Source organism: Notamacropus eugenii, chromosome 6 (genome assembly GCF_028372415.1).
Source record: "Notamacropus eugenii isolate mMacEug1 chromosome 6, mMacEug1.pri_v2, whole genome shotgun sequence".
In the NCBI taxonomy this organism is placed as follows: Eukaryota; Metazoa; Chordata; class Mammalia; order Diprotodontia; family Macropodidae; genus Notamacropus; species Notamacropus eugenii.
The window spans coordinates 205,916,301-206,201,318 of NC_092877.1; the positions used below are offsets into that span (position 1 = coordinate 205,916,301).

The 285,018-nt window shown below is 37.9% G+C and overlaps 4 protein-coding genes and 1 long non-coding RNA gene across 19 annotated transcripts; 1 reads left to right on the top strand and 4 right to left on the bottom strand.

Moving 5' to 3' along the window:
• Nucleotides 1-537: 537 nt before the first annotated feature.
• On the bottom strand, nt 538-69,599 carry LOC140512619 (uncharacterized). Its single transcript, XR_011969857.1, has 5 exons — nt 63,459-69,599; nt 19,466-19,593; nt 4,529-4,647; nt 2,565-2,764; nt 538-717 (listed from the first exon to the last, which is right to left on the bottom strand). It is a non-coding gene; the product is annotated as an uncharacterized lncRNA (long non-coding RNA).
• Nucleotides 69,600-78,836: 9,237 nt separating this feature from the next.
• Nucleotides 78,837-125,353, bottom strand: CHAMP1 (chromosome alignment maintaining phosphoprotein 1). Of its 10 annotated transcripts, none has more exons than XR_011969856.1 (5): nt 124,178-124,462; nt 115,166-115,285; nt 106,582-107,634; nt 90,827-102,411; nt 78,837-90,358 (listed from the first exon to the last, which is right to left on the bottom strand). XR_011969856.1 is itself a non-coding variant. In XM_072621845.1 (4 exons), exon 4 carries the CDS (start codon nt 111,247-111,249, stop codon nt 108,394-108,396), a length of 2,856 nt encoding a protein of 951 aa, XP_072477946.1. In that variant the 5' UTR covers nt 111,250-111,294; nt 111,501-111,593; nt 115,166-115,285; nt 124,178-124,408; the 3' UTR covers nt 106,679-108,393. The 10 variants fall into 10 exon arrangements, 6 of the variants coding, with proteins under 6 accessions (XP_072477946.1, XP_072477948.1, XP_072477945.1 ...); XR_011969855.1 differs by having other exon boundaries at nt 89,255-90,358; nt 90,827-98,103; nt 107,593-111,593; nt 124,178-124,408; XR_011969854.1 differs by having other exon boundaries at nt 89,255-90,358; nt 107,593-111,593; nt 124,178-124,408.
• Nucleotides 125,354-173,421: 48,068 nt separating this feature from the next.
• LOC140512622 (F-box only protein 36-like) lies at nt 173,422-192,625 on the top strand. The gene is made up of 4 exons (XM_072621857.1): nt 173,422-173,604; nt 177,772-177,880; nt 189,329-189,501; nt 192,361-192,625. The coding sequence occupies exons 1-4, from the start codon at nt 173,509-173,511 to the stop codon at nt 192,526-192,528; spliced, it is 546 nt and encodes a 181-aa protein (XP_072477958.1). The 5' UTR covers nt 173,422-173,508; the 3' UTR covers nt 192,529-192,625.
• A 5,789-nt stretch (nt 192,626-198,414) lies between these two features.
• Nucleotides 198,415-221,073, bottom strand: UPF3A (UPF3A regulator of nonsense mediated mRNA decay). 4 transcript variants are annotated; one of them, XM_072621853.1, is made up of 11 exons: nt 220,688-221,073; nt 218,156-218,262; nt 215,828-215,934; nt 214,861-214,959; nt 214,652-214,762; nt 210,284-210,339; nt 209,992-210,150; nt 206,390-206,550; nt 204,972-205,046; nt 202,337-202,374; nt 200,389-200,942 (listed from the first exon to the last, which is right to left on the bottom strand). In XM_072621853.1, exons 1-10 carry the CDS (start codon nt 221,012-221,014, stop codon nt 202,353-202,355), a joined length of 1,224 nt encoding a protein of 407 aa, XP_072477954.1. In that variant the 5' UTR covers nt 221,015-221,073; the 3' UTR covers nt 200,389-200,942; nt 202,337-202,352. The 4 variants fall into 4 exon arrangements, with proteins under 4 accessions (XP_072477953.1, XP_072477952.1, XP_072477950.1 ...); XM_072621852.1 differs by lacking the exon at nt 202,337-202,374 and having other exon boundaries at nt 198,415-200,942; XM_072621851.1 differs by lacking the exon at nt 202,337-202,374 and having other exon boundaries at nt 198,415-200,942; nt 204,808-205,046.
• An 8,170-nt stretch (nt 221,074-229,243) lies between these two features.
• Nucleotides 229,244-277,287, bottom strand: CDC16 (cell division cycle 16). Of its 3 annotated transcripts, XM_072621855.1 has the most exons (19): nt 277,096-277,109; nt 273,627-273,681; nt 273,427-273,524; nt 273,178-273,301; nt 272,596-272,634; nt 272,113-272,253; nt 268,004-268,163; nt 267,279-267,370; nt 265,422-265,555; nt 264,902-264,981; nt 248,524-248,573; nt 247,633-247,706; nt 239,396-239,521; nt 238,021-238,173; nt 237,084-237,147; nt 235,937-235,998; nt 233,756-233,891; nt 232,616-232,706; nt 229,244-230,191 (listed from the first exon to the last, which is right to left on the bottom strand). In XM_072621855.1, the coding sequence occupies exons 6-19, from the start codon at nt 272,209-272,211 to the stop codon at nt 229,923-229,925; spliced, it is 1,590 nt and encodes a 529-aa protein (XP_072477956.1). In that variant the 5' UTR covers nt 272,212-272,253; nt 272,596-272,634; nt 273,178-273,301; nt 273,427-273,524; nt 273,627-273,681; nt 277,096-277,109; the 3' UTR covers nt 229,244-229,922. The 3 variants fall into 3 exon arrangements, with proteins under 3 accessions (XP_072477956.1, XP_072477957.1, XP_072477955.1); XM_072621856.1 differs by lacking the exon at nt 273,178-273,301 and having other exon boundaries at nt 277,096-277,287; XM_072621854.1 differs by lacking the exons at nt 273,178-273,301; nt 277,096-277,109 and adding an exon at nt 276,862-277,083.
• Nucleotides 277,288-285,018: the final 7,731 nt, after the last annotated feature.

Sequence of the window (285,018 nt, forward strand, 5' to 3'; positions counted from 1 at the left end):
ATAGTAAAAATGAGCTTTATTTCTTCAAATTTTTGTTTAAAAATTTAAAAGCTTTCTTTCAACAATCTTCCATCCATGCATGAACATTATTCAACACACCTTGAAAGACATAATAATAGAAATAACCTTTTTTGATGAGCAGATCTAGTCATCAATATAAATACAGAAAAGAGAATATATGCTCGAAATCCAGTGCAGAGTCCAAATTTAAGAGAGATTCACTGTTGATGTTCAGGTCTACCAGGTGCTCTGCTGCTCATGAATTTGTTCTGGTTTGTATGTAGCACCAGTATACTGCAGAACCTACTGGAAGAGATTGGCAACAAGTAGATGAAGAATATCTATGGTGCACATTACAACATGCATTCAGATGGAAAACCTAGAAAGCCTGTGCATTAGTATGTATATCAGGAAAGACAGTACAAAGAGACAATGAGCTCAGCACTCAGGAAGAAAAGGAAAGTGGGATGAATTACCTTCAAGAAATGACAAAGTATCTTTCATGATTTCAAACTTCCCCAGAAACAAAGGCCCATATTTATTTTTATTAATATTTTATTTTTCTCCAATTACATGTAAAAATAATGTTTAACATTCATTTTTTAAATGAGTTGAGTTGAGTTCCAAATTCTCTCCTTCACTGCCTCCCTGAGACAGGAAGCATTTTGATACAGGTTAAGCATGTGCCATCGTGCAAAAAGTATTTCCTTACTGGTCCTGTTGTAGGAAAAAAACAAATTAAAAAACACACAAAAAAGTGAAAAATAGTATGCTTTAATCTGCATTCAGACTCCTTCATTTCTTTTTCTGGAGGAGGATACATTTTCCATCATGAGTCCTTTGAAGCTATCTTGGATTACTGCATTAGTGAGAATAGCTAAGGCATTCACATCTTACAGTATTGTTACTGTGTGCAGTGTTCTCCTGGTTCTGCTCACTTCACTCTGCATCAACTCATGCAAGTCTTTTCAGGTTTTTCTGAAAGCATCCTGCTCATCATTTCTTATAGCATGACAGTATTCCCTTATAATCATATACAACAACTTGCTCAGCCATTGCCCAACTGATAGGCATCCCCTCAATGTCCAATTCTTTGCCACCACAAAAAAAGCTGCTATAAATATTTCTGTACAAATTTTACTCTTTTTTTTTTCAAATCTCTTTGGGTTTCAGACCCAGTAATGGTGTTTCTGGGTCAAAGGGCCCAGTGTAGCTCTTTGGAAAGGTCCATATTTTTAATACAACATCCTATCAGTTCTCTCTTGGGGTAAGACATAGAATAAAATTGCCTCCAATGAACTGAAAAGAAATATCACACAGGTAGTAAGGGAGAGGTGGAAGCAGGATGTACCAATAACCAATGACCAACAGGAATAAAAGATGTCATCAAAGAAATAGATGAGGAAGAAAAGATAGGCAGCCAAGAAGATATGCAGGTGAATGGGACGACAGTCAGCCAGAGTGTATCTAGGATAATATCATTGAGACGTCAGGCCTCTTTCATGTCGAGTCCTAATAATGAGCCTCAGAAGCAGGATTTAAACCCGAGTTCTTTGAGTTCTGCCAATGCTCTTCCTACTGTACAATTAGGAATTGATGTGTTCTGATTTAGTTCATTATTTTTTCTACTCTACAAGATGAAAGCAATCTCTACCTATTCTAATCTCACAGCACCTTATTCTACTTTATATTATCCTCATCTGTCTACCTCTCTTCTCCCTATGTTACAAGCTTCTGGAGGACAAGGTCATGTGCCTTATTTATCCTGTCTCTTCCAAGGTCCAAGAAAAGGTATTTTACATAATGAACTTTATTTATTACATAAATATAATACATAAATATATAATACATATTATATATTTATTATACATTACATTATATATAATTTATTACATTGTATATTATAATATGTAAATATAAAATAAATATATTTTATATAATAAATATCTTTTGAATGAATTCTACTAAAGTTGACACCTTTATTCCCAAATATAAAAATTTAAGTAAAGTCTCTTATCTTGATTACTGCTGTTATTATCTAAAATCGGACCCTGTCTGGTAGGAAATACATGAAATGAAAAATTTAAATGTACAAAAAAGTGAACATGTTTTCATTTATATATTAAAGTAATGGTCTTGAGTGGTGTTTATGCCCTGTAACTTTTAAAATCATGACCTACACTCGTGTAATGAGAAGGTCCTAGGTGGATTGTTGGAATGCCATTCTTGTCCATTTCTGGATTTCTGTTCCTATTGCCAGACTCTAAAATGGAAGTAGATTAGATCGTGGTTACTATTGAGTTGTTTCAGTTGTGTCTGACTCTCTGTGACCTTCGTTTGGGGTTTCCTTGGCAAAGATGATGAAGTGGTTTGCCATTTCCTTCTCCAGCTCATTTTGCAAATGAAGAAACTGAGGCAAACAGGGGTGAGTGCAGTCTGAGGCTGCATTTGAACTCAGGATGTTAATTCTTCCTGACTCCAGGTCCAGTACTCTGTCCACTGCACTACCTAGCTGCTGATAAGATTAGATGGCAACTTTTAAATATAATTAATTAATGGATTACCTTTTAGTTTGTGGGAGATCAAGGCTGGCAGTAGTACAAACCCGGAAACAACAAAGAACTTGGATATTCACTTCTGTCTCAGCCTCCTGGTGGCCCAACCACCATTTTAGAAGGCTTAGACTTCCTCTCAAAAGTCAAAATAAAAGCAGGCCTCTAGTAGAGGTGAAGCAACCCAACCTTTCTAGCCTCTTTCTTCTTATCTGAAAAAATAGGGAGAATGATACCTGTGTTACCTATTTTAGAGAGCTGCTATAAGCACCAAAGGAGACAAGATACATAAAGTACTTTGTAAGCCCCTGAGATCCTAGGTAAAGACTTCAAGTCCAGCTATCTTTATTCGAGGGAAGAATCTTGCATCTGGAACCAAAGTTTGAAGACTGCTTTTATTGCTGACTTGCTGTGATTTCCAAAGGAATGCAAACCATAAAATACTGGGTAAGTGGCTGACCGCTTGGGATAGAGAGCTGCTGAGGTTCCTTCCAACTCTAAGGTTATGCTTTGGGATTTTGGCTACCTATGTAACCTTGGCAGAAAACGACTGAACAACAAAAACGTGACCTCGAACAAGTCACTGAAAATCTGAGCTTCAGTTTTCTCATGCGTAAAATGAAGGGCTCTGACGAGATGACTGCTAAGACTCCTAAACCTCAAGCACTTTCACTGTTCTCCCCCCCCACCCCCTACCTCCAACTTACTCAGAGCCTAGGGAGATGTTATATGAGGAGCATTTTTTTTAACCTGCAAACCCATTCCCTAAAACCTTTTCTTGCCCTTTCGAATGTTTTTGTTACTCCAGTGCAGGTGGATGACTCAGCTATTTGAGTCAGTGACTCTGAGCAGAGTCTGGGCCATTCCCTACTTAGAACATATTGCACAGCTAGACAGCGTCCCCTTATTCAAACTCTCCTGTTCCTTCTTAAAGAAAACACATGGTTCAATGAGTCTGACGGACTGTTACGTCTTGGACGCTAGATGTTTTAACTCTGTCTCCCACTTATTTTCTGGATAGCTTTGAGCAAATCATTCATTCTCCTTCTGTTACGGTCTCCTCACCTGAGACCTGCACATAAAATTGAGCCAGTTCATAGGAATATACAATGGGAAATAGCAGTATTGCTATTGGGATATAATGAAGAGTGTTAAAAGGTGCTCCATGAGGGTCCATCCCTGGCTTTGAGATTTGGTATTCACTTAACATATGACCTCAGGGAAGTAACTTAGTGGCTCTGATGCCCAACTGTGATTACTTCACAGAATCATGCAGTGAATGTTCAAGGTCAATTGCCAAAGTTATTGTGTTTAATAAATGGTGATTGATTGATTATTGTGGTTTTGCTATTATCATGCCTCTAAGCAAACCAGTCTCTAGAAATGTTAGGTTTCAGGGAAGGCACTATAACCATGTGTACTATTATTAAATAACTGCTCTAGTGTATTTGTCGAAGAATTTGGTTCATAAAAAGCTGAATTATAATAATAAAAACAATAATGAGTTCATGGATCTGCTAGAATTAACATCCGTTGCACTTGAGTAACAAATGCAGTCTGGAGTGCCCTGGTGAGGGGGGCATGAGGTCAAAATTGTTTTCATAATAATAGTAAAATGCTTTAATGTTTAATATGGCAAATATAAATAGATATAAACAACACTAAAAGCTCTGGTGGGGGGAGGGTCCTCAATAATTTTTAAGAGTATAGAGGGCTTCTCAGAGCAAAAAGTGTGAGAACCACTAGCCTAAGATACTTTGCAGTGCTGCATAATACTTGAGATCTGCATTTACCAAGTTGTGTTCAGCAATAGTAAGTTATCAGCTTCCAGGAAGAGAAAGCTATAGCAAGCAAGGAACAGCCACAGTGAACCTCTTCAGCTCTGCCACTGCTAGCATTTGGGTATGACGTATGCTCATTCCATAATGCGCATCGTTAGAAATCGGTCAAAGTAGATCACAACACACAAAAGTTACCTGCTTAGGAGACCAGAATAAATCCGCAAATGTGTCCAGTGATGCCCAATAGGCAGTCAACAGTCATCCTGCTTCAGCCAAATGTGTACCAGATAATCCCCATCAGTGGAGCAGCAGCCCTAGAGTCAGGAGGACCTAAGTTCAAAGCCAATCTCAGACACTTACTAGTTTTGTGAGCCTGGGCAAGTCACTTAACCCCATTCCCTCTAAAAAACAAACAAATGATTCCCACCTATTTTTTTCTTAGTTGTTTTAACAAGCCATTAATAACTTTAGGATCTGTGATTTTGTCACTGTATTTACTCCCTCCAATACATCCCTTGTAAATCTTGGTAGATGGTCTTTGAGAACTATCATGGTGGAAATTGTACCCTGGGCCTAGAAATAAACCTTTCCAGATTTAGCAAGGTGGTGCTTAGATGGCAGGGATGACATGCAGTTTATCACTAGGCCTATACTTGAAGTCTTTCTCATTTGGTAGGACAACAAGATCTCCAACTCCACAGATGTAGCCCTCACATATCTAAGTTCAAGGTTACAACATAATAAGGCATCAGAAAGGGGTCACAATAAAAGACAATGAACCTGCCTCTTATTCCCCTACATTTGGGGTTCTCTTACAGCCAATTCCCTTCCCATCCTACCATATCCCAGAGCTGAAGTCCTCTATAACCACCCACATATCTATCACACTCTATCAGCATGGTGTTAACTTGAGTTCTGGCTCTTAACATTTATTAGAAAAGTGGTTCCAAACCCTTTAACTTCTCCATGCCTCAATTTCTCCATGTACAAAATAGTACCTTACAAGGATGTAATAGGAAAAGTATTTTGCAGACTGTAAAGTGTTCTATAGGTATGAGTTCCCAATTTTTTCTCATGTACCTCTCCTTATCTCAGGACTCCTTCAATCTTATAACTACCCCCCTCTCCTGCTCACACCTCCATTCTTATTCCCAGCTCGGTGCTGAGTGTTGCTGGATAACTTGAAGCAGCAGAAACCCTGAACCATGAAACTAGATTACTTAGAATGGGGCAGATATAGGAGTAGAGAGGGTGACAGTGTAATCTCTGTGGTATGAAAAAGAGAAAAAAAGGAGGAGAGATCCAGGCCAGGTATTATGTAATACCTAAAAATGATGTGGGGAATCACAGAGCAGAATAGGTTGGAAAAGGTGAGGGAAAAGGGAGAATAAAGAAAGGGGATGGCCCAGGAATCCTACTTTCATTTCTAACACAATCCCCTAGGTAGACTTAAAAAATAAAAATAAAAAAACTAAGTGAGATTTGTCACTAAGAAGAGCCTTTAGTACAGTAGGGTTTTAGAGGCCTGACTGCCTTTCCTTGAAAGAGCATGATATGGTGGAAAGAACAAATAATTTAATCGGAAGGACTGAGTTATGTCAGGTTCCTGTACTTATCTGACCACGTGTAAGGACAAGGGGGATCTCTGGCTGGCCATTTCATACCATTTCAAAGCAAATAAGCTTTGAGGAGACCAGAGCCTTCTGATACCTTTGGCCACTTGTAGACACTGCTAGGAGGCTCACCAGATACAAATGAATTTGAGATTAGAAGAAATTTAAGGAGCCAAGGGGAGTGTTCTCTGCCCACTTACCCCTTATGTCTTTATTGTGCATATTTGTCCATAGCAAAACCCAATTGCTTTGGTACTAGATGTGCTGCTATGGACAAGTCACTTAATTTCAGACTCAGTTTCTTTATCTGTCAAATGGGCACAATATTATTTAAGCTACCCATTTCCCTCCCCCTTTCCCTCTCCCCCCTTATCTGAGAGAAAAGCTCTTTAGTAATTTTAAAATACTAGAGAAACATGAAGTTATTATTATTGTCATTATCATATCTCCCCACCCACTTCATATTACCAAAAATTCCTTAGAAAGGAGACCTAGCCTTTCTTTATGGAATTAGAAATAAAAGGGCTAAAAGAATCTAAATGCCTGAGAGTTAACATATTGGCCTTATTGAAATTGGGTTAAAATGAAAATAATGACTTCAATCTTTGCAGTTCATAGAATCACCAAATGTCACAGCTGGAAGGGACTTGAATTTGTTGCTTCTGCCTTTCTTTTTATCCCTAAGCCTTGGCAGATTGGTGCTTAATAAATGCTTATTGACTCACTGATCTTAGAGATCATTTGTTCCAACCCTCTCACTTGACAGATAAGGAAACTGAGGACCAGGGGGGCTAGGTTGTAATAGGAGGGAAGACTTCTAAGTTAAGAAGGGAATGTATACCTAAAGGTGGGGAGAGGATGTCACTAAAAAGGCAAAGAGACCATAAAGTAAAAAATACTCAGAACAAACTTCCTTGACTTTCCAACATGGAAAAATGCCTGCCCTATTTATCTTGAGCTGTACACACACAGATAAGGAAGGAAACATTTTACATAATTGCTCCTAGGAAATCTGAATGCAAGTATTATCAGTTATCATGTATTTATTGACCTTCTACTGGTTACAAAGCACCTTACTAGTCAAGGGGTGGGGAGGGATAGTGATAAAAATAACAACAAAAGCAAAGAAAGGAAAAGAAGGAAGTAGAAGACAGCTTCTGCCAGTTGTAGGAGAGTTTATAATCTATTCAGCAGATAAGGCATAGACTCAAAATGATCTGACAATCTCAACAAGGTCTGATGAATACAATGCAAACTGAAACCATAACTGCCAAGACTACTTATAGTGGAGTGGAGTCAATTCAGCAAGACTGTCCAGAGGAAACAAATTTTCGAAAGGGTCTTCAGGAAAGTGATACGTGTAGATAGGGAGAGCACAGAGGAAGAAAGGGAGAAAGGGGAGAAAGGGGAGAATGAGGAGAATGGAAAAAAAGGAGAAAGGGGTGAAGGGAGAAGGGAAGAAAGGGAGGAGCACAAAAAGGTATAACTGGAGGAAGGCAGAAATGTTGCAGCAACACAAGTTCATGAGTTTGGGGAGGAAGTAAAGATCTGTAGGTGGTAGAGGGGATATAGCGCCATGCCTGGAGTCGAGGCAGGAAGATATGAGTCCAAATCCAGCCTCTCACACTTACTAGTTATGTGACCTCGGGCAAGGTGCTTAACCTTATTTGCCTTAATTTCCTCCTCTGTAAAATGAACTGGAGCAGGAAATGGAAAAGCACTGCAGTATTTCTGCCAAGAAAATACCAAATGGGGTCATGGAGAGCCAAATGACTAAACAACAAAGATCCCTAAGTCATCGTGGACCATGTCTGCAAAGGGGTGGATGTTTCTGAGTGACAGAAATGGTTGAATCATGAGCACATTATGCCTCTAGTTCTAGTCTATAAAAGTCAAGTCAACAAGCTTTTATCAAGAGTTTGATTGTCAGGGACTGTGCTAAATGCTGGGGATACAAATACGGACAAAAAGAAAGACAGGGCCTGCCTCCTGGAGTTTCCATTCTAAGGATGAAGGGAGCTGAAAGTTGGGAGGAGGGGAGAAGTTACCACATGCTAGCCAAGTTTGGATGTCCAGGAAGAGGGTAGAGAAATAGGTGAAGAAGGATGAGTCTGAGTACTTCCTCAAACTGGAAGTTTTAGGAGGAATTCACAAATGGGAAAGGAGGCCACTGGGACAGACAGGAGAAGGCTGCCTGGAGGAGTTCTATAAGATTGACACATGGATACAGAAAGTCAGAAGAAACGTAATGCTGGACAGCTCACTTAACTCTGAGTCTGTTTTGTCACTTGTATAATGGGAACAATAATACTTCACTCCCTACTTTACAGACTTGTTATGAAGATGAAATATGATAAGAAACGTCACCATATGAATGTAAGTTACAATTACAAATATTGGTGGAATGAATGTTCTTCCCTAGGTACGTTGCTATGGACTCTCTGAGTGCTCAGTAAATAAATACTTGGTGACTAAGACTTAATTGATGGTCTTCAAAGATGGAAAGGGTGACATCTAGATAACATATCTATATATACACATATACGTATATATGTGTATATGTATACATATAAATACATATCTATATATACACATATATCTATATATACATACATCTATATACATACATACATATCTATAATCTATATATAAACACACATATATGTATGTATATACATATGTATATATAGTTTGTATTATACATAAAAATAAATATACACACACACATGCACATATGTTTATATACATATATAATATATCTATATAAATAAACGTGAATACGTAATATAGATGGGTCCTTAGTAACAGGGTTATGCTCATTTTTAGCATTGCTGATATTTTCATCTTTTTGTTATTATTCTCTGAGTGAATGATGATTAGCTGTGCTCAGATTTTGTACAAGTCAGATTTTGTGAGGGGTTTTAAGTTTAGCTTATATTCCATCCAATGTGTTAATGTACTAATCAATGCATCCTGGGCCATCTCCAGTCATCCTGATGAATATCTGGTCACTGGATCCAGACGGCTCCGGAGGAGAAGTGAGGCTGGTGACCTGCGCAGCCCTCCCTCACTCAAAACACAGTCAAGTGCAAGTCACGTCATCACTCCTCTGTTGGCATCGTCTTCTTCGGCAATGAAGGTGGAACACAACAAAAATAATGTACTAATGATAATTCCTATCTCTGAGTTACCTTAAGATTGTGAAATCATTATCAGTTGAAAAGATAAGAAACTCATTATCTGCAGTGAGGACAGAACACAAGTAAATGGGCATAAGAAATTTAGTTTAGGGAAAAAGAAGCCGCTTCTTTCAAGCTGAGTGGGAAAGTTGGAAACAGTTACTAAAAAAAGTTGTTTGCTTTCTTTTTTCTGGAAGGTTTCAGGAAGAGAAAGTCACATCTATCTGGGGCAGCTTAATTATGGAATGGAATAAATGACTCCTCAAAATCAATTCCTACTTATTATTCATTGGGACAGCTAGGTGGCATGGTGGTGGATAGAGCATCTGCCCTGAAGTCAGAAAGACCTGAGTTTAAATCCGGCCTCAGACACTTGATGCTTGGTAACTGTGTAACCTTGGGCAAGTCACTTTACCTTGTTTGCCTCAGTTTCTCCATCTTTCATATGAGCTGGAAAAGGAAATAGCAAACTGCTCCAGCATCCACCAAGAAAATGGGGTCACAGAGAGTCAGAGTTAGACATGACTGAACAACAATAACAAAAGGTCATGTGTGATTCCTCTCTAGGTATAACAATGGAATAATTACCCGAGTTGCATAGGTTTAGAGATGGAAGGGCCCGCAGAAACCATCTAGTTCCATCTTCTCATTTTAGAAATGAGGAAAATGAAGCCCAGTGAAATGAAACGACTTGCCCCAAATCACACATTAGAGACAGGATTTTAACCCAAGTCCTGACCACTACTCTTTCTTAAGTAAGAATAATGTGCATTTATGTACAATTGTGCTCTTACAAAGTGCATTATCTCACGTAGAACTCAAGCACCTCTATGAGGCAGGAAGGGTAGATATTATGCCAGTTTTACAGATAATAAGACTGAGATGCAAAGACCATTCAAACTTAGGTCTTCCAACTCCCCACTGTCCCCATGAATTCCCCATTTTATTTGCATTACAAATTCAGTGTCCTGGAAAAATTCAGTTTTTAATGGCAATGCAACCACAGATAAATGTCCCTATTTGAGAAATAGAATTTGAGTAGAGGGAGCAATTGACAGCCTCTCAGTACAGTGGGCACATTTTTTTTCCTGTATAACTGAATCACTACTAATGATAAAAGAGAAATATTCAGGAAAAAAAGAAAAAGGGGTGGGGGTGGCTAGGTAGTGCAATGGATAGCCCTGGAGTCAGGAGAACCCAAGATCAAATCTGGCCTCAGACACTTACTGACTGTGTGACCCTAGGCAAGTCACTTGACCCCAACTCGCCTCCTCACACACACACACACACACAAATTTTAAACCATACTATTTCATTTTCAATGCATTATACAAGACTTAAGGCCTCAAGCCTAGCTACCTTCATTCAAAGTAACCCATAAGTCCAATTGTCTATTTCTTACCAGATTTCCTCCAACAAGGATAAATAGTGACAAGAACATAGGTTCTGTAGTCTAAGAGATCGCATGACCCTGGGCAAGCTTTCTGGGCCTCATTTTCATCATGTGTAAAATGAATGGACTGGTCTTCTATAAGACCTTCAGGCCTCAAAAATATTGAAATCTAACAACACTCAACAGTTTGCACTGCTGCCAAGTAAAGAGCAAAGGCCCATAGGTAGAGGCAGAAGGAGGGATTTCCAAAGAAGAGTTTTCAAAGAAATTTAGTCTTAAGCAAGTCAGTAACTTTGGAGAGATTCTGGTGCCTTATCCTTCAGCAAAGCAAGAAGGCAAACACAGACAGAATGCAGTGGGGCCCCGGGAACGGATGGAATCCAATATTTACTTGACTGTGGCTGTAGCAGCTAAGCTTTGTAAGCTAAGCATGATGTTCCGTGTAAGTTATATTCCCAGGCAGATACAAACTGCAGAACTATTCCCTAGCAAAGCACTTGGGCTGAAGAATGAAGTGGGGGTTGGGGAAAATGCTTTGGTTTAACTCAACTCAGACAAGTGTTTACTGAAAATTTACTATGTGCCCAAAACGCTGCTGTTATTCTTAAAGGCTTAACCCCAACCTGACTAAGCCATCCTTACAAGTACACAGTGCAGTAGAGAATGCGGAATGTCTTGGATTGGAATCCTTACAAACCTCTCTTATTTTAATTTCCTTATCAAAGAAATTAAGGAGATGGATTAGAGGAATGACCTCTGCCGCTCTCTCCAGGTCTAAATCCACAGACCTTCTATGCTTTGAGACAATTCTGGGTTAGTGGTGTTGCACAAAGGAATCGTTTGCTTTCATAATTGTTAAAATGGCAGCATCTAAAACCACACCCAAATGAGGCAGAATGGTACAGTAGAAGAGGAGCGGGATTAGATTGGGCATTATAAGACCTAGAACTGATTCCAAACTCTACCATGTACTGACTCTACCACTTGACTTTGGACAAGTTTACATCACTACTCTGTGCATCAGATTTCTCATCTGTAAAATGGGCATGGTAATCATGCCTGCCCTATTGGAGTGGTTGTGAGGGAAATGCTTTGTAAACTATAAACATAAGCTACGACTATTGTTTTCCAGATTTGACCAAATCCTCTTGGTTTGATTTTTCCCAACATAAATAAAAAGATTCAATCAACTTATTGAGCATGCTGAAAAATAGCATAGTGTAAGGCAGAGATGTCAAATGTGCCACCTGTGGGCTGTATGCAGCCCACAACACTGCCCAGTGCTGCCAGGACCAGATTAAAATGTAATGGGAAATAATTAAGAAAATAAAAATACAACAAAATGTAGATATTACTTTTTAGAACTAATTGAATATGTGACCCATGTATGTACATCTATACATATTAGTGATCCCTATTTCTATTTGACATCCCTGGTATAGGGGATGGAATGCTGGCCCCTTGAATCAGGAAGATCTGGTTTAAAGTCTTCCCTTTAATACATGCTGTCAGATCTTGAGCAAGTCCCTTAACGTCTCAGTGTTTCCAGATAGCTTTCTAAGACTATAAATTGGATCGAGCGGTACGTATTATGTGTCATACCCTGTGCAGGCTACAAACAAGATATGACAGAGACTCTGATCTCAAAGAGTTTATAATCTAAGCATGTGGGGGAAGAGAGGAAATAGTTGAATTAAAGCTTTGCTTTACAAAGTGATTTTCATCCATTGACTCCTTTGATGACAACTCCATGAAGGAAGTAATGTAAATATTATTACTCCCATCTTAAAGATGAAAAAACCAGGTCATGGGGAGCCAAGGTTTGCTCAGTTATCAAACTGGAATGGGGACTCAAACCCAAGACTTGTAAGTCATAAGTGTAGTATTCTTTACACTACATTCATGTCTCCTACTCAAACACTTCTCAAACTCATTTAGACAGACATAGCAGGAAAACAAGATTTCTCTTCCTGAGGTTCTTGTATTTGATTAGTTCTGGATTTGAACTGAATGACAGATGTGGGCTGGGTAGCTCCAGGCACTGACCCAGATAGAGTTTGTCAAGAAACAGATGCAGATACTTTGGGATCAGAGAAAGCTTGGCTCAATCCCCAGACTGGCTCCTGCTGAGGGGCCACTCTGATTTCAGTATGGACATTGCTGTATCATCTATGGACATTGCATATGGGGAAAGGGGGAAAGCACACAAGAAGGGAGTGAGGGTGGGTACATAAGTCACTAACCTTCTGTGATCTCACCAATGCACCCTACAGCTGGAACCACTTCTTGTCTGCCTGTGCAGACCATTTTTCCATCCTGGGTATGGGGATGGTTACCCAAAAGAGAGGAAGCTAATCTGGTATCAACCAAGCCTGAGTGAGCTAGAAATGAAAGTATAGGCAAACAACCATGGCAGGGCCAGTACCACCAGTTAATATGGATGAATGAAGACCTGGTTTGATTCAGGGGGACAGGAAGGCCCTGCTGCCCTAAAGGGATTCCCCTGCACTGATGCTCCAAACTGCATTTTCAGAGATTTATTCCCTTACTCAAGGGATTCTTAGCCATTTTATGTCAGGGACTCATCAAAAGAATCTTTTTTAAAAAAATTTAATTAATTTGTTTTCAATTTTCAACAATTATAAGTCTTAAATTTTCTCCTCCTTCCTAAAAGAATCTTTTAAAATGTATAAAATACATAAGGATTATTACAAAGGAAATCCATTACATTGAAATAAAGATGTAATTTTTTCTTCCATCCAAGTTTATAGATTTCCTGAAATCTGTCTATAGACTCTTTTGGTTGGTTCCATGAACCCCAGATTAAAACCTCCTGCACTGGGTAAGGGCTTTCATTTTTCAAAATACCTCTGGAACAGTGACATTTTAAGATTACAGCAGGCATTTTCACCTTGGTCAGGGGACGGGGAGGAAGGGAGCGTAGAGCATTCTGACTGGGGAGAAAGCAAGCACAGACAGAGCCTTAGACACCAAACATGGAAACAGAGTGGAAGAAAGAGGCTGTAGAGCTGATCTGACTCCTTCACAATTCAGCTGAGTTACCATCAGTTATGGAGAATGCTGGCTTAACTGGCTGGAGTTGGTAGAGGAGAGAAAGAAAACAGGAGGAGGGAGGCAAATCTACCCCAAAATATGGAATGCCTAGGTGCCTCAGCAGATAGAGTGCTCGGTCTGGAGTCAGGAAGTCCTGAGTTCAAATCCAACCTCAGACACTTACTAGCTGTGTGACTCTGGGCAAGGCACTTAACCCTATTTGCTTTGGTTTCCTCATCTGTGAAATTGAACAGGAGAAGGAAATGGCAAACCACTCCAGTATCTCTACCAAGAAAACCCTAAATGGGATCATAAAGAGTCAGATATGACTGAACAACAAGGCACCTGTATCAATCTGATTCTGTCCCACTAGCCTAGTCTGTATTCATACCCTCAATGACACGGGTACCAAAGTTATAACAGCTGTGATAAAGTGGTAAGAGCTCTGGATTTGGGCTTAGGGTACCTGGTATTGGGTTCTAGCACTACCATTTACTTACTGCTTGTGTAACCTTTTGGCAAGATGTGGAATCTATGAGAATCAATTTCTTTGTTTAAAAAATGGGAATGATAACACCTCCTCTCCCTCGATCACAGAGCTTTTATGAAGAGCGAAGGAAGAAATATATCTAAAGGAGGAAGTGTGGTATGATAGAAAGTGCTGAATTTGGAGTCTGAGGACCTGGGTTTGAATCCTGACCCTGTCACTTACTACCTGTGTAACCTTAGCCAACTCACTTAACGTTCCTAGGTCTCAGCTTCCTCATCTGTAAAATAAGAGGGTTAGAATAGATGCCTTCTTCTAAGATCGCTTCCAGCTCTAAATCTAAGATCCTGAGTGCTTTTAAAACTATAAAATAGCATATAAACACCATCTATGATTATAACAAAGGTAGAGGACACCCTAGAGAACCAATTTAGAGCAAGGTATGGGGTGAGAAAGGCAAGAGTGATCAGACAAGGCTCTACTGCAATGGGACATTCTTGTTTTAGATGGCCAACGGAAGTCAGATCAAGAATAACACATTCTGATGAACAGGTGTTGAGTCTAAGACTACCTCCTTGTCCCTTGACCCAGTCTAGATAACTCATAGGAGGATGACTTTCCAGGATCTAGTTCACTGGAAGAAGAAACATATTAAAAGCTAAGATCTTTGGGGGGGAAAAGCCACTATTTTTTGAACAAAGTATTATGCTTTATGATTCCTGGCAAGACCTCAGCCTGTCCCTGGTGCTCACTATGTAGGTGACGTAAAATCCACTTGGCATCATTAGATTTGTACCTTCTGGCATTAGGTGGTAGCAATGGTGAAACTAATTTAAAATATTAAACATGTTCCCACTCTCCATTGAGTGATGGATAGCTCAACTGAAATCCTTATTTTTTAAAAGCCTTATTCATCTATTCATTTACAGCCTCGTGGTGACTCATAAAAGCAGTTCCTGAGACTGAAAAGGCAAACAGATAATGAGATTTTCCAGTGCGAAGGCAGGGAGGAGAGGGAAGGCTTTAATGGCCTTTGTGTTGGACCTCTTACATTCAATGTTGAGTCTCCTGAGGGCCTGGCAACAAATTCGGAAGCAATCAGTCAATCAATCAACATTTAGTAAGTGCCTGCTGCATGCCAGGGACCATGTTAAAGTGCATACAAAAAAAGTCAGAAGACTTGCCTTTAAGGAGTTTACAATCTAATGAGGAAGAGCACATAGAAACACATACCAAGCAAGCTACGTATGGGATGAAAAGGGAATAATTAACCAAGGGAAATCACAGAATTAAGAGGACAATTTCACTTCACATTAAGAGCCCCTTCTCATATACGTGCAGGTCATGTTCTAGATGGTCACAGGACTAGTTAGCTCAGAATGGAGAGGTAGATGTGTGCGGCTCTCGCTCTGACTGATCTAGTGCCCTATCCTTTAGAAAGTGGCCCAGGTAAATGAAAATAGGGTTCCAAGGACTCCTGCTGGCCACATGACCGACCCCTCCCCACCACCTCGGTTCCATCCCCAGATACTGTTGTATGAAATATCGAACAGAAGTAGAGTATTTGCAAGGCCACTTCATCGTGCATGGAAGAGGGAGACGCCCTCCATGTGTAAACATGAATCTCTTTGACAGAATTACATAAGTATATCCTGAGAATAAAAAACACTATGATGACTACCTAGACAACTCAGATTAGCTCTCTGTAGCTGGGGAGATAAGACGGGCTGAATTCTTTCGAGTTGACAACTCCTTTGAAGAATCCCTATGGACCAGCATCAGAGACTCTTACGCTTCTCATGATCTAATTCTGGCTACTTCATTTGCTATGACAAGTGATTATAGCTGTGGAAAGCACAGGCAACTTACTATTCTGAATTCATTTGTAGGAAATAAAAAGAACCTGGGGAAGCATGACCTGAGCTGGTCAAACTCCTTGGGGCGTTAGCCACTGATGAGAGATCCCCCACCAAGAACAGGTGGATTTGGTTCTTGTCTGGTTATATCACTCAAAATAACCCCTTTCCCTCTCTGTTAAATACGTGGTCTGGAAAATTAAATCAATATTCCTTACATGACCTTAGAGGAGAGGGTGCCTTATTTCCTTACCATCTTTCTTTGGGGTCTTTCATCTTCAGCCCCTCTTCCTATAGTAAACTGAATGAGTATTAGACTCGGTTTTAATTCCTGACTCTGACACTCACAATTTGTACACTTCTTTTGACCAACACTTACACAAGCCTCAGTTTACTCATCTGTAAAAACTGGGACAATAATGCTTATAGCCTTTACCTCAGAAGGCTGTTGGGAAGGAAAAAAACACCTTGTCAACCTGAAAGCAGGATTTAAATGTGAATCATTATTCTCATCATCCTTAACAGCCTTCTGTCCCTTCTCCCTTTAAAGCTCCTTACTGCCTCATCCTTTGTCCCCCTTCACTGTCAAACTTCTAGAAGGAATGGTTTACTGCATCCACTATCTATACTTTGTAATTATATATTTACCCCTCAACCCACCTAGATGCCACCAGTGTCCCAGTTACATGTTCAAAGCTTCCTGCTTACCCCCTTCCCCACACTCATATTGCTAATTGTCAATTTCACTTCTATGATCTAGATTACTATCTTTTCTTATCCATCCTTTCTTTTCCATTTTCATTGCCTTAAGTCTAGACTCTTTTCATGGTGCTGCTTATTTAATCTTCCTAAGGAACAGATCTGCTCAGTTCCCCCCACTGCTCAAAATCCCTTAATGGCTCCATGTTGCCATGTAAATTAACCTAATATTCTTTAGTATTAATTTAATATTCTTTCAGAGCTTCCCATGTTCTGGCTGTTTCTGGGTATCTTTCCTAGGGTATCTGTCAGCTTATTTCCTGCGTGCTGTGTGTTATTCCATAGAGACACAATCTGTGAGTCATGTGGCTTAGCTATCTGAAGTCTGGGACACAGAAGAACTTGGCTGTGATGACTCTGGGTCACCAGGTCAGAGATAGGTACATGCTTGAAGGCATGTACCTTAGGAAGGTCCTTTCTTATTATTCTCCAAATGAAATGATGTATCAAGTGTTGAGATCATGCTGTAAAGGGTATGAGAAGTAGCTTTTTGTTTTGGTTTGGTTTTTTGGAGGAAACCAGGGTTAAGTGACTTACCCAGGGTCATATAGCTAGTAAGTGTCTAAGGCAGAATTTGAAATCAGGTCCTTCTGACTTGAGGGCTGGTACTCTATCCACTGCACTAGCAAAGTGTCCCTGGAGAATAAGTTTTGTTTTCCCTAAGGATTTTTCACTTTGAAACATCCGTCCAATCGTTCATTCAACAAATAATTATGAAGTGCCTATTATGGGCAAAAATGCTGTTCTTTCCACTCTGCTAAGATGAAATGCTTCGGGTAATACAGCCTCAGGGTACCTAAAGAATATTTTGAGGCTATATATCACCTGCCTGCCTAGGAGGTATTAGGGGAGAGGGGTAGGTATCCAACTAGGAAGAAGAGTCAGGCAGTTATCATTAGTTTAGCAGACAATAAATATATTGAGTCCTGGAATGTAAGTAGAGCAGGAGAGAACAGGTGGTCAGCACAGATAAGGCAGGAAGTCATTCAAGTTGAGATGGTTGGCTGCAGTAAGACAGATCAGATGGTCCTCCCAGATCTAAGCAGGCAGGGTCTGGAAGGTGATGCTGTCATGGATTGAATCAGTATGGAGGAGAAAACTGAAGTGATCTCTATTTTCTGAGCAGTCACTGCTTCTTGCTCTATGTGGTTGGGCCAGGGTTCACAGGGGTATGTATGCAGGCTTTCAGCTTCAGGGAAAGAAAGACCTTTTTCCTGACTCTCTGTTCTTGTGGAACCAAAACTGCTAGAACCTCCTGGATCTCCAGGTAATAAATAGATAATAAAGAGCCAGTGTTGGTTTGTACACTGATTAAATAAGTTGTAGAAGGAAATGGCAAACTACTCCAGTAACTTTGCCAAGAAAACCCCAAATGGGGTCATGGAGACGCAGACTCGCCTGAAACAAATGACTCAGCAACAACAACACCACTCCGAGATAACTACTTCAGAGCTCCCTTTGTGACTTTAAGCAGGAGGCCTCAATCACCTCATCTGTAAAACGGGTATGACAACAATAAATGAATAAAACCTCTTTCAGGTCGGTAAGATGCTTTGTTTTGACTTCTGATTTCATCTGTATGGGGTATTGCTCTTCATGAAAACAGAAAATCAACTCATCTATAGCTTACTATGCAGGAAAGTTGGTTGGGGCGCTGAGAGTTTGTGATTTGTTTCTGGTCACAAAGCCAGTATGTGCCAGAAGCAGAGCTCAAAGCCAGTTTTCTTGACTGTAAAGTGGTACAGTGGAGTCAGAAAGACATGAATTCAAGTGTGACCTCAGACACTCACTAGCTGTGAGAGTGAGTCACTTAATCTATGTTTGCCTCATTTTCCCCAACTGTTACGAGCACCAACTTACAGGATTAATGTGAGGATCAAATGAGATACTTTTGCAAAGTTCTTAGCATGGAACCTGACACATAATGGACACTTAAGAAATCATTGCTTTCTTAATCACAGTTTTATAGATAAGATCACCAAGACCCACAGAGGCCAAACAGCTCCCCTGAAGTCTCTGCCAGTTCTATCAAGAACCAATTCCTCGTTTTGCCTTGTTGGTGTGAAAATAGCCCTGGTATCCACTGTCCCATAGATTTCTCAGTTGTTATGGAAGTAAATTGAGGAGAGCAGGAGCTCTCCAACTGAAGGGAATTCAGGAAAAACTGGAGGCACACAGTTTAATAATTCAAATGCACCCAGTAGGATGATGAGGGCAAAGAAGTAGAATTTTCTCTATTTCGCTCCATTTGTTGTTGTTGTGTCTGACTCTATGTGACCCCTTTAGGGGAGGGGTTTTTCTTGCAAAGATAGTAGAGTGGTTTGAAATTTTCTTCTTCAGCTCATTTTACAAAAGAGGAAACTGAGACAACTTTAACTCTTGAAGTGACTTGCAGTCACACAACTAGTAAGCAGCTGAAGTCAGATCTGAACCTAGGCCACTCTATCCACTGTGCCGTCTAGCTAGATCACCACCCTGGGGCTCACCCATTATCAACTGCCTGATTTTTGAACCTTGAGTCCTCACTTTGGTAGAATACAAGCAGGGACTGTTTTGCATTTATCTTTATATCACCAGCCCCTAGCAGCATAACTTAACTCTAGTAAGCAGTTAATGAATGTTTGTTGATTGACTTTAAACCTTTGTGTGGGTTATTATAGAGTTAAAGGACTACAAGGAGATACAGAGTGGCAGAGTCCTCAATCCTGAAGCTTCCTCCTTATCTTTTCACTCATTCCATCCCAATAGCAGATGACTACTTCATCTCAACTGTGCAGTAGGTACATCCTACCCTCCTGGATCTCCATCTCTCTGAAGAAGGGCCGTGCTCTGTCAGATTGAGAGAAAGTGGCCCAAGATTCCTGAAGCATCTGCACCTCCATTTCACAGAATGTATGACCTCCCAGCAAAATTTCAGACCTGAAAAAAAAATAAAACATTGTGAAATTGAAGCACTAGAATGGTTACCCCCTGAAATATTAACTGACCTTTACTCCAAACTGAATCTTCACTAGGGTTTTCTACCTACAATAAAATGTTATGAAAAACAACACCAAAATGATAATACCAGAACCTGGCTTTTCTTCCCTTCTCCTTTTTTCTATGTGCTCCTGCTAACTTTTCTAGACTTAAGATCTCTTCAGGTGCGGGCAAAGTTGGGCATGTTTGCTCAGCCACCGAAACTTGTCATACTAGAAATTCCACACTGGTAGGGATTATGGAACATGAAGCTTATGGCTTTGTTACCAAAACAGCAGACTAATAAGTACATTGATTGTGTAGAAACCCTCTCTGCATATTTGGTATAAATAATATGGTTAGGGGCATCTTAGCAAGCTGGTATTAGAACCAAGATGATATCTGACTCACTTAGGACTTTGAGAAGTAAACATTTCCTCCTGAAAATTTGAGAAAGAAATCTTAGAGGTCGTCTGATCTAATGCCCAAGCATCCTAAGATTTGGGGATTAAGAGCTAAGAGGAACCAGTGAAATCAATTGGTCTCAACCCCTTCATTTTATAGACCCACTTTATTTTCTTCCTGGGAAGAGAAAATGAGCGTTAAAAGGTCAGGCAATATTACTTTCTAAAACTTTTGTTCTGAACTTAGTAGCAGCCAATAAAACTAACATTCAAATATACAATACAATACCTTAATATTTCAATAGTTCAGCAATCTGTGACATTTTTCAGTGGGTACTCCACTGTTTATTGATATGATTACATCAGTGTGGACCCAGGTCATAACTTCTCAGCTTCTGTGACTCTGAATCATATCCTCTATAAATCCCCTACATGAATTCTTCCAACAAACTTCCAACAAGTTCCTGAACATTAAATGTGTATTTTATGTGGACATGGACTGTTCACCTTTCTGTAACTCCTCACTCTCACTTTACAATACATAAACAAGACAGCTAGGTAGCACAATAGATAGAGTGCTGGATCTGGATTCAGGAAGATTTGAGTTCAATTCTGACCTCAGACACTTACTATGTGACTCTGAGCAGGTCCTTTAACCTCTTGTTTGCCTTAATCAGATGCCTTCTCACCTGTGCAGCAGTTATAATAAAAGCAACTACTTCCAGGGTTGTTGTGAGAATCAAATGAGGTAATATTTGTAAAGTGCTTTGCAAACCTTAAAACATTATATAATAATAATAATGACATAATAACTTTTTTGTAATTTTTGTTTACTTTCTTTTTAGTTTATTAAAACAAGCATTTTCATACCAGAATAATTTTTTTAAAAAAAGATTGCACATGAAACAAATGAATTATGTACAATTTGTTATTCCTTTTAAAATTATCATGTAAATTTCTTTTTTTCCCTTTCCCCACCTTTTTATTCTTTCTTCTCCCCCACCCTAGAGATAGCTATCTTTAGACACAAATATGTATATATTAAAAATATATATGTACATATATATAGTGTGTATCATTCTATATGTACATCAGTTCTTTCTCTGCACACAGATAGCTTCTTCCTTCATATGTCCTTTGTAGTTAATTTGGGTATTTTCTAATAGTCAAAATGGCTTATTTGTTGTTTATATAGCACCTACTACGTGCCAGGCACTGTGCTATAAGCACTTTTGATAAATGCTAGTTAAAAAATGATTACACATAAAACTAAGACTCAATTATTTGTAGCTTAATTTAAAATGCATACATTAACTTTAAAAGATAGTAACAGAGCATCCTGTCGGCTTGTGCCTCCTTCCGAACTCTTTTCCTTCTACGTGTTTTTCCAAATTTTGATGCTTTTTTTTGTATGATTGTAGTTAACATATATGGTTCTTATTCTGCTTTCCAATTAATTTTTTCCAAAGTAACATAGTAAGTTAGTAGCAGGGCTGGGCTTATAACTCAGGTATCTTAACTTCTAGTCTGATGTTACTTTCATGATGCCCTGACACCTCATGGATAAATTATTTATGGTTTTATTCATGTACAATAAATAATAACACCTAATAATTATATTACACTTGAAGATTTTTCAAAGCACTTTATATATATATACACACACACACACATATGTACATAATTTCATTTGATGCTAGCAACAGTCCCATGATAGAAGTGCTATTATTATCCTCATTTTAAAGATGAGGAAACCAAGGCTATCAAAAATTTATTAGCTTGTTGAGGGTCACCTATCTAGTAGGTTTCTGTAGTATATGTACCAGTATATGTTTCACTTAGTGAGTTAGTCAACAGCATTTCTACACCCAATAGAATATGAATTGCTTAAGATCAAGGGATAGTTCTCTTCTATTGAATACCCAATGCCTAATACAGTGGCTGGTATGCAGTAAGCACTTAATAAATGCTTGGTTTAATGCTCTTTGGATACACAACACTGAAAGGCATTAGAGACTTAGGGAGAACTTAAGCTCCCTCCCCAGAAACTTACAGAGAAGACAAGATAAAAATGTCCTCCATTTTTGTGTGTGCTTGTGGTTGTAGTTTGTCCTTGGTTGTCAAAGACCTCAGGGAGATGATGACATGACTTGAAAGTGACTGTGATGTGAGTGAGGGAGGGCTGTGCAAAGTCACTAGCCTCACTTTCTCCTCCATAGCCATCTGGGTCCAGTGGCCAGATATTGATTAACATGACTAGAGATGGCCCAGGATGCAATGGGAGATGTTGGCCCTTTTAAGCTAAAGCCTTTTCAAGTTCTTGCTTTGAGTGAGGTAACACCTTCAGTGAATAGGCCTCTTTAAAAAGTTAGTCAAGGGATGCTCCCTTTAATAAAAAAACCAAACAAACAATCAAATTGGGAGGAGAAGACCCTCAAGATTGCTGGCCAAAAGAGAAACAATTACTATTTATATTCACTCTAAGCCAAGAGGGCCCCAAAATAACCATTAAGTGGTACTTGGGCAGGGACCTATTGCCCAATTCATGAGATCCAGAGTGAATCCAGTTTGAGGTTTGGTCTTTGAGAAAGAAATCGAGCCAGATAACCCCCAAGTTAACTAGGTAGTTTTCAGTCATCAAAAGTTATCTTCCTTTGACCAAAACACCCTCAGGTAGGTGGAGAGGAGGAGAGGGGAAGGGAGGAGCTGAGTTGCCCAACTAGAATTGGCCAACTGGATCCCCATTCAGGAAGCTTGGACTACTCTCAGGTTGTGATTTGTCCCTGATTCTTGAAGAAGACCATGACATCAGGGAAATGATGGTGACTTGCAGGTGACTTTGATCTGAGTGAGGGAAGGCTGTGCAATGAGCACCACTTAATGGGCCTAGCCTCACTCAAAGTGAGAACCTGAAGAGTTACCTTAGCTTAAAAGGGCCAAGGTCTCCCACTGCATCCTGGGCCACCTTCAGTCATCCTAATTGTTGTCCTCCATTTATATATATATACCATAAGATATGATTTAAAGTAGTTATTTAAAGTATAATAAATAGACAGAAGTCATTAAGTATTTCCATGCATATGAGACATCAGTCAATCAATCAAGGACAAGAAATGAAACACCTACTAAAATGGGTAGGGAGAAGAACAGGCAGCATGTAGGTGTTACAGTTGCTAGAGCACTGAGCTTAGAATCAGAAAGATTCCTCTTCCTGAATTCAACTATGGTCTCAGACATTTACTAACTGTGACCATGGGCAAGGCTCAGTTCATCATCTGTAAAATGAGTTGGAGAAGGAAATGGTAAACCACCCCAAACAGGGCCATAGAGACTCAGATATGACTACAAATTACTTAAACTAATTAGAGGATGATAGCTAGAAGAGACCCTCAGTGATGATATAATTCAATCCCGTCCTTTGTCAGTGGTCACAAATTCTACCAGAAATAACACAAAGCAGCTGAGTCAGCCACTATCTGTGACCGGTTACCAGCTACCAGGAACAAACCAAGAGGACATTCTGCCTAACTGAATCACCCCTACCCCATTCAGCCATGCAAGTCTCAGAGCCGGAGTCTATACAAAAACGGTGCTGGGAGAGCTCTTCCTCTTCCACTCAAGTAGGAAGGTGACCTGACCTCTGAGTATGTCTGTGCACCTAGGGAGTACTTCTGCTCCTCTGCTCACAGTCTTAATCACACTTAAATGCTTGACTCTGTACAGGATTGCCCTTCTTCTGGTCTGCTGACCTTGGACAAAGCTACAATGATTTTAGAGTGCTCAGCAGATCTTAAATGAGGACTTAAGTTAATTAGGGTATTTATTTGAAATAACCTGCACTGAACTCCAGAAAGTAGTGGAAAATTGTCTTAGTCTTCCTTCATCCTCCCTAATGTTTTGCAAATAAGTTCATACTCAGAGGTACTCTAGCTCTTGAGTGACATGAAGTTGATTATCTGCTAAACTTGTGCTTGAGAGGACTTGGAAAGCTAGAACTGTGACACTCAAGTCCTGCGGCTGAGTCTCCTCTCCTTTCAGTTGAATTACTTCATTTTCTCAGGTGTTGTTTTTCTCACTGAAAAATGAGGGCTCTGTCTGCCTCCCATTTGGGTGCTGCTGAATGAGCACCCAAAGAATCTTCTATGACGGTATTCATGACTGAAAAGGTACACACCTAAAGAAAGGACTCTTTGTATAAGGCCAGGATACTGCTAAGTTGGGGATAACAATGAATTCTAATTCTTCCCTTAAAAAAATAAAAAGGAAACAGAATGACAAGGGAAAGCTCTGTATACGTAAGTCAACTGAGGGTATTAGACTAGATGGTATCACAGGTATCTTGAGCTCTCAAAATTCCTGTGTTTCTAGGAAATGAAGAAGACCCATTGGAGTTCTGCAGGCTGCTGAAAACTTACAGTCAAGGCACAGAGCCTCAGCTATGATAACTGAAAGCACAGCTTCCCTCTTCTGGAAGAAAGCCAACCTACAGAAGAGTTTGCCAGCTGATCATATTTGCCTCAGGATAGTGGTTAGTCACAGGAACACAGGATTTAGAGCTTACTGCTATATGGAACTACCACACAGCGAGGAAGTAGCAGAACCAAGATTCCAGCTTTCTTTCTCTTGGGGACAGTCAGACCTCCTTTACCCTGACACCTCATAATGACCATTAAGGCACTCAATCGACCTTGGCTTTTAGTTCGACTTCTTTGCTAAAACTTTGACTGAGGTACTGAAGGATGCTGCTGAGAAAACAGACTGAGATAGTGGCCGCTTGATAATCTGCCTTCTAGACTCAGTAACTCAACTCTGCTACTAATTCTGGGCAGGGTAGGTAGCCCAGTGGATGAAGAAACATGGAGCCTGGAGTCAAGAAGACCCAAGTTCAAAGCTGGCCTCAGACACTTTGTGTGACCCTGGGCAAAACACTTAACCTCTGTTAGTCTCAGTTTCCTCATCTGTAAAAAGGGGATAGTAATAGCACCTGCTTTCAAGTTTGTCATGAGGTTCAGACGAGGCAATATCTGTAAAGCGCTTACTGTAGTCCTGGTAAGTGATAAGCACCATACCAGTGTTACTCGTTAGCTAACCATCTGTCTGACCTAGGCTTTGCTCTCTCATCTACGACACAGAGAAGGCTGAATCTGATCAGGGGATGTTCTCCTCATGGGAGGCTGCTTGGGTTGTCCCTGAGGTCTTGTAACAATAATCATAACACATAATGTACATCTACATTGCACTTTACAGTTTTCAAGTCTATGAAGTCAGAAGGACAAGTGCTTTTATCATTCCCATTTTATAACAAGCGACCAGAGTGGATACTGAGAAGCATAAACTACAGAGGAGAGATCTGCCTGTTGCATTCTGACAAGGAGGATGTGACAGCTGACTTGGAGATCAGCCAGGTGAGACTCTGAGAATGAGGGGCAGCCGAGTACAGGTCAGCAACCATACTGACTTCAGTAACTGTGAGTTAACATTATCTCTGGTGTATTATAGTTCTATTTTGCTAAGCATTTCTCAATTACATTTTAATCTGGTTCAAGTGATACTTGAGAGTTCTGAGGTCACTTGCAGCAAGGGGGCCCTGAGTTTGACACCTCTGGTGTAGTGATGGATAGAGTGCTCGATGTGGAGTCAGGAAGATCAGGGTTCGAGTCCTACCTCTGACACTGTGTGAGCATGGGCAAGTTCCTTATTCTCCCTGGAGCCTCAGTTTCCCCAGAAATAAAATAAGAGCATTGCTTTAGATGAAATCTAAGGTCTCTTCCAGGCTCTAAGTCTATGATTCTATGATCCACTAGTAGAATGGCATCTTTGTTTGGGCAGCATTGGCCTTGATGATCTCTAACATCCTTTCCAGACCTACTACTACTACTACACACACACATACACACTCATATATATATATATGTATTGGTATGAGTAGTGTAGGTGGACTGCTGGTCTACTATCCTTATTATGAGCTCCTAGAGTTAACACCCAGAGAAGAAGTGTTACCAGAGAGACAGCTATGTAATTCATCTTGGAAGACACATTTTCTAACTCACTGATGCACAGGATGAAGAACAGATTTTGGTCTGGGAATTTGTTTTAAATATCCCTAACATCTTCAAAACAGAACAATCGCTGTCAATAAAAGCCTGATTGGACTGGAGAGGTTTTTGTTTGACTAAGAACACTAGTAATCATCACCAATTGTTCCATATGGAAAATGCCCATCTCAAAGGATTCTCTGCAGCAAATTATAGAGAATGCTGATATAGCTTTCTGTCAAATTTGGGGGAGGGGGGCAAAAATGGAGGGTAGTGAGCTGGACACTTCATACAGCCAAAGATCTGGCTCAGGCTGTTCAACAGATTGCATTTCTGTGTATTTTTGTCTGCTGCCTTAATTTCTATGGATGGCAGTAAATGCTGCCTGCCCATTTATTTCTTGGTATGCTCAGAATTTGCATTTTTAGAAAGGTTTCTCCTTATAACTTACAGGTTGATTTGAATCTGTTTCCAAAGTATCTCCATATAGTGAGATTCAACTGAATTCAGCACTTTTATTAATCAACTACTACATGAAAAAGCGTTGTAAGGTTAGTGCCAGGGTTACCTAGGGATCAGAATAGGTGTAGGTAGAGATACACCTGTATATGAAGGTGTAACTGGCTTGTTAAATGTTCTGTAGCCCACAAACTTACGGAGTTACTTATTTCGTTTGTTGTATAGGGTACCATTTCCCCAATGAGCTCAAAGTAGTTACTTTTTTAAAAAAAAAATCAAGCCAATTAAACTAACAATTATTAAGTACTTACTGTGTGCCAAATATTGTGCTAGGCTAGATACAAAGTTTAGATAAAATGAAATTCTTGCCTTCATGGAGTCTATGGTCTAGCAGGGGATATGACACATACAGAAATCCAACAGTACTCTTTAATAATCATTCCCAACACCATGTAAAATAGGCCATAACCTTTTTCCTCCTCTTTTGAGAGATGGTAAACTGAGGAACTGAAAAAAAGACTAAAGATGTTCTCTGATATAACAGGAATAATCTCAAAATAGAATTGTAGAGGTTCTTAATTTTCTCTCAGTATTTGGTCCATTTAACCTTCTAATTTTGTAGCAAAGAAATAAAAAATTAAAAAGTGGATAATCTGAAAAAATATCAGACACTGTCTGGAGACAGGGTTAGAGTGTTTTTAATCTAATTCTGCATACCAAGAGGATGGCAGAAATAAACGCCCCAGAAGCTGACAGGTGAGTCCTGATACGTATACCTCTCCTAGAGTAGTAGTACACTTGGTCTAGAAGGGCACCTCCCTCTTGGATTGGGTCCTCTGAATATATGACAACACTTTTCATCATGATGACCGTCACTGTGGGGCAGCAGACAGAGCACCAGGTCAAGAGTCATGAAGACTCATCTTCCTGAGTTTAAATCTAGCCTCAGACATTTATTAGCTGTGTGACAGTGGGCAAGACACTTCACCTTGCTTGCCTCAGTTTCCCCATCTGTCAAATGAGCTGGAAATGGCAAACCACTCCAGCATCTTTGACAAGAAAATCCTATCCCATGAAGACCTTCTCCCACAAAAAACTGCTCAACATATCTTAGATTTTTTCCAACATGCTGATCCTTGGCAATCACTAAAAACTTGGTTAGTGCCATTTGGAACTGGAATATTCATAGTGCTTCTGATAGTAGTGATGCTTCCTGTAACGTTCAAATGGATACTTCTGATGATTCATGACTCACTCTTCTCCACCAAGCATACCGTATTGGCTATGAAAGAAAAGCTGTACCAAAACAAAAAGGGGGAGTTGTAACAGGACGAGTTAGAGCCGACCCCTGCCCATCGCAGGACGCTACACTGAGAGCCTGCCTAGGTAAACTGGGGGCTTGTCGGTAGGGGTGGAACTAGGTGGCGCTAGGAGGAAGGGTCTCGTCCTTGTTGGCAATGTGGCAGTTCCAGGTACAATTCCGGGCACGCGGTGGAGAAGACATCTATATAAGGAAAAATGTTAGGTGATAGGTTCAATGTATATGCTTAGGTATGTCATCAAGACTATAAATGTATGTGAGCTAGCTGGAATAAACAGAGTTGATCGTCAAAAAAAAAAAAAAGAAAATCGTAAATGGATCATGAAGAGTCAGAAACAACTGAACAACAATGACAAAAATACCTGAGTGTATGAGGTACTCTCCAAGAGCTTATAACAAATGCACAGTAGGAATATAACACTGACATGATGTTCATTTGTTAGCAGTGTTTCTTTGCCCAAGGAGATAAACTTTTGGAGAACTGAGTTATAGATTTCCTTATGGTACTCATGGCAATATATCCAATATATAGGTGACCTGTGGGCTAAGTAAAAGAGTTCCTCCATTGAGGATTCTGCTCCCTCTCAGTCACAAAGGGATTGCAGTGCTAAGGGAAAGGTATAATGACAGATGATAAGACCTCAGGGAGAAGAGAAGTTATGAATTACTGGCATAGCAAGGTCATGGAGCCCTTTCCGCCATGCACATTTTTACCATCTTATGTTCTTTGCCCAGTGGTGTGTGTCTGAAGCAGTTCCTTCAAACAAATAGGCAGCCAGCGCAACAACCCTCTGTAAGCCTTCTGGCTAGGCTCAAGTCTTGCCTGTTACAGTGCCAAGTATTTTAATGATCCATTATACCAGCAACCAAAAGCTATCTCCTCCCACTTGGAAGTCGAGAGAGATTTTTCTAACATCCCATCAGCCACCTTTTTAATTAACCATTGCAGTACCCAAAGGTAAGTCACAGTACAACACTTGTTCATTCTTTTTTGTTCAACAAACATCTAGATGGCTGTTGTTTAAAGGGGATTGCATTGGGTACTGGGGGAAATACAAAGATTAAAGCAAACATACTCCCTGTGTTCAGGAAGTTTATAGTATAGGAAGAGAAGACACAAATACATTTAACTACAATTCTCAACAATCCATAAGTGAACTAGAATGGGGACAAAACATGAGCTAAGGAAGACTCAAGGGGGAAATTTCTTACAGGATCAGAGTATTAGAGAAGGTGGTATTTCAGATGAGCTTTTAAAAGTGAGGAGGAATTCAACAAGCACATGTGGTAAGGGAATCCAAAACCTAAAACTAAACATTGATAACGATAATGATGATGACGACAACACCAATGATAATAAGTAGCATTTAGATAGTACCTACTGTGTACCAGCACTGTGCTACACACTTTACAAATATTTTCTCATTTGCTTCTCACAAGAATCCTGGAAGGGAGGTGCTGTTATTAATAATCAAGCACATCTTTACTACAATGTGATGGGGAGGGAGGTGATTCATTTCCACAATTAATTCAAGTCAGTTCAATTCAACACACATTTATTAAGTACCTACTATGTGTAGATAGTAGGCTTTGAGGAGATTACTACAATGTGACTGAGGGGTGGGAGTGGCCATATTTCCACAAATCAAATCAGTTCAATCCAACACACATTTACTTAATGCCTTCTATGTGTAGAGTAGATAGTAGGCTTTAAGGAGATTAAAAGTTAAGATAAAAGGGCACCCTTGTCCTCCTAGAGCTGTTTAATTGGGGGATAGGGATCCGTACCAGAACTGTGACTTCACTGGTGTGGGGAACTCCTGCCTAAGTAGTCTCCTTTTACCACTGGAGGTTAGCATTTGTTTTGCAATACACCATCTTCTAGAGAGTTGCCTAGAGCACTGAGACATTAATTGACTTGGCCATGGTCACACAGTCAATCTGTGTCAGACGTGGGATTTGAACCTTGGTCTTACTGACTCCAAAGCCAGCTCTCAATCCACTATAGCATAGGCAACATGGTATACACACAAGTATAAGTTATTACAAGCACATAAGAGATAGACAAAGTGCTTGGTGAGGTCCTAATGGGGAAAAGTCATCAACTAATTGTGAAATGCCACTATCACCAATTTATGTTACACAAACAAGCCATAAAAAGCATCAGAGTTTTGGAAAGAAAGGATTTTTGTTGAACCAGTGGTTAGTAAAGGTAATCAAGCCATACCACATTGGGTATTTGTGGATGTGTGAATCCCAGCTGAATGTGTCTTCTCCACCCTCATCTCTTGTGAAGTCATATATTTGTATATGACTCAAGTACATTAGTATATAAATCCTGCTTGTGGTCCTAGTACAGATTCTAAAACAGTGTTTGACACATTTTATCCTTTTTTCCCCAATCATCAAACACTTATTCTTTTCTCACTCCTGCCTCCTCCCTTCCCTCCGCTCTACTTCTGTGGGAAAAAAGAGAAAAACAAAAAAAAAACCCTTGGAACAAATAAGTATAGTTAAGTAAACAATCCCATCTTTAGCCATGTCCAAAAACGTGCGTCTCCTTCGTCACCTTGAGTCCATGACCTCTCTGTCAGGAGGGAGGGTAACATGCTTCTTCATCGGTCCTCAGGAACCACAGTTGATTATTGAGTTAATAAGAATTAACTGTTCTCTCTGCTCCCTGTTCATACAAGTCTTCTCAGGTTTCACTGAAACCATCTTTCATTTCTTACATCACAGTACTGTTCCATTACATTATATACCATTATTTGTTCAACCCTTTTGGTGGGTTTCCCTTAGTTTCCAGTTTCTTGCCACCACAAAGAGACCTGCTATAAAGATTTTTGTACATGTAGGAACTTTTCCCCTTTTATTGATCTTTTTTCTTCTGTATTGTAGCACTTTCACTAACTTTTGGGGGCATACTCCCAAATTGCTTCCCAGAATGGCTGTACCCATTCATAGCTCTACTAACTGTACATCAATATCCCTGTTTTCTCACAGCTCCTCCAACATTTGTCATTTTTCCTTTTTCTGTTCTTTGCCAATATGACAGGTGTGAAATGGAACCTCAATTACTTTCATTTCCCTTTCTCTAATTATTAATGATTTGGAGCATTTTTTTCATATGGTATAGATAGCTTGAATTTCTTCCCTTGAGAACTGTCTGTTCAAATCCTTTAACCACTTATCATTTGGTCAAGGGATATTATTCTTATACATTTGAATCAGTTCTTTATATATTTTTAAAATAAGACTTTTATCAGAGAAACTTGTCAAGAAATTTTTCCTACAATTTGCCAGCTCTTCTTTTAATTTTAACACATTAGTTTTGTTTCTACTATAAAAAAAATAATCTGTGTCATCAAAATTATTTATTATATCTTCTTTGACCCTCTCTATATCTTATTTGGTCATTAACTTATCTCCTATTCATAGTTCTGAAAGGCAATTTCTTGTAACTTAATTTAAGATATGATCTTTTAATCTCTTGTCCATTTATTAGTTGAAACTTATCTTGGTATGTAGTGTGAATGTTGGTCAAAACTTCAGTTCTAACAGATGACTGTCTACTTTTCCCTGTCGCTTTTGCCAAATATCAAGTATTAATGCCAGTAGTGTTGGTTCTTTTGGTCTGTATGTCACACACCTAATCTGTTCTAATCAAGCTCTCTACTTTTAAACCACTTTCAAATTGTTTTGATGATTACAGCTTTGCAGTAGAGTTTGAGATCTATTATTGCTAGATCCCTTCCTTCCCACTTTTTTGGTCTTTATTTTCCTTGAGATTCTTGAAGTTTTTTTCCTCCATATGAATTTCATTATTTTTTCTAATTCTATAAAGTAATCCATTATAGTACAAAATAAGTAAATTGATTTAGGTAGTATCACATTTTTAATATTTTCTTCATTTATTTGGTCTGTATATTTCTGTAAAGTATTTTATAGTTACATTACTATAGTTTCTGTATTTATCATGTTAGGTAGATTCCCATGTATTTTATCCATTCTGTAGTTATATTAAATGGAATTTCTCTTTCTATATATTCCTCCTGGATTTTATTGGTAACATAGATAACAAATGATTTATATACATTTGTTTTACATCATGCAACTTTATTAAAGCTGTTAATTACTTTAATTAATTTTTAATTGACACTCTATGTTTCTTGAAGTTATCAAATCATATACAGAAAAATCAATAATTTTGTATCTGCTTTACCTGTGCTTATTTTCTTCTTTTTCTTTTCTTATTGCCATTGCTAACTTTTCTAGCACTATATCAAATAGAAGTCATAACAATGGACATCCTTGCTTTGCCCCTGATCTTACTGGAAAGGACTCTAGTTTATCTCTATTACATGTAATGCTGGCTCTTGGGTTTTTGTCCACTAAATTAAATAAAGATCCATTATTTTTTCTGATTTACAATGTTTTAAACAGAAATAAGTTTTCATTTTGTCCAAAGTTTCCCCCACACCACATCTTTTGATATAATTATATGACTTTGGTTCTTACTGTTATGGTCAATTATAATTGTGGATTTTCTAATATCAAGCCAATAAATGGCAGTTAGGCAATACAGCAGATAGAGTTCTGGGCCTGGAGTCAGTCTTCCTGAGCTCAAATCTGACCTCAGATACATAAAAGCTATGTGACCCTATGCAAGTCACTTAACCCTGTTTGTCTCAGTTTTCTCATCTATAAAATGAGCTGGAGAAGGAGATAGCAAACCAACAACAAACAACAGCAGGTCTTGGTATAAATCCAACATGGACACAGTATATAATCTTTTGATATGTTATTATAGTTACTACTGTTTTATTTTAAAATTTTCTTCAACTTTCATGAGGATATTGATCTCTGGTTTTCTTTCTCTGTTTTGATTCTCCCATGTTTAGATATTAAGATCATATTTCTGTGATAGAAGAAATTTGAAAGGAACTTTTCTTCATTATTTTTGCAAATGGTTTGTGTAATATTGGCATTAACTGGTCTTTGAATTTTTTGATAGAACTCTTGAATCTATATAGTCTAGTTTTGTTTTGAGCTGAATTATGCTTTGTTTAATTTCTTTCTCTGGTAGGTTATGTAAATTTTCTGTTTCTTGTTCTACTAATCTGGGTATTTTATATTTTTGTAAACATTCAACCATTTTATTTGTTGTAAGTTTTGTTGGCATATTGTTGGGCAAAATTGTTTTTGGTAATATCCTTTCTTTTTTTATTTGTTAACTCTCCTTTTTCATTTTTGATACTGGTAATTTGATTTTCCTTCTTTTAAATCAAATTAGCTTATGGTCTATTTATTTTGTTGGTTTTAAAAATAACTCCTAGGGGTTTTTTTGTAATTAATTCAAAGTTTTGCTTTCAATTTTGTTAATCTCTTTGCAGGATATCTATTTTGGTATTTAAGTGGGCTTTTTAAATTGGTTGGTTTTCTGGATTTGTTTTGTTTTTTACTTGCACACTCAACTCATTAGTCTACTCTTTTTCTCTTTGTTATTCAAAGTGTTTAGAGATACAGATTTCTTATTCCATTTACTTAATATCATTTTAAGTTTTTTAAAAAAAAAAACTCTTGCATCATTTCTTCTAGGAATTCTACTTGATCTTGTAGACAAGCTATGTTTTTCTTGAGACTTGCTTATAGTGTTTCTTGAGACTTTGCTTACAGTGTTTTATGAATTATTCTCCTCTTCCGGGTTTAAGTCTTGGGCATAGCTGGCCTCATAATAGCCAGCTATTTTATTTTATTTTTTGTTTACTCATTCTTCCTGTCTTACAACTTCATGTTAGGGTTAGGCTTTGCACACTTCTCACAGAACTGTTCTTTGCCTGGTGTCTGTCTCTGAGATCATCTTTCTTTGGCCAGAGAGAAAGAGCCACAACCCTGTTCTGTGCTGGGGGCTAGCTCCAAGATTCCCTCTACTGAACAGAATAACAATATCTTGACTGGGGGCTGTCTTAAATTCCCACCCTGGGGACAGGAGTGACAGTATTGGAGCCCTGTTCTTCACTTGTGGGCTGGATTTGAGTGACCAACTGGTAGACCCAAAGCCAAGGGACTATGCCCAAGATTTCAATCTCCCTGCTCTGCTCCTGTGGTCTGGCTCCATCAAACTGACCCTGTTCCACAGTCCCTGCCCTATTCCCTTGCCTGTTGGTCAAATTTATGATGTTGTGCTGGAGAAGTAACTGATCACCATTCAGTATGGCACTTCTCTGAGATCCTTGTTGGGGAAATTAGACTGCCCTGCTTCTTTCTACTTTGCCATTTTGGTGGCTCTCCATTTTCTCTTACTGAGTTGATGACATATAGTGAGCTCTTAATAAATACTTTTTCATTCATTCATGATAACAGCATGATGCGCTGGCAAGAATACTGGATTCAGAGTCAAAGGAGAGGTCTGTTTCCTCATTCCTTAAAGGATGGAGTTGAATTAGATAATCTCTGAGGTCTCTAAATTCTATGCTTTTTACATTTGGTCTTAAATTTGTCTGACCTTCAAGAAATAGGTCTAAAGACAAGAAAGTTTGGGGTTTAATTAATTATTTTCTAAGTTTTGGGGGCAGCTAGGTGGCACAGTGGATAGGATGCCAGATTGGAATCAGGAAGACTCATCTTCCTAAGTTCAAATCTGGCCTTGGAGACTTAGTAGCTGTATGACCCTGCGCAAGTCACTTCACCCTGTTTGCCTCAGTTTCCTCATCTGTAAAATGACATGGAGAAGGAAATGGCAAAGTGCCCCAGTATCTTTGCCAAGGAAACACCAAAACGGTATCATAGAGAGTCAGAAATGACTAAACAACAACAAAAATTTTGTAAGTTAATTTCTAGTTCAGTTGTAATAAAAAGGCAGGTGGGAAAGAAGAAGATAATTATATATTAGACCTTCAAACTCTACCCTTCTGATGGTGTATCAGTTACACAAGAGTACAACTGATAGAATATTAAAACATGTTTTCCTTTCGAAGTGGGAGGGGATGAATTGTGATTGCTATTGTCGAATGTTTTGGTGTACTTGGCACTGTACCATGGGAGCACATTATTAAAGACACAACAAACAAATCTCAACAGATACTAAACATTTTTTCCTCCTCATCTCTTCCCAGGCTGAGCTGGAAGCTGGCTGCTGGACCGATGATACCATTTTTCCATTTTCTCTCCTCTTCCCCTGAAACTCACATTTGATCAAAACGTTTTGAATGATCTGAAAGGAATGCTTTCTTCTTGGTAGTATTTAGTACTGTAAAGAGTCACGAGACATTCAATGTTATATCAAATCCCAAGCTCTTAAAATTTATGGGATCAGAGATTTATATTTAAGTGGAAGGGTCCTTAGAAGTCAACTAGTCTCAATCCTTCATTTTGCAGATGAGTCCCAGAGACATTAAATGACTCGGCAAGGTCATACAGATATAAGTGGTAGAACCAGTATTCAAACCCAAATCTTTTGACTCAAATCTGAATCCAGTGCATTTTCAGCTGCCCTAGAACAAATCATATTCACTTCATGGATTTCCACTCCATGTTTCCTTGGCCTTGTGCCCTTCTGTCTAATATGATCTCTAAACAGCTTCATCTTTAAAGAAGGAAAAAGTAGGAAAAAGTAGGTCTTGTTTTATGTTACAGAGAAAGCAAAAGCTTCAAGGTCTATCCCCCCCTGAAGAAGTCAGAAAAACTATTGCTTTTGCCCCAAGCACTCGATCAGTCTTGGGAATCCCTTCAACCAGACCAAATTGTTTGCTAGGAAAATATGTGCCTAAGAAAGAAGATTCTGCCTACTCCTCTGCTAACCATTCCAGCAATTAATAGCCTTCAGTGTCAGCAGATCCTCCCCTAAATCTCATTGGCATTTAGGTCTTGCATTCCTTTCCTCCAGACCTTGCTTTTCCTCCAGCAGAATTGTTCCTCCAACAGAATGAGGATAAGTGAAAAGTGAGGAATCACAGAAAATAGGGATACACAGTCAACTGATCCATCAGGCAGCATTTGAGGAGTGCCCACAAAATGGTGAAAGCATGTTGTTGTTCAGTAGTGTCTGTCTCTATGTGACTTTGTCCATAGGATTTTCTCGGCAAAGATGCTGGAGTGGTTTGCCATTTCCTTCTCTAGTGTGTTCCCATTTTACAGATGAGGAACTAAGCAGACAAGGATTAAGTCACAAGGATTAAGCCCATCATCACAAAGCTAACGTCTGGGGCCAGATTTTAATTCAGATCTTCCTGACTCCAGGCAGGTGCTCTATCCATTGATCCACTCTGCTGCCCTGGTGAAAGTACAGTGAACATTACAAGATACAGAGGTACATGATCTCTGAACAAATGTGCTGGATACACCAGCAGAAGTTCCGAGTTTGAGGACTAGCTCTGCTGCTCATTGTGAGCAAGTTCCTCAGTCTCTTCATAGAATCACAGAAGCTCAAATTTTGAGATGTGGAAGTTACCTCAACAACCATCAGTTCAACCCTGTGGGTTGGCTGGGACCTCAGAGGTCATAAAGTCTTGCTAGTGCCTAAACTTAGGTAAGGTCCCCTGGAAGATTACCAGTGATGGTCAGTCTTTGACCTTCTGAGACAAGCCCATTCTACTTTGGAAAAGCTTCAGCTGTTACACAAGTTTTTTGGTCTCAATATCTGTCTCTCTGTAATTTTCATATCTACTGGTCCTTTAAGTCTCGTAAAACCAAAGAAAAAAGTAGAATTTCTCTTCCACGTAAGTCTTCTGTATATTTCAAGGTAATTATTCTATTATTTTTCTTTAAGTCTTCTCTTTTCCAGTCTTATTGTCTGATCCTCATATGGCATGGTCTTCAAGCCTCTCACCATCCTGAATGCTGTCTGGGTCACTTAAGCTTGCTAATGTTTTCCACAAAGAGTAGTCCTCAAAATGGAACACAGGAATCCAATGATAGTGATGCCGGTAGTACTGTAACCTCCCATATTTCCATTAAGGATGCCATATGGCATAATGGAGAGAGGGTTGGTCATAGCCTTAGGAAGACCTGGGTTTAGATTCTACCTTTGGCATCACCATATGACCTTTAATCTCTTAATGCATCAGGCAGCTCTCTAAGAGAAATTACAAATGAGTTGCTGATTTGTAGCCTTAGAGGGAAGGTCCCCCCACGCTGATGAAATCATGGGTTCGGACCAAAAATAAAGGTGGCATTAGCTTTTTTGGCAGCCATATAACTGTTGACTCATATTCAGCTTGTAGTGCACAAAAACCCTAGGCCTTTTATTTTTACATGACTGTTATCTAACCTTGCCTCCCCCATCCTATGTACTATTGTAGTTGATTTTTTTAAGTGTAGGGTTTTATATTTATTTCTATGAGTTTCATTACATTCAATTTGGTCCATATTTCTAACTTTTGGAGATCTTTTTAGAACTTTGCATTCAATGTGTTGACAATTACACTGTCCCCTGCTCCACTCAGCTTCAAGTCACTCTAATTTGATCATTACTAATTTGATCATCAGCCTCAAGTCACTCTAATTTGGTCATTTTTAATTAGATCATCAGATGAATGCCTTCATTGCAAGTCACTGATAAAAGGGTAAGGCCAAGGACTAAATGTGAGAACAGGGCGCTAAAAACTTTCTTTAAGGTTGACAATGATCTATTATCCACCTAATTGCACTATCAGCCAACTCCTTTTATATAAGAAAATTAAAAGAGACTTAGCCAAATTCCTTCCTGAAATCTAGGTAGCCTTCCACTGATCTGAATCTCTGTTTCCTCATGAAAATGGAGGATTCTACTTACCCTACTGAACCAGTGGAGTATGATCTCCTTGAAGTCAGGGATGATTTCACTTAAGTGTTTATGAATACAAAGGAAAAAAAAAGTGTACATTCTCAATTTCCATGGTTATTGTTAGTGTCAACCATAGTACTGTGCGTGTACTTTGCACATAATTTCTATTTACTTATCTCCATACATGTTTTGCTCGAACAGAATGTATACTCCTTGAAGTCTGGAACTGTTTTGTTTTCTTTTGTGTTTGTATTACCAAGCACCTAGCACAGGGCCTTCTACCAAGTGAGCCTGTAATCAATATTTGTTGAATGATACTATATCAGAGAGATAGGATTTTTTGGAGGGCACTGTGAATGAAAGAAGAATGGCTTGTTGGGGATTTGCTTAGCCTTGACAAAAGTATCAAAGCCAGGATGATGTGATTACAGTGATGCCTTGACCTCCATAGGAAGATAGCACCGGTGTTGGCTTAGTGGGAACCTCATCTAGACATAATGCCAAAACAGATGATCCAGAAGGCTAGAAAAGCTGACTTTTTGCTGCACGTTCCTGGGTGAGTCACTTACCCTATCTTAGCCCATCTCTACATTTGTAAAATAAGGATTAAACAACAGTGTCTACCTCTTGGCTTGTTAAGAGGATCAATGAGATAAAACACGAAGTACTCTGCAAACCTTAAAGCACCATATAAACGTTTATTGTGTTTATTACTATCATTTATTACTACCACTACCACTACCACTGCCATTACTACAGGGCTATTTTGAGTGAGTGAGTGAACATTGCCCAGAAAGACAGTTAAAATCACATCCTCCTAGACCTGCTGAAGTAAAACTACTTCAGATTCTAGTGGTTTGTCCTTGATTGCTAACCCAGCATTTACAGGAAACTTGAAAAATACCCTTAGAAAGATTTGGAGTGGATCCAGGTGTTGGTATTTTGCCATGGTAGATTTGATAGTACTAACTTCCTGGCTGAGCACCATGAACATAAGAGGTGCTCAAGAAATATTTGTTGAAGTCATGAGTGAATAATTGCTAAGGTAGAGTGAAACTTCTCTGACACTGGAGCCTGAATCACGACCTTCCCTTGGAGTGACCTGTAATCACCAATTCTAAGGTACTACCCATCTGAGCACCTTTGCAACAGATTGGCCTTGTGTGTTTTTCTGGATTGGCAGCCCCCAAAATGAGATTGTAAACTCAGTCTTCATTGGATTAACAAAAGTGACTCTACCCAGTGAGAAGATTGGAGTATGAGTCAAAAAGACCTGAGGTTGAGTCTTCACTCTGCCATTTTGGGGCTATGTGACTTTGGTCAAGTCACCTTACCTAAGCCTCAGTTTCCTCATTTATAAAATAGGGGTATTAATCCTTCACGTGGTTGTTGGCAGGAGAGTGACTTTGTCAACCATAAAGCAGTAAATGAATGGTAGCTGTAATAAAGGCCTACCTGTCATCTCCAGTTCCCCGTGGCATCCACCACTCCTGTGCCTCTGTCCCGCCTAGGCCCCACCCCAGCTAGCCACTTCTTTGTATCTGATTATGGAACAGCAGAAAGGGAATGAAGCCTTTCAGAAATATCAGCAGGTACCATTTCTAACCCCAAGGCTAGTGTTCTACCTACCATGCCATGCTGATTCTTCTCCTTCCAAATTATTTTTTTAAAGAGTAATAATCATGGCAACAAAAAAGAAATCGTGAATACATTTTTACATACAGCTTTGCAGAAATCCCATGTGAAACTCACAACAATTCTGCAAAGATCTATAGGTGCTAGTATTATCTCATTTTACAAATGAGGAACCTAAAGCTGAAAAGAATTAAGTGGAGTCATAGCTAGTAAGTTCTTGAGGCAAGATTACAAACTCAGGTCTTCCTGACTCCCAATCCAGCACAGGATGCACTGTGCCACATACCCCCCTAACGCTACAAGACTGTCCATCTGGGACCAACATCCTAAGTATTAAATCAAGCAATTAGTCCCAAGTCTTGCCCTTCAGAAGACAAATAAAACACTGGGAGAGGTGGAGAGGACCTCATCCTTACTCAACAGGGAAGTAGGTGTGTGTGTTCATCTTCCTCCTCATTGAAGTAAAAAACCTTTAAGCAAAATCACCACGGAGAACACAAAATGTACCAGGGTGAATCACCTACTGAGAGCCCCTCCCAGTTCCTTGGATGGTCTCCTTTTTCAGGCAGCCATCCAAAGTTGGAGTCTGGAAATCTTCACAAAGTCAGGATCCTAGCTTTCTAAGAAAGCCCCACTCTTGTTCGAAGACTAGCTCTATTTTGTTTACAGGGTTGAATTCAAAAATTTATATATTCAATTCTTTATGCACCAAAATATTTAAAGGGCAATAATTATTTATTTTTATTTTATTTATTTTATTATTTGTTTGATTTATTATTTATTTTGAAAACAAAAATTCATAATGAAGAAAGAATTGTTAATGGAAAAATTAATAATTTTCACCATTACAGAACATTGAAAAACACAAGTCAAGGGAGTACTGGACACTGATTACTTGTATGACCATGGGCAAATCACTTTATGCCTCTGAATCTTAGCTACTTTATGGATGAAATGGGAACAATACCTATGGTACCTACCTTAAAGGATCGCTAAGAAAATTAAATGAGGTAACATGCACAACACTTTGCAAACCTTAAAGAACTATATGAGTTAGTCTGCTTGTGTTATTTATATGTCCCATCAATGCTCTGGGTCATGTGTGTGTGTGTGTGTGTGTGTGTGTGTGTGTGTGTGTGTGCGTGTGTGTGTGTGAGTGTGTTGGTCCTTTGTTGCTGAAGAAGACCATACCATCAGAGAACTGATGACATGACTTGCACTTGACTTTGTTGTGAGGGAGGGAGGGTTGTGAAGGTCACCAGCCTCACTTCTCTTCCAGAGCCATCTGAATCCAGTGACTAGATATTCATTAGGATGACTGGAGATGACCCAGGATGAGGCAATTGAGGCTAAGCCCAAGTGCCTAAGGTGAGATTTGAACTCAGGTCCTCCTGACTCCTGCACAGGTGCTCTATCCACTGCACCACCTAGCTGCCCTTTCTGGGTCATGTAATGATAGTAATAATAATGATATTCACTTAGAATTTCATTTACTTATGAAAATTAAAATAATCATTTGTGTAAATAACATTTTTTAAAAAACAGGTCTCTGGGCATGCAAAGTAGATCCTCTGGGGAGACTTTATGGGAGGGCCTGGGCAGGAATCCAAGAGGTAAAAAGGCATAGGCAATTCATGATCTGCACCCTTGGTCATAGGATCCACATCCAAAAATTCAGAGATCCATCAAAGTGAGCATAATAACATATTTCATAACACATGTGCCATTTTTGTTAGTCTATTTTTTAAAATTCATGAAAAAAAACCATGAGGAATCCATAAAATTCTTTTAAATGTCATAAAACTCATCAGATTTCACAGATTTAATTATCATCTCTCTGCAATGAGTCACAGGATCCCCGATTTGAGGATCGGAAGGGACTTCAGCGGCAAAGCCCTCCAAACAGGAGGAATCCAAGGCAGCTCAATCCGATTTGGGCTAGCTCTGTCAGGAAGATTGAATCATTAACAACAGCTCACGGAGTCCTGTCTTCTAGAAAGGTCTGACTCTAAGTTCCATGGTACCTTTCCTATTTTCTGTGATTTCTAAAACTATCCCAGATGGTGACTCATCAATGATATCTGGTAGCTCTCTCAGGATACAGTCTATCTGAACCTGGTGACTTGAATTCATCAAAGGCAAACACCATTTCTTGATTAGACTATAAACTCCTTAAGAACAGGGACTGTATTTTTACCTTACTTTGGATCCTCAGTGATGAACACAGTTCCTGGAACATAGTAGGCACTTTAATGAATGCTAATTAATGTGACTTATCTTGGCTATCAAATCCCTATTAGTCATTTTTGTTCTGGGAACTCCAACAGATGTCCAGATTATGAGTCCCTCCCCCGCGTTATATGATGCTTCTGTGATAGGTTTTGTAGTCTCTCTGTCTACATAGTTTATACGTTTATACGTCATTCTCCAGTGACAAAAATCTCTTCTGTTTCTCCTTCCTTTGACCTTCATCCAAAAATTTTCCATCACACTTTCACTTCTCTCTTTCCTGGATTTCTTCATATGAGTATACCTTCTTAATATACACTACTACATCTCCCCACACTTCCCTATCCTATTTCTTTTGAATAAGATATATTTATCCAGAGCGTGATTTTCATCCCACCAAGCAACAATGATAGGTAGGATATCAAATTTGCCCCTTTGTACTGGGACCACCAATTCCTTATATTTGTTCCCTAAAGTTTGGGTATTTGTGCGTAGACATTTAAAGCCATTTAAATTTTTTTCTCCTGTTAATTTCTGAGTGCCTTGGCTGCAATTCTTAATCCTTCCATGTGGCTGCTCTCTATAGAATGTGTATATGTCTGTGTGAGCACACGCGCACACACACACACACACATGTGTAAAATTTCCCAATCTTTTTAGTTTAAAGCACTTTTGATGAGATTTTTAAAAGACATGGCAATTATATTCTTGCCAGGCATTGTTAAGAATACTCCATTCTTGCTAGGACTCCTTCAACTTTACCATGTAAGCCATAATCCAGAAACGACTTCCAAATCTATAGATAGAGCACTACCCTCCCTCCTGAGCTCTATTCACACATTACCAACTGCTTATTGTACATTTCAAACTGGATATACTGTAGGAATCTCAAACTCATATTTCCAAAATAGAATTCATTATCTCTTTCCCTCATCCCTCCACTCCTATTCCAAACCACTATTTCTGTCAAAAACACCACCACTCTTCCAGTCATCTGGGTTCACAATCTTTGAGTCATTTTTGACTCCTCTCTCCCTCATCCCAGAAAGCTAAACAGCTGCCGAATTTTTATTCTACTTCCACCCCATCTCATGTCTATCCCCTCTTCTGTACCCCAAGAATTATCACTCTGCTTCAGGCCATCGGCCCTTCTAACCTACACTATCATATTAGCCTCTTAATTGATTTTCCTGTCTCTGTCTGATCCATCCTCCACACAGCTACCAACGTATCATTCCTAGAGCATCAGGCCTTCTCCAGATCAACAAACTCCACTAGAACCCTATTACCTCCAAGATCATATCCAAACTTTCCTGTTTGGCATTAAAAGCTTTCTACAATCTGGCTGCAGCCTGCCTTTCCAGGATGATTATACATTATTCCCCTTAATTCGCTCAACAATGCAGCCAACCTGGTCTTGATGTTGCTGACCTGTCGTTCCATCTCCCATCTTCATGCTTTTGGTCAAGCTATGATACATTCCTAGAATGGGGGGCTCCTTCCCTCCATTTCTTAGGATTCCTGGCTTCCTTCAAAGTTTAGTTCAAATACTGTTTCCTACCAGAGACCTTTCCTGATAGCATTTGCTGCTAGTTCCTCCCCACTACCCCAAATTACCTTGCATTTATTTTCTATATACTCATGTACGTATGTGCATATATGCATATATATGTGTGTTTCCCCTCCACCCCCTCCCTCTAAGAGAATTTAATTGCCTTTCAGTCAAGGCTTGTTTTATTTTTTTCCCCTAGATCCTCAGACCCTAGCATTATGCTTGCATACTGGGTACTTGCTTCTGGATCAACTGATAAATAGCATGTAAATATTTTTCATTCAAATAACACACTTTGATTACTCTGTGAATAAAAACAAGAAAAGGCATTAAAGAGCCCTAAATAATACTAGCCCCAATTATATTTCCAAACACCAAGATCATACAAGCTTATGTTTCAAGTATGTAAGAATTCTAAATAACCAGCTATTTCAAGGGTTTATGGTGTTATCGCTATAGATACCACTTCCCTCAGTCTCTTTTATGACGTTGTCTAGGGTCTATGAGAGTTAGTGAGGCTCATCATTCTGTGACCAACCTTATCATACGAAACACACACACTCCATCACTGTGCCATACTCAGAAGTCTTTCCAACATGAGAGGGCATGCCTCTTTTTAGACTCCATTAGCACAACTTTAAAGAACCCAGGATCACCTCCCCATCAGATAATCACAGAATTCAGATCTGCAGAAAACATTAGAGGCCATCTAGACCAATCCCCTCATTTTACAAAAGGGGAAACTGAGGCCCAGAAGTGTTGAGTCACACAGTTTGTAAACAGCAGAGTTAAGAGGAACCACTGGAATGCGACACTTCTTTGACACTGTAAAAAAAATTATAAATGGCATGCAATTAAAAGGGAATCAAAGCAGAGAGTCCCAACACTGTCCTTCTAAGGAGATGAACAACTCCCGTTCCAAGTTCCGTGGGCCCTATGAGAATATAGCCCGGGAGCTCCTGCCACCTAGTGGTGGGTGAGGGGCTGTACAACTCAGAATGGAAGCTTGGAAGGAAGAATTAGGCTGAGATGCATCAGAGAACATGTGTCCTCTTTACAGAGAAGTTCTATGGCAAGATACCATTCTGAATTCACAGCACTTGATTCAACAAACATGTTGTTGAATACTGGGAAGTCCTGAGTTCAAATCCCACTTTTAACACATATGATCTTGGGCAAGTCACTGAATCTGCTGAGCTTCGGGTTTACAGGATCACAGACGTAAGGCTGGAAGGCACCTGAGGTCACTGAGTCAGACCCCTCATGTTTGCAGACAGGGAGACTGGAAGGCACATAACAGGAAGCAACACAATAAGGAAACATTGGACACAGGATTTAAACACAGGTCTTCCTGAGTCCGATCCAACCCACCACCACTGTAAAACTGGAATAATAGTATTTTCAGTACTTGTCTTACCGAATTGTTGTGAAGACTAAATGAGATTTTTGTACAGTAAATCACTTATTATTGTCATTACCATCATCATCGTTACTGTTACCATTAGCCACTACTATGTACAAGTCACAGAGCAAAAATAAAAGATACCCTACCCTTAGGGAAGTTCTGGAACTCCAGCAAAAACTTCATCTGGAGGTTATGGGGTTAATTTCGTTTTCTTGAGATCTCTGAAAACCTCTGAGCTCTCTTCTAGTACAGTGCTGGATGGTTCTCTGACACACTGGAGCTATGAGTATGGAAAGGTCCGGGCTTACGGGGAATGAGGAATCCAAACACAGATAGTGGTATTCACAAAGGAGTAATAAGGAAAGCTACACTAAGATAATGAAATCCAGAAGGACAAATCTCAAGAGCGCCAAATGCTCACACTGATACATCTGGTCGTTAAGTCATAGAGTTTACAAATCATATGACAATCTACCCTTGAGTATTCAGACTAACACAGAGAGTAAGCATGAATTATCCACAAGAGATCAGTAATCCACAAAGTATGCCAATTGTCAGTTCACTCCAACAGTCAAATGATGAAGCTATATACAATCTAACTTTATGCTTTCTGCTTGCCTGGCACACTAGTCTGTATACAGCAATTGCTCACTATATGTTCATTGATTTGAATTGAATAATAAAACCATGAAACAATAGTTTGGTATGTATTATTTCAAAAAAATGTTGCGACTAAGAAATGTTGCAAACGTCAGGAGGAATGGAGAATGTTTAGCATTTGCCAATGATAAAGCCAAAATCAGCTGGCCTTATGATTTCTGGGCCTGGGAAGTCCCAGAGCCCTGCAACCCTAAATGATCACCTCACTCTTGTGAAAGAAAACTTTGGTACATTTAGAAATCAAACTGAAAATGCATTAGATGGAATACTTAAAGTGTAGATATTCCTAGAAAAGGGGCTAAGACTGGAATATATTCACACTACCGTGTGACAAACAACTTCCTTTCCTGAGAGTTACCTCTGAAATGGAAGAGGAAAGAAAAACTTAGAGGATTTTCTGAAGGATGAAAATAAGGACTAGGGAGAGGAAGGAGGCTGGGGGAAGAGGGTAAGGATGGCCAGAGTGGCTAGGGAGGAAAGACTACAGAAAAAGGGAATCCCTCTACAACTTGGCTAACTTGATGACTTTTTAACAGTTTAACCTTGCATAGCAAAATAAAATAATGCCACTCTCCTGGTAGTGCTCTGCAGAACTTTGACTATTCTGTTTTCCTTGACTGACTGTAGTTAAAACTAGTTCTGTTGTCCCTGAGCCAGGTAAAAGACCATAATCATAATACTTCGTTAGGGTACAGGGAGCCTATACATGGTAAGAATTTGTCAAAAGGCATGGACAGGCCTATAAAGAACAGCATTATATTAGAGTTAGGGAAGGAAGATAACATGGCTCACCAAAAGAAAAAATGACTTTATTTGTGTATAGAAATTCCTGCTCACCCACATCTCAGGCAAAGAACCTCATGTTATACCATGCCATGCAACAGTGAAGAGGAGGAAGAAGGTGACCTCGTCTTTCCATTTTCTATTCAAAGAGCTTTCATACTGTTTAATTAATTTAAAAATCCTTTTTTAATAATTTCCATTTTGAGGGCAATGAATGATCATGCTCAAAGTATACAAAGTAGAGGAAGACACCAAAAATTAAAGGAAAAAAGTCTTATACCATACTACTACCTCCAAAAATTGATCGAGAACATCAGTAATTACTAAACCATACACATTCTTGGGGCAGCTAAGTGGCACTGTGGATAGAGCACCAGGCCTGGCAGGAAGACTCATCTTCCTGAAGTCAACTCTGGTCTCATACACTTACTAGCTGTGTGACCCTGAGCAAGACTTAACCCTGTTTGCCTCAATTTTCTCATCTATAAAATGAGTTGGAGAAGGAAATGACAAACCACTCTAGTATCTCTGTCAAGAAATCTCAAATGGGGCCATAAAAAATTAGACACAACTGAACTCACCCAACAACAATAAATTATCCTCCTTAGCTAGTCAGTCGAAGTCAGCATGAATATTATAATTATGGCTCTGCTTAGAAATCTCCTCATATTTCTTTGAATTCCTCAAATATGTTGTTTCTTATAATATTCTACTGTGTTCATATGCCCTAGTTTGTTCTGCTGTTTACCTAGTTTCCAAATTTGCTTTGTATTGTTTTCACATTTGCAGAAGCATTAACCCATTATTAACACTAAGAACAGTATAAAAAATAAAGATTCACCCAGGAGAAGCCATGGAAAAAGTATAGGCCTTACAGTGGAGAGACCTGGGTCTGAGCCCTTTAGCTGTGCGATGCTGCCCAGGGTATCAGTTTCAGCTACCTCTACTGTAAAATGGGGATGATGGTGCCTTTACTACTTCCTGATACGATAGCAGTGAAGAACGTCATTTTGGAAGCCTAGAACGCTTCAGAAACAGGAGTTATTACTATTAAGAGAACAGATATGGGCCTATCTGGCCACAAGACATTCTTTACTCAAGTAGCAACAGCAATCTGATGAGAACCAAGGTCTCCAGCAGAGAACAGTCCAAGTCATGCACTGTTTATTATCTAAGTCGTTAGAAAATATGTTTCTACAAACTCTTTATTTTTACTGAAAGATTAAATGTAGATAACGAATCTGCAACTTTTCCCCAAGCTTCCTGAGACAGTGACTTTAATGACTCCAACTCCCCCTGATCCTTGTGGAAACTCTTAGAATGGGGACTGTTGTACCAAATCATTCCAGATAGTATCAGACAACACGATTTTCACACAACCCAGGCCAGAAGCAGAAGAACCAGAGTCTATGAAGACAATTGGAAATCAGCCCATTTGACAAGAGTGCCTTGTCCTTCACATTTAGTTGGTTCTACAGACTAAAGGTGACCTTAATTCTAAAGGCTGGCTCTGCTTTGCCCTACAGGATGTCCAGTTATGTCAGGAGGTGCCACAAAATTTCAACTCACATCACAGAAAGGAAGAAGAGAAAGGAAAGAGAAAAGAAAATAATAAAGGTCTGTACTTCAAAACAGTTGGGAATCACTCTTTGAGAAGCAGAGAAAGGCACGACCCATTTTTAAAAGTGTCCAATATGTGAAAATCCAAATGTAGAAAATAGATATAGTAACTGTGTTTTTCCTCTGACGTTAATAATAATTACTAACGTTTACATAGCACTTTAAAATTTTCAAAACATTCTACAGATATTATCTGATTTGATCCTTCTGTTCAAAAGCAAGCTCCTTGAAAGCAAAGATTGTTTCATTTTGTCTCTACAGCCATTGTACCTGACACACAGTGAGAACTTCTTCAATGATTACTGATTGGTTGACAAAAAACTTGTGAGGTATGCAATTATTATTTTTTTACAGATGGGGAAATTGAGGATGAGTGACTTGGGTCAGCACATGTATGTCTGAGGAATGATTTCAACTTGGGTCTTCCTGACTCCACGTCCAGCACTCTTTCTACTGTGCCTCAAATTTGCCAATGCCCCATGATACCATGTTACACTGGATCCTGGAAGGTTATGCCAACTGAACAAAGCTGTACCAAGTCCACCAAACTACAGACCTGGGTATGGACAATGTATGTGTCTAAATTCAGAGGAGTTCAATGCCATAAAGTTGGCAACTAAAGAATGAACTCTTTTGGCCACAGCAACTCACGAAATAGCATGTGGACAGTATGGGATCTTACCTTAGTGGATAGAGTACTCATTATAATGAAGAGATTCCTGGGACATAATAGAGAAGTCTGGAGTAATAGGATCTGCCATGATTCCAGACAAATCATGATGAAACTTTTGCTCACCTCCTGACAGAGAAGCAGGCAGCATAAGAGCCACTCAGAGTGCAAAGTGAGACGTTTTTTTGGACATGGCCAATATGGCAATTTGTTTTTCTTGACTACGTATTTGTTGTAAAGGTTTTGCTTTTCTTTCTTTTTCAGGATGATTGTGGGGTGGGGGGCAGAGATGGGGGATTCTTGTTCATGGAAATATATGTATATATATATATATATATTAAAATGTAAAGAAGGGAAAAATTTTGAATGAGAAAATATCACAGATGGCAATATTACTAAAAGTAGGTAAAGAAGAAGACATCAGCAACCACCAACTTTTCTATGCCTACTTCAAAAGAATCTATAAAATCTTTGGGATAGTATTCTATACCACACATCAAAAATATTTTTAGTAAAAAAATATAGGGAGCAAAAGCCTATCTTCTTAATACCAATGGTCTCCCAGTAATGCTACATGACTTAAAACTTCATGATCTTAGAAGAATCAGTGTTGCAGGTTAATCAAAGGATAACAGAAAGTCACATAATAGGTACAAGTGGGCTGAATTTGACTTGTGTTTGAGAAGTAATATAAAATACATTATTAGGGGCATATAATACTGAAAAAGAGGTAGGCCAGCTATAGATAATATCAAGTAATAATAATGAACAGCACGAGTCATATGTTGAAAATATTTAATTTTTCAATACTGAATACTGAAACATCAAAATATTAAAGGAACTAAGGGAATGAATACATAAAGGAAATAATGAACCAAAAAAAGCATTTATTAAACACCTACTTATTTATTTATTAAGCAAAGTATTGTACTAAGCACTGCTGATAATAAAAAATAGAAAAGTGGAGAGAATCCCTACTTTCAAAAAAGCTCACATTCTTATGTGGGAGACAATACAATTTAGAGGTTTCAGCTGTAAATCAGGTGCCGATAATCCATGAGCCTTAGGATGAAGTAACACCTCTTTTTAAATATCTTTTCCACTGATAAAATAATGTTTCTGATTTTGAATCATTTGACAATGTCAAGAACATGGGTACAAAGGCCTTTATTTTCTGGGTCTTCAGGTAGATAGCAGTGACTGCTGAGGAGGCAGGATCTGTAGCACCTGCAGAAGCTATTGCCAAGTTGCATTTCTTCAATAAGTGCTGCCTCCTGGAATGATGACTACAGCAACAAGGCTGGAAGGAAGGTCAGGGATCTAGAGCCACGGTCACTCTAAGGGTTCTTTCACTTATCAGTTGATGGTGGAGATTCAGAACATTCACAACAGTGAAACAAGCACATTGGATAAATTCTTTATGGAGGATCTATTTCCACAGATTCTGTGGAAGAATACGTAACAGAATTACCAAGAAGGAGTGGAAGGGTTATCTGAGACTTTATGCACCGTGAGAAGAGAAATGATAAAGTTTGATTTTGTTTTGGTGTTTGCCTTTGTTTTGACAATATTCGGCAATGTGCATTGGCACATGGTAAGCGCTTAATAAATGTTTGCTGACTAGCTGACTTGCGAGTGAGTGTGCTCACCGATTAGATCCCAGATCTATCTGCTTATAGTGAGGAAAACTGTTCATAATTCATTCATCTATTTGTTTTAGAAACACATTGTATCTATTTTTAATTTTTAAAAATAATTTATCAGTAACTGAATAATAGTCTCTGCAAGTAAATAAAGTAATGAATAAAACTTTATAATCCAAACGTTTGCACTGTTTAAAAAAAAGAAAACCTTAACAAAATAACTTTTTTTATTTGATCTCCTTTTCTCCGCTCCCTATTCTGTGTGCACATAGAATTGTGTTGTCTTTTATGCAGTTACAGTTAATGTATGCTTTGTTCTCCAAAGAAAGCTTTTTTCCCTTCTGTAATACATAATATGTCTTTCTATGTTACTTTATATTTCTAGATAGGTTTCTACTACACTGATAAAACATAGTTTATTCATGCATTCCTTAATTATTAGATACAGTGTTCATTTCTTGGTTAATATCATGGTAAGGTCACCACAAACAATACCATATTGTTTTTAATCATGGCTTAACTTGGGACAAAGTCATCTGATCTGAAAGCACTTTCTTGTTGGCACGAGCTTCAGAGATATATTAAACGTTGTGCAGTTGACAATGGATGCAATTTGAATTAAAAAAAAAACTTTTGGTGGAGCAGATAGGGGAAGCAATCATCTGAAGAAATCTTTCTACATTAGTTATTAACTACCTAATGGAAGTGACATCATCTAGTCTGATAATGGATGCTGCTCAGGTCACAGAGGTAAGAGAGAAAGAGCATATAAACACACACAAAAAAATCTGCCCACACAAAAGCTTTCTCCAACATAAATTGGTAGTTGGCTAGCATTCTAGCAACTAAATAAAAGCCACATGGATGTATACAGATTGTCACTTGATCGACTTCAGATGTCCAGTTAATATTAAGACAGATATTTTCACTAGAAAAATCTTCTGATGGATTTGTTTTCAGACATTTTCCATTGTAGAAGTCTTCATTTTTATAAAGGAAACAATTAGGGAACAGTTGAAATAAAAAAATACTTTTCAAGTCCTGAAGAATTAGTATGGATTTTTAAAAAATTACCCTTCCCCATGTATTTTTCCATTCCTCTGAAAGCAACAGATACCTGCAATTTTTATCCCTCTGAAATCATGGTGTTCCATGATTATTCTCAGTTCCACCATACAATACTGGAATCGAAATGGTGAACTTTTCCACCTGGGAACAACTTGCGACCACTGGAAGGACTGTGAAGCTTTCCCAATGCCCACTTACCTTTTCAGTTCTTTAAATTCCTAACTCTTTAATAGTTTTTCATTACATTGATAAACTACAGTTTGTTCAGCCAGTCTCTAATTACTGGACACAGTGTTCAATTCTTGGTCAATATCACTGTAAGGCAGTTATTAGAAAAATAAAGAGCTCATTGAATTTCTGCAACTAGTTTTTCTATTTACTTGAAACATGGGGGGACTTTGGTTTGTTTTTGTTTTTGCAAAATGCTATGCTATGAAAATTCAATGACACAAAACTTTAGGACCATTATATACCACTCTCACTCCAACCAAAAATTTTATAAATTCCTCCCCTTTTAAATAATACTTTGTTACACAATTTTACTTGCTCTAACATAACATTTACAAAATTTCAGAAATTTCTAACACCATAAAAATGTAGGTTTCTTACTAAAATGCAAGAATGAAAAAGATGATGTCCAAACAAAATAAGACAAAGAACAAATTGTTACATAAATTTAAGTGTTATATATAAAATTGGTGTTTTTTCCTTGGGTCTTCCTATTCTTCTCTTTCTTTATCATAACTTGCTGGATTTCCAGGTCTCATTCCTCTATGACTCTATGTAGTCCCAGGGCCAGCATTCAGTATGAATGTCACTTCCTCTCATGGAACAGCTGGTGGTGGAATTCTTTGTGCCACCACCATCTAAAGGTAGAAATTTCTATCCTCCTGAGCCATAGAGGTCTCTCATGTTCAACATTCCCTCACCACCCATTCTCCCACCTTTTCATAGTCTAGTGGATCCAGTTAGCCCATCCAACTGTAACTTCCATCTCTGAGATGTGTCATTTGCTCTTTGAGCTCAGATTGGCAAATTATCATGTCCTCTTTTCTCTTTTACCTCTTAAGTTGCTATGTTACCTCCTAAGAACACAACCAGTGTTGCTATTGAAATGAGAAACATTAATGCTAAGAAAGGTAGTATAACCCTACCAGATCTCAAATTGTATTATAAAGCAGCAATCATCAAAACCACTTGGAACTGGCTAAGAAATAGAGGGGTAGACCAGTGCAATATGTTAGGTACCCTAGACACAGTAGTCAATGAATATAGTAATCTACTGTTTGATAAACCCAACGACCCCAGCTTCTGGGATAAGAACTTACTGTTTGACAAAAACTGCTTGGAAAACTGGATAACAGTGTGGCAAAAACTGGGCATAGACCAATTCCTGACACCGTACACAAGAATAAAGTCCAAATGGATACATGATCTAGGTATAAAGACTGATATAAAAAAATTAGGGGAGCAAGGTGTTGGGGGTGTAAGCTCAGTTCCATGTGGACAGTCTTGGGCGGGTAAAGGTGAGAACTTCTAAACCTTAGAGTTCTCATGAGGCCCCCCAGGGAACAGCAGGGAATTGAGGTGTGAGACCGAGCTATCTCGTGCATTTCCGCCTCTTCCCGTGGGAAACGTGATGGGAGAGAGCATCCCCGCCCTCGAGATTGGCCCAGATCTGAGCACACCTATTGTTATCTAACAGGCACGGTATTCAGGTGCAAACTATGCGGCCGGAGAGCTTAAGTAGGGTCAGGAAAGCCTGAAGGCGCTCTTAGCGCTGAGGGGCCCTTACAGGACAGAAGGCCCCTCTTCCTTCTCTCCTCTCTTCTTTCTTCCCTCTCCCCTCTCTCCCCACTTCCACTTCTGCTTTCATTCTCTTACTGTAAGATCTTTGCCTCCTTGGGAGATTTCTCTCTCTCTCCTAAGGAAGAGTTCCCCCTGCACATGTAACCAAGACCCTGAATAAAGCCTAACCCTTGTTCGACTCCGGAAAGTCTCTTCTCTCATACGTTTATCCGGGTTGGCCAGCCGAAGACCTGCAATAGGTAAGGTAAGACTCGGGTAGCCCTCAGGCCTCTAGGCCTGGCAGGGAGCAAGGAATAGTGTATTTGTTAGATTTACAGAGAATGGAGAAATTTTTGACCAAACGAGATAGAGAACATTATGAAATGCAAAATGGATAATTTTGATAACATTAAATTGAAAAGTTTTTGCACAAACAAACCCAATGCAACCAAGATTAGGAGGGAAGCAGAAAACTGGGTAAGAATTTTTGCAACTAGTATCTGTGATAAAGGCCTCATTTCTGAAATATATAGAGAACTGAGTCAAATGTACAAGAATACAAGTCATTCCCCAATTGATAAATGGTCAAAGGATATGAACAGGCAGTTTTCAGAGGAAGAAATTAAAGCTATCTATAGTCATATGAAAAAATACTCTAAATCACTATTGATTAGAAAGATGCAAATCAAAACAAATGAGGTACCACATCACTCCTATCAGACTGGCCAACATGACAAAACAGGAAGATGATAAATGTTGGAGAAGATGTGGCAGAGTTGGAACACTAATTCATTGTTGGTGGAGCTATGAGCTGATCCAACCATTCTAGAGAACAATTTGGAAACTATGCCCAAAAGGCTACAAAAATGTGCATACCCTTTGATTCAGCAATATTGCTTTTAGGACTGTATCCCAAAGAGATCATACAAATGGGAAAGGGTCCCACATACACAAAAATATTTATAGTAGTTGTGGTGGCCAAGAACTGGATATCAGGCAATGCCCATCAATTGGGGAATGGCTGAACAAATTGTGGTATATGAATGTAATGGAACGCTGTTGCGCTATAAGAAATGATGAACAGGAAGACTTCAGAGAGACCTGGAAAGCCTTATAAGAATTGATGCTGAGTGAAAGGAGCAGAATCAGGAGAACTGTGTACACAGCAACAACCACAGTGTGAAAGGAATTTTTCTGATAGACTTAGTACTTCATTGCAACGCAAGGACATAAAACATTCTGAATAGACTCTTGGGGCAAAATACCATCCATATCCGGAGAAACAACTGTGGAATTGGATTGCAGAATGAAGCAGACTATTTTCTCTTGTGTTTTGTTTTGGTTTTTCTCATGGCTTCTCCCATTCATTTTAATTCTTCCATGCAACATGACTAAGGTGAAAATATATTTAGTAAGAATATATGTACAGAACTCATGGAAGGAAGGGAGAGAGAGGGGTAGAAAATCTAAGATTTATGAAAGTGATTGTAGAAAATTGAAAACTAATTAATAAAAAAGAATTGGACACAACTAAAAAAAGAAATAAAAAAGTAAAAAAAAAAAAAAAGAAATGAGAGACATCTCAGAAGAGTCTATACCAGAAGTCCACTGAAATTTTGGAACTAGGACATCTTGAAGGAGTTATGTGAAGATTTCTGGGAAAGAGAGGCTAAAGAGTGCAGAGGTCAGGAGTCAACATTTGTCTTCCATCTTGGGACGACGTGTACAGAATGCTAAGGTCTCTGGGCAGCTTACTTCCCAAAAATCTTCACAAAACTCCTCCCCCAAACTGGTAGAAATTAGGTACAGACTGATATGTTATACCATATACCAAATAGTTACATAACTTAGACATAAAGGGTGACATTATAAACAAATTAACAGAGTAGAGAAACTATCTTTCAGATCTGTGGATCAGGAAACAGTTTTATGTTCAAACGAGGAATAGAGAGAATTACAGAAGATAATTGCATTATATAAAATTTTTAAGTTCTTACACAAGTAAAACCCATGAATAAATAAAAATTTTAAAGGAAAGAATTGGAGAAAGAAATCTTTGCAGCAAAGGTCTCATTTTCAAAATACTGATTCAAAGGAATCAATTCAAATTTCTAAGAATCTTTCCTCAAGTGAAAAATGGTCAAAGGATATGGATAGACCAATATAGAAATGTTTTACATTTTAGCACATGTATAACCTATATCTGATTACTTACCATCTCAGGGAGGTGAGAATGGAGGGATGGAAGTAGGTTAGAATTTGGAACTCAAACTTTAAACAAAAATGTTAAAAATTGGGGGGAAAACAAAGGATGTGGACAGGTAGTTTCCTGAAAAGAGAAATCCAAGCTACAAAAACCATATGAAAATGCTCCAAATTATTAATAATCAGAGAAATGCATATTAATGCAACTCTGCAGTTCTACCTCACATCTATCAGATTGGCAAAGTTGAGAAGAAAAACAAAAAGAAAATAAAATCTCAGTAAGGCTGCAGGAAAACAAGCCACTGATGTACTAGTACTGGTGGAGCTGTGAATTAATACAGTCATTTTATTTTCTATTTTATTTTTCCCCAATTACATATAAAAACAATTTTAAACATTCATTTTTAAGAAAATTTTTGGGGTCCAAATTCTTTCCCTCCTTTCCTCTCTTCCTCCTCCCACTGAGAAGGCAAGCAATTTGATATAGGTTATGAATGTGCAGTCATGCAAAACATATTTCTGTTAGTCATGTTATGAAAGAAAACAGATAAAAAAACAAGAAAAATAAAGAAGGTGATGAAGAAGTATGCTTCAATTTGCATTCAGACTCCATCAGTTCTTCCTCTGGAAATGGATAGCATTTTTCATCATAAGTCCTTCAGAATTATCTTAGGTAATAATACAGCCATTTTAGAAAGAAATTTGGAACAAAGTCTCAAAAGTCATGAATTGTGTATGTCCTTTGATCCAGTAATATCACTATTAGGCTACCCCAAAACATCAAAGAAAGAAGTGAATGACTTACACTACCAGAATCTTAATTATAGCTTTTTTTTGGTAGTGGCAAGGAATTGGAAATTAAAGGAGTGCTCATCCATTGGGAAAGCACTAAACAAATTATCATATACAAATGCAATGCAATATTATTGTGCCACAAAAAATGGTGAAGGGAGTTGTTTCAGAGAAACTGGGAAGACTTGTATGAACTGATGCAGAATTAAGTGATTAGAACTAGAATCACAATTTATACAATAACAACATGGTAGAGGCAGACAACTGAAGAACTTAAGAATTCTCATCAACACAATGACAAACCTTGATTCCTGTACCTCCTGAGTGGTGGTGTTAGACATTATTTCTTGGGACATAGTCAGTGTGGGGATTTGTTTTGCCTGAGTGTGTGTATTTGTTTTTTGGTTTGGTTTGGTTTGTTTTTTTGGAGGCAATCAAGGTTAAGTGACTGGCCCAGGATCACATAGCTAGTAAGTGTCTGAAGCCAAATTTGAATACAGGTCTTCCTGACTCCAGGGCCAGTGTCCTATCCACTGCTTCACCTAGCTGCCCCAGTATGCATACTGGTTATAAGATTTGCATTTGGATTTGTTTTGTTTTTTCAATATGGGGAGGGAAGATAGAGAAAATGGATTTTTGTTCATTAAAAAAAAATTAAGGAAAAAATATCCTCTCGAAAGTCCAGGCTCCAAAATGTCACTAACTGGTGGACTTCTGGTATACCATTTGTTTGGACATCTCTCATCTCCATAGTAACGCAGAATTTTAACTATACTTCTTAGTGTTTCTGCATTCCTTGACTGTGAAGGTCTTCCGTACATCTTATTTTTTTCTGGATCCACGTTTAAAAGATGCATCTTGTGCTTTTGATACACATCTTTGATTGGGCTTTCCAGTTTGTCTTTCAGAAACTATCCTATTTTTCTCAACTTTTGTCCTTTGTGGTTTTTTCCATTTCATCCAAACTTCCACTCTGGGCAAATTTAAGGTCTAAGGTGCTAGGCTGAGCCAAACATAGAGGATTCTCTCTCTCTTCTTTGAAATACTGGGGGTCTTTTGCAAATGTTTCAATCTCTATCATTTGGTCTCCATAAGAATTGTCAACAACAACAACAACATCTCCTTTACTGCATCATTCAGTGGCTTTTCTTACAGCCAGCACTGAAGAAAATCTAACAGTGTCTTCCTCTGTCATTAATAATTACAGCCTTTTCAAAAGATCCAAACTTGTTGATTCAAAGTAATTCAGTGGAAACCTAGGCTAAAAGATACTGTACAAAGAGGGAAGCAGTTTATGGCTCCCTCTGCTGGAAGAATCAAGTTCTTCACTGCAAGTTAAACTGAAACAGATTCAAGGTTGATGACTTGGCTGATAAGACTGCTGTAAAGTGTCCATTTTTTAGCAAACAATCTTTTTCTACCTTCATCAATAAATATGGGCAGGCCTTTTCTGTTACCCTCAGTTGTTAGCAAAGACCTTCAGCAATGAATCTGTATATTTTTTGTATTTAATTATCTGTATACGTATTACTTCCTTCCTAGAGCAAGCTTTTTGAAGATAAGGATGCCACAGAGTCAGTGAGTTAGGCTCTGTTTTCTGATGCTGACCTGGCAGGCTGATCCTAGCTGGCCCAGAGCCTTGCCCCTGCGATCTGCAATGGGTCTTCATTCTGGCTTCTTAACTTTTTTTAACTTTTCTTTTATCTGGTCTTGTGATTTTCTTATCAGTGTTAATTCTGAACTTCTCTGAACATTCCTTCTCATCAATTTCTTACAGAAATGAGAATAGTATACATATGGTCAGTGGTTGCTGATGCTGCTCTTAATAACACAACAGACTTCACAGAATTAAAAATGAGTGTCACACTGAGGCCAAAGGAAAGTCACAGGGTGGATGTGAGCTTGCTCCAGGGAGGAATCCCAGAGTAAAGGATGTCTATCACAGAACTGTATGACAGGAAGACAGGATAGACGGTGCCTTACAAAAATAAGGAAGTGTAAGTGGTCAGCCCAAGTGTTCTAGGCTTTCACCCTATTATGATCCAGTTGCCCAACCCCAGCAAAAGTGAAACATGGACAGACTACCAGCACCGTGCCAGAAAAGTGAATTGTTTCCATTTGAACTGTCTTAGGAAGATTCTGAGGATCACTTGGCAAAATAAGGTACCAGACATTGAGGTCCTTGCTCGAACTGAACTGCCAAGCATTCAAACTATGCTTTAGAGAGCGCAACTCTGATGGGCTGGCCATGTTGTTCAAATGCAAAATGTATGCTTGCCAAAAAGACTTTTATGGAGAACTCGCAAGGGGCAGGTGATCACATGGTGGTCAGAAGAAGTGATACAAGACACTCTCAAGGTCTCTCTCAAGAACTTTGGGTTTGATTGTGTGACATAGGAGACGCTAGCACAGGACTGCTCAGCATGGCATTCCCACATCAGAAAGAGTATTGTGCTCCATGAGCAAAGTGGAAGTGAAACAGTACAAAGGAAATGTAGGATGCACAAATTTGGAGTATCCACCCCAAATGTTCACATGGACCATCTGTGCCCAATCTGCGGTAGAGCATTCCGAGCTTGTACTGGTCTGATCAACCTCAGTCAGACACATTGAAACTTCACTTTATCATGGTGATGTCATTTCGGTCCTCTTCAAGAACGAAGGACAACAACCAACCAACCAGTTGTCCAACCCCAACAAATGTAATTCCTCTTCTCCATGAAAGCCCTTCCAACATTTGAAAACAGCTATAAGGTTTGCCTGTTCTCTTCTCTTTGCCAGGCTAGTTACTCCTAGTTCCTTCAATAGACAGTCATACCACATGATCTGGAGATCCTCCACTACCCTTATTTCTCTCCTCATGATTCTCTCTGAGTGTCAACGTCCTTCCAGAATGTGGTGGCTAGGATGACCCCAATGCCCAGGTATGACCTGGAAAAGGAAGAGAACAGTGGGACTTACCTGCAACACGTCATGATTTAATTCAGCCTGTGATTGCATTCTGTATTTTGGCCACCATATCACACTGCGAAGTCACACAGAACTTGCAGTCCGAGTTCCTTCTTAAACAAATTGCTGTGTAGTCACCTCTCACTCCTCTTATACTTGTGGAGTTGATTTTTAACCCATTTGTATAGCTTTAACTTTATTCCTGTTAAATTTCATCCTATTCAGTTTAGCCTAAGGATCTGGATGATTAAGATCTTTAGGGCTCTTGACTGTCATTTGATATGTTAGTTACAACTCCTAACTTTGTGCCATATGTAAATTTGATTAAAATTCCATTTATGGGTTTAATTATGGCATTGATTTTTTTAATGTCAAACAGCACAAAGTCAAGAAAGGATCTCTCAAATGGAGATCTTCCAAGGTGGCACTGAGTCATTAATGGCTAATCTTTGGATCTAGGCTTTCAACCAACTCCATACCTAACTGTATTCTCTTCTAGTCTACATATATACCTGTCCACAAGAATAGCATGATAGACTTTTATCAAGAGTTGTGCTAAATATCTAGGTAAGTCATATTACATTCATTACATATTACATTCCTATGATCTACCAGTGTCATAAAAGGAAATGAGATGACTCTGCCATGACCTTCCCTTGATAAAGCCATGCATGCTAGAACTTTGTGATCATAACTTTCTTTTCTATATTCAATAAAGACTTCTAGACCAAGGATTCTCAACCTGTCTTTGTGTCATGGACTCCTTTAGCAAACTAGTAAAGTCTGTGGACCCCTTCTCAGAACAATGTTTTTAAATGCATAAAATATAATACATACAATTACAAAAGAAATCAATAATACTGAAATACATAAGTTCATAGAGCCCAGATTAAGATCCCTGTTCTAGAATTCTGCCCAGAGTCAAGTTAATTGGCATATAGTTTACATATCACATTCTCTTCCGTTTAGGACACAGGCCCTTTTCCAGTCCTAGTGTATCTTTTCCTTTCTCTATGATCTTTTGAAGGTCACTGACAGTGACCTTTGCAATCACATTTACCAGTTCTTACAATAACCTGGGACATAGTTCATCTAGTGTGGGTCACTTGAATTCTTCCAGATCATCTAGGTACTCTTTACTATCCCCCTACTTATACTGGGTTTCAGATTCTTGTGAGTTATTTTGTTTCATCTTTTCCTTAATAAAGATAAAGCAGAGACAAAGTAAGAGTTGAGTAATTCTATTTCCTCAATATTGTTTTACTGATCTTCCTCTTTTCCTCCACCATGTACTGAAGCAGCTAAGAGTAAGAATATTGTGAACCCTATAGGAGTCAGAAAACCTTATTTCAGATCCCAGTTCTGTTACTAATAAAGCTATCTGATCTTGGGTAAGTTACTTGACCTATATGGGCCTCAATTTCCTCATTGAAAATAAATGAGTTAGCACTGTTTGACAAAAACTGCTGGGAAAACTGGATAATAGTGTGGCAGAAACTGGGCACAGACCAATGCCTGACATCTTACACAAGAATCACGTCCAAATGGGTACATGATCTAGGTATAAAGGCTGACACTATAAACAAATTAGGGGAGCAAGGAATAGTGAATTTGTCAGATTTATGGAGAATGGGACCAAACAATAGACAGAGATCATTATGAAATGAAAAATGGATAATTTTGATTACATTAAATTGAAAAGGTTTTGCACAAATAAAGCCAATGCAACCAAGATTACGAGGAAGCAGAAAACTGGGAAAGAATTTTTACAACTAGTGTCTGTGAGAATGGAGAATACAAGTCATTCCCCAATTGATAAATGGTCAAAGGATATGAACAGTCACTTTTCAGAGGAAGAAATTAAAGATATCTATAGCCGTATGAAAAAATGCTCCAAATCACTGTTCATTACAGAGATGCAAATCAAAACAACTCTAAGATACCACATCACACCTATCACATTGGCTAACATGACAGAACAGGAAGAGGAGAAATGTTGGAGAAGATGTGGGAGAGTTGGAACACTAATTCATTGCTGGTGGAGCTGTGAGCTGATTCAACCATTCTGGAGAGCACTTTGGAACTATGCCCAAAGGGCTATAAAAATGTTCATATCCTTTGACCCAGCAATATCACTTCTAGGGCTGTATCCCAAAGAAATCATAAAAATGGGAAAAGGACCCAGATGTACAAAAATATTTATAGCATCTCTTTTTATGGTGGCCAAGAACTGGAAATCAAGGGAATACCCATCAAGTGGGGAATGGCTGAACAAGTTGTGGTATATGAATGTAACGGAATACTATTGTGCTATAAGAAATGATGAACAGGAAGACTTCAGAAAAGCCTGGAAAGACTTCCATGAATTGATACTGAGTGAAGTGAGCAGAGCCAGGAGAACATTATACACAGTAAGAGTCACAGTGTGCAAGGACTATTTCTGATAGACTTAGCCTCTCACAGCAATGCAAACACCTAAAACATTTCCAAAAGATTCTTGATGCAAAATGACATATACATCCAGAGAAAGATCTATGGAATTGGATCACAGAATGAAGCAGACTATTTTCTCTTTTGTTATGTTTTAGTTTCTCTCATGGTTTCTCCTATTTGTTTTAATTCTTCTATGCAACATGACTAATGTGAAAATGTATGTGTAGAACCCATATAAGATTGCATTCCATCTCAGGGAGGGAGCAGAGAGGGAGGGGGAGATAATGTAAAACATATGTTGAAAACTGAAAACAAATAAATTAATAAAAAAAGAAAAGAGTTAGAACAAGAATAAGAATTAAAATAAGAGGGACATAACAATTTATAAACCTGTAACTCAGCAAAGAATCCCAGAACCAAAATTGCTCTAGAGGATTACTTAGTCTCTACTTTTCACATCGATTCATACTCTACTTAACCAGATTGTCTAAAGCCAAGAAGAAAGGATTTCAGGCTCCCTAGCTCTCAAAACGGCATAGCTGAAGTTAAATAATCATAGCATCCCAGGATTACGTCTGGAGGGGTCTTCAGAGATCATCTTCTCCAACTGTCTCATTTTATGAGCAAGTAAATTAGAGCCCAGAGAGAATTGCTCAAAAGTCTCACAGTACTGAGTATTTAAAAAGGAAGGAAACAAACATTTATTAAGCACCTTTATGTACTAGGCACTATATAAATGTTGTGTCATTTTATGTTTATAACACTTCTGGGAGGTAGGTACTATTATTATCCCCATTTTACAGCTGAAGAAACTGAGGTAGGCTGAGGTTAAGTGACTTGCCCACAGTCACACAGTGTATCTAAGACTGAATTTGAACTCAGGTCTTCTTGACTCCAAGTTCAACACTATTCACTGCACTATCTAGACACTTCTATGTATCTATTGTGTATCCTGTACTATGCTAAACACTGTGAGAACAGGTCCTCAAAACTACAGTCCTCTACCCTCCAGCTAGGTGACTCAGTGAATCCACCTAACTGTATTCTCAATCAGCTCCCTACCTAACTGTATCCTCTTCTACTCTACATCTCTAGGCTCTGCCTAGAGTCAGGAAAACCTAAATTCAAATCTGGTCTCAGACACTTATAAACTGTGTGGCCCTGGGCAAGTCACTTTACCCTGTTTGCTTCAGTTTCCTCATCTGAAAAATGAGCTAGAGAAGGAAATGACAAACCACTCCAATATCTTTTTTAAGAAAACCCCAAATATGATTATAGTCAGACACAACTGAAAAACGACTAAATAACAACAAAAAAACCCTCTAAAAATTTACCATTTAAATAAGGGTTCTTATTCTGGGTCCACAAACATGTTCTTAAAAAGTCTGATAACTGTATTTCAATATAATTGGTTTCCTTTGTAATTTTATGTACTTAATTTTATGTATTTTAAAACATTCTGAGAAGGGGTCAGTAGGCTAATTGCTAATGACACAAAAAAGTTAAGAATTCCTGGTCTTACTGTGGAGAAGATTAATAAGTAATAACAGTAAATAAATGTCATTTTATATTTGAATGCTAAGCCTTGCAAAATTTAACTATTCATCTAATTAACATAAACTCATGAGCTGGCAGTTATTCTCCCACATCGATCTTCAGTAGCACAGAAATTACCATTTATAAGCCAGTTGGTAAAATATTTAAGGATCTGTAGACTCTAAGTTTTACAAAGTGTTCTCCTCTCAACACCCCTGTGCAAGTAGGCAATGTAAACATTATATTCCCATCTGAGAGATGAGGAAATTTAGGTCCAGAGAAAGTCATTCAAAAGATTAAAATACTTAAATGTACCTGTTGATGTTTCTTCCAATGATGCAGATAGAAATTATGCCTGCCCACCCCATGTGACTCTTCTCTATGTCCTCCCATAAATTTATCACAAGGCATTCACCCAATACCCTGGGGACCTTTACTTGACATCATAAAGATACCAGAGGAGCACATAAGCTGTCTATTAGCTATCCCTCACTCTTGACACCTGACTAGCCCATCTTTTTTTTTTCTGTCATACATTTCATTAACATCCTCTACTTCAGTTCTTCTTGGGAGTTTCTTATTGATTAGGTTTTATAGTCTACTGACGTCCACAGTGGATCTCTCCTTCGCCCTCTGACAGCTGGTAAATGCTGATACCAGGACTTTTGATTCGGCCTTCCGATTCTGATCGGTTAGCCAATGTTGTTATAACTCTTTGTTTTTCATGATTTGATTATTCTAGTAGAAAGTTTATGCAAGAAATTTTCACCTTTGCTTCATTCTATGCTTCAGTTAGAAAAGCATATGGCCTCTCAGGACTGGACACATAATACAAGTCAGCTGACAAATGTTTGGTAAGAGGGAAGAGAGACTCACCGGTCAGTACAACCTGATTTCTTGTCCTCTAAGTTCTATCCATCCCATGGTCCTTGATCAAAGACACCGAGCAAGATGGAGGTGCTCTCCAGCTGTTCCTCTCCAGCTGTTTCAGTGCAATGAGGCCAGAGGAATGAATTATATGAGATAATATTATTATTATGACAATGTTTATGGTTATGAGTAATAATATTATTTTCTCTCAGTTGAGAGGTGGGGGACTGCAGAGTTGGGATGTTGTATATATTGTCACATGAGGTCACTTTACTAATTGGTTTTGCTTAAATGATTATTTTGTTGTCATAATCAAAGATCCAATGGGCAGGGTGGAGGATATCAAGAAATAATTTGCAATAAAAGCCATCAAATTTTTTGAAAGAGACTATGCAAAATTACATTTTATACACATATATATTATGTTACATTATATTATAGATATACATAAATACATATAGACACATAGACATATATACACAGATGTATGAGGTGTGTATGTGTGTGTATGTGAAATGTGCCAAAGGAGCGACTACAACAGGAGGTTTCAGAAGGAAGACCCTGATTTTACCCAGGCTAGTCAGGGAAAGCTTCGTGCAAGAGGTGAGATTATCAAGGTTAAAGATTATCTAGTCTCATGTTTCTTAACCTTAAATCCAATGAAGCTTATGGACCTTTTCTCAGGACGTTTTTAAATGCATAAAATAAACCACTTAAGACTAGAGGCAGCTAGGTAGTGCCATAGTGCTGCACAAAGTCAGGAAGACCTGAGTTCAATTCAGCCTTAGACATTTACTGTGTGACTCTGGGCAAACTACTTTCTTTCTGCCTCAATTTCCTCACCTGTAAAATCAGGATAATAATAGTGGCTAGTTACTTCTCAGGGTTGTTGTGAGGCTAAAATGAGATTTTTATAAAGAACTGTTAATTAGTGAATTGCCTCCCATACTAACCTTGGGAAAATACAAGGAAGACACAAGTCCCCAACGCTCTAACCAACTAAGATAGCCAGTTGCCCACTTGCATCAGTGGAGGGAGATCCCACTGCAAGAGTTTTCTATACCTACTAAATCACAGAGATGGTGAGATACCATGACAGCTTGTTAGCTCTGATGTTTTGGGGTACCCTTTTTAAGGACATGCTTGAAAGCACCTAGTCCAGAGCCAAACATTTAAGAGACACTTAATAAATACTTACTGATAGACTGATTAGAATGTGTTGGAAATTAGTTGAAGTGTGATTTTCTTAAGAACACTGGAACCTTAATACAAACAACAGAGTCCTTATGGGGAGACTTTTCATAAAAGTTGAACTGCATCCAACAAGGCTCAGTGACTGACATGTCAAAAGGAACTCATTATATAGGTTCCAAGACATAAGGGAACATTATGATGAGCCTCTACTAAAATTAGGATAAATGACCCTCCCACGATGAAAAACAGGAAGGGCTCAGCATACAGTTTTCATGAAATGAGTCAGGTTAGTCTCCAAAGGAGTTATTTATTTTTCTGTGAACAGTCACTCAAACTTTCCAGAACTTCATAATTAAGCCTGGATCTTCACTGTTCACATCTGACAGCAACAGATGTTTGGATGTGGACACTGGATTCTTGACCTCGGTGGTAACAGTCAGGTGCACACCTACAATTCTATCACACTTTGATTACTCCAGGCCTCACTATTTTTAATCTACATGATCTTGGCAGGGAGTGCTCCTTTTTTTTCCTTTTTACTACAATTCTCTGAGAAGATTGCTATCTTTCCATAGGGCTGGAGTTAAAGCAAACAGATGGAAGAAGACCAACAAAGATGGCAGAGTAGGAGGGAGCACTACAGCCCTGATCTCCCCCACAGCTACTCTAATAAAGATATAGTAAGAGCCCCAGACTGAGTAATAATCAGGAAATCTACAGTGAGTCATTTTTCCAGGCTATGTCATCATAAGAAAACCAACTGAGGCTTGCAGGCACTGGAGAAAAAGTCCAGCTGGGAGGGGGGAACCTTTCAGCATGAGAACTGAACTGGAGTCTAGCCTGTGAAGTGGAGTGGAACTGTGTCGCTGTGACCTCAGGGCTGGATGGCTAATACAGTGTAGACTAAAGAGGCAACCTGTAGGGAGGAGCAGCAGGGAAGATCTAGAGCGGTATTTTCCAGAAAGCAGTGGTTGTAGACTGAACAGGGACTGTGCCTAATTCTCTGTACTGTGCAGGAAGCAGGAACAGGGGCCAGCCAGAAGGTGCTATGTAGCTTTGACCCCAGAGGATCGAGACTCCAGGACAGACTGAGAAGAGAACTTATAGCTAGACTTCTGTTGACTTGTGGTTGCTGAAAGGTTGAAGATTCAGCTCAGACTTGGTCTAAGCTGCATCCTGGGCAAGAAGCAGAAACAGAAAAGAGTAATAATAGTCAGCAGTCAATAAATATTTATTAAATTCCTACTACATGCTAGACAGGGGGCAGTTACAGGTGGTTTAATGAATAGAGTGCCTAGCCTGGAGTCAAGAAGACCTGAGTTGAAATGTGGCCTCAGACACTTTCTAGTTGTGTGACCTTGGGCAAGTCATTTAACCCTATTTGCCTCAGTTTCCTCATCTGTAAAATGAGCTGGAGCAGAAAAGAGCAAACCATTACAATATCTTTGCCAAGAAAACCCCAAATAGAGTCACAAAGAGTCAGATGCCGCTGAAATGACTGAACAATAACAACATGTTGGATATTGTGCTAAGTATTGAGGATAAAAATAAGAAAAAGAGTTCCTGACTTCCAATCTTACAAGGAAGATACATAAAATGAAACTGAAAAGGGGTGGGGCATGCCAGAATGTATCAGGTCAGGCATGATATTCACTGAGTTGAAATCAAAAGCAGACAGTTGATGGAAAATTAAGAGTTAAGCTGCAAAGTTTGGAGCCCTCTTATAAAGAAAGGCCTTGGGGGGTAGGGGGGAGTTCTCTGTCCTCCAGCCCTCCAACCAGAGGATAAATCAGCTGAGGGTCCTGAGAAATTGTTGTGACTGTTGAATATCAAGGCTAGATCAAAAGCCATGATGAGGAGCTTACAGGTGATGAATTTATCCTAGGGGCGGCATAATGTTTGTGAAATCAAAACCAAGCAGAGGTGCTGATGTAAAATGAAGAAGAGCAGCTATGTATGTGTCTCAGACCCTGAAATAGGGTGACCCCAACCCAGTCTATGGCCTACAGCCGAGTAACCAAGTAGCAGACACCATGAAATGGACCAAAGGAAAGCTAATAACTCAGTGAGACAACAAGAAATATTGAAACAGAGTGAAAAGACTGCAAAAATAGAAGATAATGAAAGTGAATTCACATCAAAAACAATTCATCTAGAAAACAAATCAAGAAGCAATTTAAGAATCATTGCGATTGGAGGGGTGGAGCCAAGATGGTGGAGTAGAAAAATGCACATACTCTAGCTCTTCCCTCATAGCCCATAAAATACCTGTAAAAAATGACTCTCAACAAGTTCTAGAGCAGCAGAAGTCACAGAACAACATAGTGAAAGAGATTTCCTGCCCAAGGAAGCCTGGAAGGTCAACAGAAAAGGTTTATTGCAGGGGGCACAGAGCAGAGCACAGCCCAGCCTTGGCCACACAGCACTGGGAGGAACAGGACCAGAACAGGCCTCAGGGCAGAATCCCCAGCAGCAGCAGCAATGCTCAGATCCCTCAACCCACAAATGCCAAGGGCAGCTTCAAAGGCCAGTGAGAAAGCTTTTTCACCTCAGTGACAGGGTCCTCCCCTAGTCCTAGCCCCAGGTGATGGCAGTAGCAGCAGCAGCAGCAGCATCCATTTGTGGAACCCTCCACCTAAAACCCCTGGGGGAATTGAGCAACTGATCTGAATCTCAGTCCTGAGCCCGGCCCTGGGGTGAGGAGGAGGAGCTCTGACAGAGCTGAAGGCAGGTGTGGAGAGGGAATTCTACTACTCACAGATTCTGGGCAGAAAAGTTTTTGGTTGCTCCCAGACCAGTGTGAAGACCAGGAGAGGAGTAAACTCCTCTTCCTCAATTGTGCCACCTTGGAGAAACTGAGAACTTACAGGTCCCCAGAGTATACCCTCCTCTTGACAAAGGACTCAAAAGTCAAATAACTGACTGGGAAAATGCCCAAAAAAGGGGGGAAAAAATAAGACTATAGAAGATTACTTTCTTAGTGAACAGGTATTTTCTTCCATCCTTTCAAATAAGGAAGAACAAAGCATACCTTCAGAGGAAGTCAAGGCTTCCAAAACCTCCAAAATAAATTTGCACTGGTCCCAGGCCATGGAAGAGCTCAAAAAGGATTTTGAACATCAAGTAAGAGAGGCGGAGGAAAAATTGGGAAGAGAAATGAGAGTGATGCAAGAGAATCATGAAACGCAAGTCAATAGCTTTCTAAAGGAGAATCAAAAAAATGCTGAAGAAAATAACACCTTGAAAAATAGGCTAACTCAAGTGGCAAAAGAGGTCCAAAAAGCTGATAAGGAGAAGAATGCTTTCAAAAGCAGAATTAGCCAAATGGAAAAAGAGGTTCAAAAGCTCACTGAAGAAAATAGTTCTTTAAAAATTAGAATGGAGCAGATGGAAGCCAATGACTTTATGAGAAACCAAGAAATTCCAAAACAAAACCAGAAGAATAAAAAAATAGAAGGTAACATGAAATATCTCATTGGAAAAACAACTCACCTGGAAAATAGATCCAGGAGAAACAATTTAAAAATTATGGGACTACCTGAAAGCCATGATCAAAAAAAGAGCCTAGACATCAATCTTTCATGAAATTATCAAGGAAAACTGCCCTGATATTCTAGAACCAGAGGGCAAAATAAGTATTCAAGGAATCCACAGATCACCACCTGAAAGAGATCCAAAAAGAGAAACTCCTAGGAATATTGTAGCCAAATTCCAGAGTTCCCAGGTCAAGGGAAAATATTGCAAGCAGCTAGAAAGAAACAATTCGAGTATTGTGGAAATACAATCAGGATAACACAAGATCTAGCAGCTTCTACATTAAGGGATCAAAGGGCATGGAATAGGATATTCCAGAAGTCAAAGGAACTAGTATTAAAATGAAGAATCACCTACCTAGCAAAACTGAGTATAATACTTCAGGGGAAAAAATGGTCATTCAATGAAATAGAGGACTTTTAAGCATTCTTGATGAAAAGACCAGAGCTGAAAAGAAAATCTGACTTTCAAATACAAGAATCAAGAGAAGCATGAAAAGGTAAACAGGAAAGAGAAATCATAAGGGACTTACTAAAGTTGAATTGTTTACATTTCTACATGAAAAGATAATATTTGTAACTCCTGAAACTTTTCTCAGTATTTGGGTAGTTGGAGGGATTCTATACACACACACACACACACACACACACACACACACACACACACACAGCACAGGGTGAGTTGAATAGGAAGGGATCATATCAAAAAAAATAAAATTAAGGAGTGAGAGAGGAATATATTGGGAGGAGAAAGGGAGAAATGGAATGGGGCAAATTATCTCTCATAAAAGAGGCAAGAAAAAGCTTTTTCAGTGGAGGGGAAAAGGGGGGAGGTGAGAGGGAAAAAGTGAAGCTTACTTTCATCACATTTTGTTTAAGGAGGGAATAACATGCACACTTAATTTGGTATGAAAACCTATCTTACACTACAGGAAAGCAGGGGAAAAGGGGAGAAGCAGTGAGGGGGGCGATGATGGAAGGGAGGGCAAATGGGAGAGGGAGCAACTAGAAGTAAACATTTTTGGGGAGGGTCAAGGTCAAAAGAGAGAATAGAAGAAATGGGGTGCAGGAGAAGATGGAGGGAAATATAGTTAGTCTTACACAACATGACTATTACGGAAGTCATTTGCAAAACTATACATATATAGCCTATATTGAATTGTTTGCCTTCTCGGTGGGGATGAATGGGGAGGGAGGAAGGAAGAGAAGTTGGAACTCAAAGTTTTAGGAACAAATGTTGAGAATTGTTTTTACATACAACTGGGAAATAAGAAATACAGGTAACAGGGGTACAGAAATTTATCTTGCCCTACAAGACACGAGAGAAGATAGGGATAAGGGAAGGGACAGGTTTTAGAAGGGAGGGCAGATTGGTGGAAGGGTTAATCAGAATGCTCGGTGTTTTGGGGTGAGGGGAGGGGAGAGATGGGGAGAAAATTTGGAACTCAAAATTTTAAGGAATTAAATTTTGAAAAGTAAAAATAAATAAACATTAAAAAAAGAAAGTAAATAAATATATAATATGTTACAGTAATGTACAAAAAAAAAAAAAAAGAATCATTGGGATTACAGGAATCAGCCAAGATGGTAAAGTAGAAGGAAGCTGTATAAACTAGCTCCACTCATAACAATGATCTAAGAAAAATGCCAAACTGATAAACTGAAGGAAAATCTATAGTGGGTGATATCTTTAACTAGTCCAACATCACAAATTCAGGCAAATGATCAGGGTAGGAATTGTGAAACAGGAGTGGGTCAGGCTTATAGATCAGAGTCCTAGAATAAGGATACCCCAATCTGATCTGAGACTCAACCCCTACCTGGCCAAGACCAGCAACACAGTTTCTCTCAGAGGGACCAGGAATGTCCCGACCCCAGTGTTCAGAGCCCCAAGTGGAGATTCCCAGAGCTCTTCAAGGACTCAGCCCTGAGCCCAGATAAGGAGGGAAGAAGGAGGTTTCAGAGGGATCTGGAGTAAGGTCTCAATGCCCAGAGTTCTGAACCAGGCCAGCAGCACAGGGATGGCCAGAGATAATCACAGACTCCACCAGCCCTGAGCCCAGACCATCAGCACAATGTCTCCAAAGGGAAACAGACTCTGCATTCCAAGTCCCAAATGTAAGGTCACATAGAACATGATCTTGGAATTAGTCCCCCCCCTTGACTACAAGATCAAGTAGCACTCCTAGAAGAAATGATGCAGGAGGGGTTTTTTTAAGTTTTTAAATGATTTTGTAAATAAGAGCAACAGAGGAAAATTTGAAAAGGAGAAGCTATGGAGAGACTAGGAAAAACAATCAACAGCTTAGTACAAAGAAAAGCAAAACCTTACCCAAGTAATAAATAAATTGGGATGGACAAAACAGAAATAAATGTCTCTAGGAGACAAGAAAAAATAAAAACAAAATGGAAAGATTTTTTTTAAAAAATAGAAGAAAATGTAAGTTATCTCACATGAGAAAACAACTGACTTAGAAAACAGATCATGGAGAAATAATTTAAGAACCACTGGACTACTCAAAAGCCATCACCAAAAAGAAGCAACCTGTATATCATATTATAAGAAATGATGAAAATGGTTGGAATGAAGATAAACTGTTCAGATCTAGTAGAATCAAAAAGCAAAGGAAAAATAGTGAGAATTTGGCAGTCACCTCCTAAAAGAAACCACAAAACAAAAACTCCAAAGAATATCAGAACCAAAATGTAGAGTATCCAGGTCAGAGAAAAAAAATACTACAAGCAGTCTAGAAAGAAACAATTCAAGTACTGAGGAACCAGTCAGGACAACACAAGATTTTGCAGCTACAACTATAAAGGAGCAGAGACTTTGGAATACAATATTCCAAAAAGCAAAGATACAGGATTACAATCAAGAAGAATTTGCCCAGCAAAACTAAGTATAAACCCACAGAGGAGGAAATGAATCTTTACTGAAATAGAAGACTTCTTGCTTAGATTACATGGAAGCCTAAGTCAGATGAGGCGTGAGGAGCTTGCTGAACAGGTGGAACAGGATGGGTGGAGCAGAGCTGGGAGGAAGTTGGTGAGACTAGTCAAAGCTGGGAAGGATACAGGTAGGCAGGCACAGTAAGGCTCCTGAGTGTTTGTGGAAAGTCCCAGCAGGGGGCAGGGAGGTTTGGGAATGGCTTTGCCCCCTGAAGTGATAACCTGTATGGACTTCTTGGTTACTATGATAGATTTTGCTTTCTGGTTCTGGGATCTGGTTACCTGGTGTCTGAATAAATGTTTTTCTTCTGTCTTCTATATGGTGTGTCTGTTATACTTTGCAATTGAGAACTACGCCAGCATATTCATTGTCACCACCAATGCTGTGAATATTCCTTGGCAATACAAAATCCTCTCCTTTCACTCATGTATCAAACCTCTGCAGTCTAGTTTTTGACCTCATCATTTGAACAAAATTGCTCTCTGCAAAGTTACAATGACCTCTTATGTGCCAATACTAATGGTCTTCTCTCAGTCTTAATCCTTCCTGACCTCTCCATAGCATTTGACCCTATTGGTCACCCTCTCTTCCTCGGGGTTTTTGTGATACTGCTCCCTCCTGGTTCCTCTCCTACCTATCAGACCACTCCTCATTTTATTTTGACTCATCATCCACACCAACCTAAGGTTCTATCCTCTACCCTCTTCTCATCATCCTCTATAACCTCTCTCTTGGTAATCAATAATATGATATTAGCTATCATATTTAGGTAGATCTACATCAAATCTACATATCTAACCCCTATCTCTCCTCCAAGTATCAGTACCATATCATCAATTGTCTATTGGAGACTTCAAACTCGAAGTGTTAAATTCAACAAGTCCAAAACTGAACTTGTTCTCCCCCCCGCTTTAATTTTCTCTCTTTCCAAACTTCCCTACTTCTGACAAAGGCATCACCATCCTTCCATTGTCTCAGATTCACAATCATGGCATTATCCTTTATTCCTCTCTTACCATTTCTAACTTTACCACATATCTCAAATTCAACACCTTCTGTCTCCTCACACAGCAACCATCTTAATGCAGGCCCTCATCATCTCTCAGAGAGACTATTGCAACAGCCTCCTCACTGGTTTCCCTTCCTCAAGTCTCTCACCACTCCAGTCCATTTCACACACTGCTGCCAATATTTTCCTTAAACATAGATTTGACCATGTGTTCCACACTCCCTCACCCTCCCCCCCAACCAACTACTGTGGCTCCCTATTGCCTCTAGAATAAAATATAAAGTCTTCTGTTCAGCTTTTAAAGTCCTACATAACCTGGTCCCAACCTACCTTTTCAGCCTCGTTAGATAGTATTCCCCTTCCTGCACTGTGTGATGTAGCCAAGCAGGCTGAAAGAAAGACAGTGAAACAGTATGATCCTGAGCAAGTCAAGGTCATCCCTGGTGTGCCAGAGGAAGCATCTGAATTGAGGTTTTCCTAACTCCAAAGCTGACGACTGTGCCATGTCACTCATTTTTTCACAAGCTGTTCTGATGTCCTCTGAGACTCCGTTGGCTCATTTTGTAAAATATAAGGTTCATAACACTTGAATACCTTTGTAACTTAGATGTTTATTACAAATGCCACTCAAACACACATGGGTCCATAATCTCACTGATATGGATGTGTTCTAACGAAGCCTATGCCCATCTGAAGGCCCCCAACACCAGGAAATAAATGGGGCCAGGTTTTTAATATATACTTGACAAGTCCATGACGGTTACTTCCTATTTTATACATTGCATCAGGATAAAAATAAGAATGGAGAAAAGGGGTGTGTGTATCTATGATGTAATAATAATATAAGAACACATTCTCATCCTAAGAAACCCACTCAGTGACTCAGACACCAGCTGCATGTTTTCACCAAAACCAAATGCAAAGAAATTTAGGATTTAACTAGCTTGTTGGTTACTGGATTATTTGAAAATTAATCTATTTGCATAGCTACTTTCTGTTCCTAACCCCTTATCTTTTTTTAAAATTCCATTTATCTTTGGAGCAGTAGTCGGCACAGTAAGCTTCTTTAATAAGAAAGGAGTTGATTGACAGTTGGGGAAATGATTTATAACTCTAAAGTAATAGAATGTCAGCAGATATGAGAAATTGTTTGTGAAAGAAACATCCTTCTTTCACTTTTAATAGTATGGGACATTGGCAACTCTTATTTTAAATCTGCAAATGAAGTTATTTTTGTCATTTAGTATATCCCGCCTAAACCAGATTTTTAAAACACATTCCAAGAATGTCATTATATTAAAGGAACATTTAAAATTTACTCAGAAAAGGAAATTTTGCTTCACTTTTGGGAGAGAGGCCAGTATAAAAGTAATGTATCCTCCAGGACCAAAGTTATTTTTCTTATAATATATTATAAATGGAGAGGTGATATGACTTAAGAGGCATTTGGTCAGGAAATAGGGAGTGGCTCTCATTCCCTCTTGATAGCTGTGGAAAGGATAACAGCTGGGAGGAGGAATGAAAGAAGGAAATGCTCCAGATCACTCTACTGGAGGATTTACATCCTGAAAGATTCAAGATTTGTTTAGGAAACATTTGTCTTACTAAGATTTCTGAAAGGTTTAGTTCCTTTTTGGTCATAAAGTATGGACCCTGCTGGGCCATTTGGAAAACATCCAGACAAAATCTTGATCCAAGAAACCCAGGAGCGTGATTTTCCATAAATGTGTGTGGCAGTCTTCAGACTCAGCAAAAAGTCAGTCCACATGTTGTGCATAATATTATCACCATGCTCAGCACACCCATGACCTTGTCGTGGGGTTTGTCCGTGGGCTAACCGAGCATGTGAAGACAACTAGGCCAAGATAAAGGGTTTCCTTAAATGGCCAAATCCAAAGACCTTCAGAGGGTCATCATCACTTTTTCCTCTGCAGCCTTTGACACTAGGGATAAATTTCTCCTTCATGTTCCTTCCTCATTTGATGTTCATGATGGTGGTCTCTTTCTGGTTCTTTTTTTACCCTCCTGATAATTCATTTCCTATCTGTTTCAATGGCTCCTCTTCTTTTCCCTTCCTAAATGTGGACATCACCCAAGGCTCTATCCTTGGTGTGTTTCTTGATCTCTAAACTCTTTCCCTTGATAATTTTATCCATTCCCCAAGTTTTTAATCATCACTTCTATGCAGCTAACCCCCAAGTCAGTGTCTCCAGCCCTGACCTCTCCTTTGAGAGGTTTACTGAACACTCCTACTTGAATGACCTGCCAGCACCTCAAATATAGCACGTCTAAAACTGAATTCATCACCTCCCAAAATCATGTGTTCTGCATCCCAAAATGTCCTTTTTTCTGTTGATGGCTTCATCCCAAGCTAGAAATCTCAGAGTCATTTTTTACTGTCTTTCAACCACTACGTCCAATCAAACTGCTAAGTCTTGTTGATGCTGCCTACACAATATCTCTATACCCATCCCCTCTTTCATCTCCCTTTTTACTACACTAGGTCAGATCCTCATTAACTTCTTCCTTATATTACTGTAATAGCCTCCTTACCAGCCTCCCTGTCTCTAGTGTTCCCCCTCTCATCAAGCTTAAAATTGTTCTATTATACATTCAATAACTACAAAGGAAAGCAAATAATCCAATATACAAAATAAAGCATAAAAATTTTTTACACAAGTCCTTGCTTTGAACAAGGCAGAACCAAGTGAATGAACATACAAAACAAAAGAAAGCGCTTTTGTACTTCCCCTCTTTCCAGGTCTCTCTGAAGTTCAGGTACCTCTACTTTTGTTTTCCTTCAAAGCAATCTGAATGCCTGAGTACGCTCAGATACTTCAGTGGTTCCCTACTGCCTACCATATAAAATATCAGCTTCTTGGCTAGACATTCAAGGCCCTCAAAAATCTGATTGTTCCCTACTTTTCAAATTCTAGCATATCTACTCCCCACTTTAAGTACTCTACATTTCAGCCAAACTAAACTATGTGTAATATTTCAATCTTTTCCTGCCCTCTCCCTCCTCCCTCACACATGGAATAAATAGTCTCCTCTCACATTTTTACCTGTTATAGGATAAAAAAAAAAGTCTACAATACTTATCTCACTGTATTGTGGTAAAGATCAAATGAAATAATCTAGGTAATGTCAGTTATTGTCGTTTTGTTACCGTTGTGGTATCTAGCAGAGTCTCTTTCCATGTTGGCTACCCTAACTGTTTTCCTTAAAAGATGCTGAAACTGTCCTTGAGACCTAACTGACTCAAGGAACTAAACATTCAGTCTGGTGACTTGACTCACAGCTGCCCGAGTACAAAATGTCAGGAGCAGCAGCCAGATGCTTGTCCTGCAAATTATCATAGCTTAAAAAGGCCAAGGTCTCCCACCGCGCTGAGGCCATGGCCAATCATCTTGACCTATGTCACTGGACTCAGATGACTCTGGGAGACAGAGTGAGGCTGATGACCTTGCACAGCTCGGCCTTACTTCACTCCAATTCACTTACAAGTCAAGGGATCACCCTCCTGAAACCATCGCTCCTCTTTAGGAACAAAGAAACAAACAGGTCACCAACAAGCACCACAGGCACAACAGCGCCTATGCTCAGCTGAACCAGTTCTGTGTCTTCAGTCAATGTCTTTGTGGAATACTCTTGCTTCACTGAACTGTCTGGCTATTTAAGAGTACTTCGTTTAATCCCACTATCACACCTAAACTACTTGGAGAGAGCCTAACACCACCAGCCTGAACCAAACCTTTCCTAAAACCACTGTTATGATTGCAATTCTTCCTTTTCTTAAAGATTCATCAGACGCCGTCCTTCCCAGGACTCCTGCCCTGACTTACATGGCTGTACTTGACCTCTCCTTTCTGTGATCTTTCATTCCGTTCTCTTTGTCCTGTCCTGTGCACTCCATTATGATTACCTACAAGTTACCTCATCTTCCCACTAATCAGATAAGTTTCTTGAAGTAGAGATAACATCTTATATTTCTTTGTGTCCTATATGCACAGAATATTTATTGAATGAATGAGATCACCAAGTAATTTCATTCAGGAAATGAGAAAATAGACTAACAGAAAGTATCTATGGTATACTTATACTTTTTCATCACACAAAAGTGACAGAATATTTCAATTCAGAAGACCTGAGGACACATTTATGCTTGAAAATTAAGGAAAACTTTGGGCAAATCACATAACCCAAACCTCAGTTTCTACATCTGTAAAATGTGAAAATAATGATTAATTATTAGCAACTATTATCTAGGTTATTCTGAAGGTCAAATGGGATAATGTATGTGAAAATGTTTTGGCTGTAATATATTCTATAAATGTTTATTATCAGATTATTGTATTATTCAAGTACATGTGCTGATTGGAAGAGAATGGGAATGATGGAGACAGGCATGGAGTGCCAGCTGAGCAAGACCAGCTGGGTCTTGGTTGAGCAGCTATGGGAGGTGCCAAGATCTCTCCAGGCTGTGTTAAGTGTAAATGCTGAAGGACCAAAAGCTGAGATGGGCATGGATCAGGCCCACGAATACTGGATCAAGTGAATCCTCCAGAGGAAGTAAGGACAAAGGAGAAGAGGATGCAGCCTTCACCCATATTCCCAAATTCACTCATACTTCTTGGACTTCTCCTGATGGCATCTTGGTTTTGTTTATGTTGGGAAGACATGACAATGGAGAACTCTACCTCCATCTATTCCCTTGATTACTGGGGCTCAGAGAGGGACCCATTTCTAGTCTTTATATGTTCTAGGAAATGTTTCATATTCAAATGTTTATTAGGAGTTTATTGCTTACACAGGGGACTAACTTACTCTTTGGGATGAACTAGAAATGAGGCAAATTCAAATTTCCCAGATGGAGTTTTAGGTAAGGGCAAATACAAGGTATATCAATGTAATTTTAAATGAGTTCTCTTAGACTGAACCTGTTCCTAATCCTCTTTTGGGTAAGTAGAATAACCCCACCTAACATTTACAATACACTGTCAAGTTTTCAGAGCACTGTCACATATATTATCTCATTTGATTTCCCAGCTATGAGATAGGCTGAGAAGCTATGATTAAACCCATTTTATAGAAAGCTGAGGTTTAGAGAGTACTTGCTAGAGCTAGTTAACTGTGAGGGTTGGAACTCAAACCCAGGTTTTAAAGAATCATTCTGGTTGTATCAGTCAGAACTTAAATAACCTTTCTATTTTATTTCTATTATTTTTTCTCAGTTCTCCTGTCGAATTTTATCAGTCATTTTGCCAATAGCAAAGCTGAAACAAAGAACTCAAATCATAAGAGGCAAGGATGGCCTCGGTAGGCTTCAAATCCTGTTTTTGTTCCTTGTTTTTTTGGGCATTCAACTTATTATGGACAGATGTAACAATGATTAGAAAGAACAATTCTTAAGAAAAGAACTGGGTGAACCAGGAGAACTTTGTATGCAGCAACAACCAGTGTGCGAGGAATTTTGCTGGTAGACTTAGCCCTTCACAGCAATGCAAAGACCTAAAAAATTCCCAGTGGACTCTTGAGGCAAAATGTCATCCACATCCAGAGAAAGAACTGTGGAAATGGATTGCAGATTGAAGCAGACTATTTTTTTTATTGTTTTGTTTTGGTTTGGTTTTTCTCATGGTTTCTCCCATTCATTTTAATTCTTCCATGCAACATGACTAAGGTGAAAATGAGTAAGAAGGTACATGTAGAACCCACATAAGATTGCATGCCGTCTCGGGGAGGGAGGAGAGAAGGAGGGAAAAGGAAAAATAATAAACAAACAAACAAACAAATAAATAAAGAGAAAGGAATTGGGTTCTAAACTTGTTTTGAATAAGAGCAGTACTAGTAGACTACTCAACCAAGCAACTACCAAGTATCAACTCCTTAAATTCAGTTTGCAAGCTTTTCTTGGCCTGTTTGGAAGAACAACAAAAAATGACCTTAAGCAAATCAAAGCCTTTTTATGGGCCATTTTCATATCTCTAAAATAAGACTAAATGATCACTAAAGTCTCCTGAAGCTCAAAATCCTGTGATCTTATGAAGACTGAATTTGATGAGAGTCTTATAAGAGATTTAAGTTTGGACTTAGCTCTATTTGTGAAGTACAATACTTTTTTTTTTTTGCAAATCAATTAGCTCTATTTGTGAGGTACAATACTTTTTTTTTTTGCAAATAATTTTTTTTTCTTTTTTGCAAATAAATTCTAAACAATTCATTAGAGTTAATTGTGTTAGCAAATTGCTTTGGAACTTTAAGTCAGAACTTTAAGCCATTTCAAGCTTTCTGGACATGCTGAGAATCAACATGAAAGCTTTCTGATGTTCTACTTGGTTGCTCCCATTCCACGTAACAGTGTCACTGGGCAACTGGGCTTCTAACAATCCAAAGCACTGCCCAAAGCTGGAATTATGTTGAAGTTATTTTTGCTTAATATAGATTTGGAAAGCCATTGCAAGACATTTGAAAGGGCAGCATAATGCATTCTGATCCTGATTTTGTCAAGCTAGGTCCACCTTTTCATTTTTACCTTCATTCTTCTCTAAAGCTGACTCCCCATCAGGATAATAGGTGGGGAAGGGGAGGAACACCGTTTTCTTTAAAAGAAAAAATGTTTACCTTTGTTTGGGGTCCTTTTCCAATTTAAATTACACAGTTAAATTTAAGTCATCTGCAAGACTAAACCCTAAGCGTTTTTTTTTTCCAATCATTAGCATTTTTTTTATTTTTCCCCAGAGAAATTATCTTTGGCTTTGAGGTAAAACTGGGTATTTCCAGAATGTTAGGGTTGTGAACCAACTTGACAGTTCCTTCTGTAACCAAGACCTGATAGTCTTATCAGTACGATTTTTTTATAAAAGCTATCCATTCTGTTTGAAAACAAGCAGCTTTATTATTTCACTATGTAACATTTCAGATAAACTTTTGCTGGACTGGCTTGACTACTTGTAAATTCCTTCATGAAAACTTTCCAACACTGCTCTAGCAGCTACACTGTAATTTTAAACTGTTTTACTACAATTCTTATTGGATTTGCCCCCCTAAAATTGAATGGAGTTTTCTACTTTGAGTAATATTTAGAAGGAAACACAACATTTTTCTCAATAAAACTTATACTTAATCACAGGATTCCAGATAAGGTCATGCTGAACAAGCTTGAGAATTTCCAACCTATATGCAGATGACTCCCAAATCATGGTCTCCCTGGCTTTAGCAAAAATTCCACCTTCTCCAAAAAGCCTTTTCTAGTCTCCTTTAATCTTACTGTCCTTCCTCGGAGACTGTTTGTCCCCAATTTATTCTCTCTCATCTCGTTTGCAAATAGTTGCTTGCATACTGTCTCTTCCCACTTGGCTCACTGACGGTAGGAACTGTCTGCCTTTTTGTGTGGCCGCCCATAGCAGGCACTTATTGACTGAATGACTACATCGCTACTCCCAACCTTTCCCCAGGTTCATTGCTAGTTGCCTGCTGGACATCTCTACCTCAGTGTCCCACCAGCACCTCAATCTCAAGTTACCAAAAACCAAATTAATCATTTTCCCTCCTAAATCTTTTTAAAATTCCTTCTTTTGGGGGGGAGGGGCAATCAGGGTTAAGTGACTTGCCCAGGGTAACACATCTTGTAAGTATCTGAGGCTAGATTTGGACTCAGGTCCTCCTGACTCCAGGGTCACTGCTCTATCTACTTTGCCACCTAGCTGCCCCCGTCTTGAATCCGTATTGACTGATCCCACTTGCACCATCAATTGCCCAGTCCAGTCATTTCTGCCTCTTCCATATCTCCCACATCTGTCTCCTAGTTCCATCCACCGAGGTCCCTCAGTGGGGGCATGCAGTTGCCAACTCAGATGTCACCTCTTCCATGAAGCTCTCTCTGATCTCTGATCCTATTAGTTGAAAATGATTTCTCCTTCTTCTAATTTTTCACTACATTCTCCTTGGATGTTTTCTTTGTACTTTCCTCACTCTCCTTGAGACCCTACTTGCTTGTATACTTGTCAGTTTCCACTTGGACTGTAAGTCCCTGAAATAGTCTATGTGGTATATCTTTGTGTCCCTTTTGTTGTTAGTCATTTCAGTCATGTCCAACTCTTTGTGACTGACTGCATTTGGGTTTGGGCTTTTTTGGCACAGATACTGGAGTATTGTTTTTTTTTCATTTCCTTCTCCAGCTGATTTTACAGATGAGGAAACTGAGGTAAACAGGGTTAAGTGACTTGCCCAGGGTCACATAGTACCTTGCAAATAGCTGTTGTTGGTTTTGTTCAGACTTGTAATTTAATTGAGGCAGAGAATTCCCAGTGTGGAAACTCCCTGGTACAGTGGATAGAGCCCTGGGCCTGAAGCCAAGAAGACTTTGAGTTCAGATCCATTCTCAGACACTGACTGTGTGACCTTGGATAAGTTTGCCTCCATTTGCTGTGAAATAGGCATAATAATAACACCTACTTCCCAGCGTTGTGATGAGGATCAAGTGAGACAATATTTGTAGAGTATTTAACACAGCACCTCGCATATAGCAGGTGCTATATAAATGTTAGCTGTTCTTATTATTACAAAAGAAGACTGGCAACTCAGCATATTATTTGCCTGGGGACACAAGTCCTTAAGTGACTTGCTCATGGTCACAAAGCTAGTATCCAAGGCACGACTAGAACCCAGGTCTTTTTGACTTCAAGTTCAGGCCTCTATCCATCACACTACACCAGAATGTTTCTCCCATAGTATGTGCCTTACACACTACATTATAGGTAGGCAGCCAGGAAATACTTGATAGTTGAAGTGAATTAAAATATTAATAGAAATTCATATAACATATTTCATCTGAAACTAAGTAACATGAAACATTTATACTTGGTTGATTATCTATCTGCAAAGATTCTTATGTCTTTTTAAAAGCAAAACTGATTTGTTCTTGGTAAACTAACCAAGCAAAAAATTGAAGGAAATATATTGGTTTTGTCAGATCCGCAGTACGTTTTATGAAAAACCTTTGTAGAAGAATAAAAGCTGAGAACCAAGCCTTTCTTGAATGGAAGACAAAAGCAGGGGATCAGGAGAAGAAAGAGGAATATTGATCATAATGGAAGGAAAGTTATAAAGGGAATAAGCATTAATTAAGCACCTACTATGGGCCTGACACTGTGCTAAGTACTGTACAAATATTATCTCATTTGATCATTAAAATAACCCTAGGAGGAAGGTGCTATTATTATTTCCATTTTACAGATGAAGAAATTGAGAATTATGTATTTTATGTGGAAAATTTAGACAATTTTGAGGGAAAGTTGTAACACTATACCTTCCAAATATTGGGATGGTTGTCATTCTGAGAAGCAGAGTTTGACTGACATTCTAACAATGAAAAAATTGACTTAATTTTATTCCACCAAGTTGAAGAAGATCTTAATAGGGTTTCGCTTCATTTTTCATTAAGGACCAACGAGGGGGTTGGGGGGGTTAGGGAATGATTTGGTATAGGTTGGGAACCTGTAAAGACCCCGATAAGAATTCAGCATTTAATTTTTCATTGTATGTTTCTCTCTTGCTATATCTAGGGACTCTGCTTCCTTGGGTATCTAGTACAAACAAGGGGTATCCCTGGCAGCTTGGCTGGCAGGAACTGAAGGGGGACACACTAGAGACCTCTGGGAAGAGATGTGAGTTAATACCTGACAATATCCCCAACTGCAGTTGATTGAGGTGTCCAATGGCAAATATATCCAAGCTGGTAGCTAGGAGTTAAGAACAGATACTAAGAAGCCCTGAAATAGAGAAAAAGAAGGCTTAACTGCAGGATACACGTTGGTCCCATTTGTACCTGTGAAGGAGAGGGAGCACATGCCATCTGGTGGTAAATATAGGAGTTGCACTGTCCAGTAGACACATGAAGCACTTGGATGCCCTTGTATGGTGGCATATGTGATATGCCTGACATTTATTGCCTACCAAGAAAACCCTAAATGAGATTTTGAAGAGTCAGACAGGACTGAATGACAACAATAATGCCTTTATTTAAGTTGATTTCCTTTCCTTCAGGTTCCTGTAAAGAGTGTTCCATATCCACTCTATAAGGGGGCAGCTAGATGGCACAGTTGATAGAATCCAGGCCTAGAGTCAAGAAGACTCATTTTCCTGAGTTCGAATCTGGTCTCAGACACATACTAACTGTGTGATCCCGGACAAGTTACTTAACTCTGTTTGCCTTAGTTTCCCCATCTGTAAAGTGAGCTGCAGAAGGAAATGGCAAATCATTTTTCCAAGAAAACACCAAATGGGTCACAAAGAGTTAGACATAACTGAACAGCAGCAGCATCTACTATATAAAACCATTTCTTATACTTGGGAGAATAATTATATCACTCCCTAGATTCTTTTTTCTCCAGGCTAAAAAACCCCAATTACTCTAATTGGACCAGAGGGTCTATTTTCAGTCATATCAGTCAGTTCTTCTAAACAGTCCTGAGAGTAAACCACAAAGATGCAGTACCTGTGGGTGACATCCTATTTTTATCATGACAGTAATTTAGAAATGATTATAAGGAATTCCCCTTTCTCCTGTTTTTCATAATCTCTTCCCAGTGCACCACCCATAAACTTAATGGACTAGAGACTCACCCTGGTTGACAAAAACTCCTACCTTTTCACAATCATTATCATTATGGGAGGCTGGGAAGCAAGGAGATGGAGAATGTTGTCTTTGTAACCATGGAAAAAAATATGAGTATGAGGGAAGAAGTAGACAGCCCTGTTACTGGATCTGGAAGCTAAGATTGGATCAAGAAAATATGCCCGACCAAGTGCCCGTCCCTTTAACAGTGGGTGTGGATAAGTTTGAATAGAGTTGTTATGACTATATGCTTTGAGTGTGAGATTTATGTCTCACTCAAGCAAATTTTTACTATTGATCGTAATGGAAGACAATGTGAATAATTTTAGTTCACAGATCACAGCACCGTAGAACTATAGTTGGAAGGGACCCCAGAAGCCATCTATCCAACCCCTTCATTTTACAGATGAGGAAACTGAGACCCAGGGAGAGCAAGTAATTTTTCAAAGATCACAAAATAGTAAATATTCCTGAAAGTTCATTTTAACCAATAGCTTAAACTTCCTTCCTTACCAAACTTTAAACTAAGCAGAATGATTTGAATTTTCTTTTTTATTTTTCCCCACCAATAGCCAAATGGTGGTGCTAGTGAGCAGTGAAAAATGCTAAAATGCAAATAAAGGAGAGGAAAATCCAATTGCTGGACTATCATCTCCACGATGAATAAAAGTTAGTTTATATGCCTGTTCTTTTCCAATATCTCTCTCTCCCTCCAACTTTATGTGTTTTTTTCTCTTACCCATCTCAACCAGTATCCCATCAAACTAATTGTTCTTAAAACCTTTTATGTATTTCTTCTGTCATTCTGAAATTCCATACAAGGTATCCCCAAAGTTTTTAACAAGCTTAAAACTGCATTAAGACTTTGGGGACACCCTGTTTTTTAGTATGATCATAATGATGCAATGATTTTAAGTTCTACATTCTTGAAACTAAGATCACTTGAAATAAAATACATGTATTTAAACATCCAAATGAAAAGGGTCCTTAGAATTATGTTTTTAAAAATCTGAGGGGGTGGAGCCAAGATGACAGAGTAGAAAGACGCACCTATTCTAGCTCTCCCCCCATAGCCCATAAAATACCTGTAAAAAATGACCCTAAACAAATTCTAGAGCAGCAGAAGGCACAAAACAAAAGAGTGAAAGAGATTTCCAGCCCAAGACAGCCTGGAAGGTACACAGGAATCGCACTGGGCTTGGAGCAGATTGCAGCATTTTTGATGAAAAGACCAGATCTGAATAGAAAATCTGACTTTCAAACACAAGGATCAAGAGAAGCATGAAAAAATAAATAGGAAAGAGATATCATAAGGGACTACCTAAGTTGAACTGTTTACATTCCTACATGGAAAGATATTTGTAATTCTTGAGACTTTTCTCAATATTTGGGTAGTTAGAGGGATTATACACACACATACACACACATACACAGAGCACAGGGTGAGTTGAATAGGAAGGGATGATATCTAAAAAAATAAAATTAATAAAATATTAGACGAATATATTGGGAGGAGAAAGAGAGAAACTAAATGGGGCAAATTATCTCTTATAAAAGAGGCAAGAAAAAGTTTTTTCAATGGAGAGGAAAAGGGGGCAAGTGAGAGGGAAAAAGTGAAACTTACTCTCATCACATTTCGTTTAAGGAGGGAATAACATGCACCCTCAATTTGGTATGAAAATCTACCTTACACTACAGAAAAGTAGGGGAGAAGGGGATAAGTGAGGTGTAGCGGGGATGACAGAAGGGAAGGCAAATGGGAGGATGGCGTAATTAGAAGTAAACGCTTCTGGGGAGGGACAAGGTCAAAAGAGAGAATAGAATAAATGGGGGGCAGGATAGGATGGAGGGAAATATAGTTAGTCTTACCCAACATGACTATTATGGAAGTCTTTTGCAAAACTACACATATATAGCCTATATTGAATTATTTGCCTTCTCATGGGGGATGGCTGGGGAGGGAGGAAGGGAGAGAAGTTGGAATTCAGAGTTTTAGGAACAAATGTTGAGAATTGTTTTTGCATGCAACTGGGAAATAAGAAATACAGGTAATGGGGTATAGAAATTTATCTTGCTCTACAAGAAAAGAGAGAAGATGGCGATAAGGGAAGGGAGGGGTGTGACAGAAGGGAGGGCAGGTTGAGGGAAAGGGTAATCAGAATGCACAGCGTTTTGGGCGGGGGAGGGGAGAGGTGGGGAGAAAATTTGGAACTCAAAATTTTGTGGAAATGAATGTTGAAAACTAAAAATAAATAAATAAACATTTAAAAAAATCTGATTGCCCTACACTTAGATTCTGTTACACTCCATATTTCTTAAAAACACAAATAAATCTTTAAAAAGCAATGGTGGTAAAGCTTCACTTTTCCAAAACATTTCTATAAAAAGAAATACAATGGTATAACACAGGAAAATATTTCTGTAATTTAAAAACCAACTCCCAAAACTTTGAAGATTTATGAAGTCAATTATGCTCTCAGTCACTCAAATGTTTTATTATTTACTTTGAAGAAAGTTGTCTGTGGCTCTATGGAAAATCTAAACCCAAGCATATGATGAGAAAAAAAGGGATAGATGTTTGTTAAGAAACAAATAAAATGCATTTTCGAGTATATTAAATTTGAAAGCATCTACACCAGATGGCCCTCTGATGCAAGTCCATCAGCATGTTGGATTATTCTGTCTTTTGTGCAAGATGAAACCACTAACCCAGAGTTGTTAAGGATTGGACTTTGAATTGCTATTCCAGGAGTGGAGATGTATTTACACAGATCCACAAATGGTTTCACATAGTTGCTCTTGTAGAATTACATATATGTATTTATATGTGCAAGAATGTAACAACTGGCTTGCTGTAGGGCTGCAATGTCTGTGGCCAAAGGATAATAGAGTAGACTAGTCCACACAAAGAATGAAGACATAATGCTGCCCTTAAAATGATGTTTTATACTCCAATGCCCAGTCAAATCCAATCCATTCCATGAAATCTTCCCTTACAATCCCATCCATAGGAACTGTTCCTGCTCCAAAGATGAGCGGACTTCTATGAACCATTTATTTGGCACATAATCTTTTTTTGCCTTATACTGCAGCAGCAGCATGGTACTGTATACTGTAAATACAGAGTAAATCCTGTCTTTGATACTTACTATCTGTGTGACCATAGGCAAGTCAGTAAGTCAAGTTTTTATTAAACAATGACTCTATTCTAGGCATTATGCTAAGCAATAGGGACATAAAACTGGGGGGAAGGGAACAGTTGCTAATCTCAAGGAATGTGTATTCTAATTATGAAAAAGCAGTGGTGTGCTTGCTAGCTTATACTTTCAAAGTGAGCATTTATTTATATCTCAGAAATAGATAAGCATTCCAGATCAGGGCTTGATTTATTGTTTTATTAATTTTCTAGACTTAAGAAAGTGATGGATAAAAATATTACCTTGTTTTGTTGTTGTTCAGTTGTTTTAGTAGTGTCTGACACTTTGTGACCCCATTTGGGGTTTTTCTTAGCAAAGAGGTTTGCCATTTTCTTCTCCAGATCATTTTACACAGGAGGAAACAGAGGCAAACAGAGTCAAGCGAGCTGTCCAGAGTCACATAGCTAGTAAGTGTCTGAGGCCAGATTTGAATTCAGGAAGACGAATCTTTCTGGCTTCAGGCCAAGCACCCTATACACTGCACCACCTAGCAGCCTGATGTTAATAATGCAAGCTAAATTTTAAAGTGTTATGTTTTGTTTTTCATAGAGCTGGTTATTAAACACTTATTACACCTCCGGAGAAATGGTATGTAGATAACTAGGTACATGGAAGACACAGATTCAATGAAAAGTAAGCTACATAGTTAATTTAATGCCTTTTTCATAAGGAGTAATCATGAGAAAGGAGGAAAAAGCATTTTTGTACAAAGGAAAAAGATTTATAAATTATAAATTATGTGGGATATTGCTACTTTTATGGATTAAATGTTTTGATATGTAGTATGAGTAGAAAAATAGTTTTAATATAAAATATATGTACAAAGCAACAGCTTTTAGACAACATTTTAGGCAGTTTTGGAGAGAAAATTATAATGTAGATATGAGGACTTGGAATGTCAATTATGTGGAGTGATGTTTCTCTTGTATGGCAGCAATATGTTTTAAATAAGCAAATTAAAAACTTTTAAAAACTAGACGAATGAGATTACAACGAAGACTTCAAAAAAAATTTAAAACATGTATTCTCTCCCCCCTTCCCCCCAATAAAACCCTTACCATAAGCATGCAGAGTCCAGCCAGACAAATTCCCACATTGGCCATATTTGAAAATGTATGCCTCCTTCTTTATTTTAAATCCACCACCTCTCTAGCAGGAGGTGAGCGGCATGCTCCATCTTTCATGAATTCATAGTTTACCAATATATTATTGTTGATATTTTGTTTCTTATATCATTTTAGTTATTCCAAGCATCTTTCCCTCTGCCAAGAAGCCATCACATATAACAAATAGTATTTTTTATGGGAAAAAATGATCAGTATAGATGATTAATACACTGAAAAAATCTGAAAACTTGTACACCTAGAGTTGGAGAAAGATAAAGCTGAATTTTCTACAGGCTTGCTGTTTTCTGCTACCACCTTACTAGATTAAAGAGGAAAACCAGAGGGTGTTTGGCAACCACTTGGATATTCTAGTGAACTGTGAGCTCCATTTTAATCCATTTTAATTTAGTCACTGTTAGGTGTTTGAGGCTGGTTTTGAATTCAAGTCTTCCTGACTTCAAGTCCAAAACTCTCTCTACTTCTCCACCTAGCTGCCTAAACAAATAAGAGTTTTCCTCCCTCATGCCTTTTCCTGCCAGTTTCTTACAAGGGTGCCCACTTTCCACTATGTATATACTATGTACTTTTGTGGGAGGGTGTGTTCTGTCTGAGTTTATATGAGTATTTGTGATATATGATTATATATGTTTTTGCTTTAATATATTAGTATATGTATGTTTTATATACACATACATACATACATATATTACCTTTTTATTAAGTAAACAGTAATGTTTAAGATCTAAAAGTATCATTTGTGTGAGTGGCTAGCTGTGTAAATATCACAGTGTGGAAAAATTGCCTTGTGAATGTCTGATTGAACAGAAAGAAAACCTGGAATGGGGCTCAGGAACTAAAGTACTGAGTATTTCCCCTCAACAGGCTTAACCCTAGGATCCTGAGGGAGTTGGAATATAAGCCTGCAGTGATGGTTTATCTCTGGGAACTTAGAGCTGCTAGTGTGAAAATGAGTTGAAATAAGCAAATTAAACCTAAGGAGAAGTGGAGTTATCTCACAGGCCTGGGTGAAACATTGAGCCACTGGTAGTATAGACATTAAAACTCATTGAATGGGGCCCTGCTGTAACATACCTTCCATGTTATGCTGCAGACACTAGTACATAGAAGCCATACAAACAGATACTGGGGGATACCACAAAAGGTCTCTTATAAAGGTGGTATTTGAGCTGAGTCTTTTCACTTCCACAGGAATTTGAATTCAAAATTTTCTCCCTCACCCCAGAACAGCATGCACACCAACATCATGCACCCCATCCAACCTTTCCTCCAGTCTGTCCTCCCTTCTATTACCCACCCTTCTTCCACCCCTTTCCCCTCTAGTTTCCTGTAGGGCAAAATGAATTTCTACACTCTATTGCCTGAATAGCTTAATTTCCAGTTGCATGCTAAAACAATTTTTAACATTCATTCTTAAAGCCTTGAGTTTCATATTCTCACCTTCCCTCCCCACCTACCTTCATTGAGAAAACAAGTAATTCAATATAGGTCACATGTGTAATAATGCAAAGCACTTCCATAATAGTTATGCTGTAAAAGACTAACCACATTCCCCTCTGTCCCGTCCTGCCCTCCACTTATTCCATTCTCTCCCTTGACCTGTCCTCCCACAATAGTGTTTGTTTCTGATTATCCCTTTCCCCAATTTGCTGTCCCTTCTATTATCTTCCCTCTCCTATCCCCTTCCCCCTTGCCTTCCTGCAGGGTAAAACAGATTTCCATATGTAATTGAGTGTGTGTTATTCCCTCCTTAAGCCAAATTCCATGAGAATAAGACTCACTTATCTCCTTTCATTTCCCCCCTCTTTCCCTCCATTGGAAAAGCTCTTTCTTCCCCCTTTTATGTGAGATGATTTGCTACATTCTATCTCTTTTTCTCTTACTCCTAGTACATTCCATTCAACAGCAAATTTTATTTTTTTTAGATATTCTCCCTTCATATTCAGCTCATTCTGTGCCCTTTATCTGTCTATGTATATATATATATGTATATATATATATATACACACACATATATACACATACACACATGTACACATACATACCTATACATATATAATATATACATACATACATACACACACACACACACACACACACACACACACACATGTCCCTCTAACTACCCTAATACTGAAAAAGGTCTCATGAGTTACAAATAACATCTTTCCATGGAGGAATGTAAACAGTTCAACTTTAATGAGTTCCTTAAGCTTTGTTTTCCTGTTTATCTTTTTTGTGTTTCTCTTGATTCTTGTATTTGAAAGTCAAATTTTCTATTCAGCTCTGATCTTTTCAACAAGAATGTTTGGAAGTCCTCTATTTCACTGAATGACCATTTTTTCCCCCAGAAGTATTATACTGTTTTGCTGGGTAGCTCATTCTTGGTTTTAATCCTAACTCCTTTGACCTCTGGAATATCATATTCCAAGCCCTTTGATCCCTTAGTGTAGAAGCTGCTAAATCCTGTGTTATCCTGATTGTATTTCCACAATACCTGAATTGTTTCTTTCTGGCTGCTTGTAATATTTTCTTCTTGACCTGGGAACTCTGGAATTTGGCTACAATAGTCTTAGGAGATTTCCTTTTGGGATCTCTTTCAGGAGGAATGGGTGAATTATTTCCATTTCTATTTTACTCTCTGGTAAAATAGAATATCTAGAATATTATCCGGGCAGTTTTCCTTGATAATTTCTTGGAAGATGATGTCTAGGCTCTTTTTTTTATCATGGTTTTCAGGTAGACCAATAATTTTTAAATTATCTCTCCTGGATCTATTTTCCAGGTCAGCTGTTTTTCCAATGAGATATTTCACACTGTCTTCTATTTTTTCATTCTTTTGGTTTCACTTTGTAATTTCTTGGTTTCTCATAAAGTCATTACCTTCCATTTGCTCCATTCTAATTTTTAAAGAATTATTTTCTTCAGTGAGCTTTTGAACCTCCTTTTCCTTTTGGCCAATTCTGATTTTTAAAGCATTCTTCTCCTCATTGACTTTTTGGACCTCTATTGCCATTTGGGTTAGTCTATTTTTAAAGGTGTTATTTTCTTCAGCATTTTTGGGGTCTCCTTTAGCAAGCTGTTGACTCACTTTTCATGATTTTCTTGCATGGCTCTCATTTCTCTTCCCAATTTTTCTTCCACCTCTCCTACTTGATTTTCAAAATCCTTTTTGAGCTCTTCCATGGCCTAAGACTATTGCATATTTTTTGGGGAGGTTGTGAATGTAGAAGCCTTGACTTTGATGTCTTCTTCTGATGGCATGCTTTGTTTTTCCTCATCTGAAAGAATGGAAGAAAATACCTTTTCATAAAGAAAGTAAACTTCTATAGTCTCATTTTTTAAAAATCTTTTTTGGGCATTTTCCCAGTCAGTTACTTGACTTTTGAGTCCTTTGTCAAGTGGAGGGTATACTCTAGGAACCTGTAAGTTCTCAGTTCCTTCAAGGTGGCACAATAAAGGGAGAGGAGTTTCCTCCTCTCCAGGCCTGTGTTCTGGTCTGGGAGCAAACACAAGTTTTTCTGCCCAGGATCTGCAAGTAGGATTCCCTCTCCACAGCCACCACCTGCTCCACCACCAGCACTCCTCCTCACCCCAGGACTGCCACTCAGAACTGAGACCCAGATCAGCCACTTGATTCTCCTAGAGTCTTTAGGCCAACGGCTCCAGAAGTGGACACTGCTGCCACCCTGGGGCCGGAGCCAGACTGCCCTCCCCCCTCACTTGAGTGAAAGTGCTTTCTCACTGACCTTTGAAGCTGTCTTTGACATTTGTGGGTTGAGAAATCTGGGAACCACAGCTGCTACCCATGATTCTGCACCCTGTAGCCTGCTCCAATCCTGTCTGTGCCATGCTGCGTGGCCCAGGCTGGGCTGTACTTCACTGTCTTCCTGTCAGCCTTCCAGGCTGTCTTTGGATGGAAATCGTTGTCACTCTGTCATTGTGTGGTTTTTGCTGCTCTAGAATTTGTTTAGTCATTTTTTACAGGTATTTTATGGGTTATGGGGGGAGAGGTAGAGCAGGTCTGTCTTTCTACTCTGCCATCTTGGCTCCGCCCCCTGAGCTGAGTCTTGAAGGAAGCCATGGGAACTAAGAAACAGAGGAGGGGGGCAGAACATGCAAAGTATGGGAACAGCCAAAACAAAGATGGAAAAAATTGAGGCCCTTCATCATGAACTTTCTTTCCTCCCCTTCTTCATTTCCCATCATTCAGGTGTCTTCGGCCACTTTCTCCTTCACCTCTGTCTCACATAATGAGGTGATCCTACTCCTTACCTAGGGATCCCATTCTATTCCATCTCTGTTTTGTCATCCCCACACTTTCACTTATTTTCAGTCTTTCCCTCTACTGGTTCATTTCCTACTGCCTACAAACATACATATGTTTTTCTCCTATCCTCAAAAAAACTCTTGCTTGATCCTTCAATCCCTGACAACTATGCCCATATATTTCTTCTGTCCTTCATAGTTAAACTCCTCAAAAAAAGGCATCTACAATAGGTGCCTCCACTTTCTCTCCTCTCACTCTCTTCTTAATCCCTTATAATCTGGTTTCTGACCTAATTATTCTATCAAAACTGCTCTCTCCAAAGTCTCTAATGATCTTAGTTGCTAAATCCAATGGTGTTTTTTCAGCCCTCACCCCTCTTGGCCTTTGACATGTTGATCACTCTCTCCTTCTTAACATTCTCTTCTCTCCAACAACAACAATAACAACAATCTCTAGATTTTTAGGACACCACCCTCTCCTGGTTTTCCTCCTATCTATCTGACTCTTTCTCTGATGTCTTTGCTGGATCCTCTTCCAGATCACACTCTCTAACAGAAGTGTTTCCTCAGGTTTCTGTCCTGGGCCCTCTTTTCTTCTCCCTCTATACTACTTCACTTGGTGATCTCATCAGCTCCCATGGATTTAATTAACATCTCCATCCTAAGTAGATTCTCAAATTTAATTATCCTGCCCCACCTCTCTGTTGACCTCAAATTTCACACACCTTGCATACATCTCAAACTGGATGTCCAGTAGATTATCTTAAACTCAATGTGTCTAACATGGAACTTATTTATCTTCCTCCCTAAACCCTTCCCTCCACATTCCCTTCCCTGTTACCATAGAGAGCAACACCATTTTCTCAGTCCCTCAGGTTGACATCCTAGGAGTCCTCCTGGACTCCTCACTATCTCTAACCCTCTACATTCAATCTGTTGTTAAGACCTATCAATTTCCCCTCTGCAACATTTCTCATATATGCCCCCTTCTTTTCTCTGACACTGTCACCACTCTGGTGCAGACCCTCTCATCACCTCATGATTTGATTACTGCAATAGCCTGCTGGTTGGTCTGCCAGCCTCAAGTCTATCCCCACTCCACTCTATCCTCCATTCAGCTACTAAAGTGACTTTCTTAAAATGCAGGTTGGATCATGTCATCACTACCCCTTGACCCTCAACAAACTCCAGTGGCTTCCTATTGCCTCCAGCATCAAATAAAAAATGATCTATTTGGCATTCAAATCCCTTCAAAATTTAGCTCCTCCTACCTTTCCAGTCTTTTTATACCTTATTCCCCAACATATCCTCTTCATTCCAGCAACACTGGTCACCTGACTGTTCCATGAACAAGCCACTCTTGGCTCCAGGCATTTTCTCATGCCTTTCTCTGCTCTGATTACTGACCTCCCTGGCTTCCTTTAGGACCTAACTAAAATCCCACATTCTACAGGAAGACTTCTCCAACCCCTCTTCATTCCAGTGTCTTCCCTCTGATGCTGATTTCCTATTTACTTCTATATAGCTTGCTACATACATTTGCATGTTGTCTTCCCCACTGGACTGCAAGCTCCTTGAGGGCAGAGACTATCTTGTTCTTCTTTTTGTTTCCCCAGTGCTTGGCACAGTGCCTGACACATAGTACGTGCTTAATAATACTTACTGATTGATTCATTGAAAAAGATGGAGTGTCACTTTCAAGGAACAGCAAGTAAGCCAGTCAAGGAAGGTGGAGGAAGTAAAAGTGTAAGAAGACTGGGCAGGTAGGAAGCGGCCAGGTTATAAAGACTTAATATTTGATCTTGGAAGTAACAGGGACTGACTAGAACTTGTTGTGGGAGAGGAAAGAGATGGAAGAAAGGAAGTGATGTGTCCAGGCCTAGGTTTTAGAAAAATCACCATGGCAATTGAATTGGACAGTAGAGAGAGACTTGAAACAGAGAGACCAGTTAAAAGCCTATGGCAATAATCCAGACGGGAGGTAATAAGAAGCTTGATCTAAGACTGTGGCTGTATAAATTGAGAGAAAATATATAAAAGATATACTGTGAAGGCAGAAATAACACTATTTGGCAATGATTAGATATATGGAATGTGTGGAATGAATAGTCATGGATGACACTGAGTGTGCCTGATGGTGTCCTCTGGAGTAACAGGGAAGTTCAAAAGCAGAGAGGGTTTAATGGGGAAGACAATGAGTTCTGCTTTGGACATGTTAAGTTTGAGATGCCTATAGGGAATAAAGTTCAAAATACCTAAGAAGGCAGCTAGAGTTGTGAGGCTAGTAGGGTGGAATACATAGGTCTAGGAATCATCTACACAGAAGGAATCATCAAACCCATGGAAGCTGATGAGATCACCAAGTGAGATAGGATAATGCCAAATGTTGCAAAGAAAGGTTAAGGAGGGATCAGGACTCAGAAAGGTCACTTAACCTTTGTGAGCCTCAGGTATCTCTCAAAGACCATACCTTTGAGATACATTTTCTTCTGCCTCTGTGTGCCCTCTACCAAGAAAATTTTATCTAAATATCTTAATTGAAATAATGTTCATAAAACACTTAAACTTAAAGGTGCTATATAAATGTCCACTATAACCATCTTTATGATTTGTTTTCAATTAAATGTTAAGGTCTTTAAACACAGTCTTTGAATCTCCCAATGGACTAAGTGGCTTCTATATAATATGCTCCATGAACATTTGTTCATTAGCTCAAGTTCTGAAGTGGATCTGAGACAGTAAGAAAATAATTACCTCCTTTGGGTACCGGTAAACTCAAAGGACTAGAATTCAAATAACAGGCTGAAGTTAGAGATGTATATTTTAGGGTAACCAGTATAGACATTGTAACTAAATGAGTTCTCTAAGTAAAAATTATACAATATGGCCATATCAGGGTATTACATTGCTACACCAAATAAAAATTGTATGAATTTCTACTGACTACATCTCTTATACCTCTTCTGAAAGGGCCAGGGTCTCACATTGCATCCACAGCCATCTTCAGTCATCCTGATGAATATCAGGCCACTGGATCCAGATGGCTCAGGAGAAGTGAGGTTGGTGACCTTGCACAGCCCTCCCAGTGAGAATGAAGGACCAACACAACCTGTGAGTGAGCAGCAGCTCTTCTCCTCTTCCTCCTCCTCCTCCTCCTCCTCCTCTGTTCCACCCTCTAAAGCTGCCTTTTTTTCCTCTGGGTTTACTGGCTACATTTCTTTCTCAAAGATCAAGCCTCAAACTCCAGAGTTCATAGACTGGACAAGTCCCCACACATCTAGCACAGAGTGGATTTAAAAAGTAAATAGTAATTGTTTCTCTTTTACCCAGGAACCCTGAGGGTCTTCTCCCAGTTTGATTTTTTTTTTTTATTAAAGGGGCCATCCCTTGAGCAACTACTTAAAGAAGCCTATTCATTGAACAGGTGTATCTCACACAAAGTGAGAATGCTATAAGACCTTAGCTTGAAAGGGCCAGGGTCTCACATTGCATCCTGGGCCATCTCCAGCCAGCCTGGTGAATACCAGGCCACTGGATCCAGATGGCACAGAAGAAAGTGAGGTTGGTGACCTTGCACAGCCCTCCCTCACTCAAATCAAAGTCAACTGCAAGTCATGTCATCATCTTGATGACATGGTCCTCTTTGGGAATGAAGGGCAAATACAACAACAATCTTAGTGATATAGTCATTCACATAATTTCCAACCTTATTTCATACTTCCTATGAAGAATATTGTGCAATACACTAAAGAATACTTAAAAACCTTTTATAACAATTTAGCACTGCCCTTGGATTAAACCCACAATGTCTTTTTGGTGGACCAAAGTAAAGATTGTCACACATTTTTTGTTAAACACCCTAACTGCCTATCATTTTGTTCATTTCTCAATTTCCTCATCTGTAAAATGAGCTAGAAAAGGAAATGACAAACCACTCCAGTATCTTTGCCAAGGAAACCCTATATGTGGCCAGAAAGAGTTGGGCACTACTAAAGCCCCTGGACAACATTGATAGCTTGTTTTTTTCCTCAGAAAATTGCCTGTTCGTATCATTTGACCACTTACTGATTGGGGAATATATACTTGGTTTCAGAATAATTTTGTGCTTACATTTTCAGTATGGTATGTCAGCTATTTGGGAAATTCATAATTTTTAAATGAATTTCTTCTTAAAAGATAACACAGAAACAAATTGGAAGTTGTCCAGCTTCCCCCATTTAGTTTGAAGTCAGACAATGCAACAAAAGAGGAAGCACAGACATCTTCTCCATGTTTGTTATATTTTTTCTTTAACCACCAGATAGCACTGGTGAGCAAGGCAGATGGAAGACAACCTAGCTTAAGAAATCTGTCTGTACATTTAACTCATTCACTCCTCCCTTCACAAGTGTTTCTTCTCAAGTCCCAGTTATCTGACTCTCAAGCAAAAGGGAAAATGGCTGCCTGCTTCCTCAAACATCCATGATTTTACTGGTCAAATTTCAAGAGAATTTCGAGAGAACTTTCTTTCTTGAGAAAATTATTTTAAAAATTTTTAACTATCATTTCTCTTAATGCATGGTTCCAAATCCCCTTTGAAGAGGACAAATGACTCTCCCTGACACTCTTCTAAGACGCAGAAACAAAAAGTAGTTCAATAGAGGCATTCAGAGGGGTTTTGCAGTTCTGGGTTGAAACAAAAACATGTGAGGCTAGAACCTGGTTCCTCACTGGCCAACACTTATTTCTTCCATCTGATTTGCTCTAGTCAATAAAAATTTAAAAAAAGGAAAGGGCAGATAGAGAAAGAAAAGTGAGGAGGGAGGAAGGAATTTCTTATATTTCTAACTGCCTCTCTTTTTAATCTACCTCCCTTAACCCTAGTTCTGTCTTCTGGAGCTACAAAATAAATCTAATCTTTATGGAGGTCCTCCAAATATTTGTGGATGGCTATTATAGCTGTTCTCCCCTTTCTTCCTTATTTTAAAAACCAAACATTCCTAGTACATAATTTCTAGATCCTTAGAAATATTAGCCATCACCTCTATGTCTTTCAATCTGTCAATTCCACTAAAATGTGGTATCCATGCAATTCCACATATGTAATCTGATCAATGCCAATAAATTGGAGCTATAACTTCCCCTGAACTGGGCACTATTTTCATATATTAAAATTGCATTAAATTTTTGGTATACATGCCACTATGGTGGTTTATATTGAGTTTGCAGTCATTTAAAATATACTGGTCTTTTTCTCATGATGTGCAGTTAAGCTAGGTTTTGATCATCCTATATTTGTGCAGTTTATTTTTTTGAACCAAAGTGCAAAGATTTTTTATTTGCTAGTGTCACATTTCATGATTAATTAGTACATCACTACAGCCCACCAAGTTAAACTACGTTCCTTCCACCAGAGGGAGGAGGGGTCATATAGACAGAAACAACTAAAATCTAATAGATGCAGCTCCTGAAACCAAAGGAATTCTTTTAACCCCAAGTTCAACCTATTCATTATTGGTATAGTCAGAAGTTTTGGGGCCTGCCGACCCTAGCAAGCTTAAGAGCATCTAAAGGCTCCATTTGTCACTATCCTCCCAATTAGCCACATTCCTCAGCCACTCAGAATTAGCCTGCAGATCTGTGTTTTGTGGCTGGTTTTGTGATAACACATAGTTTTACTTCTTAGGATCAGAACAAGACTGAGACATAGGGTGGCAGTGAATTGGAAACAAATTTTCTCAGATCCATGTGTGGGCTCATTGTAAATGGTTAATATGCTATTACTAGAGCCCCCAGTAAGATTAGTAAAGTGTAGCTATCTCTCCTATTCCTTGTGATGCCAAAACAAACTAGAGCAAAATGGATCACATGAATTTCATTAAATAATTGCATTTACCTTCAATTACAATTACTAATTGATCCAAGTCTCCTAGCACAAAAAATGAAAAGGGGCAGGCAATTATTAGTCCTTATTAAATTTACATTGCTACTGAGTAGAGTAACATGTTTTTGCAAAAATAATCTCAGGCATGTCATAGCCATTGGGTTGCATATTGGATATCTGGGGTCTAAACTACACAATGTAGTAAAGATAACCTGCTCTCCATTTTCTTTCATTCTGTTACCTCAGATAGTAAATTCTAATGATACTTCATTTAAAAAGTAAACTATTGTAATTATGGAGAAAATACTGAGCAAACAAAATCAAACATATAATTCTACAGCTTGAAAAAAGTTTCATTTAAGTATACAAACTGAAATACTGAAAACAACTAAGGAATTTTATTTCTCTTATTTTTATTGATACTTTTTGTTTTTGACAACATAGTTGTTTCCAAACACACCCCTCCCTCTTTCCCTCTCCAGTGAATCATTCCTTGTAACAGATTTAAAAAGAAACAAAATTTCAACAGAACTAACCAACCAATAACTTTGCCAGAGAGTCTATGCATCATTCCACACTCATAGTCTCCCTTCTTTTCAAAGAAGGGATGGAAGTACATTTTTTTTCAATTCTTTGGGGACAAGCTTAGTCATATTTACATAGGATTCAGTTTCATTGTTAGCCTTTCCACGTACACTGTTGAAGTAATTGTGTATACATATATCATTTTCTGGGTTCTGCATCCCTTTTCGGTATCAGTTAATTCCATTTGTCAATGTGTTTGAATTTGTCATTTCTATTTCTTATGGTGTAGCAATATGTCATTATCCATGTACTACAATTTCTGCGGCCATTCCCCAAGAGATGAGCATCTGCTTGGTTTCCAGTTCTTTGCTAACATAAAAAAAACAACAACAACAATATTTTGGTGCATATAGGACCTTTTTGTCTTTAACCCCTTTGGGATTTATATCTACTAGTAGGACCCCTGGGCCAAAGGTTATGGACATTTTTGTCACTGCTTTTGCATAGCTCCAAACAGCTTTTCAGAACAGTTTAGAATAAATAATTCATAGCTTCACCCACAATGTATCTCTTTCCATTGCCCCTCAAAAAATGACTTTCTCTTTTGTCATCTTTGCCAATTTGCCAGCATAAGGTAAATTTTAGAGTTCCATGATTTGTATTTCTCTTATTATTAGTGATTTGTGTGTATGTACATATATATGTATAATTCTTATCAGAGATATTTGATGCAATCAAGATTTTCCATTCTTATCCTGGCTTAATTGATTCTGTTTGTGATTTTTCAGTTTCACGTTCTTGAAATTATTTATATTATTTTTTGTCATCACCTCTAGCCTTTGTTTAGTCACAAACATGCCCACCCCACCCCACTCCTGCCATAGGTGTTAACAGTATCTGATCTGATATTCCCATTTTTAAAAATTTATTTTAGTTTTCAACATTCATTCCCACAAAATTTTGAGTTCCAAATTTTCTCCCCATCTCTCCCCTCCCCTACCCCAAGACACCATGCATTCTGAATACCCCTTCCCCCAATTTTCCCTCCCTTCCCTTAACCCCATTTTCTCTCTTTTCTTGTAGGGTAAGATAGATTTCTATACCCCATTACCTGCATTTCTCATTTCGTGGTTGCACGCAAAAATAATTCTCAACATTTCATTACTAAAACTTTGAGTTCCAACTTCTCTTCCTCCCTCCTCACACATCCCCACTGTCAAGGCAAGCAATTCAATATAGGCTATACATGTGTAGTTATGCAAAGACTTCCATAATAATCATGTTGTGAAAGATTAACTATATTTCCCTCCATCCTGTCCTGTCCCCCATTTATTCTATTCTCTCTTTTGATCTTGTCCCTCACTAAACGTGTTTACTTCTAATTACTCCATCCTCCCATTTGCCCTCCCTTCTATCATCCCCCTACCTCATTTATCCCCTTCTCCCCTACTTTCCTGTACTATAAGACAGATTTTATACCAAACTGAGTGTGCATGTTATTCCCTCCTTAAGCCAAATATGATGAGAGTAAGCTTCACTTTTTCCCTCTCATGTTCCCCCTTTTCCCTTCCATTGAAAAAGCTTTTTCTTGCCTCCTTTATGAGAGATAATTTGCCCCATTCTATCTTTCCCTTTCTCCTCCCAAAGTATTACTCTTACCCCTTAATTTTAATTTTTTAGATAGCATTCTTTCCTATTCAACTCACCCTGTGCTCTCTGTCTATATGTATATAATCCCTCCAACTACCCAAATACTGAGGAAAAATTTCAAGAGTTACAAATATTATCTTTCCATGTAGGAATGTAAACAGTTCAACTTTAGAAAGTCCCTTATGATTTCTTTCCTGTTTACCTTTTCATGCTTCTCTTGATTCTTGTGTTTGAAAGTCAGATTTTCTATTCAGATCTGGTCTTTTCATCAAAAATGCTTGAAAGTCCTCTATTTCATTGAATGACCATTTTTTCCCCTGAAGTATTATATTCAGTTTTGCTGGGTAGGTGATTTTTGGTTTTAATCCTAGTTCCTTTGACTTCTGGAATATCATATTCCAAGCCCTTTGATGCCAAAATGTAGAAGCTGCTAGATCTTGTGTTATCCTGATTGTATTTCCACAATACTCTAATTGTTTCTTTCTGTCTTCTTGCAATATTTTCTCCTTGACCTGGGAACTCGGGAATCTGGATACAATATTCCTAGGAGTTTTTCTTTTTGGATCTCTTTCAGAAGGTGATCAGTGGATTCTTTCAATATTTATTTTACCCTCTAGTTCTAGATTATCAGGGCAGTTTTCCTTGACAATTTCATGAAAGATGATGTCTAGGCTCTTTTTTCATCTCTCCTCATTTCAGTGACATATTTCAGATTACATTCATTTTGAGTTTACTGTAGTATGTGATGTTAAAATGTTAGTCAAAAATTAATTTGTGTCAAACTACTTCCCAGTTTTCCCAGGAGTTCTGGTCAAACACTGAGTTCTTCCCCATGTAATTTATGTTCTCAGGTTTATAAGCAAACACTGGGTTAATGAGTTTGATCATTTCTGATTTGTCCTTATCTAGTAAATATTCCACTGATATACTTTTCTATTATTAACTACTACAAATGATTACTGATTTAAAATAATTTGTATTCCCCCTTTATTTTTACTTTTTTCAATTTTCTACTGAGATTCTGGATCTTTTGTTACTCCACATTAATTCTGTTATTTTATCTAATTCTATAAAGTATTACCTTGACATAGTACCAAATCTGTAAATTATTTTAGGTAGTATGATTTTCTAAATCACAATGATATGACTAAGCTATGGGCAACTTCCTTTCAATTATTTAAATAATTATTTATTTAAAGAGTTTTATAACTGTATTTATTTGTGTAACTGGAGTGCCTACCCAACCTGCATTAGTACCTCACACCTCTTACCCAAGCATTTGGACACTTATTCATTCTAGCTCACTCATCTCAACTTGCCCTCAGTATGACAGGTCTAGGTTCCCAGAGAAAGACCATCATAACCAATTTTATATTTAAATTTTCTCAAAGTGCTAGGGGTAACTGTTGAGAAAGCGTAGATTCCCCCTATTAACTAGTCTAGTTCTCAAACCCCTACAGATATCTATTTACATAAGCCAGTCACTCAAAAAAAAATGGCAATGTTATAGCTTAAACATAACCATTTCCTTAGCAATAAGGTAAAATAGTAATAATGTTATACCACAGATATATAAATATAAAGAAAGTGTATGAATAATAAAATGCATCACAATCTACATATAAATCTGAGACACACTATACCCTACCACCAATTTGCTCACTATTTGTTGGGGAGAGGAATTTGGCAAAGAAGCACACAAGTGAGAAAAACCCATCACTCAAAGCAACTCTCAACTTTGGACTATATGCTCTATAGTCATTGGGCCATTTAATACTTGCACCACAGGAAACTGTTGGACCTGCCTTTCTGGTTCACCAGTGTCATCTGGTGGCTACAGAAGAAATATAACAAACTTGGAGAATACAGCTTTACACTACAGTGAACTGCGTTGTTCAGTAAATACTTTTGATTAAAAATTCCAATTCATTTCTAACTTAGCTCTTCTAGGGTGACTCCATTCTTTTTTTTTTTTTTAAGACTGTGTATTTCCAAAATAACTAACATGCCCATATTGAGATTTATGTAAAAAATTATTCTATCAATCTAAATGATCATTACTTATTCATAATTCTTATCTTATTCTTATCAAAAAACATTAAAAACTGGCAAGACTTAAAAATATTTCCATTCCATATGAAAAAGACCTTAAAGTGACAGAGCATTCCATGTCTTGAATATATTTTGGTAGATTGATTCCCAGATAGTTTATGAATTTCTGTAGCTATTGTGAATGAACTTTGGTATTATTTCCTCCTGGATTATCATACAGAAATTGTTTATCTTGGTTGATTTTGCATTCTGCTACTTCAACAAAGTTACTGTCCCAGTTTCTTTGCTGATTCTCTGAGATTATTTCTGAGGTTTTATAAATCAACCATCATATAATCTGCAAATAAAAATATTCTGTCATTAAAATTTCTAGATTGCATCAAATTAACAGTGGGAAAAGGAGATATCTTTGCCTTACTCCCATGTTACTGAAAAGTTTCTAATGTTTCCACATTGTAAACAGTGATAGATTTTGGTATGATATATACATATTATCTAATATGTATACACACACATATATGTATACATATAATCCCATTTTTAAAAAGGCTCCTTCTATGACTACATGCTTTATAGCATGTTTTTTTTTAAGCAATAAACAAGTATTATAAGCTGTCAAAGGTTTTCTGCTGCTATTGAAATAATTAAGTGGGATAAGTGGGTTTGGGTTTTTTACATGATTGTTTTCCAACTAAAGAATCTTCCTTCTATCCATGGTATAATCCAATTTAATTATAGCAAATAATTTTTGGATATATTTCTGTCATCTTCTTGGTAAGGTCTCATTTGTCATCTTTGAATCGTTCATTAGGGATATTGTTCTTTTGTAACAGTTTATAATCAGGCAGCAAGGTGACACAGCGGATAGAATACTGGACTTAGAATCAGGAAGACTCACCTTCATGATTTCAAATCTGGCCTCCGATTTACTGTGTGACCCTGGGCAAGTCACTTAACCTTGTTTTCATTTGTTAACTGTAAAATGAGATGGAGAAAAAAAAATGATCTGGAGAAAGAAACAGTAAACCACTCCAGTAGCTTTGCCAAAAAACCGTCAAATGGGGTCACAAGGAGTCGAATACAAGTGAACAACAATTGTTCTTTGATTTAGACACTATCCAATATAAGGAGTTTGGTAGAATATTTTCTTTCTCAATTTCTGAGAATAATTTGTATACAGCATAGCTATTAAATTTTCTTTAAAAATTATAGAATTTCTTGTTAATTCATCTGAAACAGGCTTTTTTTGTGGGGGAATTGTGTGGGTGGGTGAGAGAACAGTTCCTCTGTGATTTGTTCAATTTCGTTTTCTGTAATGGAGTTTAAGATCTTTACTTCCTGTTCTGTTAAAAAAAATTTTGATAACCCATTTCTTAAAACTTCAAGATTCATAAGCATATAAATGTGCATAGATCATTCTTTTTATTTCATGTTGTGATTCCATCTTTTTTGTAATTTTAATTGTCCTCTACATTACCAGATTTGCTAAAGGTTTAATCAATTGCCTCTCTCTTAAAAAAAAAAAAAAACTTTTTACAGGAATAAAATACATGATCAAAGAGTTGTATAATGGAAAGGGGAGACGAATTAGTCATGTGTTGAAATAAAGGGATGATAGATGGATGTTCAGAATAATCTACTACTATCCTGAAGATATCAGACATGAGGAAGGAATCAAACACAAGGGGTAGACCCCCTTTAGTGACAAGTCATGGTTGAGAGCCAAGGAGGAGGGGGCAAGCACCAGTTGCATTCTGCATCATTGGAGAGAATCCTCAAATTGATGACATCACAAATTCATGTGGATATTTTCAAAGAACTAATTTTTAGTTTTATCATTGATATATCTATTTTCTATCTACCTCCCTATTTCTCCTCTAATTTTCAAGAGCCCTTCTTTTGTGCTAATTTAGGGTTTGCTCATTTTCTAGTTTTTTTAAATCACATACTCTGTTTTTTAATATTCTGATTTTAATATATTTTTTCAGATATTTTTCCTCCAAAGACCAAATCCCAGAAACTTTAATGTTGTCTCAACATTATGATTCTCCATCGAATGGTATCATTTCTGATTTGTTCTCTAACCACTTATTCGGCATATTATCATTTAGTCTCCATTTAGATCTGATGCTTCTATTCCTGATTTTACTGCATGTTGTCTTTAAATATGCTTTGACTATTTCTGCATTTTTTAAAGTTATTTAATGTTTCTAGGTGCTCTAAAAACTAAAACTTACCTAGCACTTCAAGGTTTGCATAGCATTTATGTATCTCATTTTGTGGCATGAGTAGCCACTATTATTATCATTTTAAGACAAGGTGTTTGAGGCGTTAGTCCTTCATTGTCAAAGACGATGCCATCAGAGAAATAATGGCATGACTTGCACTTGACTTTGTTTTGAGTGAGTGAGGGCTGTGCAGGTCACCAGTCTCACTTCTCCTCCAGAGTCATCTGAATCCAGTGACCAGATATTCATCAGAATGACTGGAGATAACCCAGGATGAGGCAACTGGGGTTAAGTGGCTTGCCCAAGGTCACACAGCTAGTGAGTGTCATGTCTGAGGTGAGATTTGAACTCAGGTCCTCCTGACTCCTGCACTGGTGTTCTATCCACTGCACCACCCAGCTGCCCCTAGGAGTTTGAGGCACACAAAGGATAAGTGACTAGCCTAAGGACACACCCTTGCTAAGTGTCTGAAAGAGGATTCTATCTCAGATCTTACTGACTTAGGTCCAGCACTCTACCCACTATGACACTTAATCTTACTATGTGATGCTTAGAAGTAAGTATGTTCTTCAATGATCCAGGACAATTCCAAGACTCATGATGAACAACGCTATCCACATCCAGAGAAAGAACTGATGGACTCTGAATACAGATTGAAGACACTATTTTCACTTTTATTTTTTTTCCATTTTTTTTCCCTTTTGTTCTGTTTCTTATTATAAAACATGACTAACATGGGGGAAATAGGTATATCCCTTAATGTTTCCCATTCAGAAAACATAATTATTTCTGATACAGCCTCTCCAAGTTTGTTCTTTTGTTTTTCCTTTTATGTTAGATTTGCCCAGTTCTGAGAAAGTACCATTAAAGTTTCTTGATTAATGTTACCATTTTGCGATTCAGTTAATTTTTTCTTCAGGTATATAGCTACCATGCCAACAACTGTTGCATGCTTAGTACTGAAAATGGTTCACAGTCTAGGTTTCCTTTAAGCATAAGGTACTTTCCTAGTTTATCTCTCTTAATACTTAATTATTTTCACTTTTATAGTATAATTGTAGCTCCTGGTTTTTTGTTGGTTTTTTTTTTTTAGAACAATCTGATACATGACAGATTTTGTTCCAGCTTTTCTCTTCATTTTGTGCACAATCTCCTTTTTAAAAGATGTGTTCCTTGTACATTGCAAATTTGTCCCCCTACTCCCCCTCCAACATCTTGTCATTCACCTCACTGAACTGTCTGATCCATTCACATTTAAATAAGTGTTAGGCTTGTGTTTTCCTATACTGCCTTCTTGTAAGTTAACACTTTATCCCTCCGAATAATTTTATTTATGTTACTTTGATGCTAGGTATATTCCCATAAGTTTTGTCCTATCAAATTCCTTATTTAAACTGATCATTTCTCATTTTTTTCTCAACACTAGTATAAATAGGTGGTTCAAAATCTTCCCTCCCCTCTAAGCTTTTTAGTTAACATTCTTTTGCTATATCCTTTTCCAAATTTTCCTTTGTTTTATACTCATTTTCTCTTCTAATTTACTCAGAATTTTTTCTGCTTATTAAATACCAAATTTTTAACTCCCCCTTCTATTTGATATTGCTGTTGTAGCTCTTATTCCATCCTCCCAATTTTCGGTTCAAATTCACTTAAAATCAATCTGGTTTCAATGGATGAAATTTCTAGTGAGGATATCCCCTCTATTAACAGACCAGCAATTGTTATGCAATTTAAGGGTCTTCAGAGAGTTGCTTCCAATATTGAGACTGGCATTAACCAGAGTTGTATGGTTAGTAGGGATCACAGGCAAGACTTGGATCAAGATCCTTTCTACATCATTACTTACATTTATCATCCATTACATAATGGATACCTCACCCATTATGCTCTTTGAAGTAATAGAAGATAGAGGTAGTATAGTACATAGTAGAAGTATAGTATAATAAGCTAGTATAATATAGTAAGATGAAAGTAACTGTCTGAAGTCACAAGGACTGATCCTATCCCTTTCCCTTGTCATGATGAATCTCCTCTCCTCAAGTCATGTTATTCTATTACCCATTCAAACTCTGGGTGGTAGCTGGCTTTGAAGGACTCATACATCCCCATTCCTGGAAAGTGCATGAAGGGGGCCAGGGATTAAGTTCTAGTAGATGAAACCCTTTGTTAGAAACTATTTTCTCTTAAATTGCCCTCCCACAAAATCCAATGAAAAGGTCCCAAGCATACAACTCCTTACCCAATGAGGCATATTTCCTTTATCCTTCTGAGTCAAGGTAACTATCAATCCCTTCTACCCATTACTTTTTGTCTTATTCTTCTACAGTCCCCACTTTGGCTAAGGCTAAAGGAATTATCACTACCTACATGTGATGAGGTATGCCACTTCCTCTTACATTTCCTATCACCATTTGCCTTTCTACTGTTATATCTTCCAATATAAAATGCTGATTGTTTTCAGAGGTCAAGGATAAAGTCCATGGAGTATTAATTCATTTTTTCTTCCTGCCCATCTTCCAATTAAGCTCCCTTTGAAATTTTAGTCTCTTGGGTCCTTTTTGTCCCTTTGTGAACTCTCTTCCTCTTACCCTACTTTCAGTGTCTTTTTTTTAATAGCCTAAGTACATGATTTTTTTTTTCATTAATCATCTCTTATTCAATGCCTTTCTTGACTGTTGGAGTGTTTAAAGTAAAATTACCTGCTCACCTCTGGGATTCTGGGTTTTTTAGGAATGCCTCAAATTCTTTTCATTGAAGTATAATCTTTTTTCACTAACAATGAGGCTCAACTTTGCAAGATTTGAGCTGCTGTTTGAGTCCTTTGCTTCCCAGGATGCCTTTCATACCTGAAAGTCTTTCTTCAGATTGCTTATAAAATGTGTTGTTACTGAAAATGTGACATTTAACCATAACATACCTTGGAATGTGAAGTATGGGATTTTTCTGGTGGTAATCTATGTATTTGTTTAATCAATTCCTTGCTGTCTCTATTCAAATGATATGGACTTCAAAAAAAATTTTCTACAGAATTTTATTCAGGTTTTTTTGTCTTGTTCTTCTAGATTTATAGTTATCTTTATACACTTTTTCTTCAAGACCAGTCATTTTGGTTCACATAAAATTCATTTTCTTGTAATTTCTTCTTCTGTTCTTCCCAAGTTATCTCTTCCTCAGTATTTGTGTTCCAAATCTTATATTCACTCTGAGTTTCTTATTTCTTTGAAGTAATTCTCCATTACATTTGGAATTTTAGTCAAATTTTGAAACAAAATTTGTAGTCCTCATTTGTGGTAGAAAGACCATGTGGGGAGACAAAAAGCAAGGAGTAAAAGAACAGGAGGATTGTTTGATAAAGGGGAGTAAAGGATTCTGGATTTAAAATAGGCATTTATTACCCCATATACTTTTTTATATTCATTTTATGTATATAAATGTAAAAACACATTTTCTCTATATCAGTTCCTAAAGTCTAGCCTGATTTAATCCCTTGCTAAATGATACCAACAGAGTTGTCAGATGTAGTGTAGGACCAGGTCCCTGGTATTTTCCACTCCTTCTGTGTTCTACTTATCACCCTTTAGGACTTATGATCAGGAGAGTAAACAGGAGTGAAAATTCCTTAAGACTTTATAAAAAGAAATCATATTTCCCACAAACCTAAAATTCCAATCCAATCCAACAAGCATTTATTAAGCGCCTATGTGCAAGGTAATGGGGATACAAAGACAAAAGTAAAAAATCCCTGCCCACAAAGAGCTTACACACTAATGGAGGAATATGATATATACTATTGTACATTGCTGTTGCTCCTTTGTAGACTTCTATTTTTAATATATCAATAAAAATTCAAAACTTTTCCAAAACATAGAAAAAAATCCAATCATTGGTTTAGAAATGGTTTCAAGATTTACAAATAATGTTGATTTACCTTCTGCATTATCAAATTCTCAAATTCCAAAACGATTTACATCTGTGAAAAAACAATTAAAACAAAGATATTCCAAGTGATTTAAAAAAATAAAACTGCTTTTTTTAATCAAAAAAAAAGAGGAAAATTGTGGCATCATTCCCTAATAATTAATTCATAAACACTGTAATTACCAAGCATTGTAAATTTTTTAAAGAATTTTTTTTTTGGTCCAGACTTGTGTTTTATGGGGCAAAGACACTTGCCCTACCAAAGCAGACTAGCAACTCTTCTACAACTTAGTCTCTTTGTTGCCTGGGGGCACAATATTGGGAGGCTGTTATGACTTGCCCAGGGTCACAACACCAGAATGTGTCAGATGTGGGACTTGAACATCTTCCTAACTCCAAGGCCACCTCTCTACTCATTCATAATACGCTCCCTCTCAATCTGAACTTAGTTTCACAAAAAAGGTAAATTTCACTGCATGTCCATGAATATGTGTAAAGTTATAATTAAATGGAATGTATACAACCTACCTTTCATGATGTATTATACACAGAGAAAAAATTCAAAGAATTCAACCCATCTGGAATATCCAGTATGAATTTATTGATTTGTAAGATAGGCACATGAACAGATACTCTAAAAATCCTGGAAAGTTTCTTTTCTATACTACTATGGACACAAACTAAACATCATACAACCTTTTCAACTCTTCTACTTATTCAACTAACTACTTAATTGGCTAAAAGAGCAACACTTTCAAAGGTTGATTTTAGTAGATAAGTTTTTGAAATATATAATTCATAATTTTCAAAATTAGGTTTGCTCTTCTGGTGGAGGGGGAGGTGGGGGTGGTGGAGGAGGAGGTGGGGGTGGGGGTGGAGGAGGAGGCTCAATAGTTTCCATAAGCTTCTTATTAGCCTCTTCATTGTGTCGGTTTTGACAATGGGTTAAATGTTTCTTAAAGCCTCTTGGGAAATTTGATTCGAAATTACAACGTGGACACTTAAGTAAACTTTGCCCATGAGCTGCAACATGATTTTTAAGGAGAGATTCCAAAAGAAAAGCCTTCCCACATATTGTGCACTTATATGGGCTATGAACATTATGCTTGTTAACTAAATGATGCAAAACGGCACCTTTTTTCATAGCACGACAACAACATATCTTGCAAAAATATTTTCCTTTTCCACGTTTCATATATTTTGCTATCTCCTCTTCAGAGATAAAAGCCTCCTTCTCATCTGTAAACTGCAGGATGCTTTTTGGCTGATCAGACGCATCCATTTTCTCTTTAGTAAAATCAACGGATTCCACATCAACTTGCTCTTGATCACTGTTAGATTCCTGGCCCTTTAGATCTAGGAAATCCAAATCTGCTTTTCCACCTTCACTGCTACTAAGCTCTGCATCAGAGTTCTCCTGGTTATCTTTCTTGAGCTTCTTTTGACAAGGATATAATGCATCTTCCTGAGCCAAAATATCATCTTTTTGATCTTCTATGGCCTCTGTTTGGACATCATACTCACTAGATTCAATTAATTTCTGAGATTCAGGATAAATAGCAACAGATTTGGGAAGCTCAGGAAAAGGGGTATGTTTCCTTGATTCTGGGAAGAGAGCCCGTTTTCGGGGCTCAGAAGATCCTATGGTTTTGGGGGACTCAGGGAAAAGGGCAGATTTTCGGGGGTCAACATCACCAGAAATCATAGGTTTTCGGGTCTCTGAAGACATTTTAAGAGATTCAGATGACCCAGGAGGACCAGGTTTCCGAGATTCATGGAAGACAGATTTCGAAGCTTCAAGAAAAAAGGAAGATTTCCAGATATCTGGAGACCCAGGTAAAGCCTTCTGGGATTCAGTAAAATCATTAGAGGCAGATTTCCATGGCTCTCCAGAAATAGAAGGTTTCCACTGATCAGAAGAAACCTTCCAGAGTTCTGGTGATACTGAAGATTTCTGGTGATCAGGAGATACAGAAGGGCCTGATTTTCGGAGCTCAGGGGACAATGAGGGACCTGATTTACGAAGCTCAGATAATCCTGGAGGTCCTGATTTACGAAGGTCAGGGGACAACGGGGGAACTGCCTTGCGAATTTCAGGGGATAGGGGGGGACCTGACTTTCGGAGCTCAGGGGATAAAGGGGGGCCTGCTTTCCGAGCTTCAGGGGACAATGAGGGACTTATTTTACGGAGTTCAGGGGATAATGGAGGACCTGGTTTACGGGGTTCAGGGGACAGTGGGGGACCTGGCATACGGAGTTCAGGTGACAATGGAGGACCTACTTTCCTGGCCTCTGGGGATAATGGAGGGCCTACCTTCCGAGCCTCAGGGGATGAGGGAGATGGTTTACGAGCTTCTGGGGATGAGGGACTTGGTTTGCGAGGCTCAGGGGACAATGGGGGACCAGTTTTACGGGTCTCTGGGGAAGAGGGACCTGGTTTCCAGAGTTCAGGTGACATAGGAGATGTCTTTCGAAGTTCTGGGGGTGCAGGCTTCCAGGTCTCAGGAGATGTGGCAGATTTCCATGAACCAGGTGATACAGGCAAAGGTTTCCAGGATCCAGGTGACATAGGTGGACTTGGCTTCCAAGGGCCAGGTGAGAGAGGTAAAGGTTTCCAAGGTCCAGGTGATACAGAGGGAGCAGGCTTATTAGTAGCTTTCCAAGGTCCAGGTGACACAGAAGGAGGAGGTTTCCAAGGTCTAGGGGACGTAGAAACCACAGGCTTCCAAGGACCTGGTGATACTGCAGGGGCTGGCCTCCTGGGCTCGGGAGACACAGCAGGTGACGGCTTCCAAGACTCAGGAGAAACAGCTGGTGATGGTCTTCTAGGTTCAGGAGATTCAGTCAGTGCTGGTTTCTGGGACTCAGGAGATGAGCTTGGAGATGATCCCCAAGGCTCAGGGGAGGAAGCTAGAACTGGTTCTTGAGGCTCAGGCGAAGTTGACAAAGGAGTTCTCAATGTCTCTGTAAAATGAGAGAGCTTCTGGGTCAAAGGATTAGCAACAGGAGACTTCTGTGGCTCAGGAGACACAGAAGTAAGTTTCTGTGGTTCCAAAGGAGCCAGAGGGACAAGTTCTGGGGATTCTGGAGAAGGAACAGGGGAAGATTTCTGAGACTCAAGAAGGACAGGTTTTTGAGAGTCAGGGATAGCAACAGAAAGTTTCTGTGACTCTGAAGAAACAACAGAAGCAGGTTTGTGGAGCTCTGGAGAACTAGCAGGGGTAGTGTGAGGTGATTCTGAAAACTGAACAGAAGCAGGTTTCTGTGACTCTGTTGAAAAAACAGGCACGGATTTCTGATTCTCAGATGAATTAGACATTTTCTGGGACTCTGGGAAGAGAGGGGTTTTCACAGGTTCTGTCTCCTTATCTAACTGTTTTTTCTGTTTATCATCCCACTTATCTTTTCCTGAATGTTGGGATGTAATGTGATAGTACACGTTGCAGTACATTTTGCTGGTAAAGAAACATTTATGGCAGTGAAACAACTTTGCGGTTTTCTGGTAAAATATCATTTTACCTAACCCACCAGCATCCATTTCATCACAATACTCTGGATGGATAGTACCCATATGGATTTGTACATTTTCATAATCTGTGCCTTTGAAACTGCAGTGATCACATTCCAAACGTTCTGGTTGTTTACGAAGTTCTGGGAATACTTCCATTTTTAAAATATCTGTTACAACTTGCACAGGTCCTTTGAAATGTTGCTGCAATAAAGTAAAAACCAGTTGAGTAATCATAATTTATTCTCATACAATATTTTATTATTTGAATGCAATTCTTCCCCAACCCATTCAAATTACAAATAACAAAAAATACGTAGGATGATACATTTGCCAGATGTACATATCTTTGCAAAGATTACTGGGATCTCAAAAAACCAATGAATCTGTGTCATTGACTACAGACTTACGTGATTCTGAAAAAACACGGCCTCAACACAATGATTTTGCAGTACTGAGTGACAAATCTTGAAACAAAATTCAGGATATTTTAGAATTATGGCCTAAAAAATACAAATAATGTTTTATAATTCCAGTCTTCATCAAAAACATTAAATAAACTAGATGTTAACTTGGAAAAGATGTAACCTTTAAAACATAATTTCACAGGTCTAAAATGACAAGTTCTCATGCTACTACAATAGAATGTTACTAATACTGAAACATTACACGTGTTTCTCTCCAAGTTTAACCCCTGAAATGCAGAGCATGGATAACAAAAGGGGGTTAGTTTCAATTATGAGCACAATGACTACATACAGAACCTTATTTGAATTGTGAAAATTTTCTCTCATCAATTATGTGCCACTTTTAATTAAAAATATTCAAGCATCACTAAGAGATTTCACAAATAAACGCATTAAACGCATTAAAGATATAACAAAAATGTCTTCCTTTAATTAAAATGTTCTGTAAAGGTCAAACTATAGGTTTTCATGTTGTTTAATGTTTTTGAAATAATGTATTAAGATCCTTCAGTTTTGCATTAAGTTTTAGCAAATCCAAAATTTCTATTAATTTTAATAGCTGTTACTGACAGTGCCATTATCTGTAAATTATCTGCAAGTCTTCTTTTTGAACTTTTCTGGAGTACAAAAGGATATATGTCACCTGAGAGAAGAGGAAAGAGTTTTCTTCAGAGTATTAATTCTTTTCCTCACATCTCCCCTTTAACTTTTGTAGCTTTCCCTGGCATTTCCAAAATTTTGGAAAAATACTTTAGGTCTTCATTCTTTCCCAAAATGAATAAATACAGCAACTAAATGAAAGAAATTTGTGATATACTGCAGTCTTAAGTACAGATAGAATACAACCCCAAAATCAATAGCCTCAAAGTAGCTTTGACCCAAACCAAGCAGAAACAGTGTTAAACTAGTAACATCATATTTTTTTCAACATGCTAATAATAAGTTTTACTACTTTTTTCTTTTCACTTTTTTCCCTCTCTCAAAACCCTGTTATAAAGGATCACTATCTGAGAAGAGGAGGAAAAGAAAAGATATAGGGGGAAATCCAGGATATCAAGAAAAACTATTTTTTAAAACCATTATGAACTCAAAGTAGAAAACTGTGTTTCATACATCTAGAGATAAAAGGAATTTCAAATGTCATTCCATTGCTTCAATCCGTCAGTTTATAGATGAGGAAACTGGGGTCCAGGAATATTAACTTTCTTGCCTGACACAGCACAGACTGGTAAGGATCAGAGAAGGAGGATCTGAACATAAGTCTTCTGACCTCAGAAACAGTAATCCTTCTTTCCTTGTACCATTTTGTTTCCAATGCTCTGCTTATAACAATGCCTTGAGTTTAGTGGAAATGTAACAATTCAATAAACTGTGCTAGCTATCAATTGCTTCAGAATATTTAGAGCTTTAGCTATATCCAAACAACCTATAACCTAGGGGCCATTTTGGAAACTATAAGACTGTACAAACAGAAGTTCTCACTTTCTTAAATTGTAAAAAGGGTTTGAACCACATGACACTTAAAGTCCCTTCAAGCTCTAAAACTATGATCCAATATAAATATGCAATGACAGAAGTGGTTCCTATGAATAAAACTGTGGCTACCGAATCAGCACTGCCCTCTCCACATCTGCTCACCTAAGCAACTGCACAAAGTTTTACTTGTGTCAAGGACAGACCTGATACTTTCATAACCAACCTGTAAGCTTCTTAGAGTTTGTTTAAGGAACCTATATGTACACTTTTACCTATTTTCTCGACTGAAAAAGCAACACATACAGATAAGACAGTATATTACATGGTGGGAAAAGCACATAACATGGAATCAAAAGACCGGGGTTTGAATCCTAATTCTACTACTGGCCTTGTATGAGTCTACTACTGGGTCCTTGTATGAGGCCCTGGGCAAGTCACTCAAATTCTCTGAACCTTTTTTCCTCTCCTATAAAGTAAGGATATTGGATAATTGGATTTCTAAAATCCATGGTAGCTCTAAATCCTATAATGACATCTAATTCTAAAATAGAAGATGCCATACAAAGCATTCAAAATAGTTTTAGACCATTCTTTGTCCTAATTTCATATTCTCTCTACATAGTTTTATCCTTACATATATACCCCACTTTCTGCAATCTATAGTTCATACTCATGCACTGCAATTTTCTTCTCCTTCCTGTGTTTTAATTCTTCAACTCTCACTACTGCTAACTACTGAAACAAGAGTCTCTATGGTCCAATATGGGTTAAAACAAAAATTCCATGTATTTTCCATTTTCTATAGGACCTAGTATGTTGCTCTGCAGATATTTGGAGGAGTAAAAGAAATGGCTACCTACTGAGCAATAAAAAAAGGCAAGATAACATATTAACACAAGAAAAGATGTATTTCAAAAAAGCAAACTGGAAACCCATGCCTCAAATTAACTTGTGTTTACTTCTCCAAGTACCTGTTGTACTCTAAGTAAAAAGTAAGATCCATGAAGAAGGGAGAAACCTCTTCATCCTGTATCTATATCACTAAATTTCTGCCCATAGAGAGCACTTACTGTTTTATTTAATTCAATACCCTATTCCCCCTTTATCTTGTTGCTTGGCCTGTCTCCCACAATTAAGTCCTTCTCACCGTGCTCACATTCACCATCTTCTCTATTTCTACCTTTCATCCTGTTTATTCCTGTTTCTAACAAGAGCTGGCAACCAACACTGCAATGAGAAACCCAGGCAGCTCTTAAACTCTTATGCTGCTTTTCTCCTATTTTCCATCCACCATTTCCTATTCCAACCAGCAACCTCGATCCACCAGTCTTTGCTTGCTTTCACTTCATGTTCCCATCCTGGCTTGTCAAACTTTATTCTCAATTTTTATACCCTGTTCTTAGACCTCTGTCTCTCTTTGGCACTCAGTTTACCTTTCAGATTTCCACAATCTCCAAGTTAATCCCAACTTCAACTCTTCTACTTTTCCCTCTCTTTCTCAATTATCACCAAGTACCTCAATCAACCTACTTTTAACTCTTCTGACCAATCTCAAAATTTCTCCCATTGTGTCTACCTGATGCCCAGACTTTTTTGTACTACTTGTCAAACTTTTGTAGCTCCCACTTTAAAGACTTCAAAGTCTTTTTTATTTTCACACAAAGGTCAAGTACTTAGTGACTCACTGTCTAGCAGTGTGTGCTCCTAAGAGTTGCCCACACATTTCTATAAGCATTCTGTAACAGAGAGTCTGCCACGTACAATTCTACAAATAGGGAGTACACAGGGCAAGAAGGTAATAAGGGAATGGAATTCAGCAAATCAAACCTATTAAGTATTAACTATATGTCTCCAGTACTTTCACATATGCTTACACTGTAATCCCTCCAAAAAATATAATGCATTATGCAAAGATTTCACCAACACAAACATTCTGGATATTAAAGGACAAGCAATATCAAGATTCAAAAGTAAGGTAAGTGAAAGGAATGCTAATGGAATAAGGCTTAATAAATTCAAAACAAATACTCCTAATGTAGGGGAGAGGCCAAGAAAAACAAATCTGAGAAAAGATGAGGAGATAAGATTGTTGCTAAAAGAAATTACATAGCAGATTATGAAAGAAATCTTACCAGATGCCTCAAAACTGGTTTTCAAAGAACTGATATCCTACATGGCTTTTTAGCTAAGCCACAGAGTAGCTGGCTTTCAACTTGCATAGAGAAGCAAACATGAAGAAGGAAGGGCTGAACCTGAAAAAGTAAGACATAGAAGGGAGAATTAGACTGTATCTTTGCTTCATTTTAAAACACTGGATTGAACTCCTTGCCCATTTTTTTACTGGACCCACTACAGATTTATGTTATCTCATTTCCGTCATACTTTCACTGCAGCATCTTTCTACTTGTCCCTAAATAAATTCTCCATCCCACTTACCACAGCAACTATTCCAAACTCTCAAACACCCATGGCATTCCTCCCCCTATACTCTCACTTGAGGATCTTGACTCATACTTCATTGAAAAAAAGAAGCTGATTGCTCCCTGGTTTTAATTTCATACCCTTCTGACATCTCTCCCCACTATAATCTCTTTTTCTCATCTTTGATGCAGACGCAGTCCTTCTCCATGTCAAGCAGCTTTGATTCCATCCCCTTCATATTCTTCAGCAGTCTGCCCCAACATCATCTCCACTCACTTTCTAATCATCATGCTTTCCTTATCTATTGGCCACTTCTCTGCTGCCCATGTCTATCCCACTGTTGAATAAAATCTTTAATTTCACATTAACAATCGTCTCACATCCCTCTTCTTCTCCTCAGATAAACTTTAAAAAGTTACTCTCTTTTAAATTCTCTGCAATTGCCACTCTCTTCAAAGTTACCGATTATTTCTTACAACCAATGTCGTAATTAATGGCCTTTTTTCAATCCTCCTCCCCATTCAGTTACCTCTCTACAACTGTTGACAATGAGGTCTGCCTCTTTCTTCTGGTTAATCTCTCCTCTCTGGGTTTTTCTGATACTGTTCTCTACTGGTTCTCCTCTTACCTGTCTGACCACTCCTCAGTCTCCTTTGCTGGATCTATGTACATCCATATTATATTCACTACTAATTGTGGAGGTGCCCAAAGATGTGTCCTACACCCTTTTCTCTTCTCCTTTCATAGTATCACACGCAATGATGTCACAAAGTTCAATGATCATCTTTATGCAAATGATTCCCAGATCTTTATCCAGTCCTGGTTTCTCCAATGAGCCCTTGCCCATTAGACCAGATAATACACAGGCTTCTACACCTGAAGATGTCCAAAATGAAATTCATTATTTTTACCACCAAACCCTTTCCTCTTCTGGACTTGCCTATTACTGCTGAATGTAGACCTCTTAGTCACCTAGGTTGAAAACTTCAGGGTTACCCTCGATCCTTACTCTTACCCCACATATCCAATCTATTGACAAATCTTGTTATTTCTTTCTCTACCCTTTTCTACACTCACACAGCTGCCACCCTAGTTCAATACTTCATCTCTCTCCTGGAATATTACAATAGTCTTCTAACTGATCTCACAGTCCCAAGTATCTCCCCATTTGAATCTCAATAAGCCCCAGTGGTTGCCTATTTCCTCTAAGATCAAATATAAAATCCTTTGGTTGAGCATAAAATATCTTCACAAATTTACCCCTTCAAAGTCCAGAAGACCATTCCAGTCTTTACTGGAAACTTCACTCCTTTACACAAACTCTGATCTATCTACCCAGGCCTATTTGCTGCTCCTCACACATGGCACTCTATCTCCTTTCCCCATGCTTTTGTACTGGCCATGCCCTATATGTAGAATGCATTTCCTCTTCTTAGAATCCCTTGCTTCTTTCAATACTTAGCTCAGTCATCTTCTGCAAGAGGCCTTTCTCAGGTCTGTTAAGATCTATGTACATCCATATCATATACACTTTATGGTTACTTTCCATCTAGTCTGTATGTTATCTTATATATACCAATTTCTTTACATGATGTCTCTTCACCACCACGCCTATAAATGTAAGCTACTTGTAGGCTAGGATTGTTCTCACCTTCTTTTGAATTCCCAGTGCTTATTACACCAAACCTGGCACACAACAGGCCTTTAATAAATGCTTATTGATTGATCCCTCCTGTGGGTCAGGGTGGGGGGCTTAATACTAGTTATCTGATGGGTCTGGATATCAGTTTAATATTACAAGAAAAGGCAAAATGACAGACTGTCAGCAGTCAATCTAAGACCATAGACTCAGATAATACTCTGTAGGATAATAGGGTGGCTTCCCTCTGCAGTGCACTTTTAATAGATGCAAATAATTAGCATCTATTTCTCAATAATCAATCTAAACTTTTCCTAAGCTTCATGACATATTTTCATCTAATACAACTTCATGGGTTACTAATTCACTTATTTACAACTCACTGTATAAATAAATGCTTCTTTTTATTGTACCTTAGGCTTCAGATGCAAATATGAAAGGGAGTAAGGAACTGTCTTGTAACTAAATCTATAAATACAAAGAAGCATGTACAGTATACATTTGAGTAATGCAATGTATCATACTACTTTATATCTATTCCTATCAAAATTAGTCACCCTTGCTTTCTTCTACTGATCTTGCACAACGTAGCTTCATTCTCAGAAGCAATGGAACAGGCACACAGGTAGCAGAGCTAAGTACTGCCTATTACTGAGAAGATTTAAAGCTTTTGAGAGGGGGGAGATGAGTTTCTACTAGAATCAGGTGACACTTTGTTAATTATTAATAAGTCATCAGAAAGGAAGGAAAGAAAGAAGAGGACAAGAAGATACAGTGTTTCCCCTAAGCAGCTATGAGCCCAGAGCAGTGAGAACAGTAACAGATTCCTAAACAATGTTAAGAGGAAGTCACAAAGGAATGTACTTATCTCAATAACCAAGAAACACAGACACTGTCCTACCTGTCTGACTGTTCCTTCTCAGCCTCCTTTGCTGGATCTACATCCAGGTTGCACCTGTTAACTGTGGGTGTCACCTAAAGCTACCCTGGGCCCTTCTCTTCTCTCTCTGTATTATTTCACTTGATGATCTTATCAGCTCTCATGGATTCAATTATCACCTTTAGACAAATGATTCTCAGGTTTACTTATCCAGCCCTAACTTTTCTCATTTGACCTCCAGACTTGCATCTCCAACTGTTTACTGGACATCTTGATGCAGATGTCCTGTGTAACTCAACATGTCCCAAAATGAACTTATCTTTTCCTCCAAAGCCTCCTTTATTCTTAACCTCCCTATTACAGTCAAAGGCATGTCATCCTCCTAGTCATGCAGGCTCATAATCCCAGTGTCATTCTCAACTACCCATTCTTTCTCACCCCCATCCATACAATTGCCAAGTCCTGCCAATTCTACTTTTATCACAACTCTCAAATAAGCCTCCTTCTCTTCTACGGCATTGACACCACCTTAGCGGAGACACTCATCACCTCATACCAAGACTACTGCAACAGCTTACTGGTCTCCTCCTCAAGACTCTTCCCACTTCAGTTCATCCTCCACTGAACTTCCTAAAAGTGTAGGTCTGACCTCCAGTGGCTCCCTATTTCCTCCATGATCAAACTTAAAATCCTCTGTTGGACTTCTGAAGTCCTTCATAGACTTATGATGAAAAATACTATCCATCTCCAGAAAAAGAAATGATGGAATCTGAATGCAGATTGAAGCGTACTTTTTATTTTTTTTCTGCTTTCTTTCACAACATAAGTAACATGGAAATATGTTCTACATGACTGCACATGTATAACCTATACCAAATCACTTGCCTTTTTGAAGAGGGAAAGAACTTGGAAATCAAGTTTTAAAAATCAAATATTAAAAATTGTTTTTACATGTAATTGGGGAAAAATAAAATACACACACACACACACACACACATATTTTAAAATCCTTCCTAACCTGGCCCCTTAACTTTCCAGTCTCCTTACACTTCCCTTGAGGGGGAAAGAGGGAGAGGCTTGCATTCACCCATTCTCCTAAATCCTAACTCTTCCCCTCTCCCTCCTCTAATATCAATAAGGTACTGGATCTTGTCAATTCTATCACTGCCTCATGTTTCAATGAGTTCCTCTGCCTCTCTAACCCCACTACCACCCAACCTAGTACAGCACAACAAAAACTTAGCTGGACTATTGCCTCCTTCCAGGTCATCCTGAATCCATTCTCTCACTTCTCTAATACATTTTCATATCACTGCTAGTAAAATCTTTCTTATTCCTAGATCTGGCTTTCACGTCTCTGTTCAAAAGCACCCACAACCTGGAATCACTCCATGTTTTAACTATATAATGCTCCATTATATATATACTTCAATCAAAATGAACAACTCTTCACTCTAGACATACTTCGGTAAAAATGAACTTCACATTTTGCTCCCACATTTCTATGCTTTTGTTCAGGCTAAGTCCCCATGCCTGTGATGTCTTCCCTCCTTTTCTTCACCTACTGAATTCTTAGCAATGCTTTAAAGCCCAAGTCAAAAACCACCTCTTCCAAAAAAGTGTTCCCTTATCCCAGTGATTTGTAACCTCCTTTCTCCTCGGTCTTCTCATCGTACTTTTTTTTTTTTTACTAGTAAACAAAGCATGTAATATTGTTTATTATCATTATTTTAGGGTCTTACCCCCCTCCATATTTGTAAGTTCTTTGAGAGCTGGGACCATTTAACCCACATTGTATCCCTGGTTAGAATATAAGAAATATTCCAGAAAGGAAGTCAAGAAAGAAACAAAATAACAAGGGCTTTAATAATAATCAATAACAACATCAAGAAATTGTTCAGTAAGAGGATGATTACCAGTCAGGAATATATAGAGTTGAACTAGCTGACTTCCAAGGCACCTTTTAACTCTAAGATTCTATTAATTGATGGATGCAACAGAGGAGAAACACAAACAATGACTACTGGACCATGGGTTTGCATGGCATCAAAATAAAGGACTTCTGGCAAGTGACAAGTTTCCTAGAAAGTCTGACAAGAAAGTGGGAGGAGATTCTCACCTGATCAGTTCTAAACTGAAATTCTGGGGAAAAGAAGAAAAATGCTCAGACATAACTGTAAAACTGGATTTTCTAGAAGATAGTATGCAATGTTCCTTCTCTTCATAAGAGAAGGTTGCTATGCATAGACAGCAATGTTCCTTCTCTTCATAAGGTAAAGGTTCAGGGAAGAGAGCTAATAACAATTTATGGTTTCAGATGTCTGTATACCAAATACTGGTACTAAATACTGAAAATGCAAATAATAGCAAATGAAGATAAACAACCTCTTCAGTTATTGTGATTCAGTGGAATGGAACTATGATTGGACTATAATCCAAAGAATAGTATACTGTGTTCAAAAAAATAGAACCAGTGATAAAGTTGAAGATATAAAAAAAGTAAACAAATCTGTAACCACAGTATCTGTTAGTAGATAGCACAAATCTTGTGGACTTAGAAGTTTGGATTCATTCTCCTCAAATGAGATTCTGGTTTGAGCCACATTTTATGTACTTTTAGAAAAAGCTGTTCTTAAAAAATTTAGAGAAATAAACAGGTATTACATAAAAAAGAATATAACTCAAAACTAGATTATTTAAAATATGCAATTCAAACTATACAATCACAAAATATCTTGAAGAGAAAAAAATGAAGATTTCTAAAAGGATTAAGAGGGAGGTCTCTGGGGGTCAGAATGGCATGAACATACAAGAACAGCATCAGGAAAAGCAAAGTCCAAAAGAATCTAAGACGTTGAAGAAATGCTACAGACAACAAAAATGGACATGGTAAAACTTTTTACAAACAAATTATGTTTACAGCAAAATCATTAGCAGAAAAGAATAGGAACAGTATTTGGAGATGATGATGTGATGCTAAATTAGAACCAAAAAAAGAGCACAATTCCTCAACGTCAATTCTCACACTCTAAAGAGCAGAACAAATGTCATTCAAAAAGAATAATCCAGGTCTGGGTCCAGAGGATTTATAAACCAGCTGCCAAAAAAATTTACAAATGCAATCACAAAACCCCAACTTTCAGACTTTGGGAAAACAAGGACAGAATAAGCTACCAGCAAACTAGAGATAGACAAAGTGTCTATTTAAGGATAAAACACAGATGCCAAGATGTAACAGACATAACAAAAGGGATGGCCTTTAATGTCACTTAATGGTCAAATTCTAGAATGAATTTCTAAGCAGATAGTTTGTGGCCACTTATATAAGGTGATCACTTGGTGCCAACATGAGTTTATTAAGAAAGATTATATGAAATGAACCTTATGTTATTTTTTGACTATTCAACTGGAAGATGAAACCATAAGCATGTCTTGATTTTAGCACATCTGATATTAGTATCTCATGATATTCTCATGGGATATTTTTTCCAAGTGAGAAAATAAAAACATAGCCAACCACACAGTAGGATGGAGTCATACAACCAAAAGTGATATTAATGCTTCTGCATAGATCTGAAGATTGTGATCTGTCATAAAGATTTCTGTCCTTGGCCTGTTCTAATCAATATTTTATAAATTATTTTGATAAAACATAAACTTATTAAATCTGCTCGTGACACAAAGCTAGGTAAAATGACAATAAGATTTCAAAGAGATCTCAAAAATTAGGAATGAGTCAAAACAAGGAAGATGAAATTTAAATGAGATTAATCCAAAACTCTGCAAAGATCTAGAATTTTAGTTGACCACAAATTCAATAATGAGTCAATCAACAGTATGATGTGCTTGTCAAAAAAAAAAAATAAGCAAATTTTAAGGTGCCATAATGTAGTATTCAGATCAAAGAAGACAAAAATCCCACTCTCACCACAGTTGTTAAATTATAAAGAATCACACAATGGTGGTCTAATCTAACCCAAATCAGAAAAAAAAAATCCTATATACTAGACAAATGATTATTCAACTTGCTTCAAAGATGTCCAATGAAAAGAACATTTGAGGAAGCACATCCTACATTTGGATAGCTTTTTTAATTGTTAGGAAGTTTTTTCCTGATACTATGAACCTCTCTGCACCTGCTGCTCCTTCCTCTGAATCTTGGGACCAAGGAATACAGGTCTACCTCTTTCATGTGCCAGCTTTTCAAATACCTGAAAACAGCTATCATAACCTCCCCATTCCTTCTCTTCTAGAGGCTCTTCACCCTAAGTTGACCTCTCTTTGGGACACTTTCCCAAAGTTATCAATGTCCCTCCTAAAATGTGAAACCCTTAACTGAACACAATACTCCAGATGTGGTCTAACCACAATTTCTTCCTGTGTACTATACATTCTGAAACATAAGATCCTGTTAGCTCTCTTGGTTGCCATACCACCATACTCATGGAGAGCCTAATGTTTCAGAGTGGCAGCCAAGACAGCACTCTTGCCTTGAGAGTATCATGTTCACTTCTGGACACCACACTTTGGGAGGGACAAGGACAACCTAGAGAAACTCTGGAGACAAGTAGTCAAGATGTTGAGAAATGCTGAAACTATGTCCTGTGTGGGGCAGATGAGTGAGCTGTGCACACTTCACCTTCTGAAGAAAAGAAGCAAGTCAACAAGCTTTTATTAAGTATGAAACCCAAGTATCTATTAAAGGCTGTGCTAAGTGCTGAGGGATACAAACAAAGGCAAGGAGCTCACAAGGGGCAACATGAGAGTTATGTTCAATTATATGAAAGTGTCATATGAATGTGATTAGGTTTGTTTGTGTTGCTCAAGAGGGCAGGATTAGGGCCAATTGGATGTTACAAGAAAACATTTTGACTCAACAGAAGAAAGAATTTTCTAAAGCTATTCAATGAGGGGTACATTGTATCACATTACAGGAAATTTGCGGTCACTAAAGCATTCAAGCACAGACTGGACGACCGTCTCAGGAACACTGAAGAAACAGTATCTATATTTGAAGGTAATACGGAATACATAATTAACCTCTACGAATTTTTCACTTTCAAAATTCCAAGGCCCAAATCACTGAGCAATGTTTAAACCATTCTCACTAACTACATCTAAATCTACAAATAATTATAACCAGTATCTATCAACCAAAATTATTCTTGCCCTATTCTAACCTACCCACAAAACTCAGCACCTAGTCTCACCTCATTCTACCACAAATCTACTTCTTTTTCTAAAGAGATGCACGTTAATCTTTGATGATACTAAGAGTCCTGCTTTGCCATCCCCACCATCTGGTACTGATTTATCATACCTCTATACGTACCACAGATTCACATCCATTTTGTATCTTGGGTAACTACCTATTTTTCAAAGATTTTTTTGTGGACTATCGATTAACCATTTATTCTACTTATGAAACACACATTTGGCAAACCTTTCTTGATAGCGAACTACAGACAAGACGCTGTATGATAGGATTTTAGGGTGTAGCCTGCAAAAAAAAGCTACACAATTGATCTTGTGTTTATCCGGTGCAGTGGATGTCATCGATCTTCACTCTTTACCGGATACTAAATATCCTAACATAAATAGATACTCTGTAGCTAGACAATGGAAAGCGAAGAGAAGATAATGCACGCGCCGGGCTTTCAGAGGCTCTTCTCCACTCGCATGGGGCTTTTAATCCAATCTGGTGCCATCCTGCACTCGCCCCCCGGGGCTACCTCTTTCTAGAGTGGCAAGGAAAAACTACTGGGTTTTTGGTTTGGTTCTTCGTTTTCCAAACTGCAATGTGATTTAGGCAGAGAAATGCCCCGGAACCACGGGAGAGCAGGTGGCGAAGCACGTCGGAATCTCACTCCTCTAACTACTACAGCCCCCCTCCAGGAACAGAGGCTTTTTTAGGGTTACTCCCGGGCGGGGCAGCTGGCACGCTGGTGCACGCGAGGCCCGACGCCTGCCCCTGCAGCCCTTCCCGGTTCCTACGAGGAAAAGACCGAGGATTCTGTCCCTAAATCAGACTGGAGGCTGGCACGTCGCCATCCCATGAAAGGCGAGCACAGGAACAAAACACGAAAGGGCTGGAGGGCGGACTGCCCCCTCCCCCATCCGCCCAGATACACACGCGCACACGCACACACACACCGCAGCCCCTCCCCCTCCCCCGTTAAGCCAGCTCCGCGCGCGCCTTCCTACCGTGCAGGGCGAGGGGGAGGGGGCAGCTGCGGACACGTGGTGTGAGGGGGCGAGCCGGGCCAGGGGGGTGGGACCGGGACAGTCCGTTCCTAGCGGAACGGAGGCCACGCGGCGGCGGCCTCCTCGACGGGGTCCGCGGGCCCCTGCTGCGCGCGCGCGGCTCCGTTCCCGAATGGCGGCGCGAAGACGCAGCGACTGAGGCTGCTGCTCCGGGTGCGCGAGCGTGCGCGTGGTCGCGTGCGGGGAGGGGGGGGGGGGGAGGGCGGGGATGCCGAGAAAGGTTGGCGCCTCCACTTTCCTCCGAGGCGCGGTTTCCTCGCGTCGCCCAATCAGCGCCAGGATCCCCAGAAGCCTCCGAGGAGGGGGGAGTGGGCGGTCCTTTGAACCGGAAATGCCGTGGCGTCTCTTAGCCTCCTGCCCTCTCCCTCCCCCACCCCGCCCCCGCCGTGGCGCGCGCCCTCCTCGGACTCGGGGCTGCGGCGCGCGCTGGAAGGAGGCCCCCTAGAGGAGCCCACGACGTAGTCCGCGCTGTCCGGGGGGAGGGGCGAGGCGAGGCTCCAGGCCCCTTCTGCCAGCCTGGCCGCACCCGGGATAGGCTCGTTACTCCGCGTTATTGTTCCACCCGGGCCACTCGGCCGCGGGACGGGCACCCGGAGGCCCCCTCCCCACCCCCACCCCAGGCCCCCAGCGGTCCCCTCCCCCTCTAAGCCTTGCCCCCACCTCGGTCCGCTTCGTCCTTGGCCTCGCGCAGCGGCATTCCGATGGGGAAAACGATCTGCCAATCGCTGGGTCTACCCGAGAATTATGCAGAGTAGATGGAAGGGTACCCCAGAGGAAGCGGGGGCAGGGCGGGGGGAGAGGGGGGTGTAGGAACCCGAGAAGGCCTCCTGGGAAAGGTGGGATTTGTGCTGAGTCTTCAGAGCCACCGAAAATAATAGGCATGAGGTTCGGCCAGTGCAAAGGTCCGGAGTCGGTACATGGCTCGTTGGTGTGCGAGCAACTGCCCGTAGACCAGCGAAGCAGAATTGTAAAGTTAGTGGAGGGGAGGAAAGACGTCGACCTCTTTGTCCCGGGACAAATTCTCCGAGACTGACGAGCTGCAGATCTTAAAGGGAGGTTCGGTTTCCTTCTTTGTCTGGTCCTGTTGTTGATTGAATTCTTCCCCAAAAGCTCCCCGGTGTGTGGGTGTAAATTTTAGGGTTCACACCTGACCTGACGAAGTCATCCAGCCTCGCTCGCAGAATTTCACACATGAATAATCCAAGGTCCAGAGAGGTAGCGTGGTGGCAGAGCCAGCATTCATGTGCGTGTCTCCTAATTCCAAACATCGAAGGGTCATTAACCGTAACTCTTTGTGGGCAAGGACTGTGCCTTATATAAACTTTGTCAAACTCTTAGCCCATCTCTTTTCCTCTCCTCTCCCCACCTCCTTTTATAAGCACAGATGCCAGTGTCCTTGCAATTTGTGTGTTCATCCTTCGTTGCTGAAGAAGACCACGCCATCAAAGAAAGAATGACATGACTTTCACTGGACTTTGTTTTGAGTGAGGGAGGGCTGTGCAGGTCACCAGCCTCACTTCTCCTCCAGAGCCATCTGGGTCCAGTGACCAGATAATCCTCAGGATGACTGGAGATGTCCCAGGATGAGGCAATTGGGGTTAAGTGACTTGCCCAAGGTCCCACAGCTAGTGAGTGAGATTTGAACTCAGGTCCTCCTGACTCCTGCACTGGTACTCTATCCACTGTACCACCTAGCTGCCCCTCTTTGCAATTTAGGATCATAGGTTTAGAGAGTTTAGGAGCCATTGACTCCAATCTCCTTATTTTACAGATGGGACAACAACGGTCCGGGATTAAAGGATCTGCGCTGGTATTTTAGGCAGAGTTTGAACTCAAGGTCTTCCCCAGTCCAGGTGACACTTAGACTTCCCCCAAGAAGGAAGGAATTTTCCAAAAAGGAAGGTTGAAATGCCTTTGATGCAAGTGCCTGTGTTGTGATATTTTCATTTAGATGAAAAGTGAGGAGAAAAGACCGATTTTCTAGTACTTCCATTTCAGATTTATCAGTGGGTTTTGTCCCAGAATGTGATAAAAACAATTAACAAAATTTTAGTCTTCTATCACACATCTTTGTATCACCCATAATCCTTAGCACTCAGCTTGGCACTTAAATATTTGCAGATTGGGTTGATGCCATTAGTGTTATAAAAGGAAACAGTTTTTCAGGACATATTTTCTATATTAGTAATACCTGAGACCTTTGACTCAGAATTCAGACTCAAGAATATATGGACCGAACAAAAGTATTTAAAGGGTGAATTTTAATGCAGTTTTTGATCTCATGCTTTAAAAAAAGGTGAATGATGTGACCATATAGAGTATTTTCTAAATTACTCAAAATTTTTTACTATACCTGGTGCCATATGCCAATAAATTTGTTCCTGGTGATGACAGCACAACACTTAGAGTTAAAGGGCTAGAACAGAGCTCCTTTCTTGAGAACAAACTCTTATTTCAATTTCTAACAGTTTTCATCTGTCCCTTCCCAATGATGAGTGCAGAATGTTCATCCACTAATGTGGATTATCATAGGATTGTTTGTAGGTAATAAGTATTAATTAACTAGACTAGGCTTTTGTAAATTTTTAATCAGGTAGGTAAAGTATTTTATTTTTGTCCTTCGAGAAGTTTCATTTATTTTGCTTTCTACAGTCAAATCACTTATTTGAAGAAGCATTAATTTATACACTTTGTTTAATTTATCTATTCCTTAAGTGGTAGAATGAATCTATAATATTTCAAAAGTCTGCTAATACTTGAGTATACATAGATTTTAATAATATATATTGTAAGCCAGAGGTGTCAAACATGCAACACACACACACACACACACACACACACACAAACATGCTGCAACCTATAAAACTCTGGAATGCTGCCTGAACCAGATTAAAATGAAATTGGTAAATATTTAACAAAATAAAAATACAGTAGAGCATAGGTAACGTTAATGTATAGTTTTCTAAATTAATATCAGACTCTCAGAGTTCTTTATGTCTATTTTAGTATGACACCACTATTGTAAGCAATAGTTTAGATTTGGGATGAAAATGGCTTGGATCTTTGTTTAAAAAGTGTTCTCTGATAAGGTATAGATTCCCCTCCCTTATTTAAAAAAAATTTTACTGTTATCTTTTGTTTTTAATATCACCTTCATTTCTGAACGCACTCCACTCCCACACCCTACCTAAAGCATAACAAAGAAAAATTTGAAAAAGCAGTTTGGCAGCACTTACCAACATATCAACTGAGTTTAACAGTATATGTCATATTCCATACTCATGTTCCTCCACCTCTACAAAGAAGGGAGGAAGACAGACTCTTTCATCTCTTCCCCTGGGACCAACTGCCTTTATTTTTTCATTAAAACTGAGTAAACAAAGATAAGGTACTTGTGGAATTGTATGAATCATCGAGCTAACAGCATAAATATTATAGGACAATATAATTTGTAGAAGAGAATTTAAGAGATTATTTAGTCCAACAGATGAGGAAACTGAAGCTGGAGCTAATTTCTAATTTACACTATAGCAAAAGACAAGCTGGAATTTAGACCTTGATATCCCAATTCCAAACCACTATTTTTTCTATTATCCTAAGCTGCCTTCTAACCAAAACTATGCAAAAATGGCTCCACCAAGTCCTTACATTAAATCTAAACCTTTCAAAGGCCTTTGTAAGTTGTCTTAATATCAATTTTAGAAGTGATTTTATGTGTTTTGCATAACTACAAATATGTAATGTCATATTGCTTGCCTTCTCATGGTGGGGAGGGGGAGAGAATTTGGAACTCGAAATTTAGGGAAAAAAAGAATGGTAAAATTGTTTTTATGTGTAATTGGGAAAAATAAAATATGAAGAAAAAATAATTTTATTGATCTTTTCTTTTTACTTACATTTACCACTTTGTCCCTTCCCTAACCTCTTCCCAGAGAGCTATCTCCTAAAATAAAGAAGGAAAAAAGTTCAAAATACACGTTTAAAAAAAAAAAGTCTGATGTTTTATAGTGTTCTCTGCCCATGGTCCCTTTCCTTTGGAAAGAAGCAGAGGAAGGTGTCATGTATCTCTTCTTTGGGATGGAAGCTAGCATTTGCCTTCCAATTCTTTGGTTGTTCTTTTCACTTATATTTTTGGTACTCATTGTGTCTATTGTATTCATGATTCAGCTTCTTCATCATTCCCTATAACTCTTGATCCTCTGCTTTATTTCCTCATATCCATCACATTCATGGACAGCAATTAAAACATACTGTTCTCAGTAGTCTTCGCCTACTGTTTTCTCAGCGCACAGCAGATTAAAAGTAGTCAGTGAAGGAGCAGGACTGTTAGAAAACCTTCAAACACAGAGAAAAATGACAGCCTGTCAAGGAGGGAGGAGACAAAAAAAAAAAGGGAAGAGCAGGCCTATACTTTTGTACTGGATATTCAAAAATGATGATCCTGAATCATTAAGAAAAGGATATTCAGTGTCCTATATTTAATAGGATTGTAAAGAATCTAAAACATTTGAAGAAGGATTTTTTCAAAGTTATTAAAATTCATATTCAAAGAGATAAACTTCTGTTATCTAAAAAATCAGGTATTAGAATATCTCATTTCCCTGGTTGAGTTAAACAAGATTCAGAGAACATTCACTCAGCACCTATTCTCTGAAGGGCATAGGGCTACAAAAGCAAAGCCTGTCTGTCCTCTGGGAGTTTATATGAGGGGGTAAGGGGTAGCTACAACATACACACCAAATAGTATGATGCAAAGTAGTTTGAGAAGGGAGAGAACACCAACAACTGGGAAGCATCAAAAATGCTTTCATAGAAGAGGCTACACTTATGCTGAACTTTAAAGGCAACTAGTTGGGACAGTGGATAGAGTGCTGGGTTTGAAGTCGGGAAGACCTGTGTTCAAGTCCAGGCTCAGACACTTACTAGCCATGTAACCCCAGACAAGTCCCATAACCTCTGCCTCCATTTTCCTCAACTGTAAAACAGGGATAATAAGAACACTTACCCCTGAAGCTTGTTGTGAGAATCAAATGAGATAATATTTGTAAAACATAAGGCCTGTAATTTCATAAATTCCTTCCTTAATTAAAGGATGACAAGGATTTTGAGAAGAGGAAATATAGACAGGTATTTATTACAGATGTGTTCTATATGAATGCATAGAGGTGAGAGACAGTGCATTGAGTTCAAGAAACAGCAGCTAGAAGTCTGATTTGGCAGGAATGTAGATTTCATGAAGGAGTATATAAAATTATACATAAAATAAAACCAGAAAGTAAGGTTGGAGCCAGATAATAAAAGACCTCAATCATAGGCTGAGCTGGTATTTATCCTAGAGGAAGTGGTCAGGTACTGAAAGTTTTTTAAACAAGGAAGCAACGTGATCAAACTTGTGCCTTAGAAAGGTCATTTTGGCATCATAAAGGAGAATAAATCAGAGAAGGAAGAAACACTGGAAGTAAAGATACCAATTAGAAGGCTATTACAGTCCTAAACCTGAGATGAAGAGGCTGAGACTTTGGTGGGACATGTGAGCAGAAAGCAAGAGATAGATAAAAGAGATATGGAGATAAAATTGATGAGAACTAGCAACAGACTGGATATCAGGGTTGAGGGAAATAACATTTAAATGCTATGAATGCTTTTCAGTTTCCTAAAGGAAAAAAAGAGGGTTTAGGATAGAGCCTTGGAAGACTCCTAAACTAGGGGAATAGGAGATACGTGATAGTTTTGATAATTGGAATGATAGGAGGTCACCCTTATCACAGAAGCCAGGAGAATATTGAGTTACCTACTAGGAGGGGATGGTCCACAACTATCAGGAACTCCAGAGAAGTCCAAGAGCCTCTTGGATTTTAGCAGTTAAGAGGTTATTGGTAACTTTAGGGGGAAAAAGTGTTAGTTGGGTAGAAAGATCCCAGGCCAGCTTCCTAAGTGTGTAGAAGTGGGTGGGTGGTAAGGGAATGGAGGCAGTGAGTATAGACAGTTCTTTCTCAGGGTTGACTATGAAAGGGAGGAAAGATAATAGAACTTTGCTTAATAGGTAGATAGGGTCAAATAGATAGAAGGGTCAAATGATTTTTTTTCATCAGGTTTCATATTTATAAGTAGCTGCAAAAGAATCCAATAAATAAGGAGAGATTAAGAATGAACAAGAAAAAAGAAATGAACAGTGGCCTCAGAACTGACCAGAAGGAAGGGTCTAGAGCAGAGGTGTCTAACAGCAGGCTACCAACACTCCCTAGTGCAGCCATAACCAGGTTAAAATGTAATTGGGAAATATTTAATAAAATATACATTACATGTTTTAAAATAAGTCAGTATGCACTACAAGGATTCTTATGTGTGGGTTAGTGGCCACAGTTTGTATTTGAATTTGATATCAGTGGCCTAGAGCAGAGATTCTCAAGGTATGATCCAAAGATTCCTAGGTCTTCTGAGATCCTTTCTAGGGGATTCAAGAGGTTAAAATTACTTTCATAATGATACTAAGATGTTATATGCCTATTAAAATGTTCTTCCTTTTTCCAAATACATATCTGAATGAGGTAAAATTTTCTTCATGTGCTTCAACCAAAATAATATATCACACAAACTGAATGCAAAAGCAAATATGAGAATCTAGCTATCTTCTATAAAAACAGATAGTAAAAAGGTTTGCCAAAAAATTTTGTAAAACAGTGTCACTCTTCTCAGCATTTTTTTTTGTTTTGGAAAAAAATAGTTATTTTTAGAATATTTATGTTATTTTAAAATGAATTAGCAAATATTTTTAAATGTATCTGTTTCCATTTCTAAAACAGTACATGTTGATTGGTATAGCTCATATAAGCAAAAATTCTTTGGAGTCTTCAATAATTTGTGAAAGCATAAAGGGGTTCCAAGACAAAAAAGCTTCAGAAATTCTGAACTAGAAGGTACAAGTAGAGGGTATGGCCTAGGCAAGGAATGAATGAATGAATAAGCATTTATTAAATGATTACTATGTGCAAAGCACTGAGGATACAAATAGTAGTACAAGAGTATCCATTCTCAAAGAGCTCACTTTCTTATGGGTGGGAGACAACAGCTATTAGAGGTTTCACCTGTAAATTAGATAGAAAGGTCTCATGGTCCTTGGGCTGCAGCAGTAAAGAAAATTATAATGCATCCTCTTTAATGAGATTTCCACTGATAAAATCATGTGAGTTTCTGATGTTGAACTGCTGAATATTGCCAAGAACTTTGGTGGTAAGAACTATCTTTACTGAGGCTTCAGTAATTCAGACTGTAGCACCCATGGAAGGGGTTGCTAGTTCACATCTCCATAGGAGTTCTTCCCAGGATGATGGATTCAAGGATTAGGTTGGAAACAAGCTCAGCAGCCCCGTGGGTGGGAAGGAAGAGTGGTGCCACTCTCAGGGTGCTTAGACTTACTTGCTAGTCAATGGCAATTGGTATCGGGAATGGCAAGGAGGATGGGCTCCTTTCCATAATGATGAGAAAGAACGTTTCTTCAGACTGGAATAAAGGAGATGTAGAGGTTCAAATCTGTCATCCAGAGAACCAGGGAAATATCAATTGATTCAAATCTCTGTCCTCCAGAATCCTATGGATAATGGAAGGCTGTGGTGGTGTGGGAGTTAATTCTCTTAAACATCGTGAATTATGGCTGTCCTCTCTTCCTTTATTACATTTTTGTATATCTCTGTACTCTTGAAGTGGATACTGTGGAGCTGGGCTCAGCAAATGCCTGGAGACTGAAATTCCAGGGACTGAATTGAACATACATTTGCCAATTGAGAAGATACTCCACATGTAAAACATATACTTGACTTTGTAACAAGTTCAGTTTCTGAGACCTTTGTTAAATACTTTTATACTTAATAGAGATTATTGAAAGCAGTTTGTAAATTTTAAATGTGAGTTGCTGTAATTAGTCCACATAGTTTCTTAGCTAGCTATCTTATTAGTGCCCTAACATGACAGTTGCCTCCATTTTATAGGGAAGCCTGTATTCTCAATCATCCTTGTTGGACTGTTGTATTTTTCTTGACCTTCTAATTATTTGGTGATAAATCTTTAACAACCAGTTCTCTGAAAACATGACACACTTTTAAGTTTAATCTGCATTAGTAACAGTTTCTCTATCATATCCTTAAGTCTACTCTACATATTCAATAACAATTAATCAAGCTCTGATTTCAGTAGTATAAATGTTCACCCTGAAAATGTAGCAGGTGGCTCCCTCATACTCCTACATTTACCTTAGATTCTTTGATAATTAAATTCAGTTTTGCTCTATTCAACAAACTTTAAAGCATCTATTTTATGCTGTGCTAGGCACTCTGGGATTATATGATAGAATAAAAACCATATATTCTTATAATGGAGATAAAACATATTTTAGTCTGCCATGAATCAGCCTTATCATGGATGTTACCAAAAACTTTGATAAGGATAGTGAAATGAGAGTTCATAAGAAAGCCCAGCTCCCTAATATCATCTGTGGGAACTGAGAAAGATATAAAAATTTAATAAAAGAGAGAAAGATAGCACAAAAGCTTTAAAAGAACTAAAAAAGAAAAAAAGAAGTGAAGATAAGTAAGTAGAAAAAAACCCTCTAACACAATACATATTACAGATAAAAGAACCCAAAGGAAAAATACCAGAAAGAAAAAATGAACATTAGCAACAATGATAAAAAAGAAGCTAAAACTTTCATGAGGCAGTCAATTGAATAATAAATCCTCTAGAGAAAATAAGTAATTGATACTGTGTGATTTGACATGGGTAAAAAGATCTGTCATCAGTGGTGTTTTAAAGGAAAGGGGTAAAATTATATTGAAACTATAAAGCATGGGGGAGATCTATAAAATATAAATTAATATGGAAATAAAAAAAGAATTGTACTGCTGGAAGGTGAAAGTTTGGTAACATTTTTAATATTTATTTTGTTGTTGTTGTTACATTTTGGGTTCTGAGCTATCCCCCTTTCTTTCCCTCCCAACCCTGCACTAGAGAAGACCAACATTTGACACATACAGCCATACAAAACATGTTTCCATTTATCACTTCTTTCTCTGGAGGTGGTAGCATCTTCCTTACTAAATCCTTTGTAGTTGATTTGAATGTTAATATTACTCAGAATAGCTTGGTCATTCATATTACTCTTCAAATAATATTGCTGTTACTACATACAATGTTCCCTTGGTTCAGCTCATTTTCAGTGCATTATTTCATGCAAATTTTCCATGTTTTTTTTTTTAAATCAACACCTACTTGTCATTTCTAAGAGCACAATAGTATTCTATCACATCATACCACAACTTATTCAGTCATTCCCCAGTTGATGGGCATCTCCTTAATTTCCAGTTCTTTACTTCCACAAGCTTGGTAACTCTTAAATTATCTTTCTGAGCTCCTTCCTTTAGTCTTTAAATTTTATTTTTAAAGTTATCTGATTCCCCAAAAATGTGAAGAAAAAGAAATTTTGGGGGGAGGAGCCAAGATGGCAGAGTAGAAAGATATACGTATGCTAGTTCCCAACCCACAGCCCATAAAATACCTGTAAAGAAGAACTCCCAACAAAATCTGGAGCAGCAGAAGCCACAGAACAATGGAGCAGAGGAGATTTCTATTCCAGAGAGACCCTAAAACCTGACGCGAAAGGTCCCTCATGCACTGGACCCAGAGTAGAGCCCAGCCCTGCCTTGGCCGCACAGCACAGGCACCGAGGGGAGCAGATCCGAGCAGGCTTCAGGGACAGAATCTCCAGCGGCCATGCAGGTCCCTCCACCTGCAGGCCCCAAAGATCAGTGAGAGAGTCTTTTTGGTTCCCCGAGGGAAGCGGGGTGTCTCCATGACTCAGGCCCCCTCGGGAGGCAGCAGCAGAGGCAGCAGTAGACTGGGGCTCCCAAGGCAGGTATGAGCTCGGATCCATTGTTAGGGTCTCTGCATAAACCCCCTGAAGGAACTGAGCCCCGTGAGGTGGCCCTGCCCCCACTCAAGCACCTGAACTTAATCTCACACTGAATAGCAGCCCTGCCCCGCTGAAAGCCCTGAGGCTGGGAAGCAACATTTGAATTTCAGACCCCAAGCACTAGCCGGGAGGATCTGGAGGCATGGTGGGTGTGGAGAGGACACTCAGAAGTCAAGTCACTGGCTGAGAAAATGCCCAGAAAAGGGAAAAAAAAATAACACCATACAAGGTTACTTTCTTGGTGAACAGATGTCTCCTCAGATCCTTTCTGGTGAGGAAGAACAATGCTTACCATCAGGGAAAGACATAAACGTCAGGGCTTCTGTATCCCAAACATGCAAAATTAATATTCAATGGGCTCAGACCGTGGAAGAGCTCAAAAAGGATTTTGAAAATCAAGTTAGAGAGGTGGAGGGAAAACTGAGAAGAGAAATGAGAGAGATGCAAGAAAAGCATGAAAAGCAGGTCAACACCCTGCTAAAGGAGACCCCAAAAAATGCTGAAGAAAATAATACATTGAAAAATAGGATAACTCAATTGGCAAAAGAGGTTCAAAAAGCCAATGAGGAGAAGAATGCTTTCAAAAGCAGAATTAGTCAAATGGAAAACGAGGTTCAAAAGCTCACCGAAGAAAATAGTTCTTTCAAAATTAGAATGGAACAGATAGAGGCTAATGACTTTATGAGAAACCAAGAAGCCATAAAACAAAACCAAAAGAATGAAAAAATGGAAGATAATGTGAAATATCTCATTGGAAAAACAACTGACCTAGAAAATAGATCCAGGAGAGACAATTTAAAAATTATGGGCCTACCTGAAAGCCATGACCAAAAAAAGAACCTAGACATCATCTTTCATCAAATTATCAAGGAAAACTGCCCTGAGATTCTAGAACCAGAGGGCAAAATAAGTATTCAAGGAATCTACAGATCACCGCCTGAAAGAGATCCAAAAAGAGAAACTCCTAGGAACATTGTGGCCAAATTTCAGAGTTCCCAGGTCAAGGAGAAAATATTGCAAGCAGCTCGAAAGAAACAATTCAAGTATTGTGGAAGTACAATCAGGATAACACAAGATCTGGAAGCTTCTACATTAAGAGATAGAAGGGAGTGGAATAGGATATTCCAGAAGTCAAAGGAACTAGGACTAAAACCAAGAATCACCTACCCAGAAAAACTGAGTATAATACTTCAGGGGAAAAATTTGTCTTTCAATGAAATAGAGGACTTTCAAGCATTCTTAATGAAAAGACCAGAGCTGAAAAGAAAATTTGACTTTCAAACACAAGAATAAAGTGAAGCATGAAAAGGTAAACAGCAAAGAGAAGTCATAAGAGACTTACAAAAGATGAACTGTTTACATTCCTACATGGAAAGACAATATTAGTAACTCTTGAAACTTTTCAGTATCGGGGTACTGGGTGGGATTACACACACACACATGCACACGCACACACACATAGAGACAGAGTGCACAGAGTGAATTGAAGAGGATGGGATCATATCTTAAAAAAATGAAATCAAGCAGTGAGAGAGAAATATATTGGGAGGAGAAAGGGAGAAATGGAATGGGGCAAATTATCTCTCATAAAAGAGGCAAGCAAAAGACTTATTAGTGGAGGGATAAAGAGGGGAGGTGAGAGAAAAACATGAAGTTTACTCTCATCACATTCCACTAAAGGAAGGAATAAAATGCACAGTCATTTTGGTATGAAAACCTATCTTACAATACAGGAAAGTGGGAGAAGGGGATAAGCAGGGGCTGGGGGGATGATGTAAGGGAGAGCAGTGGGAGGAGGGAACAATTTGAAGTCAACACTCTTGGGGAGGGACAGGATCAAAAGAGAGAATAGAAGCAATAGGGGGCAGGATAGGATGGAGGGAAATATAGTTAGTCTTACACAACACGACTATTATGGAAGTCATTTGCGAAACTACACAGATATGGTCTATATTGAATTGCTTGCCTTCCAAAAGGGAATGGGTGAAGAGGGAGGGATGAAGAGAAGTTGGAACTCAAAGTTTTAGGAACAACTGTCAAGTACTGTTCTTGCTACTAGGAAATAAGAAATACAGGTAAAGGGGTACAGAAAGTTATCTGGCCCTACAGGACAAAAGAGAAGATGGGGACAAGGGAAGGGAGGGATGATAGAAGAGAGGGCAGATTGGTAATAGGGGCAATTAGAATGCTCAGTGATTTGGGGTAGGGGAGGGGGAGAAATGGGGAGAAAATTTGGAACCCAAAATTTTGTGAAAATGAATGTTAAAAGTTAAATAAATTAATTTTTAAAAAAAGAAGAAAAAAAGAAAAAGAAATTTTGAACATCATACTTCAGGAAGTCACAGAAGGAAATTTCTTAGAATTCTTGACTTTTGAGGCACAAATTGAAGAGAAACTAAATCCACTGGACAACAATGGAGATTAAGTCAGATTCAAATAACCCAAAAATATTGTCATCAGATTCCAAAATTTCACTGACAAATAATTAAGTTTATAGGCAGCTAAGATGAGAAACATCATTTGAGATAAATTTTTTAAAAAAATTAAGTACCTACTCTGTGCCAGACACTTGTCAAGGAGTACTAGTTTGAAACATGCAGGATTCATCATCTAAGAAGGGAAATAACAAGAAAAATCCAAGACAGTATGTTTTTAAAATCAAGAGAAAATTGGAGTCATGCCAAAGATTAATGTCCCTTCATCTACACTACAGAAGTGGAAAAAAAGAATCCAGTTCTCTAGAACTATTCCAGGAGTTTCTGCAGGAGAAAACAAGGCTTTGATGGTCAAATCAACCCAGAAGCTTAACTCCCACAGATGATGGACTAGCTTAAACTTTTGATAACAAGAACAACTATGTATATCAATGAGGTAAGGCATTAATAAACTTTAGCATTTTGTGTCCCTTTATGGGCATTTGATGTAAATGTTACTAGTGAATTGTTTGATTATATTCCTTATCCAGATACATTCAATTAGAGGCATTTAGTAGGCACAACAGATGGGGAGTGGGTATAGAGTGGGCCAGGGAGAATACCAAAGTACCTTAAAAATCTCTAAACTAGTGGGTTACATGACCCTGAAACCAAACCCTGACTCTCACCTATCAGAGGTAGGAAATGCAACTAGAAACCTTAGTTCATTGCACAAGGAGCAGCAGCAGGGGTGGTTGCTTCAGGAGCTGTGAACCTACAAACACTGGGGGATCCATTGACTGATAAAAAACCCCTGAAGCCTGGGAAAATACACCCACACCCCCACTCACCCTCACTGAAAGCAGAGTCCTACCTTGACAAAGAGAAAGTCAAGTATTTGGCTGGGCAAATGAGCAAACAGCATTAAAAAATTCAGACTATAGAGTCTGACTTTGGTGACAAAGATCAAAACATACAACCAGAAAAAGACAACAAAGTCAAAGCCCTTACATCAAAAGCCTCCAAGAAAAATATGAATTGGTCACAGGCCATGGAAGAAGTCAAAAAAGATTTTGAAAATCAAATAAGAGAAGTAGAGGAAAAATTGGTAGGAGAAATGAAAGTGATGCAAAAAAAATCATGAGAAATGAGTCAACACCTTGCTAAAGGAGACCCAAAAAAATATTGAAGAAAATAACAACTTAAAAAATAGACTAACCCAAATGGCAAAAGAGGTCCAAAATCTAGTGAGGAGAAAATGCCTAAAAAAGTAGAATTGGTTAAATGGAAAAGGAGGTCCAAAAACTCACTGAAGAAAATAATTCCTTAAAAATTAGAATGGATAAAATGGTAGTAAATGACTTTATGAGAAATCAAGAAATTAAGAAATCAAGATAAATAGAGGACAATGTATACTATCTCACTGGAAAAATCACTGACCTGGAAAATAGATCCAGGAGAGATAATTTAAAAATTTTAAAAGACTACCTGAAAACCATAATGAAAAAAAAGCCTAGACATCATCTTTCAAAAAATTATCAAGGAAAACTGCCCTGACATTCTAGAACTAGAGAGTCAAATAGAAATTGAAAGAATCCATTGATGCACTCTTGAAAGAGATCCCAAAAGGAAAACTCCTAGGAATATTGTAGCCAGATCCCAGAGTTCTCAAGTCAAGGAGAAAATATTGCAAGCAACCAAAAAGAAATAATTTGAGTATTGTGGAAATATAATCAGGATATCACAAGATCTAGCAGCTTCTATGTTAAAGGATCAAAGGGCTTGGAATATGATATTCCAGAGATCAGAGGAGCTAGGATTAAAACAAAGAATCACCTACCCAGCAAAACTGAGTATAATATTTCAGGGGGGGAAATGGAAATTCAATGAAATAGAGGACTTTCAAGTATTCTTGATGAAAAGACCAGAACTGAAAAGAAACCTTGACTTTCAAATACAAGAAGCAAGAGAGCATGAAAAGTTAAACAGAGAAGAGAAACCATAAGTTGCCCTATTCACATTCCTACATGGAAAGACGATATTCGTAACTCATGAGAACTTGCTTAGTTTTAGGGCAGTTGGAGGAAATATATCTATGTAGATAGATAGATAGATAGATAGATAGATAGATAGATAGATAGATAGATAGATAAATAGATAGATAGATAGACAGATGGCACAGAGTGAGTTGAATAAGAAGGGATGATATCTAAAAAATAAAATTATGGGGTGAGAGAGGAACATATTGGGAGGAGAAAAGAAGAGATAGAATGGGGTAAATTATCTCACATAGAAGAGGCAGAAATAGGTTTCACAAAAGATGGGAAGAGAGGGAGATGAGAAGGAATGAGTGAACCTTACTCTCACTGAATTTAGCTTAAGGAGGGAATAATATACATACTCAATTGGGGATCTTACCCTACAGGAAAGTAAGGGGGAAAAGAATAAGAGAGGTGGTGTAATAAAGGGGAGGGCAGATTGGGGAAAGGGGTAGTCAGAAGCAAACACTTTTGATAAGGGACAGGGTCAAAGTTGAAAATAGAATAAGTGGGGGGTGAGATAGGATGGAGGGAGATATAGCTAGTCTTTCACAACATGACTATATAGAAGTGTTTTGCATAACTGCACAAGTATAACCTATATAGAATCGCTTGCCTTCTCAATGAGGGTGGGTAAGGAGGAAATCAGGAAGAGAATTTAGAACTCAAAGTTTTAAAAACACATGTTAAAAATTATTTTTACATGCAACTGGGAAATAAGATATATAGGCAATTGGGTATAGAAATCTATATTGCCCTACAAGAAGGTAAGGGGGAAAGGGGATAACAGGTGTGGATGATAGAAGGGAGAGCAGACTGGGGGAAAGGGTAATCAGAATGCATGCCATATGTGGGGGGAGGAGGAGAGATAGGGAGAAAATTTGGAACTCAAAATCTTGTGGAAATGAATGTTGAAAACTAAAAATTAATTAATAAAGATAGCCACTAAAAAGTAATTACTATATTGCTGTTGTCCTTGTGACTTGGTTTGGCTTTATATAATAAGAATTACAGAATATGAACATGTTCTTTGACCTAGTAATCCCAATATAAGGATTAAAACAAGGAAGTTATTGACAGGGAAAGAAAAAAAGATCTATCTCTACAAAAATATATATAGGGGCGGAGGCAAGATGGCAGAGTAGAAACACACAAATATGCTAGCTCCAAACCCACAGCCCATGAAATATCTGTAGTAAAGAGCTGCCAATAAATTCGGGAGCAGGAGAAGCCACACAACAGCGGAGTGGATAAGATTTCTGTTCCAGAGAGCCTGAAAACCTCTCGCAAAAGGTTCTTCGCGCAGCAGACTGGGAGCCGAGAACAGCCCTGCCGTGGCTGCCCGGGGCCGAGAGGACCAGATCCGAGCCGGCTTCAGGGACAGAGTCTCCAGCAGCCGCGTGGGTCCCTCCACCCACAGGTGACAAGGGTCGGTGAGAGGGTCTCTTCGGCAGGTCGAGAGGGCAGTGGGGAGCCCCCATGACTCAGGCCCCCTCGGGAGGCACCAGGGGAGGTGGGAGCAGACTGGGCCTCCCCAAGCAGGCAGGAGCCCTGATCCATTGTTGAAGGTCTCTGCATAAACCCCCTGAGGGAACTGAGCCCGTGAGGCAGCCCTGCCTCCACCCGGGCAGCTGAACTTGATCTCACATTGAATAGCAGTCCTGCCCCCGCCCAAAGCTCTGAGGCTGGGAAGCAGCATTTGAGTCTCAGACCCCAAGCGCTGACTGGGAGGATCTGGAGGCGAGGTGGGGGTGAGGAGAATATTCAGAGGTCAAGTCACTGGCTGGGAAAATGCCCAGAAAAGGGGAAAAAACCAAGACTATAGAGGGTTACTTTCTTGGTGAGCAGGTTTCTCCTCCCCTCCTTTCTGATGAGGAAGAACAGTGCTCACCATCAGGGGAAGACACGGAAGTCAGTGCTTCTACATCCCAGCACACTCAATGGGATCAGACCTGGGAAAAGCTCATAAAGAGCTCAAAAAATTTTCAAAATTATGTTAGAGAGGTGGAGGAAAAACTGGGAAGAGCAATAAAAGACTTGCAAGCAAAGTATGAACAACAGATCAGCACCCTGCTAAAGGAGAACCAAAAAAATGCTGAAGAAAATAACACCCTGAAAAATAGGCTAACTCAATTGGCAAAAGAGGTTCAAAAAGCCAATGAGGAGAAGAATGCTTGCAAAAGCAGAATTAGCCAAATGGAAAAGGAGATTCAAAAGCTCACTGAAGAAAATAGTTCTTTCAAAATTAGAATGGAACAGATGGAGGCTAATGACTTTATGAGAAACCAAGAAATCACAAAACAAAACCAAAAGAATGAAAAAATGGAAGATAATGTGAAATATCTCATTGGAAAAACAACTGACCCGGAAGATAGATCCAGGAGAGACAATTTAAAAATTATGGGCCTACCTGAAAGCCATGATCAAAAAAAGAGCCTAGACATCATCTTTCATGAAATTATCAAGGAAAACTGCTCTGATATTCTAGAACCAGAGGGCAAAATAAATATTGAAAGAATCCACAGATCACCACCTGAAAAACATCCAAAAAGAGAAACTCCTAGGAATATTGTGGCCAAATTCCAGAATTCCCAGGTCAAGGAGAAAATATTGCAAGCAGCTAGAAAGAAACAGTTCAAGTACTGTGGAAATACAATCAGGATAACACAAGATCTAGCAGCTTCTACATTAAGGGATCGAAGGGCATGGAATAGGATATTCCAGAAGTCAAAGGAACTAGGACTAAAACCAAGAATCACCTACCCAGCAAAACTGAGTATAATACTTCAGGAGAAAAAATGGTCTTTCAATGAAATAGAGGACTTTCAAGCATTCTTGATGAAAAGACCAGAGCTAAAAAGAAAATTTGACTTTCAAACACAAGAATGAAGAGAAGCATGAAAAGGTAAACAGCAAAGAGAAGTCATAAGGGACTTATAAAAGTTGAACTGTTTACATCCCTACATGGAAAGACAATATTAGTAACTCTTGAAACTATTCAGTATCTGGGTACTTGGTGGGATTATACACACACACATGCACACGCACACACTCATAGAGACAGAGTGCGCAGAGTGAATTGAATAGGATGGGATCATATCTTAAAAAAAAATGAAATTAAGCAGTGAGAGAGAAATATATTGGGAGGAGAAAGGGAGAAATGGAATGGGGCAAATTATCTCTCATAAAAGAGGCAAGCAAAAGACTTATTAGTGGAGGGATAAAGAGGGGAGGTGAGAGAAAAACATGAAGTTTACTCTCATCACATTCCACTAAAGGAAGGAATAAAAAGCACACTCATTTTGGTACGAAAACCTATCTTACAATACAGGAAGGTGGGGGACAAGGGGATAAACAGGGTGGGGGGGACGATGGAAGGGAGGGCATGGGGAGGAGGGTACAATTTGAGGTCGACAGTCACGGGGAGGGACAGGATCAAAAGAGAGAATAGAAGTAATTGGAGACAGGATAGGATCGAGGGAAATATAGTTAGTCTTATACAACATGACTATTATGGAAGTCATTTGCAAAACTACACAGATTTGGCCTATATTGAATTGCTTGCCTTCCAAAGGGAGGGGTTGGGGAGGGAAGGAGGAAAAGAAGTTGGAACTCAAAGTTTTAGGAATAACTGTCAAATACTGTTCTTGCCACTAGGAAATAAATACAGGTAAAGGGGTATAGAAAGTTATTTGGCCCAACAGGACAGAGGAGAGGATGGAGACAAGGGCAGAGAGGAATGATGGAGGAGAGAGCAGAGTGGTGATGGGGGCAATTGGAATGCTCGTGTTTTGGGGTGGGGGGAGGGGACAAGGGGGGAGAAAATTTGGAGCCCAAAAATTCTGTGAAAATGAATGTTAAAAGTGAAATAAATAAATGAAAATATATTTATAGCAGGACTATTTGAGGGGTTTAATAATATTTTTCCCCAATCACATGTCAAGACAATTTTTAGCATCCATTTTTACAAGATTTTGAGTTCCAAATTTTTCTCACTCCCACACTTCCCTCCCCTCTTCTGAAAGTGATAAGCAATTTTTGATATGTTATACATATGCTATCGTGTAAAACATTTCCATATTGGTCATAGTTGTGAAAGAAGAAACAGATTAAAAGGAAAAAAAACATGAAAAAGATTTAAGTGAAAAAAATATGCTTCAGTCTCCATTCTGAGTCCATCAGTTCTTTATCTGGGTGTGGATAGCATTTTCTTTCATGATTTTTTTGCACTTGTCTTGGATCATTGTGTTGCTCAAAAGAGGTGAGTCATTCATAGTTGATCATCACACAGTGTTGCTGATACTGTGTACAATGTTTTCTGGTTCTGCTCATTTCACTTTGTATTAATTTGTACAGGTTTTTCCAGGTTTTTCTGAAATCTAGCAGAACTGTTTGTAATAAACAGCACCCTGAGGGTCCCACATGTACAAAAATATTTATAGTAGCTCTCTTTCTGTTGGCCAAGAATTGGAAATCAAGGGGATGCCCATCAATTAGGAAATGACTGAACAAGTTGTGGTATATGAATATAATGGAATGCTATTGTGCTATAAGAAATGATGAACAGAAAGACTTCAGAGAGACCTGGAAGGACTTATATGAACTGATGCTGAGTGAAAGGAGAAGAACCAGGAGATCATTGTACACAATAACAACCCCAGTGTGCAAGGAATTTTCTGGTAGACTTAGCCCTTCACAGCAATGCAAGGACCTAAAATATTCCCAAAGGACTCTTGAGGCAAAATGCCATCCACATCCAGAGAAAGAACTGTGGAACTAGAAGGAGAATGAAGAGGAATATTTTCTCGTGCTATGTTTTGTTTTGTTTGGGTTTTTCTCATGGTTTCTTCCATTCCTTATAATTCCTCCATGCAGCATGACTAATGATGAAAATGTGTTTAATAAGAACGTATGTGTAGAACCCATATAAGATTGCTTGCAGTCTCAGAGACAGAGGGAGAGGGGGGGAGCGGGGAAGAAGAGGGAGAAAATCTAAGACTTACGAAAGTGATTGTACAAAACTGAAAATAAACAGATTTTTAAAAATAAATAAATAGCACCCTTCCAAAAAAAAAAAAAAAACCTGTAAGCAAACTGTGCGCACAGTACTTGAGGAATGACTGAATAAATCATAGCATAGAAATTTATTAAAATATCAAGCCAAAATAAATTATGGATATGAAGAATATTTTAAATGGAAAGACTCAAATGAAGAGATGCAGAATGAAGAAAGCAGGACAAAAAGTACACACTGGCTATGATTGTAATTAAAGACAAAAATGACTGCAATAAATTCATGTTACAATGTAAGAAAAGGGTCCTTTTAGATGTGGTTAATTTTGCTAATGGAAAGGAGGTAGAAATAAGAACATTTATGAGAAAAATAACTTTAAAAAGCATAGTCACAGAAAAAATATTCAGGTTAAAGATGGCCAAGGAGTCCTGTTTCCTGGCATTTAATTTGCTTATGAGTGACATAAGAACTTTGAAGTTAATAGCTGGGAAACTGATTCCTAGAACTATTTGGTTATTATGGAACAAATACACACAAAAACACCACACACACATACATACATACATACACAACAGATAGATCCTAATAATGGTGTAGATGGCAAAAATGTGGATTTTAATTTATTAGCATGAGATAGAAGTATGTCATCTTACTAAGAAACCCTATTTTAAAACAGTAGGATAGCTTAGGGCTCACAGAAAGCTCAGAACTCATAAGAGCAAAGCTCAGAAGAAAATTCATAAGAGTAACTGTCTGAGTGGCAGAGTCAAAAGAGAAATGGCCCCACCCAGAAGGAAAGCAGAGAGGTCCAAAACAGGAGCACTCCAAACAAAACATCCAGAGAAGGAAGGACTGCCCATCAGTGAATTGTCCAGATTATTGCTGCAGAAAACAAAGGATTTCAAAGCTAGCAGTCCAGAGTTGTGAGATGCTCCAGATACATATGCTCCCTATTATATGTGCCTACCTGTTATGGTTCTATAAGTTTGTGCTCGCTCTCAACTCATAGACATTGTACACATTGACAGGCAGGTTTGTGAGTCAAAGAATAAATTATAAAAACAATAGAAATTTTCAGCAAAGGAAACAGCAATTAAGACAAAATATACCCAAACTTACCTGCAATAAATAGTTCTTTGGGAAAATTTATATTTCTAAATATTTCAATCAACAAAAGACAAAAAGAACAAAACAATTAGGATTGCAACTTAAAAGTTAGAATGACAACAAATCAAAAACCTCCAACTAAACAAAAAAGAAATTATGAAAATTATGAAAATAAAATTGAAAATTATGAAAATAAAATAAAATTGAAAAATCTACTAAAATAATAAGTAAAACTAAGAGTTGGTTGGGAGGAGGGCTGCTAATAAAAAGAGGAAAGCAATTAGGTAACCTACTTTTTTTAAGAGAGGAGAAAATCAAAATGTTCAAATCAAAAATGAATTTGCAATAATTAAGAAACAAAAGAAATTATTGTAAATTATTTTGCCTAGTTACATGCTAACAAAACTGATTATTTAGATAAAATTGATGAATATGTACAAAAATGTAAAATATTAACATTTAAAAAAGAAGAAATAAAGTATTTAAATAACCCAATATCAGTAAAAGAAGCCACACGAACCATTTAGGAACCCCCAAAGGAAAAAAATCCAATATATAAATCAAACCCTGATTTGAAACGTTTGCCAGCCCTCCAAGTAGGTCCTTACCTTCTCAAGACTCAACCTCCCCTCCTGTCAATCACAGGTAAGCCATTGCTTTGTTTCAAAGCCCCTGCTGCCATTGCTTCCTGATTCTTTACTGCCCTCTAGAGAAACATCAGTCCACTTCTTTCTACTGTTTCTACATCAAACAACAGCTCTTAGCTTTTAACAACCTTCCAATCTACATGTCCCAGAGCTCTTAGGGGTTCAAATTACCTGGGCCTCTATCCTCAGGTGTTATTTGGCTGTATTAGGATCAGCCTGTCTCACCTCTTCAGGAGAACCTGAGTTTAATTCTTGGTTTCTCCACGTTATTACCTGTGTAACTCTGGACAGTTCTTCTCAAGGTGTGTCTCCACTTCCGCAGAATAAGGAGGTTGGGGTAAAATATTGCTGAAGAGTCTTCCAGTTCTAAATCCTGAGATAACATTCTTTGATATGTCTTTTCACCTACTGGTGACTATACCTAGGTAGCACCTAAAAGGGCCTCTTCTGTTACTATTAGGAGACCCTTCTCCATCCCTCTCCACAGACCATCTCTGTTCCTGATTCTTATCATGCCCTGCCATGACAATTGTCTTAAAGCTTTCACAAACCTTTAACAGTTGCGAAAACATGGGTGGAAGGGAGGGGAATGAGCAATTCATCTTCTACTGGCATTCTTGTCATCACAACAAAGTCCTCAACCCCTTTCAAAACTGTACTTTTGAGATCGTGTGTCTCGTTACCTCAGAATACCCTTTGACTAGCCTCCTATAAAGGAGTACATTATAGAGATTTAATATTCTTTCATAGGCTCTTAGGCATGTATAGGCATGCACATAGGTCAAAGGAGAAACCTAGTGGAGGAAATAGTGTAGAATAAAGCAGTAGCTGCATGAATACTGCAGGAATGTTGTTATAGAACTGGCACTAAGATAATCTGATAACAAATTATATTTTGTAAGAGGTATTCAGTGGTAGCTCACCATAGAAACTTCATTAACAAGTCTCAGCTAAACATTCTTCCCTGCTATGCTGATACCCATTAACTCTTATTTATAAATGTAAGTGGTAATAACCCTTGTGATTCCAAGTTATATAAAAATCCTATTGATGGTTTGCTAATATTGAGGCTTTTTATAGAACACAGTAAATGACCCCCTGTAGGCCAGGATGGCAACGACAACATGCCTATATATACTTTATATTGCTTATTTGGACTGAATAGATGTATCTAGTTTTAAACCAGGTGTAATACTGTAATTTCTAATAAAATTTTTTTAATGTTTTAAAAAGTTGTTACACAGCATTACTTCTTTATCCTACATATTCTTTAAAAACACCTTTCTTGAATCTTTCCTTTTCTCCCTCTCCAGTGGTTTAGGTCTTCTTTATCACCACCCTTCCTCTATTGTTTTTCTTTCTTTCTTTTCTTCCTTCCTTTCTTCCTTCCTTCCTTCCTTCCTTCCTTCCTTCCTTCCTTCCTTCCTTCCTTCCTTCCTTTCTTTCATGAAGATGACAATCTAAATGTAGAACTGTCTTTGGATTCAGGAATATCTGGGTTCTATTGGGTCCTCAGACACCAGCTGGGTTACCTAAGACAAATCACTTAACCTCTGAGCCTCAGTTATATCTATAAAAATGGGGGTAACACTGCCACCTATTCCTCAAGATGGCTATGATGATCAAGTGAAATAATATATATTAAGTTTTCTTGAAAACTTTAAAATGCAATAAAATGAATCAAAGGGCAAACACAGTCTGTTAACTTTCTGGGACTAGTCCTAAGTCACTACCTCCAGTCACTCCACCAATTCATAGTTCTACTAACAGTGTACTAGGTATACCTGTTTGCCCATAACTCCTCCAACCTTTGTTATTTTTCTGTTTTGTCATCTTTCCAGTCATGTGAGTGAAAAGATAGGACCTCAAAGTTGCTTTAGTTTTCATTTCTCTAATTATTAGTAATTTATGGCATTTTTTTGTGCGATTGCTGAATATTTTGCTATTATGCTCAGAAAGTTAACAAACTGTGCATGTCCTTTGACCCAGGTGTACCACTTCTTTTTGTGAAGTCATTTCGGATGTGCCTGAGTCTTTGTGACTGATTTGGGGTTTTCTTAGCAAAACTACTGGAGTAGTTTGCTATTTCCTTCTCCAGTTCACTTTATAGATGAGGAAACTGAAGCAAACAAGATTAAGTGACTTGCTGCAAGTAAGTGCCTGAGACCAGATTTGAACTTAAGTCTTTCTGACTCCAGGCCCAGAGTTCTATGTAGTAGGGTGCCACTACTAGGATTATATCCCAAAGAGAGCAAAGAAAGAGGAAAAAGATCCATCTTTACAGAAATCCTTATAGTAGTTCTTTTCATGGTAGCCAAAAACAGAAAGAGAAGGGAGTTATCTTCTTATTTGGGAATGGCTAAAGAAATTGGAGAGATATAAGGAGGCAGCTAGGTGGCTCAGTTGATAGAGTTCTAGGCCTGTAGTCAGAAAGACCTGTGATCAAATCTGTGTGACTAGCTGTGTGTCCCTGGGCAGCTCACTTAATCTCTGTTTGCCTTACTCTACTAGAGAAAGAGAGGGCAAAGCACTCTAGTATGTTTGCCAAGAAAACCTCATGGACAGTACAGCCCACAGTATCACAAAGAGTTGGACATAACAGCACAACAGCAAAAGAAACTGATATTTGAATGTAATGGAATGTTATTGTGCCATAAAATATAATGAAATGAATAATAGAGAAAACGAAAGACTTTTATGAACTGTTGAAAAGTAAAGTAAGTAAAAGTAGAAGAACAATTTATAAAATGATAACAATATTATACAGACAGATGTTTCTCTCTGTACATATTAGAACCCTGGTCATTGCAATGACAAAATAAGAGCCCAAAAGAATGAAGACAAAACACACCATTCATCTCCTCACAGAGAGGCACTGAACTTATAATGCAGAAAGAGGTATATATTTTCAAATATGGCTCATGTGGAAATTTGTTTTGCTGGGTCATATAGATATAAAATGAGGGATTTGTTTCTTTTTTTTGTTTTTCTCTTTTAAATTTGCTCAGTGAGGGGGAAGTGGAAGGGACAGATTAATAAAAAGTACTTACTACTTTAAAAATTAAAAATAAAATTATAGAAGATACTAAAAATGTTTATTGACCAAAAAAAAACCAACCTTGTATATGTATTGCTATGAAGTTAGGGGTCTATGGGGTGTTCAAGGAAGACTAGCACCCTTGGAGTGAAGACTTACTGAGCCCTTTTCAGGGCTTCTCAATATATATTTGTCCTCTACCTGGCATTTAACTTTCACCTGTGGCTCAAAGAAGCTAGATCATGCACAGTGGCCACGTTTTGGTAGATCATCTCAGTAAATGACCTAAACCAGATTAAGAATAACAGATAGACCTCAGTCCTAACAGTAAATTAGGGGGACATCTGTCCCAAGCACATGAAGACTTCACCTGGTAGAATGGGCAGATGGGAATAATTTGTTCCAGTGGCCATGAAGGCAGCTGAAGCAGGTGGCATGCAGAACTTAGAGCTTGGTCAGACATTGAAGATGCCAAGGTCATCCACTGCATTCCAGGTCATTGCCAGTTGTCTTGACTTTTATCTTCCCACTGGACTTTAATTATTCTGGAAGAGAGAATGAGGCTGATGACTTTGTGCAGCTCTGCCTTACTTAAATCCAATTCACACACAAATCAAGACATCATTCTGTGATGTCATTGATCCTCTTCAAAAAGAAGAACAAATAACAATGGTACCACAAACTCTAAATACAATGTAGGAATGAGAATATCAGTAGAGATACCAATAACTTAGATAAATTATCTTATCATAATTTATTTTAATATGACGAGAGCATATCTACATACAAATGCACACAATATGGACAATTTTTAAAAGTTTAGCTAGAATGTGAATATAAGAAAGTAAATTAGAATTTAAAGGAATCACTGTTCCTGGGGAAAGGGGGTCTTCCATCCTCACTATCCCCAACACCAACCACCAATAGGCAAGCAATCCCCAAATCCTCAGGCATAACAGTACTGCCTCCCTCCCCCAAACCACTGACTCTGCTTCCAGCCATGAACCTATAACCATTGTCCAGAGAAACAACTCTTCTAGGTGATGTAGCAGATAGTGTGCTAGGCTTGGAGTCAGGCAGACCTGAATTCAAAACTTGCCTCAGATATATAGCAGTTGTGTGACTTTGAGCAAGTCACTTGACCTCTCTCAGTCTTAATTTCCTTATCTGTAAAATGAGAGAGCTGGATGGGATGGTCTTTTCCAGATCTAAATCCTAGGAACTTCCTCCACAGGTGATACTGTCCCCATCTCCCTAGCAACCACAGCTACTAAAGACTCAGAAAAGAAAGTTCAATGTCTTTGGCACTATTAAATGGATCAATGTCAGAGGTATGTTTTTTTTAGTCAATGCAAATGATACTAAAGAAGATGCATTATGGTTTGTTTTGCTGCTACACCCTAAGAACCGTGGGAATTTTCCATCTGACTTGCAGCTGAACCTTCCTTATGTGTCTCCTTTCCTTAGAATGTAAATTTCATGACAGCAGGTTGTCTTACTTTTCTTACTTTTGTTTCAAACATATCACACTTTTTTGCCCATAATAAATGTTTTTTCATCCATCTATCTATCCATTCATTCATTTCAATGATGATCCCTTACTCCGAATATTTTTGGAACTCCTCTTTGAGAATTGCCTGTTGAGCTCTTCGCACATTCTATTTTTTTAAATTAATTAATTTATTTTTAGTTTTTAACATTCACTACCACAAGATTTTGAGTTCCAAATTTTCTCCCCACCTACCCCCTCCTCCCACCCCAAGGTGTCGTGCATTCTGATTACCCCTTCCTCCCTTCTATCATCTCCACACATACCCCTTCTCTTATACCCTTCCCTTCTATTTTTCTATAGGGCAAGATAGATTTCTATTCCCCACTGCCTGTATATCTTATTTCCCTGTTGCATGTAAAAACAATTTTTAACATTTGTTTTTAAAACTTTGAGTTCCACATTCTCTCCCTTCCTCCCTCCCCACCCACCCTCATTGAGAAGGCAAGCAATTCCATATAGGTTACACATGTGTAGTTTGGCAAAGCACTTCCATACCAGTCATGTTGTGAAAGACTAACTATATTTACCTCTATCCTATTCTGCCCCCCATTTATTCTATTCTCTTCTTTGACCCTGTCCCTCCTAAAAAGTGTTTGCTTCTGATTATTCCCTCCCCCCATTCTGCCCTCCCTTCTGTCATCTCCTGCCCCCCCCCCCTTATCCCCTTCCCCTGTACTTTCCTGTAGGGTAAGATAGATTTTCATACCCAATTGAGTGTGTATGTTATTCCCTCCTTAAGCCAAATCTGATGAGAGTAAGATTCACCCATTTATTCTCAGTTCTCCCCTCTTCCCCTCCATTGTAAAAGCTTTTTCTTACCTCTTTTATGTGAAATAATTTACCCCATTCTACCTCTCCCTTTCTCTTTCTCCTATTATTCTCTGTCATGATTTAATCTTATTTTTTAGATATCATGCCCTCATATTCAACTCACCCTGTGCCCTGTGTATATGTGTATATGTATACACACACGTGTGTGTATATATATATATATATATATATATATATATATATATATATATATATGAATATGTATGTATGTATTCTCTCCAGTACCCTAATACTGAGAAAAGTCTCATGAGTTACAAATATTATCTTTCCATGTAGGAATGTGAACAGTGCAAATTTAATAAGTCCCTTATGATTTCTCTTTCCTATTTACCTTTTCATGCTTCTCTTGATTCTTGTATTTGAAAGTCAAATTTTCTGTTCAGCTCTGGTCTTTTCATCAAGAATGCTTGAAAGTCCTCTCTTTCATTGAATTTCCATTTTTTTCCCCTGAAGTATTATACTCAGTTTTGCTGGGTAGGTGATTCTTGGTTTTAATACTAGCTCCTTTGACTTCTTGAACATCATCTTCTAAGCCTTCAGATCCCTTAATACAGAAGCTGCTAAGTCTTGTGCTATCCCAATTGTGTTTTCACATTACTTGAATTGTTTCTTTCTGGCTGCTTGCAATATTTTCTCCTTGACCTGGGTCCTGGCACATTCTATTAAGCATCCTTGATAATGGCAGATCTTTGTCTTTTGGGTATGGATTTGATTTTTTGAAATAGCCAAAGATAATTCATCATCAAGTCTAGTTAATGAGGTGAGTAATGAAGTTAAGGAATACTATTGAGGGTTAAAAAATGAGATATAACTATAAAACCACTGATAGTTCATGGTATAATAATGATAGGAGACTTTAATTAGCCACACATCTGTTGCTGTTCTTTGTCTGCCAGAAGCAGAGCAGCTAATGCTTTAAAAAAAAATCCTCAATGATAATTTCATCCTTCGAAAAGGGAAAACCACAAAGGCAGCTACTATTCTGGTCATGACCCTCATCAACAAGGAGACAGCAAGCATTTACTAAACACTTCCTATGTGCCACGCACTATGCTAAATGCTGGGAATATAAACAGGAAACAGAAAGAGAATCTCTGCTGGGAAAGAGCTTACGTTCTAAATGCGGAAAACAACACACAAAAAGAGGTTGAAAAGGGAGATGGGGAGACTGGAAGATGAGGATATCTGGGGCATGATAGGAGAGTCAGGTGGGCAGCCTGGAGGAAGAAGGAACTGATTGCTGAAATCTCTAAGAGTGTTTTCCTTTCCTGGAACAATTAGAACAAACTGAGTTGAAAGCCTACATTCTTTTCTGAACTGTACCTGCAGCTGCTAGGGTGATCATTCTTAAAAGCTTATAGACTAGCTATTTCTATATCTAAGTGGACTCTGGCAGCCACAGACACAGGCTAGCTAGACAATCCTCAAGGATGTTGCTAGTCTTCCTTTCTTACCTGCCTCTGCTGTTTGTTTCTCTTGCTACTCTCTCTCTTAGGGTTACAAAATCTTTCAAATCCTTTCCACTTCCAGCATGCTTAGAGTGGTCTGTGCAAATCTCTGGAGTGGAGGAAAAAACTTAGAAGTCTGTGACTTTCGCTCTGTGACCTGAGATTGAAACTACTTGGTGCCTTAGATTGGTTTCAGACATTACTATAGATGAAAAATCATTGCCTTGCAGCCAACCCAGGACTGAGGTTCTCTGAGTTTAGCTATGGTAGTCATCAGGTGATAGATAAAGAGTCATCTTTGAAGACCATCCTTGTAGCCTCTACAGTCTGGAAATATCTGACAGACCTGGAGTTCCATTGGGGTAGCTTTCAGTAGCCTTGGGCAGCCTTTATCCTGCAATGATACATTATAGTTTTAATTTAAGAGCAGATATTTTAAAAATAGAATCTAAAATTAATTTATCTCAATCTTGCCACAGAGTTGACTCATTTGATTTTGTAGCCAATGAAAACTCCTGGATCTTTTTTGCTCAAAGTCTTTCATGTAAGTTTATATCATCTTGCATATATGCACAGGGGACAGGGGGAGAAGCAAAACACAGGACTTTGAATTTATCTTTGCTGTTTCCTTTTATTTTAGCCTATCATTCATCCTCTCACTTATATGTTAATTTGATCGTCCAGTATATTAGTTATCCCTACAGATTTATTCACATCACTTGTATAGTTGATAAGTATTAATTGTCATTAATATAGAGTATTACCACTAGAGTTGTCTTTTGCATACTGATATTAAAATAATAATATGTTTATAAAGCACTTTAAAGTTTATAATGTATTTTCTCGCAGAAACCCTTCAAGTAAGTAATTCAGTCTAATAGCACTCTTTGGACACGTTTTTCATCAAATGAGAAAGGTCAATATTTATTTAAACAGAGTTCAGTGATTGTTATGTTTAGTGACAGGGTCATTTAGCTTATACCTAGGTGTCTCTATTACTTTATACATTGCCTAGGGAGATGTTATGGTTTGATGAATAGTGGACTCACTTTGGAGTTAGGAAGACCTTTGTTCAAGTCCTGCTTCTGACAAACTAGCTGTTTGATCATGTGCAAATCACTTCCCCTTTCAGTGTCCCCACACAATCAAAATTATAAAAGAACTATTAGTCTCTACATTGTTGAAATCACTGCTCCAAATCTCCACCTCCCCAAACCTTTGTATTTTATTTCCCTTTTTTGATAAGTAGAAATTGAAGCTTTATTGACATGTATACTATTCTTTAAATAAAGATTTTAAATTTTATTAAAAAAAAACATGAGTGAATCAATCATATGGTATTTATCCAAATCCAAGGAAACCATAATCAACAGCATATGTAGTTAAAAATGAACCCTATTATCCCTATAGTAGCAGACACTTGAAATTCAAGAATAGTGCCTAAGAAAAGATATCCAGCCTCTGCTAAATTTGGACTCAAAAATCTAATAAGTTATAATAGGATCTAGCTTCATGAAATGTGTTGCAGGAAGCCTCCAGGCTAATTAGAATTTCTTGTGTACACTACTAGACTCACTGGGTCATAGGGATGGGTAATCAGAAATATAGTACAGAAAAAGCTAGCTAGACATGAAAAGTTATCTGTAGATGATCTACAAGGTGAAGAGTACACACAAATAAGCTGGCTGAATAAATGTGTCAGGATGTGTTTTTGTGGGAGGATGGCTCTGTCTTTCACAGAGGTAAGGTAAGCCCTTGTTGAGGATCAAATTGAAATAGCAAAGTGTTTCTCTGATAGAATAATAATGTAGCTATCTAATGATAATGATTTTCCTGTAGAAGGAAGTCAATTAACAGTCTTCCGCTCCATCATAGAGGGACCGTGGAAATAATTTGTTTCAATTTTCATTTATTTTAATATTTTATCCATTTCAACTGAAGCCCTGAGAGGGGAAGTGACTTTAAAAGTACGAATAAAATAAATAATTTTTTCAAAAAGAAAAAATGACTTCAAAAAGGTCACATTAGTTGTAAGTAGCAAAGCCAAAATTCTGAATCTAGAGTCTGACTCAGAATCCAATGTTCTTTTTTCAACTTTTTTAGTTTATTATTTATTTTTAGTATTAAAAAAAATGTAGCTACATATTTTCATCCTCCTTGCAGCCTTCTGCCCTTTTTTTTGCTCTTTTAAGAGTATTTTATTTTTTCCAATTACATATAAAGACAATTTTCAGTAATCATTTTTTATAAGATTTTGAGTTCCAATTTTTTCTGCTTTCCACAACTCTTGCCTCCCCAAGACATTAAACAATCTGGTAAAGGTTATACATCTGCAATCATGTAAAATATATTTCCACTTTAGTCATGTTATGAAAGAATAAATAGAACAAAAGAAAAAAATGTAAAAAAAGAAAGTGAAAAGAGTATGCTTTGATCTACATTCAGACTCTATCAGTTCTTTCTCTGGATATGAATAGCATTTTCCATCATGAATCTTTTGCAATTGTTTTTTGTTAATTGTGTTGCTGAGAAGAGCTAAGTCAACCACAGTTAATCATTGCACAATGCTGCTGTTACTGTGTAAAATGTTCTCCTGGTTCTGCTCACTTTACTCAGCATTAGTCTATGTAAGTCCTTCCAGGTTTTTCTGAAATCCACTTGTTCATCATTTGTTAGCACATGATAGTATTCCATTACATTCATATACCACAATTTGTTCAGTCATTCCCCAATTGATGGGCATCCCTCAATTTTCAACTCTCTGACACCCCAAAAAAAGATCCGCTATAATTTTTTTTTGTACATGTAGATCCTTTTCCTTTTTTTTAATGATCTCTTTGGGATGCAGAACTAGCAGTGGTATTGCTGCATCAAAGGGTATGCACAGTTTGATTTCCCTTTAGACACAGCTCCAAATTGCTCTTTAGAATGGTTAGGTTAGTTCACAACTCCACCAACCAACAGTACATTAGTGTCCCAGTTTTCCCACATCTTCTCCAATGTCTATTTTTCCCCCTTCTGTCATATTAGCCAATCTGACAGGTGTAAAGTGGCACCCAAGCATTGTTTTAATTTGCATTTCTCTAATCAATGGTGATTTAGAGCATTTCTTCATATGACTATAGATAATTTGATTTTTTCATCTGAAAACTGCCTAGTCATGTCCTTTGACCATTTTAATAAATTAATTAATATGTGGAAGAATAGCAGTCTTCACATGCAAAAAGAGAGCCAGAAGAAAAGATGAGAAGGTCAAATGCCAAAGCATGACTCTAGATGAGACTTTAGGGCAGGGTTCCACATACAGGAGCTGGGAATTTCTGAGGTGATCTAAATTCATTTTGAACTAGGGAAAGAACATTCATTTTAAGTATAAAATATTTAATCAGAGCTAGAACAATTAGTAAAGCGGCAGAAAATGGATTTTTAGTATACACAATCTGGGGTTTAGGGTTTGATTCCCAAGGTAATATAGGGAAAACCCTCACCTCTGAAACTCACATTGTTGTGTGGGGAGGGCATGGTGAATATCTCTTGAGTGGTCTGACTAGAGGTTGAAATGATCCAATTATACAAAATTTGAATCTGTACTTGGAGTGGCTACCACTCTAACAACTGAGACAAAGTAAGATTTTCTCTCTGTCTTTGTCTCTTTCTCTCTCTGTATCTCTCTCTCTCTCTCTCTCTCTCTCTCTGTATCTCTCTCTCTCTCTCTCTCTCTCACACACACACACACACACACACACACACACACACACACACACACACACACCCCTTCCATCAATTTATTGACAAAATTGGGCAAGCATTCTCTACCTCTACTCCCCTTCCTCTCCCAGTCATCACTAGGACTGATTTTTCCAGATGATCTCATTCTCTTTCTCAAGCCTCCACCACCCTCCTGATACAGTCACTTTGAACTATAGGCATGAAGCGTCCTATGAATCGAAGTTCTGGCAACTTTAATCAGACTTGCCCTTGAGACCCAAAGCATCATATGGATTGTAGTCCTTTCCTTTGGCATGTCCTTATTACATTAGCAAAGTTTTGAAATATACTAAGATTCTCCTATTTCTTCTGACACTGAAAGAAAAGATATCTTTTTCTACCCATAATGTGCACCTTTTAACTAGTCTTTATCTTGACAAACTGATTAAAAGAGAAGCAAGGAGCCAAGATGGAGGAGTAAAAGCAGGGACTTGCTTGAGTTCTTCACCAAACCCCTCCAAATATCTGTAAAAAATTACTGTAAAAAATTCTAGAGCAGCAGAACCCGCAAAATGACTGAGGGAAACAAATTTCCAGCCCAATACAACCTGGGAGGTTGACAGGAAAGCTCTGTTGCATTGGGCTGGGAGAGGAGCACAGTGCAGTGCAAAACATGCCAGCACAGACTGGGCCCCAGCAAACTTGGAACAGACTTCAGGGGACTGAATCACTGGAAGCTGTGGCAGTTTCCAGACTTCTCAACCCACAAATGCAAAAGACAACTTAGAAGGTCAGTAGGAAAGGTCTGTTGGACTTGGGTGAGAGAAGAGAGCCTTCAGGTCCCAGTCCATGGGTGGCAGCAGTGGTGGTAGCAGCTGCTTCTGGGCCTCTGAACTCACAGACAGTGGGAGGATCAAGTGATTGATCATAGGGGGATTTTAGGGATCTCTTTTTGGGTGCTGAGGCAGGATTCTCTTGCTTTGCCCATGCTTGGATATGGGTCACAGTACTGGGTGGCAGTCCTGGAGTAAGGAGGAGCACTGGCATGGGGTAGATGGTGGTGGCAGGGGAGAGGGAATTCTCCTCACAGTTCCAAGACAGAAGAGAGTGCTTGTGGTCACTCACAGACCAGAGCACAGGCCAAGAGAGGAGTAAACAAGTTTTCTTTGATCATACCAGCTTGGAAGAACTGTAAATTCATAGGTCCTTAGAAGTATCTCTGCAAACAGCTGCACAAAATCCCTAAAGTTTGGGACAGTAGAACCCTCCACACTGGAAGCAGAGCCCTGCCTGACAAAAGTTAAAAAGACAAGTAATTAACTGGGAAAATGAGCAAACAGGAGAAAAACTCAGACTATAGAATCTTACTTTGGCAATAAAGAGAATAAAAACATACAGAAGACAACAAAGTCAAAGTTCCTATATCCAAAGCCTCCAAGAAAAATATGAATTGGTCCAGGCCATGGAAAAGCTCAAGAAGGATTTTGAAAATCAAACAAGAGAAGTAAAGGAAAAATTGGGAAGAGAAACGAGAGTGATGCAAGAAAATCATGACAAATGAGTCAACAGTTTGCTGAAGGAGACAAATACTGAAAGACGATCAAAAATACTGAAGACAATCACACCTTAAAAATAGACTAAAGAGGTACAAAGAGCCAATGAGGAGAAGAATGCCTAAAAACCAGAATGGGCCAAATGAAAAGGGAGGTCCAAAAGGTCACTGAAGAAAATAATTCCTTAAAAATTAGAACGGAACAAATGGAAGCTAATGACTCTATAAGAAAACAAGAGAAGTGAATATGAGATTCCACTGTTATCATTTGTTGATTATAAAAAAGCCTTCTATTCAGTAAATACTCTTCCAACAAGATATATTCTAGGCACACAGCAAAATTATGCAAAATTCCTTAAAAGGTAACTTTATTTTACTTACCTCTGACCATTTATATGAAGAATAAAATCAGGAGATAAATGTTTGACAAAGGTGTTCACCACAGTCATAGAATCTAGTGGTATGACTAACTCCAAAGGATTCTCTATAAATGATGAGGTCCTCCAGATTCCTCCCCTTCCCATACCAAAGAAGGCCACCATTTGATATGTGTGTGTGTGTGTGTGTGTGTGTGTGTGTGTGTGTGTGTGTGTAAAATCATACCATGCATATTTCTATTTGTCAGTTCTTACTCTGGAGGTAAAGTGTCTTTCTTCATAGGTCTTATGTAGTTGATTTAAGTATTTATAATGCCCAGAATAATTTAGTCTTTCACAGTTATTCTTTGAACAACAGTAGACAACTGTATTTTCTTGGTATTAATTATTAGGCCAAAATTAGCACAGGCAGCAGAGAATTGATCCATACTTTGTTGCTTCTCAGCTTCAGAGGCTGCGTTGAGTGCACAATCATATGCAAACAGAAAATCATGCACCAACACTCCCTCCACTTTGGTCTTGGCTTGTAGCCTTTCCAAATTGAAGAACTTACCATCATTACAGTAGTTGACCTTGATGCTGTGTTCATTCTCATTGAAAGCATTTGACAACATGGCTGAAAACATCATGCTAAAAAGCATGGGAGCAAGCACACAGCCCTGTTTCACTCCATTGTGAAGGCACTGGGAAGGCACGAGAGGATTGTCCATTATCCAGAACTCAGGCAAACAAGACATCATGAAATTGATGCACAATACTGATGAACTTCTCGGAGCAACCAAATTTTGACATAATTTTCCATAAGCCCTCATGACTAACGCTGTCAAAGGCCTTCTTCAGATCTACAAACATTGTGTGCAGACCTCTGTTCTGATCCTGGCATTTCTCCTGGACATGTTGGGCAGCAAACTGTTCATCTCAACTGTTCCTTTGTCCTTTATGAAGTTACACTGGCTCTCAGGTATATGACCATCTTCCAGATGAAGGATCAGCCTATTAAGGAGGACTCTAGTAAGAATTTTGCCAGCAATGACTAAGACTAACACCCCCCCTAACCCCCCAGTGATTGTCACAGGACAATCTATTCCCTTTATCTTCAAAGAGATGGACAATGGAGGCATCCTATTAGTCTGATCAGTCACAGTCATACACACTGAAATTTCACTTTATCATGTGATGTCATTTTGGTCCTCTTTAAGAACTAAGGACAACCAGCCAACAACTGTATGCAGCTCTTGTGGTTCTGCTCATTTCATTTTGCATTATTTCATGCAAGTATTTCCATGTTTTTTCTAAAGTCAATTTGATCATTTCTTATAGAAAAGTAGTATTCTATCACAATCATATACCACAACTTGTTTAGTCATTCCCCAATTTATGGGCCTCCCTTCAATTTCTAGTTCTTTGCCACCAAAAAAGACAGCTGCTATAAATATTTTAGAACATATATGTTCATTTCCTTTTGCCCTGATCACCTTGAGAAACATATCTAATAGTGGTGTTGCTGGGTCAAAGGGTATCCACAGTTTTATAACTCTTAGGATATAATTTCAGATTGCTCTCCCAAATGATTGGATTAATTGACAGTTCTACTAACAATGTATTAGTGTCTCAATTTTTCCACATCCTCTCCAATATTTTCATTTTCCCTTTCTACCATTTTAGCCAATTTTATAGGAGTAAGGTGATATATCAATGCTGTTCTAATTTGCATTTCTCTAATCAGTAATGATTCAGAGAATTTTGTCATTTGACTCCATATAGTTTTGATTTCTTCATCTGAAAACCACCTGTTCATATCCGTTAATCATTTACCAATTGGAGAATGACTCATATTCTTATAAATTTGCCAAGGTTCTCTATATATTTGAAATATGAGACCTTTATCTAAGAAATTGTCTATAAAAATATTCTTCCAATATTCTGCTTTCATTCTAATCTTGGATGCATTGGTTTTATTTATACAAAACCTTTTAAATTTAATGTAATCAAAATCATCCATTTTTCATCTTACAATGCTCTCTAACTCTTGTTCATTCAAAAATTCATTTCCAATCCATAACTCTGATATCAAGGTAATATGCTCCATGTTCTTCTAATTTACTTGTGAATATTTCCCTTTACATCTAGGTCATGTACCCATTTTGACCTTATCTTGGTAAATAGTGTCAGATATTGGTCTATACCTAATTTCTGCCAGACTGATTTTTAGTTTTCCCAACAATTTTTACCAAATAGTGAATTCTTATTTAAAAAAAGCTTAAATCTTTGTCAAACATGAGGTTACTATAATCATTTACTATGGTATACTGCATGTCTACTCTGTTCCACTGATCCACCTTTATATTTCTTAGTCAGTACCAGTTTTGATAATTACCATCTTATAATATAGTTTAAGATCTGGTACTGCTAACTCTCCTTCCTTTACTTTTTTTTTTTTATCACTTCCTTTGCTATTCTTGACCTTTTGTTCTTCCAAATGCATTTTGTTGCTATTTTTTCTAGCTCAATAAAATAATCTTTTGGTAGCTAATTTGGATGGGATTGAATAAGTAGATTAGTTAAGGTAGAATTATTATTTTTATTATATTGGCTCCATCTCCCCCCCCATGAATAATTAATATCTCTAATTATTTAAATCTGACTTTATTTTATATAAAAAGTGTTTTATAATTATATTTGTGTAGGTATACTCCCAGATATTTTATGCTGTCCATATTATTTTAAATGAGGTATCTCTTACTATTTCTTCTTGTGGGTTTTGTTGGTGATATGCAGAAATGCTGATGATTTATGTGGGTTTATTTTACATCCTGCTACTTTGCTAAAATTATTAATTATTTCAGCTGGCATTTTAGTTGAATCTCTAGGATTTTCCAAGTATATCATCATATTGTCTACAAAGAGATTACCCCATTCTGATTTCTTCAATTTCTTTTTCTTATTGCTATTGCTAGCATTTCTAATACAATATTGAATACCCTTGTTATAATGGGCATTCTTTTTTCACTCCTGCTATTATGGGAAGGCTTCTAGCTTGTCCACATTATAAATAATGCTTACTGATGGTTTTAGGTAGATGCTTCTTATCATTTTAAGGAAAAATTCATTTATCCCTATGCTTTCACATGTTTTTAATAGGAATGAGTGCTGTGGTTTTTTAAAAGCTTTCACCCTCTGCATATATTGATATAATCATATGGTTTTTATTACTTTTGTTATTGGTATAACAATATGTTAAACCATCCCTGCATTCATGATATAAATCCCACTTGATCATAGTGTATATTCTTTGCCTATTATTCTAAATAATTTGTTTAATGTCGAAATTAGTTGATCTTTAAATGTTTGGTAGAATTCACTTGTAAATCCATTTGGTTCTGATGTTTTTTCTTAGGAGGTTCATTTGTGGCGTGTTTAATTCTTTTTCAAAAATAGGTTTATTTAGATATTCTATTTCCTCTTTTATTAATCTTGGCAGTTTAAGTTTTTAAACTTAAATATTCTTCCATTTCATTTAAATTGTTAAATTTATTGGCATATATTTTGGCAAAATAACTCAATAATTATTTTGATTTGATCTTCAGTAGTGGTATATTCACCTTTTAGTTTTAAATACTAGTGATTTGGTTTTCTCCTCTCCTCTTTAAAAATCATATTAACTAATGACTTACCTGTTTTAGGAAGTTCTTTTCATAAAACCAACTGCTAGTTTATATATTAATTCAGTGGTTCTCTTAAATTCAATTTTATTAATGTCACCTTTAATTTTTAAGATTTCCAATTTGGTGTTTAATTTGGGGATTTTTAATTTGTTCTTTTTCTAAGTTTTTAAAAATTGCATATCCAATTCATTGGTCTCTTCTTTCTCTATTTTATTAGTATTAACATTTAGAGATATAAATTTTCCTCTGATTATTGTTTTTGCTGCATAGCATAGGTTTTAGCATGTTGTCTCATTTTTGTCTTTCTCTTTAATGAAATTATTGATTGTTTCTGACTTGTTCTTTAACACACTCATTCTTTAAGATTAGGTTATTTAGTCTCCAAATAACTTTAATCTATATTTCCATGGTCCCTTACTAAATACGAAGATGCATTTGATATTTCTGCTTTTCTGCATGTGACTATAAAGTTTTTCTACCCTAATATACAGTCAATTTTTGTAAAAGTACCATACACCTCTGAGAAAAGGCGTGTTCCTTTCTATTCTCCTTCCATTCTCTCCAGATATCTATCAGATATCTATCCAGATATATAGCTCATCTAAGATTCTGTTCATCTCCTTGACTTCTTTCTTCTTTGTTTTTTGGTTAGATTTTAACTAGTTCTGAGGGGGAAGTTTGAAGTCTACCACTATCATAATTTTGTTGTCTATTTCTACCTGTAATTCATTTAGTTTTTCCCTTAAAAATTTGAATGCTATGGCATTTGGTGCATTTGATTTACCATTAATATTACTTCATTTTCTATGGTACCTTTTATCATAATGTAGTTTCCCTAGTTATCTCTTTTTACTAAATGTATTTTGCCTTTAACTTTTTTGATATCATAATGCTTTTCTCATCAGCTGAAGCATATAAATTCTAGTCCAGCCCTTTATTTTTATTCTATGTATATCTCTCATTTTAAAATGTGTTTTGTGTAAACAACATGTTGTTGAATTCTGTTTTTAAATCCATTCTGCTATCTCTTTCTGTTTTATGGGTGAGTTTATCCCATTCACATTCAAAGTTACAATTTTTAGTTATGTATTTCCCTGCATCCTATTTTTCCTCACTATTTATCCTCTTCCTCCTCTTCCCCTTCCTCCTCCTCTCTCTCTTTCTCTCTTTCTCTCTTACACACACACACACACACACACACACACACACACACACACACACACATACACACACCTATCTCTTCTCAGACTTCTAATTTATTTCTGACCAGTCCCTCCCTAATCCACATCCCTTCTAACAATTCCTCTCTTATCCTCTTTCCTTGACCTTCTCTTCCTTAATGTACTCATCCTTGTAAGAGTCCCTCCCATACCCTCTCCTCTTAACCCTTGATCTGTATGCCCTTCTAAGACTCCTTCCCTTATTCTAACCCCTTGCCCTTCTATTTCTCTGTTAAGTTAAAAAGAATTTTATATCCTTCTAGATGCATATATTAGTTCCTCTTTGACCCATTTTTAATGAGAAAACAATTCTAGCACCACCAACCCTCCATTCCACTCCTGCCCTCTGCTGTAACATTTCTTCCATTCATATCTTGTTTATATGAGATAATTGCTTCACTTTTACCTCTCCCTACCCAATTTAATTTTTTTAGGGTCATCTCATCATACTTAACTCAACCCAGTCCTTCTATGTATACTTTTTCAAACCACTGTAGTAATGATAATATTCTTTAGAATTACAAATGTTTTCCCATATAAAAAGTAAATAATTTGACCTTATTAAATCCCTTATCATTGGTCCTTCATGTTTACACTCTTAAGTTTCTCCTGATTCTTGCAGATCAAATTTTTCATTTAGTTCTGGTCTTTTCCTCACGAATACCTGAAAGTTCTTTAATTCATTAAATATCCTTTTCTCCAAGCAGGATTATACTCACCTTTGCTTGGCAAGTTATTCTTGGTTGCAGACCAGCTTCTTTGGAATATCATGTTCCATGTCTTTCAGTCTTTTAATATAGAAGCTGCTAGGTCTTGTGTTATCCTAACTATAGCTCCACAGTATTTAAATTGTTTCTCTCTAGTTGCTTGTAGAATTTTCTCCTTGACCTAGAAGCTTCAGAACCTAGCCATAATGTTCTTGTGAGTTGTAAACTATGGGGTGACTGGTGAACTTTTTCCATTTCTATTTTATCCTTTAATTCTAAAACTTCAGAGCAAATTTCCTTAATAATTTCTTGTAGTATCTAGATTCCTTTTTTGATCCTAACTCTCAGGTAGTCCAATAATTTATATATTGTCTCTCCTCCATCTGTTTTCCATGTCAGTTGTTTTTCTAATGAGATGTTTCACATTCTTTTCTTCTTAAAATTTTTTTCAATGGTTTCATTATATCTTGGTATCTTATGAAATCATTAGCTTCCCCTTACCCAGTTTTAATTTTAAGGAATTATTTTCTTCCACAAGTTTTTGAACCTTTATTTTTCCAATTGGTTGACTTTCTTTTCATAATTTTCTTGATTTTCTTACATTTTATTTTTTTCCTAATTTTTCTTCAACCTCTTTTACTTGATGTTTTAAAAATTAATTTTATTTATTTTCAGTGTTCTACAATCATTACCATATAACTTAAATTATTATTTTTCCCTCCCTTTCCCCTACCTCCCCCCTTCCTCTTGGAGATGGCATACAATTTTATATAGGTTCTACACCTACATTCCTGTTAAATACATTTTCACTATAGTCATGCTGTGTAGAAGAAGTAAAATGAATGGGAGAAATCATATAACAAACCAAAATGCAATGCACACACAAAAAAATGATCTGCTACATTCTGCAATTGAATTCCATAGTCCTTTCTCTAAATGTGTAAAGCATTTTGCCCTAAAAAGACCATTGGGAATTTTTTTAAGTCCTTGCAATGTAATGAAGTTTCAAGTCTACCAGAAAAAACTCTAGCACACTGTGGTCGTTGCTGTGCACAAAGTTCTCCTGATTCTGTTCCTTTCACTCAGCATCAGATCATATAAGTCCTTCCAGGCCTCTCTGAAATCTTCTTGTTCATCATTTCTTATGGCACAATAGTATTCCATTACATTCATATACCACAATTTATTCAGCCATTCCCCAATTGATGGCCATCCCCTTGATTTCCAGTTTTGGGCCACCACAAAGAGAGTTGCTATAAATATTTTTGTACATGTGGGACCCCTTCCCATTTTTATGATTTCTTGGGGATGCAGTCCTAGAAGCAGTATTGCTGGGTCAAAGGGTATGCACATTTTTGTAGCCCTTTGGGCATAATTCCAAATTGCTCTCCAGAATGGTTGGATCAGGTCACAGCTCCACCAACAATGACTTAGTGTTCCAACTCTCCCACATCCTCTCCAACATTTATCATCTTCTTGTTCTGTCATGTTTGCCAATCTGATAGGTGTGATGTGGTACCTCAGAGTTGTTTTGATTTGTGTCTCTAATCAAAAGTGATTTAGAGCATTTTTCATATGACTATAGATATCTTTAATTTCTTCCTCTGAAAATTGCCTTTTCATATCCTTTGACCATTTATCAATTGGGAAATTTTACTTGATTTTTAAACTCTTCCAAGAACTCTTTTTGGATTTGTAAACATTTTGCATTTTTCTTTGAAATAGAAGTAGCTATTTTGACTTTGTTGTCTTCTGAGATTGGGCCCAGATCTTCTCTATCTTAAGTTGCTATCAATGATCAAATTCCTTCTCTTACTCTTTGGATGCAGTCCAGAAATGTTGGGGATAATGTCATAAGGGTTTTTCATGTTGTTTTCTGAGCTCTTTCCAGCTCCTCTCCAATTATCAGGACCCCAGCAACACTATCATGGCAAATGCTCTTATTCCTTGCAGTCCCACCTATGACTGCAAGCTTCAGCTCACCCCTCTGCTCTGGAACTAAAATCAGCGATTCAGCTCTTCTGTAAGTTACCACAGCTGGCAGGATTCATACCCCTCTGCTACCACATTCACTGGTATATATTCACTCCTCTTAGCTCACAGCCACAGCCTGGGAGCAACTCTGATCAGCACACTGGACCTCAAGTCCGGTGCTGGTGGAGAGTTCTAAAGTCTTTTCTATGATCTGACCTATATACTTTTCCTGGAGTGAAAGTTCCTGAATCTAAGGCTACACAATTGCCCTCAAGGTTTATTGTTTGTTCATTCTGAGGTATCTGAGGGGAGGTGTCTGCGCTTCAATCAGGCCAGACAATTGAGGTCAGGTGTTTCCTAAGGTCCTCCCAAGTTGTCTTAGGCTGGAACATAAAAGAGTTTTGCCTAACTACTCACACAGAAAAAAGCAAACAAGTGACAAGTGAATGAAGAATTTCTATGGTCCAGACCATAATATGCAGTGGCTACCAATCATCCCAGTTTTAGAAGGCTAGGGTAGTGAGAAGAAAGCCTGAGAAATGAGACTTGATACTAACTTTGGAGTCTAGTGACCTTATTACCTGGCTATTCTGACATAGCTTTCACCTGTCGAATCATGGAGCTGGAGAAGATCTTTAAGGATCACCTACCTTCAAGTAGAATAACTCAGACAAATAGTTGTTTGATTTTATGGAAAGCAGAAAATAAACATTTTTAATGATGCAAAATTATAGACATACACACTCCCATCTCCATTGTGGATATATGAGGAATGTTAATATGAGCCCAAACCTCAAATTCCTTGTTCTAGACCAAATGTTGGGTCTCTATCTCATACCACAAAAATTTTTCTAATTTTTTTTTTTAAAGGAAGAGAATAGGAGTCTGCAAGCTACAGGCTAGGGAGGTTATCTGGAAAAAATTCTAGAATGGATTATTAAAGACATGGCTAGTGAACATTTAGAAAAAGAAATGATGAGCAGGAAAAAAAAAACTGACATGGCTTTATAAAGGACAGATTATGCCAAACTTAACCTCATTTCTTTTTTTGACAAGGTTTCCTTGAGAGAGCAAAGAAATGCAATAGGTATAATTTATCTAGATTTGATAAAGTATCTTATCCTATTCTTGTGAAAAAGATAGAGAGAAATAGGCTCTACCATGGTACAATTGGATAGGTTTGGAAATCATATAATGGTCAAACTCAGAGCAGTTATTAGTGATTCAATGTCAACTTGGCAGGAGGTCTGGCATATCCCAGGGGTCCATGGTTGGGCCAGTGCTTTTTAACATTTTTATGACTGACTTCGATAAGGACCTAGATACAATGTTTAACATATTTGCAAATATTACAAAACTTGAAGAGAGATTATTTACATTTTAATACATGATAATAAATATATATTTATTACATTGTGACATGGTTTAAAAAGCTAGAATATTTTGATTGAATTCAAAAAAATGAAATTCAGATTCAAAAGTAGAGGGCTCACAAATCAGTTTCATGAATATGGGACAGGGGAGGTACAAATAGTATTTGTTTTCCTGGAAAAGGATCTGAGATATGGGAATTGTGAGTATTGAGTGAACCATTCTGACTCCATCTTGTGACTCAGTTCTAGACCCAGCTCAGTTCCCTTTCTATTCAATTGTAGGTCTAGTCCAGTTTCTGTCTTGTGGGAAAACTTTATTCAATTATGGAAAGTGTGAGAAAACCTCATTGCATTGTTTGAACCAAGTTGTGTGTGGCTGGGAAGCTGGATCACCTCTACCTGTTGTTAGGGACCCTTAACAAAGGATCTAGATTTTGCTGACCATAAACTCAGTCAGATCCAAAGACTGAAGCAATACATCTCAAGCAATCCATATGTCTTATCTAAAAACTGATCCCATATTGGTCAATCAGTTACACTTTCCTTTTTCCTTTGATTGACTCTTGGGAGGGGGAATGGGAAACCTCTTTTTCTGATTTCAGGGAATTTCACCTGTTCACTCTCCCCCTCCCAACTCAGACATCCTCTAATCTTTCCTCTAATTAAAAATCAGATTACCCAATCTTTTATCCTGGTTTATATCCTGTTAATTATTTGCTTTTAATGTATAAAAACCTGTCCCCCTTGTATTCAGAGTCCAGTACTGAGCTGAGGAGGCCTGGTCCCAATTTGTTATGCCTTTGACAGACGTTGCGTAATAATAAATCGATATGCTTGGAAGCTCAAAGCTTTCTTTCCTCAGTTATTTTACCCAATACAGAAGGGTTTTCTGGGTTTCAAAGTCAAGATGAGTCAGTAGTGTGATGTAGCAGCAAAAATCAATCAAACAAAAACCTAAAGCAATCTTGGACTGTGTTAAGTAAGCTACAGATTTAAGAAATAAGAAAATTACTGTCCCACTATACTCTCTGCCCTGGTTAGAACACACATGGAGTATTGTCTTCAGTTTTTGGTTCCACAGTGTAGGAAGGATGTTCAGCTCAAGAGCATTCAAATAATAGCTACCAGAAAATTCATGGGAACAGATGGGAACTGCCTCTGTGAAGTTATGTTCTAATTATATTTTGTTGAAAGTATATTAAAATGGTTTTTTTTCTCTTAAAATATTAGCTCCTTGAAGGCCAGAACTGTTTCATTTTTGTCTATGACCCCCGCACCAAGCATGAATACTAATGCACAAAAAGAGGTTTATTAAATGCTTTACTTCATTTCTTATGTCTGTTTTGAAACTTCAGTAGTTATAAATATGAAACAAGAACACAGACTATTCTGGGCTCTCATTTACTGGTAATCCATATTTGTTTGTTTTTCTATTTTAATTCTGACCTTAATGTCATAAAAAAGGGGGAACTATATCTCCAGATATAAACTAAAACAAAGGGGATTATAAATGAAAATATGAATCTCTATTGTGTACCATTTGCTTTTTTAAAAATGGATATAAAGGAGGGGGAGGGAGGGAAAAAAATCTAAGTTCTATGGTACTGATTGTAGAACACTGAAAATAAATAAAAATTTTAAAATGGATATAATAAATTAGCATGTTACTTTCAAAGCTGCCCTATTTATCTGTTTCTGAATTTCAGTTCCTTTCTGTAGATTTTTTTTAAAAAATGCTTTAATGTACCTCCTTTATTTCTTCTTACCTTCCTTTCCTTCTTTTTCTTTCCTTTTTCTCTTTCTCTTCTCCTTCTTTCTTTTCCCTCTTTCTTCATTCCTTTCTTTTTCCTTCTTTCTTTCTTTTCCTTCCTTCCTTCCTTCCTTCCTTCCTTCCTTCCTTCCTTCCTTCCTTTCTTTCTTTCTCATAGCTAGCTCCCCCCCCCCCAAACTTCCTTCCTATGAAAAAGAAAGACATAATTCTTGTAGGTAATAGGCACAATCAAGCAAAGTAAATTTTAACCATTTCTATATAGAAAAATCTACATGTCTCATTCTGTACTTTGAGTCCATCATACCTCTGTCAGGATAGAATGATTCCTTATTCCTCCTCTGAAGTCATGGATAGTCATTGTATTATCAGAGTTCTTGAATCTTTCAAAGTTATTTTTCTTCACAATGTTGTTATGTAAGTCTTTCTAGGTTTCTTTTAAAACTAACCCTTTTGTTCTTTTTTACAGACTTAAGACCACATTCATGTACAGCAACAACCACAGTGTGTGAGGAGTTTTTCTGGTAGACTTAGTCCTTCACAGCAATGCAAGGACTAAAAAATTCCCAATGAACCCCTGAGACAAAACACCTTCCACATCCAGAGAAAGAACTATGGAATTGGATTGCAGAATGAAGCAGACCATTTTCTCTTGTGTTATGTTACGTTTTGTTTTATGGTTTCTCCCATTCATTTTAATTCTTCTATGCAACATGATGAAGGTGACAATGTATTTAATAAGAATATATGTGTAGAACCTCTATAAGATTGCATGCTGTATTGGGGAGGGAGTGGGGAGGGAGGGGAAGGGAGGAGAAGGGAGGGGAAAAAATCTAAAATACATGGAAGTGATTGTAGAGAACTGAAAACAAATAAAATAATTCTTAAAAAAGAGTATATTCATGTACTATTAATTTGATCAGTCATTCTCCAGTTGCTGGGCACTTCCTTTGTTTCCACTTATTTGCTACAACAAAAAGTGATTCTGTAAATATTTTGATATGTAACTCTGTTTCACCTGCATGCTATATAGGTCATTTCTCTGATGAACACAACAATCTGTGAGTACATGCAGCTGCCTGAATGGGGACTCAGTTATCTAGGTAACTCAGCTCCTCCTGTCCCCTCTGTCTCCCCATCCCCTTCCTTTTCCTGTCCAAAGGAAGGTAAATTTGGATGACCAGAGGATGCCCAGTTAACTTGGGGTTTACTGGCTAGATTTCTTTTCTCTCCCCTCCCCTCCCCTCCCCTCCCCTTCCCTCCCCTCCTCTTCCCTCCCCTCTTCTTCCCTCCCCTCCCCTTCCCTCCCCTCCCCTCCCCTTCCCTCCCCTCCTCTTCCCTCCCCTCTTCTTCCCTCCCCTCCCCTTCCCTTCCCTTCCATTCCCTTCCCTTCTCTTCCCTTCCCTTTCCCCTTAAACCTACTGCACTCTGAAGCCCATAGATTGGACAACACTAGGCCCCTGCCCAAGCTCCACTTAAGGATTGTTTTCTGGACCTTCCTGGCTTAAGAGTGATTATCAATAGTAACTATTACTGTTTCTCTCCCAACCTGATGTAGTTATTTTTCTTTGCCTCATTGAAGGGACCATCCCCTGGCTACTTCTTAAAGAGGCCTCTTCAATGAATGAGCCTTACCTCACCCTAAGTGAGTACCTGCATAGACCTTGGCCTAAAGGACCCACGGTCTCCCAGTACATCCTGGGTCATCTCCAGTCACCCAGATGAATATCTGGTCACTGAATCCAAATGGCTCTTGAGGAGAAATGAGGCTGGTGACCTGCACAGCCCTCCCTCACTCAAAACAAAGTCAAGTGCAAGTCATGTCATCATTTCTCTGATGGCATGGTCTTCTTTGGCAATGAAGGACGAACACAACAACAACAACAAATTTGGTTGGAAAGAGTTAAACTGCTGTTAGTATGTTAAGTATTATTCACCCCTTGAGAAAGATCAAGGAAAGTGTTTTTTACTAAGCTTCTAAGTAGTGTATCTTTAAACTATAGGGATTTGAGGTGTAGTAGGTAGAATTCATTCCAGCCCAGGATTCCTCCAGGAAACATGCTAGTTAAGGCTCCTAGTGGTTCTGCCCCTCCCCCATAATAGCCTGTGGCAATATTGTATGGCGCTGCTCTGACTCTCTCCAAAGGTGGAAATCAATCTCATTTAAAGACTGAGTGGACCAGACCCCAGAACAGATGCCACATGCTAGAAAGCTGCATTTATATTAGATAGCACAAACACGTATCTATCCTATATGTATATGGAATCTTCTTCTTTCGTTGAACTTTTTGGGATATAGGGTCAAAGAATATGCACAAGTTAGTGACTTTGGGGGTGTAGTTGTAAATATCTCTAAAATGTCTGGTCCAATTCATAGTTCCCCCAAAAGGCAGGTAGCTTTGAAAATAATGTGTAATATTATGTAGGTTTTCTTGAAATGAAAATTTTATATTGTTTTATATCGAATCTTCTTTTATGATCTGCTGTGTACATGAAAATATTCTCTTTTTTGCTTTTCTCATTTGCATTTAAGTTTGAAATGAGTAAAAAATTTCCAAAAAAGAAAAAGAAATGAGGAGGAAACTACTTTGTGGAGACTATGTTGTTCCAGCAGGAGAGCACAAAAGCATATGATGCAAGCTAACCTTTGTGGAAGCCAGGACTCAATAAATCACAGTGTGTTTCACTGAAACATGCATATTAGCACAATCAGGAAGGAAGGACTCGTGGTCTGTCGCTAAAAGGTACTTAATAAATACTTGTTGATTGTTTGAGGATAATAATAACCTCAGAGAGGAGGGAGGGAATAAGTATTTGCATAGCACCTCCTATATGACCTTTATGTTGATCCTCACAACCACCCTTCTAGGTAAGTGCTGTTATCCCCCTTTCTCAGCTGAGAAAACTTAGATAAAAAGAGATTAACTGATTTGTTCAGGGTCGCATAGCTAGTAAGTGACTAAGGTGGGAATTGAACTCAGGTCTTCCTGACCTGGACATCCAACACTCTATCCGCAGCAACACCAGCTGCCTCTAAAATTGGTTTTGTAGCTTAATTGAGAGAATATATGTAAAATGGTGGTACATCAGGGGAGGCTCTGATCAATCTGAGTCCCCCATCCTCCCATTACACAGTGAAGGCATTTTGAAAAGTTTAAAGTGATATAGAATTGTCAGGTACTACTACCAAAACTAAGAGTTCACTCCATGGCAACTCACCAACAATAAAAATCCCAATAAATCAAGGTGATAATAATGAATGGTTTTTAACTTTGGTCCTTTACTACCGATAGCAAGACTATTTCCTTTCTTTGAAATCCATTTTATCTATGCATATTCTTTCAAGAGGCCACCCTAAGGATAAAGCCTGAACAACAACAAGAAACTTAACCTAGAATTGGCAGGTCAACCCGCTATGCTTTGGGAAAGATAGATTTGTGACGGGCTTGAGAGTACATGCAGTTAAGCAAAAGAAGGAGAAATTTCAGAATTAATTGTGATCTTTTTGGTCTAGGTTATTAGAACTCTAGAAATGCTCTCAAAGGCTCGATTAAAAGTTAGGCTTTTAGAGGAATCTTATAAAAACAAAGAAAAACTATAACTACATATTTGTGTATGAACAGGGTCCTGATTACATTGTGTAAAACTCCAGAACCAAATTAAAATGCAATTGGGGAATGTCCAACAAAATAAGTAAGAATACAATGCAACATAAATGATGTTCATTTATGGTTCTTCAAGTCAGCTTTGCAGCCTGCAGGGTCTCATTTCTATTTGAGTTTGAAACCACTGTTTTAAACCAAAGAGTGAATGATTTTGGGATTTGGTATCCTTTGGCAGACCAATGGGTAACGTTTGGACATTAGAGAGCCTTTAGATGCCTGAGGGCCATACTAGAGTACGGAGAAGGTGGGTTCATATCCTGCCTCTGATACTTAATGCTGGTGTCTTTTTGGACAGATTACTTCCTCCCTGGGCATGAAGTTGCTCATCTGTAAAATGAATTGGTTGGACTAGATCAGAGGTGTCAAACACTGTAGACCATGGGCTCATGCAACCCACAACATTCCAGAGTGTGCCCCAAACCAGATTAAAATGTGGTTGTTTTTCCCTTTTTTAAAATTCTTATAAGGGATTACTCTAGGAGGAGTAGATGGGAGGAGCATATTGAAAAATGTAGTTTACCTAAAAAACAGATAGCAAAAATTTATTTTAAAAAAAAGACATTTTAAAAAATAGTCATCATCACAGTAGGTTCTGGTAGCACATGCTTTCAAGATAATGCAAACTGAACAGTCTCCTTTGACCTCTTAAAAGGACAGTGCTGCCAGGTTAGGGAGATGGTGAAATGTATCCCTTTCCTAGGCTCAGTAAATACCATTTTGAGATCTCAGAGTCTCTCACAAAGATAGCAGCTATTCAATAAATAAATGTACTAACAGTTTGCCAACAGAAATGGAGACATAGTTCCTATCTATTCATTTTCTCATCATTGTTGAATGTTTGCTGTGCTTCCCCCCTGACCCCCACTCCTTACCCTTCCTATAAATATAAATTGAAAGTGCTAGCCTGAATAAAGCCCTTTTCCATTGGCAGTGAAGACTTGACAGTGAAGTTTCGGTTTCTTTTGTTTGCTCACTGGCACCTTGTTATGATTGAATGGGTCCAGTCCCTTTTCAAACAGCACTTACATTGTTCCTTGCAAGCAGGAGTGGCAGAAAGAGCGTTCCACCAAGGAGGCAGTCACAGGAACCAAGGTGACAAAGTTTTTTGGTATAAAAGCCTGAGCAGGGAGCTGAGCATATGCCATTCAGAACACAGAAAGCGTTTGATAGAAAGAATCTCTGGGCTCAAGCTAGAACTCTCACCTACCTGCCATGACTTCTCTTCTGTTGGACATACTATATGAAACCTACACCCAGGCTCCTCCTCCTAGCAAGGACTTCCATCATTTTATCATCACAAAAAAAGAGGTAAAAGTTTTTAAAAGAGGGCAACATATTCTAGCTTCGATTTTTCAGTATATTTGTGAGACTTTACTACAGACTTTTTTAGTTGGCAAAACTTTGGTGAATGAAAATCAACATATTCTCTAATAGTGGGATAACTAACATTTTATCTATAACCACTCTATTACAGAGGCATTCGATCATTCATTCTTAAATACTTCAATGGATTGGTAATCTCCTCTGTGTCTTCTCCCTAGTGAATCAGATCTTTTTTTTTTTTTAATGGAACTTTGGGGCACCTAGGTGGCCCAGTGGATATAGCACAAAGTCAGGAGGACCTGAGTTCAAATTCATCTTCAGACTTTTACTAGCTATGTGACAATCCTGATTGCCTCCTTTGAAAAAATGAAATTTTAATTCTGATTCTGAACTTATTGAAATGGAATGAGTATTTGCAGATACATAGTAGAACAGAAAAAAGAAGCATGATACATGAAACTTAGGCATCAAGGTGACCGAGTCACTAGAACACTGGTTTCAGGGTCAAGACAATTTGAGTTCAAATCCTGCCTCTGACATTTCCTAGCTGTGTGACCCTGGACAAGTCACTTAACCTCTCCCAGTCTCAATTTTTTTTTTTATCTGTAAATTGGTGATAATAATAATACTATCTATCTCACAGGTATGTTGTTAGCATCAGTTAAGTTAGAATATGTAAAACATTTTGCAAACCTTAAAGCTCATTATAAATACTAGTTATTTTTCATAAGTGTAGGTCTTCATTATATCCAGTCTTCTTTTCTTTTTAAGTGTATAATAAGATCAACCTATAGCAGTCAAAACTGTCCTGCTTATCTTTTCCTATTGTTCTCTTCATTTCAGTGAATTAGTCTCAGCCCATCTTTTCCTGTTTATTATTTCATGCCTGGGTTATTCGCCCCATGCCCTTGTTGACTCTAGTTTGTAACTGCACAATATTGTTTGAAAAAGGCTTAGGCCTCATTTATGTAGAAATGAGAACTTTGACAGCCAGTAGCGAACTCCTCCTCTCACCCCCCATCCCCTGTTTGAATACTTAGATTTATATATGCTTTATCCTCCCTAGAGGGAAAGTTGAGTGTCTTCAAGTGGGGATGGGAGAGGATGAGAGAGGTAGTGGGGATAAATTTATTCTTTCAAGCTATTTATGGATCATTTACATAAAGCACTCTCCTTTTGTGAAGACCCAATGTGCAACTATTCTATACATAGGAGCAGTGGGCACATATCATGCCAAGTGTAGGAGGATGCCCCTCCTACAGTCTAGAGAGCAATATTAGGATTTTCAGAGCTACCGTTTTTCACTGGGTGAAAAGTATCCACCACCGAGGGCATTGGGGGAGGGATGGTAAGATGGAGTAGAAATATGTTCCTGACATCCAGAATTAAAAAGCACCATGATATAATAGATAAGGCTCTGGCCTTGGAGTCAGGAAGACCTGGATTCAAATCCAGTTCAGGAATTTATTGGCTAAGTGATTGAGGGATTTCTTTGTGACTCGGTTTTGTTTTGTTTTTTTTACTTCCAAGATGAGGGTGTCAGAATGGATGACCTCTAAGGTCTCTTCTAGTTCCAAATCTATGATCCTCTGTGATCCTAGGAGTTTACCTATAAAAAAACTACATTATTGATGGTGGTTATATATGCTGGCTGGCCCTGGGCATGCATATAACACTTTTTAATGCACAAAAGATTTTCTACTACCAAATTATTCATTGTAAATGTATATATGGTGAAAAAAAATTTGTGGGCTAGTCTGGTATAATGTTAATTAGAGTTAAACATCTTCCCTAACCACTAATAGGCTTCACCTGAAGTCCATTAAGGGAAGCTTGATTAGAGGAGGCTTGTTCTGGAGTTATTAATGAAAACCTTTTGTTAATAAGGCACTGGATCGTGAGGGTCATGATGCCCTCTGGCTCTGAAAAGTGCATATATACTCTCAGGTGAGGTTTTGCTTTGAGGGCTTACTCTTTGGAAGAAGGTTCTTGTGATAGGACTAGATGAGACTCTGAATAGCCATTAAGGAGCTCCCCACGAGCACCTCCCCCACCCCCACCCCACCAGAAAGGCAATCATTTTATTCTTAACTGACTCTTTAAGTCAGAACAGACTATATCCATCACACTTCCCAAAACAACTATTCCAAACCTTGCCTTCCCTCTTCAAGCCTCCTATACAGTCCCTTCCTTTTCCCCATTCATCGGAGGACCTTTGTCATACATCCCTGAGAAAAAAAGGTGCCATTTCATCATGGATTCCCTCTTCTCTCATGTAGATTGATTTGAGCTTTATCCCTCTGAGGGACCTATGTTTCTTACATAGTACTCTCACGCTTGCTATAGTCTAACCAACTAGCCTTTTTATTTCTTGTATGTGATATTCTCATTTTCCATCTCTATACCTCTACTGAGGCTGCCCCCCCATGCTTAGAATGCACCCTCTTCCCATCTTACAAGCTCTGGCCTGCTCTGAATCTCGGCTCAAGTACTATCCCTTGCATGAAGTCTTTCCTGATCCCTGTAGCTGTGTGTCTCTTTCCCAATTGCTTTTTTTTTAGTAGATATATACATATACACACACATAAACACATGTATATATGTGTATATACATACATGTACACATATATTTATGTGTATATACATGTGTGTCTACATGTACACATACATGTGTATATTTCACCATATGTAACTCAAGTTAAAGATCCCTCCCCATTAATAGGCCTCAGGTGGAGCCCATTAAGGGAAACTTGTTTAGGGAAGACTTGTTTTGGAGGAAGGGTCACACCTTTTATAATTAATGAGACACTGGGTCAGGAGGGTCGTGACATATACATACATACATACATACACACATACATACATACATACACACATACATACATACTCTGAGGTAAGGTTTTACTTTGGGGGCTTACTCTTTGGAAGAAGGTTCATGTGCCAGTGTAGAAAGTTTTAAATACCAGGTTGAGGATTTTGTATTATTACCTAGAGGTGAGAGGGAGCACTGATGATTTTTGAGTAGGGGAGTGATGTTATTAGGTCTGTGTGGTTTTTTATATTTATTTTTTTCCAATTACATGTAAAAATTTTGAACATTTGCTTTTTTAAAATTTTGAGTTCCAAATTCTCTCCCTCACTTCCCTCCATCCCCCTTCATTAAGAAGGCAAGTAATTTTATACAGGTTATACACACATGCAGTCACACAAAACATTTCTATATTAGTCATGCTATGAAAGAAAATAGACAAAAAAAAGAAAAACAAAGAAGTTAAAAAAAACTATGCTTTGATCTTCATTCAAATTCCATCAGTTCTTTCTCTGGAGGTAGACAGCATTTTTCATTATGAATCCTTTGGAATTGTCTTGGATCATAGCTAACTCATTCACAGTTGATCATTGTATAATATGGCTGTTACTGGGTACAGTGTTCTCCTGGTTCTGCTCATTTCACTTTGTATCAATTCAAGAGATTGTCCAGGTTTTTTGAAAGCAAATTGCTTTTTATTTCTTATAGCACAATAATATTCCATCACAGTCATATACCACAACTTGTTCAACCATTCCCCAATTGATGGACAACTCCTCAATTTCCAATTCTTTGCCACCATAAAAAGAGCTGCTATAAATATTTTGTACATATAGGTCCTTTTATTTTTGTTTGTTTTTTATCTACAAGTCTGTATTTTAAGAATATCAACTTGCCAGCTATGTGGAGGCTAAATTGAAGAGAGAAGAGCCTGGAAACTAGTAACTTAGAATGAGAGATAATGGGCAGACAGTTCACATCTTCTAGTGGCATCCTTCCATTGTTAAAAGAATACAGAGAAGGCACCTAGCATGTTGTGTAGACCCATTGTGGAGAACTTATGGGAGGACTTGAATGAGAATAACAGCTTTGGCAGACAGAAGAATGGGTTGAGATCAGCACAGGTGGAGAGACTACCCACATGTGTAAGATCACAAATATGCTAAAGTACTGGAGAACGGATTGGACTAGGGATGACTTCTTCAGTATTCTGAATGAGTGATTTTGTGATTTCTCAGCTCTTGTTTGGAGAATTTTTTTCTTTAGGGTTTCTTCCTCTCCCCTTCCCATCCTCCCTGCTCTCCCTGACACAAATCTCTTCCTTGGTTTTGTTCTCCTGGCAGATTATTTGGAAGTCATGGAGCATAACTTTACGAACTGGACCAGGAACAGCCGTCCTTCGAGAGACAAGGAGACCACATGCAGAATTTGTGCTGAATGAGCAGCAACACAGCAAGTATTTGAGGCTCCATGTTCTAGCTCCTGTGCCCAGTGGCACCTGTTATTTCCCTGACTAGCCTGGGTCTGTCAATCTGCTGGCTGAAAATGACCTTCCGTTTCAGAGAAAACTTTGGGGTTCTGAATGATCAGTCCATAGGTGGAGTACAAAGATGATGTTAAGGGATGGCATCCAGGGATCACAATCAGCTTTGTTTCAGTGCTGCCCACTTCAGTGCGGAGTCTACTTGTCATTTTCTTGTTGTTCAGTCCCATCCAACTCTTTGTGACCCCATGGATCATACTGTCCATGAGATTTTCTTGGCAAAGGTATTGGAGTGAATTGCTGTTTCATCCTCCGGTGGATTAAGGCAAACAGAGGTTAAGTGAGTTGCCCAGGATCACACAGCTAGTAAATATCTGAAGTATTTGAATTCAGGTTTTCCTGACTCGAGGCTCAGTGCTCTATTCACTAAGACCCCCAGTTGCCTTCAAGTCAAACAGAGGTTAAATGACTTGCCCAAGGTCACACAGCTAGTAAGTGTCTGAGGCCAGATTTTTTTTTTTATTTAACTTTTAACATTTATTTTCACAAAATTTTGGGTTACAAATTTTCTCCCCTTTTATCCCCTCCCCCCCCAAACCCAAGCATTCTAATTGCCCCTGTGACCAATCTGCTCTCTCTTCTATCCTCCCTCTCTGCCCTTGTCTCCGTCTTCTCTTTTGTCCTGTAGGGCCAGATAGCTTTCTTTACCCCTTAACCTGTATTTCTTATTTCCTAGTGGTAAGAACATTACAGTTGCTCCTAACACTTTGAGTTCCAACTTCTTTAGCTCCCTCCCTCTCCACCTCTTCCCTTTGGAGGGCAAGCAATTCAATATAGGCCAAATCTGTGTAGTTTTGCAAATGATTTCCATACTAGTTGTGTTGTATAGGACTAACTATATTTCCCTCCATCCTATCCTGTCCCCCATTACTTCTATTCTCTTATGATCCTTTCCCTCCCCATGAGTGTTGACCTCGAATTGCATTCTCCTCCCCATGCCCTTCCCTTTATCCTCCCTCCCACCCTGCTTGTGCCCTTGTCCCCCACTCTCCTGTATTGTGAGATAGGTTTTCCTATCAAAATGAGTGTGCATTTTGTTCTTTCCTTTAGTGGAATGTGATGAGAGTAGACCTCATGTTTTTCTCTTGCCTCCCCTCTTTATCCCTCCGCTAATAAGTCTTTTGCTTGCCTCTTTTATGAGAGATAATTTGCCCCATTCCATTTCCCCCTTTCTCCTCCCCATATATTTCTCTCTCACTGCTTGATTTCATTTTTTTTTTTAAGATATGATCCCATCCTCTTCAATTCACTCTGTGCACTCTGTCTCTATGTATGTGTGCGTGTGTGCATGTGTGTGTGTGTACTCCCACCCAGTACCCAGATACTGAAATGTTTCAAGTTACAAATATTGTCTTTCCATGTAGGAATGTAAACAGTTCAACTTTAGTAAGTCCCTTATGACTTCTCTTTGCTGTTCACCTTTTCATGGTTCTCTTCATTCTTGTGTTTGAAAGTCAAATTTTCTTTTCAGCTCTGGTCTTTTCATCAAGAAAACCTGAAAATCCTCCATTTCATTGAAAGACCATTTTTTCTCCTGAAGTATTATACTCAGTTTTGCTGGGTAGGTGATTCTTGGTTTTAGTCCTAGTTCCTTTGACTTCTGGAATATCCTATTCCATTCCCTTCGATCCCTTAATGTAGAGGGTGCTAGATCTTGTGTTATCCTGATTGTATTTCCACAATACTTGAATTGTTTCTTTCTAGCTGCTTGCAATATTTTCTCTTTGACCTGGGAATTCTGGAATTTGGCCACAATGTTCCTAGGAGTTTCTCTTTTTGGATCTCTTCCATGCGGTGTTCTGCAGATTCCTTGAATATTTATTTTGCCCTCTGGTTCTAGAATCTCAGGGCAGTTTTCCTTGATAATTTCATGGAAGATGATGTCTAGGCTCTTCTCTTGATCATGGTTTTCAGGTAGTCCCAGAATTTTTACATTGTCTCTCCTGAATCTATTTTCCAGGTCAGTTGTTTTTCCAATAAGATATTTCACATTATCTTCCATTTTTCCAATCTTCTCGCTATGTTCTGTGATATCTGTCTTTCTCATAAAGTCCTTAGCATCTATCTGTGCCATTCTAGTTTTGAAAGAACTATTTTCTTCAGTGAGCTTTTGAATCTCCTTTTCCATTTGGCTAATTCTGCTTTTGAAAGCATTCTTCTCCTCATTGGCTTTTTGAACCTCTTTTGCCAATTGAGTTAGGCTAGTTTTCAAGGTGTTAATTTCTTCAACATTTTTTTGGTTCTCCTTTAGCAGGGAGCTGATCTGCTTTTCATGCTTCTCTTTCATCCCTCTCATTTCTCTTCCCAGTTTTTCCTCCACCTCTCTAACTTGATTTTCAAAATTCTTTTTGAGCTCTTCCATGGCCTGAGCCCATTGGGTGGGCTGGGACACAGAATCCTTGATTTCTGTGTCTTTGTCTGATGGTAAGCATTGTTCTTCCTCATCAGAGAGGAAGGGAGGAAATGTCTGTTCTCTGAGAAAGTAGCCATCAATAGTTTTATTTCTTTTCCCTTTTCTGGGCATTCTCCCCAGCCAGTGACTTGACCTCTGAATATTCTCCTCACACCCACCTCGCCTCCTGGTCCTCCCAGCCAGCGTTTGGGGTCTGAGATTCAAATGCTGCTTCCAGCCTTAGGGCTTTTGGTGGGGGCAGGGCTGCTATTCAGTGTGAGAATTAAGTTCAGATGGTCAGGTCGAGGCAGGGCCGCCTCTCAGGCTCAGTTCCCTCAGGGGGTTTATGTACAGACCTTCCACAATGGATCCAGGCTCCCGCCCACTTGGGGAGCCCCTGTCTGCAACTGCCTCTCAGCTTCTATCTCCCGGGGGGGCCCGAGCCATGGGGGCACCCCACTCCCCTCTCAACCCGCCAAAGAGACTCTCTCACCGACCCCGTCACCTGTGGGTGGAGGGGCTTGTGCCGCTGCTGGAGATCCCGTCCCTGAAGCCTGCTCGGATCTGTACCTCTCAGAGCCGCGGCCGCAGCAGGTCTGGGCTGGGCTCCGCGTCTGCAGCGCGATGGACCTTTTGCGAGAGGTTTGCAGGTCCCTCTGTGGCCGCTGGAGATCCCGTCCCCGTAGCCCGCTCGGATCTTTTCCTCACGGTGTCACGGCCGCTGCAGGGCTGCACTCAGCTCCCAGTCCCGGCGCCCAGCCCGCAGCGCGAAGGACCCCCCGCGAGAGGTTTGCAGGTCTCTCCGGAACAGAAATCTCCCTCGCTCCAATATTCCGTGGCCTCTGGGTGCAGAATTCACCGTGAGTTGGTCCCCTCTAGCCGTTCTGTGGGTTGTGGGTTTGGAGCTATGTGTATGTGCGTCTTTCTACTCCGCCATCTTGGCTCCGCCCTGAGGCCAGATTTAAACTCAAGTCTTTCTGATTCTAGAAACTGAGCCACCTAGTTGCTTCCTCCATTATTAACCATAATTAAGAGAAGAAGTAGGATGGCTAGAGAGCTAGACACTAGCCAGGAAGGTCTAGGTTCCAGTTCCACCTATGACATGTTGGTACTGGCTACATGATCCTAACCTCTCAGTTAAGCAGGCACTATCTAAGACTGTAACACGCAGATTTGCATTGGCAGAGGAAATTCCTTTCGTGGAGGCTTCTACAAGCTAGGGGGAAAGAGATGGCAAGGAGTGAACCTAACCCCAGATTACAATGCTTCCTAAAAGTCCGGCCTGCATCTTCCCATGTGTTTTTGTTTAGTGCCTGAAGTTGATACTTCCTCCATCATCTTTAAGAATCAGCATTTCCTTTCACACTTTCACCAATGACCAGTGTAGGAAGTCTGATAAGGTCCACTGGATAGTATCTGTGGTTAGCTGCTTGGGAAGCCAAGGTTATCGTGGTTCCACTATCAACTCCTTGGGATCAAATTAGGTCTGAGCCAACCTAGTTTTCCAGAAGCAAGGAGGCTATTTCTTTCAATATTGTTCCTGGTGGGACTTCAGAGGATATTGGGAGATAAGCACTTTCTTCCTGGTGGGATTCACTTTACTGCTATTTCTCAAGTGACCCTTCTGGAATCTAGACAAATCCAGACTCCCTCATCCCTTGAATGACCAAAATCCTCATATGTATGGATTAGAAATAATTTAGTTTCCCCGGTTTTCTTGAGACTAAGGTTGGTGCCAAACCAAAGAGGCCACCATCTGTAAGCAAGAGGTGGTACTAGGAACTTAGGCTAGTGATCTTAATCAGAAACTGAGCCAATAAACCTACTGAGCACCCTGGTGCCTTTGTCTCCTCTTTCCTTTGTAGGGGAGTTGCTTCTCTGGGAGTTCACTTCTCTTTAGGAGATGCCTTTCTCTTCCTATCAACTTGCTCCTTTCTCTGCTGAGTATGACTTGCTTTTCAAAGTCCAGTGACAAATGGCCACTGCTAGCCATAAGTAAAGTTAAAATACCCCTACTTATTCTCCCTATCCTGCCTGCTGTTATTACCAGCTTGTGATTTCCTCCTGCCCCACTTCCCCCAAGCACATGAAGCTCCAAATTCTTTTCCAGCCTCTTAACAGTTAAATGATCACTCTTCAACGTTGCCCACCTTCCTGAACTAGCTCCCAAACCGTCAGGTTCTGACCTGTCCAAACCACCTATTTCTTCTTTCTACAGTAAGGCTCGATCTCTTCTTCTCCTTATTTGTAAGGATTAAACAAAACACACACAACAATTTTATTGCATTTACTGACTAAGGAACAAAGTGAACATCAGGGTCAAAGGTGTACATGTGTTTATACATGCACATATACATCTATACCTTATATATACACATATATCTATATATAGATATATCTCTACTTGATACACATATATGTACGTATATGTGTGTATGTGCACATACATACATATATATATATATATATACACTATATATATATGTGTCTGTGTCTGTTTATGTATATTTCCCCTCCAGAGAGAAGTAGGGAGGTTTAAAGTGAGTAAATGCCCTACCATGCAATCAACCCTCATAGGGAGAAGAAAAGGAGAAGGGAAAAAGGTCATAGGTTTGTTTTCCCATCCTGAACTGAGCAACATCTTTTGGACTCATATGTACCCTAGTTCAGAAGTTCACATAACTGCTCTCCACCTCCTCTCCACTCACTATAGTATCTGCTTCCTCTCTCTGCTTCCTGCTTGCTTCTCCCATCTTGTCTACTTGACACCTCCATTTTCAACTCATAAATTCCCTCTTCCGAGGTCAGAATGAGTGACACTGAGGAATTTTCCCTCATGTCAAGAATCAAAGTACCCTCATGGCTTAAAGAATGCTGATAAGGGGAGACCACTGGCCAAGAACCAGCCCCACCTGCCTCCCCTCGTTCTTCGTTCAAGTCTTTTGGGTGAGCTCCAAGAGGAGGTTTACCAACTCCAAACAAGTCTTGTGCTTGTGCCTACTCATACTGTAACTGTCCAAACAAATACTGCAGTTATTGCCATGCTGATTAGCCTTAAAATATACATTCTAGTTCTAAGTTACATCCTTTGTCACTCCTAAGTAAGAAGAGAAGATCTGAAGACCAAATCTGTGTCTTTTCATGACCTAATGGAGATTGCTTCAAAGACTGGGAAGTTCAGTGTAACTTCTGTGCTATTCTGAAATGAAATCCTTATGAATCTCCTCATGAGCTTATCCAAGGTTGCAGGTGTGGATAGAGTGCTGGGCCTGGAGTCAGGAAGAGCTGAGTTCAAATCTGGCCTGAGACACTTACTAGCTGTGTGACCCTCTTTGCTCAGTTTCCTCATCTGTAAAATGAGCTGAAGAAGGAAATGGCAAACCACTCCAGTATCTCTGCCAAGAAAATATCAAACGGGGTCGCAGATAGTCAGACATGACTGAGCAAGAATAATAGTAGGTGTGTGGATTTTAATGAAGCATTTGACAAAATCTTTCATGGTGTTCTTGTGGAAACTATAGAGCAATGAGGATCATGTAACAGGAGAGATAGGTGGATTAGGAACTAGTTGGCCAGACCTGTAGTAGTATTTAATAGTTTAATGTCACCATGGAAGGAAGGCTCCAGTGGAATGAACCAGGAATTTCTCTTCGGCCTCATGATGTTTAACCATTTCATAAGTGACTGGGATAAAGGAATAGACAGTATATTTATCACATTTACAGATGACAGAAAGTTAGAAGAGATAGCTAACACCCTTGACGACAGTCATAATTGAAAAAGATGTTGATGGGCAAAAACGTTGGGCAGATCTAACAAATCAGTCAATTAGTTAATTAAGCAGAATTTATTAAGTGCCTCCTATGTGCCAGGCACCATACTAGATGCAGGGGAGGGGGTGCAGGGTCAAGTATAGATTTATGGATCGTTCCATTATAATTAGACTGTAGCTCTGGTGAGGAAGTAGAATTGAATAGATAGATCTGGGAGTCATCTGAGCAGAGGTGATTATTGAAACCATGGGAGACCTTAACGGGATCACCAAAAGAGTGAATGTGGAGAGAGGAGAAGATCCAGAACAGAACCTTAACAGGTACCCCATGGTTAGGGAGCAGGATATAGGTGATGATACTGCCAAGGAAACCGAGAAGAGTTTAGAGAGGTAGAAGGAGAACCAAGTAAATGTCACAAAAGCCCAGAGGCAAGAGTATATTTGGAGGAGAGGCTGGTTAACAGGGTCAAATGCTTCAGAGACAACCATGAAGACTGAGAAGAGACCATTAGATAGAGCAATTAAAGAGACATCATTGGTAACCTTGGAGAGAGCAAATTCAGTTGAGTGATTAGTTCAGACCCCTACAATTACCAAATGTTTGAGGTAGAAGGGATATTAGCAAACATTTACTTGAATCCTCTCATTTTACAGATGAGGAAACTGAAAGTGACCATTGGAAGGTAACCCAGTTTATTAATGACAGAGCCAGGAACCAAACCTGCCATCAGGGCTATGAACTTCCCACTGTGAGCAAACCTCACGCCTTCCTCAAGACTTCCTCTGAAGGGTTAGAAATGCTTTTTCTGAACAGGAGTGTGGGGAGAGTACACAGAGACTCCTTTTAGTGTCGGCAAGGTGGTGTTTGCCATGGGCAAAAGGAGAATAAAGGGCCTATGGGAAACCTCCCATTATCCTTTACAGAATCATCGTATAATACGGCTGTTTTCTAAGCTGGTTCTAGTACCAGGTCTACATTGTATAATTACTTTGGTCTTGAATGCCACATATAAAACCTGAGTGTTTAGTCTGTTTTATTTTTCAGTGTATATGTGTATGTATGTATGTATAGCTATATACACATCTTTGTATATGTGTATAAATACATACACATAACACACAACACAATATACATGTGTATGTATGTTTATGCTTATACATATTCACATAATTCATCTATACACAGACAATGCATACATATGTATATGAGTGAGTACATGTATGTTTATGCACACATATGTTCATGTGTACACACTTGTATACAAACACATTATGTATACATACATACATGCATACCTATCTATATATCTCTTCATGATTTCGTTGACATAGGGTTCAATCAAGAGGGAAACTCCCTTTCCCAGTGTAAGTCTGCTGGCCCCGTTCTGCATCTTCTCATCTTAGTTGTTGAGAGCGATGAATGATTTGATCAAGTTCACACATCTAGTATGAGTTAGCTTAGATTTAGGGGATGCAGCCTGTTTTGGAGGGTAGGCTATATTTGGACCAACACAATAAACAAACCATTCCATACGGAATTATAAACATAGAGAAATATATCAATTCCTCCTGGTGGTATTATTTCTAATTTCAAACTATGATGTGGGTTTGGGGTTTGCTTTTTTTTTTTTTTTGAGATTAAAAAGAGTAATTGGATTTTGAAGTGAGGCATCTGGTACTTCTATATAAGGAAGTAGAAAGCTTTTAGTATTCAGGTCTATACTTTGTTTCTGCCTCAGCAAGATGGACTTCGAGAACAAAATGAAATATGTTCATTCATCTGAAAGATGTCATTTTCTATCTGATGTGCCTGAGCAAATCACATTCACTGGGTCATTAAGCGTTACTGTGGAAACTTGCCAAGTCTTCATGCAAATTATCAGTTAATTTTGTTGTTAGTTATTTCAAGTGATCTGCATTTGTGGTTGTCGGTGTGGGAGAGAAAAGAGGGAAGCAAACCACTAAATAATATTTTGAAAAACATTTTTAAAAAAAGAATGAATATTTCTGTTATTAAGTGCTTACCTACCTCTGCATGGAACACTGTAATTAATGGTCTAGCTTTTCTTACAACCAAATGGACTCGTTTATGTCTTTAAATATTGCAAAGTCAATGAGACAAAGTAGAAAAACGTAATGAACCTGAAATAAGTAGATGATTAGGTTTAGATTTTAGCTGTATCATTAACTAGAAATGTGAGCCTAGGCAAGTCACTTAATTCTGAGTCTCAACTTTCTCATCAGTAAAATGGGGATTATAATATTCGATATTATATCACAGATTGTTGTAAGGAAAATACTTTGTAAATCTTATAGTGCTTTATGTAACAACAACAATAATAAAAGTTGTTATTATTGTTATATAAAACCACCACTTGGAACTAATGCTAATTTAAGTCATCACCACCCTCGTTGGCCTCCTTGCCTCAAGTGTCTTCCCTTTTCCAATGACCATCTACCATATGACTGTTTTTCCTAAAGAACAGGTCTGACCATGCTATTCCCCTGCTCAAAAATCTTCAGTGGCTCCCTACTGCCTTTAGAATAAAATACAAACTCTTCAACTTGATATTTAATGTCTTCTGTAATCTGGCTCCATCCTAACTTTCCAGTCTTACTTTACAGTCCTTAGTATACCGTATATAATCTAACTTCCTGTCTATAATTAATAATAGTCTATAATCTATAAATCTATAATTTAACTTCCATCCTAGCTGCATGGTACAGGGCAGGCAGCCCTGTATTGTATATTATCAGCAGAATGTGATTTTGCATTGGGGAAGAGAATTCTGACACAGCCCTGCTTAACTACAGGAAAAGTAGAACTGATGGGGAAGTTTGGAGAGGAAAGCCTTCATTTCATGATTCCAGATGCTCTTGGAGAGTGACTCCAGATCCATGGAGAGAAAGACAGAGGGACAGAGACAGAGACAGAGAGAAACAGAGAAAGAGGGAGAAACATAAAGAGAGGCAGAGACAAAGAGAAACTTTAGAAACTCCAGACATATAGGGGTAGCTGGCCTTTTAACATATCTGTGATTTTCAGCTTGCTTCCCCAGGGATTCTGGAGAATTTCCCCTAGGCGAGATTGAGGCCTCTTTCTTGGTTGAGCTGAGATCTCATCTCATTCTTATATAAAGAGTTCACTCATTTTTGTGTATTTTCTGTCATTTCCAGATCTGTAGACCTCCTTCAACTTTTTTTTGCTATTTGCTTTTATAAATGGGTTTTAAGTGCTATTTTGTGATGATCTTTTGTGTAACTAGCATCTGGTGAGGAGTCAAACCTGTGAGGGTAAGTTTGGGTTACCCTTCCCATATGAGGAATTGCTACCAGGCAACCTAAAACTTTCTTGTTTTAAACCTAAAAAATTACATCTCCTGAACAGCAATATTTAGGAAGACTGATAAAATTCTAGACTGGTATCCATATCTCTCAGAGGAGAATAAAATAATAGTGTCTTGTGGCATGTTTGAATGTCCTCAAGGCAGGAACCACAGTCCTCTTTGCAGAATAGTGGGTAAGATTTCAGAGATATCTATCCATGCCTCCCAGGAGCCATTTAGACAATCCATGTGGACATACGTAACTGACATGGACAAAACATACTTTACATGCCATTCCAACCAAACTGAACTGTTAACTGTCTTTTTAACTCAAAGTCCATCTCCAGCATCTGTATATTCCCACAAACCATCCTTCATCCTTGGAATGCACTCCCTCCACATTCTCTGCATTTTAGAATTGTTTGTTTCCACTAAAGCTCAGTTCACATGCTACATCTTACATGAAACTTTCTCTGGTGCCCCAGTTTTTATTCCCAAACCTGGTGTAGAGGTGACCCAGGATATTCAAAGGCTATACCAGCCAGCTCTAGGTGGTCTAGGAAGGTTGGAAATTCTTAGGTAATCCGCTGGTGGTTACTGTATCTTTTTGGATGAGATCATAAGATTATAGATTCAGAGATAGAAGGTCCTTAAAGGAAATCTAGACCACATTCTCCCTCCCTCCCTCCCTCCCTCTCTCCCTCCCTCCCTCCCTCCCTGCCTCTCTCTCTCTCTCTCTCTCTCTCTCTGACAGTTGAAGAAAGGGAAGGAGATTAAATGATTTGTCCAAAGTTACATGGGTAGTATCTGAAGCAGGATTTGAACCTAGGTCCCCTGACAGTAAAGCCAGTATTTATCTACTGCATAACACTGCCATCAGAGGTTTCCCCGCACCGAACCCCGCCCCCCCCTTTTTAACCAGTCAGTCCTCAGATTTCTTTAACATAAGGAAGTCTCCAGAGAGACACTTCCACCCTTGATGCTAAATTTCCTCTGATGTGGATGGACAACCCCTCTGTAACTTGGGGAGCACTGAGGATCTTTGCCTTGTCAATGAACACACAATTGGTGTGTGTGTGTGTGTGTGTGTGTGTGTGTGTGTGTCAGAGGGAGAACTTGACCGCAGGCCTTCTTGTCTCTGACCCTGGCCCCTCAGATCCACTGGGCTATGCTATGCTGCCTCTCCAAGGACTTAGAGACTCACAGAATTTAGAGCTAAAACCCAAAAGGACCTTAGAGATCTGATCCAACTCCCTCATTTTGTGGATAAGCAACCTGAGACCAAGACAGGGAAAGTGATTTGTCCAAGATCACATCACTAGTAAGTGGCAGAGTTGGCACTAGATCTGGGAACTTCTGACTCCTAGTATATGTAGCTCTTCGTACTGTCTCCCATTGCCGAGTAGGAGTCATTGCCAGAGGGTTGGCCATCAGGTGATATATGTGTATGTGAATAGATAAGCAAACAAACGAAGAGTGAATGAATAAATGAACATTGGTCGTGGCAAGTCATCTGTTACTGAACTAGCAGAGTTAATTAGTGGAGACAGAGATTCTAGACTGTAATCTAAAGACCCATAGTGATCACCCTGGGAGTAGAGGAAGAACTTCAGATCTTTCTAACTTAAAAAGAGGTAGCAACAGTGCATTTAAATATTGGTTGTGCTTTAATACAAAGTGAGTATTGCATCCATCACTTGGACTGCAGTTCCTTTATTACTGCTTCCCCTGTTAGCTGTTTTTTTAAAATGCTTGTTCCAGAGACCAGTGTAGAAGTAACCCCTCCCCGTAATGTATTTTTTTTTTAAATGAAAAGGTGTCTTGGGTCTTGATATGTCTTATTTTAATTTCTCTCTTTGCTTTTCAGAACAATTGCAGAATGTGTTTGGCAAGAAAGTGCTAGAATATGCTTTGAATTTATGTCGTGGGCATTATGATTTTTTAGTTCGAATGCCTGACAACCTACTCATACACATCTTCTCTTTCTTGGATTTGGATGACATTGGACAGTTGTCGAAAACCTGCAAAAAATTCCAAAAGGTAGCTTTGTGAAATATTTTGAAGCTAAGGAAAAAAAAGTTCATTTGGGAAACATAAAGGTGCTCCATGCAATGGAAGTTGTACTAGGGTAGGCCTCCATCCACTGGAGGAACTGGTTCCCCTAGCTAAATAGAGTCATCTGTATTGGGGTTATCAGCAGCTTTATACACACGCGCGCGCGCTTACACACACACGTATATATGTATATACACACACATACATGTGTGTGTATGTATGTATACATTTACACATATGTATGTATACATTTATTTATTAGGAGTTAAAGTTTCCAGATTCCTCTGTTCTATACGTACTTAACTTGCATGTATTTAACAATGCCAGAGATTTCAACCGTTTATAGACTTTTTGTTTCTTCTTGAAGGCCCTGACCATTTTTAAGCCCCATCTCAGTTTTGTTTCTCACTGCCTGAACTTTGTCCCCATGACCCCATATGGTCATCTTTTCTTCTCTCCCCACCCCCACCTTCACACATACATCTTATCTTCACCTCTGAGAATGTAAGTTCCATGAGGACAGAGACTTCTTTTTTTGGTTGTTTTTTTTTTTTTTATCTCCAGCATTAACATAGCACCTGGCACAGTAAGCACCTAATAAACGCTTATCAGCAAAGGGGAGCTCCTTATTTCCTGAGGAAACCTATCAATACTTTTGGTCAGTTCAAAGTGTTAGCAAGTTTTTCCTTACATGGAGTGTATCTATTTTTTTCTGCAATTTCAACCCATTGCTCTCTCTCTTTTTTTTAATTTTTAATTTTTTTTGTCCAATGGGGTCAAGCAGAACAACTCTTATCATGGCAGCCCATTACAGACTTGAGGGCACGAGGGCATCTATCACTGCCTTCTCATGGCTTCTCTTCTCAAGTATAAACATTCAAGCTTTTTTTTTTTTTTTAGGCTAATCCTTACATGACATATTCTTCAGTCCCCTCACCATCCTATTCATGCTCTTCTGTACCCATTCAATTTGTGAATGTCCTTCCTAAGCTATGGTGCTTAGAACTGGAAATCATGTGGCAGATTTCAGTTAGTGAGTATAGAGTATGATGGAATTATCACCTCCCTCATTCTAGACATTATACTTCTCTTAATGAAAGCTGAGCATATTCTCTTTTTTGTTGCTGTCATATCACACTATTGACTCATACTGTTTTTTTTAATTAATTTCATTTATTTTCAGTGTTATACAATCACTACATATAACTTAGATTTTTTCCCCCTCCCTCCTCCCTCCCTCCTCCCTCCCTCCCCCCTCCCTCCCCAAGACAGCATACAATTTTATATAGGTTCTACACATACATTCCTATTAAATACATTTTCACTATAGTCATGCTGTGTAGAAGAAGTAAAATGAATGGGAGAAATCATCTAACAAACCAAAATATAATACACACACACACACACACACACACACACAAAATGATCTGCTACTTTCTGCAATTGAATTCCATAGTTCTTTCTCTGGATGTGGAATGCATTTTTCCTTAAAAGACCATTGGGAATTTTTTTAAGTCCTTGCGTTGCAATGAAGTTCCAAGTCTACCAGAAAACACTCTTGCACACGGTGGTCATTGCTGTGCACAAAGTTCTCCTGGTTCTGCTCCTTTCACTCAGCATCAGTTCTTATAAGTCTTTCCAGGCCTCTCTGAAGTCTTCCTGTTCATCATTTCTTATAGCACAATAGTACTCCATTACATTCATATACCACAATTTATTCAGCTATTCCCCAATTGATGGGCATCCCCTTGATTTCCAGTTTTTGGCCACCACAAAGAGAACTGCTATAAATATTTTTGTACATGTGGGACCCTTTCCCATTCTTATGATCTCTTGAGGATACAGTCCTAGAAGCAACATTGCTGGGTTAAAGGGTATGCATATTTTTGTAGTCCTTTGGGCATTGTTCCAAATTGCTCTCCAGAAAGGTTGGATCAGCTCACAGCTCCACCAACAATGACTTAGTGTTCCAACTCTCCCACATCCTCTCCAACATTTATCATCTTCTTGTTCTGTCGTAGTTGCCAATCTGATAGGTGTGATGTGGTACCTCAGAGTTGTTCCATATCTTTTTGATATGAACAAGTCCCACGTCCTCCATACTGGAGATGTTACCAGTTTCTTTCAATGGTTTGTAATTATTATTAATATAATTGTGTTCAAACAGAAACCATTATTTCACTTAGAATCTTTACAAGGAAACAAGAAATACATGTAGAAAACTAGGGACAGGAGTCAAATAGCTTCCAGATTCCTCAGTTTCACACTTAACTCAGGTATTTGCATGTATTCAATAATGCCAGAAACTTCATCTAGTTATTTGACTCAAGGTTACAAAACACGTGGAGGGGTAGGTTGGAGGGAAAGGGCTCCTAAGGAGTTCTGCAAATATTTGAAATGGGTATCATAGATGATAGAGGCACTGTGACATGGTGGATGGCCTCAGAGACAGGACAAACTGAAATTTGGATCTAGTTTCTGACACGTACCAGCTATTGTAACCCAGGGTAAGTCACTTAAATTTTCAGTGTCCTAGGCTAAGGACCTGTATTGGTCAAGGGAGTTTTCTCACCTTGTAGGTCTCTATACCAATGAAATCAAAGGTCCGGTTCTATTTCCCACTTACTTCAACCAAAAATGTTAATTACCATTAAAAGCTATCACTAAAGTTCTACACCAGCCAGATGCTAGGGAGTTTGCTTGCTTCTGAATTAGGAAAAACATTAGTTGGTTTAGTTTCTACCAGATTAGTGATAATGTTTCACTGAGTCATTCAATCAACATTTATAATTATGCTATGTTTGTAACCATTTATCTTTCAAATGCCAACATTTTTCTTTTCAGATGTGCAACAGTGAAGAATTCTGGGAGAAGATTAGAATATTGCAAAACAAAAGTGCCTTCGACATAAAGAGAGTAGGACTAATGGTTTATAAGAAGCTGATAAATTTTCATAAAAAAACAGACCATCAGAGGCAGCCCAGGGGGAGGAGACAAACTGCATTCTTCTAAACACTGAAACAGTCATTTTTATTCAGCGACTGGGATCACAATTGTATCGTGTTTATGGCTGCAACTAAGGTGGCAAATTTGAGTGATGTAATTTACATACGTAGGTATGCATGTGTGTGCAGTCTGCATCTGAAATGTTTTCAGAATAAAAATGAATTTTTTCAGTGCTTACTTAGCACATAAGAAGCACTTAATAAATGCCTTTTCATTTATTTGATTGCTTAAATTTGGGGGAATAGCAATATCCACAGGTCATTATTTGACAAAACATGTCAAATATGGATGAGGTGATTATTAGGGTATAAAAGCATATTTCCTCTAGATCAGTGGCCTCCAAAGCTAGCCCCCTGAGGGTGGTTTATGAAATAACCACCCAATGGTAGGTGGTCAACCCCTCAGAGAAGGGGAAGATGGGTTGTATCCACCTCCATCTCCCCATAGCCAATTGTGGGCTTGTCTCCAATGCAAGTACATCATACCCTTTAATTTTTCCCACTCGAAAGCCCTTCAGAGCTTTCCTTCCTGAGCAACACCCAGTATCAGCCTTCTTGGATAATACCTAAATCTGACCCAGGCACCTATAGCAACTGAGCAGGCAAATTCTATCCTGTTCCCCTCTCTGTCTGCCCCACTTTCCCCCCACTTTAGTCAACTTACTTCTCTGGTTCACCACAACAAAATTGAGTTCTGAAATGGGCTGAAGAATAAGCTTCACTCTACCCACTTTTTATTTTTTTCAGTGGGGAAAGAGGATGAGTGGGCATAGATGTTTTCTTTCTCCCCACCCAGATCTGACATTTCTGAAATTTTGTAGTTCAATGGAAATACCCTTCCATTAGCTTTCCAGTCTCCAAGGTTCTCAACCTGCTCCCTTCTCTCAGTTGAGACTTCTTTCTTCAGTTACCAGCAATCCAATGGCCAAAAATGTCTTTGTTTTCATCCTTCCTTATTTCTCTAGCATTGGACCCTGTTGAAGTCTCCTGGATACCTACTTTCTTCTGTTAGGCTTTATACTACTGTGCTGGCTCTTCATCTCTCACCATTCTTCATTCACTTTTGCTGGATAATCTTATCATGTCCTCTAATTATAGTTATGTACGCCATGGCTCTGTCTTGGGTTGTCCTTCCCCCTACTTCCCATACACTCACTATATGACTTCATCAGTTCCCATGGGCTTAATCATTGGGTCTATGCAGCTGACTGACTTATATAACCAATCCTAGATCTTTTGCTCCAGTTCTACATCACAAACTGTCCGCTGGACATTTTCAACTGGATGGTCCATAGACATCTCTAACTAAAAGTAAAGAACCCTTTACTTTTCCACCCAAACTCAACTCCTTTCTCATATCCATTTCAATTGAGCAAAACATTCTTCTAGCCACCCAGGTTGTCATTAGCCTTGATTTCTCACTGTGCCTCATTTTGTGGCTGTTAGTTGTGTCTGCATTTGGGGTTTTCTTTGCGAAGATACTGGAATGGTTTGCCATTCCCTTCTCCAGTTCATTTTACAGACGAGAAATCAGGATTAAATGACTTACCCAGTCACACTGCTAGTATACAAGGCCAGATTAGAATTTATGTAGATGAATGAGTCTTCCTGACTTCAGGCCCAGCACTCTATCCAGTGCGTTACACAGCTGCCTCTTGTTACATGGATCCAAATCAGCTACCAAAATCTTGTTTCTATTTCCACATCTTTTATAACTTTCCTTCTAATTACCTAGCTCAGGGCTCCATTACCTCTCACCTGGACTATGGCGATAGCCTCTGACTAGGCACATAACTATTAAGTTTGGGAACCACTGCTTTAGTGAAGAACAATGTCATTTACATCTAGTATATTAGACAGAATACCATAATAAACGTAGACACATGCAATAAGATCACTGAAGGACTCCAGATGACTGAAATCTTCTCCTCCCTGTACCACCTTTCTATATAATATGGACAAATTATTTGCCTTTCCAAATCCTTTCACAGGTCCAGCTTTTAGGAAGCTCAGTAAGTGAACATACTGTTAAGTATTTTGAGCTACTGAGGTGAAGGGTGGCATGGCTCAATAAGTTTTAATTCCATGACCTGGGTTTTACAGTTAGATCCCGATGTCATTTTCAAATTTTATGTAACATTGCCCTACCCTTTTTTAATGAAAAAAAAATTACTCCCCTTCCAACATTCCCTAAAACAAGCCTAGCTATTTTTTTCAAATATAATTATGCTTTCCTGTAACAAGAGGTAAGATTTGAACCCAGTCAGCACTTTTTGATTGAATTCCAACAATGCAGTTCAGTACAAATTTCCTACATTATATAGTTCTCAGTAAGTATCCATTAGTTATATTGAAATTTTACCTTGATGTGGAATTCCCATTGATAGGTTTGTATCAAAAAAAAAAAAACAAAACTTCTCTGGCACATATTAGGCGCTTAATGTTTGTTAAATGATTGATTACCCAAACAAATCTTTAACTACATCTATTATTTCATACATTTATACAAGACAGGGCAATTCTGGTTTCTCAGTTACTTGGTTACAAAGATTTTCAGATGTGGGCAATTCTCCTTCCCAATACGCTCTCTGCAAAAATCTAAGATTGCTTGTGACATCATTCGAAAAGCATCCTGCTCCCATGAGCAGCTATAGGAAACACCAGTTTTCTTTTACTGAAGACTTTTTACAGTTCGCTGTTTTACAACTTTTTATGATGTAAGCAATCCTTTTGATTTCAAAGATTAAGTTTTGAAAATGTTTTTGCTTTCTGAAAGTACCTTTTCCTTCATTTCTCATGCTGCATGCATTCTGCATGCATGCTTTCAAGACGCTGCTGTTTGTCAAGTTTATCTTCTTTCCAAGTAAAGCATTCATTCACACAAAGCCAACCCAGGCCACTTTCCTTAAATACTAAAAATACTAATTCTAAAATACTTGTTAATCCCAAAGGCCAACGTAGTTGATAACTCTTTTTGGATCTGGGCCCTTTACTTTAGATTTCTGTAGTTTCAGGTGACCCAGAGGGTTTTTTCTCCAAATTGGTTATGTACTTATCCATCACAAATGGATATTTTTCACTTAAGTTAGAAACAACAAAAAATTTAGGAGATTTGCATTTAAATGTCATTGCTGACAATTTCAAATAGTAGGTTTTTGCATTATGTCAATTAAAAACATTCACCTTGTTACTCTGTACTCAAGATGAGTGCCATTGTGAAAAGTAACAGGTATTATACTTTTAATTTCCATACCGATGGTTTAACCTTCAGTCTGCATACTTTATGTTCAAATGGAGCTCAAGTGCTACAAAGATGATGGTAAATCAACATTGGACAAACGTGCACTCACATTTGACATCTTGCATATCTTCAAATTATCACCACACTGCCTTCATCATTTAATTCACTGTTTCAAAATTGTTGAATTTGATTTGAGCCTTGCTTTGACTCAAACAGGTAGACACAGTTATGTGGGAGTTAAACTAAAAATATTCAATAAATTTGGACATTTTGCATCACTTCCCCTCCTCTCCATTCCTGTTTGGAAAATCCTGCCTTAGAAAACAATTATGGGCACAGTTGTTTAACTGTAGGTAATGACTCCTTGGGGAGATGATTAGGAAGGTGTTACTTTTGAGTTACTCAACTCAATTCCACCCTCTTTCTCCCCTTTCTTCCCCTCAATCTCATTTTACTTCTGGTTATATTTAACATTCAAATTGTGGAGACAATGTCAACTTTAAGAGATTGGGAATTAGCATACCCCCAAAACTGTCATTTCAAAATGAGGGTGAAATAAACCAGGAATAAGAGAAACTATCAACCACAAGTTTGAATCCAGTCTACAACACTGTGAACCTATTTCCTCAATTGTAAAATAGAAATAACACTACCTACCTCACAGGTCTGGTGAGGGGAAAGAACTGTTGACCTTAAACTACTATATACATGTTGGCTACTCACATAACTAGAAGCTAAGCTAATTACAGCTGAGCTAAATACATGCCATTCTATAAGGGGCCCAAAGGCTGAGATGCCAGCTCTCTCTTGCTTTTATGTTAACTTCTTAATTCTTACAGCTTTGCCTGGGCTTTTAGATTTTAACATCCGTATTTATGATATAGTAAACTTGTTCTGAGTACTGGCCATGTAGTAAGGTAATCCTCTGGATCTGCCTACCTTTCCCTGCTTCTGGGGCAGAGGGGATAATAGGCAGGGCACAAAAAGGGCAGGAGCAGGCTTCCTCTTGCTGGGGCTACACACCTGGCTCCACTGACCATGTTACATGATTTTTCAGTTGCAATCCAACGTCAGAGGTCTGGGGGACTTCTGCAGTCACTGAAAATGATGGACTTGCTGTCTAATTTGACATGTGTTCATAAATTTACTATGCATTCTCTTTTGGTTATTATACAGTTTATTTGCTGGATTCTGAACATGATATTCAGTATCAAAGCAATTTTCTGTTTAGAGCTAACATTACTATTCCAAGGTCACATGCATAGATAGTACTCCCTGAGAAAGGAGGGGTTTTGCAAGTAGGTGGAGACTCAGTTAAATTCTTCTTTGGTAGATCCACAAATTCATGTATCTAGTGACACTGCTCCAAAGAAGCAGAGCTACAGGATAGACAGATCAATGACTTTTAAAACCAAAGAGTTGATTTAATCAGAACTTCAGCCCACGAGGGCATGAGCAACTGGCCAGGATCAGTGTGGAACTCTCCAATAATATGATAAGCATTCGCAGTAACTAGCCATGTAATAGCCTTTCTGCAAAAGCCCTTGGACCTAACAACTTGTTTGCTGTGCTTATGAGTTTGTCAATTAGGAAACTCCTTCTGCCAATGGATATCAAAGAAAACTATCTTCAACTTAGATAAATCCGAGTGACACAAAGGTTAAAGTGTGACTTTTCCAGGACTGCAAAAGAGTTAAGTTCCTAATTCCAAGCTCAGTAGCTAAATTCTATCCTTTCTATCTATACCACCCTTCTTATAAAGCACTTAAATTATTTTGCATTATCACTATATAAGGCATCACTCTACTAATTAGCCTTTTACCTGCATGAGGACAGAGATCCAAACCCAGTTTGACCTAAATTCTCTTAATCTCCCATCACAGTACTCTGTAAACATGTGTTGAAGCAAAATGTTACTGCTGCTTCTGTAATAATGAGAAGCATTATGGTTGCTAAGAGATCATAAAAAGAATAACTCAAGAACCACATTTAAAGATTAAGGAAGCTCTGCTTAAATAAAGTTATGTAAAAAAAAAAAACAACTGAATTTACAAGAGAAATTAGGTGATTATTTGTATATATGCACCTGCAAATTTGCAAAAGGGACACGTCTTTAGTCCTCTCCAGGTGCCTTTAAAATATCCAATTTATAAAACTTTAATACTTTCTGGTTGAATTTGTTAAAATTGTGAACTATTTCTGATTGAATTTAATTTCATGTTGTCTATTTTCTAATGGACATGTTAAAAATATTTTACCAAGTTTTCCAAGCAGCAACATCATTTCACCATGGGACTAACTATGCAAATTTGGTGCCAGAGTAATTTTATCAGATTTTTTGCTTACCAAGTATTTTGTTATCATTATCATCATGACTACTGTTATTCTTGGTACGAGGCCAAATTTGAGATTTTACCAGCAGAGATCTGTTGTGGTAATTTTTTCCATGAAGGAAGATGAGTAGTTGATTTGTAACTTCTAGTTTTAGAGATGCCTGATGCACTGACAGGCTAAATGCTTTGCACAGTCATACAGCCTGTGAATAGAAATTGTTCACTGGGCACCAGGACACACAACCTCCTGGTTATTATTGTGTGGAGAGAAATGTATTACAGAAGAGAAGAGAAAGTCAAGGATTCTGTGCATTTCAACTTATGCTTGAAGAACGACTCAAGTGTTTATTCACAATTTACTGGAAAGGCTCTGAATTAATCAATATAACGTTGATTGAATTCTAAACATAAGGTTCAAAAGCAATGAAAAAGATTTTTAAACAAGCAAATTGCCAAATAATTAAATGAAACTAAATGCTGGAATTCAAACTGAAAAAGAAAGCAAAACTTTGGGGAAAACTAAATGAAATGACCATGAAACCTACCATATCTGGTTCACTGACCAAAAGCCTGGGAGCTCCTTTGAGAATTTTGGTTCTGACAAAACCTGATAAACTAGAATTCCCAGACTCAAAATTTTTTCTTGGGCACTTTTACTATGTGACATACAATATAAACAAAGGTTATTGAGAAGTTTCATTTAACAACAAAGGCTTTAAAACTGAATTATATTGTCACCAATTATGTGTCCCTAAACAAGTCCCTTAAAGCCTTTTCTTCATGATTTCATTTGATTCTCACAAAAACCCTGTGGCAAATCTTAGCCTTATTTTCCGGACAATGTATTCAAAAGTGCATAAACGGTAAAGGACAGTACAAAAGGGAGGCACTAAAAAGAAAATTCTCAAAAATGGCTATTAATATTTGGCACGCTTCAATGGGCACCTCTCACTTAAAAACAATTTTGGCAGGGGTTGCTCACACTTCCTCTAGAGGAGCCAAACCAAAATGAGTTATCTGGCATTTAGAGGTAAAGGTGGAGACTAAGAATCAAGGAATTTCTCTTAGTCGTCTATGTGGAAAAACTACAAACCTCATTTTTTATCTGGAGGATCCTTAGGTGGCCCAATTAGGGGTCTGCTACTGATTTTTGCATATTCAAGAGAACACAGGATCACTGATTTAGAGCTGGAAGATACCTTACAGGTCATCACATTTTACAGATAAGGAAGCCGGAGAAGTTAGGTGACTTGTCCAAGGTTACATAGTAAGTGGCAGAGCCATAATTGGAACCCAGGTCCTGTGACCCCAAATGCAGCACCCTTTTCTGCATGCACAGACCTTCAGGACATATGTGTCTTAGAATCATGAAAGACCCAAAAAAGATTTGTCTGAGCATATTCTAGTTTGCCAGGGTTAGCCATAAGGTGGATCACTGGGACCTCTTTGCACCTAGAACCATTTATTATCCAGTGTAACTTAAAAGTCCAGGAGTTGTATATGGAGAAAAGCCAAGGGACATGACATATCCTTGTGGTTTTTCTGACATATGCTGACTGCACATTTTGTAGGTCATCAATTTCTGAAATCTAAGTCCCTATGGTACTTTGATTCTATAATAATTAATTTTAAAAATTTTATTAGTGAACTTAAATTCTAATTGGATGAATTTAAACATAAGTAGGAGGAATCGTATTTTCAATCTTGATATATTAAATGTCTTGAAAAATACAATAATTGGACTTTCAAATCCATAACACTAAAATGTTGTATTTAATAAAACATTCAATGCACAGTGCTATAGGTAAACTAACATTTTTAGATTTAGCTAAAAGGACAAAATACTGTAGTTCATAGTTTCAGACAATTTAAAAAGACACAGTGCATTAAAAATGTCTAAAAACTGCAAAATGAATTAATATAGTAGCCATATTTAATTCCTACCCATCCCTCCCCGCAAATTTTATTACTTTGGGTAAATCCTACAACCAAAGTGTGTGTAAAGCATGAACATATGTGTTCATAAATGTCTATCAAATCATCTCTTTTAAAAGTCAGTGCCCCAAACACAAAATAATTTTAAATAAAATCAGGTATCATATTGTTGAAGTGCTAAGATTTATGTTAGATTGATTTGTTTTAAAATGTAAATGTCAAAACTTAGGAAATATTTACAACATAAAAGGCAAAAGTGGCTGAATTACAAATTCCATAACAATATGAGAACTGGAAACTTTGTGTCACACTTACCCGACACTAGAGTTTTTAGAAAACTAACACAAACACAATGAGGTACTGGTATCAACATGTCATGTTGTCACAAATGTGCAAACAATGAAGTTATTGTTATTCACAGAACAGATTTAAAGTGCCTCAGATTTCAAACTGATGCAACACTAATTTTCTTCATTTTTCTTGACATAATATTTTCTGAAGGAGATAATTTTCTCTCTTTTAGCTAAATAAATACTAGTTTACACTAGCAGAGTAAACTTAAGAAAACACCAGTCCAGAACTGGACAAAAAGTACATCTTTGTCATATAGGATGATTATTGGATGCCTTTTTTTATGGGTTTTGGCTTATTTCACTGGAATCACTTCTAGTACCCTTTTCTAACTATGTAAGAATGAAACTTGTTCACAACCGTGACCAATCTGCCTTGCACGGTGTTCTACTCTGCTTCTTCACTCTTCTCAGAAGCAGCTCCTGCTGGATTCTCCACCTCACTTTTTCTATCACAAGCCTCTTCAGAGGACTTTGCAGCGCAGTCAGGAGTTTTACTTGTAGAGCCCGTACGTGTTCGAATGCGAGCTCCTGGCTGGTATAACTGCATGGCTGGACGATCCTGCATTGAAAGAAGCAAACACAATGAATTTACATTAAAGGAATCATCATTTGAAACTTTGATTCAAAAATGATCAACTTGCAGGTATGATGTCATTTTGCATTTTAATCAATTATGGAAATAAAAAAAACAATCTTGTAGCCAAAAAAAATCTGACTCTTAAAAAACACTTCTCTTGGAAGTCAAGCATTTTGAGAATAACTAAAATGAACCTGTGAATATATGGGAAGATAATATCTAACTGATACTAAATTGTCCTCCAGGAAAATGCAATTTGTGAAGAATATTAGCATTCTCCTAAGAATTCAGTTTGTAATGAAATTTTCCCACCTACTTAGAGAGGGATAAAAAATGCAACCATTTACCTTGGTATCAATTCTTACAATTCATCCATTATAAATATCTGTGGGCATATGAGGCAAATTGTGTAATGTGACAAGGAGTACCCCAAATGCGCTTCTTTCAGGGTCACAAACCAAGTCATACTGATCAATGAATCAAGAACTTTTATTACACATGAACTGTCAAGAGTTTCAATATGGACTGCTCAATTCTACTTATCTGTACCATGCAACTTCAATGTTTCTTCTTATTTCTTCTTATTAAAAAGCACTAAATACAACTATTAAATAAATGAAAACAGAAGAAGGGAGCTGGTATATACAGCACAGTATTATGAAAAGAATGTTTTAGGACTAAAGAATATAATTGGGATAAAGGACAGATTGCTAAAAATTATGCATGAGACCAATTCTTACCCCTTTGGACATGGAGAGATGGCTTCCACGATTCCATCTAGGAAGACTTGCACCAAAAAAGGGGGAAGAAGTGTTTTTCTATCCATGCATGAGTGGAATGGCCCTGTGTTATGGCACTAACAGCCCAAATAAAGAACGGATAGCATGTTCTTTGTCCATACGTAGGTGGGAGAACGTACAAAGCGTTGGACCTGGCTACCACTTGCAGGTTGGTAGGCCTGAGACTATCCTAGCCTGGTGATCTCTGTACTCTTTACCTTTTTGCTATGTGCAAGGCTATCTATAGATATAAAGTACGTGACTGGGAAGAATCATAGCACAGAGTCAGTGCAACATGCAAAATGGTCAATTTATTCTCTCTTCCTTTGTTGTAATCCTGATCAAAAAGGAGAATGTGGGAGAATGGAGAGGAGGAAGTTCTAATCCCCTCTGCCTGAGGAATGTAAATTCTTCAATGTCAAGAGGCCATTCAAGCTATTTCAAACTAGTTTCAATTTAAATACAATTGTAAATGGGTCAAGCTTGCCTGAGTAAATAAGAATTGTTGGTAGTTTTGCCTATTTCTTTTAGTATTTTTATATATGGATCTGAATGAAAAATCAGATCCAAAAAATATACAATTGGTCTTGTACTTACCATTTGTAAAATGATTTCAGATCTTCATTAGAAAGGGGCTATTAAATACAAAGTACTATTATTACTATCACATTATCATTAGATTTAATCCACAGAAGTATTTATGTGCTCCTCTAACAGAAACTGGGTACTGTTATGCTATTGCTAAAAATAATTGTTAGACCAACAGTATAAAAGAAAAATGGCATTCGTTTCAATTGTACAAAGAGCACACTTGTTTTCTCAATCAAGCCAATACCAGAACTTTACATGTGGTTGAATTATATTCATTCTCTAACATCAAGAAACTACCAAGACCTTTAGATTCATTGTGGGCAAGCTTTGAAATCTGAATCTGGAATCTATTGTTTTTTAATGGATAAAATTTAAAGCCAGTATAAGCACTATTTGGGACACTGCTCAATAGGTAAATCCACTGTAAAAATAACAGCCTAAGTCTAGGTTTACTAAGCTTGGCATACACTACACTAAAGAATGAGAAACGTAAGATGAAGTGAGACACTGTTTCATACTGAGGCTGATGGCCTGAAGATCCCAAAGAAAAACACAGATGTCTCATGTATTCTCTATCAAATAATTTTTCTTTTGAGAAAACAACCCCCCTAAACTGTAACCCATTAATAAGAAAACACATGGAGACAGTGTAAATTTTTCCTGAAATTGGTATACCAGTTATAGTACAAAACATTAAACTTCTTCCTTTGACTTTCTATCCTTGTTAACCTCCACCTCCTATTTTTCATAAATTTCATAACAAAAAACCCTCTTTAAAAACTTTCTTCCCTGCCACAAACAAACTAAATACCGTTATTCTTGTGCTTCAAATAGGACCCTCAACTTTTACTCTCCATTGCTTTTGTATACATTTCCTGTTATCCATTCACCTTTAGCTCCTAACTTTCCTCTTCAACTCTACTGTTGGTCACAGCAATGGATTTTTGAAAAGAATGCAACACTGTGATTACGTAGTGCTATAATCCAGAGCCTGACACATGCAGAGAATACTGCAATCTTTTTTGGGAGAGGAGAGGGAGGAAAGTGCTAGGCTGAGAATACGAGCCCAGCATTCAGCCCTTTGTGGTATGGCAAGCAAAGATGGCCTGGCTCTATTTCACAAGGCTAGTTGAGAAAACAATGTACACCAATAACTAAAATCTAAGTACCAAATATTCAACTAGAAAACAGTAGTTTCTACAAGAGCAACCAAATTCTCTGTGAAATTCCAACAGGAGATGTAAGGGAAGGTACTCTCATAATAAGAACTTTATAAGCAAATGTTTTTGGCCTTGTTACTATGTACTCTTCAAGGCTAGTCACTGCACATTTTAGAAGTTCAGGTTGTAAGTCAGGAACGTAATACTTTCTAGTTTGGGTTTTTTTTCTCCATTTAATGAGTTGCATACAGTTTGTCTTCTAGGCAACTCAATTCTTTTGGGTTTGATTTTTGATATGCGCACAAGCTAAGCCCTTGGGTATTTTTCTTTTTTCCTTGGTGTCTACTACCATAAGTAAATTAGAGGAATAATTTTGCAAATTCAGTAAAAAGCTTTTGTGGGAGTGAAGAGCAAGACTTAGCTAAAATTAACAACTAGTATTAGAAGTAGACTTCTTTAGTTCTCTCTCTAATTGCTATTCCATGGATAATTTAGTAATATATCCAAGCACTTTTTGACATACATAATTTCAGAAAATGCTTTTATAAAAACTTTTTATGGATCTCCAGATTCTATTTTTTAAAGTTACGTGTATAGAAACTAACACTAGGTGCCCATACTCAATGTGAATCAAAGAATGGAGTTCGTTAGTTGGAACAAGAGGAGAAATATTTTAATTTTATGCTTTACATTGGCTATGGAGACCTTAGTTCAATTATTCCTTAATAATCTTAATGGCAGTAATAATATATAACATCAACTAATGAAATGCCAATTATGCTTTCCTTATTACACTGAAGGATAATATTCTGACTGCCTATGGGTCACTGAACTCCAAAACTGTTCTGGCTCCATGCTAAACGAAACCTTTTATTAATGAATAATTAGAACTTTGTTAGAACAGATTTTTGGTTGGCTTAGTTTATACTTCAACACGTACAGTTTTTTAGTGAATAATGCTAACTGCTCTAGTCACTACTACTGAAATATTGTAAACACTTGGTTCCCTACGATAAAGCTCTAGATCTAAGTGCTTAGCTAGATCTAGTGTGCAGTGAATCCCCCACGCCCCCAAAAGAGCAGAGAATCAAAATCAAAGCTAATTTTCTTCTTCTTTTAAAAGAAGCTGTTGTTTTTTAAAAACGTCACTTAAATAAAGAACAATTCCTGGAAAAGATTGTTTTAGTTTGCAAAAGTAAAAACCATCGACCTTGAAGTATAGTTTTAGAAAGGAAAGATTATCCTAAATGAATAAAAGAACCTTATTTCTTATGCGCTCCTTTTTGGATGCCATGTCATCACACTTGTCCTCTTTACCCAGTTTGTCTACTGCCTCCACAGTGAAGCTGTAGTTGTGGTTCCCTTTCTTTCCTCTGTCTTGGTTGTATCCTTTCCCCCATTTCAGCTCGTCTTCATTCCTTCTTAAAAACTTGTCAAACTCATAATGAGTTCTATGTTTTCTGCCATCGTCCAAGCGATACCTTTGTCTTTCGGGTTCTTTTTCTCGAAATCTTCTATCCATATCCCTTTGTTCTTTATCACTGTCGTTTTGTGACCTGAGGTTTAGTAACAAATTAGTAGAAGTTTAGTTTCTGCCCAGTTTTGCCAGTCATTTGAATTTTTCATGGAACCGAAGTAAGTGCAATTTTACCATATGTAGGCATTGAAATTGTAACCTGATGTAACCTCTTTAAACCATTTCATTCCATTGACTATTATTTTATGCCAGGCAAAAGACACTGTGGATATTTATCACATAATCCTCCTTGTCTCTGTAAATAATCTCACAGTGATAAGACTTGCACTGATTTTGATGAGGCACCAACGAGGGATATTATCATTGTGAATTCAAACAGACACAGAACAACACAGTGGCGTCTGAGGGCCTGTGACCCTCCAGACCCTTCCTGAGCCTTAGCTTCTCCATCTGGAAAGTGAAGCACATTGGCTCGATGATCTTGGAAGTCCCTGACCATGTGAAATCTATGGTCAATCTGTTTCCACAGAATAATGCTACAGAGACCCCTCATCATTAGCACGTGTGAGACAGGTGCCTGGGGATGTAGGCATGTACAGACACCAGGGCATGACAGGGAAAAGGTGCTGTTATTCCCCCTCCCCACCACGCTCCTATGCTCTCTGATTCTTTGGGAGAAAATATCTAGAACCTGGGTCTCCAATGCTGTTCTACTATATCAAGTAGGTATTGGTTTTGAATAATGGAAACAGAAGATTTAGTGTCAAATCACTGCAGTACGAACACTGAAAAGCTAACCTTCAGCCTGCCATATTTAATGGAAACACCACTTAAAAACAGTAATCTGTGTCCTATCGATGTTATTTTCTACAGTGGTTCCCAAACCTTTTGAAAACTGTTAGAATCTATTGACTAAGAAAACACAGGATAACCAAAAAAATTACTCAACTCAATAATAACACTTGAGTGATTTGTAGTTGGTTACAATAGCACCTATACATTAGAAAAATATTAATACATAGGTATATTTATTATTGAGTCATGTTCCATACTTTACAGAAGATAATAAAGATTAAAATGACAATGCTTACTGCAGTATTGATCTACAGGCCTCATGTATTAATATTTGACTTCCCCAAGGCTCCAGAGGCTAGGGTTTGAGAACCACTATTCTATGACACAGTACTCTTATTATCTGGGGGCACATCAGAGTTGAGGAATTAAACAGACCACTATTCTACCAGGATTATTGTTCCCAAGGGATTTAGATGGCATGTAATAAAAACATTATAAAATGGAGGCATGAGTACACATAGTAGAACTTGTCATTTTGTTACTGACATAATTTGGTAAAACATAAACTCATATTCATTAAATAACAACTAGAGTCTTGGATTTATTGTGTTTGTGATTATGACTCACTTTTCCTTAAGTTCTTTCAGTGAACTGTCCAAAGGTTTGGTTTTTATGCTTCCAGAACTGGAAGATTTTTCCCATTTTCCTTCTTCAATATCAGCTTCCTCTCCTTTTTCTTTTTGCTTCTCCACTGCTGGTTCCTCTCCCTTTTCAGGTTTTTTAAGAAGCTGAAAAATGATATAGATTTTAAAAAATCAACCAAACAGCAAAATACAAAAAAAGCTACTCAGCCCATAAAGGCTTTAGATATCTTAGAGAATCATTTTAACAGGATTTCTTAACTTGGGGAGTATAAATTTTTTTTTTTTAATTTGAGAACTTTATTTCAGTTATCAGTGGTTTCCTTTGTAACCTTTGTGTATTTTGTTTTCTGTATTTACATGGTTCTGAGAAGGGATTCAAAGGCTTCACCAGCCTATCAAGGGGATCCATGACACAAAAATGGCTAAGAATTTCTGGCGTAAAAGGACTCAATAAAATAGAGTATTCTTTTTCTTGGTCTACAGACACAGAAACAGAATTAGTTGGATAGTAACTTGAGAAACATTTCACTTGACTCTTAGTCGTATTGGATGACTTTCCTTAACTTTCCCCTTGCTCTTTGTTATATAGTCTTAGAAACTTTAGTATCATGGGTAAATTCAGATTTTTTTAAAAACTATTTTTGGGGAGAGATCCGTGTAGGTTTTCAAATTCCTCAGGTCTACTACACTTTGAGTTGCAATCCAGTAAAGTGATATTAAGATTAATTTTTACTGAATGAGTAGAAAACATACATAAAGTAAAGCAACATTTATTTCAGGCATGCATGCACAATGTTAACACATAGAATGACTCAATCTCCTGACTCTGAGGAATGATTCCTTCAAAAGATCACCAAATTTCCAGAGATATGTCTAGATGATTACTGAAAATCAACAGGGAATAAGTTGTCTAACCTTTAAAACTAATGTGACCTAACAATCTTCAAAGTCAGAAATTTGCTCTGTAAGGATAATCCCACCTCCTGATGCAATTTATACTTAATACTTCTTTAAAATCCTCACAGGAAATGGAAAATGGGTGCTTGCTATCCTCTGTCATAGTCCTTTGTTCAGGAAAGGAAAACTCTTAACTCAATCCTCTGCTTCTTCTTCAATTTCTTAATCTTTTCCTAACAGAGGTTACTATCAAATTGGTGGCCCTTCTTTGTAAATTTTTTGAATTACTCTTAGGCTCAGTTTCTACACAGACCAAAGAATTTTCATAATGAATTAATAAAGGATGACTACAGGCTAAGGTTACCTTTAATTTCCTATGCACTCTTATACATCCATTTACAAATAATTCTGGATTTATTTAGTGACAAAAGCACATTATGACTCACTTCAGCTTGTAGTACATTAAGTTTCTAAGATTCTGTTCTGCCACATCTGCACAAAACAATATCTTTTCCAATAGTGTTTCTGCATATTTTGTCTTCTACCTACCCTTCAATGATAGATCCTTAGGAAGGAACCCTAATGAATCTTATACTATTTATTTCTTTACCTTTCAATGCCATTTTGGATTCTAATCTTATTCTCCAAGATGATACCACCTCACCTGGTTTGCTATCATCTACAAACTGGTATCCATCATTCAAGGCAATGGTGGAAGAATATGAATTATGCAAATCACATTCAGGTGTTAGTAAGTTTGAACTTAAGGTAGCAGGTTTCTACTACAAGAAGCTGCCACTTTCATCAAAAAACAGGATTTTAGTCTTGTCATGTGAAATTAGACTATGTAATAAATTAAAAAGATGTTCCTTTCCAATTGTAATTATACTTAAATTTTTAAGGAAAGAACTGCTGGATTTATAATTACTGTGGCAGGACTGTTGCCACAGTCTCCTGATTAGTCTCCCTGCCTCTAGTCTATGGATTTCAATCCATCTTCCACAGAGCTGACAAAGTGATTTTTTAATTTTTTTTTAAATTTTTTTAATTTTTTAATGTTTAACAATCACTGCCATACAATTGAGATTTTATCCCCCCCACACCTACCCCTCACTACCCCCCTCCCTCCCCACGACTGCATATAATTCTGTATAGGTTCTACATATACTTGCCTATTGAGTATATTTTCACTATAGTCATGCTATGTAGTCAGACTAAAATAAATGAAAGAAATCATATAACAAATCAAAACATGATACACAAAAACATACACATACACAAACATGATCTGCTACATTTTGCGAATGACTTCCATATTTCTTTCTCTGAGTGTGGAAGGCATTTTGCCTTGAGAACCACCATTGGGATTTTTTTTTTTTAAGAAGTTCTTGCGTTATTACAAAATTCCAAGTCTACCAGAAAAAACTCTCACACACTGTGATCATTCCTGTGCACAAAGTTCTCCTGGTTCTGTTCCTTTCACTCAGTATCAGGTCATATAAGTCCTTCCAGGCCTCTCTGAAGTCTTCTTGTTCATCATTTCTTATGGCACAATAGTACTCCATTACATTCATATACCATAATTTATTCAGCCATTCCCCCAAAGTGATTTTTCTAAAACAATGGTCTGACCATGTTACTTTTCTACTCAATAAACTCCAGTGGACCCCAATGACCTTTAGGATTGAATATAAACTCCTTTATTTGGCATTTCAAGTTCTTCACAACCTGGCCCCATTCTACCTTTTACCTTTTCGGCCACATTACACATTACTTATCTCTATGTACTCTATAGTCTAACCAAACTGGTCATCCTGAAGGTCGTCACACAAGACAAACCATTTTCTGTCTTGGTGTCTTTCAAGCCTGCACTTTCTCTTCACCCATTCTTCTAAGAAATCTTGTTTTGTTTTTTAAAAAGCTCAGCTCAAGTGCCACCTTCCACATGAGACCTTTTTCCTGGGCCCTCCAGCTGAGAGTGCTCTCTGCCCAGTCCACCAATGTCCTTTTGTATCTATTTGGATGTGTTCTGTATATATTTTTATGCGATCTTCCCCATTAGCATGTAGCTTTTGAAAGCAGAAGCTGTTGCTACATCATTTTTGTACTCTCAATACTTAGCACAGTGTCAGGTACATACAAGATGCTTAATAAATGCTTGCTGATAGATTGGTGAATATCTCAATGTGAGACTGAGTTAGGTGAGGAGATTAATGCTAGCTCTAGAAGAGGAAAAGTATGTTAGGCACATTGATAAGTAAGTAATAAAAACCTTTTAAAAGGCTGTTAGTGTCCTATAACCCAATGATCTTCACCTAAGTGATATACAATTTCTGGGGCCAAAGTTTAAGTTGGTTAACTCAGTTGGTTAAAACAAAGTACTAATGAGGCCAAGATTGAAAGTCTGATTTTTGTGGGAGTAAGTTCATTTTGCAGCAAGAAAAAATGTTTCACATGCACAGGCAGCATCCCTAAGTCCAGTCATTTTTAAATGTATGCCAATGGTCACAAGGGGAGCAAGGTATTCATCCACTAACTACTGACAAAAATTATTTGAAGCAATGTCTTAACGACCACGGATCACTAGCGTTCATACAGAAACACCTTGAAAACTGCAAGCCACTAGTCAAAAATATCACTTGTTAAATATAATTTAAAAAAAAACTTTAAAAGATCTTCCCAAATTACCTTGATTCTTATCTCTTTTTCAGCAATTTTCTTTTGTTTCTCAGCTTCTTTTCTCTTACGTCTTTCCTCTTCTCTGCGTTTTCTTTTCTCTTCTTCTCTTAAGCGCTTCTTCTCTAACTCCCTTCTCCTTCGTTCTTCCCTTTTTTCTTCTCGAATTCTCTGAAGATGTGGAGAATTGTTTATATAAATGGTCCAAAATAAAAAAATATAATAAACATAAAATATTTATATTTTATAAATAAAAGTAAGTACAAACAGAAAGATTGTTCATAAGATAAAAGACCAAACCTACCTGTTTCTCTAACTTTCTATTTTTAATGTATTCCAAAAGAGGTGTTGTTCTTCTAGCTAAAACACAAAAAATTATGATGTGGTATGTAATTCCTAAAAGAAGTAGTCTTTTAAAAAACATTTGTTCTTGTTTTAATATTTAAATGAAATAAGCATTAAACAGTGCTATTCATTTTATCTTAAGAGTGAACATATTCTGAATGCTGGACAGAATTCACTACTAGGTCAAGCAATCATGGTAATTATCACTACAATTGCAGAGAGAGCAGAAGTTTTGAAATGATGATTCGTTAACTGGCCTATTAGTGCTTTAACATGCCACTAAAATAAATTAAGATGCATTTGACTTCTTAATTGTTCTACATACATATCACCTGTATGTCCAATTTGGACATCTGTGCTTATTAACAGCATATTTTTTAAGGACACATTTAGGTAATAACACATTTATTTGTTCTTTATATGTATTATTCCCCCTATATCCCCCCTGGGATCTTCCTTTTCTGCTCTCCAAAGACAGTGGTATGAACAATTTCATGTCTATTATACACACACATCCTTTTAATTCCTTGCAATATATATTCTAACAAATCAGCCTCAAATTTTTTATAACCACATAAAAGATACACACCTTAAAATATTTCTTCCAACCTTGAAGAATATTTTTAATGACTGCAAGTGACAGTAGTGTCTCACAAAGCACCAAACACTATGGAATGAATGTTCCAGGAAACATGTCATGCCCTCACCCTAGAGGTAGAGTTTGATTTGGTTTAGGTGAAGGTCAGGGAATACAAATCCACAGTAGAGTAGGACCACAGGCATTTGTTTCAAGTCAGAGTGGGTGACTCATTCTTGTTCTGCAGAATCAAATTCTTGACATGTGAAAAGATATGGAAGATTGTTTAGATCCATTCTATTCCTGGGTAGCCTCAGGAATCTCCAAATGGAAAATGTTTCTAAAGCAATCCATTTTAGGCCCTTCCCAGGTATTCCTAGGATCCAAATTGATCCAAAGTCAAACTGAGCTAACCAAAGCAACTCTGGTATATAAATCTTTCAGCTATTATCCCTTGGGCCTTTTGGGGAATAACCACCAGAATTTGTAGAGCATTTTTAAGATTTGCAGCATGCTTTACATATCTCATTTGACCTATACAACAATTCTGTGAGGCTGATACTGTTATTAGAGTCATTTTACAGATGAGGAAATTGAGGCCCAGAGAAATGACTTGCTCAGGGTCACAAAACTAACAACTGTCTGAGGCAGGATTCAAACTCAAGTCTTCCTGACCCCAAACTCAGCACTCTCTTCACTGGATCACCTGGCTAAGCAGGAGAATCACTATTAGAAAAGTGGTACTCCTTTATTAGGTACACATTAAAAAAAATCTTAACTGGGGAATTGAAGTTCCCTGAAATTTCATTATAGCATAAACCCATGAAAAAAACCCCAGTGTTTTGGGCTGTAGGCTTACTGTATGCATTAAGTTGATTAAGGTTACTCAAGAATGCCAGTTAGCCAGTATAGAGCTGCACTGTATTTGGAAAAAAGTGACAGGACCTATTGGGAGACACAAAACTGAGCCAGGTCTTTTCAGGATTTGGCTTATCAGGCTAACATGACCAAGACAATCAACCCATATGGCTTTGTTTTATGACTGACATGCCAAATTCTTCTCAGTGTTAGCCACTGTTCTGTTGCAATGCACAAATAAAAGTTGTGAGATTATGATATTTATTGCCTAAGGGAAGGAGCCTGACTACTACTTAACTGCTGCTACCCAATATGGTTATAGTGACATTACTATTTAATCTTCATTTTCCACACTTGGTCATAAAAATTCCTTAAGAAAAAGGAACAACAATCTGCATTAAGATTAAATCCCATACTTAAATATGTAGAAACAAGATAACAGAAAGGGAAACTATAGTCCAATTCTATTAGTTATATACTATTATCATTTAAGTTAATGGATTTCTGAGCATGCACCTGGGTGTAGATATCTGATTTTAAAAGGAATAAAAGTATCTCAAAACAACACTGGAGTGGTGAAAGAATCAAGAATTAAAGTTTATATTCTCTTTTACCCAACCCACCCCATTTAAAGCAATATTTTAAGAAGAGGCAGGAAGAAATGAAAAGTAAAAAGTCTTTACAAATAATGTTTGCTTTCCTTTTAGAATTTTTCATACATACAAAAGAGCAGACAAGCCAATTACAAGGGTACCATACATGATAGTGACTCATGTTACTCTATATTTCAAAGCCCCCAAATTTATTATGTGGGATAATCCTCTTACTTACACTTAAAGACAGATAGTTCTATTTCAACTAGATCTTCATCCAAGAAGCCTAAAATATTTATTTGCAGAATTTACTCAAATAATCCTCCCTCTATTCACTTCTTTTGATATTTTATTCTAACATGGGAGATTATCTGAATATTTTCATTAACAAAATTAATTAGTGTCATAATTAATACCTAGATTTCCTAATATTTCTCAATTCCTGAAACCAATTATGCCAATTCCTGAAAAAGTTCAAATTAGAACAAAAGACCACCTACAGTGAGCTGAAAGCCTTTGATTCTGAAACTGAGAGGCAAAAGAGAGGAATTTTCAAGTGAATGGAAGGTAAGAGTTTACATTTAGAACTTTTTTTACTTATAAGTTTCAAGATTGGGGATAATTTTACCCAAATCATAAGGAAATTACTGAAATAGAAAAGAAATGAATTTTAAACCTAAGACAGAACTCTTAGATGATGCCAGTCCTTTGATCACTTCTCCATGAATTAAATGATGCTGTACATTTACATTTCTCCCTGATTTTTCCGAACAGGAAACATTTTAAAGAAATTATTATTAGTCTCTAAAGATATTCTGGATCACTATAAATAATAATAACCACTATCACCAGCAGCAACATTTACACAGCACTTTTAAGATTTACAAAATACTTTACACAACTCATTTGATCCTCATAACAAGGATGGTGCAAATTACATAAGAACCCCTGAATCTCAACCAACCACTCATTTTTACTGTATGGGATAAGAAGCTTTCCTTTCATTTGTTGGGCCCTTGTTTGCCATTAATTAATTATCCTTCACTCTGGTATAAACTGGTAGCGAATTCATCTTGGATTAACACAATGCTGAGCACGTAGCAGGCAGATCAAGGAATACTTTTATAATTAAACTGAAAGAGGCTTGTGTGGGAAGATAAAAGATAATGTAAGAGTACAACGAAATTATATTCATTTATACTACCAAGAGAAAGATCTGAATGCTATTTCTTAGTCACCCTTGTTTTAATGGAAAACAGAAAAATATCATTGTTAGGTTTAAAGCTCATTAACATATAACATTAATAATAAATAACTGTTACTTGAAGGCCTTTAGATCCAAGAGAACTATATATGCATGCTTAAATGGCAAGTCTGAAAACTGGAAGCATATTGTTCCTAGATTTTACGTGCACATGACTCTAAGTCAAAGGTTTTTAACCTAGGGTCCCAGGACCTTCCATTGAGTCTTTGGAAAGATATCAGAAGTTATGAGAACCTGGATGGGAAAACAATTATATCTCTATTTCCATTAACCTCTAATTAAATTTAGCATTTCCTTCAATTATTTTAAAAACAATATTTTGAGAAAAGGTTCATAGGTTTCAGATTGCCAAAGGGGTCCACAACACAAAAAAAGTTAAGAATCCCCATTTCAAGTAAACTTTCCCCCCTCAACTTTCTAGTAAAGGATAAATAACTTGATCTTCAGAGCTTGCACTTTTTTTTTTCTAAATGGAGATGCTACCAAGAGTTATTTATTCCCCAACACTGTCAGCTTTCAATAGCAAAAAAGCAAAAAGCAAAAGCGTGGAATCAAATCAGAATTTTTTAGTAATGGTTAATCCTATTCCTTAATTTTCTAGGTTTGACCAATGCATCTCTTCTGAAAGAATGTAAAATAGCAACTTTGAGGCAAAAAACTTTTTTCAGTGACAGGCTACTATGATTACTCTCTTTTCAAAGAGCACTGATTTACACATCATAAACATTCTATTTCTCTCCTTGCATGAAAAAAAAAAAGCTGCCAGGAATAGGAAGTTCAAAAGGCCTAAACAAATGCTCATTTGGAATCGTTCATGACTTTTTCTACCATTTGCCATCTGAAAATTCGTGTATTTTCCACACTGTAAGATTTTTAGAAGCTGACAACCTTTCACAGTCACTGAGGGAGTATGTTTAATTGCTTCCAATCCAACAATATATTTTTATTTCCCCATAAAAAAGAAAAGTTGAGTATATACCTAAAAAATCTGTATAAAAGGAAGAAAGGGAAGGAAAAAAAGCAAGCAAAACAGACCAATGAGCTCCCGCGTCTTTGCCTCAATCTCTCCCAAGAGAGTTTCAGGATTGGCACTTATTTTCTCCTCCTCAACACAATAGGTTTCTAGAAACTTCCTATACTCTGGATCTGTAAATAAGAATGAAAAATTATTTCCCAGAAGTTTGACAGATGCTAGCAGATAAACTGAGTCTATTTTTAATTGAGCATTCTTTAAAAGAGATTACCTTCTTCAATGCTCCCTGCTTTGGCATCTTTTTTCTTTAATTTCTTTTTGGAAATCTTTTGGAATGGAGCAAATTCTACTACAGCAGGATATTCCAGACCTTAGGGAGCAAATATCACAATATGTTTTACGTTATATCACATGTCTTTTAAAAACATGGAACTATATTTGTGAGGAAAATTAACCACCTACTTGAATAATACGAAATTAAGCAAAAAGGGAGAATTGTATGGCAATGATAATTTATTATTACTTCTTAGATGGCTTCCAAACTACTCATACATCACTTTAAGGAAACCTGGGACATATGAATACATATGAAATGGCCTGAGAGCAAGGCAAGAGACAGAAAATCTATAAAGAGTAGACCTTAGAATTCAATAGTATAACATTATGGTATTCTTTTATATAGAGGCAAAAAGCTCTACATGCTTCAATTGCACCAAGGGTTCTCACTATATTACAGCAGAGCAGGTTGTCATGATGACTCTTAATTACATACAAAAAATTATTTCCAGTATACTCTGCTTACAAAAAAAGTAGAGTATGCAATACATTTTACAAGGTCTATATATACAAAATGTTTGTGATTCTTTTTTGATGTTCAAGGAATTACATTTCAATTATCTGTAAAACTCACTTATGAGAAATGCCACATTCTTGAATAATGCCAGATAAAAATGCTGGGTAGATAAATAAATGCCAGATACTACCACAGTGTATAAAACTTTTGATGACGTGGTTAGTATTGTCACATAATCATAAGAACATTAATTTATGTAAATTACTGCCCAACATTCTGGATGGAATTAATAATTACACAAAACCTTTTATAGAAGTATTTTTTAGAAACAATTCTCTAAGATGTTAGAATTACTCATATTAAATACTTGTAAATCAAAATTATTTCAGCAAAACATTTATAAACTCAAAGTTTGTAATAAATCCAAAAATGTCAGTGATCTGACCTTTACTATCAATGAAGACATAGCCATCAAAACGGTCTCTAAAAAGAAGGATGTCATCAGGATTTCGAAAATTAATGTATGCTCTTGAGTAAAGATGAGGATAAAGACTAAAAGAAGAGATAATAGTATAATAAATTAGGGTGTAATACTCAAAAAATAAGAAAAAAAGATTCAAGGCAATAATAATCTTGAACATCTCCTAATTCAGATCTCCTTGATAAAATTTAAAGATCTCTCTAGAGAAAAAGGATTTATTTGTATGTATTAGAAAAATAAATAGTAGACATTACAATTATATGTTTCTGAAATTATACTCTTACTTTTCTCATGAACTCTTGGAAACATTTTTCTTAATTTCGTCTAACAAATTCCTATTCATACTGATGGGACCTAGAATAGTGAACCTAATTATGGATTTAAAAATTAGTGTAAATATCAATCTACCAAACATTGGATTATCATGTTTTAGGGTACAGAATGATACAAGCAAGCTCTGGGTTTGACTCTAGCTTTCTGCTAGACTAGTGGTACTTTAACCTTAGGCAAAATCACTCAATCTTTCAGAGCTTGTTTTCCTCACCTGGAAAATAAAGAGGCTGAACTAGATGATGTCTAGGGTCCTGATAGCTCAAATGTGTCATGATTCTAGATTTCAGGTCACAAAATACAGTCATTCAATTATTAAGAAATCCTATTAATTTAGGAGAAGGTAACGAAAAATGCATAGTCACAAAATCACAGTCCTTTAGTGTTCTTAGTTTCAAAAATATAGAAAGATAAAAGAAATGATATATTAGGCAACACACAAGCCACAGTTGAGATATTTCTTATACTGTCAAAGGACTGTTAGAGAATTTATTTTCCAGACTGGAGACATTAGTGTGTAATGCATAAATGTAATACTTTATTATAAATACTAACAGCAATACAATTTGCGAGGTGCTCGAGAGAAAAATGGACAGTAAGTTGGAAACAAAACATCATTCTACACTTAAAAAATTAATTCCATATTGAATTTTTCCCTGGAGTAATATGAGCAGTTCTCACTGCCATACCTCAAAAAACAAAAACAAAAACAAAAACAAAACAAAACAAGAAAATATCCAAAGTATACAACTAAAATGATTAAGGTTCAAGGTGATATGAAAGATACTATATTAGAAAATGCTTAAGGAATTAGAAATCTTCAGACTGTAAAGATGACAGCTGTTCACAAATGGTGAACCCAGATTTGTTTAACAAAATCCAGGATATTAAAATAACAGCAAGATAAGATAAATAGGAAGCCTACTTTACAAAATGGGCAATAAATTTATGGAACTCGACATCTGAGAAGTTAAAAGTATTTAAAAAGAGTTAAGACAAATGAATACACGAAAAAAATATGACAAATTCTCAGGGGAATCTAAGATATTTAGAATAAACTCCTGGCTTTTGTATATGATCCACAGGAGAATAATCCACCCTTTTCCAAAGACTTTCCTTGATGCTTCTGGCAGAACAGAATTCTGAGTTCAATGGAGCCTTATGTTCTTACATAGATGGGAACTTACTGATTGCTTTTTTAGGTTTGGCCATTCAACATGATTCAAAATTCCACTGCTGTTTCTCTTGTCACAAAGGCACAAAATGGTGTGAGGGTCACCTAATCAGTTGTGAGGGCCCCAAGTGGGAAACACTGTACAATGTGTACCATGCTGCTTCTGGAGAGTCACTAGAAAAGAAGTCCGTACAGATCTGCTACTTTAAAGTTTCTTTCTTAAATTAAAAAATGAAAATTTGTAAAGTTTTCTGAGGAACAGTCACATGAAAAGATTCATATAACAAAAAGTTCACCTAAAATGTTACAAAACTAGATGTCAAGGACACAACTCTATTTTTTTCATTCCAAAGTGAAGGTAAGAGAAAAATTTTCTCTAATTTGCCTTTAGAGAAAATTTAATGTCCATTTAATCATGGTTTGCTTTTGAAACATCAACAAAGTAGGAGGGAACTCAGAACACCAAAGGGGAAAAAATAATTTTAGCATGATTCCACCTTTGTTTATAGTCATCAGAAATTCAACTACTGAGGAAGAATTCATTCCCATGTCTTCCAGGACAACTGAAATAAATGACTATCTAGTGATATATATGAAGAAACACATGCTTAAAAAAATGATTTACTAATTTAGAGTGGTAATTTATACAGAAAATATGCACAGTGAACTGTGAACACATATGAAAGGGGTTATAGGAAGGGGGAGAAATTTTTGTTTTCTATGTAACTGTTCATTACTGGACAATATACTTCTTGGCTTCTTTGTGTTGAAAAATAGGTCCTTCTCACCTGGGATCAGCCGTACAAAATTCAAAGTAATCATGAGCAGGAAGTGGATGTAACTGTTCCTCCAGTTGCTCCTTGGTAAGACTGGGAGGAAGTCGACGAATAACTACCTGAAAAATACAAGAAAAAAAGTTATTAAACTTACTACTTTTCTTAAGTACCAATTACATTCTAATTCCCGTATAAAATAGACTCAGCTCCTGTCCAGATTATGAGTTAATCAAAAACAACAAATTTTAGGAAAGGATGAAGACTGTATTAGGAGATGAGAGGCAGAGAGGCTGTTAGTCTCCAAATCTGTTGATGATGTTGCTTAAACAAACACTTCACTGCTGTTCAGTGAGGTTCAGACGTCTCCTTAAGTAATGAATTCTATCTATAACCTTTTCATTACTACAGAAGAGATAGACTGTTAAAGAAGGCTCTGTGCCAGGACAGAGTACATAAATACCTGAAGGATCTGTGCCTAAGACTATGAAATAGAAGAGTTTAAAAGACTTGCCCAAGGGCACCTAACCCCCAGGTACCAGAGGTAGGATTTGAAATACAATCTTTCAGACTTCAGGCTCAGGGCCCTATCCGACATTCCACACTGCCTCTGTAATAGACACAGGTATCTTTTTTATGCATAATAGCTACAGACTGGACATAACTACCAACATTTACACAAAAATCACTGAATCAAAAAATATGAAGTACTGAATTCTCAACAGTCCTCTTAGTCATTTAGGTTTTCCATTTGTTTGGAAAGAAGATATAAAATGTTATCCACTTTCCATTCAACCCAACAAGACCTTTACAGGATCACAGTACCATAGACTTAGAATTATATGTGACCTCTAAGGTCATCTAATTTTACTTTAATGACAAAGAAACTTTGGCCCAGAGAGTTAGGTAACCTGCCCAAGCTCCTTTGATGCTTCTAATCTTTGAATCAATTCAGGATTATTTTGCAAGGTGTTTCTTTCCCCAAAATACTTTTTGTTTCTTATTTCAACAAAAAATTGTCATTCTCTGCACTCTACATGCATTTATTTGTATTACATTATGAAATTGGAAAATACTAGGTGATCAGAGTAAGAGAAGATAGTCTAATTAAAAGTGTATTTGTTGGTAACTAGATTTAGGCACATACAGCCTTGGAATAAGATGAACATACACAGACTAGTCAGTGTGATTCTGGGCTGCATGAAGACAAAAAGAGATCAAACAGGAAGCAGGCCATTCCGCTGTAGCCTGCCCTGGTTAAGAGTAAATATGGAACACAGTGGTCAGCGTGGTGATCAAGATGGAGAAGAGATGAGAAAGAATGAGATAGGAGGTTCAGTGGAAGGAAGCAGAGCCACCTGGCCTGGAGAAGAGGTTACTTAGGAGATGTATGAGACCTGGTGTTCAAGTGTTTGAAGGGTCACTCTGTGGAAGAGGGATTAGACTTGTTCCGTTTGAGCCCAGAGGGCAGAACTAGAAACAACCCAAGACGGAGAGAAACAGATGCTTCCTAACCATTCAAAACCAGGATGGACTGCCTAGGGAGGCAGTGGAGATCTTCAGGCTCCTCCTGGCGAAGGACTTCTACGGGAGGTCGGGGAAGAGGCTCCTGTTTCGGTACAGGCTGGACTGGACTGCCGCCTCCCCGTAACCCTTTCCAGCCTGGGTCCTCGGAACTCTGAAATACTGGGCTTCTTTTTTTTAACTAGCCAGCCTGCATTGTAAGTAACTATTCTGGTTCTCTGTAGCACATTCATCTCTTAAAAATATCCTCAGGTGCATGAGTGGACCATTCTTCGGGGACGGTTTTCTTCTCCACGGTCACTTTAAAGCCGCATTCTCAGGTCATGCCGCCATTCGCAGCTCTTCTTGGGTCGATCAGAACTTACCGCTTTGCGGAGCACGAACTCTCCGCCAGCCTTCTCCGAGTCCGACCCTGCCCCCGGGCTGCCCCCAGGCAGCCTCCACTCTCCCGCAGGAGGCGTGGGGAGGGTGACGTCAGGCGGACCGGGCCAGCCCGCCCCCTAGGGGCCGGCGGAGCGTCTCTCCCCTTTGTCTGTCGGTCCCCGGAGCCCCGCGCATTCGTGAAGCTGCGGGCTGGGCGCGGGTGGGGAGGAGCGGCCACGCCGCCCACTGATATCCACCGTGCGGGGCGCCGGGGAACGACGTTCGACTTTCATTTTAAACACAATTACAAGTCCAAATGTCTGAGGTGACTTCCACCTCGCCCTAAGGGAGGGAACAAAGTCACGCTCGGGAGGAGACGAGGAAAGGACCGCCCGGGGCTCCGGTGGTCGGCCCCCCGCGCGGCCGCCTCCCACGGCGGCCCCGCCGGGCTGCGCCTCCGCCCCTCCTCCACGGCCGCCGGCGCCCCGGGCTCGGGGCGCTCTCCCCGGTCCTGAAAGCTCGTCCGCTGTCCCTCCTTCCCTCCTCCTTCCTCCCGGGGCGGCCGCCTCCGCGCAGTCCCTTCCTCCCGCCGCGAGACCCTCCCCCGCCGACCCCGGGCCGCGAGCCCCGGCCGCCCCTCCCCCCCAGGCGCCCCCCCACCTTGCTCAGGACCGTTTTCTTCTCCTCCCGCGGCTTGCTGCCGCCTCCTCCGCCACCGCCGCCTCCGCCGCTGCTTCCGCCACCCCCGCAGCCCGAGGCCGACACGGCGGTCGGAGGCGTCTCCGCTTCGCGCCGAGGCGACTCGCGGCGGAACTGGATCTCCATCGCTGTCCCTCCGCGGGAAGATGCCGGGGGCGGTGGCAGGGGTGGCGGTGGCGGCGGCGGCGGCGGCGGCAATGGCGGCTTCTCCTTGCCGCCCGATCCCCGCCCGGCGCCGCCGACGCCAGAGCCCCCGGCCCCGCTGGCTGCCTCCTTCTCGGACCGCATCACGCACCCGCCGCAGCCTCAGGCTCTTTCTCCCGCCCGTTCGGGGAGTGTCAGGAAGACTCGCGAGATCTCCGCCTACGCTCGCGCGCTACCCCCCCCCCCCCCCTCCGGCCCCGCCCGCCAGCCGTGCTTCTTGGTGACCGTCCACCCCTTCCTTGTAATGGAGGGAAGGAGCGGACACGGACGAGTCAGGGCAGTTGGGGGAAGGAGGAGCGCGTCGGAAAAGAGAGGCCTGGGGTCAGACGGTTTCAGGGGATGCGGACCGCGAGACCACGGAGGTGCCGCTGTCCATGGAGATGAAAAGGGCTGGGGTGCGGCCGGGCGGGGCGGGGCCGGGCGGGCTGGTGCGCCTGCGCGCAGGACCCGGAGGCACGTTCCCGCTCTATCCGCATTGCTGTCTCCCGAGCCGTGGGCGGCCGGCCAGGCGACCCCCGCAGAGCTCGGGCTGCGCCCGCACCGAGTGCGGGGTCCTTGGGCTTGGCTCGGGGCTGTAGGGGAGGGAATGGCAAGGCCCCCGGGAGAGCGGGGCTAAAGATCAAAATGCAGAGAAGCCTCGGGCTTGTCAGAATGGGAACCTCGGTGTGTGCGATCCGGGTATTAAGAACGAGCCCATGTTCTCCCTGGAAGGTCCTCAGGCCTGCATCCCGCCCCCCCCTCCCGAGCCCCCCCATCTGACCGGAAAGCCACGGCCATGGCCATCAGCAGCCCCCCAGGGGGCGCTCAGGCGCTGCCCACCATGGGGGCGCCGTCCAGAAACATCAAGGCCACCGGTTTATTTTTCCTGTACACAGGCGGCTGCTAATAAATGCTTTGGTCATCTTTACAAGTACGCTTTCCAGCGTCTGCGGCAGTGATATCTCTGCACTGCCAGCACCTCCCTCCGGACAAGAGGCGCGCGGACGAAGGAGGGTCCGGGGCCGCGGAAGCGCTCCGAGCCTTCTTGCAGAACAGAATCGGAACCGCCCCGCCGAGTCTCACGGCACCTGGGTTCGCCTGGCCCCAAATTAAAGAGGAGGGCTTCTCCAAACGTGCGGCCGCTGGAGTGGTCCCCACTCGGCTCCGGGCTTGGGGTGGGTCGTTTGGAGGCGACCGTCCCCCGCGGGGCGCTAAGCGATGCCGGACCTTGGCTCTCGTGTCCGAGGTGGGAAGTAACGAGGGACTCCCGGGGAGCAGCACACGCTGGCCGTCCCCACGACGGCAAGTTCACGTTCTCTCAGCTCCACCATCTTGTCAGCGAAAGAACCCTATAAAAACGTCCCTTTTCTGTCCCACGCGGGGTTACGAAGGTTTGCGTGGCCGCGTCCGTGTACAGAGCGGCTACCGGGGGAGCCCCAGGTGAAAGCGGAGCGCCTGCACCGCGGACGGGACAGACAAGGGCCGCCTGCGAGCACAGCCTCGGGTTAGGGAGCTCACAGCAGCCCTCGGTAGCAGCCTTCCTTCAGCTTTACGGGAGGAGCCGAGGCTCGGAGGGGCGAATCTGCCCAGCGCCCTCTCCCCGCACCGTCTGGCGTGTGTGCACGCGGATGTTCCACCGTGCCACGGACACAGGCACGTAGCTCCCCGACCCAGAAGCAGAGGGTCAGGGTACAGACACAAACATGGTCCAGACAAAGGACCGCAGGAAATCTGAAGTGCGGAACGCCACGACCGTCTGGGAAGGACCACGGGAGGACTTCTGGGGGAGCTGTCCTTTGAATTAGCTATTAAAGCGTGCACAGGACTAAGAGGCCAGAGAAGGAGCGGCGCACTCTGGTGTGGACCAGGCGCTCCTGTGCAGTCACGACTTTTATTGTTGTGTTTTGTTTCCTCAGCTAGACTGTATACTCTGGGAAGGTAGACATTTGTCTTATACCTCTGTGTTCCTTAATAGAACCCAGCACTATCTGGTGAAACTAAATAAATATTTGTGGGTGACTTTAAATACTGATATAAACGAACCTGAAAAGAGAAAGCTCATCTCCGATCACTGAATACTGATAAAAATGAAATCGCCAAGCCACAACGCAGACTTGTTTAAGGCTTTCTGCCTACCAAACACAACCTTCATAACCTGATGGACGAGTGATTTGAGAGTTCAAAAAGAAATGTCTTCAAGTGCTCTGAACGGTCAAGTGTCTGATATGCTCACTTCATGGAAAAGAATCACGTTGTATCTAAAGAGAAGTGAGCAGTGAAAGCATTTTCTTCTTTACTGCTGGTCTTATGGCAAAAAGCTTAAAAGAATAGATGGATCAGACTACCCTTTCAAAAAAGCTAACACTTCAAGTATCCTGCAGTGCCTGTAGAGGAGAGACCAAGGAACAAGTCTTGCTTGTGCCCTTGACCAGTCACTACTCCTCTGGCTGCTTACGTTTCATTATCTGTAATATGAGAGGATTGAAATAAATGATCTCTAGAGTCCCTTCCAGGTCTATGCTAGGGGTAAATATTTTTAGTGTGAATATTCTGTATTTAATTTAACTGCCTCATTATTATGAGAAGCTAAATTCTCAAGTTCTTGATGAGAATCACAGAACTAGAACTAGAAGGGTCTTTGGGTCCAATTCCCTCATTTCTGCCAGTGAGTAAACTGAAACCCAGGGAGGTTAAGTCAAGTAACTTGCTCCAGGTCATACAAGTAGCAGAGACAGGATTTGAACCCAGGTCCTCTTAAATGACAGGTGCGGAAGTATTCTGAAAAGTCACCGTTGTGAGGACAGAATTCATGCTGCTACTTATCAAATGCTTTGGAAACAAGCATGTTTTAAATAACGAGGGGAAAGGGTTCAGAGTGGGGGGCACCATGCCCATGTAAACCAAGGTCACTGAACCTCTAGCTGGGGGTCAGGCTTATTCTGGGTTTCTAAGAAAGCCAGGGTGCAAAGATGGCACAGTGGATAAATTGCTAGACTCAGTGCTACTCTTCTCCACCCCTGCCTCCCACATGTAATAACCATGTGATTCTGGGAGTCATTTAAAACCTCTCTATGCCTCAGTTTCTTTACCAGTCAAATCAAGGGACTGAATTTGATGGCTTCTAAGGTCTCTTCCAGATCTAAATCTATGACCCTATGACTTAATATATTTACTATATTTACTTTGCACATGCTTCTCTATATATACAGGTTTCCTCTAATGTAATTTAAGCTCCTTGAGGTCAGGTAATGTTTTTGTCTGTATTTCTGGAAACCAGGTACAATGCTTAGCATATATTAGGTGCTTATTGATGTTGTCATGCCAGCTGTTCTTAAGCCAGTTTATGCTTTACTTTCTCCTAAGTTATCTTATCAGTTTTCATACAAATCCACTAAATGAATGAGACAATTCTGCTTCTGCTTCTTGACAAGGAACTTTTTGCAAGTCCTGTCGGACAATGTGGTGGAGAAATCACAATGGCTGGGAAAGCAAAAGAGTTTATTTTGTCTTCATAATCTCAATTCCCAAAAAACATATGGCAACTCATGTTTGTGTTGTGATTCCTGGCTTATATAATGCTTTCATCCATCCCTATTTTACAGTGGGGAAATGGAGACTCAAGGAAGAAGTGATTTGTATAGGGACACCCTTTGAATGTCATAACAGAGGTTTGAACTCAGGCCTTTAAACTAAGTCCTGCGTCCTTTCCTCTCCATTTATCACATTGCCTTTTTAACTGCCTTTTTTTTTTTTTGCTATTAATAATGTTAATAATTATGAAACAATTTACTCTTTTTAGACCTCACAGACCAAACTCTTCTTCCCCAATCTTAAAATATGATTTGAATATGCCTGTGATATCATAGTTTCTTTCCATTTAAAATACATTTTAATGAATTATTTTTAAAAGAAGCAATTAAAAGAGGAGCACCAGCGGAATCTTCCTCCTTCAGGGAAAAGAGCTTAAAGGATGGTGATGTTTTCTGGAAACTAAATTGGTTTTGTCAATGTTTCTTGATATTGGTATCTTAAATTTCCACGACCAAAACAAAGTTATATTAACTCCTGACCAAGTGTCAACTGTAGATGTGAATGACTTCATCTTGGGATGCATTATACCCCAGTCTTTTATTTCTGTCCAAAAAAGTACCCAAGAAAGAAATGCTTATCCAAAGAAAAGCTTGTGGTTTCTACCAGACATATAACTGGCATATGTTATCACCATTTCAACAGCAACAGCTTCTGTGACCATAAAAATTTCCATTTTTTTCCTTAAGAAAACTAAGCAGTTGCTCTAACATTCTTTTAAAGGTAAATTTCTGGCAAAAATATGCATCTGTCTAAAATAAGCAACTATGGAAATAAAAATTAATGAATTTAGAAATTATCCTATTTGCTTTTCTTAATTATTCATTTACTATCTGAAATTATAAGCATCGACATTAACTGTCCATTGATGAGAAATATAACAAGCTTGAACTGACTTCTGGAAACTTTTGTCAACTTAAGGCAGCACTCCATTTGGTCAGGAGGTCATTAATCTAGCAACCTCAACTATCCAGAATACAGCCACGGGTAGCAGCCAACACGTAAGTCACACAACACAGCCCACATACCTTAACATTTATGTACATTACTCATCAGTAAGGAACTCTCTCTATGAGCTCATTACGAATTTTGCTTTAGAAATAATCCTAACAAGCAACTTCCACCAACTATCTACTCCCTGCCAACTCTAACCCCCCCCCCTTGCCCAATCTGGACTTTGGTTTTATCATCTTTAAAAGGAGGTCCGTTGAACTACATGACCTCTAAAGTCCCTTCTATGATCCCAGATCTGATTATATGACTTCTCTGCAACTGCTTATAAGGGGATAGGGCAGAGACCTGGAGGCAAGCAAAATAATAAGAAACAGCCTGTGCGCAAGGAAGGGTAGAAACAAATCTCAAAAAATGTGACAGACTGAGACCACAGGAAGAGAAAAATGGCCCTAAACACTGTTTATGATGATGGCCCTAGGTTATTAAAAAAAGCTTTAATAATGTTCATTCAGTAAGCCAGCTAAAAAGAACACAATACATTTTAGAAAGATTCCTTCACTTCCACCTATGTAAGTGCTAGGTATCACCACCATCATCATCATCTATTAAAATCCCTTTCTTCCTTCGATGCTTAGCTCAGGTGCCACTTTTGCCATGAAACTTTCACTGTTTCTTCTCCCAAAATTGAAAGTAACCTGAAACTCCTTGAATTTCCCTGGGAACACTTTGTACTTTTTCTTTGCCCCATTAAGCTCTACCTTGCATCATACTTACACATTGCAATCCTCCACCCTCACCCCATTAAACTATAATAACCTCGTTGGAGGAAGGGACCATAGTTTTCCTCTTCATATCTCAGTCACTAGGACTATACCTTGCACATAGTTGATATTAAGGTACTGAGTTGATTTTTTGGTTGAAAATAGTTAAAATTTTAAAAAAAGGTTTTAGAATTTAAGGGGGTAAGCGTTTATTTGCAAAATTTACTTTTGTGGAACATCTTATTACGTGATAATCTTTTTCTATCAAAAAGTGGGGTGTAGCCCTTTTTTAGGGTTGGTAAAGAGCTATAAAATATTTTACATGAATGAAAACATGACATTTCCCTTTTTTTCTATTAAATTACTCATTTTTAATCTGGTGGACTGCAATCATTTCAATTTAAGTCCTGGGTATATGGTAAATTAGGATGGGGGGGGGGGATGTACACAAAGAGGAAAATTCCCAGAGCTATTCAATTTTAGCATTACCAGTTTTGGAAATCAAAACAGTAATTTGGTGATTCCTTAAATTAGAAAAAAAATCATTCCCAAAACTTTGATGGGATAATACCAAAGAATTCAAATTAATTCAACAAATACTAAGCACATAATATGTACAAGGTATATGTACTGTATGAAGCTTTTGTAGACTTAAGAGATTTTTTTGGTGTTATCACAGATAGGTTCTCTAGGATTGTATTTATTTCTAGGTATACAAAGACAGGTAGAACAGATTGAAGAAAGAAAAGAGTAGACAGTATTGTACATTCAACAATAATGTTTAGAGTTCTACTCTAAAGCCCCATTGCTATGCAAAGTGACCCTGAGCTCTCAAAGGATATGCCAGTAGACTAACTGCAAAGGCCTCTGAAGTCAGAAAGACTTAAAGACTATGACTAGCTAAGAACTATTATTTAAGGACCAAACTATGAGGTTGCTTGAAAGTTAAAGTAGGGCTATAAAGGAACATCACTGACTAGGTGGGCAACATAAGATTTTTGACAACCAGATGACTATTTTTGGCCATAGCGTTTCATAAAACCTACTAAGACATAATCTAAGATAAGGTGCGCACACACTAGTCAAATCACAAAAGTACTGCAATAAGGGATATTGGCACATTTTTAGAGCATCAAAATGTATAGCTTTGAGTGAAGATATTAACCTGGAATACCTATGTAATCTAGCAATCAGATTAGTAGGCTATTATTCTCCCTTACTTAAAATCAAATATCCACCAATGGTGAACTTTAATGCATAGCCTGACAAATACATAAAACTAACTTCTTTATATGATATAGTTTAGTAATTCAGAAATAAATCTATGTAGATTTATATGGATTAAAGAGAAAATGTAAGCCCTAACTTTTTGCTCGGGGGAAGGGGAGGGTTCAGTTCTGTTCTGTTATTGGTGTGAAGGACACCTAATTTGGAAATTCCCTCCACTGATGGAGCTTGGCAACTCCTGTGTAATTAATTTATGGCCTGTAGAATGTGAGTACTTAACTTTTTTGGGTTATGGACTCCTTTTGCAGTCTGGTGAAGTTCATGGATCCCTTTTCAGAAAAATGTTTTTAAATAACTGAAAGAAATGCTGTATTTCATTTTAAGTTGGGAAAATAAGTAATTTTTCCCCCATCCAAGTTCATGGACCCTCTGAAACTTATCCACAGGTCTGGGTCCTTAACCTAGGGTCCACAGTTAGCAACTCTAGCCTTAGAGAGTTGTCAGAGACACTGAGAAATCAAGCAGTTTGCCTAGATTCACATGTCAGAGGAAGTATTTGAAACCAAAATGTCCCAACTCTACGTACTATAATGAGTCTATCTACTCTGTGACCTCTGAATTTTTTTAAAAAGAAATTTAAATTTTCTGATGAAAAATTTATTTTGAAAAGAGTGGGATTTTCAATCTAAGTTAGTGAAATCATATCTCTGGTAAAGTAAAAGTAAATTTGGAGAACAACTCTTTTGGAGATGTTAATCTAGATCAGAGAAAGGAGCTGTGCCATCAATATTTTTTTTAAAAAACCTTACATATTCTGAAAATTACCTGGGGACATTTAACAAAAATAAAGCTTGCTGAATAGAACTGGAAAAGAAAAGGACTATAACTTTAAAATCTTCTACAATACATGACATTGGCAATTTTTAAACTATAAGTCACGGAAGAGTTAGTTGCCATGGGAAAATAGTAGAAGGAAGCTCCACGCTGGAAGCTCAAATATCATTTTTACAAGATTTCTCAAAACCATTCTTGGTTCTGTAGGGTCATGGGATCAGAGATTTAGACCTGGGAAGGCAGCCTTTAGGCCACCCAAGTCTAACCATCTTATTTTAAATCTGAGGATACTTGAGGCCCAAAAATGTTAAACGATGTGCCCAAGATCACAGGGCTGGTAGGTGGCTGATATGGGGAGAGAACTTGAGTAGCCAAAACAGCTGTCTCAATGATACTAACATGCACTATAAACTTACTGGTTATTACAGTGTAGAAATTTTTAAAAAATAAAATGGCAGCGGACTTAGAAATACCATCAAGCAGGCAATATATCTATGTCTATAATCTTTTCATAAGTAGGAACGGACATGACTAAGTTTAAAAAAAAAAATCAAACCATCCCAGAGTCAAAAAAGAACAAGGGAAATAAAAAAAAATACTTACTAAATATATGCAATGGTATTTGAACTACCAAAGAGGTAATATGTAAAGTTTAACATTTGAAGCATTACAGTCTCTTTTTGGTTCCCTGACAAAACAAATTACAAATCTTTTCAGCGAATTCACAGTAGAATTATTCTTGGTAATTAAAGTGACTAAACTACAAAATAAAAAAAAGATCACAGTTTCAGTTTCAGAATAAACCATACTTACACATTTTAACACAATATAGAATTAGGAGACTTCTTTTTGCTATATACCAGAAAAAGGCTGCTCTATACTTTCTAAATCAATTTCAAATAATATAACTAGATATCATCTGTTCATAACATTAAAATTATGTACCATTAAAAATAATTACCAGTTCATCTTTCACAATCTTAAAATTATATAATAAAGATGCTCAAATTAACTGCCAAAAACAGAACAAGAGAACCTAACATTTAACACAGCTCAAAAACTTGGTCATCAATTTAATATGCAAAAATGAGATGAGATCAAACACATTTTGCCTCCTATGTACTAGGACACAGGAGTTAAAAAGATCAATGGATTACTTTGAAGTTATTTATTTTAAAGAACAAAATACTAATTTACACTAAGATTCCCTATAATTCTTTTGGCTTTTTTAAAACAACAAAATGTGCTTCACTGGTAGGCTATAAGTCTGGTAGCCTTAACACTATAACAACTTTTAGCTGTTTTAAATTAATTTTGATATGTACTGTAAACAATTTCATATTAATTTCTTAGTATTTATCACAGTTTTAATAGCAGTCAAAGGGTCTCATTACAGTTTAAAAACATAAGATGGTTTACCTTCTTTATTCCATAATGTGTAACTTATTTTATAATCAGTAAAATTGGAAAACCATCTGTTGTGAAGGTGTGCTATCCAGTCTTTTAAGGCAGGCATTAGTTCTCCGCTGCTGGATGTAGAGATGTAGTTTGGATTCATATAAAAAAATAGCAAATTCTTCAAACATGAAAAGGATGTGACAAAATACTAACATATTAGGACAAAATGAAATTTTGATCAGGGCTCTGAATCATGTACTATGGTCTGACATAGATGTTTCTAACATCATGTCACTTTCATTCATTTCAATTTCAAAGGTTTCTTCCAACGGAGGCCTAGAATCTGTGTTCTTCCTTGAATGATGTGATGTTTCCAATGGTATAAGCCCAGTTTCTTCCAGAGTCTGTCTTTCTATATCAAATTCCCTGAAATCCCACGGAGGTGAAATAATGTTTTTCAGTGTCTTCATTGTATGTACATCAAAGTCATAACACCTCAATTTGTCCTTTATCTCTGTACCTAATAAACAAAAAAAAAAATTCAAGTGATTACTGCCACAATGTCTACATCTTGTCACTTGTAGGGATAGAGGAGTGGACTTGTGATTTCATTAGAACTGGGAACTTTTGGATGAAAAAAAACCCTTTATCAATGCAGGCTGGCATCTACGCTGCAATTTATAGTCTTACAGAATTGCTTAGAGCACAGGCATCAAACTTGCAGCCCACAAAACTCCTGGGAGCAGTCGGAACCAGATTAAAACTTCACTGGGAAAGAAATGTAACTGGGAAATATTTCATAAACTAAAAATATAATAAAATATAGATAATGCTAATCTGTGGTTGGTTTTCTAAGTTTCTATGTCTACAGGGATCCACTTCTATTTGAGTTTGACCCTACTGGTTTAGAGCACTAAGAGGTTAAGTGATTTATGAGAGTCACAAAATTATCATGTGTCAGAAGTGAGACCTGAACTCAGATCTTGCTGATTCCAAGGCTGACTCTTACTTAAAATAACAAGAAATGAGAGACATTACTGCTTCTCAAAATTAAAGGCAGAGGGGAAGATCCCATGTATACAGAAATATTTATAGCAGTACTTTTTGTGACAGTAAGGAAATGAAAGCAAAGTAAATCTCCACTGATAGAGTGATAAGCTAATTGTGATAAAAAAATTATTGTTCTACACAAAATAATGAATAAGAATCTGGAAAAACTTGAGATAATCTGTATGAATGGATGAAGAACAAAGTAAGCAGAAATAAAAACAATGTGTACAGTGACCAACAGAAGAAGAAGAAAAAAAAGAACTTTGATCAGTGCAATGTGTTCATCTTATTTTAGAAGACTGATGATGAAGCATGTCTCCCTCCTTTTGGCAGAGAGGTGGAAGACTGAAGGTATGGAGCAAAACATGCACTTTTAGACATGGCCAATCTGTTGATCTGTTTAGATTAATAATTTTTTTTATTATAAGGAAGAATTTTAACTGAGAAGTGACAGAAATATACAACAATAAAAACTTTTAAAACAGGAGATATTATTTACAATAATGATAAATACATATATCTACCTAGATTACATATATATATATATATATATATATATATATATATATATATATATATATATATCCATCCAAGTATTAATCTATCAAGATTTGCACAAGAACTTTAGAAGGAAAATTATAAGACAACTGTAACAGAAATAAAGAATTAAATAATTGAAGAGGCATGAAATGTACATGGCTAAATGGAGCCAAGAAAGAAAACATGGCTATCATAATTTTACAAATTAATCTGTAGCTTTAAAGCAATACTAATGAACTACTATACATCTTAGAATCCAATCAATTAAATACAAAGAACTGTCAAACATATTGAGTGGAATTGTAAAAAAAAATAAAAATAAAAACGACCTGTCCTGATGATTAGACCTCAAATTATATATCTGTAAAGATTAAAATTTATCCTCTATTAGATAAAATAAGCTTAATGGAACAAAATAATTAAACACTAGAACCAAAGTTATACAGTAGACTACTGGTAGATAAATGTAAGACTAAAAAATAGAGGATGAATTAATAACAAGAATTATGGGGAAAACCAATGAAAAACTATGATGAAACTATGATAAAAAATGGGATTAGGGCCATGTCTCACACTAACAGATTCCACAGAGGACTGATTTATACAATTGTCTCTGAGATCCCTTCTAACTCTAGATCTATGATTCTGTTATTTCACTGGGAATCAGCAACTCATCTGTGACTCTGAACCTTGGAGAGTTGCCTGGATCCTGAAATGTTAAGTGATTTGCCCAAAAGACTACTACCCACTGCACCACACTGCTTCTTTGTGACTCAATTACTGGGATAAGATGCTACTGAAAATAAAACTAGAGAGATGTCTGTATAAAAATATTTTTTAACAGTTATTGCTTTTAATAGAAAATGCTATAAACAACCCAGGTGCCTAACAACTGGAAAGTGGTTGAACAAATTATGGTATATAAACCTAAAAAAATATTACTGTCATAAAATGCTAATTATTAAGAAATTAACTTGTATTTATTTTATATGTAGTGTCCCAAGAAGGCTCACTGCAGTTTAAAGCTTTAATAGCTTTTTATATTTACCTACATCAATATAGATAGTTTCTCTAATACAATGTAAATTCCTTGAGGGAGGTTATAAGTTTGGATAGATTCTTTTCTAGATTGTTCTTAAAGTGGCAAGTTTTTTGGCCATAGCAATTTACAAAGATTAGAGAGAAGTGTTGTGTAGAAAGAGAACCTACTAATAACATCACAGGCCACTGAAGTACTGAATTAAAATGAAAGACTTAGAATGGGAAAGTAGGTAACAAAAGTGACCATCTACACACTTTACACAGTTAAAAGAGGTATCAAGAATGATACAAATAAGAAAAGTTAGCATCTTACCAATATAAGCTTCAGAATCACCAATGTACATTTCAATGCAATGCCCAAGCATGGTAACGGAAAATGTATCATCTCTCCTAAGTCCAAGGGCCTGTCAAAAAGGGGATTAGAATATTTACTAATAGGAAAAGAAATATATTTATGAAATACGTATAAAAAGTCTTGTTTTTTCATTTTGTGTAAGTAGTCCCACTTAAGAAAACCTCTACAGAGCCCACTTTTCATGAAGAATAGTCAATTAAAGCAATAAGAGCAAATACTATACCAATATCTAAAAATGCTAGTTGTTTTCATAAAACCATAAAAATATCTGACAGTAGCACCAAAGGATGCTTTGGTTAAATTTTCCTTTAAGACACCATATGGATATAAATAATATCCACACATTTTATCTGTGAAGTTCATGCTTTTCTTCCATGTCATTTTTAATTTCATGAATTAAATGCAATCAAATACTGCTAGTTGGTTGTGTATTTTGTTACAGATCCTTCTTCTCTGCAAGTTATTAGATACACAGAGATGTTTTAATTCAATTCTCAACCTGGTTAAATGTTCCAGCAGAGAAAAATACATTTTTAATACATGGAAGAGTAATTTCATTATACCTGCATTTATTAACTCAATAATATAAAAATTTAGGACAAAAAGCATATCAATCAATCATCAGTTATATCTCAAATTTCAAACACAGGCTTAAAACTGTTTCTAAGTTTAATCAGTTATACATCTTACAAAATTATTTTCTCTTTCAAAGAGAAAATCTCTGTCTGATGAAATTCAATTCATCCTTCAACATTAAATTCAAATATTAAGTCCCATGAAGGATTCCTTAATTCTCAAATACCTCCCTCCCCCCACAACTCGACCCAATCTGAATAAAATTATTTTTCATATTTCTAAAAACACTTTGTTTACCTTTTGTAGTCTTATTTTCCTTACCAGATTGTAGGCTACCCAAGTGCACAATGCCTTATTCGTTTCTGTATGCCTTATAATGTCTTGTGCATAAAAGGTGCTTAAATATATATTTGTGGAATTAAATTTTGCAACTTTAAAATAGTAAAAAGAAAAAACAAACTTAGCAAAAAGGATTTTTGTAGTTTAATTTTAATTTTAGTAAGGTATAAATTAAAGATATACCGTGTGAAAATAATCAACTGCACTTTCAAAGTTGCCCATTAGGCTGTGTATATAACCTATGGCAGAATAGGTAGAAGCATTCTGGGGAATCAACACTAAGGCTTGACGATGGTACTCTAATGCCTCTTCATACTTTCTGTAAAAAATAAAAGGAAGTCAATATTGTATACATTTTAAAAAGCCCAAAATCTCAAGTTTTATTTCTAAGTTCCAATAATACACATTTCCAGAAGAAATGTCACACAATAGTTCATTCAAGATGAACAGTATTTTCTTTGCCACTGTCACTGTGGACATTTTATTGAACAGTTTGATTATTTCCTTTACCTATATCATGCTTAGAGATATAACCTAAATATATACATCAGTTTATCACCGTTCTCCTCAAAAAATTTGTATTTTTGGCCTGTTCAATTTAAGATAAATTTATAGTATATTATTTGTATCTAGCATTATTTTTAATTTGTACTAGCAACATAGTAAAGTGAAAAAAAGGTTTTTGAATCAGAAAGATGTTGGTTCTGCAACTGCTTTTCACATATGCTGGCTGTGTTACTATGGAAAAACACCAAAAGGTACTCCAAGTTTATATTCCAATGTTCTATACTAAAATCTACTAGAGAACAGAATTTCTATTCAATAAAAACTACTAGAAAACTGGCAAAAAAAAAAACAAAACCCCACAAAGATTTAGATCCACAACTCACATCATATGTAAACTCTTAATTTTGTTGCTACAAAGCATTTTTAAAAGTTATTTTAAAAGACTCTAAGACAAAGAAATACTATTTGTCTCAATTATGGACAAATAAAATCTCTAATGATAACTCAATTTAAATAATTTAGTAAGTTCTATTTGGCAAAAGAAATAAATTTTTTTGCCTAACAAAAATCCATAATCTCTAAAACTAAGGGAAAAAAACTGGGGGAAAAAATTGTAATAAACATATCAGATAAACAACCCTTAAGGGAACTGACACATATATGGAAGGCCATTATTACTTCTCCCAATGGAATAATGTTCAAAAGACTCAGATATTTTATAAAGAAATTAATAGGAACAGGAATAGGAAACATGGACTGGACTAACTAGAGCAATGAGAAGTTAGTGATTTGTTCTGTCATAGAGTTTTCATGTGTTTGAGGAGGAGCTTGAATCCAGGTTTTCCTGATGCCAAGCCCAGATTAATAACCAGCTCCACTATGCCAGGCTGCCTCTCCACAGAAGGAAATTGAAATGGTTAATGATCACATGAAAAGACTGTCGAACTTCCTAGCACAAAAAAAAAACAATGCAAGCAAAATAACCTTAAGATGTTTATCTTCTTCTACCTCCTAGAATGACAAATATCTCTATCTACAAACATATACAGATAAAATCTAATATGGGCAGGGCTGCCAAGGAAGAGGTACTCTCATACATAAAAGGTGAGCCTGGCAGTATGCAAGAAGAATTACATACTCAAACCTTTTGTCTCAGCGTGTGCTCTGCAAGGACTATTATTCAAAAAGAAATCATAAAAAGGAAAAATAAAGAACAATCTGTACAAAAATATACTTAGCTGTCCCATTAGTAATGGCAAAAAACTGTAAACAAGCTACGTCTTTAAAAAATTAGAGAATGGTTAAATTATAGTATGCTGATGTAATGAAATGTTATACTGCCAGATCTATATAAAGTGATTCAGAATAAAATCATAAAACTCTAACTGTATACACATACAACTACAACTATATACTTTTTGTAAGGAAGGAAAGCAAGCAGGGCCAAAAGTTATAATTTCAAATTGACTTCAAAAGGAACACAAAATGAAAGTATTGTTTGTTATCTGTTAATTCCTTTGGTTCTGCCTTGTTAAAGGATAAGGGATTTGGCTAAGATTTTGCCCCTTATTTTATGAGTTTGTCATTAAGTTTATAACAAAATTCTTAAAAAAGAAAATTGGTTATGTCTGGTTCACCATCTTTATCAACAGTTACCTTTGCTGTTAAGATACCAACAGAGATCTCTGTTTTTGATGTGATCGAGATGCATAACAGTACACTTTACACTTGTAATTTGAGGGCCTAGACATAAGTGATGCCTTTATGTAAAATAAAAACATTAAAAATTGTATATAACCCAGAGAACTGATAAAATTTAATTCATAATGTGTCCTAAAAATATTCCACTTCACTTACTTAAGTTTTCTGCACACATGGCCCAAGTTGTTCAACAAAGGTTCCCATTTGTCAACTGTTACCTACAAAACAACCTGTCATTAAAATGGCTACTTCATATTTTTTTTAGGTATTTAAGATAATAGATAACACAATACTTGCTATTTAATACCATACAATAATGAGATGTTAGATTAAAGCATACTGGAAACTCAAGTTCTTTTCATTTATATTTTATATTAACAATGCAATTTAATGACAAAAAACCAGGCACTGTTTTCTCCTTACTGTTGTGCCATTTTATGCAAAACAAATTTTAAGTTTATACATCAAGAAATGTAACCTCAGAACAGAACCGGTACCTATGGTCTCAAATCAGAATAAAAAATAGAAGGTGTAGACAAGTGTGACAGTAATGCAATTGTGAAGAAGGAACTCAAAGTGGAATCAAACAGAATGGGCAGGAATGAAAGGGGGGAACAGTTCAGGAAGGCTAATATGAATAACATTCATGATTCTTGATTTTGAAAGTTAACAAAGGCTAAAACTGTTATTTTTTTAAAAAAATAATGAATCTATTAAATTGTTCCTCCAGTGCATATGCCTTTACCAACCTAAAATGCATATTCAAAGTATCTAGCTAAATGTATAAAGCAGTACTTTCATAAAGCAGTGTACGGTTTAATATTTCAAATATTAAAAATTCTAAAGCTGTATTAGAAAGGTATGAAATTACGGCAATGCTGCACTCTCCTCAAGGCAATACTAAGTCTGAGACTCAGTACTACTCGTCTGCTTCAGAGATGGAACCTGCTGAGTTTGGAGCTAATGACACCATTAATAACTCACTTCAACCCAAGATGCAGTTATTTTAAGGCCTCTGAACCAGGACTGGAAATGCCAAAGCTTCCTCACTCAGTAGGCTCCTAATGACTGGAACACAAAAGACAAAACTATACCTGCTCTATTAAATGGTCGCTAATTCAGACAATATAAACTATTAAATGTTGTGAGAGGGACATAAGTTAAACACATGCCTAGTCAAACAATTTTATAAGTTTTTAATAATGACAATCATCACATTAACTTTTAGAGGGCAGAGACTGCTACAATGTTTCTCTTTTCCACAGTTTTTTGTAACTAGGTAATTAAGTGACTAAGTAAATACCTCATTTCCAATGGCCTTAATTTTTTCTAATGCATCAAGAAACCATTTTTCAGCTGTTTTCCAGCTAAAGGAAAAAAAAAAAAGGCAGGAAATTATTCCAAATAAATAAATCACATGCACAAATAGCTGATAAATATTTCCCATTAACAGTATAAAAATGTGAAGGTAAAAATATATCTTTGTTAGCAATCTGATTTAAACTGCCCAAAGATAAATATATCTGGCAATCAATATTACAGTATTAGGTTTTGTCGAGTTCAAGATATTATAGGATTAATGCATTAAGTAATCAATACACATATGATTAAAAGCCAAATGCTTTTTTTCATTTAAAAATGTACACTGATGTTTTGAAAAACTGAAAATCAGAAATATAATGCTGAAGGGAAAATTTAGTGAATATAAATTTGAGAATGTTACATTTTTCTTTTAATAGCTTATAAAATATTTATGTTATTAGAGATAATTGTAAAATCATAATAAATTAGAATAGTCAAAGATGATGGTGTTTTGATTACCTGCATTTTCTGTACATCTAAGGGTTAGTCAGAAAAGGAATCCTTTGTCTCAACCAAAAATTTCTCTAGAATGTATTATTTACAGTTCAGTGCGTAAATACCGTACAATTAACATAACCAGAGTTACCCTGGATGACTGAGAATTATGCAGTACACTGGGTCAATATTCTGAATACCAATGATGATTGAACAGTACTTCCAGGGTACATAAATGCAACTGGGCTAACATACATGAGGCCCCAAAACTTATTTTTAGACTTAATGAGTGATGCTAGCGTGCTTTTTGCCTGTTTTAAAAGTGAAATGCAAAACAAAGATTATACTTAATGAAGAACTGAATTAATTTCCATTCAATCAGGGTTTTGATGAATTTAGAGAAAGAACTCAGGCTGATTATGTTTTTGTCTTTATGTACTTACTCTCCATTCTGAAATGCAACTACTCCAACCTCATGCATAACGAAAGGATCTTCAGGTGCAATACTTAGAGCCTGGCTAAAAAATCTTTCAGCCAACTTTGAATTGTTGGTCAAACCATATTCCAATCCAATATACAGCATTGGTAAGTGACACCTAAAACAATGTTAAAATCATACATTCAATTGAATTTAATAACCTAATAGAAATTCACCTGTATGATCTTTCTTAAAAAATAATTCAAACACCAAACCAGTAACTAGGAATTTAAATCTATTCACATGAGTCCTGAGAATTTCCAAAACAGTCTCCCATCCTATCTTACATTAAGATACAAAAATTATTAAATTCCATCTTATTTTCCATTACTACTTAGTATAATACATTTACAAGATTAGGCTGTAACTCAACAAGCCACGTTCATTTCTATTTCTGGAATATCGCATTTCTTCTAGATGGTTGATCTGTAACTTCATCTTTCAAGTTTCCTTCATTTAGGATTCCTATCTTCCGTTTTTCTGTAGAGTCCTTCCTTCTTCAGCTAACGTCTACCTCTCTCCTTATTTTCACAACTTCTTAAAAGAAGAGCTTATAATTCTTTTCCATCCAGACATTTCTGACCTTCTCATAGTGTAAGCTTCATCTCCAGTACGGCAGCTGGATGCTCTTTCTTTAAGTGCCATCTCATGATCCCTTCTTTGCTCACTCTACATTCTCTCAGCAGTTTTATGACTTTATCACTTCTATGTTCATTACTTTCACACTTTTTTCCTGAACCCTGAACACTTGAGTTTCTTTCAGTCCCAAATCTCCAACTATTTGTCAGACATTTCTGCTTAAACATCTTCCCAGCACCTCAAACTCAATATGGCTAAAAATTAAACTTATTCCCTTCTCCCTGTCCTAAATATTCCATTGTTCCCTTGCTTGGGAATGTATCAATGAAAGTGGATAAGTGAATCCTTCCTGCTCTTGCTCACTATTTCTTATAGAAGGAAAGATACTGGAACTGCGTGTAGTGCTTGAAAGGAACCTCAGAGATCATGTAGCCAAACCCTTCCTCATTATAGATGAGGAAACAAAGGCCAGAAAGGTCACTCCCTGCCAGAGGAATTGAGCATCCAATCTACTAGTGCTGAGCTGAGGTCCTCCAATTCTAAATCTACTGCATGTTCTCCTGCATCACAGCTGCAGAGATGCCTGCCAAATTCTAAGCTCTCGAAATTTCCCTCATCATCTACTTTTTTCATTCCACTGGGGTTTCTCTTATAGATCCCAAGCAACTATGTAATAGTTTAGTAACTAAACAACAACATGGAGTCCTGGAAGAAAACCATTTCATTTCTTCATTAAACTGCTCAGTTTGCTTGTCACATACCCTTTCATCAGCTGTGCTGCTGTGAAGTAAGCCGCCATTGCTTGATCATGCTCACTCTCAACTGCAAATGAATGTCCATATGCTATCCATGCAGGTCCGTAGGTTCTTTCAAGGGTTGTGGCTTTGCTAAAATAAATTCATTAAATTAGTACAAATTTATCAACTCAGTGATAACTGGACAAAGATCACAAAAGCCCTCATTACTTATGGAATAAAATAAAAACTCTTCAACCAGTCACTTAAGGTCCTTCAAAATCTGTATCTAGTCTACCTTTACAGCTTTTGGTCATCTTATTTCCCCTTCACACATGCTGTCTTCCAAATGAACTGTATTATCAGTTCTTCCTAGAGTTTACTCTAACATCTCTTTGCCTCTATGCCTTCATTAAGGCAGGAGTGTTATCTCCTTACATTTTCAACTTGAAATTATTTCCTTTTTAAAACAGTTTAGGTGCCACTGTTGTGGTTCCTTGTTTCCTTGGCAAAGATACCGGAGTGGTTTGCTACTTCCTTTTTCAGCTTGTTTCACAGATGAGGAAACTGAGGTAAACATGGTTAAGTGACTTGCCCAGGGTCATACAATTAGTAAGTGTCTAAGGCCAGATTTGAATTCCCAACGACAGGCTTGCTATAGCACCCTACTAGCCTATTAACATGAGACAACAATAAAAACAAAAGCTGATAATTAAAGTTCTTTTATACCTGTAATTCTTAACCACTTCTGTGTCATTGCTCTTTCAGCAGTGATGGAGGCTATAAGTTCCCCTCTCAGAATGCTTTTAAATGCAAAAAATATAAGGATTGTGCCTTATTTTAACGCAAAAAGGAATGGAAATGAAGCATACTGAAATAGTTTTTCAAAATAATTTTATAAAAGCAAGTTTGCAGACCCTAGGTTAAGAGCCCATACCAAAGAAGCAATTAATGGAAGAGAAAAAAAAACTCATTTACTTGAGTTTCATTCATTTTGAAATTATCTTCGTTTAAAATGAGAAAATTTAACTATATAAATTAAAACATGATTACTGGAGAATATTTCAACTGCCAAAATTTTTAAGAATTCCACTTTTAGGACACAATGAAGTTTCAAGTGTTTCTACATCTTAAAGTAGTAGCATTTATTTCATGGTACTGTACTATTGCACACTGAATGTAATAATAAGTTTGTTTTTTTTTAAAAGAAATTCTTAAACACATTCACTAATATATTCAGATTGATCTTTCAAAAGTTTAATTTAAAACATTTTTATTTTTAGTTCTAAATTCTCTCCCTCCCCTATGCACGGGAAGGCAAGAAATGATACCTGTTATACATATGAACTATTTTAAAAATTTTTTATGGTTTTTCTCTTATTCCAATTAAGTCTGTTCTATTCCTACTACTCTGACAACTTTTATTAATCCAAACAGAGGCCACCCTCAAAAACAGGTTCATAGAATTCTTAGATTTTAAGATGGAAAGGGACTCAAGAGATCACCTAACTCAACCTCCTTACTTTACAGATGAGGAAACTAAGTTAAGTGATATGTCTAAGATCATAATGCTAGTAAGAACAGGTGGGAAGTGAGTACAAGTCCTTTGTTGTAAGAGTCAGTACTTTCCATTGTATAACTTTTGACTTCTTAGGTCATAACCTTAAATTGAAATTTAAGAAAAGAAACATGTAGGTACACACTAAGAAAATGCCATTTTTTAAATCCACATCTATGTTTTAATACAAATTAAATCTGCAGGGAGAACTAATTGCATCATTATGATTTTAAAGCTAAAGCACAGAACTGTAACAAAAGCAGAGATGAGCACAAACAAATCAGTGTTTGAACACTGGCTTTTGTTGAGCCATCTCCATGTACTTGCTCCATCTATTTCATTCCTTATAAACAATGAGCAGGTTAATTGGTGGGGCTGGATTGGGAGAAAGAGCAGATCAAAGTATATTGAAGTGGAAGTTATCGCTAAGAGACTCACCTGGACTACATGTTATAAAGAGTTCTCTAAAAACTGTAGACCATTGGTAAAAAGAAGGCCTACTAAAGATGAGTGACAAGGGGGAATACTGGGCATGTAGCACCACAGAAATAGGGATTATAGGGAATGTGGGCCTATTCCACAGAATGAGAGGATCAGAGAGCTAGAGCTGGAAAGGGCCTTGGAAGTCATGGAATCCAATCCTTCATTTTATAGATAAAAGATACAAAAGTATCTTGGAAGGAATGTCATACATTTTTATTTTTTCAGTTTTTTTCATTCTACAACATAGCACAGCTCATGCATATAGTTTACTAACTCAAAGAAATACAGGATTAAAAAGGCTGGATATATCATAAATTCCATTTTTGGGCTGCTCTATCAGGAAGTTTTTCCTTATATTGGAGATAAAGTCTGCCTCAGTAAAAGCTAGAACATAGGGAATGTAAGTATATTTAAATAAACACATATGTATATGAACACACACTATGCATGATATTACATCTATGTACATTTCATATACATGCACAGTAAGTTATATATACACACTTTTTGATGTAGCCCATATATGTAGACTAGGGAGAGGGACCAGACTTTTGACTTCACTTATGTGAGTTTCCGCTGAGAAATTTCCTCTACCAATACAGATTTACATCTTTTACGCAACTTAAAATCTTACAGTGTTTTTTAGTGGACTAAAATGTTACATGACTTGCCCAGGATCACTGAGCCAGTACTTCTTAGAAGCAGGACCTGAACTCAGGTCTTCCTAGCTCTAAGGCCAGTGTTCTATTCATTATGTCCCTCTGCCTCTTTTCCCATATTTACACTTATATAACAGGGGTAGTGTTAATAGAAAGTGAATGGTCTGCCTCAAGGAGTACAGTAAGTCCTCTGTCACTGGATAACCATTTGTCAGGGATGGCTGTCACTAAGATTCATGCAATGGAAAAGATTAGATGAAATAACTAATGAGGATACCCTTTCATGAACCTGTTCTATGGTTTTAATTCATCCTTGTTTCAAGGTGAAACCACAATTAAACCATTTTAGATTAATGAACACCAGACCCAAAAGATTATAAATTCCCTGAGGGCAGGGATTATCTTATGCTTCATTTTGTATCAGCAGTGTTAACATAGTGCCTAACACGTGGTAGGCACTTAATAAGAGTTTACTAATTGACTGTCTGATTTAATAACTTCTGTTCTGGGGGAGGTAGGTATGGGACAGATAGAAAGGTGGGGGGGAGATAGGCAACGCTGAACACATTCTTTGAACAATGCTTCTTTGTATAATCCATATCTTTTCATAGCCTATCCATTTATTTTGGTTGGTTATATGGTATTAATGATGCCAAAGCTGTGATATGGAATTCTAACAAAAGGAAAATGATTCTAACCACATATTTCACCTTTAATCTTAACAACTTAGTTTATAAGGAGAACCAATATAGTATGAAAGACCAGTAGTGTTTAATCCAATTCAATAATCACTTACTATTAATTATTATAATTACTAAGCACCTACTTTACACAATGTTTGTACTAAGCAATGTGTACACAAAAATAAAACAAGACAGTCCTTGTCCTAAAGGAGCTTATGACTTCAAATGGACAAGGATGGAAACTTTTGCATGGGCACAAATAAATAATGCAATGTTAGAGTACAAATAATAGCTCAAAATTTTCTTGGAAATTTGAAGAAAAGAGGTTAGTTCTAGTTGGATGGGATTAAAGGAAGACTTCATGTAAAGAGGAAGAATCTGAATTGGGCCAAGAAATGGAAGGAACTCAACATGGATTCTGAGCAGAGGGTTGTTATGGTGAGTGTATTACATTACAGGAATGGAGAAAAAGCATGGAGACTAGAGAGAGAATGAGAATAAGAAACAGTGATTAGTTCAGTTTGCTCAGAAGAGAAAGTGGGTGAAGAATAACAACTTGGCATTTATGCAGAGCTTTGAGGTTTTGCAAAGAACTTTACATATGTTGACACATTTCATCATAACAATAGCCCAATCCTCATTTTACAGGTGATAAAATTAAGGTTCCAAAAGGTTAAATGACTTATCAGGGTCATACAACTGGAATTAAAAATCTAGTCCTTCTTACCCCAAGTCCAAACAACTCTCTCTTTATACATATACTATGCCAATTAGCTGATTCCAGGAGAAGGGAAGGGATATGAAATAAGTTAGAAAAGTAGGACAAAGTAGGAATGTAGAGTCTTGCCAGTCATAATAAAGAATGTGAATTTTATTTAGTAAGCAATGGAGAAAAAAACCACTGCGAGATTTTGAGCAGAGACACGCTAGAATCAAAGCATTTGTTAGGGAAGTTAATTAGGTGACCGATGTGAAGGTTGCATTTTTGAGGGGAGAAGCTAGAAGATTGAGAGACTAATTAGGATGAATGTTAGTCCAAGAGCAGATGTCAGTCCTGGATCTTGAAATAGAGTGGTAGAAATGGAACAGAAATGAGAGAAGTCATTGGATACTGTGGAAAAGAATCAATGGCAATCAAATGGACTTGTGGGAGGCAGTGAATTTTGAAAAGAGTCAAAGATAATGTTTAAGGTTTGGAGGTTGGGTGCTGAAGCAGAAGAGGTAAAGCTGACAACTCAGTGTATGTGTCCTATTACAAGTAGTTTAATACCCCATTTGCATATGAATAACAGAATGTCTAATACTGGCTCATATTATTGTTTTTTAATCTATGCAGCATGGCGCAATGGATGGAGTTAGTCTTGGGGTCAGGAAAACCTGGGTTCAAGATCTGCTTCTAACACACAGAAGCAATGTGAAGTTGCTTAATCTCTCAGTATTTCTGGCACTCTCTAAGACTGTACATTGGGGCAGCTAGGTGGTGCAGTGGATAGAGCACCAGTGCAGGAATCAGGAGGATCTGAGTTCAGATCTCACCTCAGACACTTAACACTCACTAGCTATGTGACCTCGGACAAGTCACTTAACCCCAACTGCCTCATTCTGGGTCATCTACAGTCATCCTGATGAATATCTGGTCCCTGAATTCAGATGGCTCTGGAGAAGTGAGGCTGGGGACCTGCATAGCCCTCCCTCACTCAAAACAAAGTCAAGTGCAAGTCATGTCATTATTTCTTTGATAGCATGGTCTTCTTCAGCAACGAAGGACAAACACACTAACTAACGCTAAGACTGAAGGTTCCAGCTAGGCTGCACTGGTGGAAGTAGTTTCAACAGATTGGTTGTTCCATATACTAAAGACATCATAGGCCAGACACAGCTCAAAAACTTCCATGAAAGATCCTTAAAAGGAAAGACCATGTCATTTCTGTTTTTTAATCCTCCACAGTGTGCAGGCACTGTGCTAAGAAGATTTCAATAACTGCTGAATTAAATTTTCATTCTTTCAAATTGCTCTTTGAGTACTTAACTGCATTAAGAAAGACGAAGCAATAAATGCTTTCCTTGAAAAGGTATCTATGGAGAGATTTATAGTCAAGGCGGTTGCTTGAAAGTGAGGCAGGCCATCTATCTCCCACAAACCTTCTCCAGCAAAACTCTTTGAGTCTGAATTAGATTGAATAATGATTTAAGGATCTGATGTGAAACTGCAGCAATATCTTCCACCCCTGAGCTGTAACAAGATTTAGTGAGACGCCTTTGAGCTGTAGAAAGGGAGCTCCACCAACAAGGCTAGTGTCAATGTAAGCAGAGATAGAACAGCAGTAGCCTCCAAGGCCCCATGCCTCCAGGCAGCAAGAGTAGGTTTCCCTAGAAAGGTCCCAGGGTGCTGAGGACCTTGGAAGCCTGCAGAAATTTCATATGTAGCACCAGCATGGTACTATAGCACTCAGACTGGGGAAGACTAAGCTAAATGATTCTCTTCTGAGATGCCAGGGAGGGGCCTTAGATATCTCTGAAACTCAGAGATCCAGGGTGGCTAATCACCAGGAAGTAGAACCTAGAGCAAGACCAAGCTGGGCAGACTATCCAAAACAAAAGTGTAGCAAGGTGAACAAAGGTTGGTCCTGTTACAAAGCCCCAATTCAAAAACTAAAGCTTCAAGAATTAGTAAATTAAAGAAAATGTGATTCATTAAAAAAAATTATAGCAAACCTAATTCCAAACAACTGCAAACAGAGACTGAAAGAAAAAAAAGAATTTCCCATAAGGACTACATGAATACCTAGAAGAAATGAAGAAGAGATAAAAGATAAAGCTCTGGAGAACATATTGTCAGGAGCATAAGTAGTTAGAGGACAAAGTGACAAATCTTACCCAAAGAATGGAATCCATGAAAACTAGAACAGATCAAACAGAAATCAATGAGTCCTGGAAAAGGAAGGCCGATTAGAACAAAATCAAAAACTATTAAAAAAAAAAGTATCTGATACTGAAAATGAAATTCCTTAAAACAAGAAGAGATAATGCAAGAATCATTGAATTCTTCTAAAGACAAGATTTAAAATAAACAAACTATATTTCAAGAAATCATGAATGACAACTGCCTAGCTTTATTGGAACCAGGGGGCAAAATAAAGATAGAATCTAAAACACCTCCTGACAGACGCTCCAAAAGGAAAAATCCCAGGAATATCAAAACCCAAAGCTCAAGTAATGAGAAGTCACAGTCAGTTATAACACAAGACCTGACAGCTTTAACAACAACAACAAAAACCCTAAAGAACACAATATTTGAAAAGGCAAAAGATATAGACAGTTCTGTCATTACATAATTCATATTACACAAAGTTGACTCCTGGAGGGGCTGACTTTGGCTCTGGTGATAGCAGTAGCAGCAACCCTGGTGTACCTTGTGCTAGGGGTCTTTCTCTTCAAGCACTGAAGGTGCTCTGGGCTTTCAGGGCCATAGAACTGTAGAGGGACAGGGCAGGATTCCAGAAGGGAGGAGGATGTCTGTGAAATGTCCACTTACAATAAGTGAGAACTGGATGTAATATACGCTTATAACCACTCAGCAAAGCTAAACATGATCCTACAAGGTGAAAATGGGCTTTTAATGCAATAGAAGACTTTTAAGCACTTCTGATGACAAAACCAGAGCTGAACATGAACTTTAAAATGCAAACAAAAGAGTCCAGATAAGCCTGGAAAGGTAAATTTATTTGAGGAACTGGAAGGATAATATAATACTAATATTATAATAGCAAGAAAAGAAACAGGTGTCTCATTGGAACTTTAATATCTTCAAAGGGTACTGACGAAGTTAAATAAGAGAAAATGAGACCTTAGGGGTGGACTGGTTCGGTTTTAAGAGAAGAAAGAGAAGTGTAAAAAGAGGTAGAACACAATAGTGCAGAAAATAAGAAGGGTTGAAACTTTCTACTTCTTGTAATTGTAATAAATGAGAAGAATAGGCAAATAAGGAGGAAGAAGAAGACAGTAGGCATCGGATGAGGACTGAACACACAAGTAGTTTGGTGTAGAAATAAATCAAACTCAACAGGGAATCAAGTGGGGATAGAGAGGGGAGGGTTAAGATGGAAAATAATGTTGGGGAGGGAACAGTCATGTGTAAAATAAACTTCCTAATTCTGAAGAATATATTGGGGGAAGGGAGACCTCTTAGAACAGTGGGCTGAGCAAACTGGGGCAATGTTTATCGTACCTTAAGAAATTACAAAAGACACTATTTCAGAGAATCCTGGGGATTGTGGCCTCACAGAGATTGAATGTGAGCAAGGTTGGGAAAACAATTTATATAAAGACAAAAACTTGTAAAGAAAAATAACTGAAATACCCTAACTCTGATGAACACGATGATCAGTGCAATGCCCCCAAGAGAGCCTATATGATAAAGCACATTACCTATCTCTTGATGGGAGAGAACAAGATGCAGAAAGCCACATACTGTTTATCCATTACAATCCTCCAGACTACAGAGAGAAGAGGCAAGTTAACAATAACAATGTAAAAAAAAAAATGGGATCACTGTAACATTTTTAAAAATGCAAAAAGACTACAAAGAAGTTCAGAAGGAAGAACAGAAAAGCAGGAGAGTTCTGACTTAACAATTATAAATTACATACTTTAAAAAAGAAAGTGGCATCAGATGGAGATTCAGTTTTGTACCAAATTTTTTTTTGTTCTGCTCTACATGTTAATTTAAGTTTAAATGTAAGTTTAGGTTTGAAATAAAAGTTTAAACATCAAGTTTAAAATAAAAGCGTAAGTTAAGTTTACAATAAAACAACAAAAACTTAAATAAAAAATAGGTACCTCTGAACTTTGACACGAGTAGCTATGAACATAGACACATACCTGAGATATCTTCTGGCATGTTCATTTTTGTGTCCAACCATTAAATAATAACATCCTACTGCAAACCAAGATACCTAAATAAATTCAAAATTAACCATCACCAAAGATAGAACAGATCTACAATACAAATGTAAACAATTCATTACAAGCACAATTTGAATCGTTTTTCTGGCACTGAAGTTATATCCCATTTCTAAATTAGAAATGTCTATATCAGAATCAGTTTGCCAGGTATGAAGTTTTGATAAAAGGAAAGCAGAATAATCCACATTTCCTTCCTAGTCTGGCCTACCTCAGGCATCACCATATTCTCTCTATAGAAAAAGGAGAAAGCCTAAAGACTTCACTGTTTTGACATCAACCTATATTGTAATGGCATCAAGACTTGCATTCTTACCTTCCCTGTTTTGAACCTTTTTCCAACTCATGGTCCTGGTGTTAGGATTCTAATTCTAATCTGATTTATTTCTCTACTGATTTCAACCATGACTCTGTCCTGAGGTTGTTTGCTACCTGAATTACCTTTTTCTGGAACTCTGATTTCTGGTTCCTGACACATAGTGATCACACAGCTCCTGTATTTGAAAATCCCTTTTCTTCTCCCGGACATTTTGGAAGCTGCATCAGCCATTTGAGGTTTCTAATCAGTAAGTTGTTTTAGCATGCTAAGTTGCACTTTTGAGGACTGCTTTACTTTTGAAGCAGTTAATGCAGTTTCTAAAGGTTTAATTTAAAGCCAATGAGTAGTTAGGAAATGAGAGAATCTTGCTCAAATCTTTATTCCAAAAGAATTACCACCTGTTCAATTATGAATTTAACCTTTTCTAACTTTGCTATAAAATTTGAGTATATTTCAACTGTAAAAATTGTAGACACACATAAATAACTTACAGGATTACTAGGGTATAAATCCACCAATTTATGAGAGAGATAGAAAAGCTCTGTATAGAAAAAAAAGAAAATTATTCATGTCAAATATTAATATATTTTAAGTATTTTTCCCCTTATCATTAAACATACTTCATATTAAAATACCATATTGGTACAAATATAGGCCATTCTCTAAAATAAGATCTCATTAAAAGGAAAAATTACATAAGCTTAGAATGATAAATAATTACAAATAATTAAATACCTTATTAAAAAGATAAAGTTGGATGATTTGAGGGTAGGAAGGTAGATTTACTTGCAGGCTGGAATTGCTTCACCCTAGGTGGAGAGGAAGGGCCCCAAGACTTGATGATTGTAGCAATTCACCATGGGCAAATTAAAAGACCAGAATATGGGCAGAGAATAACCAATCCACAAAGCATTTGTTAAGTACCTACTATATTTCAAACACTGTGCCAAGAAAAGTTTAGTATGAAAATTCCAAATTCAATCCCTAGCTCCTGCCACAGGAGTAAAGAGATAGGAAAGACAAAAGCCAATCAAAGAACTTAGTTTTTTTCTTTTTAAAGGAAGTTAAGAAGAGAAACATGGCCCATATTTGTACAAATAAGATACATCTTTTTTTATGAGAAACAAAACTCTACTTTATTAAAGTAGAAAGTCTCAGTCCTTCTAGTTATGCTCTGCATTTACCTACAAAATGTAGAAATTCCTTCAAGGCAGTTTGTAAAAAGGATAAAATGATCACTGCCTAAAGAAAATAGTAATGGACACATATTCAAGCTAATTTACTATGCTTAATGGGTTATTACAAAGTTCCTCAATTAAAAGGCACTCTTTTCTAAAAAAGAGAACAGACTGGGAAAAAATATTAATTGCAAATGTTACAGGATTAAAAATTTGTGGTCCAAAATACATAAAAAACTGTTATAAAATAATAGTTGACAATGGTTTTATTTCTAGTCCACAATACGTAAATGGTCAAGGGATATGAACAATTTCCAAAAACAGCAAACAATCTGTTAATAATCACTTTATAAAAGTCTCATAGAATCTTTCTGGAGAAAATAGTAACACTAAGTAAAAGTTACTAAAATAATGATATCCTTTCACCTCATATTCCACTGCTGGAAATACACCCTGACAGTGTTATGAAAACAAAGGATTATTTGTTCAAAAATGTTCACAGCAATTATATAAAAGTAGAAGCAACTAAAATATCCAATAATAGGGGAGAAGGTTAAACCCACTGTGATAATAATGGATTACAATAATCCAAGTTAAAGTGGAAAAGTATTAGGAACAGAAAGTAACATGAAAATTCTTTTACAAAATACAAAGCAAAAAACTGTAGACCCAAAAGAACTAATTATTATCAGATGAGAAAAAGCAAGACCAAACAAAGAATCTTGAGAGGGACTTGGATTAAAGGATTGAAAATGTGCCATGACACTTCATGCTGAAGTTAACTTAAATGTTATGAAGTTACTAAGCAAGGTTGCTGTTCTGGATAAAACAACAAATAAAAAAATAAAATAAAAGGCATTAATTTAGACTGTTTCATTCATGCAAGAATCCTCAGGACCTATTACAATGCTTGGAATGTAGAAGGTACTTAATAAACACTGATTGATTATGGATCATATTCATAAATATGGGCCTTCAAGTTTGATGACATAAAATCAAAGACTATTTCACGGTGAACTATTTTGTCCTAGAGTTTCATACATATTCTTTTTGTAATAACAAATTTAGATTACATGGAATATATAATAATGACTGACATAACTCTTTAAAGTTTGCAAAGCAATTTAAATGCTATTTCATTTGACAGATTTTATTATTATTATTTCTTTAAATAGTATTTTACTTTTTCCCCCAATTACATAAAGAAAATTTTTAGCATTATTTTTACAAGATTTTGAGTTCCAAATTTTTCTCCCTTCCTCCTCACCCCTGTTCCGAAAATGATAGGCAGTATGATATAGTGTATACATGTTTTATCACGTAAAACATATTTCCATATTCATCACAGTTGTGGAAGAAGAAACAGATCAAAAGGAAAACAAAACACAAGAAGGAATAAAGTAAGTGAAAGAAATATGCTTTGGTCTGTATTCAGAGTCCATCAGTTATGGACATCTGGATGTGGACAGAATTTTCCTTCTTATGTCCTTCGTACCGGTCTTGGATCATTGTGTTGCTGAGAAGAGCTGAGTCCTTCATAGCTGATCATCACAGAATTTTACTGATACTGTGTACAATGTTTCCCTGGTTATGCTCATTTCACTTCGCATCAGTTTGTACAAGTCTTTCCAGGTTTTTCTGAAATCTGGCTATTTATCATCTTTTGCACAACAGTATTCCATTACATTCACATAACACAGTTTATTCAGTCACTCCTCAACTGGTGGGCATTCCCTTAGTTTCCAATATTCTGCCACAACAAATAGGACTGCCATAAATATCTTTGCATATATGGATCCTTTCATCTTTTTTATTATTTCTTTGGGATAGACCTAGTCGTTGTATAGTTGGATCAAAACGTACGCACAGTTTAGTTGCCTTTTGGACATAGTTCCAAATTGCTTTCTAGAATGGTTGGATCAGTTGACAACTCCACCAACAATGCATTAGTGTTCCAGTTTTCCCATATCCTCTCCAACATGTATCATTTTTCTTTTTTGCCATATCAGTCAATGTAATTGGTGGGAGGTGGTATTTCAGAGTTGTTTTAATTTGTATTTCTTTAATCAAAAATGATTTGGAGCACTTCTTCAGATGCCTATAGATATCTTTGATTTTTTCATTGGAAAACTGTTCATATCCTTTGACCATTTTTTTTTTAAGTTTTATTTATTTATTTTTGGATATCGGTATTCATTTCCACAAAATTCTGAGTTCCAATTTTTCTCCCCATCTCTCCCCACCCCATAACACCTTGCATTCTGATTATCCCTTCCCTCAATGTGCCCTCCCTTCTATCACACCCCACCCTTCCCTTATCCCATTTTCTCTCCTTTCTTATAGGGCAAGATAAATTTCTACACCCCATTACCTGTATTTCTTATTTCCCAGTTATATGCAATAATAATTCTCAACATTTGTTTCTAATACTTTGAATTCCAACTTCTGTCCCTCCCTACCTATCCCCTCTGAGAAGGCAGCAATTCAGTACAGGCTATATGTGTGTTGTTTTGCAAAAGACTTCCATAATAGTCATGTTGTATAAGACTAACTATATTGCCCTCTATCCTACCCTGTTCCTTTTTTTTTCTATTCTCTCATATGACCTTGTCCCTTCCCAAAAGTGTTTATTTATAGTTACTCCCTTCTCCCATTTGCCCTCCCTTCTATCATCCTCCTCACCCCACTTCTCCCCTTTTCCCCTACTTTCCTGTAGTGTAAGAGAGATTTTCATACCAAATTTAGTGAGCATGTTATTTCCTCATTAAGTCATATGTGAAGAAAGTAAGCTTCACTTTTCCCCTCTCACCTCCTCTCCCTTTTCTCTTCCACTGAAAAGATTTTTCTTATCTCTTTTATGAGTGATAGTCTGCCCCATTCCATTTCTCCCTTTCTCCTCTCAATATTTTTCTCTCCCAGCCCTTAATTTTATTTTTTTATGGCTATCATCTCTTCTGATTCAACTCAACCTGTACTCTGTCTATATATCTATGTGTGTGTGTATAATCCCTCCACCTACCTAAATACTGAGAAAAGTCTCAAGAGTTACAAATATTTTTCCATGTAGGAATGTAAACAGTTCAGCTTTAGAAAATTCTTTATGATTTCTCTTTCCTGTTTACCTTTTCATGCTTCTCTTGATTCTTGTGTTTGAAAGTCAAATTTTCTATTCAGTTCTGATCTTTTTATCATGAATGCTTGAAAGTCCTCTGTATCATTGAACGACCATTTTTTCCCTTGAAGTGTTATACTCAGTTTTGCTGGGTAGGTGATTCTTGGTTTTAATCCCAGTTCTTTTGCTTCTGGAATATCCTATTCCAAGTCCTTCAATCCCTTAATGTAGAAGCTGCCAGATCCTATGTTGTCCTGATTATGTTTCCACACTACTCCAATTGTTTCTTTCTAGTTGCTTGCAATATTTTCTCCATGACCCGGGAACTCTGAAATTTCGCCACAATATTCCTAGGAATTTCTCTCTTCGGGTCTCTTTCAGAAGGTGATCGGTGGATTCTTTCAATATTTATTTTGCCCTCTGCTTCTAGAACATCAGGGCCGTTTTCCTTGATAATTTCATCGAAGATAACGTCTAGACTCTTTTTGATCATGGCTTTCAGGCAGTCTCATAATTTTTAAATTGTCTCTGCTGGGTCTATTTTCCTGGTCAGCTGTTTTTCCAATGAGATGTTTCACATTATTTTCTATTTTTTCAATCTTTTGGTTTTGTTTTGTAACTCCTTGGTTTATTGTATAGTAATCAGTTTCCCTGAACTCCACTCTCATTTTTGAAGAATTATTTTGTTCAGTGAGCTTTTGAACCTCCTTTTCCATTTGGCTAATTCTGCTTTTTAAAGCCTGCTTCTCCTCACTGGTTTTTTGGACCTCTTTTTCCACTTGAGTTAGCCTATTTTTAAAGGTGTTATTTTCCTCAACATTTTTTTGGTTCTCCTTTAGCAAGCTGCTGACTTGTTTTTCAAGCTCTTCTATGGCCTGAGCCCATTTCATATTCATTTTGGAGGTACTGGAGGCAGAAGCCTTGACTTTCTCTGATAGTATCCATTGTTCTTCCTCATCTAAAAGGATGGAAGGAGATACCTGTTCACCAAGAAAGTAACCTTCTATGGTCTTATTTTTTCCCCCTTTTTTGGGCATTTTCCCAGCCAGTTATTTGATTTCTGAATCCTTTGTCAAGAGGAAGGTCCTAGTGCTACCCCCCTCACTGCGATCATGCTTAGGACTGAGGTTCAGATCAGCTGCTCAATTCCCCCAGATGCTTTAAGCTGAGCTGTTTGGACAATGTACTCAGGCTGCTTCTGCTACCACCATTGCTGCCTGCTGCTACCGCTGCCTCTGCCACCACCTGGGGCCAGTACTGGGGGGACCCTGCTCCCCTCTCACTCAGCTGGGAAGGCCCTCCCACACTGACCTTTGAAGTTTTCTTTGTTGCTTGTGGGTTGAGGGATCTGGGACCCTCCCTGCTGGGGATTCTGTCCAGATGGCCTCTTCCAGTCTTGTCCCTCCCCATGCTATGTGGCCAGAGCTGGGCTCCGCTCAGGTCAGCATCCCATGGGACAGACCTTTCCCCTGTTGGCCTTCCAGGTTACCTCTGGTTGGAAATCTCTTTCACTCCATCATTCTGTGGCTTCTGCTCTAGAATTTGTTGAGAATCATTTTTTACAGGTATTTTGTAGACTGTGGGGGAAGCATTAGAGTATATGCGCCTTTCCAGTCCACCTCCCTCCTTTGGCCATTCATCAATTTGGGAATGGCTTGCATTTTCATAAATTTGACTCTATTTTCTATATATTTGAGAAATGAGACCTTTATCAGATTCACTTTCTGTAAATATTGTTTCCCAGTTTTTTGCTGAGTTTTGTTGTATTAGTCTTGTTTGTACAAAAGCTTTTCAATTTAATATGGTCAAAATTATCTATTATACATTTCATAATGTTCTCTATCTCTTGTTTGGTCATGAATTCTTCCCCTCACCATAGATCTAACAGGTAGACTATTCCCTGCTCTTCTAATTTTGTTGCTTCATGGTCTATGGTACCTTTTAGCAAGATGTGTAGTTTCCTTCCTTATCTCTTTTAATTAGATCTATGTCTAGATCAGGATTGCTACCCCTGCTTTTTTTTTATTTCAGCTGAAGTATAATAGATTCTGCTCTAGCTCCTTTACACTGTGTGTGCCTCTCTGCTTCAAATGTGTTTCTTGTAAACAATATATTGTAGGATTCTGGTTTTTAATCCACTCTGCTACTTGCTTACATTTTATGGGAGAGCTCATTCCATTCACAGTTACAATTACTATGTATTTGCCTCCATTCTATTTTTTCCTCCTGTTTGTCCTCGCTCCTTTCACCCTTTCCCTCCCTGATAGTGTTTTGCTTCTGTCTACCACCTCCCCAGGTCTGTCTTCTCTTTTGTCAGTCTCCCTACCTAATCTCTCCCTTTACTTAATCTCCTCCCTCTCCTACTTCCTTGTCAAGTAAAATAGATTTCCATATCCAACTGATTGTGTATATTATTCCCTCTTTGAACCAATACTAAGAAAGATTCAAGTGATACTCCTCGCCCACCCTTCCCATTTTCCCCTCCATTGTAATAGGTCTTTCTCACCTCTTCATGTGAAATAATTTACCCCATTCTAGCTCTCCCTTCCTTCTGCACCCGTTTCTCATCTATTATTTTTTTTATGTCACTCCCTCAAATTCACCTTATATTCAGACCTTCTGTCTATATATATTCCTTCTATCTGTACTGTCAGTGATACAATTTTTAAGAATTAAAAATATCCTCTTCCTGTATAGGGATGTAAATAATTTAGCTGTATTGCATCCCTTATGTTTTCTTTTCGCTTTTTACCTGTTTATGCTTCTCTTGGGTCTTCATATGGGAGGTCAACTTTTGGGTTTAGTTCTTGTGTTCTCCTTATGAAGATTTGAAATTCTTCTATTTTGCTGAATGACCATTTTTCCCTTGATGTATTATGCTTAATTTTGCTGGGTAAATAAATTCTTGGTTGAAGTCCTAGCTCCTTTGTCCACTGGAATGTCATGTTCCATGACCTCTGATCCGTTCATGTAGCAGCTCCCAAGTTCTGTGTGATCCTGACTGGGACTCTCCGACACCTGAATTGCTTCTTTTTGGCCATTTGTATTATATTTTTCTTGATATGCCAGTTCTGAAATTTGGCTATAATATCCCTTGGGGTTTTTATTTTGGGATCTCTTTCCTGAGATGATCAGTGGATTCTTTCAATGCCTATTTTGCCCACTGGTTCCAGGATATCAGATATCAGGGCAGTGTTCTGTGATAAGTTCTTGAAAGATGCTGTCCTGGTCATCCTTTTGATTATGGCTTTCAAGTAGTCCAATGATTCTGAGATTGTCTCTTCTGGATCTATTTTCCAGGTCACCTGTTTTTCTCATGAGTTATTATTTTACATTTTCTTCCTTTTTTTCATTCTTTTGAATTTATGTGATTGATTCTTGATCTCTCAGAGTCATTAGCTTCCACTTGCTTAAGTCTACCTTTTAAGGTGCTGCTTTCCTCAATTAGCTTTTGTACTTTCTTTTCCATTTGACCAATCGAACTATTTAAGGAGTTGTTTTCTTCAGTGGATTTTTGTAATTCTTTTTCCATTTGATTGATTGTACTTTTTAAGCAGTTTTCTAAACTGTTGACTCTTTTTTTCGTAATTCTCTTGCATCACTTTCATTTCTTTTTCCCATTTTTTTTCCTACCCCTTTTTTGTTTTTAAGCTCCTTTCTGAGCTCTTCCCTGAGTTCTTTCTGGGTTTGAGACTCCTTCCCATTTTTCTTTGGGGTTTTGCCCAGAGGTTTTAGGACACTGTTATCCTCTTCTCAGTTTGTGTCTTGGTCTTCCTAGTCACCATAATAACTTTCTATGGTCAGATTATTTTTGTTTGTCTTTCGCTCATTTTTTTTTGAGGAGCTTTTTTCCTTTTTTAAAAAAAATTTAAGCTCTGTGTCCAGGGTAAAAGGGGCACTGCCTCAGGCTTCTTGTCCTAGTGGCTAGAGGCCCTGGTAGTTTACCTGGTGCTAAGCTGGGGTCCTACCGGTGGTGTCTGGGATATACTGAGGTCTGGAGGAATATTTTTGGATTTCCCCATAGCTACACTGAAGCAGTCTGGCCTCTGGAAGTTGTCTGTCTGTCTAGGGCTACACTGAAGAGTGGCAAGGCTGGTGCTGGCTGGCAGCTGTCTCTTTGCTTAGGCACCCATAGGCTTCTGGCAGATCTTATTAGTATCCCCATCTTACAGATAATGAAACTGAAACTCAGAGTTGTTAAGTAACTTGCTTAGGATCATGCAGCTATTAAGTGTCTGAGGCATGATTCAAACTTCCAAGTAAGGCACTCTATGTACAATGCCACCTAGGTGACCTATTTAAAAATACTTCTTAGTGCACCAGTCTAAAATCAAATATCATCTGTGGATTATTTCTGGATATTAGTCTTTTGCAGATAGAACCTATATATTAAGATATAACATAATTTCCCTGACTACAAAAATTGACAATTTTAACCAAATAGTTATAAATAATTCATTATTTCCAATAAAACACCACAGCCACAGTTAACTTATACTTCAATCAATTTTCAGGCATAAATATAGAAATAATGTTAAGTATTTCCTCTTATGATTTCCAATTAAAAACAGTCAATGTTAACTTTTACTTTAAGCCATTCTCAGGAAAAATAGAAGCAACACCAACATTTTTCCACTCCCAAGTTGGGGCTAATATCAATCACTTACGTGGCAGGTCATGGAAATGTTATAAACTAGGTTTTTAAAAGTCATTTAAGAAAGTATTTCACAATCTTCTTTTGGACATGATGGAGAGATATGGGCTAGAGAAGACAGGATAGTTTGGTGGTCTCTAAATAGTTTGGCTTATAGGGTCTAAAGAGTAATGATTTATAGTTCAATGTCAGTCTAGGTCCTTGACTCTGTTCTGTTCAACCTTTTTATTAGTGACTTGAATGAAGTTATATAAATGGAGGACTTTTCAAGTCTCTAAAGCTATAAGGGAAAAAAGTTCAACATCTTGAGCTTTCATTACAGACTCACGACTGAATAAGATTTTGAGATACTAGAATGATGAATCTGAGCTACATAAAAATGCAATTAAAAAAGGATAAATAAATGTCAAGTCTTACATGTGGGGCCAGAAACTCAACTGAATGCTAATGATGTGGAGGAAGTATGGCTACAGAAAAGAGAATCAGACTGTTTGAACTAGAATGGACCTCTGGTCATTTAGTCCAACTCCTCCTTCATGTTACAGGTGAGAATACTTAGACCCATATAGGTCAAATAATATGCCTAAGATCACAAAGGCAGTAAGCAGCAAAGTTGAGGTATCTATCCAGTTACTCTATTTCCCAATTTCACTGCTCTTTCAATAACACAATGACACAACTCCCTGAGTTCATTCAAAAAAGATCCAAGTATTTTTAGGGGGTCTGCAAGCTTAACAGAAATCAATGTGATAGAGCAGACAAAAACCAACATGATTTTAAGCTGTATTAACATAAACACAGTATTGAATGTCGTTGAGTATGTGATAACACTGAATTCTTCCCTCTTCAGACAATGTCTAGAACTGTATTCAGATCTGAAAGCTATATTTGAGGAAGGGAACCAACAAATAGAAGTATATCATGACGGGTATAGAAATACCACCATATAAGTGCTTACTGACACCAAGAGAAAATAAGACTTAGGGAAAACATAAACTTATTTTCAAATACTTAAAGCAAATGTCATATAAAAATTTACTATTTTTTTTTGCCCCAAAGGTAAAAACAGAATGAGTAAAAGTTTTAGGGGTAAATTCTGAATATGAGAAAAAATGTCCTAGAAATTAGAGCTGTCTAAAAGTGAAATGGATTGCTTTAAGCAGTAAGTTTCAAGATGGCAGAGGAAAGGCAGGGACAAACCTAACCTCTTCTAAATTCCCCTCCACACAATTTTAAAATAATGCCTCTAAATGAATTCGAGTGGCAGAACCAACAAAAGGATAGCATGAAACAATTATCCAGACCAAGAAATCTTAAAAGTTCAACAAGAAAGGTCTGTCTCACCGGGGCAAGAATGCCGTACAGGCCAATGCAGGTGGAGGACCAGCAAAGCAGTAGCAGGCTGAGCCCCAGAAAACTAGCATAGGCTTTGGGGGGCAACTGAATCAGTGGAGAACTTCCAGAGCTCTCAGTCCATAGATGGTAAGGGTGCCAAAAACCTCGTCAGAAAGATATTATGGGACACATACTTTGCTGGTGCTAGGTGCAGAATTGTTGCATTCCTCATACAGGCATCTGGGTCACAGTCAGAGGGTAGGAGGAGCACTCCTCCCAGGGTAGCTCAAAGCTGAAGGGGAGTGGGGAGCTTAATCACAATTCTAGGGTGGAAAACAGTACTTGTGGTTGTCAGAGACCAGAGTAATGACCACATATCTGCTTACATCATACTACCTTGACAGAACTGAAAGCTTACCAATGCCAGAATTAGGTCTGAAAATAGTAGCATGAAAAATCTGAAGTTTGGGACAGAGTCCCCTCTACCCCAGGAGCAGCGTCCAAGGCTGGAAAAATGAGTAAACAACAACAACAACAAAAAAGAACCTGACCATAGAATGTTACGACGGAGACAGAGAAGATCAAAATACAAAGTCAGAAAAGGACACCAATGTCAAAACAGTTATAAGCAAACTCTGAAAGAAAAATGTGGACTGTACACAAGCCCAAAAAGAATTTGTGGAAGAGTTCAAAAAGGATTTTAAAAACCAAATAGGAGATTGATACCATGAATAAACTGGAGGAGCAAGGAATAGTGTATTTATCAGATTTATGGAGAAGGGAAGAATTTTTTACTAAAGAAGAGATAGAAAGCATTATGAAAGGCAAGATGGATAATTTTGATTATATTAAACTGAAAAGTTTTTGCACAACCAAACCCAATGCAACCAAAATTCGGAGGGATGTAGTAAATTGGGAAAGAATTTTTACAGCTAAGCTCAGGGATAAATGCCTCATTTCTAGAATATATAGAGAACTGACTCAAATGTATAACTATACAAGTCATTCCCCAATTGATAAATGGTCAAAGGATATGAAAGGCAATTTTCAGAAAAAGAAATTAAAGATATCTACAACCATATGAAAAAATGCTCTAAATCACTACTGATTAGAGAGATGCAAATCAAAACAACTCTGAAGTACCCACATCACACCTATAAGATTGGCAAACACAACAGAACAAGAAAATGATAAATGCTGGAGAGGATGTGGGAGAGCTGGAACACTAATTCATTGTTGGTGGAGCTGTGAGCTGATCCAACCATTCTGTAGAGCAATTTGGAACTATGCCCAAAGGGCTACAAAAATGTGCATACCCTTTGACCCAGCAATACTGCTTCCAGGACTGTATCCCTAAGAAATCATAAAAATGGGAAGGGGTCCCACATGTACAAAAATATTTATAGCAGCTCTCTTTGTGGTAGCCAAAAACTGGAAATCAAGGGGATGCCCATCAACTGGGGAATGGCTGAATAAATTATGGTATATGAATGTAATGGAGTACTATTGTGCCATAAGAAATGATGAACAAGAAGACTTCAGAGAGGCCTGGAAGGACTTATATGATCTGATGCTGAGTGAAAGGGGCAGAACCAGGAGAACTTTGTGCACAGCAACAACCACAGTGTGTGAGAGTTTTTTCTGGTACACTTGGAATTTCGTAATAACGCAAGAACTTATTAAAAAAAAAAAATCCCAATGGTGGTTTTCTAAGGCAAAATGCCTTCCATACTCAGAGAAATATGGAAGTCATTTGCAGAATGTAGCAGATCATGTGTGTATGTGTGTGTTTTTGTGTATTATGTTTTGATTTGTTATATGATTTCTTCCATTTATTTGAGTTCGACTACATAGCATGACTATAGTGAAAACGTACTCAGTAGGAAAGTATATGTAGAACCTATACAGAATTGTATGCTGTCGTGGGGAGGGAGGGGGGTAGTGGAGGGTAGGTGTGGGGGGGATAAAAACTTAATTTTATGGCAGTGATTGCAAAACATTAAAAATAATAATAATAATAAAATAAAAAAAACCAAATAGGAGACGTAGAGGAATACTGGGAAAAGAAATGAGTGATGCAAAAGAATCATGACAAATAGTCAACAGCTTGGAAAAGGAAGAACAAAAAAATGGAAAAAGTTGTACAAAATTCACTGAAGAAAACAACTTGCTAAAAAGCAAAATTGGCCAAAAGAAAAAGGAGGCACAAAGTTCAATGAAGAAAATAATTCCTTAAAAATGAGAATTGGGCAAGTAGAAATTAATGATTGAGACATCAACAACAAAATCAAAATAATGAAAAAATAGAAGAAAATGTGAAATATATCTCATTGGAAAAACAACTGATCTGAAAAATAGATTGAAGAGAGATAATTAAGAAATTACTGAACTACCTGAAAGCCATGATCAAAAAAAGAGCCTAGAAATCATATTGCAAAAAATTATCTAAGGAAATCTGCCCTAATGTCCTGGAACCAGAGGGTAAAATAGAAATAGAAAGAATTCACTGATTACCTCCTAAAAAAAATGCCAAAATAAAAACTCTCAGGAATATAATAGCCAAATTCCAGAGCTCCCAGGTCAAGGAGAAAATACTGCAAGCAGCCTGAAAGAAAGAATTCAAATATTGCAGAACCAGTCAGGATAATACAGAATTTAGTAGCTTCTACATTAAAGGCTCAAAGATTTTGGAATACGATATTCCAGAGGGTAAAGGAAATAGGATTACAACCAAACAAAACTGATTATAATCCTTCGGGGGTAGGGGGGGAAGAAGAGGGGAGAGAGGAATGTATATTTAATGAAATAAAGGCCTTTTTAAAAATTCCTGACAAAAAGACCAAAGCTGAATAGATAATTTGATTTTTAAATACAAGACTCAAGAGAAGCACAAAAAGGTAAACAGGAAAAACAAATCATAAGGGACTCAATTAGGTTAAATTGTTTACAAAGCAGTACTTAGGGGAATGTTTATATCTCTAAATGCTTACATCAGTAAGATAGAAAAAGAGAAGATAAATGAATTGGGCATGCAACTAAAAAACAAACCAGCAAAAGAACAAATTAAAAATTCTTAATTAAACACCAAATTGGAAATCCTGAAAAATCAAAGAACAGATGAATACAACTGAAAGTAAGAAAACCACTGAAACAATAAATAAAACTAGGAGCTGGTTTTATAAACAACAACAAAATAAAATAGAATTTTCATTGGTCAATTTGAATTTTTTAAAAATAGCAAAACTAAATTACCAGTATCAAAAGTGAAAAAGATGAAATCACCAATAGTTAAGATGAAACCAAAGCAATTATTTAGAGCTATTTTGCCCACTTATATGCCAATAAATCTGACAATCTAAGTAAAATGGGTGAATATTTACAAATTACAGATTGCCCAGATTAACAGAATAGGAAACAGAATACTTAAACACTCCATCTTAGAAACTGAAAGTGATCAAGTCATCAATGAGTTCTTTAAAGAAAAAGTGCTCAGGATCAGATAGATTCACAAGTGAACTCTATCACACATGTAAACAAGAATTAATTCAAATACCATAGAAATGATATGAAAAAACAGGAAAAGGAGTCCCAGCTAATTCCTTCTATGAAACAAATATGATGCTGATATGTAAACCTGGGAGAGGAAAAATGGAGAAAGAAACTATAGCTCAATTTCCCTAATAAATACTGATGCAAAAAATTTTAAATAAAATACTAGTAAGGAGATTACAGCAATTATCAAAAATATCAAATAAAATGACTAGGTGGGATTTATACCAGGGATACAGAGCTGGTTCAGTATTAGTAAAACTATCAGGATAACTGAATATATCAATAAAAAAAACAACAGAAATCACATGATTATCGCAAAAGATGAAAAAAAGCTTCTGATACAATACAACACTCATTCCTATTAAAAGCAATAGAAAGCATAGAAATAAATTGAGCTTTCCTGAAAATTATAAATAGTGTTTATCTAAAGCCATCAGCAAACATTATTCATAACAGGGAAAAGCTAGAAGCCCTCAACATAAAATAAGGAATCAAGAAAGGATGTCTATTATCATCACTACTATTCAGTAGCAATGTTAGCTATAGCAATAAGAAACAGAATTACAATTCACAATGAGGAAACAAAACTATCACTCACTGCAGATATGATGATATACTTGAACACTCCTAGAGAATCAACTCTAACACTAGCCAAAATAATTAACAACTTCAGCAAAGTTGCAGGATATAAAATAAACTCACATAAATCATCAGTATTTCTATACATTACCAACAAAGTCCAGCAGCAAGAGATAGAAATTCCATTTAAAATATAACATAAAATGCTTGGGAGTTTACCTACCAAGACAAATCCAGAAACTGTATGAACACAATTAGAAAACTGCCTTCATACCAATAAAGATCTGAACTGGAAAAATATCAATTGCTCATGGTTGGCCAATAAAATGACATAAAAATGACAACTGTACCTAAATTAATTTATTTACTGTCATACCAATCAAACTACCAAAAAATTATTTTATGGAGCTAGAAAAAATAATTAACAAAATTCATCTGGAAGAACAAAAGGTTAAGAATACCAAGATAACTAATGAAAAAAAAAAAAGTGAAGTAAGGTGGCCTAGCTGTATCAGATCTCAACTTGTATTACAAAATAGTAATCAACAAAACAATCTGGTACTGGCTAAGAGACAGTGGTGGATCAGTGGAATAGATTTGAGTATACAAAACAGTAAATAATAACCATATTAATCTAATGTTTGATAAACCCAAAGATACTAGCTTTCATGACAAGAACTTGCTATCTGACAAAAAGAGTTCTGGGAAAACTAGAAAGCAGCTTGGCAGAAACCATGAACAAATTAGGGGAGTATGGAATAGTTTACCCATCAGATCTATGGATAAAGAAGAATTTATGACTAAAAGAGACAGCATTATGGAAAGTAAAATGGATAATACTGATTCCATAAAATTAAAAAGATTTTGCATAAACAAAACCAATGCAGCCAAAATTAGGAGGAAAACAGGAAACAGGAAAAAATTTATAGCAAGTTTCTCTGATAAAGGTTTCATTTCTCAAATACAGACAGAACTGAGTTGAATTTATAAGAATGAAAGTCATTCTCCCACTGATTAATGGTCAAAAGACTACGAATAGGCAGTTTTCAGAAGAAGAAATCAAAACTCTCCACAGTCATTTGAAAAAATGCTCTAAATCACTACTGATTAGAGAAATACAAATAAAACCAACTTTGAGATACCATCCCACAACTATCAGATTGGCTAATATTACAGAGGAGAAAAATGATAAATGTGGGATGGGATATGGGAAAACTGTGACACTTAATGCACTGTTTGTGGAACTGAGAACTGATACAACCATTCTGGAGAGCAATCTGGAATTATGCCCAAAGAACAATCAATTGTGCATACTCTTTAATCCAGCAATACCATTACTAGGTCTGTATCCCAAAGAGATTAAAAAAGAAAAAAAAAGGAAAAGGACCTACATTACAAAAATATTTATAGTTTTTTCTGTGGCAGCAAGAATTGGAAACTGAGAAGATGCCCACTGATTGGGGAAGAGCTAAACAAATTGTGGTACATGATTGTGATGGAATATTATTGTGCTATAAGATGTGCTATGAGTAGAATATTTTCTGAAAAACCTGTAAAGACCTTACTTGAGTGAGCAAAACCAGAACACTGGACACAATAACAGCAATACTGTATGATGAACAACTGTGAATAACTTATTCTCATCGATACAATGACCCAAGTCAATTCCAGAGGACTTAAGATGAAAAATGTTAATCACCTCTAGAGAAAGAAGAATCTGAATGCAGATCAAAGCATACTATTTTTTACTTTGTTTTTGTCTGTATTTTCCTTTAGAACTCATGACTAATACAGAAACATGTTGCATGACTGCATATGTATAACCTTTATCAAACTGTTTGCCATGTCAGGGAGGCAGGAAGGGAGGAGAGAGTGAGAGAATTTGGAACTCAAAATTCTAAAAAAAGAATGTTAAGAGGTATTTTTATATGTAATTGGAAAAAAATAAATATTGCTATTACTGGAATTCTTCAGGTAGAGGCTGGATGTTTGAGATGTTACAAAGAACATTCCTGCTCAGATATTGGTTGAACTAAGATAACCTGAGGTCCCTTCCAACTCAAATATGATTATATTGTTGAAATGTATGGTCTTTATGACTGGAAGAAGGAAAATCAGGAACAAAGTATTCCATCTAGCACGCTGAAACCCAGTTGCACGAAAGATGAATTAACCATTTTGTCTTCAATTATGCTATTTTAAATATTTTTTTCTTTTTTAAAAAAATTAAGCTATTTTTAATTTATAATACCATTTTCTTCATTTTTCCTTATATTTTTTGCTACCAAAACACTCAGTTACCTACAGGTTTGTTTACATGACTGAGTTTTAGGATATAAGGAAATCTTATGACTTTAAAAGACTAATAGATTATAAATCTCTCTTTTCTTCCCCTTCCCACACTATAAAACCTTATGCAACTTTAATTATCACTTTAGTTTAAAAACAAAAGTTCTTACCATTTGCTTTATTCAGTTCCACAAGAGTCCCTATGTGCACAGGTAAACAATTTGCATGGAAAGGATCTTTTTCCATTACTCTGAAAGTCAAAGTACTATGTATTACTATCCCAGATGTGGAATAAAACACTCATTTTAACCAATTATCATTAACATATTATCAAGTCATACTAGGGTGACTATACTTATTTGTAGTTTAACTCTAGGTCCAAACAATTAATTTCACTAAATAGTTTGTATAATTAGGGCAAACATGGGAAGACCAATTAATAAAAAATCTGGGTATTTGAGAAATATGAATGAATATGATTGTGAAGTGCTAATATTTTAAATCAGCAGAACTAAGGTACTGACCTAATCTATTTAAAGTTTAAATAACATCTTCATATCTGAACTTATTCCTTCATACTTCAGGAGAGTGCTATGTAGCGAAGATTCACTAAACAAATGACCAAATGAGAGGAAGCCAAAGAAAGGGCCTTAACAGAACAAATGGCTTGAAATGGCTGTAGATACTTACACCGAAGTCAGCTTGTAGCACATTTTGAAGTCACAGTTATAATAATGTCTTTCTGCCAAAGACACTACCACATCCAGATTGTCCTGCAGACCATCTACAGATTCAGGAATGACAGTTTCACTAGGCTTATTATACTGAAACACAGAAAATATTTTTATATAAATTGAGAACATGATAAAATTAAATTGCCCAAGTTTTTAAAGTATTCAATTAGGGGTATCTGAGTCTCCCAGTAATTCGGATACTTCAGTTGAGAAAGGATAAAAGACCCTGGACAAAAAATATTGACAAAAATTTAAACAAATAATGAAACATGGCACAAAGTAGTCTCCAAGGTCCCTTCCAGTTTGCAGATTCCGTATTTCCAGCAAAGCTCTTTTGAAGCAGTAATTTTGCTAATTTAATCAAAAGGAGAAAGGAGTGGATGAAAAGAACAAGTATTTATTAATTGCCTACTATGCACTAGGAACCACAGCGAGAATTTTACAAATATTTCATTTCATCTTCACAACAACTCTGGGAGGTAGGTGCTTTATTATCCTCATTTTACAGATGAGGAAACTGAGGCAGACAGGTCAAATGGCTTACCAAGGATCATACAACTAAAAAATATCTGAGGTTATATTTCTGACTCTAGTCTAGGCCTAGTGCTGTACCCACTTAAGTCACCTAATTACGTCACAACCTCTTTGGCCTTCACATTTCCATTGACAGATACATATTACAGTTGTTTTATACTTTCCTTTGAACATTTTTAACTCGGATTTTCAAAACACAGCCTGTAATGAGCATCATTCTTACTGATAAGAACATGACTTTGTGAAGTGTACCTATATAGCATGTGTTATTCATAAAATAATGCAGACAAATACTAGCTATGGTCACACAAATTCAACGGAGAGCCAAAAGAAAAGACAAGACAAGGTGCTTTAAACTTAAGACTAGAGGGTCTATTATTTCTCATTTGCTTAAAGTTTAATAACAGGATAAATGTAATGATCACAGTATTGCAATTTTCCCCACTATGTGCAGACTGTATTTTCCAGTCTTTTCCAGGACAAGAAAATTCAAGAACTCAGCAAAATTTCTCTCAAAAATGAAGATATGGTTTTCCAGGACTGAAGAACTGAAAATTTATAAATTTCATATACTATCACTAACCAAAAGACATAGGGAGCACTCAATAATATATTCCTTGGGAATACAGAACTTTTGGAAGCTGCATTCACTTTTTTTCTAGCATTAAGAATGTATTACATGACCTTGAGGAAGTAATAAACTCTCTGGGCTTTAATTTCCTCATATATGAAATAAAAAAATTAATAATCAGTAAGGTTCTTTTTAGCTGCAATATTCTATGATTTTATTTAATAAACTATTCCTTCCACACAATAAGCAACCCCTTAGACACAGATACAGCACTCAAAAATACCTTATTAATTCCCCACTGTAATTTACACACAAGAAAAATCCACAAAGGTGTCATTTCATAGTTTGTTAATAAGGAATAGGAAGGATATGGAAAAAGAAACAACTCTATTTTAGGAAGATAAATATTTAGGCAGGAATATCCATATTTTTAAGCCAACAGAGTACCTTATACAGCTCTGAATTATTATTTTTTGATAAATGGGTTAAAATATGATTTCCCAAGTACTACAAAAACCTTCCTTACTATTTTCATTTCTACAATTTAATCATGGGTGGAAAGGATGCTTGGAGATAAAGGATTATTAATTCCACGATTAGAGTATGAAATAGATGAAAGAGAGATCCAATTCTCCTGGAAAAGAGGGAGGCAGAATGAAGCACTCAAGAACTAACTGTGAGCATTGTGGTCATGGAATTTTTACTTACCTTCTTTAACTTATTCTCAAAAAGAAAACGCAGCAATTCTTGTTCTTCTGTGCATTGCTTGCCAAGAGGTAGAGATTCAAGTAGTTCTTTTTCTATGAAAAATGTTTTAAAATGTGAAAATTATAATATTGATGAAAAAAAATCTATCAATCAGAAAATATTCTTCACAATGTTTGCCCTAAGTAAAGAATCACTCAAAAGGGGAGTCAATATACACTAGAAATAAAAACATAAACGGGCACCAAGATATACTGGACCATCCTCACCTTGCAGAAAAGTGCAAGGACCAAATTTCTTACTTCCCAAAATGATTCTAAGGTCCTTCAGTTTCCTTTCTCTAACTAAAACAAAGTGAGGAAATGAAATACTACCCTCTTCTTTTATACTGAACTCCTGTTTTCTCAAAAAAAGAATTGTCTCTTCATCCATAAAATTAGGAGATTGGACTAGAAGAGGTCCTCTTTGGCTGTACACTTATGAATTCTCTAAACTCACACCAAAATCTCATGGTAAAGGGCGAGGAGCAATGATAGTCTGGGGCTATTTCACTATACCATCTATATATATCCTAACAGTTAAGTTGTTGAACTTTATCAAGTCTTTCCTTAATTTTGTGGACTGAATAAAAATATTTTTAAAATTCAGCTAAATGCACTGCATACAAATTCTGTAGGTTTACTTTTCTGTAGATGTAAAAGGGAATAAAAATGCCTCAGTTTCCAAACCTTCTTGTGCTGTCAGCATGTGGTGTGATGTTAAAAGATCAAATGCTTCAAAGCAGTAGACATCAAGCTTCAAGGCTTCTTTGTAGCTGTAAGTTGCTAAGGTGCGATTATCTAGAGCATCATAGATCTTTCCTCGCAAAAGGCAAATAGAACTCTTAATCTGGTGGAAAAAAATATAACATAGTAGAGTCAGAGTCAATATCTGAATAGAATTTTATAGCTAAAGGGATTTCTTTCTAGTTGACTGGCTACTACGTAACAGAAATAAAACAAAAGCTAAGAAACTTCTTTAGATGGACCTTGTTATGTTTTGATTACTAACACTCCTAACTTTTACAGATATCCATTAGTGCTAATAGTTACATGTGTTACACATACTGTTATTTATGTTTATCAACTTTGAGAATTCCCATTTATACTCAATGTTCTTTCCAAGCACAGAATATGTTTACAATTTTATTTCTGCTCCTGCAAAACTGACAAATACAATTCTTCACAAATAATAAATGAATAATTTAACTCAGGGATAGTGTATCAGCTTCTTTTGGTAATGCTGTCAAGCTAGTCAAGATAGCTCCAAAGGCAAGGTGACCTGATTTATACAAAGCCCATCAAGTGAGTATTTTAAAACTATTAGGGACATTATTTCATTCTAATTGACAACAGTAGGATCTACCACAAACGGATTCCACTCAATTCAGAAGTGAATATACAATAAGAAAGTGTAATAGCACTTAAGAAGATGAAAGAGGAAAGAGTTGTCAGATCTGACCAAATATATATATATAAATGAAATTTCAAATAAAGGTGGCACATAAAGTAAAAGCACTTATGGGTTGATTTTTTAAAATAATATACCAAAGAAAGGAAAGTTTTTAAAAAATGAAAAATAAATCAAGAACAGTAATATTACCAAAAGCCAAACAAAAAAGGTAACCCAATAAGGTAAAGTGCAATTAGGGGCCTATGTGTCTACTTTCTCCCCTTTACAAAATCTTTATGGTACTGGTCCAAATGAGCCTGCCTCAACAATTTCACCTCCACAACTTCTCTCACATCCCTTTCCTTCTTTTCATTCATACCACACCCACCCTAATTCAGGGCTTCATCACCTCTTGCTTGGACTACTGAAATAGTCTAATTTTTCACTCTGTATTCAGTTTTTCCCTTTTCCAATCTATTCTTTATATAGCTGAGCTGCCAATTTGCTATTTCTAAAGCACAGGTCTACCATGTTACTTTCTCACTGAAGAAGCTTCTGAGGCACCTCACTGCATTTATTAGCCCAGGTGTTCTTAACCTGGGGTTCATGGTTTCCCAAAGCATCTGCTGTTAGATTAAAATTTACACCTTAATTTTCACTAATTTCCAACTAGTATTTAACATTTCCTTCAATTATGAATTTTTAAAGAAAACATCATTTGTAGGCTTCAAACTACCCAATGGATCCAAGACATAAAAAGGGTTATCATTAACTCTTACTCTAGGATGAAATATACTCTTCTGTTTGGCATTTAAAGTCTATTATAATCTGCTTCCAACCTATTTTTCTACTCCAACTACATAACTATTTCATATTTCACATATGCTTAAGCCTCAGCTACCACACTGGCCTACTTGGTTTCCCTACATGGCATTCCATCTGAAACCTTTGTGCCTTTGCATAGATTGCCCTCCAAGCCTGGAATACTCTCTTTCCTCTTCTTCACTTTTTGGAACTCCTAGTTCCCTTCAAGTGCCACTTCCTAAAAATGGCCTTTCCTGACTTTTTCAGTTGTTAATGCTGCCCTTCTTCCTCTGCCCCTAAATCCTCTTCAAATTTTTCATTTTTGTATTTACTTCCCTGTGTACACATTAGCTCCCTAAGAAGAGAGAATTTTTTGTTATTATCTTTCTATCTTCTGGGATTGAGTGCCTGGCACACTTGCATTTATTAAATGTTTAAACTGAAATGTTATATATTATATTTGTAAAAACATCTGAAGGGAGCACATATTTGCAGACATGCTTATTATCAGACCACATGACATGTTCAATGTTATGCAATGGACTAAGAGGTTAGGGGAAAGTAATATGAAATTCCAGGCTATATTAACTTTGGATTAACAAAAAAAAAAAAAATTTGACTTGGGAGAGCAAAATGTAGAGTTAAAGGCTTTCTTTAAGCAAACTACTTCCTACATATACATTACCATCATAAAATATTATCTGACAGATAAGAAATGGAAATAATTTGGATAAATCTGGTGAATCTCAAATAGGGCTTCAAACAGGAAGCATATTAAAAGATCTTGACTATGTGACAGATGTCTTATGCAAAATAAGACCAGAAGATGGAATCCCTAAGACAGGAGATGTTCTCCAGATGTTCCTGTTTTGGGAATGCTGCAGTCCTGATTACATTGCATTCTGGAACATTACAGGACTTACTAAATGAAAGCTACACCCAAGAGATTCTTTTAGCCATCTACAACAGAAAAAAAAGTAGATGAAAATGAACCACTGCCCAAATCATGACATTGGACAGAAAACCCACTGTCCATCAATTCTCATATCTTGGTCAGAAATGTGTATGGTATAGTCAAATGGATTTAGAACTGATTAATAAGAGACATTGCTGGGCTGGAATCTGGGAAATGGTAATGCTTTCAATTACCACAAAAGTCTATTTTTTTAACACCAATATCTTATGCTACTGACACCATAAGCTGCAAGTCAGAGCATTTTGCAAAACACTAGGATTTCAGAAAAATTTGAAAGACAGGTGATTTAAAGGACAACAGAAATACATTTGGTGGGTATAAGTAGGCTACAGAATATTACCAATAATAACTAGCATTTGAAAAATAATTTAAAATAATGTAAAAATAGTTAACGGCATCAAGGATATAAATGTCTAGGAAAGACCTAACTCCAAGAGTGAGGAAGAACAACAGAATAAACTGGTGTCCATGAAATAATGAAAAACCCAAAATGCATCCTCTAGTACCAGGGATGGAAAACTTGTGACTTCATGGAATAAATCCCTAAAAGGAATTCTGTGAAACTTCCATGAAATCTGAATTCAGTCAAAGGGCCACACTTGAAGATCTAGAGGGCCACATGTGGCCTCAAGGCCGCAGGCTCCCTACCCGTGTCTAGTCCACTTATAGGTCATCTATTGAAGATTTATAGAAAAACACAGATAAGAACTGTACCGGATGAAATATGTGGATGTGTTGCAATCTGAACAGGGAAGAAGTTCTGATATAGATGAGACTATAGATCCAATGCAGCACAGTTTGATGAAGAGAGTGCTAGACTTAATTAAGAGGCCTGGGTTCAAATTTGACTCTGTGTGACCACAGGCAAGGCAATCTGTCTGAAACTTATTTTCTTTACCCATAAAGTAATAAAAATAATACTCCATCTATCCTGCAGTGTTGTGAATAATTTAAAGCATTACTTAAATTATTATTAGCTATTAAGCAAGCAAATGTAAGTCACAGGTAAGGAGATTAAACAAAATATATATGTTGGGAAAATAATAAGATGAATTTAGGCACATATTAATAATACTTTCATTAAAAGTTACCACCTTAATATTACAAAAACATGTTGTATTATGTACTGATGCACAGTAACGAAGCAATACAGGAACATGCATTGTAAATAAGTGTTTTACTTACAGTCTTTCCCTAGTATATATTAAAACATTTCCTAAGAAAGAACTGATTGACTGAGTACAACAGAATAAGCTGAGTTAATCAGAGCAAGTTTCCTAAGAAAATTAACCAAAGAACTCAAAAACAGAGAAGTGAGGACAAATGGTAACAAGAAGCTATAGGAGGGATTGTGAGAAAGAGAAATACTAAATACTCACTTTAGGATAGGAAAACATTATTCTACCCTCAAGGAAAGGAGGGAGAAAAGGAAAGATGGTGAATAAAGAAGGTGACAGAAAACACAAGTTATGTTAATTTCCTTACAACTATACGAAAGAAGCCATTTAGTTTTGCAATATAGCACATATAACATTTTTTCAATATTCCTACAACAGATTAATGTTTTCCCTAATCATATGAACAACCATTGGGAAAAAACCAAACACACACCAAACAACTACTTACTGAAGATTGGGACATTTCCCAGTCATTAGAAGGTTCTTTTAGCCCACTTTCATCTTTCAAGTATTTTTCAAATAATCTTTTGTTAATTGGTTCTTCCATATCAAGGATATCAAGAGCTTGCTGGTGTTCCTTTGCAGCATACTACGTAGAGAATTACAAAATGTTTAAACAAGAGTGATTGTTAAAGCTCTACTATATATTGTTTTAAATTTTAAAAGGGCACTAAATGGCATACTATTTTATTACTTAAATTTAATTTTTTCAAAGAGCAATCTTTTCAGATACCTATTGGCTTTCCAAAATTAATGGGGAGGTAGGGGGAGGGAGAACATATTAGTTAAAGTACTCAACAATAAACCAATGTTAAGAAAATAATTATATGAACGTTGATATAACAATATTACACTGGCCTGCTAAATCCCATTACTGTTTCAACATTTTTAAAGATGATTTAATTTAAAAAATTTAATGAAACATACTTACATGACACCTAGCAGCAAGATATCGACATGCTTCATATAACTAGAAAAGAAGTAAATTTACAAAGCCATTAAAATAACTGAAAAATAAAGATGGGAGATTTGAGCTGATCTATCAGATTTCTTTTCCTTCCCAGCTTTCTAACATGGTCATCAATTACAAAAGAAACTGGAATGATTCGCAATTCTGATGTCTTTAAAAAGTGTCAAGATTTATTAATTATAGCAATTAACAAATTTTAAGAGTACATTAATAGCTTCTTCAAAGCCAGCTGGATAACTTCACTAGGCAGAGAGTAACAAATTGAATAACAAAAGTCTGTTTTTGACTTTTTCATCAGCAGAACCATTTGAAATATATACTGGAAACAAAGAAGCGCCCACTGAGTAAGCTAAATTGTGGTACATAAACATAATAAAATATTACTGCCCATAAAAAACAATGAATATAAGAAATTAAGAGAAATATAGGAAGACAGTTATGAATTCAGGCAGAGTGAAGGAGAACCAGGAAACAATATAATGTCGATAAGATAAGCAATAGGAGTAACAGAACCAAAATTTATCCTGTGTAATTATAATGTACCTCACTCCTTTCACTGCAGAAGTAGGGGACCTATAGGTAGGTACAATGTTTCATATACTCTTAGATGCACTGATATGTCAGGTTTTGTTTAATTGTCTTTTCCTTCCTTTGCTGTTAGAGAACGCTGGAGGGGGAAGAGAGTGCGGTTTATTCAAAAATTACTATGACGTAAAAACAAGAAGCATCAATAAAACCTGAAAGACCCAATGTAAAATACTAGGTTAAGAAAAAGATTACAGAAAGACTTACCTTGTCGAGCTTCCGTGAGCGAAGGGCATGTGCTGCCCTATGGTACTGAGCAGTCAAGTAAAGACACTGGGCCAACCAATAAATGTCTTGTGGTTCCTCTAAAATAAGTAAAAATGGTACACACACCATCAGAGTCCAAAGTTATAATAAAAGTATTTAAGACTAATGGTATTAAATAAAATCTACCGCTTGTTACTTACCATGAGACAAAGAGGCTACTTTGTCTGCCCAAAATAGAGCACTCTGATACTGTTGCTATAAAAAAGTAGAAATCATAGTGTTATTATAAGAGCCTTGTTCAGAGAAAACTCCTTGTAATACAATATTAACAAGACAAACAAAATTCAGTATGAACTGGGTTTGTCATGAACATCCACTAAAGATGATTTACCGTGATACCAGAAGAATATTATAGGGTAGTTTGACCTCCAAGGCAATCACACATCATGGGCTTTTAGTTTTGATGTTGATATGATCAATAATGCTGAGGGTTTTCCTAATACTGAACCAGCCCTGTATTCCTGGTATGAATCCTATCTGATCATTGTGTATTATTCTTGTGCTAAGTGGCTGTATTCTTTTTGCTAATATCTTATTTAAAATTTTTGCATCTATATTCATTAGAGAAATTTGTCTACAATTTTCTTTCTCTGTTTTGGCTCTTCCTGGTTTAGGTATCGGAACCATATTTGTATCATAAAAAAGAATTTGGTAGGACTCCACTAATTTTTCCAAATAGTCTATATAATATTGGAATTAACTTTTATTTAAATCTTTGCTAGAATTCACTTGTAAATCCATCTGACCCTGGAGATTTTTAACTAGGGAGTTCATTGATAGCTTGTTCAATTTCTTTTTCTGAAATGGGGTTAAGTATTCAACTTCCTCTTCTGCTAATCTGGTCAATTTATATTTTTTTAAACATTCATCCACTTCACTTGTTTGTCAAATTTACGGGCATACAGTTGGGCAAAGTAATTACTGTTTTAATTTCCTATTCGTTGGAGGTGAGTTCACCCTTTTCATTTTTGACATTGGTAATTTGGTTTTCTTTTTTTTAACCAAATTGACCAAAGGCTTATCAATTTTATTGGTTTTTTTCATAAAAGCAACTCTTTAGTTTTATTAGTTCAATAATCTCTCCTTTGGTTTTCAGTATTTCTAATTCTGTATTGATTTGGAGACTTTCAATCTGTTCTTTTTCTAGCTTTTTCAGCTGCATGTCCAATTCATTAATCTCCTCTTTCTCTATTTTATTCATGTAGGTATTCAATGACATAAAACTTCTCCTAAGAACTGCTTTTGCAACATCCCATAAGATTTGGTAGGTTGTCTCATTATTGTCATTCTCTTGAATGAAAGTGTGGATTGTTTCTATGATTTGTTGCTTAACCCATTCATTCTTTAGGATTAGATTATTAAGTTTTCAATTAATTTTTGGCCTATCTTTCCATGACCTTTTATTACATATAATTTTTATTGCACTATGATCTGAGAAGTATGCATTACCTATCTCTGCCTTTCTGCACTGGATTGTGAGGTTTTTATGCCCTAGTACACGGTCAATTTTTGTATATGTGCCATGTATCACTGAGAAAAAGATATATTCCTTTAGCAGGATATAGTTTCCTTATCTCTTCTGATTAGATCTGTTTCTGCTTTTGCTTTGTCTGAGATTTAGGATTGCTACACCTGCTTTTTTTACATCAGCTGAAGCCCAATATATTCTGCTCCAACCTTTTACCTTTACCCTGTGTCTATCCCCGTTTCAAATATGTTTCTTTGTAAACAACATATTGCTGGATTCATCATGGGTTTTAAAAACAGTAAAGTTATGGCTTTAGAAACTTTAGAATTATATTCAAATTATTTTTTACAAGTATTTGCTAAATAGACTTCAATGACCAAACGAGAGGTTTAAGTTCATCTACAGTCTTCAGAATGAAGTTGGCAACGCAAAGCCACATTAAGGCTGAAAAGAGTAACATGGATGATTAATTTTATTCCCACTTCTGGTGTTTATTCTTATGCAATCTTTACACAGTCATCACCACTCTCAGTTTCTCTGAATGAATACTAGGAATGAAGCTGTTCAAACTCCCACTTGAGGATTATGGGACAATTCAAGAATATAGTTTTCCAACAGTTAAAAATCATGGTAGACACAAGTATATATGCCCTAAATATGCATTAAACGAATACCATTTCACATTCAATTTGCTGGAATTCTGAATTGACAATGGTCTTTACTGCACTAGCATTCTTTGTCTCTATTTATACTAGGAAAAACATAAGTAAAAACAAAGATCTAAAAAAATGTGCAGAAATAACATGCCTCAAATTAATAAATACTGCAGATTTGGGAGGCATTTATTTACATGAAATAAATGCTTTTTCCTTAAAATTGGTAATATGGAAAAAAATACTACTTTATGGAAATCTGAGATGCTGATGCAATAATTCATTAGGACAGTGAGTTCATCCTTTCAGGATAAGATTTGCTCCTTATAAGACCACACCTGGAACAGATTTTGGAAGTCCCGTACTCATTTGACAGATGGGACAACTGGGCCCTGGAGAAGTAAAAGAGACTTGCCCAAGGTCACATAGTAACTGGTTGACCTGAATCCAGGTTGTCTAACTATAAATTCATTCTTCTTTCCATTTCACATCTTCACCTGTTAAACATCACTAGGATTAAAAAAAAAAAAAGAATACAAGGTGTCCCAATACCAAGAAACGCAGTCCTCTCAAAAACAAATCCCTGAAATATCCATCTATCTCACTTAGACTGTCAAATTTATGGGCACACAGTAGGGCAAAGTAATTTCTTCCTCGTTTGGAGGTCAGTTCACCCTTTTCGTTTTTGATATTGGTAATTTAGTTTTCTTTTTTTAATCCAACTGACCAAAGGTTTATCTATTTAATTGGGTTTTTCATAAAACCAACTCTTAGTTTTACTTGTTAGTTCTACAGTTTTCTTAATTTCAGTTTTATTACTCTCTCCTTTGGTTTCCAGTATTTCTAATTTGGTGTTTTCTAATCCCACAGTCAAGACGTCGCTTCTTCCTAGAAATCAACCGTAACAACTTACTCAGCACCTGCTTCACCAAGCCCTTGAGGGGCCTACAAACAGGCAGGACTGTCCTTTGAACGTAAGAACTGGGCCCCAGGAGCCAGGCCTGCCTTTCTCTGGCCCCCCACCCAACGCGGACCGGAGGAGAGCCTAACCGGTCTGCAGACGGCCTCTCCGCTCTCCCGGACGGCCCACGCTGGGTGATCGCACATGCCAAGTTAAATAACAACCCACGCAGCGTGGGCCGGAGGGCTGCAAAGGGGGACAGACCCCGCCGTCCTTCACAGCGCCCCCAGGAAGCAGCAGCGCACGGGGCTTGGGTGGGGGAGAAGGGTCCGAACAATTCGTGACATTTTTACCGGAAACGAAAACAAGTGTCAGGCTTCGCGAAGATGGATGAAGGCCCCACCCTCCAGACTCCGGCCCCGTCCTCTCCCGGTTTCGGGGCCTAACCCTCGGTCCCGGCCTGACACCCGCCCAGGACGCCCCTTCTCCGGGGCGCAGGCCCAGCCTCGGGTCCCGGCGCTGCCCGCCTTGGGCACCGCCGCCACACACTCCTTCCCACACGCACACTCCCGCACACTCACACACACCTGGTCTATGTACTGCCGAACGCGCTTCCGCAGCCGCTCCAAGTTCATCTTCTCGCGCGGACTGAGCCGGCGCGTGCGCACGTCCGGGAGCGGGGGACGGAGGAGGAGGAAGAGGCACCCGGCGAGCGGAATACGGAGGCCGGCGCGGGGAGGGGGCGGGGCGCGGCCGCGAGAGGACGGCGTCCGGGGCGGCGCCGGAGCCTAGCGCTCGCTGCCGGGAGTCAGCGGCCCCGCGGCCTCAGGGTCCCTCAAATTCCCCCCACCCCCACCCCCGGCCCCGGCCCCGGCCCCACAAAGCGCTGGGACTGCCGCGCCTTATCTCCGCAGGCTGCCGCGCCGCTACCGCCCGGCCGCCGGCCCCCCGCGGCCCAGCCCCGGAACCCGCCCCCACCGTGTGACTGGAAAAGGCGTCCCCCCAGAAGCGCCGCTCCGAGCGACGGTTCCTAGGCGTTCCCACCTTCCCCTGCCGCCTCACTGGAGAACCGAAGCTGGGGGCGGTGCCTAAGAACGGAGGAGGAGGAGCTGGTGGGCGGGGGTTGTAACGTAGAAGAGAAGGAGGGGCTGTCTTGCTTGTTTCTTTGTATCCTTAGGGGCTCAGCCTTGTTCCTGGCCCTTGGTGTGCTTTTGAATAAATGCCTATTGACTGGCTGACCTGTGTGGATAGTAGGCGAGTAACTTGGAGTCACTAGACCTCAGTTCCCTCACCTGTAAAGTGGAAGGGGTTGGACCAGATACCTCCCTTCCCCCTCCCCAAAATAGCCCCTTGCCTTCATTCTTGTTGAGGATCAAATGAAGTGCCACTTCTTTTTTAGAAATTGACTAATGAAGGAGTTTTGAGACGAGAAAGAAAGCGCTGGTGGTGAAGGGCAGGAGGGCGATGTACATAAAACATTGCTTTAGGAATATCTACCAGACGGCAACAGGCAAGGTTTGTTAGACTGGAAGAGAGAGCTTTGTTGCAGGCTTGATGAAGGGATGAAGACCCGTACTAGGGTGGGGGCTGTGGGAATGAAAAGGAAAGGGCAGACTTTAGAGATAGGACAGTGTGTGGGATGGCTCAGGTCCCTACATAAATCAGTTACTCAGAGGCCTCTCAAAGTGATGACAGAAATGTGATTTATTCGATTCTCGAGAAGCGGGGCTCACCTGTAGGAGTAGGAAAGCCGAAGACAAAGAAAAGGGCAGTGATTTATATAGACCCTAACGCAAGTCCCTCCTCCCCCCACTGACCATTATCCTCATTAGCTGAGAATATGATCTTGCATTCTAGACACAAAATCTAACCAATCCCTTTTGAAATGAAGACATCAAGGAATTATGTAAGTTTTGTCCAGTCATTGAGACCCTAATACACTACACAGTTTTATATCCTTATATGGAACTATTCTATTCTAAAAATATTGTAACCTTGAGCCTTTAGGTCTTACCTCACCCCTGGAAGAAAAATTACAATCTGAGGAGTCTTCACTAAGTCTATCCCACTCAGACAGGAAGAAAGAACAATTTAGTGATTAAAGCGTGTGGGGAGGTGCTGGGGATGGAAGCTCAATTCCATGTGGACAGTCTCGGGCGGGTAAAGGTGGGAACTTCTAAATCTTAGAGTTCTCACGAGGCCCCCCATAATAACAACAGGGAATCGAGGAGGAGACCGAGCTATCTCGTGTATTTCCGCCTCTTCCCGTGAGATACGTGATGGGAGGAGCATCCCCGCTCTCGAGGCTGTCCCGGATCTGGGCACACCCATTGTTACCTAACAGGCACGGTATTCAGATGCAAACTATGCGGCTGGAGAGCTTAATTGGAGTCAGGAAAGCCTGAAAGTTCTCTTGGGCAGAGGGGCCACGTGTGAGGACAGAAGGCTCCGCTTTTCCTCTCTCCGCTCTCCCCTCCCCCTCTCTCCCCACTTACACTTCTACTTCCAATCTCTTATTGTAAGATCTTTGCCTCCTTGGGAGATCTTTCTCTCTCCCTCCTAAGGAAGAATTCCCCCTGCACTTGTAACCGAGACCCTGAAATAAAGCTCAACCCTTGTTCGACTCTGATAGGTCTCTTCTCTCATACGAGTATCCGGTTTGGCCAGCCAAAGACCTCCGATAGAGGTAAGGTAAGACTCGGGTAGCCCACAGGCCTCTAGGCCTGGCAGGGAGGGATATATGATAGTTAATTCGTCCCACTAGCTTTCCCATATAAAATCAATGCTGTTTGTCCAGTGGTGAGTGAATATGCTGGGGAATTGTGGGAAGGCCTGCTAGGATTCAGAGGATGCTAGGTATTCAAACATTCCATCAGAGCTTAGAGAAGCACTATTTTACTAAGCAAAAGAAAAAAAAAACCACTTGTAGACTTCTCCACCAACCCAGGAATCCACAAACTCCTGCGGAGATCCTAAGATAAGCCACTGGCAGGTTAAAAGCTAAGTGCAGAGGTCCCCTGGAGGAGTTTCCACTCCTTGCCTGAGTTCTGTAGTGCCCAAGCTCAGCCAAGTTTGAGTGAAGCCTGATGCCCATGGGAGAGTAAATTTGAGGTAGTCTGGGCAGGTCTAAATGGCACTCCCAATCCAAGTGGGACAGCACTATAACCTGGCTTGAAGAATCCCCATCCTGGTGGCTGAGCATAGCTAGAAAAGAGAATAATCTCAGGGCATTTCAAGAACCCAGTGATGCATTCCTTGAAAGAAAACCTGAGGCCAGGCTAGTCCCAAAAGCACTGGAACTCCTCTCTATGGTAGGGGACTCTTCATGACCAGGGGCCTTACTATCCATGGGGTTTTTTTTTTTGGCAAAGATAATGAAATGGTTTGTCATTTCCTTTTCCAGTGGATGAAGGCAAATGTTAAATGACTTGCCCAGGGTTGCACAAGAGCACACAGAAAGTGTCTGCAGTCAGATTTGGACTCAGGTTTTCATGACTCCAGGCTCAGCACTCTATCTGAGTGCTATCTAGCTTTCTCTGTGAGAGAAGTAGCCTTAAGGAAACCAGGGTATTGCACCAGTAACTGAACCAAGCTTTTGGTAAAAGACCCTAGGCAAAAATCCAACAGAAATGTGTTACACCTGTGGCTGGAACCCAGCATCGTAGTAACCTATGAACCCAATAGTACGAGGGAACACTTATAGTCAGAACCTACAGCAGGAAAAAGTCCAGAGTCTTGTAGTAACAGGGAACCTCCAGGCAGATCTCAGCACCAGAACAACCCAGCTCTAGAAGGAAGCACTCACCCTGCAAACATCACTTCACTAAGGAGCTTGACACAAGTGCATTCCCCCTCCATCCAACAGGATGGCATACACATCTCTGAAAAAGAAATTTCTAAATGAAAACTGTCAGAAACCTTCTAACCAAAGTCCAAAACTTACAGATCAAAGAAAATATACCCCAAGTAGCCAAAAACTTAATGATGACCATGTTATTGAACACTTTGAGGGCTGCAAGCACTTCTACAAATATCTGTCTGTCTTCAGAAGAGCCCTCACAGACAGGTGCTATTTTCTCTATTTTACAGATGAAGAAACTGAGATAGAAGTTAGGTGACTTGCCCAGGGTCACACATCTACTAAAAGCTAGTACAACTCAGATCTTCCTGACTCCAACACTCTATCCACTGCACTGCCAAGCCACAAATAGTTCAAATACTAAGGGTTTTATAAAACTTAGCAGCTGTCACAGTAGAAGAGATGAGAGCTTGAAGTAGGATATTACAAAAGGCAAGACAAAAAAGATTTACAATCAAGAATTTCCTATTTGGCAAAACTAAGTATAATTCTACAGGAGAAAAAAAGTGGATTTTTAATGGAATAAAGGATTTTTAAGTATACCTGATGAAAAGACCAGAACTGAGTAGACATCTGGAAATGAAAACACAGACACCAAGACAAATATGCAAGGCTACACATATTTATAAAGGGAATATGTGAAGATGAATTGTTTATATGTTAATATGGGGATAAGAAACAGTAATTTTTAGGATTTTCAATTTGGTGCTTCATTGGGGATTTTTAACTTGTTATTTTTCCAGGTTTTTTAAAAAAAATGTATACCCAATTTATTGATCTGCTCTTTCTCTATTTTATTGATATAAGCATTAAAGGATATAAATTTTCTCTGATTTCTGCTTTCGATGTATCCCATAGGTTGGTGTCTCATTATTGTCACTCTCTTTAATAAAATTATTATTTCTATAACTTGTTCTTTAATCCACTCTTTCTTTAAGATTAGATTATTTAGTCTCCAATTAATTTTTAATCTGTTTCTATACATTACTATAATTTTATTATAATATCATCTGGAAAGGATGTCTTTAATATTTCTGCTTTTATAATTTAACTATAAAGTTTTATGCCTTAGTATATGGTCAGTTTTTATTAAGGTACCATGTATTGCTGAGAAAAATGGTATATTCCTTTCTGTTCCCATTCATTTCTCTCCAGATATCTATCATATCTAAGATTCTACTCATCTCTGCTGAGATAAAGGTATATTCTTTTTTATTCCCATTCAGTTCTCTCCAGATATTTATAATATCTAGCTTCTATTCATTTAGAATCTGTTCATCTCCTTGACTCATTTATATTTTGATCAGATTTATCAAGTTCTGAGAAGGGAAGATTGAAATCTCCCACTATTATAGTTTTGCTATCTATTTCCACCTGTAATTCATTTAGCTTTTCTTTTAAAAAAAAGAATGCTATTGGATTTGGTGCATATAGGTTTAGTATTGATATTATTTCATTAGCTATGGTACCTTTGAAAATAATGTAGTTTCCCTCCTTATCTCTTTTAATTAAATCTATTTTAGCTTTAACTGTGTTCGAGATCACAATTGCCACTCCTGCTTTTTTTGCATTAGCTGAAGCATAATAAATTCTGTTCCAGGTCATTATTTTTACAGAATGCATATCTGTCATTTTTAAACGTGTTTCATGTAAACACAATATTGTTGGTTTCTGTTTTTTAATCCATTCTGTTATCCATTTCCACTTTATGGGTCATTTCACTGCATTTAAATTATAAGTTGTAATTACTAGTTGTGTATTTCCCTCCATCCTATTTTTCCTCACTGTTTATCCTCTCTCTTTTTACTGTATCCCTCCTCAGACATCTAATTTACTTCAGACCACTGCTTCCTTAATCCATACCCCTTCTAAGAATTTCTCCCTTTTCCTCTCCCTTTGCCCTTTTATTCTTTAATCTATCCACTCTTGTAAGTTTCTGCCTTATCCTATCCCCTGTTCTCCTATTTCTCTGTAAGTTAAAAAGACTTTTGTAACCTTCTAGATGTAAGTGTTATTCTCAGTCCTGATGAGAATAAAGTTCTAGCACTACCAGCTCTCCATCCCTTCCTACCCTCCACTGTAACAGTTCTTCCACTCATGCCTTGCTTATGTGAGATAATTGCTCCATTTTACCTTTCCTGACCCAAATTTTTTTAGGATCATCCCATCATACTCAACTCATGCCCAAGCCTTCTATCTATGTGTGCTCTTTCAAACTATCCTAGTAATAATAACATTCTTAAGAGTTACAGATATTTTCCTATATAAGAAGTAAATAGTTTGATTTTATTGAATTCCTTATTATAGGTCTTTCATGTTTACCTTCTTTTGTTTTTCCTGACTCTTATAGGTCAAATTTTCCATTCAGGGTCCAGATGAATGCTGGTCCTGGAGTCAGGAGGACCTGAGTTCAAATTCAACCTCAGACATTTCACACTTATTAGTTGGGTGACCCTGGGCAGGTTCCTTAACTTTGATTGCCTCACAAAAACAAAACCAAAAAATTTTCCATTCACTTCTGGTAGTTTCCTCAGGAGTACACAAAAGTCCTTTAATTCATTAAATATCCATTTTTTTTTTAATGTAGAATCACACTCAGCTTTGCTAGGTAAGTTATTCTTGGTTGCAAACCCAGCTCCTTTGCTCTTTGGAATATCATGTTTCACACTCTTAGGCTTTTTTTTTTTTTTTAATGTAAAAGCTGCCAAATATTGTGTAATCCTGACTGTAGCTCCACAGTATATAAATTGTTTCTCTCTAGTTGAAGTATTTTCTCTTTGTCTTGGGAGCTTCAAAACTTACCTAAAATGTTTTTAAATGTGAGTTTTCACCATTCTTTCAGGTGGTGATTAATGGATTTTTTTCAATTTCTGTTTTGCCCTCTAGTTCTAAAACTTCAGGGCAATTCTCTTTAATAATTCTTTGAAGTATAGTGTTGAGATTCTTTTTCATCATAACTTTCAGGCAGTTCAACAATTCTTATATTGTCTTTTCTTGATAAGTTTTCCATCTCAGTTTTTTTTTTTCTAATGAGATGTTTTCAATTCTCTTTTACTTTTTCACTCTTTTGATTTTGTTTTATTATTTCTTGGTGTCTCATAAAGTCATTAGCTTCTCCTTGTCCAATTCTAATTTTTAAGGAGTTATTTTCTTTCATAAGTTTTTGGATCTTTTTTTCTAATTGATTGACTGTCTTTTCACAATTTTCTTTATTTTCTTGTATTACTCTTATTTTTTTTCCTAATTTTTCCTCAACCTCTCTTATCTGACTTTTAAAGTCCCTTTAAATCTCTTCCGAGAACTCTTTTTGGACTTGTGACCATTTTACATTTTTTCTTTGAAGTGGAAGTAGCTGTTTTGACTTCATTGTTTTCTTCTGAGTTGGAATCCAGATCTTCTCTATCACCATAGTAGCTATCTGTGGTTGAGTTCTTTCTCTTTTGTGAATTCATTTTGTTTTTAGCAACTTATTTCTTGGCTATTAACTTTGCGTTAGAGTTAGGCTCTAGTCCTGAGGTGTGGTGGATAATGTCTCAAGCTTAAGGTTTTTTGTTCCGTTGTTTTCTGAGCTCTAAATGGGGGTCTGACTTCAAGTATTCTTCCCTGCCCTTGAGCCACAACCAGGACAGTCACCACAAATACTTGTATTCCCTGCAGAGGTTACTAGCTCACCCCTCTGCCCTGGAACCAAAACCAAGGACTTAACTCTCCTCTGAGTGACTACAGCCAGCAGGGCTCCTATCCTTCTGTGACAACATTCACTGGTGTGTGCTCACTCCTCTTAGCCCACAGTCACAGCCTGTGTGTACACACACATACACATACACACGTATATGCATGTACACACACAGAGACTCATAATATACCCTGAATCTATCACCTTTCTGTCAGGAGTTGGGTAAGATGGTTAGATAGTATGTTTTATCATTAGTGCTCTGGAATAATGAATATTCATTGTATTGATCATAGTTCTTACAGCTTTTGAAGTTGCTTCAGTTGTACAATATTATATATTCATTTGTACAATATATACATATATTCTTCTGGTTCCACTCATTTCATTCTTCCTTAGTTTATAAAAGTCCTCAAAACTGGTTTTTTTTTTAGAATATTAGTATTATAGTATAAATTGTTTTTCTAGTTCTCCTTATCTCTCTGCATCAGTTTATATAAATCTTTCTACAACCCTTCAAAATAGTGTTTCCTAATTTCTTAAATCACAATAGTATTCCATTATATACATATGCCACAACTTATTTATTCATTCCTCAATTGATGGGCATGACTTTAGTTTCCAGTTTTTTGCTACCATACAAAAAATTACTATAAATATTTTTGTACATATAGGACCTTTTCTTAATTTTTTGTTGTTTGTTGGGTATAACAAGGGTATTACCAGGTGAAGGGGCATGCACTGTTTATTATAACTTTTTGTATATAATTTCAAGTTGTTTTCCAGAGTAGCTCTCTTTGCTCATAGGTTCATCAGTAGTGTATCAATGTGTTCTTTTTCCTCATAGACCCTCTAATATTTATAACTATGTTTCATAGTTGTTAGGGGATTTTTTAAAATAGAAAAAGATGTTTTATTTGTCGAAACCTTTTCCTGCATTGATATAATCACAAGATTTTTGTTCATTTTATTATTAAT

Bases quoted from the DNA above. Each gene is read 5' to 3' on its own strand.
- CDC16 (XM_072621856.1), bottom strand. From the start codon at position 277,143: ATGAACTTGGAGCGGCTGCGGAAGCGCGTTCGGCAGTACATAGACCAG. The intron at 248,574-264,901 runs GTAAGAACTTTT...TTTTCTATACAG, and splicing joins GGAACTGAATAAAGCAAATG to AGCTTTTCTATCTCTCTCAT. The intron at 235,999-237,083 runs GTATTTACTTAG...GTTGTTTTGTAG, and splicing joins TTAAGGCCATTGGAAATGAG to GTAACAGTTGACAAATGGGA.
- UPF3A (XM_072621849.1), bottom strand. From the start codon at position 221,014: ATGCGGTCCGAGAAGGAGGCAGCCAGCGGGGCCGGGGGCTCTGGCGTC. The intron at 215,935-218,155 runs GTGAGAAGGACC...CTCTTCTTTTAG, and splicing joins TTTTGTACGGCTGATCCCAG to TCTTTATCCTCATCTTTACT. The intron at 214,960-215,827 runs GTCAGATCACTG...TTGCTCCCTAAG, and splicing joins TGTCTTCATTGATAGTAAAG to GTCTGGAATATCCTGCTGTA.
- LOC140512622 (XM_072621857.1), top strand. From the start codon at position 173,509: ATGACTTCTCTTCTGTTGGACATACTATATGAAACCTACACCCAGGCT. The intron at 173,605-177,771 runs GTAAAAGTTTTT...TTCTCCTGGCAG, and splicing joins TTATCATCACAAAAAAAGAG to ATTATTTGGAAGTCATGGAG. The intron at 189,502-192,360 runs GTAGCTTTGTGA...TTTTCTTTTCAG, and splicing joins CCTGCAAAAAATTCCAAAAG to ATGTGCAACAGTGAAGAATT.
- CHAMP1 (XM_072621844.1), bottom strand. From the start codon at position 111,327: ATGATTACTCAACTGGTTTTTACTTTATTGCAGCAACATTTCAAAGGA.